A 288358-nucleotide genomic window follows, 5' to 3' on the forward strand; every position below is an offset into this window, starting at 1 on the left:
GGGACCTTCCTGTGCATTCCAAGACATACACTCAGATTTCTAGCATGTCGGCGCTAACAAGATACCTCTAGTACAGTGGATTGTCGATTTTGTTGCACATTAATCCCCTGGGGAGCTTTAAAAATCTCAGTGCCCAGGCCTCACCCAAGCTCATAATTCAAAGCAAACTTCTTTTGCTTTCCAGTTTCCAGGCAGGTTCTGAGTCATCTCTTTGACCTGACCATCTATAGCAGTGCCTTTTTAAAAAAGGAAATATTTAAGATATACCAAAAGGTGTGAAGAATAATACCTAATAAATCCAGCTTAAAAAAAGAACATTACCAATACAGTTGAAGCCCCCTTGCTCCAGAGGTTTACAGATTCTTCCTCAGCACCTCAGGGATGCTGGGTAGGTGCCTCAGAAGCCACCTCAGGCAGTGGGGGATGCATCAGAGTAGAGTGAGTGGTGCTCTGGCTTTTCCCCTGGCTTCACCCAGGACAACTCCAATTTTATTCTGTTTTGTATATTGAGGTTTTGGAAATAACTTTGTTGGGAAAAGGAGTTAAAAGTTACTTATTTACAACCTCAGTAGTTACGTCTCTCTCCTTTCCCTAAATAATAGTTGTTGTCCTGTAGTAGTCAAACCAGCATTGTAGCAGGACTGAGCAGGCAGGGCCTGCTCTCCCAGTTCTTCCCTTTCAGGTCCCGAGTGCCCTTGGCAAAGTCATACCTTTCCTGAACTCCATTTGTAAAACAGTAATAAATATCCTTGTCTAGCTTACCCCACAGGACATCTATGAGGAATCCAGTGAGACTAGTGGGTGTGAGAGGGCTCTATAAAGTTCTGTCCAGTGGAAGGGGTTCCTATTTCCAGACAGTTTGGTTACTATGCTTGTTCTCAGAGCACAGAGGTTAGCTGGGGTTTTGACTGCACTCATGTCCACTCTGCCTTAATGTGCCCTGTGTGGTTGCGGTCTGTGGTGTGTATGTGAGCGGGTGTTTGTGTGTAGGACAGGTGATACCTCAGTTTATTTCATGGACTCTGAAACACATTTTTTCACATTTTAACATCACTAAAATTGGAATGCATCTTAAAATCAGTGGCATGACAGTTTAATCAGCAACTTTTTTCTTTTTCAGCAGTATATAAAATAACAGACATCTTATAATCTAAGGCATATTAGACTCAATGAAATACTGTAATTGTTAACTTAGATTCCTCTTCCTCTTCTCCCGTGAAAGTCACCTTCTTGCTAGAGAAAACCCTTTTGGAAAAATATACAGACTTTTAGCATACAGCCTCATTCTAACACTCCTCTTTTTCTTCCCTGCCAGCATCCACCCAGGCCAGGCAAGCTTTCTGCTTCTTGACCAGAAGGGGACCCCCTTTGTTGAGCTCTCTCTTGGGACAGATGGTTTGTGGGACATGAGAGGGAAGAGGCAGAGTATACCTGCATAAGGGAGCCCACCGTGCCAAATGACAGGGAAGAAGTCAGACAAGCCAGGCCAGCCAGCCGCAATAGCTCTGGTTTCTTTCTTTCCCTAACAGCAGCCTGGCCAGACAACTCAGCCTGCTTGCCTGGGGAACTCCTAGGGCTAGTCATTGCCAGAGGTGAGGTGAGCTGGCAGAAGTAGGGGTGGGGGTGTGAAGCCCAACGTGTCCTGAACTCCCTGGGTTGACGTGAGTGGCTGTCTGGCCCATGCAGAAGAACACAATGATTTCCCTACCTCCTCCAACAAGGTGGAAGAAGAGTCAGGTAGTAAGCCTTTCAAGGAAGACAGCACTTTGTCCTAGGGCACCCTGAGCCATGGGCATTTCACTGCAGTTAAGAATTGCCACCAACATCCCCTCAGTCCTGGCAGTCACTCAAATTAAGCTCTGCCCTTGTAACCTTTAGGCCAACCTCTTCCAGAAGGGAAGAGGAGTGTCTGCATAGTGAGATCTAGGGATACTTGGTCACAGGAAGCCGCTTTTGGACATTTCTCCCCCAGAGAGCTTAGCAAGACATGATCAGCCTGGATTACAGCTGCCCTCACGTAACTGGGTTAAAGTGTTGGCCTACTTAGGCCCCTCCTGCAGTGGCCTCCTTCAAAGCTGATGAGGCCGATTAGGGGGCTATTTCTGAGATCTAGTCGTGTACCCAGAAGCCTGAGGGCGGTCCTCCCCTGACTAGAAAGACAATGACTAAGGCTGGACAGCCAAGGGCAGAGTCAGATTTGCCCATAGGAGAGCATTGCCGTCAGAACTCATGTATCCTTGTGAAAGAGCCAAATAATATCAAGGCTAAGTCCCTGGATTTTGAACTTCAAAAACCAAACCAACCAATCAGTTTTTAGGGATAGGCCTAGTCCTACACCTTTGCCATCTTCGGAGCTAAGGAGAGATAGCAGGTCGTCAAAATAAAATCTTCAATTATAGTTGTAGTCACTAGCCGCCACTCAGTAGGTTCTGTGCATTTGAGATTGTTAACTAACCTCTGAGCCTCAGTTTGCTTACCTACAAAATGGCAATAATGATAGCATCTACTTCATAGGCTATTGTGAGGATTGAATAGAAAAGGCACATAAGGCACTTGGCACAGTACCTGGCAGCACATTTGTTAGATACCACCATTACCATCACCACAACCATTACCACCACCATTGTCACCATCATCATCCTCATCAAGACAACAGTGAATGGGAAAAAGCTCAGTCTCTGGAGCCTGACAAACTTGCTTTGAATCCTGGCTTTGCCACTTCACAGCTATGTGGCCTCAGATAAGTGACAACTTCTTTGAACTTGATTCTTATTCTGTAAAATGGGAAACTCATAAGGCTATTGAAAAGTGTATAACATGGTTCTTCACAGTAAGCACTCAATAAATGTTAGCTATTATAGTTATTAAAAAGGAGTGATCAAGGTCAGTGGTTGCCAGGTGTTAGGAGGATACAGAGATGAATGGGCTAAGCACAGAGGATTTCTAGGGCAATGAGACTACTATTCTGTGTAATACTATAATGGTGGATACATTTCATTATATATTTGTCAAAACTCATAGAATATACAATACCAAAAGTGAACCCTAATGTAAACTTTGGACTTTGGATGATAATGATGTATCAGTGTAGGTTCATCAGTTGTAACAAATGTGCCACTCTGATACAGGATATTGATAGTGGGGTAGGCTGTGTGTGTGATGGGTATATAGGAAATATGGGGGAACTGTCTATACATTTTGCTCAATTTTGCTGTGAACCTAAAACTTCTCTGAAAAATAAAGTATTTAAAATGAAAAGGAAAAAAATGGGAGTGATCATACTAGATTGTTATAAACTTAGTATGTTAGCTATACTCCCCATGATAACCACTAAGAAAATAACTAAAATAGAGAGAAGAGGAAATGAAGTGGGAATCAAAGTGGATATTACCAAAAAAAATACATCAAACACGAAAGAAGGCAGTATAGGAGGAACTGAGGAACAAAAAAAGATATACAGCACAATGGCACAAGTCCTTTATTATCAGTAATCACTTTGAATGTAAACGGATTAAGCTCACCAATTAAAAGACAGACATTGGCAGAATGGATTAAAAAACAACATGATCCAATTATATGCTACTGACAAGACACTCAGTTTAGACCCAAAGATACAGGTTGAAAGTGAAAGGATTAAAATAGATATTCTATCCAAATAGTAACCACAAGAGAGCTGAGACGGTTACGCTAATATTAGACAAAATAGAGTTTAAGTAAAAAATTGTCATAAAAATGAAGAAGGAAATTTTTACTGATAAAGGGTTAATTTGTAAAGAAGATATAACAATGATAAACAAGTATGCACCAAACAACAGAGCTCCAAAATATATGCAGTGAACACTGATGGAATTAAAAACAAATAGTGGACAGTTCTACAATAATATTTGGAGACCTCTGTACGCCACATTAAATAATGGATAGAACAACTAGACAGAAGATCAGTAAGGAAATAGTGTTCAACAACACTATAAACCAACTAGATCCAATAAACATACAGAACACTATACCCCACAACAGCACAATACACATTCTTCTCAAGTGTACATGGGATATTCTCCAGGTTAGAGCATATATTAGGCCATAAAACAATTATTTTAAAACATTTTAAAATGCTGGAATTTTACAAAGTATGTTTGATCAAATGGAACAAAGCTAGAAATCAATAATGAGAAAAACTGGAGATTTTGCAAATGTGTGGAAATTAAGAACATACTCTTAAAGAACCAATGAGTGTCAAAGAAGAAATCACTAGGGGAATTAGAAAATGCTTTTAGATGAATGAGAATGAAAATACAACATACAACAACTTATGGGATACAGTGAATGCAGTGCCCAGAGGGAAATTTATAGCTATAAACACCTACATTAAAAAAGAAGAAAGATCTGAAACCAGTACTCTAACTTTACACCTTAAGGGACTAGAAAAAGAAAAGCAAACGAAACCTAAAGCCAGCAGAGGAAATGAAATAATAAAGATTAGAGCAGAGATAAATGAAACAGATAATAGAAGAAAAAGAGTCAATGAAACCAATAGTTGGTTGTTTGAAAGGATAACAAACCATGACCAAGTGGGATTTATTCCAGGAACTTAAGGGTGGTTTGATGTAAGAAAATCAACCAATGTAGTACACCGCAGTAATAGAACAAACTAGGGGGTGGGGTGGGGACATGACCATCTCAATATATGCAGAAAAACCATTTGACAAAAGTTAATACCGTTTCATCATAAAACACTCAGCAAACTAGGAGTAGAAGGCAAATGCCTTAACATGATAAAGGGGCGTTTATGAAAAACCCACAACTAACATTATACCTAATAGACAAAGACTGAAAGCTTTTCTCCTAAGATCAGGAACAAGACCAGAATGTTTATGTTTATCTCTGCTATTCAACATAGTATTGAAAGTCCTAGCCAGAGCAGTTAAGCAAGAGAAAGAAATAAAAGGCATCAAAATTGGAAAGGAAGAAGTAAAACTATCTCTATTTGCAGATAATATGACTATATTCCCATAGAATAAACACACCAACAACTACTAGAGCCAGTAAATGAGTTCAGCAAAATTGTAGTGTATAAGATCAACACACAAAATCAGTTATGTTTCTAAATGCTGGTAATAAACAGTCTGAAAATAAAATTTAAAAGAAGCAATCTCCTTTATAATAGCATCCAGAATAACAAAATTCCTAGTAATAAATTTAACCAAGGAGGTAAATGACTTGTACATTGAAAACTAGAGAATATTGCTGGAAGAAATTTTAAAGTGTCTAAATAAATGGAAAGGCATCCTGTGTTCATGTATTAGAAAGAATATCCAAATGGCAATAGTCTCCAAAGCCATCTATGGATTCAGTGCAATCCCTATCAAAATTCCAATGGCCTTTTTTTTTTTTTTTTTGCAACAATGGAAAAGCCAATCTTCAAAATCATAAGGAAACTCAAGGGGCCTTGGAGAGCCAAAACAGTATTGAAAAAGAAAAACAAAGTAGGATTACACTTCCTGATCTCAAAACTCACTGCAAAGCTACAGTAATCAAAACAGTGTGGTACTGGCATAAAGGTGGACATACAGAGCAATGGAATAAGATTGAGAAATAAGAGAAATAAACGCAGACCTCCATGGTCAACTGATTTTCAACAAGGATTCCAAGAACATTCAATGGGGGAAAGAATAGTATTAACAAATAGTGTCGAGACAATTGGATAACCACTGCAAAAGAATGAAGTTGGACTGCTACCTCACTACACATACAAAATAGCTCAAAGTAAGTCAAAGACCCAAATATAAGGAATAAAACTATACAACTAATAGAAGAAAACATAGAAGTAAATCTTCATGATCTCAGATTTGGCAGTGGATTCTTAGATTTGACACCAAAAACATTAGCAACAATAGAAAAAAATAGATAAATTGGACTTCATAAACATGAAAAACTTTTGTCCGTCAAAGGATCAAAGAGATCAAGACCATCCTGGCCAACATAGTGAGAAACCCTGTCTCTACTAAAAATACAAAAATTAGTTGGGCATGGTGGCATGCGCCTGTAGTCCCAGCTACTTGGGAGGCTGAGGCCGGAGAATTGCTCGAACCCGGGAGATGGTGGTTGCAGTGAGACGAGATCATGCCACTGCACTCCAGCCTGGAGACAGAGTGAGACTCCGTTTCAAAAAATAATAATAAAAGTCAAACAGTCTGATTAAAAACTGGGCAAAGTACTAGAATAGACATTTTTCCAAAGAAAATATACAAATAGCCAATAAGCACATGAAAAAGTGTTCAATATCAATGATCTTTAAGGAAATACAAGTCAAAACCATAATGAGATGCCACTTCACGTCCACTAAGATGGCTTTAATCAAAAAAAGAAAAGTAATGATGGTGAGGATGAGAAATAGGAACCCATATACCTTGCTACTGGGAACATAAAATGGTACAGCCACCTTGGAAAATGGTTTGGTGGTTCCTCAAAAAGTTAAAGGTAGGCTGGGCGCGGTGGCTCATGCCTGTAATCTCAGCACTTTGGGAGGCTAAGGCAGGTAGATCACTTGAGGTCAGGAGTTCAAGACCAGCCTGACCAACATAGTAAAACCTCATTTCTACTAAAAATACAAAATTAGCTGGGCGTGGTGGCGGGTGCCTGTAATCCCAGCTACTCAGGAGGCTGAGGCAGGAGAATCACTTGAACCCAGGAAGCGGAGGTTGCAGTGAGCCGAGATCGCAACATTGCATTCCAGCCTGGGCAACAAGAGTGAAACTCCGTCTCAAATAAGTAAATAAATAAATAAAAAGTTAAGGATAGAATAACCACATGACTCAGTAATTCTCCACTCCTAAGCATATATCCAAGTGAATTGAAAACATATGTTCACACAGAAATTTGTACACAAATGTTTATATAGCATTGGTCCTAAGAGCCAAAAAGTGGAAGCAATCCAAATATCCATTATGATGGATAAACAAACTGTGTTACATGATACAATGAAATATTATTCAGCCATAAATAGGAACAAAGTACTAAAACTTGGTACAACTTGGATAAACCTTGAAAACATACTCAATGAAAGAAGCCACAAAAGATCACGTATTGTATGAGTCCATTAATATGATACATCCAGAATGGGTAAATTCAGAGAGATGGAGGGAAGATTAGAGGTTACTTAGGGGTTGGGGGTGGGAGTTGGCGAGTGACTTCTCTTAATGGGTGTGGGGTGTTTTTATGGAGTGATGAAAAAGTTTTAAAGCTAGAGAGAGCCAGGGGTTGCACAACATTGTGAATTCACTAACTACCAAAGTGTGCATTTTAAAATGGTTAATTGTATGTTATGTGAATTTTCCTTTAAAAATGTCCAAAAATGGAGGGAGGTTGAAAATAAAGGTGTTGCTTTTTCACTTTCAAGTGCTTTGCGCACCCTGCTTGCAGGACCCACTGTGTAACATTCCCTAGAGCAAAGGATGTTACCTGCACTTTCCCAGCCTACTGCTGACTATTAGCAATGTCTATTTGACCTTCTCCAAGGCTGCAGGGCCAGTTAGACCCATCTACCCAACAGGAACAATCCCATCCTATTTGGATCCAACAACTGGATTAACCCCATGTTTCCCTTTTAAGCCCCATCATTCATGAATACCACAGACCACAAGATATGCTAGGCCAGATAAACAAGAACCAATTAACCAAGGAGCATGACTTCATGTCCACAGGTCACTATGGCTACCCACATCTGCCCCGACCACAATTCTGGGAAGGAGGCCATTGCTGAGGCATATGCCAGCAGGGTGGCAATGTCTTCATGCAGAGTTCCTGAAATTCATTTGAATGTCTGAAGTAGAGAAAGCTTAGGGAAATGTTTGCATTACTCACACCAGCACTGTCCCTCAGAAAGATGGGGGTTTCCCACTCTGTCCAGTCCAAGACACCCTTTCCATTCTTCTAGGATATGTGGGAGTGGGGAATATGATTGTTCCATCCAGCTGTTTGGCCAGCCCCCATCTCCTATGCTGATACACAGAAACCCACTTATACATGTTGACCCATATGGTAACCTTGGGTCATTCCAAAATACCATTTAGATGGAAAGTGACTATAGCAGCTCTTAGTTTCAATATCTGCCTGATGTTCAGAAACTCTCAGCAGCTTCCTGTCAGTTAAAATGTGATTTAAACATTCTATTGTATACAAGTTGCGCTTCCTGCTTTACAAGAGCCCACATTTAATACTGCCTTCCTGTCCTTTATGCATAGCTAGTGATTCTGAAGGTTACTCCGATTTTCCTTTCCATGTGGTTTACTCTTACTACTCTTTCCTTCTGCCTCATGAATGGATTTTTTCTCTCTGTGGGGTAATTTTCAACCAGTAAACATACTATAAACTGTCTTCTCTTCTTCAGGCCTCAAGATAGCCTCTTAGAGTCCTAGCCTCTCTCTGTCTCGTCTTATCTCCTCATCATAGGAAGGGCCTAATGCCTCTAAGAGGGCAGCTTCACAGTAAAGAACACAACTCTCAGCCACCTAATGCCATTCTGTGTGTCCAAACCTATTTCTTATACAAGCGCATCACTTCTCTTCCAGCCACCTTGCATATTCCTGCTAAGGAGCAAGAGAGCCACATTATGGGAACAGAAACAGTCTCCTCCATTCAAGAAATTATGATCATGTCCAGTATGGGGTGGCTTCTGGTGCTGACATATTGGAGTGCAAAGAAATATAATTTCTCAACAGGGGCAGTTACAACTATGTTCTAATGCCACTGAGGTGGAAGCTATTTAGTGAAACCCTATAAAACCCTAATGTTACCTGGGCCCCAGTCTGAAGGACTTTACCCAACTAGACCAAACTCATATGCTCCTTACAACTCTTAGCCCAGAGTGGATTGTTAATTTATCTTACAAAATTATACTATATTCATTCTGTAACCAAGCAAGGTGCCATGCCTCTGGAGGGACAGGCACTCAATAAATATTGATGGATCATGTCAAGCCTGACATTTGGGAGGAAAAGGCCAAAAAAAAAAGCTGTCAGTTCATCAAATGATGGCTTCCCAAAAGCTCTCAAAATAACTGGGCATGTTGAGGCTCCAGCAGTGGTTTTGATTGTCCTGTGGGATCCTGGGGTTCTGTCGGAAGAGCCCCAAGTTTCCATAAACTTTTTTTTTTTTTTTTTTTGAGATGAAGTCTTGCTCTGTCGCCCAGGCTGGAGTGTAGCAGCGCAATCTCGGCTCACTGCAACCTCTGCCTCCTGGGTTCAAGCGATTCTCCTGCCTCAGCCTCCTGAGTAGCTGGGATTACAGGCGTGCGCCACCATGCCTGACTAATTTTTGTATTTTTAGTAGAGACGGGGTTTCACCATGTTGGCCACCTTGGTCTCAAACTCCTGACCTCAGGTGATTTGCCTCCTGGGCCTCCCAAAGTGCTGGGATTATAGGCGTGAGCCACTGTGCCCGGCCCTCTATAAACATTTAATTCAAAAAACACGTGTGTTGAAATACGTAATATTTTGAAACTGTAATAATAAAAACAGAAACAAAAAACACTGAACAAACACCTGGTAAGTTATATACAGAATGGCAATTGAAGACCACCAGTGCGTTAGCAGAAGCCATCAGGTTACTTGTCTTCAAACCTCAGGAGTTATGCTTCTCCTGCCCGAACTTCTTGTAAGCTTCAGATAGCTGTGGACTGTGCTGGGTTTTTACACTTTAGACCTATATGTACACACTTTCATAAAAGTAAACAATCTGATCTCCGTGCAAATCAGGACCTTCTTCTTGTTGTAGAGCTAAAACAGAAATAGACCGCTGAGACTATTCACTGTCATTCAACCCAATTGCAACATTTTATAGGTATCAAAACAACCTCGTTCTCCTTAATAAGTAGCTTGTATACATTTGTGCTTAATAGCGATGAAATAGTTCTTTCAATCTGATTTTCAACATAACGAGGTGCCAACTAAGATTCTGAGTAAAAAACAAAGAGCTTCTCCCACCATGGAGGGAGACTAAAGGGGGAACAAATTACCCGCCCCTTGTGACTTGGATGTGTCCTTTTAGAATGGGAGCATGAGCTCAAAGATGCCATGGCAGTTGGTGAGCACAGAGGCATGTAATTCAGCCACTGCCCAGCTCTGTGCTGCAGACAGAGAGCATACTCTACATCTCACCTCTGTCAAAGTAAGTAATCATCTGTCATGATGGAAAGCTGTAAGTGCAGGTCAGTGTTGGTTTACATACAGCTGAACCCTCCACCAGCTCTCTGGGTGGGTCCATTTAAACAATTTGAGATATATAGTCAGTACTTTCCAAACATAATACATTAAGAGGTAATTTTTAATTTTTTAATTGATACAAAATTGTACATATTTATGAGCTACACAGTGATGTTTCAATACATACAATGTATAATGGTCAAATTAGGGTAATTAGCATATCTGTCACTGCAGACATTTATCATTTCTTTATGTTGGGAATATTCAAAATCCCGTCTTCTAGTTATACAAAGATATGATATATATATCTTCAATTCTTAAATACAGACATCCTACAGTGCTATAGAACACCAGAGCTTATTCCTCCAGTCTAGTTGTATTTTTCTATCCTTTAACCCAGTGGTCCCCAAGCTTTTTGGCACCAGGGACCGGTTTCATGGAAGACAGTTTTTCCACGGATGGGACGGGTGGCATTAGATTCTCATAAGCAGCACACAACCTAGATCCCTCACATGTGCAGTTCACAATAGGGTTCATGCTCCTGTGAGAATCTAGTGCCACCACTGATCTGACACGAGGTGGAGCTCAGGCGGTAATGCTTGCTTGCCCACTGCTCACTTCCTGCTGTGCAACCCGGTTCCTAACAGGCCACAGACCAGTTCTGGTCCACGGCCCGGGGGTTGGGGATCCCTACTTTAACCAACCTCTCCCTTTTCACTCTCCCAATCCTTCCCAGCTTCTAGTAACCACTATTCTACTCTCCACTTCTATGAGATCAACTTCTTTAGCTCCCACATGAGTGAGAACATGTGGTATTTACCTTTCTGTGTCTGGCTTATTTAACATAATGTCCTCCAAGCTGATCCACGTTGCTGCAAATGACAGGATTTCAATCTTATTTATGGCTGAATAATATCTCATTGTATACATAGAGCAATTTTTATTAAGGGGTCACTTCAAGGTTGTAACCAAGCGCTTGGGGTGAGGATGTAGAGATTGGCTTCAGAACAGTGCTTGAGATCTAATGTGATTCCCTCCAATTCTTGAAAGATTTCTTCCAACAAGTTTGAGGTTTGGAACACGAGATTGTCCCATGGGGCTACAGGTGTCAAGGCGGGCCTTTTAATGCAGTAGCCAAAAATAGTATATCCAGGGCTTTCCTCACTTGCATCCTCCCATTCATTTCTTCCTCCTGTAGGTGAAAATCTTGAGCATACAGATGGGAAGCTATGAGAGCTTACCCAACCCAAACCCATACTTATCTTGGCTCATGTGGTTGAAGCTGCAGGAAGTGGGAGAAGCCATTCTCTGAATGGGCAGTCATTCACTGGCTCTCCTGGCTGGCAGCTCTGAATCCCGGTGTGACTTCTCCACCGCAGACTTCTCCTTACCTCACACTGATAGGACCCCTTAGATATGGTAGTATTTCCCAGCAGCAGAGAGACACTGCTTTGTCCTACACGCCCATGCTTGCCCTCGGAAGCAGTAAAGCTATTTACACAGTGTCCAGTGGGGCATGAAATCTAAAGTGGAAATGCTGAAACTCTGGGAAGAATTTAGGTAGGTGGAGTGTGATTACTGAAGTTGAAATTTGTCCAGACCAGAGTTAACCACTAATGCTATAAAAAAGAATGCTGTGGGCTCATTAAACTACTTCATTCTACCTGAACCTATTAATATGGTTGAAATCATTGAAAAATCTTATGATGTCCCATTAAACATGAATGATGAAAACAGGTAAACCCTGAGCAGATGGCTGCCTTTATGGAGCACTGTTTAAAACCACAATAGTCCTCTAGGATCTAAGAACACTGTTTTTAGCCACTGTGATTGACATAAGCACGTGTCATAAAATTTACATGGTTACCAGGGCTTTGGGGCAATGTAACAGAAAATCGTCCTGGATATATTCAACTAGCAACTAATCCTGAAATGTGCGTGAGACAGCAAATGTTTTAGAAAGAGCCAGAGGTATTTCAACAATGTCCTTGGTAGCCTTTCCATAGAGAAAGGGATAAGGCAACAGTAGGCAGAGGCAGCACCCCAAGAGATTCCTTTCTTGACATAGGCTCTTATCTGGCCCTTGAAAGTCAGTAGCACCAGTTGCCCTACCCTACACTCCAGGTGTTTTCCCCAAGCCCAAGTTGGGGGTACCAATCTGGAACTGGAAAAAAAAGCTGGTAATAAGTGTAAGCGTGCGGTATGCCTAGTGTGTGTATGAGTACGTACAAGCTCTGGGTGACCACATCTTGAGCATTTTCAGACTCTGTCCTGTACTCAGAAAATGGGCAAGCCTTGATGGTAGGAGAAGGGGTCCCCATATCAGATGATTTAACTGAATAGCACTGCTACTGCCCCTCACCAGCTCACAAAGAGGAAATGCCCAATAACCACTGACTGATTTGGAGCGGACCTAAGCACAGCTAAGCTCCCGCCAGAATTCAAGTCTGATGTTTGCCTGAGTTCTGTGGCAAAGGATCTGAAGGATCCTTAAAGGATCAATGTGGCCAGGTTAGGGTGTCCAAATAAAGGCTAATCTATATCAGCAAGCCAGGATTCAGAGATAGACAAAAGGATGACATTGGCAAATCATATGGCAGGGAGGGGCTACAAGCAGGTAAGGTTTCCCAAGTGCTAGTTTGGCAATAAATCAGTATCTGTTCCTAACTATATTCCTTCAGAGCCTTCAACTGTTAACCTTTTAGTAAGAAGTACCGACGAGACCAAGATCCTATGATGAGAGAGGTTAAACTTAAAAAAGAAACACAAAATGATAACTCGGTTTTAACATTTTATTGGGTAAATGATTTTAAAGGTAATAACAATAGTGTCAAAACTACTACAATATCTTTCCAAAGCCATACCTTACAGACCCACATAAACCTTCTCATATTTTTTCTTTTTGCTCATATTTAATATTTTAAAGCCATACATGTCATATAAAATGCCCATTTCCAATAGTTTCTTCAAACTATTAAGCAATTAAATGTGGAAGGAAGGAGGGCCTAGTTATACTGGAAGGGGTTTCAGGTAATCTGTGATGTCTTACGGTAATCAAAAAACAGGTTACTAAGAAAGAAGGAAAAGAGGAGCTACTCCAGGTAGCTTTTTGCTCATTACAAGTCTCACCATTGTATCACCAAGAACTCATTATGCTGGTGACAGATTCAAAGTAATTTTGGGGAACATATAAAACACTAAAATAACTTAGAAACTAGATCCAAATATTTCAAAAGTAATCAACTTTGATATACAAAAGTAGTCAGAGGTGGTTACAAAAGTTTGTTTGCTCAGTGCGTCTATGTACCAGCGCAGTTACTGGGTAGAGCAAAATAAAAGGTTCATTTTCTTCTGAAATAGCAATAAAAAACAAGGAAAACATATCTTTGTATATAAAGGATCAATGCTGGTCTTAAGAATAATGTCATCAGAAACCCTTAAATCGAGAGGCACACAACGGGTTTCCACTTTTAAAAAATAAAAGGAAAGTCACCAGTTTATTTAAATGGAGGAGGTGCTCACACCCCTCAAATAAACTTAATTCATTTTAACATCACTAGCAAAAATCACTTAGAAACTGTACAAAAATAAAAAAGTTAACACATTTAATCCTGCAAGGTTTTTGTAAGGACTGGAAGGCAGGCTTTTGAAGCAGCATTTGGGCATGGCTGGGGGCTTCTTTGGTTTGATCTAACACACATAAGAGATGGAACCTATTCCAGATGACAGTTTCAAATTTCCTGCACATTTGAAGACAAGATAAGAGGCCAGTATACAAACTTCCGGTGTGCTGGGCACTGGGACTGTATGTGCTGGACTGAAAATCTTACAACTGCTTTAAGCTTTAAGGGTGAGGGGAAGCAAGCCTTGCACTTCCTCCATCAATTTCACTGACCTCTCGTGTTAGGGGAGACTACAGAGGGTAGTAGCACATTCTCGTGCAGTCAGAAGGCCACTTGAGGGGTGGGGGACAATTTGTTCTTTTAGAATCTGGTACCTGGCTGACCTTGTTTAAGAACAAGAAAACCCTTCCAGAAATGGAAGCCTTTTGCTACATACCAAAGCAAAGTACGTACTATTTCCAAGAGGAAAAATACCCAGTTGCATCTGAAAACGGAAAACTTAAATGGAACGAATTAACATTTAAAAGGGGCTATGTAAACTTTGTGCTACTCAAATGAAGTTCAAGTATTACTTCTGAGCTGTTTAAAGATCACTGAACTCATACAATATTCTGATGATGAGAGTGCAATTCACATTTGTGTTTCTGAACAAATAAATCACAACTGGCTAGAACACAACCTGTGCAATTAGAATCTTCATCTGAGTTAAAGACATGCTACATATTTCAACATGTTCAAAGTTAATTCATACCACGTAATTAACAGCTTTGTATATATGACAAAGGTGAAAGGGTCTAGCATTTGTTTGAAGCACACCATTACAGTTTGTATAACACCCTTTACACTACAAAGTCTTTTAGTCAAAAGCTACTTAGAGACAAAAATGCACTTTGCATTACTTGAATACAAAAGGAGACAAAACTATCCTTTTCCCCCAAGCCATGTTGGGAAATATTGCTGACCTCGTCCTTTGAAGCCTGCAGGATGGTTATTTCTTCAGTTTAACATTATTACACTGCTAAGAAAATCTGTATAACATCTGCATATATCAAGGATTTTAAAAAATCTGATATGATTTTAGAGTCCGCATGACCAGTCACGTGACCTGCTCAAGATTGATTAGCACCGTTAAATACATAAACACACATATATGTATGTATGTATGTGTAAGTATATGTACACACACACATCTATGTATGTAATAAATCTTTGCTAAAAAAACTTCTAACCATAAGCTCACCCAGGACGAGGAGCCTGTTGAACTGATGAGATGATGGATAAGATGGATTTCACGATAATATTGGTCTATTTTGTCTCTCTTCAGTTTGCTTGTTTTATTTACCTTTTTTTCCTTTTTTTTGTTGTTTTTTTTGGTTGTTTCGTTTTTTTGTTTTTTTTTGCAGCAGACAATATCATTCAGCTTGTGCTCAGTTTCCCTATAAGGGTAAGAAAAGTTTCCATCAGGTAGCCACTTGTTTTTATACTGAAAGACTAATCTGCTCCAAAATGCTCCCAAGTAGAAATGACAGGACTCAAAATCCCTTTCTAAAGCCCAACAGCTAACTTTTTCTGACTAATCTCTAGCTTCATTGAAACTGGCTACCAAGATTGCATTTCAGGCTAACAATTGGCTTCTTAGTTAAGGCATCACAACTGAAAATGGTTATTTCAACAATGGATGCTGTGGATGAAGGAATACCAACAAACTTCTAAGAACTCTCATCAAAAACTAAAGCAGTTTTCTTTGCACCAGTGGCAAGCTGAAGGAATTTAGCCCATTATCTCACAAACTAGGAAAGGATTTTTGAATTCTGAACTAGCAGTCTGTCACCTGTCACAGTAACTATATGTATAAGCTGTATCATTTTGATATTCAGTGACTTTTTTGTAGTTTTAGAATATATATTCTGCAGCATACTTTAATTCATCACTTGATATGTTGGCTTCCTATTTGAAAAAATTATATATATTTTTCCAAAGACACACAGACACACACACACATAACCATAAAATGAAGGTCATCTTCCTCCAGAATAATCTCATTTTTCCTGGGGATATAGGTATGGACCTCCTCTCGACATCAGTACGTTATCTTTGTATGCATCATGGGAAGACTATCTTTGCAGATGAGCTGGGCTCTAACTATAGCATATCTGAATGCCAACTCCATTTTCACAGGTGTGACATAACATCTTATCAATGTAGTAAATGTGTTTCTATCAAAAGTATGTAGTGCAGAAAGAGATTCAAGCTATTTTATAGTATCTCTAAAACTCTAGTATTGTCCCCATGACAAACATATCTGAAATCATGGCAAATATGAACTTTTGTTTCACTAAATTATCTTTACCATATCTTTAGATGGTAGCTAAAATGGACTCTAGCCAATCATGACTTATTGAAACCTAGAGCTAACAAATTTTAAATTAATATAAAATAGACAAATGTCTCTTTTTGGTTATTTGCTCAAAATAATTTTTTTCAGCTTAAAAAAATACTTAAGAGTAAGGAATTTGTCTAATCTTCTGTTTCACATATAGAAACAATAAAATTTTACAAGAATATTTTTCTAAATTGCCTTTTTTCTAACCCCTCTTAATTCCACTTAATTATATTCTTCTCAAAGGCACTAAATTCTGTATCTGCTCTCTTCCTAATATTTGCTGCTCATAAAAATGTTTCCTGTAGCCTTTTTGAAAGGTAGTTTGTACCTTCTCAAAACAGTGTTTTAGTTTGCAAATTGGTTCTATAAAGTGGTGAGGCAGTCTCTTCTATGATAACCAGCACAATAGGGATAAATGATTTCTCTCTCTCTGTGACAAGCCCTATCACGGACCTTTGAATGCTCACTACTAGAACTAAAGTTCATATATTTTCACCATGGGAAAAACATATACTTAAGGAGTAAAGACCCAACTATTAGGCTGTCATAGCAAAGTGAATTTCAGACAAAAATCAAGAGTAATATACAAATACCTGAATTTGATATGAATTAATCCCAAACTCAGGTATCAAAAAACAACTATCTTACTGAGGAAAACTAAAGAGAAACCTAAGTAAAATCCCTAAAAACTGCACACTTTCTTCCATCCACAGTCAAAGGAAGGGAGGCGGGGAAGGAAGAAGGAAAACAGGAAGCAAAACAGGAAGAAAGGCAAGGAGGACAGAAAAACAGAAACCTGACTGAGACAGCAAAGCAAAATTCTACATAATATTATAAGGAAAAAGAACCCCAAAATTATATGTGCTGCAAAAAAAAAAATCAATGATCTAAAATAATAAAACAGGATCTTAACAAATGCCATTTTTCTACCCGTTACCATGATGATCTTAGTTGACGATGTCGAAGCTTCACCATGGCAACGGAAACTATCATCATAAAATGGTACAGTAAAAGAGATAGCTAGACCAAGAAGGTGTAGGGTCTCCTGGGAAGAGGTCTGCAGAGAGGCCCAGTGACTGGTTGTGCGGCTCAGTGTCAGGAATAATGGTTGTATGGCGGAAGGGGATGCCCAATGCCATTTTGGAAATGATGATGCTGGCGATGAGCAAGGTATTCAGCATAGCTCAGGGTCATCTTTTCACTACGATACCTGAAAGAAAGTCAGGGAAGAGAAAAGTTAACATTGAGAAATAGGTGACATGCCATTGTCAGTGCTAGGAAGGACCTTAAAGATAATTTTATAGATCAGGAAACGGGGTCCCAGAGAGAAGCAGTGACTGCCCAAGGTCACAGAGACGGTAAGTAGCAAAGCTGAGATCAGAACTTGGAAATCAAAAGTCTGAGTCCAGTGCTCTTTGCACTCTACTACTCCTTGTTTAAATTGTTCTTCTAAAAATTTTATTCTCCCTTCAGCCCCAGTTTTCTAACAGGAGTATGCATCTCATTCAATTCAGTTGATTATTTTTCTTCAGAAATCTTCCACCTCTCTCTCTTTTACTGTTCCTTTCTCTGTCCACACATCTACTTAGGTCTTACCATTAAGTAACAACAACAAAAACAACTTTTCTTAATTCTGGTATCCTGAACTCTTACTTTTCCCCATGTCTGGCTTTCTTTTCATTGCCACATTTCTCAAATAGTTGTGTGTATTTTCTGCCTTCAATCCCCATCCCACACTACTACTCAGCTCAGTGCTCCTTGGCTTCTGCTACCACCCTTCCATGGAAATAGCCGTCAGAAGGCTTCCCCTGACTCAGCTTGATCTTTCCATTTGCTCATCACGCCCTTAAGCTCTCTGGTGCTAAGGATTCTATACCTCCACATGCCCCTGGTTCTCCCCTGCCTCTCAGATTGCTCCTTGTCTCTGAATGCTCCTATCCCTGCCTTGTAGAATTTTGTTATGTTTCTGTATTCAGTTATTTTGACTCTATACTGTCCCCCCACAGTGAACCCTATCCTTAAATTTTCAATCATATCTAGCCATGAGCTCATACATTTTCATTGACCTACTAGATATTTCTATATAGATATCCTAAGAAGCACCTCAAATCCAAAATCGATGCATAAACTTAACACGCTCCTCTTGTGGTCCCTACTTTGATTAAAGGGATTACCTTGGTCCCTTTTATCTAGATTAACGCCTTGACTTTCTTCTTTATTTCTAAATGATGACCCAGTCCTTTCATTTCTTCCACATTATTTTCGTATCGATCCCAACCTTTCTTCCCATCTCACTGCCACAGCTCTAGTTAAGGCCCCTGTTGCACCTCTTTTGGACTGCTGCCACAGATTCTTAGATAATACCAACGCTTCCTGGCTCATTTTCCTGTTTCCAATTCCATTCTTATACCTCCCCAAGCCCATCTGATTAAAATCCTTCAATAGCTACCAATTGCCTATAGAACCAGGTCCAAACTAATTACTCTGGAACTCAGGACCCTCAATGGTCTACCCAACCTACCTTCTGGGCCATATATTCCTCTAATGATCAGCTTCTCTATTACACTAAAAGACCAGCCCAATCAGACTATTTCATATTCTCAGAACTTGCTTTGTACTTCACCACCCTTGACTCACAAGGTCTTCCGTAAGGGAATCCCTTTTCTCCTGTCAAAAAAAAATCCCTTTTTACCTGTCAAATATTCTACCCATTCTTCAAACCCAGCCCCCAACTGACCTCTTTGAAACTATCTGTTATAACCCTCCCACCCTCTTAGAATTCCTCTTTCCCTACTTTATGGGAATGGATCTCATATTATCCATCATATTCTGCCTTAGATTAATAATTTTGTCCATGCCCCTTCTATTCTCCTCCACTGTGAACTCAGGGAGAGCAGAGATGGAGGTATTTCCGAATTTGTAACTCCTCAGAGCTGAGAATAGGCCATTTTTAGACTATAAGCATTCAATGTAGTTTTATGGAATTGAAATAAATGGAACCAGCAGCCCATTTTCCTAAAATGTACGGTATTTTCCTTTTTAAATAAGCATCCCTGTTTTTTCATGCTGAAATTTATTTAGCATTTGAGTTTAGCTCAATTGTGTTTTTCAGCAAGCTAACAAGTTTTCTTGGTAGACTTCTATCACTGCCAAAATTCTGAGATTAAATTCGAATTTGAGGACTGTTTATCAGAATCCTGGGGTTCTGCTAAGTAATGTCAAAAGCTAGCCAATTGCTAATTCAAGTACTTTCTCCAATAAAGTAGTCTAAAGTCCCCAAGGGCTTGCTTGTACAAAAGCCAGAGTAATCACACAGAGCTAAAGATGGGAAAGATAGGCTCATACATCACACAGGCTTTACTACCAAGCAGAGTTCCATTGTATCCACCCTCAGTATGACCCTGCCATTCATTTCCATTCTGTTTCAGAAAAGAGAAGTGTAGTTAGAGAGACCAAAGAAAATCAAAGGGTTATAGGCATACACATCAAAATGTACAGGTTAGCCTTGTGCTAGAAAATGTCTTCTGTACCTGGTCAGTTTTATGGTTTTCCTGAATTCATTAGTAATCGGAGCTTTGTATCCTCCTTTCCTCAATAAGGAGTCTATGGTCTGTATATGGTCCCATCCTGTAGAGAGTTGACCAGATAAAATATCAGTCAAGCACATGTAACAAACACCTTTCATTAAATACAAAATGACTTTGTAGAGGTCAGCTATCACTGTCACCAAATGCCATCAAACCTTTTGGTCCTAAAAACAATCACACAGAAAAGCTAAGATTTCATCCTTTACAAAAGCAGGGTCATCACCACACTCCTTAAATTCTAGCTATCCACAATGCCAAACAACATTGGCTCCTTTATCTTCACATTCGAAGTCAAGGGGTCTAAGGGACTGGCAGAAATTGCTCAGTCATGACTGTAACAAACCATATCTGTTGTACTTTCCTCTAACAGTGACATCTTTAAAAGGGAGTGAAAAGCCTATATGCCATTTTGCCAACTCAATATTTAGGACTCCCACACCACCTCACAGTAATTGTTGTTCCTTATGGTATCTTCTGTAATTCTGTAATCATTCAAGTTTGTGTGCAGTATTCAAGGGTATTTTTATTAGTTCTGGCATGGATGGTATACTAGTATCTGAGGCCCTCTATCTTTTATGTATGCTTTACAAAGTTAATGATACTAAGAGATTAAGACATTTTCTAAAGCAACCCAAATAAATCTTCAAGTAACTGCCTTGAAGACTTTCTGATCTGGGGATTTAATGGCATTAATTTTGCTATTATGTATCTCACATTTATAAGACAAACATGGGAAAACCAAATTACAAATGCTTTCTGAGAAGAAAAGCTCCCCAAGATAAAAGATTCATTTCAACCAACACGAAACCAGAATTTAGTAGTTGCTAAGAAAGGATAAAATACTACAGAGTGAAAAGTTACTTTGTGTTACAATGTTGGTTCATACAGGTCTATGCTCTATGTGTGAAATAGGAAAATTCTGATTAGGAAGTGTAGACCAAGCATATAAAACACTAACACTTCATGTTTTTGCAATGCTCTGATCTTAATGGGAAACCTACAATCTTAGTATCAGCAGGATGAGTAATGGCAACCACCTAAGAATGAAACATTTGATACTTAAAATGACAAAGAACTATGTGGCTGATTGTCAAACAAAAGGCTTGTTTATGCCACAATGGAATATGGGAAAAATGCATTTCAAATCGGTAGCAAATTGTTGCCTAAAATGAAAACCAACTAATATAAATTCTGCTTTTTAAAAAATATACATTTATGGGTTTATGCCATCAAACTTCAGTGCAGGAATTCAACTTCTGTGAGTACTTCACCAACTTGATACAGACATTGCAGTGGCAGTGATGGAAGAGTCACTTCTTATGATTTGACACTGTTCAATTATTAGACATAACTGCAAGGTCAGACATCGCATTTCAGTTTGTGTATTTGTTTAAATTCTTCACCAGATCATATGAAATAAAGTACAACAATGACCTTGCTCCTTTGCAACCTCCGGTAGGTAGGTGGCGGTGCGTTTTGATCCTTTTTCATTGATGAATTCTATTCTAATGCCATGTACACCCACCTGAAAGAAATTGGCAGTTTTATTAGTACAGTCCTCCTCATAGAATCAGAAAGAAAAGGTTATAATTTAACTTCCAAGAGAATGCAGTTCTTCCTTTCCCTTTGTTTTTAGAAGTACGTATCAGTTTTCTCTTTCCAAAGCTTTGACTTTGGATTTGAAGGCCATTATGATGGCCATGGAGAGGGAAAATATTGATTTGCATGTGCCCAACATGCACTAGGCTATGATACTGTGTTTTGAAAACTGGAACAACTATTCTGAAGCTGTGTGTAGAATAAGACGGTTGATGGCAAAAACACTGCCCCCACTCCCAAATTGTAGCTCATGCCAATAAAGAACTAGAGACAAAGGTGACTGACTTCAAAGAGATAGCAAACAACCATCCTGTTTTGCAGGTACACTCACCACTTCTGATTAAGTTCCAAAATTTTTGGTGCTGATCCCCTCCCAAACTGTCTACTCCCTTTAAAACATTAAATTATACGTAGGCAAGCAAACACAGTCAGGTAAGATTGAAAAATAATAATGAAAACAACCAGATCCTACATCATCACCCAGTGTAGATAGCATTTCTTTAAAAATGCATTATGACTTAGAGTGGGGTAGTAGCAGACCTTCACTGTCCATCTACACCATTGTCTTCACACAGCTCTACTAAATTTAAGAATAAAGATTTCAAATAACTTCACTGTAGTGCATTATTGCAGTCTCTTTATATACTAGCCCAGAGACCACTGTAACTTTTTAATGTAAAACAAGCTTGTGGTGATGCCCTTAAAAAGGTAGTCTTCTAAGTAACTGTGAGCAATTGCTTGCTAATGTTTTTTAAAACAATGTGCTTTTCCTTTGATTAGCATATGATTGAAAGAAATCTGTCCTTTCCCCTCATATCTCACATAGAATAGTACACAGAGCTAAAGATCAAAATTAAAAGTTCTTAACTTCTTTGTGAACATTGATAATAAAAACGAAATTTCAAAAGCATAACGACCCCATTCTGTTCTCTTGGATCTGTGGTTGCCTCAGATCAATGGTTCCCAAGTGGAGGGTCAGGTTGTGCAAGGTACTGGAATGGAGATGTAAGACCAGGTAAACATTATTACCCAAGATGGAGGCTTCCTTTCAGAGCAGGTGGGTAAAGTCATAAACCTTTATACTTTTCATGTGTATGGATGTGAAGGTCCAGAAGAGGAAAGGGGGTCAATGAAAACTTCTTTTGCTTCTTCTGTCCCCAGTCTCAAATTTTCCAATTTTTTGAGGAATAAAAAGTCCTCTGGGAAAATCCATTTCATTCTTTCCCCAGGTCTTCACACATCTATCCATTAGAGCCTGTCAGATCTTCTGAGGAATTTATGGTTTTTTATTTTTATTAAAGCATATCTCTGGCTATTTCTTCTATCTATTTAATATCAGTACTCTTATGAATCTCTTTCTACTAAAAATGCGACCAGGGTAGCTGTTGAAAAACTAACACAATACTTGCCTCCCATACTGTGTGGGAAATAACTATGTATATAGCTGAGAAGAAATATGAGCGCTTAGCTATCAGGCATTTCCAAGATAAAGGACATCTACTAATCTCTCCAGTGCCTGATGAGACAATGAAAAATTTGCAACATTTTCTGTATACTGACTTCCTGATCAGTAGCTTTGAATTTTTTTTTCCTTTGACAATATCAGATTCCTCATAATTTGTTTTTAAAAAAATATACAGCATAAGTAATTTATACTCCATCATCCACTGAAGTGAATTTTGAATCTTCAACTCTATTTATCAAAAATCTGTTATGTTAAAATTGAAAAGAATTTTGGTGTTTATTAAGGTGTCCAGTCAAAATTGTGATGGGAAGAATGTCTCCCTATCTGTGAGATGAGAGTGTCAGACAAAATTAATGATATTTAACTGGCAAGGGGTGGGAAGCGGGGCTGCAAAGTTTATCAGAATTTCAGGAGGTTTCATGCTTCAACAAATATATTCTGGAAAAAGAACAGCTCCCCAGGTAATTTTTATTCTAATTGAACTAGATAACCTCTAATAAGCATTCTAGTTCTGACAAACTGTGGCTACATACTAAGATTTTTAAAAGTGATTTAGGCAAGTGAGGGTAATTTAGACACTTAAGTCCTTTCTTTATAGGAGTATATCCTGTGTTCTTGAACAAAAATGTCAGATTTTTAATGTCTAGTAATTTAATAATTAAAAGAAGTTAAGACTAATTGTATGGTATGTGAATGGTATCGCAATAAAGCTGTGTGTGTATGGATACAAAGGACATATTGGCCAAAACAAAAATTACTCACGAATAAGACTGCTTTATTTACTCTGCATTTTGAGAAAGTCCTACCATCAAATTTGATAAGAAAAATCCCCAAATTCTCCAATTTTGATTTAGTACCACATTTGCAACTTTTAATTGTTTTCTGGGTTCCTATGACTCTGAACAATTGAAAGCCCCTGTAAATTGAACTGTAAGTATAGTGGTTTTAAAGTGAATTCTTTTTATGAACTTTTTTTCATAGGTCAAAAATACTCTCCACAAAGCTACAAAGCCCAAACCAGAGTGACTCATTTTTTTCAGCTAGTAGAATTAGGAGAATGGTAATAATGTTCTTAACAAAATCAAAGCATAGTAGCTTTCTTTCTGTTACCTCTTGAGCAATAGCATTTTCTTTACTCCTAGAACCACAAGCCACTAAATAGTCATACTGAACAATCAAAACAGGAGAAGGAGAACATGGCCTGCTGTGGAGAATGACCAATTCTGGCCAACCTGTGGAAATCACTGGCTTTGCAATGAAATGAGCACCAAAACTAATTCCATATTGTTTCAGGGAGGCAACTGTCACAGCTACAACTCCAAAATGCAACCCTCATGCACAATAATTGAATCTTCCCTTATACATATTGGAGAATCCTTTGGTCCAGCAACATCCCAAGAGACAAAGGCTATAGTTGCAATTATAAACTAGATAAAAGATCAGCGAACCAGGGAACGGGGATTCCCCGAAGCAGATCTTTAAAACACTACCACAGTAACTTTCTAAGTATGGATAAGGGGGCAGCATGTGGGAATACTATGTCACTAAACATACCCCTAACTAATCCTGCCACTGTTTGAAGTACAGCCAGGTGGGTACAAACTGGAAACTTGCAAATCTAGCCTTATGGGTCTGCAGGTCATTTTCAAAATTACTAGATGGTCTATGAAAAAAATGCTTTCAAGGTCCATCAATTGCGATAATATTCTTTTAATCAAGACTACTTTTGCTAAGCAAAGCTAAAAATCAACCCCACTGGTAGTAAATTAAATGTAGGACTTATAGATAAGAGGATATGGAATTAAGCAGAGCTGTATCTGTGTGTGCTGACAGAACATTAAGACCAGTTCAACGGATTCATATTTCATGCTAAAAAGAAAGCCATATTTATTCTGAACCATTCCATAGCAAGTGATTTTTATTAATGCTATTATACAATCTTTTGTTTTTAACATTGTTCAGAATGATTAAATATCAAGATTAATGTTAAGACTCTAAAATATATCTTGAATATTCTGGGGTTGATTATCCAGTTTAGGGATTATGCATCCCCAGCTCCACCTGGCCTCAGCCCCATCCTCTTTCGTCTCTTGTCCATTTCTCTATTTTTTCACTCCTCTATCAGACAGCACGTGGTCACAGAAAGAAGAGGTACACACAAATTAATCAATTTTGCTACACAGTAAAAGGTTTGGTAGGAGAAGACATTATAAATAATGGCTAAAATTAAGCTTTGAGACTGTCTGCAGATTTCATTTATCCTTATTATCTAGTCCCGTGTTAGAAATGTGGCTTCATTTAAAACTATTATCCTCTAATGCAGTGACCCTCAACACAAGAGCATTTTTTAAAAGTATCTTCTCCCATATTATATTCCTTGTAATTGCACAGTCAAAGCTTAATATACCCTAGTCTGTCTAATAAGGCAAGTGTTAGCCTTGTGATCCACAAGCAGCGCTACAAAAGGGTCTCACTTTTACTTGTGAGCCTTGTCAGCAAGCCAACAATCTGAATATGCTAAAACATGAAAAAGAGTCATCTGGCTAAAAGCATAAATGAGTACAAAATGTGCTCTGGCTAAGTTGAGTAGCCTCCATGTAAACTTCTGACAGTTTGGGTCCACAATGATCTCCACAGTCCTGACCCTCGAAGCTAAATCTTCCCAATTATATCCTGGCCAACAGAACCACTCTACTACCTTGGGTGGCATCCTGTTTTAGCAAATACCATGGTCAGTCCCATTCTTCCCCATTTTCAGAACCAAATGCTGGGTTTCCCTGTAATAATATGGCCATGGCTTACTCTACTCATTTTCAGTGAGTTCATCTGAATAGCATAAGAAATATCAGGAGGTCAAAGAATCGAAAGTTGTTTGACATGTCTTTTTGGACGAAATCATTTGGCAAAATATGCTTTGCAATTAACAAAGCATCCAGTTACTGGACATTCACATAAGACTGACCTGCCACGCTCAATATGCCAGTCCAATTGAAGTGAATGAAAGGACACTGTTCCTAATGAGAGGAGTTCAGGATGTTTGGCACACCCTCTAACCTTTAGAGGCTGGTATCACAGAAGAAATGCATGCTCTCTCACAAAACAACCCTAGGTACCACAGCCAGAAACAAACACTGTATTGGACAGTCCATGGGTCTGACCCAGAGTCTGGTGTTTCTTACATTCTTAGGAGGAAAAAAATATGTGCTATATCTCCTAACAGCACAAAACCCACAGGGCAGCATGGTCCACTCTTGAACTTATTGCCCCACAGTTCCTTCTGCCCTACTCCAGGTTAGCCTTTTGAAAACAGAAGCTCTTCCTTTTCCTAGTGAAAGCAAATTCAACATAAAAGAGAAAAATACTTCAAACTTAGGCCTACTCCAAGTTTATTCTCTTGGATAATTCTTTGAGCTAGAAAAGTTAAGAATTTAATCATAGAAGATGATAAGGATTTGTACAGATCCTAATGAACCACTTTCCCCAAATCTGATACTACCAAAAAAAAATTTAGATGACATATTATCTCGATCTGCCCATCAAATCCTCACAGTTGTGACTCTGCATCACTTCATCCTGCCCACCAATTTGAAAAGCAATTCTGGAGTTCTGAAGGTACATATCTATCTAACATGATCCCTTCATAATCTGGCCAAATTGTAAATTTTTATAACAGTGTTGCTGCAATTCAGCTTTTGTTTTTGCTCAGTATTACTTACTCTTGTAAACCTTAGAAACTGTAAACATGCATCTTTTTTTCTGGTTTATAAAAGGAGTACGTATGTCTTACAAAAAAATTCCCTTTAGAGCCAGGCAGAGTGGCTCGAGCCTGTAGTCCCAGCTACTTGGGAGGCTGAGGCAGGAGGATCACTTGAAGCCAGGAGTCTGAGACCAGCCTGGACAACAGAGCAAGACTCTGTCTCTAAAAAACAAACAAATGAACAAACAAACAAACAAATAAAGCATCCTTTTAGGAAAGCATAAAGGAGAAAATAAAGATGGCCTGTAATCCTAGTACCATCCGACTAGAGATAACTCTTATCTTAGTGACGTAAAAAATATTTTTCTCCTGAACCGAGATACCACCACAGACTATATTTTAGGCTGTTTTTATACATTATCTGACCAGTTCCTATACCTGTCTATATTTTCGAATATCCTTTGAGATGTATTTAGACGCAGAATACCAGAAACATGAATCAAAAAGGATAATTGATTGCAAAGTCATCACCTGAGCATGACTAACCTTTTAACATACTCTACTATAAAACCTCTGCTTCATCATCTGTCTCAGCTGAAGTTTTTCTTTTTTTCTCAGTTGTTACTTTGTGAAAAAGGTCCCCTTGACCAAAATACATATGTGTTGCTCTTCTTTAAAATCCCTGCAGATTAGTCACCTTTGGCTTAGATATTAGTTCAGTCTCCATGAACCAATTCTTGGCTTTTACAGAGCTTACCAAAGGACTAATTAGGGCCAATTTTGATTTATGTAGGAGACTTAGACTACTTGTCTATCAGGAACACAAGCCTGCCAATTTATTTCACAAAAGCCACTGAACAACAATCTGATAACATTTATTTTAATAGCTGACACACAGCTCTAAAATACCTGAACTCTCTAACAGTCACCATGAAATTTTAGTAAAATTTTAAATAAAGTATGGCTAATGAAGAGGTGCTTTGAAAAACTCTGAAGTCAAACATGTTTATATATCTTTTGCAATGAAGGAAATTGATCTTACTGTAAGATTTTGCAGAGAACAAGTGACAGCTCAGAGTGCAATTAAGGGGGAAAAAACCCCAATTCTCTGTAATGATTAATTATAATGAGCATCCCATAAAAACTTAACATCCTAAAGCTTCCCAAGAAATGTTCAGGCAGCACAGGTGACCTTTAAATAAAAAGCGTGCTTTCTATCAAAGTTAGAAAAATGCATTGCTTCCATTTCTTAAAAAAGGGAATAAGGGAGTGAATTTACAGACAAGAAAACTAAAATTATAAAATTTTCTCAAAACCTAGAGATGTGACTTAGTTTACTTTCCAAAGGCTAGTGGGGACAGGGCGGGCAGCGGGGAAGAAATCACCTCTTAGCAAACATGCCTAATATGAAATAATGCTGTTTGCCTAATAAGAAATTAAGAAAAATAAAATTGTATTCATTAGAACTGTACATTGAGTATCTGACTCAATACAGTTTAACTTAGTCCACAAAAGAAATTTGTTCCTAAAAAGTTACATGTGGGTTGAGTTTACATAAATGAATTAATCTTAAAGTCAAGAGGAAAACAATAAAATTCTATAGTGAGTTCTTCTACAAAGCAAAATACGTATTCATAAAGTGAATAATCGCTCCCTAATGTATTTGCCTAATTTAGACTTAAATATATAATGTTGACTTAAAACAGGATGATACAGTAATTAAATGGAGACATTAATGGCTTAGAGCATTTTTCTTCCTAAAGGGAATTCTTTTTGTGAACAGGAAATCTAGAAGGTACAACTTAAAAACTGGACTGTTTTTCACATTTGTTGCCTACATTTAACTTGGCAATGGCCACTTTGAAAGTTAGGGACCTCTTCTTAAGACTTCTAAATGGCTAGTGGTGATTCATTCTCTGGACGATGAAACAGAAGCCATCTTTTAAAAAGGAGTATGTCACAGAATCACATTCTGTCAGAGTCCAAAGAGATCTTAGGTATCACTTAGTCCAACTTCTTCAGGTTCCTGAAGAAACTGAGGCCCAGAAAGGTCACAGAGCTGGGCAGTGGCAGTCAGGAACAGAACCCAGGTCTCCTTATTCCCAAAATTCAGCATTCTTTTAATTAAATGCTGGGGACACACACACAGGCAAACCATACATGAAATAATAGGCTATAACAAAAGTACTAGGGAAGGGGCAGGGAGTTTACGGAATTCCGGGGAAGCAGCAGGCTAACTCCCTCCAACCAATAAACATGCTGCGAGTAAAGCTGGAGACAACTTGAGGCAGCCTGAGAAGGGACTAATCAGCAGCCCATTTTGCTAAGGGAACAAACAGCTAATGGAAATTTGTATGCATTAAATCACCTTCTAAGAAGTTACTTTACTTTGTACAGCTTGCTTCCCCACTAGGCTTCTTATACATTGACTTGTTGATGCACAGCAAACTCTTTCTAGATGGCCAGGAAGCCTGAAGCCTTCCTTTCCCAGTGCGCCACAGCACTTTAAAAAAAAAAAACATTTAAAGTAGAGCATCAAGAAAGGACTAATCTTAATGATAGTGACATCTTATTAAAAAACTCAACGTCCCTGGGAAAATATGTGATGTGAAAAGCATTTTCCTGGATATATGAAGCTCATATTTTTTAAGTTAGAAGAGAGAAAAAACATGGTGTATATCATAGTTGGGAAAAACTAACCAAGAGGGGAAACAGAACATATACAACTAGAAGTCATTTCGCTGGGTGACTTCATGAGTCATGCTTACCATCTGTGTATGAATGGGAACTCTGTTTTCAGTGGCACATTAAGAGGAGCTAAAAAATGTAAACCTTTAAGGGGGGAGTGAGGGTGAAAGAACATTAACTTCTAAAATATGTGGGAGATAATGATGGTAGCCAATTTATTCATCTCATCTGTTTACTCTCACGAAGATTGTTACAAAAGCACCCTATTATTAACTGCAACTGAACACGTCAGAATTGAGCTGTGATCACTCAAGAGGTGTGCTTTGGAGGCTGCTTTTAAAGTGAAACACAGCTTTCTGAGTACCAGGAGTCCAACGAGGCTCAAGTACAATGACAGATGCTTTGGTACTTTAGGGACAGAGTGAGATCAGGGGCCTGAGGTATAGCTTTATAGTCCAGGGACAGATTTTTGGCATCATACAAGAACTGTGCTGGCCAGCCCCACCCAGCATGGGTTGATTCCATGTATGTATTGTGTGCTCCAATGGAACAGTCTGTCTTGGGACCACAGTGTATTGCCCAGGTGACAGCTGTATAGACCAAGTGAGATACCAGTGATCCAGGTAGGCAGATATAGGAGAAAGTGACTACTGGTTGGTGAAAATGTCATTAATCTTTTGAAATCTGATCTAAGGAGTTACTTTAGAATACAGAGAATATTTTTACTTCATGCCTTCAAGTGATCTTGTCTCTAAAGCACAGAAGTAAAAGACGCTTGATTACAATTTAGAAAATATTTTGACTTCTGTCAGCAAATTGCTACATTAGCTTCCACAAAATCACTGGTAACATACTTGTTATATGAATTCTTCTACAAACAAAAAGTTTATTCATTTATATCATCCTGAAAATGAGCAGCTATGAGGTGACACACACAGAATCACCCCTCAAGTCAAGCTCTAGTCCATTGTAATGTCTGGTTTTATATCCTTTGAGATTTTTAAAAAGGAAACATGGCTCTCAAACAGTTTATCTCTACCAGTTCCAGGCTATGTCATTTTGGCAGGCTCTAACATGCTGCATGAGTTTTTCTTTCTTTACAAAGCACCATGTCTGTCAATCACCCTGTCATTCAGAATTAAGAGAATGATGTCAACTGAAGAACACAGAACAATGGTGATGAGTTTCTGTGTTCAAACACAAGGCATATCATGTCAGATTTATCTAGGGGAGCAATTTTCCTCATTTAACAACCATTTTAGCCTTGCAGGTAGACATTCCAATTTATCACCTAATGAAATTTTTCCCCAAATTATTCACTCTTCATCCTTCTCATACCTACTAGGGCAATAAGTACATCATGATGTGGGCAATGATCAGTTATTCTTGGAAGGGTGGGGCCACTGCTCTAATTTGTCCTTACTGCCTTTTGTGGATGGCTGTTATTTTTAATGACTGCCCAGATTCCTTCAGAGGCTACCCATAAACATTTATTTTAAATGTTATAATTACTATTCTGAGGAAACAGAACATATGGAAGCATTATTGATTAGTCTATCAATTCAATATTGACTTGAAATTAATTACATCCATTTGTAAAACCATTTGTCAAACATCCCTCACATTATCAAAGAGAAGCACTCTAGCTCCTAAAACAAGGTCTAAAGTAAGTCCTACTTTCCTACTAACTCCCATTATAAAATTAGAGACATGTTATCAAAAGAAAGTTCCCAAATAGACCGAGTTAAAAACCTTGCGTGAAAAAGACAGTAAGATGGTAGCCAGACGCGTGGCAATTCATTTGTTTCCTGATCATCTGAAAACTAGGTGGCTATTACCACTGGTTGTGGTCACGTTCCTCATCCTCATGACCACAGGGATGTCTGTCTTGGTAGCGAAGATATCTACCTCTATGCTTTGGGACTTCTAGACTTTGCCCTCTTCCTGCTTTGATCTGGGCATTTTCATCCCTTTAATTAGGAATTCCACTGCAGTAACACCCTTAACCAGTGGGGGTCAATTCTCAAACTGTACTTCCACCAGAAAAGTGCTATGTTAGAAGCTTCTGTTTGTATAAAACATGCTCATTATCTATCTTCAACTTTAACATTCTGTATTAAAATTCTGTAATAATCTTGTTTTCCCCTGTGGCATAAATATATACAGGACTTCACATTTCAGGTTAAAATTGCATACTTATGGTGAATAGGATATTTTTTCTTGGAAGAAAAGTTGTACCTATTAGTGTGAAAATTCTCGTGAAGCATATACTTTCATAATATAGACTGACTTCTCAAAAAGGAAATTCAAAATATAATTTACTTACATACAAAGATAAACCATAAAGACTTCCCCACAATCTTTTAAATAGTGATTGTATATTCAATATGATCTGTTATGTAACCAAATATGCAGATTTATTGATACAAAGACAGATAAAGAATGGAAAAAAAATTTTAAAAAGTCTTAGTATAATATATAAAAGATAATGGAAAGAAATATTCCAAAATGTTAACAGTAGTTATTCTCAGAATGGTGTATAAATGACTCACATTTCTCTCATTATACGTTTTTAATTTAAAAAATTTTCTTCTTTGATAAATTAAAATTGCTATTATGAACAGAATATATGTATAAAGTTTATTTTCCATTTTTATTGTAAAATACACATAAAATTTGCCATTTTAACAATTTTAAAGTGTACAATTCAGTGGTATTAAATACATTCACAATGTTGTACAACCACCACCACTATCTGGTTCCAGAACTTTCTCACCACTCCAAATGGCAACCCTGTACCATTAAGTAGTCACTTCCCATTTACCCCTCCCCCTAGCCCCTAGCAACTATTAATCTGCCTTCTATCTCTATGGATTTGCTCATTCTGGATATCTCACATAAATGGAATCATACGGAATGTGGCATATTCTATTTATCCATTCATCTGCTGATAAATATTTGGGATGTTTCCACCTTCTGGCTATTGTGAACAGCGCTGTTATGAACATTCATGTACAAGTTTTTGTTTCAACACTTCAATTCTTTTGGGTATATACCTAGAAGTGAAATTGTGTCAATGTATAATTTTTTAATGCCTTTAATTCTATTTTGGCATTCTGTGTTTAGTAATGCTTTTTCAGAATCATTAAGGATAACCCTTAGAATATCATGCCCACAATACTATTACTCCATTTTCAATCACTCAGTAAGGTACATATTTTTTTAAGACCAAATCACATTCTTGTACTTAAAAATATAATTTCCACCCTTACTCTGTACACAAATTTCTCTTCTGCCAAATACCTGAAACAATGATGAACTAACTGAAAAGGATGGGCTTTTCCTCTTAGCATAGCCATTCTAACAGTAACTAATTCATTTTCAAATACTTGTATATTAAAAGTTAAAAAAAAAAAAAAAAATGTGGGCCAGGCACGGTGGCTCACGCCTGTAATCCCAGCACTTTGGGAGGCCGAGGTGGGTGGATCACGAGGTCAGGAGATTGAGACCATCCTGGATAACACGGTGAAACCCCATCTCTACTGAAAATACAAAAAATTAGCCAGTCATGGTGGCGGGCGCCTGTAGTCCCAGCTACTCAGGAGGCTGAGGCAGGAGAATGGCGTGAACCCAGGAGGCGGAGCTTGCAGTGTACCGAGATCACGCCACTGCACTCCAGCCTGGGCGACTGAGCAAGACTCTGTCTCAAAAAAAAAAAAAAAAAAAAAAAAAAAAAAGTGTATTTTTTGCTTCAATTGGGAACTAATACTTAATAGAAATTAATATTTAAGCCCCCTAAAATATATTAAATACACAATACCAAGTAGGAACAATATAGAATCTTCTGGAAATTCAGGCTGGCAGATGGTGACCAAAGAGGATAAATATGCCTTGAAAGAGTATATAATAGAGTACACAGTACTACTTCTTAAGGGCTCTACATCCCACTCTCCTAACAAACAGAAAGCTGATGTATCTTTTGGACATAATAGTCCAATAATATCAAGGTTAATTTTAGCGGTAGACAGTGCTTTAACTGGGCTAAAGATGATGATGATGTACTCGGTGCTTAACCATGCCTATGTAACAGCTGTTGGATTCTTCCCTTTTTCCTTCCCCCAAAACACATGCACACACATTTATGTAATACTAGTATGTTCATGTTTGTGACACACACACATGCACACACACAGAAACACACATGCCAGAACTGTACTTCCAACTCAGTAGCTGCAAGAGTAGAAGTGTTCTTGTAGCTTGGTCATCCCCCTTGGATCTCAGGCTTTTCCCATATAATCACTCTCACCCCCACTACTACATACACAACACCCTGCAATCCAGAAAGCAAAAGTAAATCTGGCTGCGGAAGAGGAAACAGCAGCCTTAAAACAGTAAAAGAACCACCCAGACTATAATATATGTTAATAAATAGGGAACATGATTTGGGGCTGTTTAAAAATAAAGTACTAAGGAATATTTCCATAATACTTGTAGACTTCTCTTTAAGAAAAATCAAGTAAGAACAACAAACTTATAGAAAATAATAAATTAGAAATTTCAAGTTTACAAAAGGTTTTCTACATTCCAACTTTGGTAGGAACAACAGTATACATTTATTTTATTTCTTCCTTTGCAAAAGTCCTAAGATGTGTTCATATTCTGATAATGCTCCAGAAAATCTTATCACAAAACCCAGAGGGGACTCTTGCATTGTACTCTCTGTAGAAAAGTTTTTTTTTCATCCCACCCCCGAAAACTTTTTAAATAGCTCTGGTATAACAACAATAATTTATATGATAGAGATTTTTTTTCAAATGAAGAACCTTATAAATGTCTTATTCTGTATATTGGAAAACCGAATTGCAGTGGAGTAAGTAAATTGTTCGAAGTCTCACAAGGAATCAGGGCAAAGCCAAAATTAAATTCAAGTCTAATAAACTGTGAAGACAGTGATCTGTCCCCAAGGCAGAATAGTCCAGTTACTATGGGGGATGGTCCTTCTAAAACAGCAGAAGAATTAAAATCTGTCATAAGGATACAATAATGCCATTTATGAGTTATGTGTGAGAGAGAATGTTATGTTTATCACTGAGTTCCCATTGTTTCATTCTCATAGCACTTATTTCTTCATACTTTCTATACACATTTACTCGCCACTAAATTATGAGATGCTTCATGGTGGGAACCAAATCTTACCAGTTTTATACATGGAGCACATTGCCTGGAATACAACAGGCATTCAGTAATATGGGCATGCTTGTGTGTAAAATTTCATAGACCCAATAGACCTACACTCAACATCTCCTCCCAGCCACCAAAGCAAATCATGGTGAGAACCTCTGAACTTCACTAACAATGTTAGCCAACCCCACGTACTAAAAAAGAATAAAAATATGATCAATATAAGCTACTCTAACAATAGCAATGCACAGAGATACCCTAGAAATAACCTTAGTATTATTTGTTAGAGTGTTTAAGTGTATAAACTAAGGTAGCCAAGAATGAATTCACATTATTTAACTCTAGTTAATCAATACCTTGTTATTATCACAAGCTGATTCCCCCAAATGGTGTATTATCCTAACTATTTCTTCCTGTTTCTGAGATGTATCCTCTGACCAACTAATTACTTAGTGGCGGTTATACCAGAGTGCACCAGAATGAAAATAAGAGGAGAAATAAATTCCAGTCAGTCCTTCTTATTACTTATTAACAGCTTTTATGAGGTGCTTTGGTGAGGTAGTAGGAGAAAAATGAAAACCAAATTCAGTTTGGGGATTATAACAACACGTGGCACTTTGTCCTTTAAAAAACTCATTTACTTATATCTCGTTCAGTTGTGAGGTTTATTCATCCATGTTACTCTCGACCTCCATTACAATAGAGAATGGGCTGAAAGAGTTATTTTCTGGGCCTAATTTTTAACATCTCCTCAAGAGTTACCTTCATTTTTCTTTAAAAATTTTTCTATAATCTTACCTCCCAGTCCAAATAATCACAGACATCTTCAAAGTTAGTGAGCAGAGACACTGAGCAGAAAAGCCGTGGCAGCTCATCCCTTGTCATTGGGGGAAAACGGCTATCTTTAAGGGCACTGTTAAAAAAACAAAGCAAATATTAAAGCAATCACTGGATATGAAAGTTCCCAATTTCAAATGCAAACAATTGTTTGAAAAAGGTAAGAGTTTCAAAAAGAATCAGTAAGCTGTCAAAGGTACCAACAAGCTTCAAATGTATTCAAATTCCCCAAAGATTTTAGAAGTCACCTTTTTTTCATTTAATAGATTGTGTTTGCTAGCCAATCTTGTGACCACTTCAATTGTAAAGAGTGAATTATCAATTACATTTCCTGTACAGCCATTTCCTGATGTCTTTCCCTGCTACTTGTAGAATCTAAGAATGTTTTATTTTGCTTTTGAGAAGAATAAAAACTAGACTAGTGGAAACTTGTAGGAAGATTTCTGGATCTAGTGCTGGTGGCAGTGAAAATAAATTATATATTTATGTGTGTGTGTATATGTGTATGTGTATGTATACATATATATGTATACAAACACACACACATATACACAATATTGTTTTAAAAAAGATTATACTAGGAAGGCCAGTCACCATAGAACAGCACTCAAAGAATTCAAAGGAAGATCGAAATTTCATTTTCTTCAATTAAAAAAAAACAAAGAAAATGGAAATAATCATGCAAATTATAGACTAAAAATACTCATAAGAATTTCAGGCCCCCTATAAAGGATAATTTAACATATGACTCAAAAATTATGAAACTACAGGAAACAGGGCTAATCTAGGAAATAAAAGTATGATTAGGAGACCATTAATCACGTCAATGAATTTCTGAGTACATCAACTCTGATTGGATCCTGTAATCAAGTGTAGTGTATCATAGTGCCAAACTCTAGAAAACCCCACTGTAAAATGTGGAAAAACCATAATTCTTCCTGCAACGGAATAGAAAATACACACACACACACACACACACACACACACAGAGTGTGTGTTCCTTGTACTTTTAAAAGAAACCACTTCCTGATCAAGAAAAACAAACATACCTCTGATTGCCTACTATATTAATGGCACTACTGGTATTCATAACATCCATCTTCAAATGTCCTAGATAGTAGCCAGGCTTAGAAATATTTCCATGGATTAATCCTCAGAGGTTACAAACTCAGACTCTACAAACTGCTTGGGTCATAACATAGTTCCATAGACTTGGAAAGAATTTAATTCCTTTTTCAGTGACTTTCTCACTGATGAATTTTCTTTTTTTCATTTTCCCATCCCTTTGTTTGCATTTTGAAGCTCATCCACTGCGTTTTTATATTTCCACCACATTTTGGTGCTCATTTTATCCTGCTATACAAAGGAAAATGCTTACAGGAAGATATATAGATGTTATATATGTATAAAAGTATATATGTTTTTCCCATTCAAGAAGCCAAGATTAACCAAGAAAATCAGGAAATCTGTGATAATTCATACTCTGAGAACAGCATTTCACTATTTTATAATTTAATGACGTAAATTTCCTATGGTTTGGCTTCTTTTATTTTCCTACTGACAAATAAAAGTTTTAAAAAATACTTCCAAGTTCTCATTCAAAGCCAAGATAAAGACGTGTGTGTGTAACCACCCGCACCCCCCAACGCCACACAGGAAAGAAGTTCTAAAACACAGACCAGAAGAATTATATGCATAAAAAACAAAAGGCCAATCACATTTTCAGTTTTACTGTTAAAAGAAGAAAAAGAGAGTAAAAGACACATTATTCATTAGAATAATATAAAATATAATTTTAGGGGGTTATGGATTTTTTTACTGTGGTAAAATATACATAACATAAAATTACTATTTTAGCCATTGTTAAGTATATAGTTCTGTAAAATTAAATATATTTGTAGGGTATCTATCACTATCTTCCATCTCCAGAACTTTTTCATCTTTCCAAACTGAAACTCTGTACCCATTAAACACTAACTCCCCATTCCCCCCGCCCCTAGTCCTGGCATAAAATGTAATTTAAATATACTTTTATAATTTCAAATAGTTATAGTAATACAGTCACTAATGTTTTTAATCCATAACACTTTTATTGAGATATAATTCACATACCACAAAATTCACCCTTTTAAAGTACATAATTCAATGGCTTTTAGTATATTCACAGTTGTGCAACCATCACCATTACGCAATATTAGAACATTTTCATCATCCTTAAAAGAAACCACGTACCCAATAGCAGTCACTGCATATTGGCACCACTCCCAGCTCCTGGAAACCATTAATCTACTTTGTTTCTATGGATTTGCCTATTCTGGACACTCTGTATAAATGAAATCATACAATATATTGCCTTTAGCGTCTGGCTTCTTTCACTTAGCATATTTTTGAGATTTCATCCATGTTGTAGCATGTATCAGTACTTCATTCTTTTCATTGCCTAATGATATTTCATTGTATGGATACACCAAATTTTGTTACCTATTCATGGGTTGATGGACATTTGGGCTGTTCCCACTTTTTGGCTATTTTAAATAATGCTGCTAGGGAATTGATGTATGAGTTTTAATGTGGATGTATGTTTTCATTTCTCTTGGGTAGATAGCTAGGAGTGGAACTGCTGGATCATAAAGGTAATTCTACCTTTAACTTTTTGAGGAATCAACGAACTATTTCTCACAATGGCTGCATGATTCTACTTTCCCAGCAGCAATGTATGAGTTCCAGTTTCTCCACATCCACACCAATATTTGTTGTTTGACCTTTTGAATATAGTGCTAGACCTCCTTTAATGAAGCACATTTTGTACCTAGCTCTAGCTTTTTCATTTTAAAAATACACATGCTGAAGTCACTATACAGTTAATTTCTCAATACTTTTGAGGCAAATTATCATTTTGTTCATTTCCTAGCAGACCAATAAAAGATAAGTTTTAGCTCAATGCAATTCAAACTATTTGAAATCAATGTAATTTTCAAATACCTAAAACATAAGTGAGGATCAGGCTACAATGCTTTTCTCATGACATGGAGCCTTGTTGTTCACTCATTCTAGGCTTAAAAAAAAAGAAAAATGTTTAGAACAAGGAGTTAGTAGGAAAATGCTAGAACAATGAATAGGATAAAATGACAATGGTGCCTCACCATGTCAAGATTCAAACATACTGATTTCAAAGCTCTGAAATGGTAAAGGTTGTTAGTCATGATGGGAATAGTCTGATTTTAGAGACATTTAAACAAGACTTTTGATTCTTGCATTTTTTAGCCAGCTCTAAGTAATTTTTCATTAAATTCATGAACACAGAAAAATTACAAAGGTAGGAAGTCCTCAATGTCTCTAAATGTAAATTTCTAGGGAAATGAACTAGCAATGAAAGCCTAGCAAGGATTTAAGGGATTACAAAAAGATGAAAATACAGCTGGAGACTGACCTCAGAGCTGCCAGGCTGGTGTGGATAGCTGATAAACAACAAGAGTCAGCTTTCCTCAACCAAGCTTTCCTTAACCAAGCTCTCTTTAGAATACGCAATGTTGAAATTGTGCTTTTAGAGAGAATACTGTAATCTGGAGTTGGGCAGTTACTTACTCAAGGTGACTCAGCTAAGTTAATGACAAGGGTAGGGATACAACCGAGATTTTCTGACTCAAGTCCAAAGTTCTTTCTAGTATTTATACTTTAGTTGTCACCTTTGCATGGATTTGTTTTCAAATTTTAAAATTAAATGCTTGCCTTACTTGGCAATTCTGATCTCATACCTGTGGTACCTCTACCTAAAGATGATAAATAATCATTCAGTAGCACTCATTAGTAGCCAAAGGGTAAACAGAGCTAGACTTCCTGTCTACTGGAAATCTGCAGGAGTAAAACAAATTTTAAAATATTAATACTGTCCATAGAAAGCATTTTATACCAAAGTAGTATCTGCCAATTTAAATTCTAGGCAGTCTAAGGAACTGACAAGGGGGTCCTGTAAGTAAATTCATATGAATTTCTCTTTGTTAGAATAGGAAATCATTTTCTAATGTTTAAATATTGCTAGAAAAACAAAACAAAATACTTACATATAAAACCAGTCAGCTGCTCCATCACCCATACGATGGATGGGTAAGCTTTAAACAATTACAGTTTAGTTCACATATCAAATTCAAATATATTCAATTCAAATTGGCACCTTCTCAAGAATACACCTCACCTAATTGAGAAGGAACATTAACATTTGTCAAAGTTAATATATAATGTTATATAGTACTTTAATAAAAATGAACATTTTAAGAAAAGATATTAAGAGTTTAGCTATGAAAGAACCAAAGAGTTTGTGACAGTGCCTGGAAACTATGCTAAAAAGAAAAAAAAGTCGCTGAAAAGAGGCAAAACCTTAGATATTACAAGGCTCATCGTAAACGATAGAGCATGTAACAGAAATAATTTAAGGGACTCTGTCTAGTCATTCGCTCACTTGTTCATTCACTTTCTAAAATATTGCTGACCTTAATTGGTTAACTGCTGGAAAGTTATCAAACTGAAAGGGGCTTCATATTACATATAACTATTATTCAGGACAAGTAAGTAATTAAAACCCAAATTAAAAATCCCTGTTTGGACAGGCAAAGAGAAGCAATTCAACCATGTATTAGTCTAAAACTAAAAGCAGTTTTTTCATGAGGGGTTTGAACCACCAGTAAATTCCATATTCTGTCATTCCCTGCTAGAGCTTCTGGAATAGAATGCATAGTGGCATGTTTGAACCCCAGAAACTCAGAATACTAGAATCCTAAACCCACATCTGAAAAATTATCTACCTCTCTTTCTCACTAAGTAGCAATTTTAGCTTTCTAAAATTCAAGAAGTAATGGACACAAAACAAAATGTAAAAATGTGCCTATTCATCAAACCTAAGGGTAGAGAGGAAGAACAAAAGACACAATTATGGTTAAGGAAGGAGGAAAGGTGCCTTATTCTGGTCAGGGCTGTTACTCAAAAGAAAAGTTTCAATTGTAAGCTATATGTACAGTGTTACTTAATTGGGAGATAGTTTTCCTTTTACAGTAATAAATAAAACCTTCTTGCTGCTCAATGACCATTAACATTTATTAATTTTAATATATATGCTTAATATGATATGATGGGTAATTCATGGGGAATAGAGGAAAGAACTAAGGGATGGAACAAAAGGAAGAGAAGATAGGAGAGAAAGAAAAAGGAAAAAGGAATATGTAAAAAGAAAGGAAGAGAAAAGCAAGAAGCTGAAAAAAGAAGTAGGAGGCAAAGAAAGCACAAAAAAGGGGGACACTTAGAAGGGCTCAAATAGAGACACATGCAAAGAAACAAGGACAAAGCAAGAAAGGGAGAATGGAAAAGTAAGAGAGAGGAGAGGGAGGACAACAGGTTCAGTAGGTTTTGATATATATTATCGGGCTTCTATCCTATGAGATTCACTTAGGCTTTAGAGTGTTATCACTTACTGCCCTCTGATTAAAGTTCCTGAAATGCTCTGATCTTGCATTCTTAAAAGCCTCTACTCTCTATGAGATAGCCATAGCTGCCCACCAGGAAGGGAAAAATCCCTGTGAGCTGCCAGCTGTGAGGACCAGCAAGTATCATCAGAATCTGCCTCCTAGGCCACAAATTCCTCCCCTCTAAATTAAGAGAATTGGGTCTGAATTTGATTTAGTGGAGCAGAGCTAAAACTGGAAAATAAAAGATACATAAAGAAACAGATGGCTAAATGTTTGTATATACAGAAAGTATTTCTTATTTCCCTCTACAAAATGTCTACATAATGCTTTCTCTGCAGAGTTTCTAGATTTACTCTATCTTGTTTTTAGAAATGAACTACTAGAAACTATTTTTGTTTAAATTATGTTTTTCTGATGAAAATCTGCCAAAGTAAAATGAATATAATTTAATTTTCTCTTTATGACTCTGGTTCATCTTTAAAACTCAATATAACTGGGTCATTTGTTACTGTACACCATAACAACAGTGCTCTCAAGGCCTTGGCAAGAAAAAAATGTGTGGGTTTGGAAAAGATTACGATATGACCACTGACAATTATAAGCTTGGAAATATGAAGATATGAGATTGTCTCTACCTTCAAGAGACTGTGTAACACACAGACTGGCAAAATTTCCAGGGATCTCATCCCGTTTGTTCTCTTAAGTTAAGATATACTACAAAACTGAATGAACCACCTCTTGAACTGAATTGGAATTTAGAAACCTGGTCTACAATCCCAAATTAGTATTACTTCCCCAGACCCATCAAAAGTGTGTCTCCAAGGTATAACAACAGTTCTCTGTGACTTATGCCAATAAATATAGCTCCTAAAATGTAAAATTGAAGTAATCGTTAATTAATGAGCACTATTTCACAGTTCTCTAGAACATAACATATTACAATGGCCAACAGCTTGGGTTCTGGAGTCAGATATACTTGCATTTGGATCCTGGCTCCACTATACGTTAGTTGTGTGACATTTGGGCAAGTCTCTTAATCTATGCCAGCCTTCATTTCCTCATTTATGAAATGGAGATCATAACAGTACCCACCTAACGGAGCAACTGTAACAAATAAAATAATAATAACTGCACAAGTGCCTTTACTAACCTACTCAATAAGTAGTGGCTGTCAAAGAACTCTGATTGATCATCCGTCTGTCCACAGGGCTGCCCCATATTATGGCTCTGGTGAAAGAAAGGGAGCCACAGGACTAAGCTGTGCTATGGGAAGAACTAAACAAGTTATCTTCTCTAGGAATTAAATGTGGCCATCTCGGGGGATAATGACTACCTTTCCAGGTTCTAGTGTTTTCATTTCATTTTCTTTCATTTTCAAAATAAGTATTAAACACCCGCTATATGCTTTTTATTATGCAAAGAGCCATGGAGAATATAAGAATAGATTACTAAATAATATATGGATATGTATAAAATACGTGTTAAAATCATGCTATAGGACTGCTGAGAGGAATCAGAGCAGGTTAGCGCTCAGTTTGAAAAGATCTGTTTTACAATTTGCTACTGGTTTACTGGTTACCAACTGACTCAGAGTTACAGGGAGTTTTACAGAAATAAAAAAAATATGTATTTTTTTCAGAAACAAATCTACATCAAATAAGGTACATCTTCATCATGAGTTTCCATTATCCTGCAGGCAGGGATTCATATGCTGCTTTGAAACAGTTTCTTAGTTTTCTTGAACTACAGTTTTTAAATCTTTTGGGCAGGAATTGTTCTTTTACTTCTGTAGAAGAAATGTTTATAAAGAAATAAAGTTCCCTAAATCATGTTTGATGGATTTAGATATATTACTCTCTATCCTACTATTCATACTATAGCAAAATCCTTAGGTAAAAAACAAAACAAAACAAAACAAAAACAAGAAAAATAATTTCTAAGCAGCAGATACAGAATGAGAGATGAGAGATTCCATAGGCAGCAACTGCTTTCCTCATTTAAAATAGCAGTCTCTAGGCTGTTTTTTTTTAAATTAGTTTTTCGTTTTTTAAATTAAAAAAAACCATAGAATCCCTTCAGAACTGCAGGACATGTCCTCACTACCACATGGGGATTGGCTGACAACGTCGTCTGTCATCACCAGGATCCAAACAGTTTTGATTGAGTATTCTTATCACTAAAAAAAGTTTGAGCACACATCCTCAATATGTATATTTATAAAGTATATACTTGTACTACTATCATAGGCTAATATATCAAAGCATGATACTTAGAGTAGGCTTTGTATATTAAGACAGTGAGTATAAATTAAATAATGTTCTTGATCCTTTGTTGTTTTGGGGCTGATATCTTGTCAGATCTGATTCGATTATTTTTGTTTTCACTTCATGACTTGGCTAAATTAAGAGGAAACTCATAGAAGAGTCAGCTAGTTCACCATTTTCTTGCCCTTGCATTATTACTATTATCATCAACCCATTTTTTTCCTTGCAGGAATCTTCCTAAGCCACTTGTCCATTCTGCGTGGGTTAGTTTATCTAGCTTTAACTGACCTACACACAATAGGCAAACAGCTTAAGAAGATTCCTGCAAAGAAACCACAGGATGAAGATTATATAGGTTGGAAAATCCCTTATTCAAAATGCTGGAGTCTAGAAGTGTTTCAAACTTGGGATTTTTTTGTGATTTGGGAATATCTGCATTATACTGGTTGAACATCCCAAATCCAAAATTCTGAGATCTGAAGTATTTCCTTTAAGCGTTACATTGGTATTCAAAAGTTTTCGATTTTGGAGCAATTCAGATTTCTGGATTTGGGATGCTCAACCTGTACTAAGAACTAGAAATCTACTTAACTAGGTACATGTAAACTGAAATATGTTACAATATGCCTAAAGTGAGCAAAAGAATGTGCATGCCACTATGAACTCTCACCAAACCAAGAAATCTCACACTTTTCTCGGGATCCCTTATTTAGAGTATATGACAGTGACTCTCCAACATGGACCAAAGGAGAGCATCAGGGTCAATCCACATGTTAAACATTAGTGGAGTTTAAATACTTTCTTATATTTTATCTAAAATGATATAAATAGAATTTCTAATATTTTTATCTCACCCCACAATGGATCTTTCAGGTGCATCCCTCTTTGGATGGCCTAAAGCGCCTAATCAAGCTCTAGAAGACTGGTCCAAAGATATTTAGACATGGCACTATGAGCAAAAGCAACTTAAAATCTCAAAAAGCCAATACCTGCTAAGTACCTACTGTGAGTAAGGTGAGTAAGGTACTATACATCATTATGTTGTTTAGTCCTCAAAACAACTCCATTTTGTAGAGGAAGAAGCTGAGGTTCAGTGATGATCAGTGAGATTAAGTAACTTGCCAATGGTTCTAAAAACAGGTAAGAGAGCTGGCCAGGCGTGGTGGCTCACGCCTGTAATCCCAGCACTTTGGGAGGCCGAGACAGGCGGATCACGAGGTCAGGAGTTCAAGACCAGCCTGACCAACATGGTGAAACCCTGTCTCTACTAAAAATACAAAAAAAATTAGCCGAGCATGGTGGTGGACACCTGTAATCCCAGCTACTCAGGAGGCTGAGGTAGGAGAATCACTTGAACCCAGGAGGTGGAGGTTGCAGTGAGTTGAGATTGCACCACTGCACTCCAGCCCAGGCAACAAAGTGAGACTCCATCTCAAAACAAAAACAAAAACAAACAAACAAGAACAGGTAAGAGAGCTGACATATGAAATTAGGACTGCTTGCCTCTAAATCCCATTCTCTTTTCATAGTACCACTTTCAGAATGTCAGCAAATCAACATAAATGTATACACATTTAATCAGTATTAAGGAATTTTTCCCCAATTAATGCTTGCATTCACAGGATTTAACTGAAAGTATTAAGTATAAATGTGAGCAGGTTCTGAAAATGCCTAAGAAAAATAGTACCTTTTTAATGAAAGTGTTAGCTTGTTTTTGTTCTCTTCTTTCTCCATTTTGATCTTGGTGACTCAGAGCTGCTACCATTGAAAAACATCTGTTTTATCTAAACTTAATAAGCCTTATTAGTGGGATGCTAAGCCTTCCCTTATTCCGAAGCCCTTTCCACAGTTTGAAACTTAATCTGCTGGAAGTCATAATAGGTTACCAAAGTACTAGTTTTGGACATATCTAGGCTGGTGGGCCTGTTTCTGATTTTTTAATTTTGCTTTTCCAACCTGTATGAATAAGCTCTCTCATACTCAGTACACGAGTCATGCAATTCTTTTCCTTCCCTCTTTCCATGGCAATCAAATCTATTAATTGAACTCTATAAACTGCAAAACATGTGTTGTCACTCTAACTTATGTGTCATGTTAGGCTGGTTCAGTTGTCCTTTCTAAAACTATTGCCAGTCCTAGATGATACAAGTCTGCTGAGAGGCAGGATACTGGTTCCTATCATGCGGCCTGTTTATAATTTTCTGCATATGTCACTGATCGGGGACTAAAGGTAACTAAAGAAAAGAATGAAGTCAAACTTAAAGATGAGGTACAAAGTAAAATTATCAAGTCTGTCATACTGAGAAGGAGAAAGAGAGAGAGAGGAGCCCAACCTTCCCCACTACCTCATTGTAAAGTTTTTAATCTTTATTTTCCTTTCTCTTCTTCCTTTTCCCCACCTTTTGTATGTGCTCCTCTTTTCTACTCTAGTAAGGTAAGGAAGAAAGAATAGTAAAGGGTCACAAGAAGGACATGAAAGAACAGAATGGGGGTGGAGGAAGAGAAGAGGACCACAAAGACAAAGGCATACAGCAGCTGCCTTCACTGCTACCTAGTGCTGGCGAGGCCAAGTCTGACAAGCCAGTATGCAAGGCGGCCTCATGTTCTCATACCCTGCTATTGGGTCAAGATGACCCATTCCCTTCTGTACAGGTTTTAATGTTCTATTCCAACTTTCGGGGAGTGGATGGGTGATAGTGACAGAGAAAAGAACATGATCCACTGCCTGTTTCTTTCAAACTTGACAAGCACAAGGGGGATCAGGAAGAAAAGTAGAGTACCTCATCCCCGCAGCCTAGCTGCCTAACCAATCAATGTTTATTGAATCATTCCTTGATCTGTGTGCTTTTAAATGGCATATTTCTCTATGGTAAGTATAACTGCATGTCTGTTCTTATGGCCTCTGTAATTGGCCTCACATTCATTTAAATGGAATTACTTTAATTTTTATCACTATATGGTATCTTTGGAGGAAAGAATCTTTTACACTACTCATATCATTTTTGTTTTATATGATTCTTAATAGTTTCCAAAGCATCTTCACATCTTTCATCCTAGCTGAAACTCAAAACAGCCCCATGAAATAGACAAAGCCAATACTACATTATATTAGAAATCATAATAGGTGTCCTCCAAGAACAAGGCCCCCTAAAGTCATGGGGTCAACCAAATGTCAGCTAGAAGTGCTTAGAGATCATCTAGTCTACATCCTTCATTTGATTTTGGGGATAACTAAGAGCAAAAAGCTGCATGCCCAAAGTCACAAAACTACTTAGAAATCAGTGACATCTCCTGACTTCCCCAATTCACTGATCTTTCCATCATTCTTTCACATAATCCAATAACACTCCAGAGCAGATGTTCAAGATGCAAAGAGGAAAATGATGCCTAGGGCACGAGGGAATAACTAAAACAGTGAAACAGTGAGCTGCCCAACATAACTCAGCACTGACAGGCACCTGGCACGTGTCAGCATGCTGAAGCCAAGCAGAACTTAGAAATTAAGCAGATAAGGGTGGGGGAGCAGCGGAGCACCAACACTATGTGAGTGTGGAGAATGCAGTCTTAACTACTGTCTTCCTCTACGTTTCTTGTCCACACCACTCCCTCCTCATCTTGCTTATACACTCCTAGTAGGGGCTGGTCTCACCTTGCAGTTCATCCATTCTGTCCCATCATTTCTACTTAGCTGCTGAGCTACATAAAGGATTATTCAAGGGAAAGGCTATACATTTTTAAAATAGAGTATTTGGTTCTCTTTTATCAAACTCTAAATAGAGAATCTGTCCCTATTGTAAAAGCAACTGTATGTTCTGGTTGTGCATGTATAACTACAAAATTGTTCAGGGCAAGATAATCTCAACATTCGTTTTCAAGTAAATAGCACAATGACATGGGTAGATTCAGTTCAGGTCAAATATGTGATTCTTGATGTACTGCTAAAGTCTCATAGTTTAAGCAAACCTACTTTCCAATCTCAACTTGGAACAGGTTTTACTTTACTCCTTTCAACAAACATGTTTAAAATTAGCCTGATAAAACAGAAAAGGACATTTTAACTCTTCATCTCTTGTCTGGTCATATCTTAAGAACCTAGTTTTGGGTGCAGCACACCAGCATGGCACATGTATACATATATAACTAACCTGCACATTGTGCACATGTACTCTAAAACTTAAAGTATAATAATAATAATAAAAAAGAAAAAAAAAGAATTATATCATCAAAAAAATGTTTTAGTAGTCAGTATAGGCAAGGTAATAAAAACCAGTTTTCTCTTTCTAAAAAAAAAAAAAAAAAAAAGAACCTAGTTTTCAAAGAAAAATTTTACTTATATAGTTTTCCATTCTATTACCCTTAAAAGTTATTTAATTCTCCCATTGAAAAGGTCCTACTTTACTTTTGTTTCCATGAGATGAGCACATGGGGTAATAAAATATGTTGGAAAAGCTTCAAAATATGCTGCTGAAATAGTGGCAATTGCTGATTCTGTACTATGCTACATATTAGGAACACCACAATAGATACAGAAAGGAAATAGCCTCATTTGAGGATGAAAAAAGGGCAATGGGAGTTGCCAAGATGGCCGAACAGGAAGAGCTCCAGTCTGCAGCTCCCAGCATGACCAATGCAGAAGATGGGTGATTTCTGCATTTCCAACTGAGGTACCTGGTTCATCTCATTGGGACTGGTTGGACAGTGGGTACAGCCCACGGAGGGCAAGCTGAAGCAGGGCAGGGTGTTGACTCCCCTGGGAAGTGCAAGGTGTTGGGGGATTTCCCTTTCCTAGCCAAGGGAAGCCGTGACAGACTACCTGGAAAAGCGGGACACTCCCCGCCCAAATACTATGCTTTTCCCAAGGTCTTAGCAACCGGCAGACAAGGTGATTCTCTCCCGTGCCTGGCTCGGCAGCTCCCACACCCACACAGCCTTGCTCACTGCTAACGCAGCAGTCTGAGACGCATCTGCGAGGCAGCAGCCTGGCTGGGGGAGGGGTATCCGCCATTGCTGAGGCTTGAGTAGGTAAAGGAAGCAGCAAGGAAGCTCGAACTGGGCGGAGCCCACCTGAGCTCAACAAGGCCTACTGCCTCTAGACTCCACCTCTGTGGGCAGGGCATAGCTGAAGAAAAGGCAGCAGACAACTTCTGCAGACTTAAACGTCCCTGTCTGACAGCTCTGAAGAGAGCAGTCATTCTCCCAACATGGCATTTGAGATCTGAGAACGGACAGACTGCCTCCTCAAGTGGGTCCCCGACCCCCGTGTAGCCTAACTGGGAAACACCTCCCAGTAGGGTCCAACAGACACCTCATATATGCAGCTGCCCCTCTGGGACGAAGCTTCCAGAGGAAGTATTAGGCAGCAATATTTGCTGTTCTGCAATATTTGCTGTTCTGCAGCCTCCGCTGGTGATACCCAAGCAAACAGGGTCTGGAGTGGAACTCCAGCAAACTCCAACAGACCTGAAGCTGAGGGACCTGACTATTAGAAGGAAAACTAACAAACACAGAGGAATAGCATCAACATTAGCCAAAAGGTCATCTACACCAAAACCACATCTATAGGTCACCAACATCAAAGACCAAAGATAGATAAAACCACAAAGATGGGGAGAAACCAGAGCAGAAAAGCTGAAAATTCTAAAAATCAGAGCACCTCTTCTCCTCCAAAGGGTCACAGCTCCTCACCAGCAACGGAACAAAGTGGGATGGAGAATGACTTTGACGAGTTGACAGAAGTAGGCTTCAGAAGGTCGGTAATAACAAACTTCTCCGAGCTAAAGAAGGATGTTCAAACTCATCGCAAGGAAGCTAAAAACCTTGAAAAAAGATTAGACAAATGGCTAACTAGAATAAACAGTGTAGAGAAGACCTTAAGTGACCTGATGGAGCTGAAAACCATGGCACGAGAACTTCGTGACACATGCTCAAGCTTCAAGAGCCGATTCAATCAAGTGGAAGAAAGGGTATCAGTGATTGAAGATCAAATTAATGAAGTAAAGCGAGAAGACAAGGTTAGAGATAAAAGAATAAAAAGAAACGAATAAAGCCTCCAAGAAATATGGGACTATGTGAAAAGACCAAATCTACGTGTGATTGGTGTACCTGAAAGTGATGGGGAGAATGGAACCAAGTTGGAAAACACTCTTCAGGATATTATCCAGGAGAACTTCCCCAACCTAGCAAGGCAGGCCAACATTCAAATTCAGGAAATACAGAGAACACCACAAAGACACTCCTCGAGAAGAGCAACCCCAAGACACATAATTGTCAGATTCACCAAGGTTGAAATGAAGGAAAAAGTGTTAAGGGCAGCCAGAGAGAAAGGTCCAGTTACCCACAAAGGGAACAGCAGATCTCTCAGCTTAAAGGCTACAAGACAGAAGAGAGTAGGGGCCAATATTCAACATTCTTAAAGAAAAGAATTTTCAACCCAGAATTTCATATCCAGCCAAACTAAACTTCATAAGTGCAGGAGAAATAAAATCCTTTACAGACAAGCAAATGCTGAGAGATTTTGTCACCAGCAGGCCTCTCTTACAAGAGCTCCTGAAGGAAGCACTAAATAGGGAAAGAAACAACCAGTACCAGCCACTGCAAAAACATGCCAAATTGTAAAGACCATCGATGCTAAGAAGAAACTGCATCAATTAACAGGCAAAATAACCAGCAAACATCATAATGACAGGATCAAATTCACACATAACAATATTAACCTTAAATGTAAATGGACTAAATACCCCAATTAAAAGACACAGACCGGCAAGTTGGATAGAGTCAAGACCCATCAGTGTGCTGTATTCAGGAGACCCATCTCATGTGCAAAGACGCATACAGGCTCAAAATAAAGGGATGGAGGAAGATCTACCAAGCAAACAGAAAGCAAAAAAAAAAGCAGGGGTTGCAATCCTAGTCTCTGATAAATCAGATTTTAAACCAACAAATATCAAAAGAGACAAAGAAGGCCATTACATAATGGTAAAGGGATCAATTCAACAAGAAGAGCTAACTGTCCTAAATATATATGCACCCAATACAGGAGCACCCAGATTCATAAACGAAGTCCTAAGAGACCCACAGAGAAACTTAGACTCCCACACAATAATAATGGGAGACTTTAACACCCCATTGTCCATATTAGACAGATCAACGAGACAGAAGGTTAACAAGGATACCCAGGACCTGAACTTGACTCTGCAACAAGCAGACCTAAGAGACATCTACAGAACTCTCCATCCCAAATCAACAGCATATACATTCTTCTCAGCACTACATCGCACTTATTCTAAAATTGACCACACACTTGGAAGTAAAGCACTCCTCAGCAAATGTAAAAGAACAGAAATCACAACAAACTGTCTCTCAGACCACAGTGCAATCAAACTAGAACTCAGGATTAAGAAACTCACTCAAAACCACATAAGTACATGGAAACTGAACAACTTGCTCCTGAATGACTACTGGGTAAATAACTAAATGAAAGCAGAAATAAAGATGTTCTTTGAAACCAATGAGAACAAAGACACAACGTACCAGAATCTCTGGGACACATTTAAAGCAGTGTGTAGATGGAAATTTATAGCACTAAATGCCCACAAGAGAAAGCAGGAAAGATCTAAAATCAACACCCTAACATCACAATTAAAAGCACTAGCCGGGCACAGTGGCTCACGCCTGTATTCCCAGTGCTTTGGGAGGCCAAGGTGGGCGGATCACAAGGTCAGGAGATTGAGACCATCCTGGCTAACACGGTGAAACCCCATCTCTACTAAAAATACAAAAAATTAGCCACGCATGGTGGTGGGCGCCTGTAGTCCCCACTATTTGGGAGGCTGAGGCAGGAGAATGGCGTGAACCCGGGAGGCGGAGCTTGCAGTAAGCTGAGATGGCGCCATTGCACTCCAGCCTGGGCGACAGAGCCAGACTCAGTCTCCAAAAAAAACAAGAACTAGAGAAGCAAGAGCAAACCAATTCAAAAGCTAGCAAAAGGCAAGAAATAACTAAGATCAGAGCAGAACTGAAAGAGATAGAGACACACAAAAAAAACCCTTCAAAAAAATCAATGAATCCAGGAGCTGGTTTTGTGAAAAGATCAACAAAATTGATAGACCACTAGCAAGACTAATAAGAAGAGAGAGAAGAATCAAATAGATGCAATAAAAAATGATCAAGGGGATATCACCACCGATCCTACAGAAATACAAACTACTATCAGAGAATACTATAAAAACTTCTATGCAAATTAACTAGAAAATCTAGAAGAAATGAATAAATTCCTGGACACATACACTCTCCCAAGACTAAACCAGGAAGAAGTTGAATGTCTGAATAGACCAATAACAGGCCCTGAAATTGAGGCAATAATTAATAGCTTACCAACCAAAAAAAGTCCAGGACCAGATGGATTCACAGCTGAATTCTACCAGAGGTACAAAGAGGAGCTGGTACCAATCCTTCTGAAACTATGCCAATCAACAGAAAAAGAGGGAATCCTCCCTAACTCATCTTATGAGGTCAACATCATCCTGATACCAAAGCCTGGCAGAGACGCAACAAAAAAGAGAATTTTAGACCAATATCCTTGATGAACATTGATGCAAAAATCCTCAATAAAATACTGGCAAACCGAATCCACCAGCACATCAAAAAGCTTATCCACCACGACCAAGTTGGCTTCATCCCTGGGATGCAAGGCTGGTTCAACATATGCAAATCAATAAACATAATCCATTACATAAACAGAACCAATGACAAAAACCACACGATTATCTCAATAGATGCAGAAAAGGCCTTCGACAAAACTCAACAGCCCTTCATGCTAAAAACTCTCAATAAATTAGGTATTAATGGAACATAACTCAAAATAATAACAGCTATTTATGACAAACCCACAGCCAATATCATACTGAATGGGCAAAAACTGGAAGCATTCCTTTGAAAACTGGCAGAAGACAAGGATACCCTCTCTCACCACTCCTATTCAACACAGTGTTGGAAGTTCTGGGTAGGGCAATCAGGCAAGAGAAAGAAATAAAGGTATTCAATTAGGAAAAGAGGAAGTCAAATTGTCCCTGTTTGCAGATGACATGATTGTATATTTAGAAAACCCCATTGTCTCAGCCCAAAATCTCCTTAAGCTGATAAGCAACTTCAGCAAAGTCTCAGGATACAAAATCAATGTGAAAAAATCACAAGCATTCCTATACACCAATAACAGACAAACAGACAGCCAAATCATGAGTGAACTCCCCATTCACAATTGCTACAAAGAGAATAAAATACCTAGGAATCCAACTTACAAGGGATGTGAAGGACCTCTTCAAGGAGAATTACAAACCACTGCTCAAGGAAATAAAAGAGGACACAAACAAATGGAAGAATATTCCATGCTCATGGATAGGAAGAATCAATATCGTGAAAATGGCCATACTGCCCAAAGTAATTTATAGATTCAATGCCATCCCCATCAAGCTACCAATGACTTTCTTCACAGAACTGGAAAAAACTACTTTAAAGTTCATATGGAACCAAAAAAGAGCCTGCATTGCCAAGACAATCCTAAGCCAAAAGAACAAAGCTGGAGGCATCACACTTCCTGACTTCAAACTATACTACAAGACTATAGTAACCAAAACAGCATGGTACTGGTACCAAAACAGAGATATAGATCAATGGAACAGAACAGAGCCCTCAGAAATAATGCCACATATCTACAACCATCTGATCTTTAACAAACCTGACAAAAACAAGAAATAGGGAAAGGATTCCCTATTTAATAAATGGTGCTGGGAAAACTGGCTAGCCATATGTAAAAAGCTGAAACTGGATCCCTTCCTTAAACCTTATACAAAAATTAATTCAAGATAGATTAAAGACTTAAATGTTAGACCTAAAACCATAAAAACCCTAGAAGAAAACCCAGGCAATATCATTCAGGACATAGGCATGGGCAAGGACTTCATGACTAGAACATCAAATGCAATGGCAACGAAAGCCAAAATAGACAAATGGGATCTAATTAAACTAAAGAGCTTCTGCATGGCAAAAGAAACTGGCATCAGAGTGAACAGGCAACCTACAGAATGGGAGAAAATGTTTGCAATCTACCCATCTGACAAAGGGCTAATATCCAGAATCTACAAAGAACTTAAACAAATTTACAAGAAAAAAACAATCCTGTTGAAGGGTGGGCAAAGGATATGAACAGACACTTCTCAAAAGAAGACATCTGTGGCAGCCAACAGACACATGAAAAAACGCTCATCATCACTGGTCATCAGAGAAATGCAAATCGAAACGACAATGAGATACCATCTTACACCAGTTAGAATGGCAATCATTAAAAAATCAGCAAACAGCAGATGCTGGAGATGATGTGGAGAAATAGGAACGCTTTTACACTGTTGGTGGGAGTGTAAATTGGTTCAACCATTGTGGAAGACAGTGTGGAGATTCCTCAAGGATCTAGAACTAGAATTACCATTTGACCCAGCCATCCCATTACTGGGTATATACCCCAAGGATTATAAATCATGCACAAGTATATTTATTGCAGCACTATTCACAATAGCAAAGACTTGGAACCAACCTAAATGTCCATCACTGATAGACTGGATTAAGAAAATGTGGCACATATACACCATGGAGTACTATGCAGCCATAAAAAGGGATGAGTTCATGTCCTTTGCAGGGACATGGATGAAGTTGGAAACCATCATTCTCAGCAAACTATCACAAGGACAGGAAACCAAACACCACATGTTTTCACTCATAGATGGGAATTGAACAATGAGATCACTTGGACACAGGGTGGGGAACATCACACACCAGGGCCTGTTGCGGGGTTGGGGGCTGGCGGAGGGATAGCATTACGAGAAATACCTAATGTAAATGATGAGTTGATGGTGCAGCAAACCAACATGGCACATGTATACCTATGTATCAAACCTGCACGTTGTGCAGACGTACCCTAGAACTTAAAGTATAATAAAAAAAAAAAGAAAAAAAATACCTTCAGGGGAAATATTTCTAGCAGTTAGGACGAGAAAAAAAAAAAGAAAAGAGAAAAGGGCAATGGATAAAATCCATGCAATTTAAATTACAGTCATGTGATAAAAGCTCTGTTCCCCATAGTGACAAAACTTTTCACGAATAAGTAGCAGTCCTAATGATTACTGATATGAGGGCATAACTATGAACATGAACTATTTCAACAAATATGTATTGAGTACCTGCTATGTGCCAAGCACGAGTATACATCCAGGAGCATGCTACGTTCAATTTCAATCCTGTGGAACACCTTGTTTCATTGATGTTTTACTATACTACAATACCATATTGTATGAGTTACTCAAAGCACCTAATGAGAAGTGCAAGTCTTATAAACTAACTCACATTCCAGAAATAAAAAACAAAAAAAGAAAAAAAAAGAGGAAGACACCTAAACTCACAAGGTCTTACTACTTCTTAAAGTTTATGGATACTAGCCTATCTCTAGAAATCTACCAGACTAAGCAAAACCCTATAGAAATCCAAATTAAAAACTAACTTTTGGACTCTTTATCCCCATGTATATGTTATAGGTATAACTTTAGCTCTATGAGTATGGTGACTGTGCTCATTTTTACTCACCATTATATACCCAGTGCCTAGCACACAGTAGCTGGTAAATAAATATTTAGTGAATGAATGAAGGAATATAGGAAGGTAGTTTCAAATTTAATAAACAGTTATTGGCAGTATAACAAATATTAAATGGCATTACTGGTTATACTTTATTAAACGGTCATTGTTCCCCTACATTCAAAATATCTTTTTAAACTGTTCCACTAAAGTGTGTCTTCCCCTGTTTTTATTTATTTAATGCTGTTCATTTAGAAGGTGTTAACTGTTCTTTTTAGTCTTTAGATTACTGCACATTCAAAGTACAGCAAAGTTTGGCAACATTTTTCTATCTAAAACTCATAGACTGCTATAAATAGATAAAAACATAACTCCATGATAAAGTTACAGAATTGCTTTGATCTCCCAGCCTCTATCACCCCCCTGGAAAACACACATAAACTTTGCATCCTGAAGGAGCTCCATTGCTTCTGATATGGGGCAATTAATAATATTTTATTGTAGTTTGAAACACATAGGGACCCATATTACTAGTCTATTTTTATGCTTTTCTCACCTTCTTATAAAGGAACATCTTATGAACTGGATGAATCATAGGACATCAAGGGCAGGCACAGAAAAAAGAAACATAAGATAACAGACTCTTTAGATGAACATGGGCCTAAAGAAAATCAGACATTAGTATACAAATTTTTTAAAATCCTCCAAAAAAATCCAGTGGCCACTCTTCCTGTTCTCTGTGGGATTTCAGGTTAGTAAGCAGTCAAGGGGGACGGAGGACTTGTTGAAAATCAACCCTCTGAAGCAATGAGAATTATCTAGTGGGAGAAGGGCTGACTCTAGGGAAAATGGGTGGAAATGGTGCGTGCCTCGTGGGGCTGTCAGGGTATTTGTCACCTAAGAGGTTCTTACAACTTACCTGACTGATGGGGGTTAAAGTATTACTATGCACCAGCACACATTCTCTCAATCACATTAGACTTTAAAATTCCAAGGTCTGGTTTGCCTTTTACAAGGAATAATATTGGTTTAGAATGCTGCTCAAAGCCTGCTCCACAAATCTGAGAGACCAGGTTATAGCACCTCATTTTCCTTTGCCACTGCCATGTCCTCACTCTCCCCTCATGTAACTAAAAACCACTTCTTAAACTTTGGTAAACAACATTAAGGAAACTGAGAGAATGCTTTCTGCAGACTTAACTTTCCTGGAAATAATTATCAATGATGGACAACAAGCTCTTCATAACAGAATAAAACCTCATTAATTTGAACTCTACTATTTCAAAATTTGTGCTAATTCAAACAGACCTAGACTGAAAGTTTTCCTTAGCAACTTTGGAAAAGAAGGGTCTGCTAAGCAAATCAACTTTATAATTAAGGTTGTAAGGGAAATACAGGACTTGCTTAAAGAGAATAAATTATTTCCAGGACTCTGGAAATAACCATCTATAGGCACTGTAACATCATAATTACAAATCTTTTGTGTAGTATGTTAAAAAGCAGGTCTCTGGGGGGCTTCTACTTGGTAACACTCCATTAGCCCATTTTGAGTTATTGTTGTCACTAACACAAGCAAATCAGTGTCACTAAAACAAGCAAAACTACTTTTTAAATAAATATTTCATTCATTCTTTATTGAGTATACTGGGCTTCCTGCAATTATTGTGAATTTGAGAGCTTTTACTTCCATGTTGGTGTTGCTAGATCCTCACCTACAGTCTTTGTCATGCTCAAAGATCTCTAAGTATAAATCTTACAGTCACTAATAACTGAATCAGAAATATAGCTCAAGCCGAGTAGGCGGTTTTCCCCTCACAGTGTAAACAAAGCCGCCAGGAAGTTCGAACTGGGTGGAGCCCACCGCAGCTCAGCAAAGCCTCTGTAGCCAGACTGCCTCTCTAGATTCCTCCTCTCTGTGCAGGGCATCTCTGAAAGAAAGGCAGCAGCCCCAGTCAGGGATTTTCAGATAAAAATCCTATCTCCCTGGGACAGAGCACGTGGGGAAAGGGGTGGCTGTGGGCGCAGCTTCAGCAGACTTGAATGTTCCTGCTGCCAGCTCTGAAGAGAGCAGTGGATCTCCCAGCACAGTGCTCAAGCTCTGCTAAGGGACAGACTGCCTCCTCAAGTGGGTCCCTGACCCCCGTGCCTCCTGACTGGGAGACACCTCCCAGCAGGGGTCGACAGACACCTCATACAGGAGAGCTCCAGTTGGCATCTGGCAGTGCCCCTCTGGGACGAAGCTTCCAGGGGAAGGAAAAGGCAGCAATCTTTGCTGTTCTGCAGCCTCTGCTGGTGATACCCAGGCAGATAGGGTCTGGAGTGGACCTCCAGCAAACTCCACCAGACCTGCAGCAGAGGGGCCTGACTGTTAGAAGGAAAACTAACAAACAGAAAGGAAAAGCATCAACATCAACAAAAAAGATGTCCACACCAAAATCCCATCTGAAGGTCACCAATATCAAAGACCAAGCTAGATAAATCCACAAAGAAGAAGAAAAAACGGCGCAAAAAGGCTGAAAATTCCAAAAACCAGAACGCCTCTTCTCCTCCAAAGGATCACAACTCCTCGCCAGCAAGGGAACAAAACAACAGAGAATGAGTTTGACGAACTGACAGAAGTAGGCTTCAGAAGGTGGGTAATAACAAACTCCTCCAAGCTAAAGGAGCATGTTCTAACCCAATGCAAGGAAGCTAAGAACCTTGAAAAAAAGTTAGAGGAATTGCTAACTAGAATAACCAGTTTAGAGAAGAACATAAATGACCTGATGGAGCTGAAAAACACAGCATGAGAACTTTGTGAAGCATACACAAGTATCAATAGCTGAATCATCAAGTAGAAGAAAGGATATCAGAGATTGAAGATCAACTTAATGAAGTAAAGCATGAAGACAAGATTAGAGAAAAAAGAATGAAAAGGAATGAGCAAAGCCTCCAAGAAATATGGGACTATGTGAAAAGACCAAATATTTTTTGATTTGATTGGTGTACCTGAAAGTGACAGAGAGAATGGAACCAAGTTGGAGAGCACTCTTCAGGATATTATCCAGGAGAACTTCCCTAACCTAGCAAGACAGGCCAACATTCAAATTCAGGAAATACAGAGAACACCACAAAGATACTCCTCGAGAAGAGGAACCCCAAGACACATAATCATCAGATCCACCAAGGTTGAAATGAAGGAAAAAATGTTAAGGGCACCAGAGAGAAAGGTTGGGTTACCCACAAAGGGAAGCCCATCAGACTAACAGTGGATCTCTCGGCAGAAACCCCACAAGCCAGAAGAGAGTGGGGGCCAATATTCAACACTCTAAAAGAAAAGATTTTTCAACCCAGAATTTCATATCCAGCCAAACTAAGTAAGCTTCATAAGCAAAGGAGAAATAAAATCCTTTACAGACAAGCAAATGCTGAGAGATTTTGTCACCACCAGGCCTGCCTTACAAGAGCTCCTGAAGGAAGCACTAAATATGGAAAGGAAAAACTGGTACCAGCCACCACAAAAACATACCAAATTGTAAAGATCATTGACACTATGAAGAAACTGCATCAACTAACGGGCAAAATAACCAGCTAGCACCATAATGACAGGATCAAATTCACACCTAACAATAGTAACCTTAAATGTAAATGGGCTAAATGCCCCAGTTAAAAGACACAGACTGGCAAATTGGATAAAGAGTCAAGAATCATTGGTGTGCTGTATTCACAAGACACATCTCACATGCTAAGACACACATGGGCTCAAATGAAGGTATGGAGGAATATTTACCAAGCAAATGGAAAGCAAAAAAAAAAAAAAGGGGGGGGGGTGGGGAGGGCTTGCAATCCTAGTCTCTGATAAAACAGACTTTAAACCAACAAAGATTAAAAAAAAGACAAATAAGGGCATTACATAATGGTAAAGGGATCAATGCAACAAGAAGAGCTAACTATCCTAAATATATATGCACCCAATACAGGACCACCGATATTCATAAAGCAAGTTCTTAGAGACCTACAAAGAGACTTAGACTCCCACACAATAATAGTGGGAGACTTTAACACCCCACTGTCAATATTAGATCAACGAGACAGAAAATTAACAGAGATATTCAGGACTTGAGCTCAGCTCTGGATCAACGGAACCTAATAGACATCTACAGAACTCTCCACCCCAAATCAACAGAATATACATTCTTCTCAGCACCACATAGCACTTATTCTAAAATTGACCACATAATTGGAAGTAAAACACCCCTCAGCAAATGCAAAAGAGCAGAAATCATAACAAACAGTCTCTCCGACCACACTGCAATCAAATTAGAACTCAGGATTAAGAAACTCACTCAAAACCACACAACTACATGGAAACTGAACAACCTGCTCCTGAATGACTACTGGATAAATAACGAAATTAAGGTGGAAATAAATACGTTCTTGGAAACCAATGAGAACAAAGACACAATGTACCAGAATCTTTGGGACACAGCTAAAGCAGTGTTTAGAGGGAAATTTATAGCACTAAATGCCCACAGGAGAAAGCATGAAAGATCTAAAATTGACACCCCAACATCACAATTAAAAGAACTAGAGAAGCAAGAGCAAACAAATTCAAAAGCTAGCAGAAGATAAGAAATAACTAAGATCAGAGCAGAACTGAAGGAGATAGAGACATGAAAAACCCTTAAAAAAAAATCAGTGAATTCAGGAGCTGTTTTTTTTGAAAAGATTAACAAAGTAGATAGACAACTAGCCAGACTAATAAAGAAGAAAAGAGAGAAGGATCAAACAGTCACAATAAAAAATTATAAAAGGGAGATCACCACTTATCTCACAGAAATACAATCTAACATCAGAAAATACTATAAACACCTCTACGCACATAAACTAGAAAATCTAGAAGAAATAGATAAATTCCTGGACACATACACCCGCCCAAGACTGGAAACCATCATTGTCAGCAAACTAACACAGGAACAGAAAACCAAACACCGCATGTTCTCACTCACAAGTAGGAGCTGAACAATGAGAACACGTGGACACAGAGAGGGGAACATCACACGCCAGGGCCTGTTGGGGGGTGGGGGCCTAGGGGAGGGATAGCATTAGGAGAAATACCTAATGTAGATACCTTGGGGGTACATCTAGCTGTAAAATAGGGGGAAGGGAAAAAAGGCTTATGCCCCTGAGGTTATAGACCGACACACACACAAAAAAACAAACATAATAAAAAGCCAAAACAACAGCTAAAATTCTTTGGAAACCTGTAAGTTAAGTACTAAACATATAATCATTATGAAATAAATATCCAATGCAAACCCAACAAAGTAGCATCATTGTCCAAAGGAAGCATTCCTGGAGGTTGTTACTCCTCACACATCTATGCTGGCTCTCACTTCACTAGCACAGGGCAGTCTTCCAGCTCTCCACAACCACTCCCTCTGCAAGCATGGCTCACTGCCTAGGAGTCTTAGTTACCTTGTCACAAAGAGAGCCTAGCTACTCTAATTATATTGTAAGCTCCTGGATTTGTACAGGTTTCCCTTACCGTAAGACACAAAACTTGCACATCATCGGTGCTCTACAAATTTTGCTTGGTTTGAGGTGATAAGACTCCTCCTTTACATATACAGAATTGTAAATCAGAGCAATAATATAAAAAAAAAGGCTGTAAGATTTCTTGTTTCTATAGAAACCTTCAAAATATCAGAACTACCAAATGTGTTTTCTTAAAAAAATTTGGTACAATAAAATTGATAGGTATCCTTTCAAAGGCCTATGCAAGAATACTGAATAAAATAATCACAGGTCAATGTTCCAACAAAAGTGAAATGCTAGCCAGTAAGTTTCATATGGAAAAAAAATCTCCAAAATAGTATTGGCCAAGAAAGTCACCAAAAATCTCTCCTCTCTTTTAAGATGTTATGTCTCTTTATATGCTGGGTTAATCATATTTGTCATCTCTGTATCATCAGTGTTAATCAGGAGGAACAAGAGGGCCCACAAGTCCAAACTCATCTACAACTTGACACCCTAAGCTTGTGACTCTTTAAATGAGAATTTTGCTTTTTAAACTATGGCTTGACTTGGGCAAATATTTAAGGTAATCAGCAAACATAGGGCACAAACCAACTGCTGGGGCAGAGGGAGGCAGCTCTGAGTTATTCCAGTTAGGTAACATTTTTCTATAGAATATTATACAAGTTATAATCCATACTGGGATAAAACTAAGCATTGACTACTAATTTTCTAAATAAATACTAAGAAATAAATGTAGTCATAAAACAATTTGGACACTTGTCTGAAATTGTTTCACTACTCAATGCTGGGCTATTACAGTATATTAGCATTAAAATACATGTTTACAATTGTTATTTGAAATGGTTCTTTCTAATAATGTGTACAATAGCAACCGCCCTGTCATTTTCACTGAATTTCAGAGCTTCTCTTCCTTTCAGAAAATACAAGTCAACGTCTGTACCAAAGGAACCATCTAAATTGTTTTGTGGTACTAGCTATTCATTTTCACTGCATTATATGAATGTTGCTCAAAACTGAGTGATCCCAGAAGATAGCTGGAAATGTTAATTCCTTTGTTAATGTAAATTACTACAATGAGAACTGGACTCTTTGCCTCCAGGAAACCTTCCCGCCACCTAGCTTTGAGAGTCTGGGCAAGTCAAAGAAGCCAAGGTGTCACAGGGCATTCCTACACACATTGCAGAGGACCCTTTGGATACAGTTACACCAACCTAAGAGTTTCATAGTTAGGACATCACTCAGCTACAATATAAAAACAACTCTTGTAAATTGGAATCATATTCCCAAACATCTGGAAAATTCCCCAAAGGAGAAAAGATTACCCAAAAGTATTGCTAAATAGATGGAAGATGCTGACTTTTATCATAATCAAAATTCAGTCAGTTTCCATTGTACTAGACAAATCAACAGATGTGTTGTTTACCTTTAAAGATGCCTGGAATCTATTTTAATTCAGCCTTGAAACTCAGACATTCTTAGGTAATAAGAACAGATATTTAAATTCCATAACAACCGCCCAATGTTTACAAACATTTATTTCTTTATAGATTTCTTATCCACAAAATGTATTTTTGGTTAGAAAGAAGTTTGAGGATTCAGCTGTATTTTCTAAGCTTTGCTTTGTGGCATGGCCTAAGAGAAAATAATGAGATCAAGGATCTTTTCCCACTATTTTATTATAATTTTAAATAAAATATTAAATAAGATACAATATATAATAATGTATTACTCTATTTCACTCTCACTACCATATCCTGAAAGCAAACAATTTTCAATAAATTCTTAATTTAAAAAAATCTTCAACATTCAAATTCAGAAAAAAGATAATCTAGGATTAATTCAAAATTACTTTCACATTAAAAACGACTCTTTAACAAACAATGTGTCAAATGTGCTTCTTGTCTTGTGTTGCCTATCACCTTTCACCTTATCATCCTCCCCCTGCCCCCATCATCTAAGAAGGAACCTTTGAAGCCATCTTCAACTCTTCCCTTTAGCTTACTTTCCACAAGTCTCATCTTGTTCAACTACTACCTTGTCTCTGTTATATGTTTCTTTACATTCCTCCTGTTACTAACCTAAGTCAGGCCTCTACCATCTTTCATTTGGAATATTTAAGATTAGCTTCACAACTGTTTCTCTAATCTCTATCCTTTCCATTCCATCCTATGTATTAATACAAGCAGCCCGAGTCAGGGTAATAGTAATAGTCAGGGATGTGACTTGGGTTGCTTGTATATATTTCTCTTCTCATATATATTTCTCTGTCTCCTTACATTTGGCTCAGGAAGTTTTCTGGATGCATAATGAGTATCTTTTCCATATCCCCACTTTTGAATGTTGAAATTGAGTCGTATATGTCCATAGAGGTTCAGCTTACATGTCAGCTAGTCAGTAAAACCTTCCCCAATCTATCCAACTAGAGCTAATTTCTCCCACTTCCAGTAGCACTGTTTCTACATCTAATGCAGTTATTTTGTGTACATGCCAATTTCCCTCAAAAGACATCACTCAGCTCTTCAGCACAGACATCATGTACTGTTGATCTTTGTAGCTGCATAGTACCTAGTACAGTACCATGGTCAGAGTTAAGTGCTCAATAAATGTGGAATTGAACTGACTAAACCTTATGTCAGCCTGATATAAATGAGAAGGAAGACTGTCAGGATTTATAATAAGTTATGTATTTAACTACAGCTGTGTTGTTATAACTGCTACGTATTTAGAGAAAATACTGAATGTATCTTTCAATCAAGCTTTGAAACTATAGTGACTATTCTAAGTTTGAATTATCTTATATAGAACAGCAAGAACACTCAAATCTGTAGGACATAATGCCAGTGAAAAAAGACCTTTTACAGTAGATTCAGCTGTACAAGTTCAACCAATAAACCACAAAGGCCATATTTTTTTAAAAAGCCAGAATATAAAGAGGGCAATAGTAAGCATATTAATGAAAACCAGCTAGGAGACACTGGATAGAGCTCATTAGTTCTGAATCAGTCACTGCTCCTTGCTGCAGCTGGATTTGGATCTTCTCCCACTGAAGGGCTGAGTAGATGTGATCCCACTTAATTTCCAAGTCTGACAAAATCACAACTTGGAAGTGGCCTGACTGCTGGCAATTGTTAAGCACAGTAAATCCCTTCTCCTTCTGTAACCCCCTCAAATGTCCTGCATTCACAACTCTTTTATACCAGATGTTTTGTTGAAATTAACACATTCCTATCAAATGCATATCAAAAGGACTTTTCTCCCTACTGCAATGGAGCTTTATTATATTGAGCATTCCATTTAACCTCCAAACTGTTTATTTGTTACATAGATACTTACTGTATAGTATTTATTGCAGGGGGAATGACAAGGGAAGCTGGGCTCAGCATAAGGTGGGATCCATTCAGGAGCAAATATTCCCACAGTTAATGATAGCAAACAAAAGCCCTTAGAAGACACATCTCAAAAGGACTTTTTAAAATTTGCTAAATACAAAATCTCCCAATCCCTAGCCCAAATCTTCTTCTTTGTGAAAAAGAGGTGAGGTACTGTTTTGTTTGTTGAATGCAAATTTTATTTTTGTATCAACACAGCATCTCTAGGTGGTTTCATGCATTAGCAGAATCAAGCAAAATTAACTAGATAATAAATGGCAGGATGTGAAGCTATGACCTAGGATTGCTCACCTGAAACTTTGGTCCTCCCAAAGTTTTCAGCCATCACAGAAAGATCATTTCTGACAAGCCATCACTTACTCACTAAACCTTTATAGGACCAGGAACTACAACCAAAACTTCACAAAAATGACCATCTCTCTCGTAGGGATTTAAAAATAATATATGGACAGTAGTGCTACTGTGAATAAAATGTCCTTCATAAAACAATTTTAATAAGCAGCCCTCATGGCACCTCTTCTTATAAAGTGATTGTAAGTTGCAATTGTCTGCTAAAGGTAATATATAGGATGTTAAATAGCATCCCCATTTCTTTTCCCCAGGCTATTTCTGTTTCTCATCTCATTTGTACAATTAGTATATATAGATTCTTCCATGGGAGCACATCTTAAACTTGTATTTCAACTGTTTCATTTTTATAATAGCACAACTTAATAGGTGTGATTAGAATATCTAAATATCCCATAAGAATTGAGTGTTCCTATCCTTTATTAAATGAAAACTGATCCAGTTATAAAACAAGTGAGTAAAAATTTCCTTGATTTAAAACTATAAATAGAAAACAAAATACAGATACCTCTCACCATTCCTAAAAATAAAAGTAAATCACCTTTGCAAATTAATTTTATTTTCCTATGACTTATACTTTCAGAGATGCTTTGATCTTCATTTCTCACTTCCTTTGCATAGGCTGTGGCTCCTAACACTTTCTTTAATTATCTTACCCAGCTAGTAAACAAATAATACAGTATACTAGGGGAAATGACTCTCTTATTCAAACATTTATTTTGCTCTATGCCTAATCCCTCATAGCTACTTAGGGGATGCAAAGATGTGAAAAATATAGTTCAGGTCCTCAAGGGACTACCAATCTAAGTAGGAAAGACAATCATGTAAGAAACTACATTGGAAGGCAAGATAAAGCCAGTGCTGTAACAGAGATACCAGTAATGTGTTATGAACATACAAGGGAAGAAACAGTAACTCTGGGGAGTTAGGAAACATCATTGGGTGAGTCCTTTGGAAAATAGAAGAAATCTGCAGTGTAAAAGTGTAGAGCCATGAGCATTTACTAGTTTATTTGCTTTGAATTTTTTTAACTTTTTGGAGGGTTTTCTTAGTCTTGAACTTAAAATGGGCTACACTTTAGGCAAGAAACAGAATAGCAGCAATCAACTCTAACATTCAGCTACTTAGCAGAATTTCTGCTTTACCATGTCCCATTACTCTTTCCTCCTACTTCTCTGGCTTATGACAAAAATGACACTTAAATACACTGTGCACCATCACTGACATCCCAAAGACTAAAAATGTTACTAATTTCTGAGCTAGCATCTACAGCTCTTTGCTGGTTTCTCTTCAACTACATCATTAATTTGCCATTTTGCCATGATCAGGTATGTGGAACTTGAATATGTGAAATAAAAACTTCTTACTGTGGCAAAATTCTTTGAAAACTTATTAGGAAACACGTGACATGGGCTGGGCATGATAGCTCACTCCTGTAATCCCAGCACTTTAGGAGGCCAAGCCAGGTGGATAGCTTCAGCCTAGGTGATCGAGACCACCTTGGGCAACATGGTGAAACCCCGTCTCTACAAAAAATACAAAAATTGGCCATGTGTGGTGGCTTGCACCTGTAATCCCAACACGTTGGGAGGCCGAGGTGGGCGGATCACTTGAACCCAGGAGTTGAAGACCAGCCTGGACAACATGGTGAAACCCTGTCTCCACAAAAAATACAAAAATTAGCCAGGCATGGTGGCTTGCACCTGTAATCCCAGCTACTTGGGTGGCTGAGGTAGGAGAATCACTTGAGCCCTGGAGGCAGAGGTTGCAGTGCACCCAGAGGGCACCACTACACTCCAGCCTAGGCAACAGGAGTGAAACCCTGTCTCAAAAAAAAAAAAAAAAAAAAAGGAAAGAAAGAAACACGTGTGACATGGACAATGTCCCAACCAACCTGGCTATTAATTTATTAATTTCATTATTATTAACAGGCAGTATATGAAAACAAGTTTGAAAGATATTTTCACTGTCAAATTTAAAAATACCTATCCTGATAACAGGTTTCCAATAATACTTGTTTCAGACAAAGAAAAGTTTTTAAATGGTTCAGCAGCAAAATAGAAGATAATGAATGATGCCTATGATTCTAAAGTTTTCACTATTGTTTGCCACAAAATTTTAAAAGAATGCACCATAAAATACTTGTATACTACAGAAAGCACATTCTAAAAATCTTCTTTGCCTTTTAAATACTGAGATCCTCAAATCCCAGCTGTGGTAAGAAAAAGACACAATCTGAGGTTGGCCTGGGTGGCTCACACCTGAAATCCCAGCACTTTTTGAGGCTGAGGTGGGCAGATCACTTGAGCCTAGAGTTTGAGACCAGCCTGGGCAACATGGTGAAACCCTATCTCTACAAAAATTATAAAAATTTTGCTGGGTATAGTGGTATGCACCTGTAGTACCAGCCACTTGGGTGGCTGAGGTGAGAGAATTGTTTGACCCTGGGAGGTTGAGGCTGCAATGAGCTGTGATTGTACTACTGCATTCCATCTTGGGTGACAGAGCGAGATCCTGTCTCAAAAAAAAAAAAAAAAAGAAAAGAAAAGAAAAGAAAAAAATACAATCTGGAGAATTTTATTGTTTTTTTAAACCTTACTATTGTAAGAAATCTAAGTTCAATAAGATGGACACAGTCCACGACTACATACTTTCAATTCCTTCCTGATACCAGTCATGGATATATTTGTCCGCCATTTATATAACTGTTTTATGATAATTTGTTCTATCAAAAACTGCTCCTAAGGAACTTCAAATTGCAAAAATTAAAACTAAGACAATATATTTGGTCTTAATTACTTAAAAACTTGTAATGTGTTCCTTAATTATAATTTCTAAGGAACTGACTCACTTCTTATCTCCTAAATGTCTACCTTTTGGCCAGTTGAAGAGAAAAGCAGAGTCAGGACTTTTATTCATAGTTCCTTTATGGTGAATCCTTCCCCCGAGGCGCTCTAGTCGGCAGTGGATTTGAGAGAGTTGTGTCTGGCTAGAATCTAAGGGCTAAACTAGTATTCCATGTAAATGTACTGATATTAAGTGCAAACGTTGTACAGAAAGAGATTAATCACTTCTTGGCCTTTTGGCTAAGATCAAATGTAGAAAGAAATCAGTTTGGGGAGTATGTATCCCTGAGAAGGTGGTAAATTCTGATGGGACTATGGAAGTTCAGAATACCAAACTGAACTGGGAGGATAGCTGTGAAGAAAAAAGGCATATTAAGGGAGACAGTGCCTCAAGATTCTAAAAGGAAAGAGAACCCAAGAGAAGTTGAGACTGGAATTAATGGACTAGGGGTATAAGGGAGATTTTGGAAAACTGAGTTAAGAAACTGAGTTCCCAAATGAAGAGAAAGGTTATTCAGTGATTTTTTTTTTTTTCTGTAAGTGGACACCAGGGAATACCTGTTGAGTCAGTGAAACAAATGTCCATAAGAAGCTTTCACAAGGGAAGGGGGAGTGATATTACCGGAAGGAAGCAGTATCGCACAGTGATTGGGAGCACAGGCTTTGGAATTAGATAGAATCAGGTTATTATTAGCTGTCATTCAGCAAATTACTTAACCATCTAAGACCTTGTTTTCCCTAACTGCAATATAAGTGAAATACTTTCACCTTCACAAGGTTGTTGCAAATATTAAATGAGGTAACTTATATAAAATACCTAAGAGAGTTCCAGCACACACACACAAACAGAAGTTACAAGTATGATTGGGACACATAACAAGCAAAGATATGTTTAAAGAAAAGGGAAATCTGGCTGGGCGCGGTGGCTCACACCTGTAATCCCAGCACTTTGGGAGGCCAAGGTGGGCAGATCACGAGGTCAAGAGATCGAGACCATCCTGGCCAACATTGTGAAATCCCATCTCCGCTGAAAATACAAAAATTAGCTGGGCATGGTGGCGCATGCCTGTAGTCCCAGCTACTTGGGAGGCTGAGGCAGGAGAGTCGCTTGAACCTGGGAGGCAGAGGTTGCAGTGAGCCGAGATCATGCCACTGCACTCCAGCCTGGTGACAGAGCGAGACTCCGAAGGAAAGGAAAGGAAAGGAAAGGGGAAAGGGGAAAGGGGAGAGGGAAATGGAAAGGGAAAGGGAAAGGGAAAGGGAAAGGGAAAGGGAAAGGAAAGGAAAGTAAAGGGGAAATCTAAGGTTTTGCTTTGAGTTTCTCTAACTCTGATATTGTTACTCCTGCAGTTGAATAGTTCTAAGGGTATTGTTCATTTTAGGGAAGTATGCCTAAACTTGACACAAGGCAGATAACTCAAGAATAAATCTTTACATTACAAAATGATCATTTCATTACAGGGTTCCTTGAAATTGTATGCTTGTTAACTAAAATTAACAAATTCATATACTTTTATGGGTACTTTTTCATTTTTTAAGCATCAAGTCACATATAATATGGGTACTTTCTATTCTGGAATTTGTAATGATAGTCCAAGGCAATGTCAGGAGACCTGTGTTCTAACTCTAGTTCCAACTCTGTGTCATTGTTGGGATCACTAAAAGATCTAGCACCAGGTCTATCTTGGAATCTCTGGGCTCTAGGGTTCAGCCAACTCCAGAAGTCTAAGGTAGACTGTGAGAGAAGTTGTGGCAGCAGTAGCTTCAAAGCTTTCAATAATAAGGGAAGAGTTAAAATTTGTACGGGTGGGTGGATGAGACTCAATTGTAAAGCTGTGTTATCTTACTACTCCTAAACTCCTAAAGACTCAGATAATTCTGATATTACTCAGAGGGTTAAGTTTAACCACTGCTGGTTAATGCAGCTTTCTATAAAGAATAAAGTGCTAATTGCAGGCAATCTTTGACTTCCAGCACTTCGACTAAAACTATGTGGTAACTGAAGTTATGGGAGTAGAGTTCAGAGGTGTTTGAAAATGAAATGGGCTACTTAACTGGAAGTGACTTCCAAGTCTACAGAGATGTTCAGATAGAAGCTAGATGCCCATTACTCATGAGATTTTTAAGAGAGATTAAAGTATCTGATAGGGGTTGGACTAGATGACTTAAAAGAATCTCTTCTAGCTCTATGGTTCCATGGCAGGAATCAATTCACATAGTGCATCTTCAATCACTTATAATGAGATCAACCTCATGTCAATTTGTTTTCTAAAGTGTTCTGTATAAAGATCCCTGTCCTCTGGCTCAGTCTAATTCCAAGTGGCCTTAAGCCACCCTTTGCACTATCAATCAACACTGGTAACTCTTACTGGCTCAAGTATGCTGGCAGCAAGAAAAGGTGACAAATGTAAGCTAACATATGCAAACAGAAAAGAAAGAGAGTAGAATGGTTATCAGGATCAAGCAAAGTTGCTACAAAGCAATGAGACTGGTTTTTGTTAGTTTGCTTTGATGTTGCTTGGTAAACTACTGTGGAGTGCAATTTCAAAAGGGAGAGACAAACATAAAATTAATAATTATAATCCAGTGTGTTAAGTGTTGTAATAGAGGCCTGAAAGAGACTGACCAATTTTCCTGGGGACTGTCAAGGAAATCTCACAGAGGAAGCAATGAGCAAGCTGAGTCTTGAAGGATAAGTAGGAGTTGACTGGGTGGAAATGGGGAGAGGCAAAGAAAAAAATGTGAAGCCAGAGAGACATGACAGAATATATTTGGGAAGTGGTGAATAATTGTGCATGGCTGGAGTGTGAGGTTAGGTCCTCAAGTGCTACGCTTCTTAATAAAAATGGGTTTTCCTCTCTGGTGATAAGGAATAACAGGCACTGTTTTAAAGAGAGTGAGATAGATTTTTGTCAACAAAGATAATTCTGGTGATTGGTGTACAATGGCTTCAAAGGGAAGCAGGGAAACCAGTGAGCCAGAATAAGAACCCAGACAAAGGCAGTGGCAGTGAGGCTGAAGAGGAGGGGTGGATTCAAGAGATATCTGTGGGGCAGAACCAACAGGAAATATAGACTGATAGCGTTTTGCTCAATGATCAGTTACATGTATGTGTGTATTTTTTAAAGAATTACATAAACAGAAATGTGATGGTGACTGATTATGGGGTCACTGGTTTATTTACTGATAATGCTTGTTTCCTCTCATATTATGAAAATTCCTGCCTACCTACATGTGTCCAAGAGAAAATGAAAAACTGAAATTGCTATAAATATATTTAAAATTTCATTTCTTGGCCATTCTCACTACTTAATTTGAAGTAGAAATATAAATATTTACTATGCATGTACTACAATATAAATATTTACTACATACCTAGTATGTATAAGATACTTCATATACATATATATCCTAATCCTCACAATAAACTTACCAGTTTAGAATTATACCCATTTTACAGATGAGAAAACCAAGACATGGCAGAAATTCAGTAGCTTCCCACGGGTCACAAAGCTAAGAATTGAGGGATTCACAACTAGAACCCAGATATGGCTACCTCTTTCTACAACCTCATACTGCCTCTGTACTTAAAAAGCAAGTGTCAAAACAAAAATAAGTAAAATGAAAAAGCAGCCAGGTATGGTGGCTCACACCTGTAATCCCAACACTTAGGGAAGCAGAGGCTGGAGGAGCGTTTGAGCCCAGGAGTTCATGACTAGCCTGGGTAACATAGTGAGACTCTGTTCCCCACAAAAAGAAAAGAGAAAAAAAATCACTATTATAAAAATGACTGCATCATTATAATTGTCTATTTTTGCGAGTATTTAAAAGTGTTCATGATAAAATGAGTTTTAAAAGGGAATTTTAATGTCAAACCACTCACACACAAAAAAAAATACATTCAATATGCACTCAATGAAAACTATAAGAAACCAGCCACAATAAGACCAAGTAATTTCACATCTAGGTAAAGTAGTAAGACAAAGAATTATACTTTATAATCCACTATTTCTAAATGCTGATAAAAACAAGACTTTTATTTATTCAACTAATATTTTCTGAATGCCTACTATGTACCACGCACCATTGTAGGCTTTGGGGAATATTACAGCAGTCCTTGCCCTCATGGAATTTACATTCACATTAAGAGAGACTCACAAATACACAAGTAAATTTACAGTATGCCAGGTGGTGATAAGTGCTACGGAGAAAAATGAAGCAGGGTAAATGGGCAGGGAGAGCCAGATATCAAATGTAGGCCTTGCTATTTTACATACGTGTCACTGATAATGGCATCATTTGAATAGAGACCTGAAGGGAGTGAGGAAGCCAAGCTAGAATAGTAGAAGACTGTTGCTAGAACAGTAGAACAGTAGAAGCTAGAACAGTAGAACAGTAGAAGCTAGAACAGTAGAAGACTGTTGCAAGTAAAGAAAATTCAAGTGCAAAGCCCCTAGGGGGGGACCATGCTTGGTGTGTTCAAAGGGAAACAAGGAAACCAGCCTAGCTAAGGCCAAGAGAATGAATGGAGGTGGGAAGAGGGGAGTAGGAGATGAGGTGAGAGGGGCAAGCTGAGCATGGTGACATTCATTGCAGAACATTAACTTTACTCTGAGTGAAATATATGTTTTTTAAATACTTTGGTTTTTACTCTAGGTGAGAAAGGTAGACACAGGAAGGCGTCTTATCTCAGATATAAGGATTGACACCAACTGAGGAGAGTTCAGTCATGCCAATGGGTGTTGTTTGTGCCATTTTGGCTAATGGGGTAAATGTGCTGCTCTAGGCAATAATAAAGCCTATGAAGAGGAAGCTGCAACAGTATGAGAGGGTACATATTTTTAGACAATAGCTACCACACCTTAGTGAGCTGATCTGTGAGGCACAGGAACATCTCAATACACAATAGATGACAACTTAAAATGTAGGCTTTTAAAAAAATATGTGCTTTTAAAAAGAACAATTACATTTTATAACATGTATTTACAAACCCATGAATTTAACATAGTCATCCTTTTACCCCTGAAATATTTAAGAGTTGCTTCAGCTGAAATCCAGTATCATCTGAGATGACTCCTATTCCTAGCCACACTACTTTTTATTAGAGGCAGAAAGAAATCTCCCCTTTTGACCATACCATTTTCAGGCCTGCTGAAGTCCAACCTGTGTTGTCAGTTCTACTGCCACTCCAAAGACCTTTTATCTAATGTCACATTGACACTCTTCAAAGAGTTCGTGAAGAAAAATTAACATCTAAAAATTATTTTTTCTTTTAGATTCAAAGCAATTATTATTATAATTATTATCAACTATTCATGAGATAGCTAAGTTTTGGGTAGTCTCTTTTTTTTTCCCTAAAACTTTATTTCAAAGTTATTCACCTCACCGTTAATAAGGTGTATGATTAATGCTCTGTGCCAGTATTACCAGGCCTGCCCATTGCCAGCAATGGTCTTTGAGATAACCCATTTCCTGGCACCCAAAAGTTAAATTACTCTTTTCAAAACATACCGATCTCCCCAACACTTGCAAAAGTATTATATGCACCATTTTGTCACCATTCTTTAAATCAGAACTTAACATTATTAATCTACATCGGTACATGTTAAAATGAAGTCATTTTAACAAATTATGACTGTACAAATCCAAATACTACTAGTTAGTATTAGACAAGAGTATCTTACAAACACATTACATATTACCTTGCAATCTGAAACATTACATTTCATATTTTTGCATGTTTATTTTAAATAACTGAAATTTCACAGACTTTAACAGCAAATAAAATTTAAAAATTTTCATTATGTACATTAGTTTCAACTATATTTTACAATCTATAAGGCTCATGTCATAGTTCATCACCAAAAAGATCTACAAAACTTCTTATCCATCCTGTGTGATAGTTTTTGTTTGGTGATGTTGTTTTTTAAGATGAAAGTTTGAGAAAATGCTACTCTCAGATCTTGAAGTGGAATACTTCTAGTCAGACTATGTAAAAACCTGGGTTGTACCTTATTTTCATTGAACAGATACAAAAAAAAGAAAGAAAAAAGAAAAGAACTGTGTTATACCATGAATTTAGGTTGTCAGTCTATATGTTGAACTTACAACACTGAAGCATCAGAAGTAAACTTCCCTTCCATTTAAAATTTTTTAAAAAGCAATTAGAAAAATGTTTCATTTATTCTTTAAAATAAGGTGCAAAGAAGGACTGCAACAACAAACTTCCTCATCCACACCTCCAATAACATCTCAATGTTGTTAAGCATAATCTACCGTGAACTGATTCAGGAGCACACCTGGAGCTATATTCGCAGCTCCCAAATGTACCATGTTTTCTATACCAGAGGCCTGCTCAATGGCAGTGTCTGTCTGTTCAGAGGTCATTACAATAACTTTTGTCACTGCTGGCCTGGACTTAAAGCAACATTCCAGATTCCAGAACCAGTGTTTTATTGTCCCAACTCTTTTCTTCCTCTTCAGGATTTGTCAATTCTAGAAAAAGGGCATGTCTGTCTTGCTACTTTCAAAGGGTTTGTGTATATCACATTTTATAAGACCACATTGTTTTGGGTACTTTTAATGTAGCACGTTTCATATGCTGAAATGATGCTAAAACTTGGGTTTGGTACTGATTCGCCCACATGCTCTGTCTGAGCCCCACTGTAATCAACGCCTGGGATCTAGGGTACAGTCTTTGATGTGGAACAAAACAAAGAGAACTGGTCCAAATAGGGATTGAACCCATGATCTCATTAGCAGTACAAGTCTAACCAGCAGTATACAGTTGTTTACTGTTCTTCATATGCAACACAGCTCCACTCATTTCAAAGGCTTAAAATACGTCTCCAGGCTTAGGTAGGAGGCAACTAATGGTCATCTTAGAAGAATGGTTTAGGTTAAAAGCAGCCTGCAGAACTTAAGAGATTCTCTTTCCTGCCATCCTCAGTGAAGCGACTGCAGTTGGAACCTTTTAAATCAGCTTTGTAGAACATACAAAGTAGTCCTGAAGGTAGTTGGGTATAGCAACAAGAAGTTGAGTTCTGGGCAATCCCTTTAATTAAAGCTTCTGAAGAATTTATTTTATGGCCTTTTCTAACTTTCTCTTTCACTACTAGGAAAGATACAAAAGTTAGCATTTCCATGTAGAAATTAAAAAACAGAGTGTTAAAAACGGAGACAATAACATGCTAATCTAATTTGAATAAGTCTATAGTTTCAGTATGTATATTTACAGGATAATTTTTTGAGCTGAAGTAAAATTAATAAAAATGAGTTTTCTGAACATGAGACCAAGTGTAAATCTGTACCTTATGAATCCAAATGTATTTTCTTCACTTTTAGATTTTAAATATACTGAAAAGTACACTGCATATTTGATATTAACAATAATTAGAGCTTCATTCTCAAAAGAATGTATTAAATACAGTCATGTATTGCTTAATGGTGGGGATTCATTCTGAGAAATGCATCATTAAACAATTTCATTGTTGTGTGAACATCATAGAGTGTACTTACACAAACATAGATGGTATAGTCTACAACGCACCTAGGCTATATGATATAGCCTATTGCTCCTAGGCTACAAAGCTGTACAGCATGTTACTATACTGCATAATGTAGGCAACTGTAACACAATCGTAAGTATTTGTGCATCTAAACACAGAAATGATAGAGTAAAATTACAGTATTATAATCTTATGGGACCACTGTTGTATATGCAGTCCACTGTTGACCAAAACGTCATTATGTGGTACATGACTATATTGTTTTCCATCTTTAGAATTTCCTAGCATCTATGAAATTCTATTCCAATAGAAAATTTTTTAAATGTTACAATTTGTTCATATCTATTTTGTTATATAAATATAGATATATTTTATTTCTTTTGTTAACAAGAAGTAGATCAGATAATGTAGTTCTTTAGGACAGGACTTTTATGTTGAAAGTTTGCTCTTTATTTAAAAATTGAGAGAGAATGTAAGAAAAACTAGAGTTGTTTCTCAGAAAAATATATTTATGATGCAAGATAAAGGACTTACGATGCAATAAGTGTTTAGCATTTAAAGATCAACAAATTGTTATCAATGATGAAAAGTAAGTTTTTTCCAAGGACTACTACTTTGGATAACCACATTTAAGGCAGTTTAAAGTTTGAGAGAAGGGGAAAGATCACAGAGAAGGGCTTCATTTCTTTTGCCTTCTACTTTTAAAAAGTATTTCTCATGCTCATAAGATGATAACTAAAATTTTAATATTCAATTGCTACACCAAAACCTCAACTTTCAATTATTTTAAAGTACTCAAATTCCTAACATTGTCCCCTTAAAAATGGTAAAAGCATAGGATTTGCATGATAATCACCTTTAGTTACATCAAAGCATAACCATCTTATTCTTCCAGAACACTAAGATACAAATCTGTCCTCCTGTTCATTCAGGTCCTAATGACTCAAATACTTTAGACACTTATAAGTAAGCCCAATATTTATTATGTAAATATTCAGACAAAAGAAATATATTTTTAATGTCTATAGCATAATTTTAGGCCACATCTAATGTAATAATTTCATACAATATTTGTGTTCTAACTTAGCTTTACCATTTCAGTCATTCATCTGAAAAAATGAAGACTATCGCAGACAATGACTCTCAGGAAAGGAGACAGATATCAGCTTACTGTACTAAAACAAAATATGAATTCACTTTAACAAGACAAGAGGAAAGTGAAATCTAAACTATAACTTTTAATTTTCTTCATTTGCCAAGCATCAGAGCTATAATCCAACTTGGTTCTAGCTAATGTTCGGTAAACTCCGTGTGTATGTGTGCATGTGCATGCACACTCTTAAGAGTCCTCTATTTCAAAGGCTTTTTCTTCTATGACAAGATCATTTTCCCCTTTAAAATATGTATTACAAATTTCTTAAAATATAAATACCCAACACCTTGTATATGGTTGCTTTGATAATAATGATTTATACGCATCCCTATAATTTTGACCTTTTTGGACCATGTAGGATAAAAACAAGCCAGGAAGTGGTACATACTGTTTTGCTTTTATAAAAGGTGAACTAGGGATGAACCAAATAAAATAATTTCATAGATACCTTTAAATACATTTTAGCTTTTATAACAGATATAGAGTAGTAATCATCCAGTATCACCTCCTCTGTTTCTTGAGAAAAACTGCTTTCTACCTAGGACTACAATTATTTCGGTAACTTCTTATCTCTCCTACTATATCATAAACTCCTAAGGCAAAATTAAGACAAGATTGGCAGGATGAACTGTTTAAACATGATTAAAAGGGGAAACAGCCTCGAAGGACCAGAGAGGTATTAAACTTTACAGATAGATATAAGAATAGGGTAAATTTCTTATAGTTCATTCTCTCCCTATCAAACTTAAGAACCAAGAGCCCTGGCGCTGAAAAAGCCCATTTTCAGCTTTTCTCAACACCACAGATGGCCTTTTCTGCCCCAGGCATTTTGCCTGTGGCTCTTAATCAAAGCAGCAGGGAGATTCCAACTGGAAACTCTAAAGATCTGAAAGATGTGGCTCTCTTCTTCCGTCTCCCTCTCCCTCTCCCTTCTTCGGTCTCCCTCTCCCTTCTTCAGTCTCCCTCTCCTTCTTTTTTCGGTCTCCCTCTGTTGCCGAAGCTGGACTGTACTGCCGTGATCTCGGCTCACTGCAACCTCCCTGCCTCGGGCTCCTGTGATTCTCCTGCCTTGGCCTGCCGAGTGCCTGGGATTGCAGGCGCCCGCCACCACGCCTGACTGGTTTTTGTGTTTTTGGTGGAGATGGGGTTTCGCCGTGTTGACCAGGCTGGTCTCCAGCTCCTGGCCTCCAGTGATCTGCCCACCTCGGCCTCCCGAGGTGCTGAGATTGCAGACGGAGTCTCGCTCACTCAGTGCTCAATGTTGCTCAGGCTGGAGTGCAGTGGCGTGATCTCGGCTCGCTACAACCTCCATCTCCCAGCCGCCTGCCTTGGCCTCCTAAAGTGCTAAGATTACAGCCTCTGCCCTGCTGCCACCCCGTCTAGGAAGTGAGGAGCGTCTCTGCCTAGCTGCCCATCGTCTGGGATGTGAGGAGCGCCTCTGCCCGGCCGCCCCGTCTGGGAAGTGAGGAGTGCCTCTGCCCAGTCGCCCCGTCTGGGAAGTGAGGAGCGCCTCTACCCGGCCGCCACCCTGTCTGGGAGGAAGTGAGGAGCGCCTCTGCCCGGCCGTCCCGTCTGGGAAGTGAGGAGCGCCTCTACCCGGCGGCCCCATCTGGAAAGTGAGGAGCGCTTCTGCCCGGCCGCCCCGTCTGGGAAGTGAGGAGCACCTCTGCCCGGCCGCCCCGTCGGGGAGAAGAGGAGCGCCTCTGCCTGGCCGCCCAACGTCTGGGAAGTGAGGAGCACCTCTGCCCGGCCGCCCGGTCTGGGAGGTAAGAAGTGCCTCTGCCCGGCTGCCACCCCGTCTGGGAGGAAGTGAGGAGCACCGCTGCCCGGCTGCCCCGTCTGGGAGATGAGGAGCACCTCTGTCCGACCGCCCCGCCTGGGAGGTGAGGAGCGCCTCTGCCTGGCCGCCACCTCATCTGGGAGGAAGTGAGGAGCGCCTCTACCCGGCCGCCCCGTCTGGAAGGTGAGGAGCATCTCTGCCTGGCCGCCCATCGTCTGGGAAGCGAGGAGCGCCTCTGCCCGGCCGCCCATCATCTGGGAGGTGAGGAGCGCCTCTGCCTGGCCGCCCCGTCTGGGAGGTGAGGAGCGCCTCTGCCCGGCCGCCCATCGTCTGGGAAGTGAGGAGCGCCTCTGCCCGGCCGCCCATCGTCTGGGAAGTGAGGAGCGCCTCTGCCCGGCCGCCCCGTCTGGGAAGTGAGGAGCGCCTCTGCCCGGCCGCCCCGTCTGGGAAGTGAGGAGCGCCTCTGCCCGGCCGCCCCGTCTGGGAGGTGAGGAGCGCCTCTGCCAGGCCGCCACCCCATCTGGGAGGAAGTGAGGAGCGCCTCTGCCCGGCCGCCCCATCTGGGAGGTGAGGAGCACCTCTGCCCGGCCGCCCCGTCTGGGAGGTGAGGAGCGCCTCTGCCCGGCCGCCCCGTCTTGGAGGTGAGGAGCGCCTCTGCCGGCCGCCCCGTCTGGGAAGTGAGGAGCGCCTCTGCCCGGCTGCCCATCGTCTGGGAGGTGAGGAGCGCTTCTGCCCGGCCGCCCCGTCTGGGAGGTGAGGAGCGCCTCTGCCCGGCTGCCCCGTCTGGGAAGTGAGGAGCGCCTCTGCCTGGCTGCCACCCCGTCTGGGAGGAAGTGAGGAGTGCCTCTGCCTGGCTGCCACCCTGTCTGGGAGGAAGTGAGGAGCGCCTCTGCCCGGCTGCCCCATCTGGGAAGTGAGGAGCACCTCTGCCTGGCTGCCACCCCGTCTGGGAGGAAGTGAGGAGCGCCTCTGCCCGGCCGCCCCATCTGGGAAGTGAGGAGCGCCTCTGCCCGGCCGCCCCGTCTGTGAAGTGAGGAGCGCCTCTGCCCGGCCACCCCATCTGGGAAGTGAGGAGCGCCTCTGCCCGGCTGCCCTGTCTGGGAGGTGAGGAGCGCCTCTGCCAGGCCGCCCTGTCTGGGAGGTGTACCCAACAGCTCCAAAGAGACAGCGACCATCGGGAGCAGGCCATGAGGACGATGGCGGTTTTGTTGAAGAGAAGGGGAGGAAGTGTGGGGAAAGGAAGGAGAGATCAGATTGTTGCTGTGTCTGTGTAGAAAGAGGTGGGCATAGGAGACTCCATTTTGTTCTGACTAGGAGAAATTCTTCTGCCTTGGGATGCTGTTGATCTATGGCCTTTCCCCCAGCCCCCTGCTCTCTGAAACATGTGCTGTGTCAACTCAGGGTTAAATGGATTAAGGGCAGTGCAAGATGTGCTTTGTTAAACAGATGCTTGAAGGCAGCATGCTCTTTAAGAGTCATCACCACTCCCTAATCTCAAGTACCCAGGGACACAAACACGACAGAAGGCCGCAGGGACCTCTGCCTAGGAAGACCAGAGACCTTTGTTCATGTGTTTATCTCCTGACCTTCTCTCCACTATTGTCCTATGACCCTGCCATATCCCCCTCTCCGAGAAACATCCAAGAATGATCAATAAATACTTAATAAAAAAAAAAAAAAGATCTGAAAGATGTGATAAGGAATTAGAATCTGATATACTCACTACACTTAATTTCTGTGGCAGTAGGTGCTATATGAATTCAGACAATTCTCTACAATTCAGGAGCCATTACCCATTCTGCAAATGGTTCCTGCTGTTTAGTTTCCACATTCTGCTGGGAATTTTGTGGCTACATCTCTGCACATTAGCACAACCTTGGGATAATGAAGGAGTGCATTAACCTCATGGCTAAAATGAGGATTCCAGATTTGAGCAGATAGTTCACCATGTTTTCATGTGGATAATTTTGAGTAAAGAGCGTACAACAACCTAGGTTCCAAACTGTACCTTAAATTAAGTGCCTATAAAATCTGACAAATGTTTCTCATTTTGTAGTTAATAAACTGAAACTATGAAAATTAGGTATAAGTTTTAGGACTCAGGCCATCATCTCTTTTATAAAAAGGCAAAAAATGTAGGTTGTAAATTAAACTAATTAATTTTGCATTGTTTGTGATACATCTAATTTATTTCCTCAAAATGCATACTTTAGCCAGAAGTCTTGCCACAACCACTTGCCAAAAATTGTTCGGCCTTCACATCTCCAGAATGAGCTTCCATAACAATAATGTACAGTCAGAGGTGATTCCTACAGCTTTTCTTTTCATAAGAAAAATCAATCTGGGTGATGCCACCATAAAGACTAATATTAAATGAGAGGGAGGAGGAACTTGTTCAATCTAATTATTCACAATGAGCCTAGAGTGGATACCCAAATAATCAAGAATAAAAATGATCACAAGATGGTCTACTATGACAGGGAAAATATTATGTTGCTTATAATGGCTTTAAACTCATACTGCTTTAGAAAAATGCCAGATTACAACACCAAAATATAAAAGCAAATTCAGTTTACAATGAATCCCATAAGTACCCAATCTAGCTAGGACCTTTGAAAGTAATAAAGTAGGTTTGTTAGCTATTTTCAATATCTCAAAAAAATTAATGGAAAGTGAACATTTGTAACATGCAAGCAATCAATCCGCCCTCAAACTCCCCTGACACACAACCCCACTAACCCACACAGAACAAAATAAAACTCCAAAACAAAACACAGCACATCACCTTTTATGTGGTCATACTGTTCCCTAGAAAGGGCTAAACTTTCATTGCTAATTTCTTAGAATTAAGTAGTTCAACAAAAGTGGCATAGTTCACAATCAAGTTCTAGAACTGCCAGCACCTGCATAATTATTTCACTGCTGAGAGGTCTAAGTACAACAAAGGAGAAAAAAAGATAGTCTTTTAAGTGTGGTGACAGACCACAATCCTGTTTTGCTGAATAAGAATACATCTATTAATTACTTAATGTGTTCTAGAAAAATTACTGCCAACTTGAATTTACATAAAGAAATAGATCTGCATTTTGCTGGGAAATTAGCCAAAATTTTAAGGAATGTTTTTTTTTATTCTTTTTTTTTTTTTAAGAGACGGAGTCTCGCTCTGTCACCCAGGCTGGAGTGCAGTGGCACAATCTTGGCTCACTGCAAGCTCCGCCTCCCGGGTTCATGCCATTCTCCTGCCTCAGCCTCCTGAATAGCTGGGACTACAGGCACCCGCCACCACGTCCGGCTAATTTTTTGTATTTTTAGTAGAGATGGGGTTTCACCGTGTTAGCCAGGATGGTCTCGATCTCCTGACCTCGTGATCCGCCGGCCTCGGCCTCCCAAAGTACTGGGATTACAGGCGTGAGCCACCGCTCCCGGCCAGGAATCTTTTTTGACTGAGATGTTTATATTCATCTATATTAGAGGTAATTCGCCTCTCTATAAAAGTATGTTTTCTAAGTACTAAAATTGGGGAAATGAATCTGCCTCTGCTTTCTAATATATAAAAGCCATAAACACAATACTGGAAATTATCTCCTTCAGCTCGGACAAAGAATATTTCTACTTTGAAGTCTTGAGCAATGATAAATAGGGTAATTTGTGAACTTTATCACCAAATTCTATGGATAGACTTTTATCAGTAATTCTGAGCTCTCCATCCTGCTTCGTATTTTCTATAATCTTTCCTGCTTTTACCCAGATCCTTCAAGGTCAGGGAAAGAATAGTCTATTTATAATAGTTCCATGTACTTCTCATAAACTTTTCATTACCTACACAGATACTATGTATTTTCACAATTGAGAAGAAATCCTCAGCCTCTTTAAGATTTTATTTCAGTCTAAAATCAAAATTTCAATTAGGAGAACATATGACTTGACTTTGACAAGTACTTTACATTTAAAAGATTATGTTTATATACATATTTAAAAAACTTAATTCAGGATAGGCATTTCATTTAAAAAATACCTGGTCATATTTGAACATACAACTTGACTATGACAAGTACTTTAATTTTAAAAGTTTTAATAATTTTATTAAAATTAAAAGTTTATAATTTTATTTATAAATAAAAACTTAATTCAGGATAGGTATTTCATTTTAAAAAATACCTGGTCATATTTTTAAGAAAGGTTTTAGAGTTAAGGGACTACACACAAGCTAGATAATTGTCTTCTATAAGCTGGTTAACTTCTAAGAGGAAAAAGGGTACTCAAACTGATATTTTGTACACCTATGTTCATCGCAGCATTATTCACAACAGCCAAAAGGTAGAAGCCACCCACCCAAACATCCACCAATGGATGAAAGGATAAACAAAATGCGGTATATACATACAATGGAATATATTCTGCCTTACAAAGAAGGTAAATTGACACACGCTACCACATGGATGAACCTTGAAGACATTATGCTAAGTGAAATAAGCTAGTCACAAAATGACAAATATCATATGATTCCACTGATATGAGGTACCTAGAGTAGTCAAATTCATAGCAACACAAAGTAGAATGGTGGTTGCCAGGGCCTGGAGGAGGAAGAATGTGGAGTTCATGTTTAATGGGTAGAGTTTCAGTTGGGGAAGATGAAAAACGTTCTGGAGATGGATGGTGGTGATGACTGTACAACAACATGATTGTGCTTAAGGCCACAGGACTATACATTTAAAAATGGTTAAAATGGTAAATTTTATGTTACATATATTTCCCCACAATAAAAAAAAAGAAGAGATATAACTGAGTAACATTCTGAAAATCAAACAATTATCTAATCACAGATGAACCGGATATTCGAATTTTTAAAAAGATGCCTATACCTAGAATGCCTTTAATTTCACTGCTTATTTTTTGTTTTGTTTTGTTTTTTGTTTTGCTTTCTCCCTCCTTTATGCCCCTATCCCCTAAGCTCATTTAATTCTATTTATTCATTTTGTGAGTTATGGGTTTTTAAGGTGGGACGACCAGAAGCCAAGAATCACCAATTTTTATGTTTAAAAAAAATTGTATTCTTAAAGTCTAGTCCATGTAGCCAAAGAATACAATTTCCTATCCTACAGTAGTATTGTTTTGTAATAAGCTTTATCCTTAATATAATATTAGTTCAAGTCAATTTTCTTCTGTCTGGTCTATACAACTCTGAGTTGTATACTTTCCATAATAATATCTATGGATTTTCTTGTTGCAAAATTTCAGTCTTAACTCTTAACTAGAATTTTTGAAGGATTACTGATCTATGATTTATAAAATTTATAGTAACTTGCTTTCAAGTTCATTATTTTCATGACAAAGCTGCAAAACATAAATAATCAGAAAATTTTGTCTCGGTTAGGGGATGGATTTTGTAGACACATGCTCTGGGTTTGAATCCTGGTTCTATCACTTAATAGATGTGTGAGTGGGTAAATTATTTAAATTACCTAATTCTCAGTTTCCTCATTTTGCAAATGTAGATATTAGTACCTAAGAGTTATTACAAGGACTATGCATGTAAAGCTCCTCAACAATGTCTGATGTAGTAAATTCTTAATAAATGGCAGCCATTAACAAAAATAATCATAATAACATAATATGTAAAAATGAAAAGCACACTACTGAACAGAAAAATATTATATTCCAACTTTTAAAAATGACTCCTTACAACTTTTGATGCTAAAATGAATCCAGGAAAAAAGATTAATTGTATTTTGTAAGACTTGTTTTCTTTTGTTCATCTTTTCCAAATAGTATGATTGTTAATATCTTGTTAAAAGAAATTAAGCCAAACAAAAATGAGAAGTAAAACCAGGTATGTGCATGTGTGTATACACACACAAATATATGTATACACACACACACACACACGCCTCTTTAATGTGATATATACAATTTGAGGAAGCTGTATAGAAACATGAGAAAAAAGTTGAAAAGTAAACAGGAAGAGCTATAGATTGCAATGAGGGTAACAAGGTATACAAATGTAGGCAAATTTACAATTTCAAGTATTTGAACAATTCATTCAGAATCACATTATTGTCAGAAAATTATACTGTAATTCTTCTGGTCATTACCCTAGGATATAAATGGACAAGTCCAGAAAAGTTGGATGTTTTCACCCCTTGCCAACATAGGCAAAAGAATTTATTTTTTTCTTTAAACAAAACCCAATTGCTACCACAGTTACTACTACGAAAGATTTCTAAGGTATATAATGTTTGATAATGGGATTTCTGCTACAATTTCACTAGAAAGCACAAAGGGTTTCTGTAATACCAACTCTTACTACCCAAATATAAAGTAATATTCTGTTTTGAAAACAGACTTGTGTTTCCAAAAATGTTTTCCTTGGAACACTCAGACTTTGGGGGGGGGAAGGATAAAAGGGTCCTGTAGTCAAATAAGCGTGGAAAATGCTACATTCTATTTCTCTCTCTTAGATATACATAACACTATTAACATAAAAGGTTCTGAGAAGTCCTACAGTGAGCAGAGTTGTTTACATTTTTTAACCAGTGTTTCTCAAACTTATTTGGTCACAGAATTCTTTTCTTCAGGTAGCGCAAAGGAACCAGTGTTCCTCCTAACAACTTATTTTGGGAAATGTACAATAAATTGCCATTGATTAGTATTAAATGTGTAATTTAATATGTACCTGTCCCAAAAAGGTAGCCATTGGCAGAATTTGCTGAAGTCCCAAAAATGAGCCCATTGTATTTTATGTCAGAAAAAAAAAATCTAACATGCCTAGACTAGTACTTATATTATCTTTAACAAGTTGAATTTATTTCCAGAATATGTGTTGCAACCCTTTACAGCCTGTATGTTATTTAATCAAATCCAAACACCCAGTTTCTTATACCTGTGAAAAGCTAAAAAATGAATATGATCCTCCAAGCCATTGGTTTTTTTTCTGGGCTTCACTGTAAGCTGAGAAAACCCTGCAGCTGTGAGCTACTGCATACCTTCAAATATGAGAATACCAAACTCAGTTACAGCATTTTATTAACTGGTGCTATGAGCCTGCATTTATGCAGTTCTACAGTAAAATAATTAATGTTCCACATTAATCCTGAAGTAAAATAGTGATTATTACTTCATTCTCCTAACACCTCTATTAAGTATATAGAACAAAATACTGTAATTACTATTTTACCTATGGAGGTTGAGCAACATGCCCCAAGTACCAATAGTCAGCAGGGAGCAATTTCTTATTGGACAGACACTGTGCATATTACAACTATAGAAACTGTATCAGATAATCACCCTAAAATGTGAACAAAAACAGGAAATTCCTTTACTAATAGCTTATTATTTAAGGAATTTTCTTCTTTTGAAATAATTTTGGGTCACAATTTGCTTGAAATCTAAACTTGAACCAAAAATCTCACATTGTATGCTAGATAGCTTTTTGTGAATTCAGAAATTAAGAACAAAGTTTTAAACAACTGTAATGAGGAATTACTTTGTCCTTGTATTAGATAAAAGAAAATAAGCAAGCTACAATTAATTCTGGGTGAAGCGTGAATGTGAATGATTATACTGCTAGGCTGTGGCATCACTTTCTTCCTAGGCTCTCCTTTCAATTTCAAAAGTCCTTAAAAGTGTAACAAAATGTGTAAGATGAAAGAGACAACAACTATTTTTAAAAAACACAAGAGGGAAGAAATAATGACTGTTACTATAGAAATCACATATTTTGGTAACCCATGGACATTTGGTCATTGGTTTTCAAGTTATACAAAATAAGCTGGCCACTGGAAGAAAAAAAACACTTCAAAACATCGATGGCAGAATACATTAATCACAGTATTTTATATTATGGTAATATATATTAATAACATTTTACCAGAGAGAAGGTAAATGGTCAAAGACAAAGGAAAAACCTGACATGAAGGAAGACAAGAATGTTGACAATTCAGTAAAAGGAGTTAAAGTATCAGATTCAAGTTTCATAAGTATTTTTTTAATGTAAAAGCAGAGGTAAAAAAATTGGTCTTCACCTGGTAAGTGTGTACTCCCTGAGTCCTGAATGCAAATTCATGGCAGAAAAAGTACCTATGCATCCACGTAATCTTTTGTCTCGACCAATCTTCCATGTTACAAACAGTGGGCTGTAATGGAAGATAAAAATAGGGTAAATAAATCAATTCAATTCAAGCAAGTATTTATTGAGTATTGACTGTCTGCTAGGTTAGGTGCCTGAGATATAAAGACCAAAAGACAGGCCTTCAAGGGGCTCAGAGGCCAGCCCAATAGGACTACATTTAGCAAAAGTTATATTATACTACTACTACATTATATTGAGTGTATCCTATAGGTTTGGCATCTCAATAAATGTTTTAAACAAACTAATTATGTTAATCTTCATCAACAATTCTAGGAGGCTGATACCAACATTCCTATTTACAGATGAGGGAGTCTCACAGTTGATACATAATGAAGCAGGCACTCAAACCTGGGCAATCTTAACTATAGAGCCTTAACCATTATGGCTAACTGTATAATTACTCATTTAAACCTCAAATTACTGACTTATTTGTAAGTCTAATTTGGAAAATCCGGGATAAAAACCAATGATTTTCATAAATACTTCCTGAAAATATAGGGGATATGTACTGTGAAATGTGCTACAAGGATGCCTAAAACACAGTCATTGCTCTCTAGGAGCCAGTATAAGAGGCAGGCATAACTATTACACAGTTAACTAATACAAGGAAAAAGGAAATAGATACTATAAACCATGTCCAAATGCCATAATTTAAGCTAGTGAGATAGAAGAAAACTTCATCAAGCTTGACATTCTTTAGCTTGACCTAGAAAAATCAGTAGGGTTCAGAAAGGTGAAGGGCAACAGCAGACATTAACAAAATAATACTCTGAAACCAGAAAATTCATCTTAATTTTTAGATAAAAGTATTACCTGCAAATACAATCTCTCAAGCATCAAAGAACAAAGTATCAATTATAACAAAATATCATGAAGAATAATGTGGTTTTAGATGAAGTTTAATACAGTAGATGTTTGGATTCTGCTGCAAACTACTGACAGCCTCAATTAATGGTTAAGTCTAAAAACAATTACGTTCTAATTACAGCAACTTTGTATGCCAGTTTTTATGAAATAATTTACCCACTTTAGGACATTTTATAAAAAGATAAGTACCTTACAATGGGGATGGTCTATGGTAATATAAGTATTCACAGTAATACTGGAATAATGCATTTCTGCTTTCTAAAAACTTAAATTTTAAGGGGATATACCATATGTTTTTTTCCTCTAATACGCTGGTGAGTTGGAGAACATCCTTTCTTTAAAATACTCTTTAGTGAGTCATCAGCAGATGGATGAAAAGATATCTCATTCAAGTACTTCAATCACCCACCTTAAACATTTAAATTATGCTGAGCTCTGACAGCCACAATGGCAGATAGGTTCCCAAATAAGTAATATATACAAACCAGGGAGAAGTACTAAGAGTTACCATCTTCCAAGAGCCAAATGTCCAGTGGCATTCAAAAAGATGACTAAAGTATAAGGTCATGTTACTGTCAACATTAGCATTCAAGTGAAGGACGACCTACACTAAAGGTATTAAAATAACAAACAAAAGGTAAAAGCCAGTTTTTTTTGCTTTCTATATCATATGCAATAAACCTGTTATAACTTGAGACAAGATTCTAATGCTCCATTTGGAAATTTTTCTCCAATTGTTCTTGACTAACCACTGATCAGGAAGACAAGAATTAGATGGGATTACTTTCTCACCAATTCTTTCATTACTCATATAAATACCAGTATCTTAAAATTTAAACCTTATCTTTAAGGATGAAATTCACCTCTTCATTTTTCAGTTTCTAACCTGGCATAGTCAGTATCAGCAACCATTTTTTTGTTTTGTTTTGTTTGTTTTGAGATGGAGTCTTGCTCTGTTGCCAGGCTGAGTGCAGTGGTGCGATCTCGGCTCACTGCAACCTCCGTCACCTGGGTTCAAGCAATTCTCCTGCCTCAGCCTCCTAAGTAGCTGGGATTACAGGTGTGCACCACCACGCCTGGCTAATTTTTGTATTTTTAGTAGAGACAGGGTTTCACCATGTTGGTCAGGCTGGTCTCAAACTCCTGACCTCATGATCTGCCCGCCTGAGCCTCCCAAAGTGCTGGGATTACAGGCGTGAGCCACGGTGCCCAGCCTCTTTTTTTTAAATTATACTTTAAGTTCTGGGGTACATGTGCAGAATGTGCAGTTTTGTTACATAGGTATACAGGTGCCATGGTGGTTTGCTGCACCCATCAATCTATCACCTACATTAGGTATTTCTCCTAATGCTATCCCTACCCTAGCCCCCAACTCCCCGACAGGCCCCGGTGTGTGATGTTCCCCTCCCTGTTTCCACGTGTTCTCATTGTTTAACTCCCACTTATGAGTGAGAACATGCGGTGTTTGATTTTCTGTTCTTGTGTTACTTTGCTGAGAATGATGGTTTCCAGCTTCATCCATGTCCCTGCAAAGGACATGAACTCATCCTTTTTATGGCTGCATAGTATTCCATGGTGTATATGTGCCATATTTTCTTTATCCAGTCTATCATTGATGGACATTTGGGTTGGTCTGAAGTCTTTGCTATTGTGAATAGTGCTGCAATAAACATATGTGTGCATGTCTCTTTATAGTAGAATGATTTATAATCTTTTCGGCATATACCCAGTAATGGGATTGCTGGGTCAAATGGTATTTCTAGTTCTAGATCCTTAAGGAATCACCACACTGTCTTCCACAATGGTTGAACTAATTTACACTCCCAACAGTGTAAAAGTGTTCCTATTTCTCCACATCCTCTCAAGGATCTGTTGTTTCCTGACTTTTTAATGATCTCTTCTTTTTTTAAAAAAAAAAAAAAGTCCTGTCTTTTAAAAAAAAAAAAACTTTATTTTTTGATCACAGAAGTAGCATATGATCATAAATTAAGAAATCAGAAATAAAGAAATGTATCAATCCTCTCCCATAATAATGGCTATACAAAGTTTCTCTATGTAAGACAGGTCTTTTGGCAGCTTCAGAATGAAGCGAATCACAATGTAATATAGATAATAGCATGTTTTTAAAATACCATGATGATTTCTGAATAAGGCAGAACTACGGTGTATATTCTCTTCCTCAATGACTTCCATGAGAAACCTAAAAGTGTGAGTGAATTCATTTCCTATCAAAAATGCTAGAAATGAAAGTCATTTAAGTGCTTTACCTTCTACTTTCTTATTTATCCCAGGAAATATATACATACACCATTCTTACTATAATATAACCCTATCTTCTCAAGTAAACATTTAAAACTTAAAGTAGAAAAATAACACAAACTAAACACTATACTATGAAATACGTTGCAGGGCACTCAAACATATGATGGGAGAAATTATATATTAATAGTTTCTTATAATGTCATGCTATCACTGATGACAGAATGATTAATTCAGAGCTTAGGTTGCGGGAGGACAAGCTGCATTTTACAAGGCAGCCTCAGGAGCAAAGATGCTCCAAAACAAGCAAGGGCATGGACATGTAAAAGTGCACAGCACATTCAGGAAACAGGAAGTAGTCTGATAGTCTTGATAACTTGCTATGGGCTCTTTCAGATTTAACATTTCTTTGAATTTGAAGCACTGTGGACTATGTGTTCTCAAGAGCCTTCATAAGACGTAGAGCAGATACAGAATCATCTATACTCTTCCTGATCCTTACCTGCCCCAGGCAACATCCACTTTGGGAGTTGGGATTGCGGGGAAGTATCTGTGTCAAAGATGGGAGGGAGTGCTACTCCACAACCTCACTGTGTTTAGGACAGATGCCTGAAGATGGAAGAAGTCAGACTTTTAGTAGACAGAATAAAACTACTCATTAAAAATCTGGGACTCTAATTTCTCATTACAAATGCTCATCCAACATATTTTATAAAGTACACATGTATGGAATTAAAAACAACTAAAATACCTAAAAGCAACATTTAACGGGGATAAGAACCCGGGAAGTTAAGCATTTTAAAGTAGACAGAAATATAATAAATATCCCTGAGCACAAGAGATTGTATCTTGTGTGTGATAACCACGTTGTACAGGGCAATGACTATGAGAACGTTCAATACATATTATCTAAAAATAGGAACAAATTTTTTTCTTCACGCAACACAGAGGGAAGGAATAGGCAATTTCATTTTTAAATGTGCTATTAAAACATGTATGAGTTCCAAAAAGGACCTAATACATCAGCATAATCAGAGGCAGATCAAAGTAGAAAAAGGGTTTTGAGCCTGTTGAGAGGAGCTGCTCAATGAGAAAAAAAATACAGAAAACCAGTTCATAGTAAGATAAAGATTGGATGTTTTGGGAAAATGCTTTTGCCATATGGTTTGAGGCCACCTACATACATTGAAAAAATACTACAAACTAGAAGAGGGCTCAAAATGAGATGAAATATTAATGAAAATGTTTATCTGAAGGTAACCAGACAAAGCTTTTAAAGTAATTTTCCTACTTCTGAGAAACCTTTGGAGAAAAGTAAACACTCCATTTTTTCATGTCTGTAGACAGGAACAGGAAGTAACCATCTAATCTAGATGAATCCTCCCTGCCAACTAGCAGCCAATACTGTCAGGTCAACAGTAGCTCTAGGGAAATGTAGTTGCATACAATCAGCAAAAGTACGAAAAGCAATGTAAATCTGAACAGGACACTCCCCATCTATTGATGTGAGCCAGAACAAATCAGAAATATGTTTGCAGGAGCAGAATACAATTAAGTGATACAACGAAAAAGGTGTATTTACTTAATAATATTTTACCTTAAACCCTATCTCTCCTGCCATATCAAGGCAAAACAGAGGTTATAAAAAAGTCTTAGACTCTGGCAATTTGCTCTTCTTTAGAATAAGATTCTTTAGAATGAGATTTGTAGGAGGCAACATTAACAAAATAACATCAATCTCTACCAATGCAATAATTATAATAATTAATAGAATGGGGTACTCAACAAGGTTATTTATATTGGGGGGGTGGGATACAGGAAAAGAGAGAAGCCCTGTAACTTGTTCTGTTCTTCTGCCATGAAATAATGATTGTTTCTCAACTGTATTCAGGTTTCTCATCAATTTAGCTCAAAAATACAACTATATTCCTCATAACATCCAGCTAAAAATACCATAATTCCCCAGGATCTAGCAGCTTGCAGAAGTACAGAAATGATGATGTCTTCTTTCCACCACCAGGTAAAAACCTTTCACTTCCTATTTCAACAAAAAGAAGCTTTACATTTCATTTCTAAATCATATAAACTACAGATTCAATTCATAAAAACATACCTAATATGGTTAAATCATGTAATAGGGATGCCATAATAAAATACTATACACTAGGTGGCATAAACAACAGAAATTTATTTCCTCACTGTTATGGAGGCTAGAAAGCCCAAGATTAAGGTACTGGCAGAGTTCAGTTCCTGGTAAAGGCTCTCTTCCTTTACTAGGCTTTAAGGCTGCTATACAGCCACTTTGTACTCACATAGCCTTTCCTCTGAGTGTGTGCAGGGAGAGGGAGAGCACGAGCTCTCCAAGAGTCTTTTATAAGGACAATAATCCTATTGGATCAGGCCCCCATCTTCATGACTTCATTAAACCTTAATTAATTTCTTGTAGGCCTTATCAAACACAGTCACATTAGGGGTTAGGGCTTGGACATAGGAATGTAGAGGTTGGGGGGTTACAATTCAGTCCATTACAAATCCCTAATCCAAACTTTAGTACATAGTTTAAAGTGTATATAACAATGTATCTAAGCTAATTCACTGAAAGAGTCTTTAAGAGATAATCCATTTGCTTTTCATTTTACAGGTGAAATACAAAAAGAGATCCAGGCAGACAGTGCAGAATCACCAAACTGGTTAGTGTTAGAACCTGGCAAGTCCTCCAGATTTTCTTACTACTGGTATAATATGGGTTTTTTTCCCCCACTACAGGAAAAAAAAATGTGAGTGGCAAACCTAGGTGTCTTCTAAAAGACCAAAGAATAGGAAAATCCTATGAATACTACATAGCACCACACAGGTGAGCATAAGCACAATCTCCTCTTCCTCCTGTTTCTCCCAGTAGGGGAGAGAGAAAGATTAGCTGAGAAGACACCAGGACAAACTAGAAATGCTGCATCAGCCTAGAAACACTAGCCCAGATTTATAAGTTTCTACATTATCACCATTAGAAGCCCACAGCAAGGCCTACCATTTTATGCTTGATGGCTTCCCAATGCTTTCTGATCTCCCTCATCCTTCTTACTTCATTTTTTCCTGTTGTCTAGCTGGACTTCATCAAACCCAGGTCCTCTGTTAAATACAAATTTCCTCCAAATCAAAATTTCCATTTATTATACCATTGGTTAACAACTCCTTAGCTAGGTATTGATCTGATTATTTGATTAAGTAGTTCATATTATAGAATGAATGAGACTCCTCCAGATAATTTGAAATTCAAATTGAGAGGAATGGAGAGAAATGGGAGGGGGCTAATCTGAGGCAGGGTCGAGAAGTTAAGATTCAGAGGCACTTCTCATCCAACCATTTGCTGTAGATAAAGAAAATGCACTAAATCACCACTGTATCCTTATACCACACTCCTCCCTCCAACCTTTGTGTAATAAATAGCCTGTATCCCACAGGGCTCAGGAAAATAAGATCATACTGCTTAGATAGACAGCATAAAGTAGTATAGGAGACCACAAATATCTGAAAGCGGGGATCAGGACCAATCTTTCAATACTTTTCTTTGCCTGGTGTTCCAAGAAATTCTATCATAGCAGCATTATATTCTCTTTCTCCCATTTATATAATTCCAATTTAACTGGCAAATGCCAGAGGAAGGGAGGCAGACTAAAGTCTAACAGATGATTGGGAAGGTAGAATTTTTTGCTGTTGTTAATCAAGGGTAATCACCACAGACATACAATCAGCCAAAGCACAAGCATACTTTAAGGGATTAGCTTGATTCTGCCAATTTTTGAACTGAAAGAACCATTTCTTCCTTTAACAAGAGCAAATCAACAATTTTCAGCAAACAAAAAAAAAATTAGTCCCAGACTTGATATGCTGAGACAATCTTACAGTTTTTTAGAGCCCTAAATTAGATGAGAAAGACTACCTTAATTGGAAAAAAATAGTATTTTTGCACATATTTTCTTAGTTTACACTGAGAACATTTAAAGGGAAAAATAGCTGTGGGGTTTTTTCCTGATAATAGGAACACACCACAAATCTCTATTACCTGAAAATACAACTTAATTCTAAATGACATTTTGCTATAGATTTCAAAAATGAAGTAATTTCTATTTGGAAGTCCTATTCTGAACCCATTTGTTCAAAGGGCTTTAAGGTTTGGGACTTAGTCTTTACTATTAAAAAAATTAATTATTTTAGGCTGGGCACGGTGGCTCACGCTTGTACTTTGGGAGGCCAAAGCAGGCGGATCACGAGGTCAGGAGATCGAGACCATCCTGGCTAACATGGTGAAACCCCGTCTCTACTAAAAATACAAAAAATTAGCAGGGCGTAGTCGTGGGCGCCTGTAGTCCCAGCTACTCGGGAGGCTGAGGCAGGAGAATGGCGTGAACCCAGAAGGCGGAGCTTGCAGTAAGCCAAGATCAGGCCACTGCACTCCAGCCTGGGCGGCAGAGCAAGACTCCACCTCAAAAAAAAAAAAAAGAAATTAATTATTTTAATATAAAACAAATCAGGCAAAAAAAGAGCTTCTATTGAAGTCTTCCGATTCCTAAGCTAAATGTTAAGCAAAACTAAGAATAACAGAAGAACTAGGTCCAGAAATTTTAGAATGAATATTAATTGATACAGTCAACTCCTACTTTTTATGCCATTAAAAACTTGTATGGAACTTTGTTTTGGTATATCCATTTGACTGTGTATGTAGGATGGTCAGGGAATTCATAACACTTCAAACAAAACAATGAAAACAGTTAAGGGTTTTTTACTTGTCTATTTTCTTTTAGGTTTAGGGTTTACCTGTGCTTGTTGTTACATGGGTATACCGTGTACTGGTGGGGACTTGGTTTCTAGTGTACCCATTACCCAAATAGTGAACATTGAACTGGATAGGTAATTTTTCAACTCTCACTCCCCTCTCACCCTTCCCACTTTTGGAGTCTCCAGTGTCTATTATTCTTTCCATCTTTACGTCCATGTGTACTCACTGTTTAGCTCCCATTTACAAGTGAGAATACATGGTATTTGGCTGTTTCTTAGTTTACTTAGGATAATGACCTCCAGCTCTATCCATGTTGTTGCAAAGGACACAATTCCATTCTTTTTTTAATGGCTGCATTGTATTTCATGGTGCATGACACACCACATATTCTTTATCTAGTCAATTGTTGATGGACACTTACATTGGTTCCATGACTTTGCTATTGTGAATAGTGCTGCAATGAACACACGAGTACACGTGTCTTTTTAATGTAATGATTTCTTTTCCATTTGGTAGATACCCAGTAGTGGGATTGGTGGGTCAAACAGTAGTTCTATTTTAAGTTCTTAGAGAAATGGCCATCCTGTTTTCCATACAAGTTGAACTAATTTACATACCCTCCCACAATGTATAAGCGTTCCCTTTTCTCCACATCCACACCAACATCTGTTGTTTTTTGACTTTTTAATAGTAGCCATTCTGACCTGGTGTGAGATGATACCTCAGTATGGTTTTAATTTGCATGAAGATTCGCGATGTTGAATGTTTTTTCATGTGCTTGCTGGCTGCTTGTATGTCTTCTTTTGAGAAATTTCTGTTCATGTCCTTTGCCCAGCTTTTAATGGGTTTTTTTCCCCTCTTGTTGTTTGACTTCCTTGTAGATACTGGATGTTAGTCCTTTGTCAGAAGCATAATTTGCAAATATTTTCTCCTGTTCTGTAGGTTCTCTGTTTACTCTGTTGATTATTTCTTTTGCTGTGTAGAAGCTTTTTAGTTTAAGTTTCATTTGTCTGTTTTTGTTGCATTTGCTTTTAGAGTTTTCATCATAAATTCTTCACCTAGAAAAATGTCCAGAAGAGTTTTTCCTAAGTTTTCCTCTAGGATTATTATAGTTTCAGGTCTTATATGTAAGTCTTTAATCCATCTCAATTTCTGTATATGGTGGGAGATAGGGGTCCAGTTTCATTCTTCTGCACATATCTAGCCAATTTTCCTAGCATCATTTATTGAATAGGGACTCCTTTCCCCATTGTTTACTCTTCTCTACTTTGTTGAAGATCAGTTGGTTGTAGGTATGTGGTTTTATATCCAGTTCACTATTGTGTTCCACTGATCTGTTTGTCTATTTTTGTACCAGTATCATGCTGTTTTAGTTTCAGTTACTATAGCCTTATAGTGTAATTTGAAGTCAGGCGGTGTGATGACTCTCAACTTGGTCTTTTTGCTTTAGGATTGCTTTGGCTATTCATGGTCTTTTTTTGTTCCATGTGAAATTTAGGATTGTTTTTTCTAATTCCATGAAAAATGACATTGGTAGTTTGATAGTGATTGTGTGGAATCTGTAGATTGCTTTGGGCATTATGGTCATTTTAACAATATTGATTCTTCTAGTCCATTAGCACGGGATGTTTTTCCATTTGTTAATGTCATCTATGATTTTTCATCAGTGTTTTGGAGTTCTCCTTATAGAGATCTTTTGTGAATTTGAAAAGAAAATGTATTCTGGTAATGTTAGGTCCAATGTTTTGTAAGTGTCAGTTAGGTCCAGTTGGTTGGTAGTATTGATCATGTTTTCTATCTCCTCACTGATTTTTGTCTACTTGTTCTATCAATTACTGAATTAATAATGTTGAAATATCCAACCCTAATTGTAGTTTTGTCTACTTATCCTTTTATGTGTATTTTTTTTCTTTCATGTATTTTGAGGATCTGTTAGGTACATACACATTTAGTATTTTGTCTTCTTGAGTTAACCACTTTATCATTATGACATGGCCCTCATTCCTCGTAATACTGCCTGTCCTGAAGTTCAATTCATCTCTTATTGGCATAGTAACTCTAGCATTCTTATGAATGTTTGTATATCTTTTTCTGTCTTTTTGCTTTTAACATACCTGTGTCTTTATCCTTAAAGTGGGTTTCTTATACACAGTATATGGTTAGGTCTTGCATTTTTTATGCAGCCTTTTAACTGGAGTGGTTAGACTACTTACATTTAATATAACTGCTGACAGAGTTGGGTTTAAGTCTACCATCTTTATATCCAATATTTGTTTTCTATATTTCCCATTTGTTCTCCACTTCTCTTTTACTGTAAGATTAAATGAGTATACTTTAGTATTTAATTTTATCACCATTATTAGCTTATTAGTTATGCCCTTTTTAGTAATTTTTCCAGGTTGTATCGATGCATCTTTATCTTATTGCAACCTACTTTCAGCTAATATTATATCACTACAAAAGCAATGTAAAGACCTTAACAGTATATGTCCATTTCACCCCTCCCATCCTTTGAGGCTACTGTTATACCTTTAACTTCTATATACCATATAATCCTATAATAGATTATTAATTTTCCTTTAAACAATAACTTAACTTTTAAAGAAATTTTTTAATGAGGGGGAAAATGTCTTTTACATTTACCCTACACTTGCCACACTTATCTGGCACTCTTCATTACTTTGTAGAGATCCAAGTTTCCATCTGTTATCATTTTCCTTCAGCCTGCACAGCTGCCTTTAAATTTCTTGTAGTTAAGGTTTGCCAGTGATAATTCTATTCATTTTTGTCTGAAAAAATACATATATTTCACCTTCATTTCTTTTGGTCTTTATTTTTAAAGGGTGTTTTCATTGATATCAAATTTGAGATTGGCAGTATTTTTTTTTCAGCACTTTAAAGATGTCATTCCATTGTCTTCTGGAAGCTTCCATTGTTTCTGATGAGAAGTATATGGTTCTTCTCTTTGTTCCTCTGTAATGTGTCCTTTTTTTTCCTAGTGGCTTTCAAAATGCTCTACCACTAGTTTTCAACAATTTAATTATAATTGCTTTAGGCCAGGCATGGTGGCTCACACCTGTAATCCTAGCACTTTGGGAGGCCGAGGTGGATGAATCACCTGAGGTCGGGAGTTCGAGACCAGCCTGACCAACATGGAGAAACCCCATCTCTACTAAAAATATAAAATTAGCTGGGTGTGGTGATGCATGCCTGTAATCTCAGCTACTCAGGAGGCTGAGGCAGGAGAATCGCTTGTACCCAGGGTGCGGAGGTTGTGGTGAGCTGACATGGTGCCATTGCACTCCAGCCTGGGCAACAAGAGTGAAACTCCGTCTCAAAAATAAACAAATAAATAAAAAATAAAAACATTATAATTGCTTTAGTGTGGTTTTGCTGTTTTGGATACATTGAGCTTCTTGGATTTATGGATTTACATTTTCATATTCGGAAAATTTCTAGCCATTATTTCTTCAATTTTTTTCTGCCTATTTCTCTCTCTCCTTTCCTTATGGGACTCCAGTTGCAAGTATGTTAATCTGCTTGATATTGTCTCACCGTTCACTGAGGCTTTTTTCCTTCCATTTTTTCTATTCTGTTTCAGATTGGATAATTTCTATTGTTATGTATACAAATTCATTGATATTTTCCTCTGCAGCAGCATCTAATTTGCTATTTATTTCTTCAATGAATTTTTCATTTTTTGTAGTATACTTTTCAGCTCCAGAAGTTCCATTTGGTTCTTTTTTTTTTTTTTTCATTTTTTTTCCCCCATTTTTATTTATTATTATTATTATTATACTTTAAGTTTTAGAGTACATGTGCACAATGTGCAGGTTAGTTACATATGTATATATGTGCCATGCTGCTGTGCTGCACCCATTAACTCATCATTTAGCATTAGGTATATCTCCTAATGCTATCCCTCCCCCCTACCCCCACCCCACAACAGTCCCCAGAGTGTGATGTTCCCCTTCCTGTGTCCATGTGTTCTCATTGTTCAATTCCCACCTATGAGTAAGAACATGCGGTGTTTGGTTTTTTGTCCTTGCGATAGTTTACTAAGAATGATGATTTCCACTTTCATCCATGTCCCTACAAAGGACACGAACTCATCATTTTTTATGGCTGCATAGTATTCCATGGTGTATATATGCCACATTTTCTTAAACCAGTCTATCATTGTTGGACATTTGGGTTGGTTCCAAGTCTTTACTATTGTGAATAGTGCCGCAATAAACATACGTGTGCATGTGTCTTTATAGCAGCATGATTTATAGTCCTTTGGGTATATACCCAGTAATGGGATGGCTGGGTCAAATGGTATTTCTAGTTCTAGATCCCTGAGGAATCACCACACTGACTTCCACAATGGTTGAACTAGTTTACAGTCCCAACAACAGTGGAAAAGTGTTCCTATTTCTCCACATCCTCTCCAGCACCTGTTGTTTCCTGACTTTTTAATGATTGCCATTCTAACTGGTGTGAGATGGTATCTCATTGTGGTTTTGATTTGCATTTCTCTGATGGCCAGTGATGATGGGCATTTTTTCATGTGTCTTTTGGCTGCATAAATGTCTTCTTTTGAGAAGTGTCTGTTCATATCCTTTGCCCACTTTTTGATGGGGTTGTTTGTTTTTTTCTTGTAAATTTGTTTGAGTTCATTGTAGATTCTGGATATTAGCCCTTTGTCAGATGAGTAGGTTGCGAAAATGTTCTCCCATTTTGTAGGTTGCCTGTTCACTCTGATGGTAGTTTGTTTTGCTGTGCAGGAGCTCTTTAGTTTAATTAGATCCCATTTGTCAATTTTGGCTTCTGTTGCCATTGCTTTTGGTGTTTTAGACATGAAGTCCTTGCCCATGCCTATGTCCTGAATGGTAATGCCTAGGTTTTCTTCTAGGGTTTTTATGGTTTTCGGTCTAACGTTTAAGTCTTTAATCCATATTGAATTAATTTTTGTATAAGGTGTAAGGAAGGGATCCAGTTTCAGCTTTCTCCATATGGCTAGCAAGTTTTCCCAGCACCATTTATTAAATAGGGAATCCTTTCCCCATTTCTTGTTTTTCTCAGGTTTGTCAAAGATCAGATAGTTGTAGATATGCGGCGTTATTTCTGAGGGCTCTGTTCTGTTCCATTGGTTGTATCTCTGTTTTGGTACCAATACCATGCTGTTTTGGTTACTGTAGCCTTGTAGTATAGTTTGAAGTCAGGTAGCGTGATGCCTCCAGCTTTGTTCTTTTGGCTTAGGATTGACTTGGCTATGCAGGCTCTTTTTTGGTTCCATATGAACTTTAGTTTTTTCCAGTTCTGTGAAGAAAGTCATTAGTAGCTTGATGGGGATGGCACTGAATCTATAAATTACCTTGGGCAGTATGGCCATTTTCACGATATTGATTCTTCCTACCCATGAGCATGGAATGTTCTTCCATTTGTTTTCATCCTCTTTTATTTCATTGAGCAGTGGTTTGTAGTTCTCCTTGAAGAGGTCCTTCACATCCCTTGTAAGTTGGATTCCTAAGTATTTCTCTTTGAAGTAATTGTGAATGGGAGTTCACTCATGATTTGGCTCTCTGTTTGTCGGTTATTGGTGTTAAGAATGCTTGTGATTTTTGTACATTGATTTTGTATCCTGAGACTTTGCTGAAGTTGCCTATCAGCTTAAGGAGATTTTGGGCTGAGACAATGGGGTTTTCTAGATATACAATCATGTCATCTGCAAACAGGGACAATTTCACTTCCTCTTTTCCTAATTGAATACCCTTTATTTCCTTCTCCTGCCTAATTGCCCTGGCCAGAACTTCCAACACTATGTTGAATAGGAGTGGTGAGAGAGGGCATCCGTGTCTTGTGCCCGTTTTCAAAGGGAATGCTTCCAGTTTTTGCCCATTCAGTATGATATTGGCTGTGGGTTTGTCATAGATAGCTCTTATTATTTTGAGATACATCCCATCAATACCTAATTTATTGAGAGTTTTTAGCATGAAGCGTTGTTGAATTTTGTCAAAGGCCTTTTCTGCATCTATTGAGATAATCATGTGGTTTTTGTCTTTGGTTCTGTTTATATGCTGGATTACATTTATTGATTTGCGTATATTGAACCAGCCTTGCATCCCAGGGATGAAGCCCACTTGATCATGGTGGATAAGCTTTTTGATGTGCTGCTGGATTCGGTTTGCCAGTATTTTATTGAGGATTTTTGCATCAATGTTCATCAAAGATAGTGGTCTAAAATTCTCTTTTTTGGTTGTGTCTCTGTCTGGCTTTGGTATCAGGATGATGCTGGCCTCATAAAATGAGTTAGGGAGGATTCCCTCTTTTTCTATTGATTGGAATAGTTTCAGAAAGAATGGTACCAGTTCCTCCTTGTACCTTTGGTAGAATTCGGCTGTGAATCCATCTGGTCCTGGACTCTTTTTGGTTGGTAAGCTATTGATTATTGCCATAATTTCAGATCCTGTTATTGGTCTATTCAGAGATTCAACTTCTTCCTGGTTTAGTCTTGGGAGAGTGTATGTGTCAAGGAATTTATCCATTTCTTCTAGATTTTCTAGTTTATTTGCGTAGAGGTGTTTGTAGTATTCTCTGATGGTAGTTTGTATTTCTGTGGGATCGGTGGTGATATCCCCTTTATCATTTTTTATCATGTCTATTTGATTCTTCTCTCTTTTTTTCTTTATTAGTCTTGCTAGTAGTCTATCAATTTTGTTGATCCTTTCAAAAAACCAGCTCCTGGATTCCTTAATTTTTTGAAGGCTTTTTTTTGTCTCTATTTCCTTCAGTTCTGCTCTGATTTTAGTTATTTCTTGCCTTCTGCTAGCTTTTGAATATGTTTGCTCTTGCTTTTCTAGTTTTTTGTTTTTTTTTTTTTTTTTTTTGTATTTTTTTTTTTCTTTTATTGTAATTATTATTATTATTATTATTATTATACTTTAGGTTTTATGGTACATGTGCCCAATGTGCAGTAAGTTACATATGTATACATGTGCCATGCTGGTGCACTGCACCCACCAACTCGTCATCTAGCATTAGGTATATCTCCCAATGTTATCCCTCCCCCCTCCCCCCAACCCACAACAGTCCCTGAAGTGTGATGTTCCCCTTCCTGTGTCCATGTGTTCTCATTGTTCAATTCCCACCTATGAGTGAGAATATGCGGTGTTTGGTTTTTTGTTCTTGCGATAGTTTACTGAGAATGATGATTTCCAATTTCATCCATGTCCCTACAAAGGACATGAACTCATCATTTCTTATGGCTGCATAGTATTCCATGGTGTAGATGTGCCACATTTTCTTAATCCAGTCTATCATTGTTGGACATTTGGGTTGGTTCCAAGTCTTTGCTATTGTGAATAATGCGGCAATAAACATACGTGTGCATGTGTCTTTATAGCAGCATGATTTATAGTCCTTTGGGTATATACCCAGTAATGGGATGGCTGGGTCGAATGGAATTTCTAGTTCTAGATCCCTGAGGAATCGCCACACTGACTTCCACAAGGGTTGAACTAGTTTACAGTCCCACCAACAGTGTAAAAGTGTTCCTATTTCTCCACATCCTCTCCAGCACCTGTTGTTTCCTGACTTTTTAACAATATCATACTGAATGGGCAAAAACTGAAAGCATTCCCTTTGAAAACTGGCACAAGACAGGGATGCCCTCTCTCGCCACTTCTATTCAACATAGTGTTGGAAGTTCTGGCCAGGGCAATTAGGCAGGAGAAGGAAATCAAGGGTATTCAATTAGGAAAAGAGGAAGTCAAATTGTCCCTGTTTGCAGATGACATGATAGTATATCTAGAAAACCCCATTGTCTCAGCCCAAAATCTCCTTAAGCTGATAAGCAACTTCAGCAAAGTCTCAGGATACAAAATCAATGTGCAAAAATCACAAGCATTCTTATACATCAATAACAGACAAACAGAGAGCCAAATCATGAGTGAACTCCCATTCAGAATTGCTTCAAAGAGAATAAAATACCTAGGAATCCAACTTACAAGGGATGTGAAAGACCTCTTCAAGGAGAACTACAAACCACTGCTCAAGGAAATAAAAGAGGATACAAACAAATGGAAGAACATTCCATGCTCATGGGTAGGAAGAATCAATATCATGAAAATGGCCATCCTTCCCAAGGTAATTTACAGATTCAATGCCATCCCCATCAAGCTACCAATGACTTTCTTCACATTGCGCACATGTACCATAAAACCTAAAGTAGAATAATAATAATAATAATAATAAAAAAAAAAAAAAAAAAAAAAAAAATGGAAAAAACTACTTTAAAGTTCATATGGAACCAAAAAAGAGCCCGCATCGCCAAGTCAATCCTAAGCCAAAAGAACAAAGCTGGAGGCATCACGCTACCTGACTTCAAACTATACTACAAGGCTACAGTAACCAAAACAGCATGGTACTGGTACCAAAACAGAGATATAGATCAATGGAACAGAACAGAGCCGTCAGAAATAATGCCACATATCTACAACCATCTGATCTTTGACAAACCTGACAAAAACAAGAAATGGGGAAAGGATTCCCTATTTAACAAATGGTGCTGGGAAAACTGGCTAGCCATATGTAGAAAGCTGAAACTGGATCCCTTCCTTACACCTTATACAAAAATCAATTCAAGATGGATTAAAGACTTAAATGTTAGACCTAAAACCATAAAAACCCTAGAAGAAAACCTAGGCAATACCATTCAGGACATAGGCATGGGCAAGGACTTCATGTCTAAAACACCAAAAGCAATGGCAACAAAAGCCAAAATTGACAAATGGGATCTAATTAAACTAAAGAGCTTCTGCACAGCAAAGGAAACTACCATCAGAGTGAACAGGCAACCTACAAAATGGGAGAAAATTTTCGCAACCTACTCATCTGACAAAGGGCTAATATCCAGAATCTACAATGAACTCCAACAAATTTAGAAGAAAAAAACAAACAACCCCATCAAAAAGTGGGCGAAGGACATGAACAGACACTTCTCAAAAGAAGACATTTATGCAGCCAAAAGACACATGAAAAAATGCTCACCATCACTGGCCATCAGAGAAATGCAAATCAAAACCACAATGAGATACCATCTCACACCAGTTAGAATGGCTTTTCTAGTTTTTTTAATTGTGATGTTGGGGTGTCAATTTTGGATCTTTATATGTATTCCACTTCCTTACTCACTATATTCATGTTTTCCTTTCAATCCTTCAACACATTTTCATAGCTGTTTAAAGTCCTTGTCTGCTAATTCTATAATCATCATTTCTGGTTCTGTTTCTACTGATTGGCTTCCTCCTGGTTATGGGTCACATTGTATTCCCTCTTGAAATGTCTAGTAATTTTTTGTATGCCAGATATTATAATCATTATATTGTTGAGTGTTTGGAATTTGCCGTCCTCCCTTCAAAGAGTGTTGAAGTTTGTTTTGTCATGCAGTTAAATTATTTGTGGATAATTATTTAAAGTCCTTTACTTTAAAGTAGCCTTTACCACTAAAGTATGACCCTTCTGGAGTCTCTATGGAATGCCCTGGGTGTTCAACAAGGGCTCACAACTCTTGCTGTAGGAACTCATATATCTCTCAGGTCTGTATGAGCTCTGGTAAGTTTTCAGCTTATAGCTCCTGAGCAGTTGTTTTCTGCCCAGCCTCACAGTGTTACCCTTGATACATGCACAGATTCATATTCAGCCAGAGATAAGGGGAACATCTATGCAGATTTCTGGAGCTATGTCTCTGAGTAGCTTTCCCTCTCCAGTACTCTGCTCCATAAATTTCTGCCACCTAGGCCTCCCTGAGTTCCTATCTCTATCTCACCAATTCAGCAAGATTGCAGTTCTGCTTGGGTTCCCCCTCACAATGCTGTGGTCTAGAAACTGCCTGCTGACAAAAAGTCAGGGTGATGGTAGAGCTCACTTCGTTTGTTCCCTTTCTCTCAGTGACCACAGTCCTGTGCTGTCTATTGCCTGATGTCTAAAAACAGTTGTTTCATGTATTTTGTCTGGTTTCTAGTTGTTTATGGGAGATTTAAGGTGGAAAGGAGCAAGTCTTACACCAGTTACTCCTTCGTGGACAAAAGTAGAAGTCTCAAAGCCCTTTAACCCTAAGTCACATTAAGGTTCAAACTCTGTGGTAGGTTTTACATATTAAATGTGGGAAAACCTATCACAAATAAGAGAAGACTAGTGCCAGCAGAAAAATGGTTCAGGAACATCATTCTGAGCAAACTATCGCAAGGACAGAAAACCAAACACCGCATGTTCTCACTCATAGGTGGGAACTGAACAATGAGAATACTTGGACACAGGGTGGGGAACATCACACATGTCATGGGGCCTGTCATGGGGTAGGGGGAGGAGGGAAGGATAGCATTAGGAGATATACCTAATGTAAATGACAAGTTAATGGGTGCAGCACACCAACATGGTACATGTATACATATGTAACAAACCTGGACGTTGTGCACATGTACCCTAGAACTTAAAGTATAATAATAATAAAAAAAGAAAAATGGTTCAGGAAGTAAAAGGCAAAAGGGACAGATCTCTTCAGCTTTGACAGGTGGTGAACTCTTAGAAGAATATAAAATGACTCAACCAATTTCAGGGGCAACACACTACTCAGAACCCAAAGGTTAGACAAGTCACTCTTAAAAAATTTCATACTGAGAACTCTAATGTCCAAAGTAATGAAATTTAAAAGAAATTAAAGCACTCAGGTAGAAACTGAACTTGACAAACATGTCAGTTACCAGTCACACTGATATTTCCTTCTTTAAGCCCATGCCAAAAATAGCTCACTCCTCTTATACTCTCTCCATGAGTTTAAAAAAAGTGCAATCTGAATGACCTTATTCATAACTCCTAAAAGATCTTGAGGAAGTCATTAATAATCATGCATTATGCCAATGTATGTGTATTCTGTTATTGCTATTTTTAAAGGCCTATTTTTTCAGCTATGATGATTTAAACAATCTTACAGCACAGCTATTTACCTCACTACTGTCCTAGAAAACACTAAATTTATCATAGTCTTACCAGTACAAATCTTGTAATAACAGTGCCATATCTATAGAAGGACAGTCACCTGAGGACAGGAACCCTACATTAAGGAAACCAGATATGAAAATTTCTTTTATGATGGAACAAATAGAAAAAATAATGTGATGTGTACCATTAAATTATCAAAAATTATTTTTTAAAAATTCCTCACTAACACATCAGGCAAAGCTTTGATAGTTAAATGTTCAGAAAGTAAACTGAGCTAGTATCTAATTTGGGAGACACAAAACTAAGTAAGTTTCCACAAAAAAATTAGGATAGCAGTAAGTAAGCCAATGTCAAGCCTATGAGAAAAGCCAAATTCATGAAAGACACTGGCTGAGAAACTGAGGTAATAAGGCAGTGAAATAAGGATAATTGCTTATTTATAAAGCAGACTTCTCACTTTCCACGTCTCTTTAGGCAATCCTATATAACTGCCTACTTCAAAGCCTATAACTTTGTAAACAAATGAAACAGAAGCTAAACAAAGGGACCACACTCCCTAGGAAGATAAGAAAGAACACAGTAGCCACCAAGAAGCACCAGTACAACAACTTCCTATGTATATTTAAATACTTTGGTTTAAAAAGCCTCCAGCTGAACTGCTAGGTACATGACAGAAGACAAATCAGCCAAAGGTGGTGTATATGGTCTGGAAATGGCGGTGACCCACTCAGCTTATCACATCAATACAGGAAAGCAAAATTTGCCACCTGAGCTATTGAACATGCTTATCCCTAAAAGCGAATTTTTCTCTAGAGTTCCACCCAGTCCACTTCTTTCACCAGCAAGAACAATACCCCAAACCACTGCTTCTTAGATAAATCCCACAGATAAATGTACATGTACATGTATATATAAACTTCATACTCAATCCAGAATTTCTACATAGCTGTAGAACCAAAGACCAAAGAAAACATAATTTCCCACAGGGACTACTTCTCACACTCCTTCTTGGCATTAAATACTAACCAAATATCCAGCTAAAGATGAAGATATCTGGATTATCTATATGTGTCTCTGTTGAATATTATTAGATTGATAAAAAAAAAAACGCTTCATTCTTGAAAAGAAACTTTCAGTGACCAGTTTCATGCTTTCGAACTTGCCCAGATTCTTTCTTTATTCTTCCAATGCAAACATACCACAGAAACACCTCTGTTTCAAAAAAATGAAACAGAATAATGGAAAAACTATTGCAATTAGTTATTTAATAAACAGTTAATCAGTTAAATCCAAATTGTTTTCTATAGGAACACATTTGTGATTCTGTAATCCAGGACAGTAAAACTGCCAAATGATTGCTTTACTTAAAATAGTTTTCATATTGGACTACAGAATTATATAATACATGTAAGGGTCTAGCCCAACACGTGATTCAATAAAAGGTAGCTCTCTTTCCCTCCAAATCTTTCTGGGAGTATCAGTTTGATTAGAGAAGGCTGGATTATAAAGTTTAGAAAGAAACAAATGTAGTTTTATTATTTTTTAAGTACACTGACACCTACCCATCCCCCTCCTTCTCTATTAAAGCGGTACTTTAATAAATGAGGTAAATAATAGATGAGGGTAACTGGTTATGAATATATCAACTTTGTGTATGTAAATAAAAGTTATTTTATACCTAGAATGAAGCTGATCTTCAGTCCATCCAGCCCACGTGAATGATCAATTACAAATATGGAAAAAATATGATTGAAAACAAACCAGGTTTCTATTGCTGAAAACTTTTTGAAATAATTTCAAAGCATATAAGGAAAACTAATTTTATCTGAAAATAAGATAAAACCCTTCATTTTAAAATTAAAATTGTATAAAAGAAAAGGCAGATATAAAAGGGCATTTTTCAAATTATCATGAAAATACGTATGTGTATATGTGTGCATATATGCACACACACTACCAAAAATAGCCAATTTTTATTGAATATTTACTATATACCAGACCTTTTAAAAATAAGTACTTATATGTAATAACTCTTTGAAATCCTTATAACAACCCTATGAGGTAGATACTATTATTATCCCCTATTTTAAAGACAGGGAAACTGAGAATTAGAGAGAGCCATTAACTTGTCAGTGGTCACATAGCTGCTAAGTGGTAGGGCCAAGATTTGCACCCAGGCATTATGGCTCCAGAGTCAACTCTCTTTACCACATACTACGAATGTGTGTGCTGTTTGATGTAAACCACCTGAAAAATAATATTCCAACAAGGAACTGAATTATTGGCTTTAAAGAAGAATACCTAGAAATTAGAGCAAGCAGAGGTAAAATTGTTGACATTATGTGCCATAAAAATAAACATTAAAACGTTAAAAACAAAAATTCACTAGAAAAAAATGCTCTAAAGCTGAAAATGTGGAAAAAAATATGTCATAATAATATAAATGGACTGGATATTCATAAAAGGCATCCTTATTGAAAGGATTAAAATGCTTATATAACATTTTTATTCACTATAAATTCAATACATGTTCACTATAAAAAATTCTAGAAAATACAGAAAAGTAGAAAGGAGAAAATAAATATCATACACAATCTCAAAACCCAAAGAAAATGAAAATGTATAATGTTTCCTGACACTCTTTCTATGGAAATATTTTCACATTTTTAGGATCATACTGTATGGTTTTGTATAGTTTTGTTTTTCAACTGAATTGCATAAACATTTTCCTACATGGTTAATACTCTTCAAAAATATTTTAATGGCCCCATGGTACATCATATAGGTAGACCATAATTTAGGCAACTATTTCCTTGATAAACTGTGAGGGACATCTTTATTTATTAAAGTTTATCGAGATCTCGGTTTTATTTTCTAAGGATATTTAAGAAACTGAATTACTAGATCAAAGTGTATGAACATTTTTATAGCTCTTGATGCATTTTACCAAATTGCTTTCCAGAAAGAAAGTGCCACTAAAAAGACTGACTTCACTGAGTTAAAATTTCAAGAATATTTATTTACAACCAGCACTTATGAATCATTTTAATTGGTGGCAGCTGCTTTAAATGTTCTCATTGTTAAACCAGTAAAACACCACAATGAAAACAGACTGTCTTAATTTAAGGTCAAACAGCAGTTATAGTTTAAAAATTAAACTCAAGTATATTTGCCTCATGGTAAGAATGGCTTCTTTCCAACTTGCAGACTCCCTGGTTCTTCAAAACTTTTAAAATACTTCAGTCAAAAAGAACTCATTCTACAGTAGTACACCATAAAACTAGAAGCATTTGAGGAGGTTGCTTTTTATGCTGTTTTGTTAAACATTGTATAGCTAAATACATATTTTGAAATACATCTCTTTTCAGTGTTCTTGATGTGACACTCTATAAGGCAACACATTACATTTAAAGGATAAATGACAAATACAACTCTAATAGTATTTGTTGTGAGACTGTTTCTCCAAAGGTGCTTTATTCCTAACAGCCTTCTTCTCCAATCTGTCTTTGTTTGGCCATGCCCTTACACTCCACTCGATCAGGGTTGCTCATAACCATACAAGAAAGCAAGATCTTAGTCCAAATAATGGAAAAGAAGGTAGAAACTGCACAGGGATGTCAGAGACAATGTTCCTTTCCTGGGCCATCTTCTCAATAACTAACTTTTTAGAAGGTCAACAAGGTCTACAAGCGGTCACTGATAGATACCACAATGTAGTAATCTCATGGCTTAGGCGAAAATTTAAAAGTGCTTTATTTTTCTTCACAGTACACATCACTACCCATTTGCTTAGAAGGTCTACAAGGGGTCACTGATAGATACCACAATTTAGTAATTAGAAGGTCTACAAGGGGGTCACTGATACCACAGTTTAGTAATCTCATGGCTTGGGCGAAAATTTAAAAGTGTTTTATTTTTCTTCACAGTACACATCACTACCCATTTGCTTATTTCCTATCCACTACAGCATAAGCTCCAAGAAAACAGAGGTTGTCTTTTTGCACGGTCCTATTCCTATCCCCTGACAACATAGTAAGGGCTAAATATGTTTGCTGAAAGAATAAAATAGGTTAATATAAAAGAGTGAATGAGAATACATCACACTAGAGAGTTTTGTTACAAGTCTAGGCCCAAGAAATACTGTTTTGGAATGTGTAGTATAGTCTAAGTATGGTGCACAAAATTTACATCAAAGGCATAAACAGCTTTCTCTGACCTCTAGGTAGAGTTTAAAACTCCCACATGTAAGAACCATCTCTTAGGAAGATAAACATCTCAGAGATAAAATTAGGTAAAACCTAAGAAACATTTTGTCTTAGAATTCTAGTAATTTGATAAATCATGTACCAGAACCTCAGATTAAAAAAAAAAATGTGGCATAGTTGGATAAAAGTGCTGGAATAGGGCAGGGAAAGGAGGGGTGTCAGAAGACTTAGGCCCAAAGCTCAACTCCACCATCCATCAGTCAAAAGACCATGAAGGAATCATCCTATTCCCTTCATCCTTGGACACAGATATGCAAGATGGGGACTGTCTACTTGATGAACTGCTACAGGAATCCAAGGATGCTATCCATTAAAAAGTTCCTGGAAACTGCTAAGTATTATAATGCTGTCAATAAAGGTATAATTATTAATGCTATCATCATTTTGGGTCAGTGAGACCTCTACTAGGTAGACCCCCCCAAAATTGTTAATTTCCTTTCTTGGATACCTTGAAGAAGTAGGGATACTCTGAGATTATCATTTTTATAATAAATATAATTTAGCAGGTAGTTCTTAAACGGATTCCATATCTGGGAAGCGTAAGATTCTGGTGCTGATGGGGTACACCATGAGAGATTATGCCTTGCTCAATCAAGTGTTTCAGGGCTTTAAGAACATCAAGGAGGAAAGCAAGTGTTAACATTCAGTGAGAGCATATTATGATATTATGAATCAGGTACTATTAGGTGCTTTCATATGCATTTTCTTCTTCTCGGCAAGATTGGTTTACTTGCCCAAGACACTGTTAATACGGAGCAGACATGACACTACCAACCAAGGATATCTGGCTCTAAAACAACAGAAAAGGTTTATCATCTCCAGCTATGAGTGAGCTGGCACACCATTTCCTTTTTTATTTCAGTCATTCTTATGGTTGATATATGGGTTAACAAAAAAAAAAAATGTTGATCCACTGTATACCATCAGGAACCAGACTAGCAGGAAGAAACTTCTGAGTCCACAAGGAAAAGGAAATTTTCAATCTGGGTAAGGTAGTTAAATCTGGCCTGTATGTGCAGATGTGTTACAAGAGACAGCCCATTTAAGCATGCACTGGATAATTGTTCAAAACATTTTTCATGTAAACCAAAGACATCTTTGGCAACCAGAAAAGTCAATTACTCATATTCCCCTTCTCTGGTTCACGAATTTATTGAGAGAAGACTAAGGAAGTCTGTTATCCAAAAATATATATATATACCTAGGCCAAGTGAAATGCTCTGCCTAAAAATACCTAGAGAAATATCTGTTGTCTTAGTCTGTTTGGACTACTTACAATACCATAAAACGGGTAGCTCACAAATAACAAATTTATTTCTCATAGTTCTGGAGGCCAGGAAGTCCAAGATTAAGGAGCTGGCAGACTCTGTCTGGTGCGGGCCTATTCCTCATAAACAACAACATCTTGCTGTGTCTCACATAGTGGGAAGGATGAATGAGCTCCCTTGGGCCTCTTTTATAAAAGGGCACCAATCCCATTCATGAGGGCCCCACCTTTGTGATCTAATCACCTCCCAAAGAACCCTACCTCTTAATAGCATCATCTTGGGGATTAGAATTCAACATATGAATTTGGTGGGAGGTCACAAATATTCATACCGTAGCACCTGGTAAGGGTCTCTTTTCCTCAATAGGAACAGAATACCAGAGAAAATATTTAATTAAAATAAAATGAGGCTGGGTGCGGTGGCTCACACCTGTAATCCCAACACTTTGGGAGGCCAAGGAGGGTGGATCACTTGAAGTCAGGAGTTTGAGACCAGCCTGACCAACATGGTGAAACCCCATCTCTACTAAAAATACAAAAATTAGCTGGGCGTGGTGGCACAGGCCTGTAATCCCAGCTACTCGGGAGGCTGAGGCAGGAGAATCAATGCATGAATCCAGGAGGCGGCGGTTGCGGTGAGCTGAGATCTTGCCACTGCACTCCAGCCTGGGTGACAGAGTGAGACTCTGTCTCAAAAATAAAAATAAAAATAAAAATAAAAAACAAAATGAAACTAGACAGCAAGGAAATGGCTCTAGAGGCAGGAGGGATTCGAAGGAAAAGCTAGTTAAGTCATGGTCGGACAGAACCAGAGGGGGGAAAAAAGAGTAAGGCATCAAACTTCAGAACTAAAACTCTGAAGGCAAGAAATCATGATAGTTCCGTAGAAAGTCTCCTTCGAATATCTAGAATTTTTCCAGCTTTAGTCACCACAACTGGAAGGAAAGTTTGGTTTTGTGTTGCTCTGACAGCACCTTCTTAGACTGCAAAAATCTAGAAATCTTCCCTAGAGAAACCTAACATCAGGGTAGCTAAGGAGTTGTGTGGATTCCCACATTGTCTCCCCTTTTGAGGCAAATTTGCAAACTGACAAGACAGAATCTTAAGGTATCATTGATAGTTATAAGGTAAGGGCAGTGGCCATGAATGGCAGGTTCACAGGCACAATTCCTTAGCATATATTCTTCTCAAGCCATCATATACCAAAGAATGTGATCTAGGTGAAGCCAGAAGACAAAATTAGCCCACTCTTAAAATTCCTCTGACTTCTGTATCTATACTGGATGGTGGAGGAAGGTTGGGCTGGAGAGGGGGTAAACAATCTTAAAGGAACTATTCAATCAAGCTTGGCCAAGGCCACACAAAGTACCAAAGAATGAATTACACAGGGGTCAGTCTGAAATTCATGGAGTTCTCCCAAGGTAGTCATCACCAGTGATGACAACAGAAGTTGGAGCTAAGAAAATTCAAGCGTGAAAGCCATATAAGCTCTTCATATCCTTTAGGTCTTAGACTATCACCTCCTCAAGGAGACCCAACTACCATCCTTTAGACAGGGTTCTCAACCCATCTAAAGTAGAGGATAGCAACTCTGTTGTTCTCTATGGCAATCCCTGTTCACTTATCCCAATAAAATTAGTCATCTGTCCCACTAGACCATAAGCTTTATGAAAACAAAGACTCTGCCTAACCTTTTCATTATTATATCCACAGTGCTTAGAACAGTGCATAGAATACCATAAGTACTGAATAATGATTTGCTGAATAAAAAACAATTAGTATGTAACAATGACTCAAAGTGTGGTCCCTGGACCAGCAACATTGGCATCACTGGGAACTTACTAGAAATTAAGTCTCAAGTTTAAATTTACACACTTAATTCTCACACTTACTGAATCAGAAACTGGGAGTAACAAGCCCTTCAGGTGGTTTTCATGCATTCTCAAGTTTGAGGACCACTGATATACAAGAAGAATGTATAAAAATTCATCTACTAAGAGTATAGAAATACTTATTTCCTGGTGGTACCAAGTAAAAAGGTGAAATTTCTCTTCTATAATGGGGTTGGAATCATTGGTAGTTCATCCACAATTCTAAGTCTGGTATGTGCACAACTAGTATCTTATTGGAATGTAGCAAGGATTTCCAAATGTAGGATCTTGAAAAACTCACTTAAACTCTCTAAGTATATTTCCTTATCTGTGAAAAGGGAACACTACCATTCTCACAGGTGGTTAGGATTAAATGAGATTTTTAAAATATTTTACCCAACTTCTCATACACAGTAAACACTCAATAAATGGTAGTAGTAGTAGTAGTACTGCTTCTTACTGAATGTGTTTTCAGAGGCCTCTGAAGATGAGTATCTCACAGAACAGTTTTCAACCCCCAAGAGCACCCTGGGAAAAAAGAAAGTGTCCCATTTTTCAAAAGAGTACATCCTATTACCAAAATGCTAGGATACAAGTAGCTTTGTGAGAGTATAAGGATACACAATTTGCTGGACTCCAGAGGCAACGAGACACCAAAGAAAAGAGATAAATTAACTCACAAAGGGTTAAAGTAAGTGTGGGGGATACAAGATGGGAGCAAAATCAGAGACTGCTGGCAGTTAGGATGGCAGAGTTGAAAGAGCAAGGCTATGCTGTGATGAACTGTTTTCAGTTGGCAAGAAGGAAGTCCTTATATGCCTGATGTCCATATTTTCCAAGACAAAAACTGGCATGACGTCTAACAAACATAAGTATACTTATGGACACAATGGGACAAAATGAAATCAGGGCTATCCTGGGAAATCCAGAATATATGGTTACTATCTGGAAATGGTCTATTTTTAAAAGAACCCAACCCCAACATGACTAAAGAACTGCATAGAGTTTCACAATACCCTTATACAGTCTCTAGTTATGACTCACCTGAATGATGAATGCTGAATGGGCACATGACCATTAAAAAATTAGAGCATGGGTCGGGTGTAGTGGCTCACTCCTGTAATCCTAACACTTTGGGAGGCCCAGGCAGCCAGATCACTTGAGCCCAGGAGTTTGAGACCACCCTGAGCAACATAGCAAAAACCCGTCTCTACAAAAAATTTACAAAAATTAGCCAGGCATGGTGTTGCACGCCTGTAGTCCTAGGTACTTGGGAGGCTCAGGTGGGAGGATCGTCTGAGCCTGGGAGGTTGAGGCTGCAGTGAGCTGTGATTGTGCCACTGCCCTCCAGCCTGGGTGGCAGAGTGAGACCCTGTCTCAAAAAAAAAAAAAAATTAGAGCATGTATGCAAAGTTACTTAGCGTCATCTTCTCTGTCCTCCCATTCCACTAGCTCCTTCTGGTTTAATAAATTCATTGGCCATCTGGAGACCTTAGTTAAAAAAAAATCATGAGGCTAATCCCTAGTATCCTACATTAGTTACTACTGAATTTTGATACCAGTTCAAGGGTCCTTTTGGGCTATCTGATTATCTTTGATAGCCAGGAGGCCCACAAGGTGCTTCAATACTAAATTATGTTCATAAGTTAATAGTTTCTTGAGATCCAATAGACAACTAAGTAGAATTTTCAACCATTGGTTAAAAGAGATAATGGTCTTACTGCCAATGATTCTGTCAATTATGAGACCAGCTACTATCATGTGAGAGATAGGTGAGTTTAAACAATTTGCCTTCTTGTGAAGGTAGTGGGTTTAAGAAAAAGAACTCCAGCTATCAGAATTCAAGAGTAGGGTGTCAAAAGAGGGGATGAAGGATAAACTATTTCTTACTATCGTGTTACTTTTCCATACAGAAACATTTTTCTCAAATAGAACCAAAATGCAGAGACACACTAACTGGTGTAGTCACCTAATGTGACTGAGACTGAGGAGAAGTCGTTGAATCAGATGATCTTTTTACTTCAGGGAAGTGCCTCCAGACCTAGTTGACAAAAACTTTCAAATTGTTTTGGTTTCTTCTCCAATCCTGGAAAACACAGACCACCTTGCTGTAGTTGTAGGGAGGACATCTATTAGACCTCAGGGTTACAGTAATGAGGATGTCTTGTTCCAATTTCTATCTGGAGCAGTTCACACTTCCTTATGTAACCAGGGGCTCCCTGGTTTCCTGAGTATCACCATTCTGGGGAAGAAATCAGTGTGTATACTGATGCTCAGAATACCCGACCTCAACCATTTCTTATACCTCAATCTTCCAAGTTACTAGTCTACATGACACTGTCTAGTACAGGGTAGAGTTGTGACTACCATACCCCTGAAAGACTTAATCTCTTACCAGGAAGCAAGTCAAAACTAGGTATTCAAAGCATAGAGTGGTCTGGAATAAAAGAGACTAAAAAAAAAGCTAAGAAGTTTCCTTGCCCCACTCTTTCGCAATAGAGAGAATGGTTTAGACAGTGTACAAGGCCATCCCACAAGGATAAACAAGATGAGAAGCCAAACTGCAGTTGATGGGGTCAATTTAGTACAAGAAACCATTATTAAGCACCTTCTCTACTATTTTTGCCATGCACTTGGGATAAGAAAGGAAAAAGACCATCCTCACTCTTCAGGAGCTTATACTCCTGAAGGAGTATAATACATGAATATAAGTGAAGGAGAGAAATACATGAATAGAATTTAATATAAAGCAGTAAATGATAAGAAAATAGCTGCGAATGAGGAATTATGGGACACAGAGGAGAGACACTTACCCAGTTTGGGAGTTCAGGGAAGCAAGAAAGAGGACCATGACTGCAGAAAGGACTTTAGCTCAGTATCTGTGACTTGGAGCCATCAGATAGCATAAATCAAAAAGAGTAAAGGAAGAAGGCAGGCTAGAAATCTCACAAAGAGCTGAAGTAGCACCATGGCTTTTGGTATTTTTTAGGTGGCAAAAACCTTGGAGAGTGGAGAGTTCTCCCTCAGCACGATGCCCATTCACCTACCCACCCTCATATACCTTTACAGAAGATTTGATTTGGTGTAAAAACAGGGAAGCAAAGCAGGTATGTAAAACATCCAGAAGGATGCACAACACATAATAGGTTCTCAGCAATTTCTCTTGATTTCTCCTCACAAGCTCTACCAGAATTTCAAGAGTCAGATTGTGCACTCTCAGAAACTGACAGAATACTGGAGATCTTCAAAGTATACCTGCAAGCAAAATCATAGACATTACTGCAGGGCTTCATCAATGTATGGCTGACAGAGCTCTCCAAATTCATTAGAAATGGTACAGCCCTTCTCTTTGGATGAACAATACTAGCCTAACATGAGCCTCTAGATCACCACCCACATTATTCAGTTAAATGCCAAACTATACCATTTCTTTCCTGTACTATTATTTGTACTTACTCTTTCCTCACAAATCTAATTTCACAGCTAATTCTTATGTAGACTAGAGTCCACTCTGGACTAAACTATTCTGATATTTTCTTTAATAATGAATCTGATTTAAATGTGACTAATCCCTCACTTATTCAACCATATAACTTCTACAGCATTCCCATATAGGTTAGAAAATCAAGTCAAAATGAATGAACAGATGCTTTAATTTTAAGCCACTCCACTCTTCTCTCTCTTGATTCAAGAATTCTCAAATAGACTTATTTCCCAACAGCTCTCTAAACAAAACTACTTACTCAGCTCGGTTTATGATCCTCACTGACTAGAATGTCTAGTCCTCTCCCCCTAAATAAAATTCTAAATCCATATTTGAAACATAATTCAAAACTGTCCATGAATCCTTCCCCCAACAAATAAGTCCATTAACTTCAAAATTATTAATATGTCTCCCTCATTCCCATGTATTATCATAAATACCCAACTCCCCATTATCCACATGTGGCTATTTCTACCTCTTTTAGTCACCCACTTCTGACCACTTAAGGCACTGGAACAAGGTAGAGAAGGCACATAAAGCCAGTTCACAGAATTAGGGAAAAAGTCAAGAAAAGGAGACAAGGATATTACTATTTTACACTATTTACATTAGGATCCCCCTACAGAAACAGAGATAATGAGAGATGATTATAATGAGAGATGATTATACGCATAGACACACACAAAATTTAATTACATCAATGTATATTAAAATTTGAAACATACCAGTCATAGAAATAGCCACCTGCTTAGTTAGCTAGAAAAGATAATTTACTTGCATATGTCCCAGTGGAAGAGCAAGTTGGTAAATTATTCTATTTACACTGGAAGTTTACAGGCCAACGTTAATATGAAACATGTATGTACATAAACACACATACCTACAAGGCAAATGTGCCCAGCCTATTCATCTCTGTAAGAAATCCTGCCAAACCAAAAATGCACTATTTTATTCGTTAAATTACTATTAGTCCACAGTATATTGTCAAATACACAGATGGCACTCAAATGGTAGTTGACAGTGCTCTTCAATACAAATCTATCAAGCCAAATGCAGGAAGAAATTAATCTTTAATCATGAAAACGCTCAAGAAAACATCCTGCATGTTACAGCATTCTTATAATTGTACTGGAAGATATACTGTAATTTACTTAGTATAGCCAAGAATTTATAGAACCATGATTCAGAGTTGCACACAATCTGATTTTAGCACTAAAGCTGAAAAATAAAACATACTGGAATCAACCCAACTTGCTTTATTTCCTGGAATACAGGTAGAAACCCATTATAGTTAACATAAGGAAAACAGGAACTTCTATATAACAATGTAATATCCTACAGTGAACTCACAGTACTTTGTTGATTGGGTTACAAAAAATTATTTACAGCAAATAATCAAGGAAAACAAATATTTACTCCAATGCTTTCCCAGTAACAGTCATCCCCTATAATGAAAAAATATTTATGTGTTGCTAGCAAAGCAATTCTCACTTGATGATCCACTGTGAACATTAGCTCTAAAGAGCATTTCTCACCCTTGCCTCTCCCATTTTATTCAGCCCAGCTTCCCCAATGCTTACCTCCTTAAATAGTATATACAAGCAAACATAACCACCCGATATTGATCTCAAGCTACTTTTGCAACTACTATTATCTATTTTAACTTGCCACTTGTATAAGATTTATGTGCTGATTAGGCTGTATGATTACTCTGCTAATTTTAGTTACATTGCTAAAATAAAGTCTACGTAATAGAAAACACATTTTTTTAAAAAGTACATTTCCATTCTTGTGTGTTTGTAGCAGTCCTGATATGTACCACATATGATTCCAATGATGTAAGTTTTAATGAAATATTTAATATTATTAAAATTTTATAAAATATTTCTGGTGCTTAACAGTAATGAAAAGGCCAGTGTTAAAAATGGACAATTTCCCTCCTAAATCAATGGCATATAGAAGTTAAGATCTGATGAAATTAGGAATTTTTAGGGCACAAGACTTATGCAACTTCTCAGAATTCTATTTATTGAACTTGAGTGTACAATACATATAAAATACTTCCCTGCTTGCAATGTCACAAGTTCCACTACCCTATTTTCTTCAATACTACAATGCTTATTAATGTTTTTGAAACTGCAGCACCCCATTATGAGTTGGTTGACTTCATAACACACTCTTTTTCTCTCCTATGAGTGTGGAGTGTGTGGGTACTTTAATTGAAAATAATTTTGGTTTAAAAATTTCATGACACCTCTTGAAGTACTGAGAGGCAGATTTAAAAATTCACTGCTCTTAACTTCCTCACCTTCAGAAAAATTTTAAACAAAAATTCACTCAGCACGTTTATAAAAAAAGATGTTCTATGTAGATTGATAATAGTGGAGTGGGGAAGAGAAGGGAAAGAAAATATAAAGATGAAGACAGAAAATATAAAGATGAAGACAGAAGCTTACTATCCAGTGTAAGGTAGACATGTACATAAACAATAGAAAACACAAGCTGGGCGTGGTGGCTCATGCCGGTAATCCCAACACATGGGGAGGCTGAGGTGGGCAGATCACTTGGGGTCGGGAGTTCAAGACCAGCCTGGCCAACATGGTGAAACCCCATCTCTAGTAAAAACATTTTAAAAAATTAGCCGGCATGGTGGTGCGCACCTGTAGTCTTAGCTACTCAGGAGGCTGAGGCAGGAGAATCACTTGAACCTGGAAGGCGGAGGTTGAAGTGAGCAGAGATCGTGCCACTGCACTCCAGCCTGGGTGACAGAGTGAGACTCTGTCTTAATAATAATAATAATAGTAATAATAATAATACAAAATATACAAGACCTAAGGTACTTGGGAGAGGTGATGACGGTTACAGGTAGGAGGATGGGAGCACATGCTAAATCTGAAAGGGACAGCTTTGAAGTTTCACATTGGAACACTGATGTTATATTGCAGAATTTAAATGATACTCCATTATCCTGCATATGTATTCCCACTTAAGTTCAAAGAGATATATATGCAGAGGTGCTAAAAACATTTATCTAGGTTATATTCTAGTTTCCCAAGCCATGTGTCTATGGGACTACATCCACCCAGAGAGGGCACTCTTTTCTAATTCACATAAAAGCAATGTAAATGCCAGCAGTGGCTCTGAATACACAGACTTTATTTTCTCCTATCTTTCCCTATGCCAGCAATACTAGAATTTTAATGCCCATCAATAAAGGACTGGTTAAATAAAACACCCATAGAATGGAATGTCTTGTAGGCATTAAGAAGAAACAGGTACTGCAGTCTAGTTGATTATATTGTGACAATCAATTTTTTAGTATCGATAATACACTATAATTATATATCACCAATGGGAAGCTGAGTGATGGGTACACAGGATTTTGCTGCACTATTTTTGCAATTTCTTGTGAGCTTGTAATTATTTCAAAATAAATAGTTTTTAAAAAGAAAAGAACCAGGAAGTTGCAGGTGTGCTGATACAAAAGCATCTCCAAGGATGTGCAGCAATAGCAGCTCTTGTTTATTGCTAGTGGGAATGCAAAATGGTACAACCACTTTGGAAGACAGTTTGACAGTTTCTTACAAAACTAAACATACTTTTACCATACACTCCAGCAATCATGCTCCTTCGTATTTACCCAAAGGAGTTGAAACCTTATGTCCACACAAAACCTCAGAAAAATGGTGTTTATAACAACTTTACTTGTGATTGCTAAAACCTGGAAACAACCAACATATCCTTCAGTAGGTGAATGAATAAACTATAGTACATCTAGACAATGGAATATTATTCAGCACTAAAAAGAAATGAAATATCAAGCCATGAAAAGATGGAGAAGAAACTTAAATGCATATTGCTAAGTAAAAGGAGTCAATCTAAAAAGTCTACACTGTATGATTCCAACGATGTGACCTCTGAAAAAGGCAAAATTGTGGAGACAGTAAAAAGGTAAGTGTTAGGGAGGGAGAAATGAATAGGTAGAGCACAGAGGATTTTTAGGACAGTGAAAATTCTATGATACTATACTGGTAGGTACATATAATTATACATTTGTCCAAACCCTTAGAATGTACAATACCAAAAGTAAACCCTAAAGTAAACTATGAAGTTTGGGTGATAATGATGTGTTAATGTAGGGACATCAGTTATAACAAATGTACCACTCAGGTGTGGGATGTTGTTAATGAGGGAGGCTATATATATGTGCGAGCAAGGAGTATACAGTATATCTCTGTACCTTTCTCTCACTTTCACTGTGAGCCAAAACTGCTAACAGTCTTTTAAAAAGTATCTACAAAATTGACTGTTAACTGCAAAAAAAGATGTAGAAAATTATGTATAGTATGCTACTCTTTGTGCAAAACAAAAAGGCATGCATATGTACATAAATTCTAGTAGTATATGCATAGACTGTCTCTGTAAAGATACACAAGAAATTGGTGGCAGCAGTTTTTGCCTTTGTGAAGAGCACCTAGGTAGCTGGGCGAGAGGAGCAGGAGGAAAATCTATATCTCATTGTCCTCGTGTGTTTGGATTTCACACCATGTGAGTATACTACCTTTTTAAAAAGTTCATTCCAGGAGCACAGTTTTCCTGTCAGAAGATTTTAAAGTATCCCCACCATCTGGTATATTTTCCTTCATCTAGTTTAGAAGGTCCAGGGATCATGGGATAAGATTTAGAGATAAGTTCTTCCAATGATCTAACATTCTGAGTTCTCCTGCTAGGCTATGAGCTACTGAAGAGCAAAGGACCATAGTATTACCTGTACCTGTCACAATGTCTGACACATTTAGGGAGCCTGATTTTCTTGAATTTATCTGACCTGTTATCCTGGCCATTCCTTTTGACCTACTCTTATAAACCCAGACACAGAAGGATACTTTACCATTGATTCTGCCCCTGTAATGATGTTTTAAAAATTAACTCATTAGCCTAAGTCATCCTCAGGTCAACAGCTGTCTATCCCTAAATATCAATGCTGAAAAAGATGTAGGCTTATTCTAGTGAAGGCAGGATTTTTCATGGAAATATGATTTATAAATTTCCTTTTAATCTTAATATCTGTATGTCTGTGAACCCAGTGACTCATCAGACATCTTAGCTAAAATCTCCCATCTACAGTCATCATCCTCTAACTTCTAGAGGCTTTGTTTATACCTATATAAGGCACTTACTTATTTGTATTACAGTTATCTGAATTGTATAACTTAGCTCTCTTACTAGAGTATAAACTTCTTAAGGGCAGGGAAGCCTTATCTATCACAGTATTCCCATAGTTACTTGTATCTAGGTCAATTGTCTCTGAAGACAGTTCATTTAATTAAAATTTCATAATTTAAAAATTAAATAACTTTTAAAATATGATTTAAAACCAAACTAATTTGCTTAAAATAGTACAGTGGATTTGTTTTGAGGGTAAATATTTTTCCAAGCATATTATGGAAAGAAAGTATGCTGTCATAACTAGACCAAGCCTCATCCCTTGAGGATGTTGCTCTGACTTCATGGAGATGAGATCAGCACTTTTACTATCTATATACTAGCACTGTGTCCTTTCTCCCTTCCTCAATCATGTACAGCTTACATCTAAACTGAAACATTTCTAAAAAAACTGCTAAGCTACTCTTTTGAAATGTGGTAAACAAATGCTAAATAAGGAGACTAAGATCCCTAGTGGGGAGAGAGAAGATGGTAGTCACTTCTGAGAGACCAGTTCAATAGCTTCCTACACTAGGAATCTTGTTTTGTCTGCAGGACATCCCTGATCCTGACAGCCAGCTCCAGAAACATTGCAGTACTGGCTTGGTGCTAATAGCAGATGGTTCAAGATGCATTAAAAACTGTTGAGAGCTTTTATTCATTTGGTTTGCCGTATTAGTTCTTTCTCAAATAAACAGAACTCAAACCAAGTCAAAAGAAAAGCTGATTTTCTCCCCAGAGGAACAAATCAATACTATAATGTAAATTATAATGATATTTATGATACTGAACTTTGTTATTTTGTAAGTCATTAGGTGAGATACGTTATACTTAATTATAAAAGGTAATCCATTTTCATATTACAACACTTTACACTTGTCCTTAATGGCAAAACATGCAATTACTTTTGCACCAACCTAATAGGAAGTCTTGATGAGGGCAGGAACCACATCTCTTCTATCTTTGAATCTCCCACACTGCCTTAGGTATAAACTTTAAAAAAATACTTGAATTAATTTTTTCAAGGTTGCATTTAATCTGCTCATTAACAGATAACTAAATTCTAAAATCCATAAACCTCTATTTAAAAAAAAAGACTCAACAGTTTTATTGATGTGCCATAATTATTTCAGAAAACAATTGTCCACGGTCTATTTAGAGACTCCACCTGAGCTAAAAACAACTTTCTGGGCAATAGATGCACACATTTAGTGATAGATACTTCACATTAGACTGAAGGTCTCTTGAAATTGTTCTGAAAGAAAGGCAGAGAAGCTCAAAGAGACTTTTAAACTGTCTTCAGTTTCTTGAGAAGTGTGATGAAATTATTAAAGATATTAATTTTAATATCAAAAATATCATTAAGCACTTTGAGGAGAGTGGAGGGATATGTTACTAAACCATGCTTGAGTACTGCAACTCCCACCATATTAGAAATCATACTTGGAAGAGGCAGGCAAAATTTAAATTCTCTTTGGTATAGTTTTCTCATATTAAAAACTGGAGCAATAATCAATTCTTAACTCATGAAAGTGTTCTGAGAATTAATGATTATAAATTTTCTCTGTATTTTATTGCAGTTTATCTAAAAAGGTACCAAATATTCTACTTAGGCAATATACTTGTACATGTTTACAACATATGAAATTGTCAATTAAAGCTTAACTTTGGAAATAATCCATAACCTCACTTTCAGAATCTAACCCGTGTGCCAAAGCACTGAAATTTCTAAAGCTGACTACCAATTCTTTACTCTAGTTTGAGTCACTTTCTTAATGGCTGCCTTAAGAATTACAATTAACATCTTAACCTAAAACAATCTAGTTCAGATTAATACCAACCAGTGTCAATAATATACAAAAACTCTGTTCCCCTATAGCTCTATTCCCTCCCTCCCCCATGTGCTATTACTGTCATTCAAATTACATCTTTATATGAAATACGCCCAACAACAGTTTTATAATTAGTTTTTTATGCAGCTGCTGTCTTTTAAATCAGATAGAAGAGTTATAAACAAACATACCTTTATACTGTCTTTTATGTTTACCTATGTAGTTACCTTTACCAGTACTCTTTATTTCTGTACATTCAACTTAATAGTTTCCTTTCATTTCACCCTGAAGGATTACCTTTCATATTTCTTCCAAAACAGGTCTTCAGCAACAAATTATCTGTTTCTGTTTATCTGGGAATGTCCTAATTATCTTGCCTTTATAAAATATAGTTTGGCTAGATATAGAAATCTTGGTTGACAGTCTTACTTTCTAACATTTTGAATATGTCATCCCACTGCCCTTCCGGCCCAGTTTCTGATGAGAAATTAGCTATTAAGCTTATTGAGGATCCCTTGTGAGTCTCTTCTCTCTTGCTGCTTTTAAGATTCTTTTTGTCTCTCAACAATTTGACTATCATTGTGTCTGGGTGTGAATCCTTTTGAGTTTATCCTACTTTGAGTACATGGAGCTTCTTGGATGTTATACTTAGTATTTTCATCAAATTTGGGAAGTTTTCAGCTGTTATTCCTTCAAATGTTCTTTTATCCCCTTCAGGGACTCCATTATGTGTGAATTGGTATACTACATGGTGTCCCACAGGTCTCTTAGGCTTTGCTACCTTTTTCCTTTTTTTCCACATATGATAATCTCAATTAACCTATCTTCAAGTTTCCTGATTCTTCTGTCAGCTCAAATCCGTTGATGAACCCTTTTAATAATTTTTTTTTATTTCATCTATTGTAATTTCCAACTCCAGATTTTCTATTTGGTTCTTTATAATGTCTCTCTTTCTCTGTTGATATTTGCTATTTGGTGAGACATCATTCTCTTACTTTCCTTTAATTCTTTAGCCACAGTTTCGTTCCATTCTTTGAACAGGTTTACAATAACAGATTTAAAGTTTCATCTAGTAAGCACATCTAGGCTTCCTGACAGTTTTTATTGACTGCTTACCTCCCTGAATTAAGTGCCATAGTTTACTGTTGGTTTTAATTTTTTTGGTTGAAAACTAGACATTTTAAACAATATAAAATAGAAACTTTGGAAATCAGATCACTTCTCCCCTAAGGTTTGTTGTTATTGTTTGTTTAGTGACTTTCCTGGACTAGTTCTGTAAAGCCTATATTCCCTGTCATATGTGTCCATTGAAGTATCTGTTCAGCTACCTAGTGGTCAGCTAATGACCGACATATTTTCTAAAATGTTTTGAACCAAGAGATCTTTCATCCTTTGCCAAAAAGCCCTGTGTTGGGTATGGCTTCAATGCTCTGAGAGTTTACAATTCTGCCTTAGCCTTCACTTCCTGCTTGCATAGGGTCTAAAAGTCAGCCACCTCAGGCAGATACAGTATTAAACAATTGCTGCTACTTGTTTTCAACAAATGTCCTGAGGATAGAATAGGGCTTTTCCACTGAGTCAGATCAAATAAAGACAAGCCTCGTGAATGGGGCCTTCCCAAGGAGCTACCAGACAGGTCAAATAGTGACAATTATCTGGGGATAAGATATTTGAGGAGCTTGCAACTCTCCAGTAGCTGCAGGTTTTCACAGCTACCATGGATGCAAGGTTACTAGTTTCCAGAGATATTTTGGGTCTGGGGAAAGGTTGATTGGATTAGGGCAAGTTAAAATACAACAAATCTAACTTTTTTTTTTAAACAAAAATCAGCTATTTTATTGAATAAACACACCTCAGGTTGCTGGAAGCTTTTGGTTAATTTTTAGAATTCTGAAAAACTTGTTTTTAACAATTGTTGCCAGACATTGCTTTTATAGAGGAGTAGATTTTCTGAAGTCCTTACTCCAATATTCCAGAAATACCCTCTTTACTGGAGTTTGAAAATCATTCTGTTATTGTCTTCCTAAAAGGCATCAGCTCTTAAAATTGCCCAACAAAATATGTGGGATCCCTGGTGATACATACACATAAGCTGCTAGGTAAAGTTCATAAACATCTATAAAATTAGAAGAGAGAAAATATGATCAGCTTTGATTTATATTCTATTTTACCTTTGGTGACTACAGGGAAATAAATGTATTTTTAATAACAGATGCAATAAAAAAGCATTTATTGTTATAAACGTTTGGCTGTATTTCAAGTATTTTTAAAATACTGCTTTTTTTTTAAAGATTCACATACTTTAATTTTAAATAAAAGAACATGAGAGACTATAAATGATCCTAGTCATGGTAGGACTGACTGCACAGCATCTAGTTCAATACCTGAAGTCATAACTAAACAGAAGGAAGCTTACTAAGGTCTCAATGTACTTCTTTGATCAAATGAGAAAATGGTCATTATAAGGTCTAAGTCTTATAAGAAATCAAACATTTTTAAAATGCATTTTATTAGAACACTTACTATTTTATATCATACAATTGATTATTCATTATAATGATGCCAAAGCAAATTACAAGTTATGAGAAACTTTTACAACAATGGTAGCATTACCCTAATACTAGATTAGGAGATGTTAAACCTATTACAAGCGGTTTCCCATTTAGAGAGGTCTGGGGATCCTGAATGAGTTTAGTTGCAGGTATGATATGAAAACAACCTTATACCTTTGTGTGTGGCTGGTGGGGGAGAGAGAGAGAAGAGTAAGGGAAAAGAAAGAATACATAATACTTTCCATATAACTGCCCTGTCTGTCTTAATGTAGCACCTACAATTGTATATGAGACTCTGGGTTTAGGAGTCAGGCTGCAAGAGGAAAAATACTGATAGTCAATCACAATGAATAAAACACTGTAAGAGTGATTATAAAGTCATTAAGACCTCTTCTTGGAAAATCAACTTAAACAGAGCAGATAATATAGAGGAAATCACTCATGAAAATCAACAACAGTAGTCTCAATGATATTTATGATGCTATCAATTATGTGGAGTTCAATGTTCTATACATATTTTAAAAAACAGCATGAGCATACTATAAATGGATATAACACAATACGTTTTATTTACTATAGATCTTCAGACTCCATGGACATACAATCTGCAATTTCAGGAATTTATAAGCAACCATTAAGGTCCTTAATTAATTTTCATTTAATTATTTTATTTATATTTTATTGTATTTCATTTAATTGAGAAATTTAATTTGAAGAATTTGAATCTTGTGTACTTTAAAGTTAATATGTGTGAATGAATTGCTAAGTTAATAATTATCCTATCATTTCACTAAGCTTGGATGTTTTCTTTGCATTATAAACTATGCAGTAACTCAAAAAGTGATACAAAATTTTGTTTTTGAAAAAAAATAAAGCAAATTTCTAGTGTTGGTGATTAACATAAGGAAATATTTTAGTGTTGGTTCTTAGACAAAAGATACTAATTTTGGATAAGTTAAAGTTTAACGTGTTAAATTCAGCTTTGACTCAGATCTATGAGATAAACAGGTCTGCCGTAAAACATTTCATGAGGGAAACTGCATGATAAATAGTATTTGTGCTTTCAATGATAACTTATAATCCCTTGGCTCAGGCTTCTTCAAATCTGTTTTTCTTCCTCTAAATTACATTAATGTGAGAAAAGACACATCAAGCATTTTCAAAATAAGAAAGGTATTCCCTTTTAAAAATATTTAATTGAAAAGTAAAGATTTTATAGATCAAGGTGTACAACATAATTTGTTATATGTATACACACTGTGTATTATCACAATCAAATTATCACACCCATCACCACCCATGCTCTATATAAGATCCTAAGAACTTGTTCATCTTATAATTGAAAGTTTGTACCCTTGCTCAGTATCTCCCAATTTCCCTCGCCCCTCAGACCTTGGCAACCACCATACAACTGTTTCTATGAGTTTAACTTTTTTAGACTTCACATAAAAAGTGAGATCACACAGTATTTGTCTTTCTGTGTTTGGCTTATTTCACTTAGCATAATGTTTTCCAGGTTCACTCATGTTTTGCAAATGGCAGGATTCCCTTCTTTTATGGCTGATTAATATTCCATTGTGTATATTTCTTTATCCACTTTCTGTCAATGGACACTTAGGTTGTTATCTTGGCTACTGTGAATAATGCTGCAATGAACATGGGGGCACAGATATCTCTTCAGTATACTATTTTCTTCCTTTGGATATATACCCAGAAGTGGGATTGCTGGATTGATCATATAGTAGTTCTACTTTCAATTTTTTGAGGAACCTCTATACTGTTTTCCATAATGACTATACCAATTTACATTCCAACCAACAGTGTACAAAGGTTCCCTTTTGTCCATATCCTTGCCAACACCTGTGATCTCTTGTCTTTTTGATAACAGCCATCCTTAACAGGTGTGAGGTGATAGCTTACTGTGGTTTTGACTTGCATTTCCCTGATGATTAGTGATGTCGAGCACCTTTTCCTGTACCTATTAGCTATCTGCATGTCTTTTTTGGAGAAATGTCAATTCAGGTGTAAAGGTATTCCTTTTGTTCATCAAAGGTAGGATATTCCAAGTGTGAAAATAACACAATGGTCAATTAGTGAGTATACTGTGGAAATCGGTTTTCTATTACAGTTATCTCTTATCTGTGACATGCCCATTTGTTTCTAACATAGGATTGTCATTGGTCCACAATCACTGAATCAACAGATCATTAGACTTCTCAAACTTTTCAACTGACGTACACCATAGGCAAAATAAATTAAAGGTGTGAAATGAGTAGGAATTGAGAGTTGCCATAAGTGGCCCATCACAAATGGCAAATTTCGTAATGCTTTATTTTTGTGAATTTTACATTCTACACTGTAACATACCTATATTTGTTTCAATATCAAATTTATGCTCTCAGTTTTAATTCTGGAAAACTGACATTCGAAGAAGAGACATGTTTACCCTGTGGCTTCATTTATCCTCTAGCACACCACCACATAGCTACAGTTTCCAATATGTTTAGATAAATGCTTCTTTCTTTCCTAATATGTCTAATATTCTCATACTTTCTTTTAATTATTTAGCCATGATTTCCTTCAGTTCTTTGAAGAGGTTTACAACAACTGATTTAAAGTTTCATCTAGTAAGCACATCTAGGCTTCCTCAGTGACAGTTCTTATTGACTGCTTATGTCCCTGAATTAAGTGCCATAGTTTACTGTTGGTTGTATTTTAATTTTTTTGGTTGAAAACTAGACATTTTAAACAATATAAAATAGAAACTTTGGAAATCAGATCACTTCTCCCCTAAGGTTTGTTGTTATTGTTTGTTTAGTGACTTCCTGGACTAGTTCTGTAAAGCCTATATTCCCTGTCATATGTGTCCATTGAAGTATCTGTTCAGCTACCTAGTGGTCAGCTAATGACCGACATATTTTCTAAAATGTTTTGAACCAAGAGATCTTTCATCCTTTGCCAAAGGGCCCTGTGTTGGGTATGCCTTCAATGCTCTGAGAGTTTACAATTCTGCCACAGCCTTCACTTCCTGCTTGCACAGGGTCTAAAAGTCAGCCACCTCAGGCAGATACAGTATTAAACAATTGCTGCTGCTTGTTTTCAACAAATGTCCTGAGGATAGGGCTTTTCCACTGAGTCAGATCAAATAAAGACAAGCCTCGTGAATGGGGCCTTCCCAAGGAGCTACCAGACAGGTCAAATAGGGACAATTATCTGGGGATAAGATATTTGAGGAGTTTGCAGGGGGTCTTAATCTAGAGTCCATTAGGAGGACCTTGTCTAGAGTCCAAGAATAGATTTCAGGGGTGTTGTGAAGCCGACTTGTACTTTCCCAGCCAATGTTAGTTGAAACTCCTTGAATATTCTTAAGAAGCTGGCACTATAGGAAGCTTCTATGGAAACCTGATGAAAGATATGAAACTTCTAATCAGAAAAATGCACTTATACAAATTTTTGCATGAAATTTCATTATGTCTGCCAACCCCCTAAAATCCATTCTTAGACACTAAATCAAAAATCCATGACTTTAAACATATTAGAAAAAAAAATTTATTTAAACATTTTGAAACCTACAATTTAAAACAAAACAGTAGAAAAAGAAGAAAGAAATAGTGCCAAATAATTTTTAAAGCATTCCAATCTTCCATGGGAATGGAATCATAAAGTAAAAGATAAGCCTGTGCCATACTTCACTGAGAACCATAAACACGTAGTCCTACCATCTTGAATACAGCTACATATAACCAGGTCAGTCTCTAACTAACAAATAATATCAAATAAATCCACAATGATCTTATGGTTTCAGTTATATGCATAAGAGAAAAAGATACCTACTTTGAGGTAAAGCACAGGAGGAAGGGGTACAATGGGACATCTCATTTATTCTCTGCTTTAAAATCACCCTAGAAAAAATTCTAGAAACTTTTTAGATTTGTACTGCCCTGATTCCAAAATTCACCCAGTTAGACAGTGTTTATACACTGCTGTAGATACTCAAATCCAATGACTGAAAAAAAACTTGAAAGTCATAAATTTACACCTCCCCATTCCCATCATTCTACCACCTCCCCAAAATGGAAAACCAGCAGGACCAGTAAAGAACTTTGCTAGTGATAAACATTGCTAGAATTTACATAGTAAAAATTCTATAATGAAGGTGCTACCAAGCTTTCAAATATTCAAGATTACTGCTCTTGAAAATGGCAAAGCTCCAGAGAGAAACTATGTTGAAGAAGGGGTAAGAGGAGAATTTTCCTAGGCCAGGCGTGGTGACTCACGACTGTAATCCCAGCACTTTGGGAGGCCGAAGTGGGTGGATCACCTGAGGTCAAGAGTTCAAGACCAGCCTGTCCAACATGGTGAAATCCCATCTCTACTAAAAATACAAAAATTAGCCAGGCGTGGTAGCAGTCACCTGTAATCCCCAGCTACTTGGGAGGCTAAGGCAGGAGAATTGCTTGAACCCAGGAGGCAGAGGTTGCAGTGAGCCGAGATCATGCCATTGCACTCCAGTCTAGGCGACAGAGCAAGACTTGGTCTCCAAAAAAAATAAATAAATAAATAAACAAATCAAAAAACAAAAAAAGAGAGAGAGATTGATTGATTTTCCTAAATTTATACTTCAAATTTGGGGTGGGAGAGATTGAAGTAAAAAGTGTTTAAATAAATATAACAATTCTGAGAAAATGAATGGACCTGAGGCCGTGCTGGACTGGTACAAACTATTTAAATTAGTTAAGAGTTAATGAAGGGTTATTATGAGATGGTGAATATAACTTAATGAAAGTGAAAGAAACCTTAAAGACTAAAGCACTCCTCTTCTATAAGAACTTATCTGAATTTCTCTAGACTGAGCAGAAATAAACAGAAGCAAAGGTTCTATGTGTAGCCCAATGGAGACAGGAATCAGGGCCCGTTGGACCTACATCCATTTTTTTCACTTTAAAATGGGTTTGCTTGTTCTCTTGCCACAATCAAAACAGAAAAGCCCTGACTTTTTCTCCCAATTGTGCTCTACACTATGGAGGTGCCTGCCTATTTGAGATGCACGTTGTTTGAAGTCGGTGAAAAATTAAGTTGAAATCTAAATAGTTCAACCCTGTATAAACAAAATTGCCTCCCACTCCCCTGATGAGGGCATCCACCTTTGTTAATAAAGATTTATGGATATGAAAAGTGATCAGGAACCTCTGTGTGGTCTGTACTGAAAACCACTGGATTCCATTTGGCCTCCTATCCCACTATGTGGCAGGAGTCTATGATTATTACATAGGGTCAACATCCATCTCTTCTTCAACAACTTTTATTCAAAAATATTGTACTACCACTATTTTAACATCTGGTATTTTTTTCTCCTCACTGTAATAGTATATAATTCAAATTGCAGATTCGACTATGATAGGAGGGAGAGTTCATTTACTTATAGACATAAACTGACTACATAGAGAACACTGTTAGTGAGCATTACACTAGTGTTGTTTTCTGTTTCCTGAGTATACTGATACAATGCTCATGCTTTACAATCTGCCAGAGATATTAGTCCCATATTTGGAAAATAATTTTCTTATATTCTAAAACATATTCTTGGAATAACAGAGGGGAGTTACTAAAATAGAATTTTACAGTGATCACTGAAAAAGAAGTTTAAGTTCTAAACTTATGTCTTAAAGACACATCATCAGCTAAAATACTGAGAATTTTGCTTGTTTTTTTCTTCAAAGCATAATCATTCCTCAACATAAACTAAAAATATGCTGCTCATTGTAATTCAGGAAACTATTTTAGAATTTTGTTTCTAAATAACAGTATAAAACCTTTACAAGTTTGCTTATATAGACTGTTTCTTAAGAGTTGTAGCATTCTTAAAGCTCACGTGAAGAACCATAAGGAACATTCCCATTAGCCTAATCTATGTTTAAACTAATTTCATAAAGAAGACTGTCATCATTCATAATCTACCTAAAATTATTACAATCCCTAGTACCTAAATTATCTCAGTTAAATTTGCAATATCCAAGTAAAATTTCTTCATTAACTTTAGGAGGAAAGAAAGTGATCAAACCATTTAATTGTATCATAATTATAGTATTTTTAAACTACATAACTTTGTAGCTAGACAATTTTTCTAACTTCATCTTTGAGACACTGAAGTTCAGAAGAAAAAAGATCACTGAACATAGAAGGCACTCAGGCAGTGAGACATAACCAATGTTAATCTAACTGACTTAAGCTGAATGCGTACTGAAGAATGAAAGCACTTTGTCTACAGAGCAGACTCCTGCTTGTGTTATTTCCTAGTCTCTTGTCAAGCTTCATGACATTCACAACATTAAAGGTGCTGGTGAGACATAATTAAATGGACAAAGAGAAATTTTACCAAGAAAGAGGCCACTCACAGGCCATTAAAATTTTAAAATTGTCAACTGTTAGACTTTCATTTCCCAATGCTTGTTATAGCTAGTCTCCTTACAGGTCCCCTTTCTTGCTAGGTTCTCCCCCACTTCAGCCTACTTTTGATTGGTACCCACTGACCACTGTATAATGCTCATCCTGACCTGTGTCTAAGATGTTTCTCTGCCTAGACTGCTTTTTCCATCTATGAAAGTTCTACCTAGCCTAAATCCTATTTTGTCTGTAAAGCCCTCCTGTACAATCTTAGCCCACATTAGTCTACCCAAACAATGAGTCCTACAGACATCATTGTCTCCATCACTCATTTAGCTGTTGAATCATATGTGACTTCATTATTTGTTTCATGAATCTTGTCTTTTCAGTATGACTGCAAGCTTTTTAAGGACATGAAGCATGGTTTATGTCTATTTTATAGACTTCTCACCCATACTCATAAAGGGGTCTAGCATAGTGTTCTACCCAGAAGAGCTGTATTACTTGTTGAAATGAAATGTTAGAACCAGTCATAATATTAAGAGCAGTACCTGCATAGAATAAGAGATAGGTATTGATGTCAAACACAGTCTTAAGATAATACTGGCAAAAAAGACTTGAGACTTCAACAAATATTCATTTTAAAAGTCTGTAAGCAAAGGGATAATCATAGTAAAAATTCTACTTTCTTGTTTAGAACTGCAAAGCCACCTCTAAATGGAACAAATTAGATACTGCTCCAAAACCCAAACTGATGCATTACAATTCAGTGATATTATTTTTAAAACGTCTACACCCCAGCTAATGATAGAGAGCCTCATACTGGTTGTACAGAAAACAGAGCAAACAAACAACTTTCAAGACCTGCAACTTGATCATATCTATTATTTCACAGATGCCACTGCCACATTTAGATGTAAGTTTTTCATTAGAAACAAGTGTGTATACTGTAAGAAGCAATTTCAAGAAGTGCTTAACTGAAATGGTTATATAGTCTATATATACACATACAGACCTAAAGGCCCTACTTATCACATCCCATTATGCAATTTATCTTCCAATTTTCCATCTCTCTAGAAAACACATTTCCTCAGAAACCCCGTCTCTACTGAAAATTAAAAAAAAAAAAAAAATCAGCCGGACATGGCGGCGCACACTTGTAATCACAGCAACTCGAGAGGCTGAGACAGGAGAATCACTTGAACCCGTAAGGTGGAGGTTACAGTGAGCCAAGATCACACCACTGCACTCCAGCCTGGGTGACAGAGCAAGACTCCATCTCAAAAAAATAAAAAATAGGGCCGGGCGTGGTGGCTCACGCCTGTAATCCCAGCACTTTGGGAGGCCGAGGCGGGCGGATCACGAGGCCAGGAGATCGAGACCATCCTGGCTAACACGGTGAAACCCCGTCTCTACTAAAAATTAAAAAAAAAAAAGAAATTAGCCGGGCTTGGTGGCGGGGGCCTGTGGTCCCAGCTACTCGGGAGGCTGAAGCAGGAGAATGGCGTGAACCCGGGAGGCGGAGCTTGCAGTGAGCCAAGATCGCGCCACTGCGCTCCAGCCTGGCTGACAGAGCAAGACTCCGTCTCAAAAAATAAAATAAAATAAAAAATAAAAAAATAAAAAAGTTACTTTTGATTTTAATGCCTTTAGTTTATTCATAATTTTCAATAGGTTTGGAAAAATAAATACCTCGAAGCCTAAATTAGGCTCTCTTGTAAAAAGGATCTATGCACCTCTAGTACTTTTATTTATTTTTATTTTTTATTTTTGAGACGGAGTTTCAGTCTTGTTGCCTAGGCTGGAGTGCAATGGCGTGATCTCAGCTCACAGCAACCTTCGACTCCTGGGTTCAAGCGATTCTCCTACCTCAGCCTCCAGAGTAGCTGGGATTACAGGCATGCACCACCACATCCGGCTAATTTTGTATTTTTAGTAGAGACGGGGTTTCTCCATATTGGTCAGGCCAGTCTGGAACTCCCTACCTCAGGTGATCCGCCCACTTCGGCCTCCCAAAGTGCTGGGATTACAGGCATGAGCCACCGCGCCTGGCCCCTCTAGTAAGTTTATAAGATTAATTTGTGAAGGATTCCCAAAATTCCTAGAAGAAATGAGTTGCTTTAGGTAAAGCCACTATTATGTGCCTTTAAAAATTAAGCTAAGCATAGTGCTTATAGTTAACATTACTATACACTTAAACATTTACTAACAGGGTAAAATCTCATCTTTTTTACCACCATAAAAAATAAGTGGCTGGGCACGGTGGCTCACACTTGTAATCCCAGCACTTCAGGAGGCAGAGGCGGGCAGATCACCTGAGGTCAGGAGTTCAAGACCAGCCTGGCAAACATGGTGAAACCCCGTCTCTACAAAAATACAAAAATTAGCTGGGCATGATGGCAGGTGCCTGTAATTCCAGCTACTTGGGAGGCTGAGGCGGGAGAATCACTTGAACCCGGGAGGCGGAGGTTGCAGTGAGCCGAAATCATGCCATTGCACTCTAGCCTGGGTGATGGAGCAAGATTCTGTCTCAAAAAAAAAAAAAAAGTAAACTACGATCAGCCTACATGTATATGATAAAAGATAAACTGATAAACAAAAAATGGCTGACACTCTAGTTATCTGTGAGAATGTAATTTACAAATTAAATTGACCATAGTAGGTCCTTCTAAGATAAAGTACGAAAGAGATAAGTATGTACCTTTGTATGACTGTATTCTGCAGCCAGTCAGAAATTATACCTGGGTCTATCATTTAATAGTGTCTGTTCCATAATCTTTGTTATAGATAATAACTGTGAGCAAACTATATGAAACAAACTTCACACATCTAAGTAGAGGCTATTAATATAAATATACAGGCCTAAAAAGAAGATATGTCTGAATACCTGAGGATTTATAGCTTTGTGCATAGACAAGTCAAGAAAAATAAGTAAGGATAATTACAGGAGAGTGGCTACATTTATGCTGTTTTGGGTAAAGCTACTTGTCCCACAGCTTCCAGAGTTATGTAGAGGCCTCATTCTGAAGACACTGTACAAATGGTTTTCAATATGGTCTCTTAGAAGTATTAAAAGGACCCATAGCAGGTCCTCATATTATGAAACTTCATGATATGCATCTGCTTCTGCTAGAAACTTTTTTTTTCTTTTTTTTTGAGACACGGTCTGACTCTGTCACCCAGGCTGGAGTGCAGTGGTGTGATCACGGCTCACTGCACCCTTGACATCCTGGGTTCAAGCAATCCTCCCGCCTCAGCCTCCTGAGTAGCTGGGACTACAGGCACATGCCATCATGCTCAGCTAAGTTTTTCAAATATATAATTTGTAGAGATGGGGGTCTCACTATGTTGTCTAGGCTGGTCTGGAACTCCTGGGCTCAAGCAATCCTCCTGCCTCAGCCTCTCAAAGTGTTGGGATTACAGGCGTAAGCCATGGCACCTAGCCAGAATAATTATTTTTTAACAAGAATGCTGTGGCCATTGATTCTAAAGGAGGGACATCTAAGTTTTTACATGTAAAACATAAAAAGCACTCCTGCTCCAGATCAGGTGCTCAATCTCCCTTTTCTGCCCTGAATCCATGCTTCACTTAACTTGAATACAATTCATTTTACTCCCTCCCTGATTCCCATATGCCCTCTGTCCCTGCCTTGAGCCACATGTGACACTCTTTTTCCACATAGCCAATGCCTACAATGTGGGAGAGTCAATTCCCACAAAAATTGCCACACAGGACAATAGTTGGAGGAGTTTGTGGAGTAAAGTATACCACAAACCACATATCACCCACCTCATTAGTGTCGGAAAAATAGAATATTATTCCTTTTTGTTCTTGTGAGGGTTTTTTGAATGGACAAGTAGAAGAGTGTGGGGGTAGATGGGTCTGTGAACTCAACAAAAAATTTTAACTACTGACTTTCTCTGTACCTACTCCTAACATCAAAGAGCTATTCCACAAAATCAAGTACCCAGCCAAGCTAGTGCCAAGTTTTTTATCGGCTTGTTTTGTTTTAATGCAAAAGAAGCTGTGGCAAGTTTTTTTTTTAATTTGTTTTTGTCATTATCATAGGGAAACTCATGAATTGTGTTGAGAACACATGAATTGTGTTGAGAACACCTACTCTAACATGGAAAAAACGCAAAGACTTCATGAGATTCTTCTTTATTGAATAAATCACCAATGCCATCTTCTACTTACCATATAAAAAAGGATGTAAAAAAGCATCCGTCAATCTAAACACTTCACTGTTGTTCAAAATTAGCATAAAGTGTTTGCCTTGCTACAATGAATTATGTACTGAGGCCCAAGTTTTACCAGCTATATAATTTATTAGTACCCCAAACCACCTAAACCTAACCGTGTGGTTGCTAGGCTACTATAAGCAATAATGATGTCACAGAAAAGAAACACACTAATGTAACTAGCACATAAGCATTTATTTGAGGCAGATACAGTGCGCTGGGACCCCTAGGCTAACAGCATCAAAACCAATTTTTCAGAGACTCCATTCCATAAGAATGACTCAAAGATCCACTAACACCTGAAGCAAAGCAGAGAATCTGTTACCACCTTGCAGCAATCCAAGATCTCACTAGAAAATATGTTACTAAAGTTGTATGTAATATGCTTACAGATCACAGTGAAAGTATATGGAATGGCAAGGTGAACTATATAGGCTCTTAATTCAATCTCACTACTTTCTATTACTAGAGAACTGGTCAGCATCTTCTGGCAGGATATTGCATAAAACAGTCAACTGTGCTCTCCCAGCATTGCATGTGGCTTTGGGTAACAATGTGGATTATCTGTAAAATGAAACAGGGAAAAGGCAAGAATCATCAAGACTACCACAAACTTTATTGACAAAAACTAATATTAGTAGGCCTTTACTCAAGCAGAACTTTTCACTTTTGCCCATCCACCGAAGATCGCAAAGATCCTAAAGCAATATGGCTGATCCCATCAGTTCATAACATCCATCCTTCATCATTGAGCAAAGCCGCAAAACAGATCCAGCTTGATTCAATCTATTTTACTTTCTAAGCTTTAGGACACACAACCTAGAATCCTGTACCAAAGGCACTTCTAGTCCTTCAAAAATTTCCTTTTAGTTCTGAAATTATGAATTCCTGAGATGGCCTGCCACGAGGCTTTATCTTGCTCAAGGCTGTGCTATGATATACACATAAGGAAATAAAAGGATCACTGCCTGCTTTACAAATTGATAAGCCTGAAGACTAAGAAAATGTAAAAACCTACATTAAAGAAACCCAAAATTCTTCCAGGTATTTTTACTAGCAGTAGAAAGCTGAAAACTATCACTGATATCTACTTATCTGAGCCATTCAAAGTCACAAAGTGGGGGAGTGATCCCAAGGGACCAACTAAAACATCACAATAGCTCTGTTGCTGCTCTGTGGTTCTGGTATTTCAAGAAGAAATAACATTTGATAACTGCCAACACTTGGAACTACACATAGTAAGAAATCTGATTTCACCTGCCCAACCATTTGTTTCTTCCCATATTCCCCCCATGTTTTTTAATGGCACCACCATCCTCATGGTTCCCCAGGCTTATGAACTCTGAATCATGTTCAAAGCCTCTCTTACTTCTGCCAAGCAACCAGAATTTGTGTGTTTTTTTTTTTCCTACAGTGCCTCTCTATGCACGTGTAGTCACCTAATCACAGGACCTCATCCAAAAGCTATTCCACCTATCTTTATATTTGATACAAATTCTATAAACCGATGTGTCTTCTCATCCTTTCTCCCAAATTAGATACAGTTGGGAATCGGTGAAGAGGGAAAGGGGAGGAGAGTTCTTATACCTGTGATCAAATTTCATAGCCATTTCAACAGAGCTGTTTAACAAACTTTTTCTGAGCACAAGAATAGCTAGACACAGAGCCAAGAAAAGAAGAGGCAATGATGGAAGCCAAAAACAGGTGAGCTACAATCTTTCCACTCCTACACAAAACCTGGCCCTAGAGTATGAACCCTTGCATATGCTGATAACTTCTTCCAATTCTTAATTTTGCAACATTCCTATATTCACAAACTCTGCCCCTGGGGTGGCTTTCCCACTTTCCAATGCCAGTTTTCCTACTGCCCTCATAACCTTAAGCCTAGTTAGTCTCCTCTATCTTGAGACTCTTCTCCCAATTCATCTGATACTCTAGAGGACTCTTCTGCAAATCCTGTTCTCTTCCTAATACAAGAAACTATAAGCAGATGCAAGATCTCTTATCCAGCCTCCCCAGAGGATTCTCAACACAAAGGCTACTTTTAATTTCCTTGAAGTTTTATGATCTTAGAGACCAGAGCAAGGGGAGTGATATGAAGAATGCTGAGAGTGCAAGTTGCTGACTGAAGACAGCTGCTGGGAATCCCCAAGTACTGTGGCAAGGGGTGTGGTGGTGACAGCAACGGGTTTCAGAACAACCAAGTAAGACTTCAAGATCTACTGGTCAAACAGACTCTACCAATAATTTCTGTACCTCCTCCATTTCAAAACTTGGTTCCAGTTATTCCCTCCCTATAGCCTTCTCCCTGACCACTCCTTTATTCCATGTCATTTCCATGTGTATGCATTTTATGTGTATTTTATTAATCTACAATCATGTATATATTGCCTTGTAAGTATTTCAAGCAACTTTGATAATGGTATCATATCTTGAACAGGACTGTAAGCTCTGTGAGGATAGGACTATTCCTTCTATTTTTCTGGTTTCCAACCATGAAACTCATGATAATGTATATTTTTTACAAAAACAGGGTTTTTTTTCCAATGACATATAATTTCCACTCAGCTATTCAACACTAACATTTTTAACTTTGAGCAAGTTTCAATGTCTGAAACATTAAGAGCTGTAGAAAATACACCCACACTTGATACAAAAGATGCCACTTATAGTTGGACTGAACATAAAATATGCTCCACCCAACCAACTATACTATTACACTGTACTTCTTCCTTTGGGTTATTTTCTTTATACTACATAAGCTGTGGGTCATTTTTGCTCTTAGCAACACTAACTACAGAAGCTAAACTCTAAATAAGCTTACTGTTGGGAATCTACTCTTTCCACCTACACAACCACTGGTTTCCCACACTGTCTCCAGTGTCCTGTGAGCAACTGCCCAATTACTGATTGTGGAAAGACAGCTTACACATTGAGGGTCCATTCTTGGCAGATGCTGGGTTTTACTGCTGGTCCTCACTTACTTAGCTTAATTGATTCAGAACAGTATCAAAAAGAGACATTATTACACAAGTTTGAAAAAGAGACTATTTAACAAAATTTAAATGTAAAAGCCCTGGTCATTGTGCTGCTTTATAAGAGCCAAGCATGTGTGACATCGAGAGTACAGAATAATGCCTATTGAAATCAGGAAAACTTGGGAACTGACTAATCTCATTACACAAGTTTTAGTGTTTCACACATAAATTCTCAAAAAGTAAAATTGTCTATAAATAGGAAATGCAATTTAATTCAAAAATATAATCCACTACAGCTAGAGGTTTTAGTATTTATAACACAAATTTGGTTTCAAAAAGCATACAGTTTTTAAAAAGACAACAACACAAATGTTAGCATGTGCCTGAGAAATACATACTTAGAAAAACAACTCATGCATGGGTTAACAGACCATTTTTTACTTTTTCAGTAGTGGTCTTTCTTCCCATTGTACTGACAGATTTCAGCAGAGATTCCTACTTGGCTGCCACCCGCTAACTGAAACCTGAATGTAGCACAAACATAATTCATAAGCAAGAAAAATTATGGGCTAAATTATCCCTCCCTTTGGCCATATGGGGGAGAAAGCAAAATAAGCATTTTCTTTTTAACTAAATATACCTTGTCCCACATACACCTTTATGCATGGATATAAAAACAATTTTGTGATTTATATTTCTCCATCCTTCTAGCTCAGTCACTGATGGCTTTTACAGAACAACTGACAACTGGGGACATGCCTGCCTTCTTTTCTATCCGTAAGATACGACATCAGATTGTCTTCCAATGGGAATCAACATTGTTAAAAAAAACAACTATATTATACGTTCAAAATGACTCAATTGTTCAGACAGTGTTTTGCTTTTATAAGAAAAACTATACATTATGACCAGAGAATGCGAGTTAGTACCATTATGTTAGTGTGGATAAGGAAATCTGTCTTGGCCTCATGGCATCATCTGCGATAGACAGACACATCTTCTGGCTATTCTGGTCAATCTTCATCAGAAAACATATAACAGAAATATAATGGCTTATGTTTACAATGCAAATTTAATATCATTTTAACCTGAGCAGCACTATCAAATCATCTTTTTGATAGTGCAATAGGATTGCTACGGTTCTGTTGAAACAAAATGCCTACTCCCCAACACAACCCAATTCCTCCCAAGCACACTGAAAAACAGTAACTTGACTACGGTGGCAAGACGAGAAAGAGTTAACTGTTCAAACACCTCTTCAGAGTCTCAAAATCTGCATATGTGGGAGTGGATTTTTTTAAAATACATTTTATTAATTGCAATTTAAAACCACACTTACTGATGTACTTTAATAATAAAGAATCTTCTACGTGCTATGGTCTATACAAAATGTAGTATTACGTTAACTTCAAAGGTGGTAAGATGATTAAAATAAAAAGTTCAAGTAACGTGACACGCAGCAGCATTAAAGATATAAGACTGAACAATCCCAGTGCCTTAGCAGAATCCTTTCATATTTTTGTTACAGAGGGAAAGTCTTAAAATGAAATCCAGCAACCATAGGCATAAATAAAAACTTTTAAAATCTTTTCACAATACTTTAGTGAAAGAATCGTAAGAGCATTTTATGGGAACAAAAGGGGCTTTACTTATTAAAATCAATATAATTCACCTTAAGGTATCATATTGGTAATGTTTTTAACTCCTAAAATGTATCCCTTACATTTAACAATTTCTGAAAAAGGACCTAAAATCATACCACAGGTTTCCAAGAGTCACCCTCACCCCTCAACTAAAACCATCCCAAGAACCTCAGACTCTTACACTCTCGGCAGCACTCAATCTCCTGGGTGCTAAGTTAGAATGAACATGCTAAAGCATAGTGACACGGAAGCAGGAAGTTTTATACTGAAAACTGGCCTTGAAAATTGCCATTCCATTACAGTCGCTCAAGTACTTATACAGGTCCTCACTTCTCTCTCCAGAGGTTCTCAACGTGTGGCCCTGGGAACTGTAGCATCAGCATCACCAGGGAACTTGTTAGAAATGCAGATTCACAGCCCCACCCCACACCAACTGAATCAGAAACTCTGGGAATGGGGCCCAACAATTTGTGTTTTAACAAGCACTATAGATTATGATGTGCTCCAAAGTTTGAGAACCAGTCCTTCTCAAACTTTAATGTGCATAAGAATCACCTGAGGAGCTTGTTAAACTGCAGACTCTAATTCAGCAGGTCTGAGGCGGGGCCTGAGAGCCTACATTTGTAATGATTTCCCAGGTGATGTCTTCTGCAGACCACAATGCAAGAGTTTCTCAAATTGGTTGTTTACTGAAATTTAGGGTGCTCATAAAATTCAGATTCCAAGGCACTGCCCTAGCCTAAATTATCCAAATCTCAAGAGAAAGATTCAGTAGAATATAACCAGTGGTTCGCCACCTTGGCTGCACATTAAACTCACCTGGTGAGCTTTTACTAATCCTGATTCCCAGGCCCCATCCACGACCTCATCCAAGTCCAATTAAATCAGAATCTCCGGAGTTGGGGATCAGGCATCCATATTTTTAATAACTTCCCAGTGATTCCAATGTGCAGCCAAAGTTAATAATGACTGCTCTGGAGTCTAACTAGCTCAACACCTGGTACAGTGGATCCCTTTATAGTAGCAAACAGGTTCCTATAAAATAGCTATCTGGGCTCCCTACATAAATCCAAGAGTGCTGATTTTGAATATCAAAATGCAGTAAAGTTAACTTTTCCTCATGTCTTTAAACAGATTTCTGTGCACAAACTTGCCTGTACAATGCTTTCTGCAATTGGGTAGGTAATCAAAAAATGGGGGCAACAGTGAAGAATTTGTATCCATACAGCCTGTTCATATATTGACATCCCCTCAATACTGAGTGGAAGAATAACTAACTGATGGATCTAGAGCTTCTAAACCCATAAAACGAGGATTTCACCAGTTATAGACATTCTGAGAGAAAAGTCCTGGGAAGGGATGAAAAGAGTGTGTGTTTACGTATGAGAAGTTAAAACTGTCAAAAGCACAACATCTGGTGGGCAGAGACAGGACCTGAAACACACTGCTCATGACATGATAATAACTATGAGAAAAAAAAATCCTAATATGTTTGTTTATGTCTTATGGCACTTAGGATAAAGCAACACTAATAAGTACACAATGCTGTTAAATATGTAAAACAGAAAGACAAATGTGTGGTAGTTACTAAGGCACTGTTGAAATGCTTAGTTATGTCCCTCCCATAATCAGGAAGTTTTCCTGAATTTTCCACAGTACACCTCAAAAATGAGTTGAAGATAAATGGAAATAAGACAGTCCATTTTCCACTTCAGTGAACTTTCATTCTCCACTTGGTCATGTTCAGTGTCTACTCTACATTGGTTGTTTTATAGAATACATGACACATTCAAGGTCTGCTAGATGATAATAGTTATTATTCTTCCACCACAGTTTCAACATATCCACAGTGGTCAAAAGTGTGTCCTATCATCTGCTTAATTCCATGAAAAAGAAATCCAGGGGCTGGGGTGTTTGAATAGAATAATATCTAAATACGTGTGCAAAGTGGCTACTGTTAAAATGATATTTTCAAAAGCATTTTCTGTATGAACTGGTCAAGCTCACTCTCCTTTTAAAATTCTTGTTATAGTCATTGAGTTAACCCAAACTCACTTTAAAATGTGTGAAAATAGCACCTCCTGAAAGTGTGTTCTCATATGCTTTGGAGCAATGGAGCGTGAATACTAAAGCAGCCTTTGCCAAACTCATGTAACAGCTCAAGAACTAAACAGGAGTGAATTTTTGCAGTCCCATGACTTTGCAGAGCCAACCTAAGTATCATCCCAGGACTAGCTTTAATACATCACAGACATCCAAGAGAAGGCATAAAAGTCACAAATAAGTGACTCAAGCTAATAAATATTTCATAGATTTTTTTTACATGGCAGTCTTTTCAAAATGAATTTTACTTCTTAACCAAAAAAAATGAATTGGCTAAATAAAGGTGTGGACTTAGGATTTCAGCTTCTAGAATTAACACTATGAAATTTATAAAGATATTTATTTGACAAAGTGTTCTCCTGGATGCTCTTTCATGCACTTCTCATAAACCAATGCCCAAAGATTAACCAAGTCCAAAAGAAAATGCACAGACCACAGAAGAGTCATACAAAATTAAAGACATTTAAAGAATGAAAGCCAAAGAAAACAAACAGTACAAATGCACAATTTCCAGGACACTTTATTGTAATTTCCACTTTACATATTAATATTTTAGTCTAGGCAGAAATGTTTATACTTATACAATAGTAGTCCAATCCTCTAATCTCACAAAATGAAAAGGAGCAGTTTTAAAAGAACATCAATTCAGGTATTTATGATATGGGGGACAAGGGGCACTTGTCTTAGCTGGAAAAGGGGCTGATGCCTTTCAGTACGAGTTTCACTGAAATTTTTTCTGTATTATTTTTCTTATTGATGCTAAGTACTCAAATAAAAGCAATTGCACTTTTTCTCATTCTGCCCTCTCTTGGTCTTTACATTCTGTCTAGCATTTAACGCAAAAAGTCAGTTTACATTCAGTTTACACATTAAAAAAAAAAAAAAAAAAACCATATGCCCCATCTCCCACACATCCAAATGGACAGGGATTAGAATTAACCTGGCTTTTAGCTGTAACAGTGCTATTTTAAAATTTTTCAACCACACACTTGAAGGGTAAAATAATTTAAGATACAAAACCAAAGGAAACCATAACAATTCCCACACATTTACTATTTAACTGTTCTCAAATCATCAAGTATAACATGGATTTCTTAAAAAGTGAAATCGACACAAAAGCGAATGCACGCTTAATGTACAAACTGACAGTGGCTCTGTGGGGACAGTTCTCTTTGAATGAGCTATTATCCAGACGGTGGAATAAAAAAAAAAAGGTCTCACTCTTCAAATGTGAGGAAGCCGGCAGTGCGCTCGCTACACGAGAAACACATTTTAATGGGTGTATTTGGATAAAAATAAGTAGTAAGGGAAAATGTGTTTTAAGAAACCTCCCCCCTTCCCAGGGCACAAGGAAACCCAGAGGAAAAGATGGGTAACCTCACAAGCTCCAGAGCTAAGTTCCATCACTAACAGAAGTTGGATAGTTTCTATTTTTCACCCTGCAATGGGATAGTAGTTCTCCATGTGCAAGGTACGCGGGGCGGGAATACTGGCGGGGCTTTCACTTGGGGTAATGGAAACCAAAGTGAGGAGAGGTCAACACCTTGAGTAACCCAGATCTCCAAAACCGGGGCAGGGTGAGGGGTGGTGGGGGTGGTGAAGGAGACAAGTAAAGGAGTCAAAACTCCTCGAAGTCATCGCAAAGAGAAAGCTAACACCTCTAGGAGCCACGGGGCCATCCCTTGCAGCAGCACCCTGCTCCAAGTGTAGGGTGCCTGCCTCGGAGGGCAAAAAGCGCAGGGTGCCCTTAGTTCAGTTGAGTGGCTCCGGGGACCCGGGCAGAGAGAGGGCAGGGGCATCCGCCGGCCGGGAGGCGGACTCGCACTTTGCCTCAACTCTGAGCCCCATCCCGAGCGCAAGGGAGAGGGCGGCGGAGGGCACGGTACTCACTAGGGCTCGTTGGTGAATCGGGGGGTCCGGGGCTGCTGGTATCCATACAGGTGACAGTAGAGCACATCGAAGCAAAAGCAGCACATCTCTGCTGACACCACCATCTTCCGGGAGCCCGGCGATGAGGACGAGGCGGCGGACGATGAGGAGGGTGAGGAAGAGGTGGCGGCGGCCGGGGTAGAAAGTAGGGTCCCCACTCCGCAGCTCGGAGGTGGCGACAGGGCGATCCCCCCGCCGCCGCCGCCGCAGCCCTGGGGGGGAGAGAGGGTACAGCCGCTGCCGCTACCTCCTCCAGTTAGACCTCCCAGCCCGTTGAGCCGCGTACCGGCGCCTCCTAGTCCCAGCTCCCCAGCTCGGCACTGGCTCTCTCCGCTGCAGTGGGAGGAGGAGGAGGCGCCACCACCGCCACCCGAGCCAGAGGGGGGCGAACTGGACAGTTTCTGCTTCTTCACCCCGCAGCAACCCGCCGCCATCTTGGAACAGTCTCCCCCACGCAGCGTTTCCGACCCATAAGTGAGGCGAGCTGGCGGCGGGGGCGAGCACGCTGCGGCCCAGGCCGCCGGGGGCGCGCCAGAGGCTGGCGGGGGCGCGCGCGCCGCTCCCGGCCCCGTCTGCCTAGCCACGCGGCTGCCCCGCGCGCGCCCCGCCTTGGTGCGCGCTCCTCGCTTTCGCGGCTGGGCGCCTCGCGCCTGTCCCGCCCGACTCGTGCCTCTTCTGAGCCGCAGCCCCAGCCCCAGCCCCAGCCCCAATCTCAATCTCGCGGCCGGCAGAGGATAGAAGACAGGAAGCCGATTAGAAAGGAAGGTGAAGGAAACAAGAGTCAGACAGCGGAAAGTGGGAGCAAAGGGAGGAGGTGGGCACGCCCGGGAAGGAAGGAGGGAAAGGGAAACTAGTGGGGGTAGAGGGGAAGAAGGGAGAAAGTCCGAAGTAAGCATCCAGGTACCAAAGCACAGCTCAGTAACCCCCCGCTGCAAGTAGTATTAATGATACTTAAGCCCAGTTACGTGGAACCTGAGCCACCCGGCCTCAAATACACCGGTTTCTGAACTGTTGGAGTGTGAGCGAGCAGGTGCCCAGAGCTCCATACCTGAGACCGCCCCTGTGAAGTCTGTACAAAGCAATCGAGGAAATGGCCACACTGCTGTCTTTTTAATTCCAGCCTAAGCACACACCAAGGGTACTCTTTCCTTTCCTTATGGAGAAATATTCAAGTCCGACTGAATCTGTGTATCTTGTACTTGTTCCCCCAACTTACCCTCCTTGCCCCGTGTAAACATTTAAAACCAAAAATAAAGTCCTAATACTTCACTGATTCAAAGATATTAATTGTGCTTTGGGACTTGCAGTGGTGGACTTTTCTGGTTTTGGTTTTTATTTCTTGGCTTGGATACAAAGCAATTAGGAATATTATCTGTAGTGCTCAGATCTTAGAGATAAATAGGGAAGGTAATGTACTTAGTCACAAATTGAAAGATTTTGTTCAAGTATATAATTAGCTCTTAATATTCATTTTTAAAATTTCTCAATTAAATGCTTGGATGGATGAGGAGGCATATGAGTCAGTCCCTTTATGGGTGCCTAAGTGCAGCTTAATAATAAAAATAATGACAATAATCAAATGTTAAAATTCGTAGAAATGAACGTGATAGAAATAGAAAGCGTAAGTTATTTGCATTGTATCTACACCATGCTAAAACATCTAGATAAAGTCAGGTATCTGCATATTTAAAAACTGCAGATTGATTTTTGTCACCTTTTTTCTACATGCGTGGGATCTTGCAGATAACTGGGGGCTGTTCATTCCACTCAGGGAATAAAAACAAAACAATTTATTCATTCAGTAATATTGAGCCTCTGCACCATACTATGTGCACAACACTATACTTCTGTTGAAATCCAGGGCGTGCTCAGGAAGTATGCCTCCCACTCTAAAAGAGTTTATGAATTAAGTCAGATACATGCACATAATCAGATAAATAGCTATTATAGTATGTACTGAACACTTTTTAGGTGTCCAATACCATACCTCGTCCTACCCCATAATCCTTCAGAATAAGATACTATCTCGTTTTATCTTCACAACAATGCTCTGAGGTTACTCATTAACAGATGAGGCTATTAAACCTCAGAAGTAATTTGCCCAACATCACACACCTAGAAAGTAACAGAGCTAGGATTGGAATGCTGGCATGTCTGATTCCAAAAACCGTGCCATTATACTACATTGCCTCTCACTAACAATATATGATAACAAGGCTAATGATGGACAAAAGATAGTGACATTACACTCCAGCAGGTGGAACCGAGGTTAAACAGAAATAAGAACTTAGTTTTTATGGGAAGATTGAGAGACACTGAAATATGTTACCAAGGAAAGATGAAAAATCTCCTTCCAAAAAGATTTTATGAGATAGACAGATGAAAGTCTGGAATGGTTAGATGCAGCCTAAAGACAAAAGAGATAGTTTAATTGGTTGGTGATATGTAATTTCATCCTCTCAAACTTCATCACTGTTGGAATTAACCTTAAGTATGAAACAAATAATTCTTTGTCAATTACTAGTGGAGTAAAAAAAATGCATTAATATTTTGTCTATGTTACAGAAGAGAAAGCAGATTGGTTTTTTTAAAAAGCACCACAACAACTGGTATGTTAGGGTGTTTTGTACGTTAGGGTGTTTTGTTTTGTACTTTCTCCTTAACTACCACAGCCTACCTTTTAATTTTTTTGAAACTAGATTGAACATAATATCAGACAATAGGTATCGATTTACTCCCCACCCCACTAAAGTGATCATTTCTAGAGTAAAATACCAGAGCCATTTAATGACATCACAAAACAGTTTAGCACAGGAAGCAAAGTAGGATACCATGGATGGCTGCTTCTGCTAGGGGAATTTAGGAAAGCAGAATGTAATCTCCCAATTTAGAATTTGGCCAGTAGACAAGAGTCTAACGCCCCTACTCTTGTGAAAAATAGCAAGGAATCTTTAATAAGCACCAGTAGTCATGTCCTTAGTTCTGCATTTCATCTAAAAGACAAAGCACTATCATGGCTATCCTGCCAGGCTAAGGGACTGATGCAATGGGAAAACCCAAAGACAAGGACACCCCAGCTGAATTACAAAAATAGCTTTTCCCTAGAGGATTTTCAATTCCAATTCCAAACCTCACTAGCATAAAGAAAATAGACAAACACAAATGTGATAATTGCAGAAAATACATCATTACCTGACCGCTAGGGGTTATTATCTAAGTACTTTGTTGTATTGGCTGACTAAAAGGGGGAAAAACACTAACTTTTATCTTTGTGTTAACTTCTCCTGAGCCTGGCTCATCTCCCATACTAACCTTGAGCCTCAAGATGCTTTATAAATCCCTTGGCAAGTAGTGGTGGTGGTGGTAATGTCTCCTTTAGGCCTTTGAGGAAATGCCTCTCCTGGCCTTGTTTTCTTGCAAAGTCACCAGCATAAAAAGAAACATTCCATTCAAACATAAACGAAATCCACAGAACAAATTCTGTGAAAAAAAATTTTTTACATCTATGCAAAGTGCACACTGGGTGGATAGAAAAACTGACCTTGCTCAGGATTCTCTTGACTTGAAGTATAAAGGTCAAAATATGATAGAGCACATGGTTTCTACCCACTGCTGATACTGGAGTGCAGTGATAATACCCTCCAGAGGAAACTTTAAGTTGCCTTCCTCTCTTTGTAACTGACTGTCAATCTGGGAGCTGAAGATTCCACTTAAAAATAAAATAGGCCATAGTCTCTTTGTCAACAAAGCACATCAAATTGTGAGCATTTTTATTTCTGCAATTTAGAAGCAGCTCTAAATTGCTGTTAACTAACTCCTGTCAAAGGCTTTGTTTTACAACTGTGGAAAAAAATACTTGAACAGAGGTTATGCATATTATTTATTGTGCAGCAAAGCTAGTAATTGAATTAAACCCAATAGTTACTTAATATATTATCATTGCCTCAATTTGTTCTCGTGTTTACAACATAGTTATTTTTTCATTTCAGAAAATAAGAATAATTATAATTCGATGAGGTGGTGAACTTAATGTTGCAAAATTATTTTCTTAGGTTTCTGGGGTTGTGGGTAAAAGGAGGAACATTCACATATTTCATTGAAAAAAAAAACCTGCCATTTATGCCCAAACAAGTGTTATTTTTATCCTCTGTCATCAAACTTTCTCAACTGTCATCCTTGAACAACTGCAGAATGTAATATTCTTAGCTACCACTTTGATCTAACCTTGTACACATATAACACATGGTTGTTGTGGTGGAGGTGGTAATCAGTTCCCTTTTATATTTGAATGAATACGTGAGTAAATACTGAAATTCTTTACCTACTTTTCAATTCAAATTGGTAAATCAGTTTTTGTTTTTCTGATTACAAAACAGATCCTTCCTTCCAAAATTCTTTCTTTATCTAATGAACACATTTATGAGCAAAAGCACCATGATCTACCTTGGATTGTTTTCTAGTTGTTTCATTTGCATCTTCTATTGTCAACTTGAGTACAAACTAATTGAATGTTGTTTTGCTACCTATTTCCTTTAGAGAAAGTTCTATAAACTCCTTAATGAGATTTAGATATGCTAATATCTACTCTGAATGTGGAAGAATTAATAAAGCTAGCTAGTTGTAGATTGGAGAAAAAGGCTTTCTAGGAAGAAGATGATCAAACAGTGTTATTTGGGGCAGTTAGAGGAGTTGTGAACAATCAAAACATGAAGGTGTCTACTACAGTTTGGGAAAGTCTTTACTTGACTGTTTTTCTCTTTTCTCTCTTTTTAAAAGAAGAATTCATCTACTAGCTTCTGTACATATATTGGGGTTTGAAAATGTGCATAATGAAACCCAATTGGCCTCACCTCCAAAGTTAATTATAAAAATATAGCTGTTTAACTAATCTCATTTTGTTCTGGGGCACCTATTCCAGTTGGTTGGAGGCACAGTTTTGGCAGGGTGAGGATTAACATTGTCAATTAAAATATAAAAGTCTGTTCTGAATTAAGTCTCTTTTGTACAAATAATCAATTTAAAGTACAAACTCACTCATGGCACCGAGGAGCGGAAATCTGATCCCCATAACCTCTGCTGGATCCCAGTTGAAGTGTAGCTCATTTTGCCTCACTCTATTCACTGCTTAAATGTTCACAATTTATGGCTTATTCTCTCAGCATGAGTAATACACAATGATTGTGTCAGGAAGCTCAGTCGTCTCTCATTACTTACTATTCAGGATTCCTACCCTAGCTCCTAATAGTGCAGCTAACCCTCCAAACTTCAGCCAGATCCTCCATCTGGCCCCTGACGTTGGCTATCCACCCTACAGCCTTTTCTTTGGGGCTGTTCACCTTATGCCACAGCCACTGCCTGGTAAGTAGGCTGCTGCTTAATCCTCAGCTGCCTTCTGAATCCTCCACAAGATTCCACAAGGGATTCTAGATTTCTTTCATGCCACTTGACGGTCTTCTAAAACCTCAAGCTGCTATTTCTATTGCAGATACTTCATGATAGCATATGGCTTTTCTAAGGGGCTTGAAATTTCCCATGCTACACTCTGCTCTGTGTTTTCTCCAGAATTCTCTGGTTTGTTCTTTCTTTCTTCTTTTTATTGAGATATAATTCACAAAGGATACCGTCCACCCATTTAAATTTTACAATTTGATGATTTTTAGAATATTCATGTAGTTATGCAACCTTCAACATAATCAATTTTGGACACTTTCATCACCCCAAAAAAGATACCCCATATCCATTAGCAGTTACTCTCCATTCCTTCCTATTCCTCTTCAGCCCTAGACAATCTCTAATCTCCTTTCTGTCTCTATGGATTTACCTATTCTGAGCATTTTGTATACATGGAATCATATAATATTTGCCTTTTTGTGTCTGCTTTATTTCAGTTCACATAATGTTTTCAAGGTTCCTCCATGTTGTAGCATCTACCAGTACTTCATTCCTTTTTATGGCCAAATAACATACTGTTATATGGATATATCACATTTTGTTTATCCATTCATCAATTGATTGACATTTGGGTGTTTGCACTTTTTGGTTGTTATGAATAATGCTGCAAAGAAAATTGGTTTACAAGTTTGTGTGTAGATGTGTGTTTTCATTTCTCTCATTTCATTTCATTTCTCTCATTTACCTGGTGGTGGAGTTATTGTGTTATATTATAACTCTGTACTTAACCTTTTCAGAAACTACAGACTGTTTTCCAAATTGACTGTACCATTTTAGAATCCCATCTTCAGAGTCAAAGTTGGGATTACAATTTTAAACTTTTTTGATAAATTTATTCCTATTTTATTCTTTTTGATGCTATTGAAGATGGAATAATTTTATTAATTTCAGTTTTGGATTGTTCATTGTATTTTTTTTTTTTTTTTGAGATAGAGTCTCACTCTAGGCTGGAGTGCAGTGGCATGATCTTGGCTCACTGCAACCTCCACCTCCCAGGTTCAAGCAATTCTCCTGCCTCAACTTCCCAAGTAGCTGGGACTACAGGTGCACGCCACAATGCCCAGCTAATTTATGTATTTTTAGTAGAGTCGAGGTTTCACCATATTGGCCAGGCTGGTCTCGAACTCCTGACCTCAAGTGATCTGCCCACCTTGGCCTCCCAAAATGCTGGGATTACAGGCTTGAGCCACCACACCTGGCCTCATTGCCTAATTTAGAGCTTGTATCTTGCAACCCAGCTGAATTCATTTCTTACTACTAATAGTTTTTTGTTGGATTTCTTAAGATTTTGTGTACACAAGATTGTGTCATCTGATAGTTTTACTTCTTTCTTTCCAATCTGGATGTATTTTTTTTTCTCTTGTCTAATTGCTTTGCCTAAAACCTCTAGTACAATGTTGAATAGAATTGATGAGAGCAGACATCCCTATCTTATTCCAGATATAATGGGGAAAGCTTTCTGTCTTCTAGCATTAAGTATGATGTTAGCTGTGAGTTTTTAATAGCTTCCCTTAGGTTGAGGAAGGTCCCTTCTACTGGTAGTTTGTTGAGTGTTGTTTTTTTTTTTTTTTTAATTTATCATGACAGGTTGGATTTTTTGTCAAATTCTTTTACTGTGTCTATTGACAGGTTGGATTTTTTGTCAAATGCTTTTACAGTGTCTATTGACAGGATCATGTGGTTTTTGTTCTTTATGTTGTTGATGTGGCATATTACTTTAATATACCATAAAATTAATACTTTATATTAATTTTGGGATAGTAAGCCAACCTTCCAGTCCTGAGATGAATCCCACTTCATCATGGTATATAATTATTTTTTATATGCTGCTAGATCCATTTACTAGTATTTTTGAGGATTTTTACATCTGTATTCATTGTACATCTACATTCAGTGGTCTGAGTTTTCTTTTCTTTTGATGTTTTTGTCTAGTTTTGGCATCAGGAAAATACTGGTCTTGTAAATGATTTGAGAAGTTTCCTTCTTCTTCTATTTTTTGGAAGAGCTTGAGAAGGATTTAGTGTTTATTCTTCTTTAAATGTGTGGTAGAATTTAACAGTGAGGGTATCTGGTCCTGGGCTTTTCTTTGTTGGGAGTTTTAAAATTTATTTATTTTTTTAGTTTGAATTTTTTATGTGTTCATAGTGTATACATTTATGGAGTACATGAGATATTTTGATACTAGCTTACGAGGTACAATAATCTCATCAGGAAAACGGGATATGCATCACCTGAAGCATTTGTCATTTTTTTGCATTACAAACATTCCAATTATACTCTTAGTTATTTTTAAATGTACGATAAATTATTGTTGACTGTTGTGCTATCAAATACCAGATCTTATTCATTCCATCTATATTTTTATAGCCATTAACTATCCCCACTCCCTTCTCCCTCACAGGGAGTTTTTATTATTACTGACTCAATCTAGTTATTTCTTACAGGTGTGTTAAATTTTTCTGTTTCTTTTTGAGTCACTTTTGATAGTTTGTATGTTTCTAGGAATTGGTTCATTTCATCTGGTTTATCTAATTTGTTGTCATACAAATGCTCATAGTATTCTCTTATAATTCCCTGTATTTCTGTAAGGTCTGTAGTAATATCCTCTCATTTCTGATTTTAGTAATTTCAGGCTTTTCTCTTTTTTTGTCTAACTAAAGACTTGTCAATTTTACTGTTCTTTTTAAAGAACCAACTTCTGGTTTGGTTACTTTTCTCTATTGTTTTTCTATTCTGTGTTTCATTTATCTCTGTTTTAATCTTCATTTATTTCCTTCTGTTTGCTTCTGTTTGCCCATCTGGCTTCTGAGATGGCAGGTTAGGTTATTGAATTGAATTATTTCTTCTTTTTAAATATAGGTATTATGGCTATCATTTTCCCTCTAAGCACTTCTTTAGCTGCATCCCGTAAGTTTCTTTTACTTTTCTTTTCTTCTTTTTTTTTGGTTTTGTTTTTTGTTTGTTTGTTTGAGATGGAGTCTTGCTCTGTCTCCCAGGCTGGAGTGCAGTGGTGCGATCTCAGCTCACTGCAACTTCTGCCTCCTGGATTCAAGAGATTCTCCTGCCTCAGCCTCCTGAGTAGCTGGGATTCCAGGTGTGCGTCACCACGCCTGGCTAATTTTTTTGTACTTTTAGTAGAAACGGGGTTTTACCATGTTGGCCAGGCTGACCTCAAACTCCTGACCACCAGTGATCCACCCACCTTGGTCTCCTAAAGTGCTGGGATTACAGGTGTGAGCCACCTTGCGTGGCCTATAAGTTTTGATATTTTGTGGTTTTGTTTACATTTGTCCCAAAGTATTTTCTAATTTCCCTTGTGACTTTTTGGCCTATTGGTAATTTAGGAGTGTGTTGTTCAATTTCCACATATTTGTGAATTTCCCAAATTTCCTTCTGTTTTTTATTTCTAATTTCATTCCACGGTGGTAGATAGTATATTTGGTGTGATTTCAATCCTTTTAAGTTTTTTGAGGCTTCTTTTATGACCTAGCTTATGATCTATCCTGAAGAATGTTTCATGTGCACTTGAGAAGATTATGTATTCTGCCGTTATTGGGAGGAATGCTGTATAGGTATATGTTAATTCTAGTTGGTGTATAGTGTTGTTCAAGTCTTCTGTTTCCTTATTGAGGTACAGGAGTGGATCATTCATAGCCATGATAAATAATTTGGCTTTTATTCAAAGAGCAATGGAAAGACACTGGACAGTTTAGTGAGATCAATTTTGCTGGTATTTGGAGAATGTAATGCAGGAGAACAGAGCAGAGATAAGGAGATCAGTCAGGAGACTTCGGTAATTCAGGATAGGCCTGGACCTAGGTGGTGGTGGTTAAGATAAAAAGAAGGGAGAATTTCCATGTAAATTTTGGAGGTAGAGTCAACAAGACTTACTGATACATATTTTGTTGAGGTCAGGAAAAGGAAAGAATTTATGATTATGACTAGATTTCTGGTTTGGGTAAACAAATAAGTGGTGATGACATATTGACATGGAAAAGATAAGGACAGGAGCAGGTCCACGGGATATGAAGACTTCTTGACAATATAAGTTTAAGGTGTCCACTAAATATGCAAATAGAGATATGAAATAGGTAGGCAGATATGCATGTCATGAGCTCAAATGAAAGGTCTTGACTTGATAAATAAATGTGGGAGTTAGCATACAGATAGTATTAGAAGCCATGATCTGGACAACATAACATAGAGAAGGAATATAGAGAAAAAAGAGAAAACCAGGATTGAGTCCTGAGGTTGCACAATATTGGGATGAACTGGCCAATGAGACTAAACAAGAGTAGCAACTGACACAGTGGGAAAGCCAGCAGAGTGTTGTGTCACAATATCCAAAGAAGAAAATCTTTTAAGAAGGAAGAATGGTTAATGATGTTAAATACTGAAGGGACTTCAGATAAAATAAGAATAGAGAAGTGTCTATTATATTTAGCAACATGCATGTTGCATGTTGCAATAACATGAGTAGTTTCATTGGAGTGGCAGGGCCAGAAGTCAGACGGGAGTGCATTGAAAAGTGAATGGGGTGGTGGGGAGCTGTAGATAGTGTATATAGACAAGTCTGTTGAAATACTTGACTCTGAAGAAGAACAAAGAAATGAGATGGTAGCTGTAGAGGAGCACTAGGTCAAAGGAGGGTTTTTATTTAATTAGCGATAGTTCCTAGAAATATTATTTTAAGTAGTTGTTATTATTATCATTATTAGTATTATTTCTTTGATAGTCATCACTACAGTGTTCAGTGAAATATACTTACAAGCAATTCTTGAACAGAAACACTTCTATCCTGAAAAGAGCAAATATTGAGACCTCAAAGCATCGATTATTATTCTCTTCTAGTCTCATAAATAAGGAGATCAATATAATAGGGCCTGCCAGAAAAGAATGAGAACTGATCTGGATGGAAATGGTGAACACAGAGAGAAGACAGGCAACAAAATGCTGTTTATGGAGTTATGGAGTGAGAGAAATAGTTAAAAGGTAAAGAGGAAGGGTGTTAATTTTATAAACTAGCCTTGGGTTTCCAGTGAAAATTTTGATGTCATGATATTTTTACTGCTTCTGCAAACTTTTGCTCCCCAGATCAACCACAAGGCCTAGTGATTACTTTGAGCATAGCTTGGCTGGGGCTGTAGCAAACATCTTCTTAGGCCTTTAGCATATCACCCATTCATTTACTGCACAACTTCAAGCAAGTAATTTAACTTCATTTTCCTTATCTCTGAAATTGCACATCAGTACATATTTCATAAAATGGTTGTAAAGATTAAATAAAAGAATGCTTCTAACTAAATTGCCTGTATCAGCTAAATAAAATATTCTAACAAGTAGACCCAAAGATATAATGGCTTAGTAAAACAAATGTCTATTTCCTTTTTTCTTTTTCTCTCTTTTTTTTTTTTTTTAGATGTTTGACTCTTTTTTTTTTCTATACTTTAAGTTCTGGGATACATGTGCAGAACATGCAGATTTGTAACATAGGTATAGACGTGCCATGGTGGTTTGCTGCACCCATAAACCCGTCATCTACATTAGGTATTTCTCCTAATGCTATCCCTCCCCCAGGCCCCCACCCCCTGACAGGCCCCAGTGTGTGATGTTCCCCTCCCTGTGTCCATGAGTTCTCATTGTTCAACTCCCACTTATGAGTGAGAACATGTGGTGTTTGGTTTTCTGTTCCTGTGTTAGTTTGCTGAGAAAGATGGTTTCCAGCTTCATCCATGTCCCTGCAAAGGACATGAACTCATCCTTTTTTATGGCTGCATAGTATTCCATGGTGTGTATGTGCCACATTTTCTTTATCCAGTCTATCGTTGATGGGCATTTGGGTTGGTTCCAAGTCTTTGCTATTGTGAATAGTGCTGCAATAAACATACAGGTGCATGTGTCTTTATGATAGAATGATTTATAATCCCTTGGGTACATACCCAGTAATGGGATTGCTCAGTCAAATGGTATTCCTTGTTCTAGATCCTTCAGGAATCGCCACACTGTCTTCCACAGTGGTTGAACTAATTTGCACTCCCACCAACAATGTAAAAGCATTCCTATTTCTCCACATCCTCTCCAGCATCTGTTGTTTCCTGACTTTTTACTGATCTCCATTCTAAGTGGCATGAAATTGTATCTCATTGCCGTTTTGATTTGCATTTCTCTAATGGTCAGTGATGATGAGCTTTTTTTCATGTTTCTTGACCGCATAAATGTCTTCTTTTGAGAAGTGTCTGTTCATATCCTTCGCCCACTTTTTGATGGGATTGTTTTAGAAAAAATCCATTGTTAATCAGGCAGATGACTTTGGAGGAAATATTTTTTTAAAGCCATCCAGCAGAACACCTTCTCATCTTTATAGGACCCACTTCCTGGTCCTTCAACTGTTTCTGTGTCTTCTCACCTTAAAAAAAATGAAATACAATGTACAGTAACCTTTTAATCAAAGCACAGCATTGTAGGTGGAGACGGAAAGCTTGCCATTGTTTGTTGTTTAACAGCTGATCCTGGTATTCTGGTGATGCCACTGTGCTACTTCATTACACTGAACACATAATTTTTCACTATATTAATGGTATGTCATTTTTTAAAACTGTTAATACTTATGTGAGAATAAGTGTAAGAAAATGATTGCTTATCAGTAGCATATAAATTCAGAGTCAGGAATGAATGGTGATGCCAAACAACCACAGATTGTCTACCTGGGTTGCTGAAATAATGACACCTTTGCTTTGTTCAATGTATACAAACTTTGTTTCATGCACAAAATTATTTAAAATATTGTATAAAATTACCTTCAGGCTATGTGTTTAAGGTGTATATGAAACATAAATGAATTTCATGTTTTTAAGTGCTTTTAAGCATTTTTAAGTGTTTTTCCTGGGACAGTTTGTATATCTAGTCCACCATAGTACCAGTATTGTACCATATGTTTTCTCTACTCCTGCTCTGAGGATGTAAAACTGTTAGAAAAAATAAATCACAAAATTGAGCTGATTGGCTCCATAAAAAAAATTATGATTTTCAGCCTCAGCTGGGCCTTCTCTATTGTTCTACAAATCTTTAATTCATCTTTATTCAGTTCCCTTTCTGATTTCCCACAGCAGCTGTTTCAACCCGTTACTACACTTCAATCCTCCCACTCCAACCTCTTCATCTTTTAATCATTTCAGAAAATGAAGCTTCCTACTTCACGACAAAAAAGACGACTTTCAGGTGAGAATCCATTCAACCCTTCTTCATTTCATTCCAAAGTTTTCTCTGTTTTTCATCCTTTTCCTGCTTCCCTCCTCTCTTGGAAGAAGGGATGTTCTTTCTTACCTCCTTTCCTGCTCTTTCTACCTATGGTCTAGAATAGTGTTACTCAAGGTGTGGTCATGGACCCCTTCCAATCCTCAAACTGATACTGATCTACAACAGCATAAGCACTGAAATTGAGAGTAAGAATTTAGAAACTTCCATAGCAATTTGATAAATTAATTTTATGTTCATTGGCTCTAATAATGAAAAATTGGGGTTTATATTTTGAATGTCTTTGTTTCTGTACTGCATTTTTTCTAGTAACTCATTTTTATTATATTTCACAGAAGTACCAATCTGCAACAGCTTGAAAATTTGAAAACCTGATCCTTCACCACAGGTAGTTTGAGAAGTATTGGACTAAAACCCATCTTCCACTAACTTGTCTGAGATTTGACTCCATGCATTAACATTTTTCTCTCTCATTTCTTCACTCTCACTCTCCATAGACATTCTTCCATATTACCTTTGCCTACTGTGTTGCCAACTTATTTCTCACTTTCTGTTTACTGCCAGCCTACTTGAAAGAATAACTCTCATATACTGTTTCCACTCTCCTCATCTCTTTAGCCCTCAAACCACAGCAATTTGACTTATGCCCCTACTACTGCTCCAACAAAAGTCACCAGTGATGTCTAAATTGCCCACAAGAATGGCCCTATCTTGTCCTTGTCCTATCAGACCTCTACTCTGTGTTTACTAAAGACCACCCCTTCGTTTGAGGACCTCTCTTCTCCTATGTTTCTCTAATAGCCCTCATCTGATTGTTGCTTTCTTTCTCATGGTCTATAAGGAGAACCCCAAACTCTTTTAGGGTCTTCTCTTACTCCAGCTACCTGTCCTTCAGGCCTCTATCCTCAGACTTTTCCTTTTGCTCTGCATTTATTGCCATCAATTTACTCAACATCTGTATGCTGATGAATCCCAAATATCTTAACTCCAACCCTGACTTCTCTAACCAAGCTGCAGGCTGAGTTTTCAATTGGCTTACTAGATAGTGTCACATGGATATCCCAAAGACACCTGAAATTCAACTTATCTGAGACAAAAACTTATTATACACAACCCTGGCCTTCTTAGGTATTCCCTATTTTGGTTAATGGCCTCTCTATCTACCTGATTACCCAGGCCTGGGAGTCATCTTTAACTCTTACTTATCTCTCATTCTCATACTAAGTCCATCAATATTACCTTAAATCCATTGCACTTCTATTGCCTTATTTCATCAGCTCCTACTGAGAGCCATGTGACTACTCTCTCTATATTCAGTCTATTTTTGGCACCTCCGTCAGAAGGAATATTCAGAAAAGATTGTTCTGATCTTATCACTTTCCTGCTTAAAACCTTTGGTTAATTTCTCATGGTCTATAAGGAGAACCCCAGACTCTCTAGCATTGCATATAGGAACATTTACAATCACGCTCCAGACTAGTTATCTAGCCTTGTCTTTCACCATTATCCTTCCCCCAAGACTTTGTACTCTGGTCAGATTATTGGCAGTTCCTTGAGTATGCTATGTATTTTCACTTCTCTATTTTTATTTTAGGAAATTTATTTTATTCCCTTCTTTACCCATGATGTTTCCTCTTTTTGGAATGTTCCTCTCCACTTCTTTATTAATAAACTTCAATTCATCCTTTAAGTGCTAAATTAAATATTGTCTCCTTTATCAGGCTACTGTGATATTATAGATCTATTCCCTTCTGCCACCTAGTCTCCCTTCCTTGAGGACAAGGACAATGTTGTGAATCTTTATGTCCCTGGCCCCATGACTACCATATAATGTTTCTTGAGTAACTACAAGAAGTAGAAAATAAAAAAGGAAAATACTCTCCATAAAGGGCATTCTCTAAATAAAATAATTATATCTATGAAATAACTTTTTTCATATTCTAAAGAAAAGAAAATTTTAGCCCCTTAGGTAGTGGGATCTGAAAGTTACCAGCAACATACTGTCAAAGAGCATATTGTGGATTCATTTCTTTACATCTCAAAGACAAAAGAATATATTTTTTTCTTCTTAAATATGCCATACAATACATAGTACAGTAGTAGTAGTAGCATTGTGTGTGTTCAATAAATACATGCAATATTGAAATTAACTACAAAAATGTAGATCCATGATTACTGCTGCTTACTGGTACCATGCCTCAAATTAAAAACTCCCGTTAAGAAATGTAGCAGGGCTTGGGGAAGGATTATGTCTTCAAATATTATTTTTAAATAATTTGTCCTTGTTGTTGTAGATCTTTTTCCCTCCTACAAATCAAAACATAGACAAGCCTTTCTGTTCCCCTTTCTTAGGTGCTTTTGCTTGCAAGGTCAAAATCAGAAGTTCAGGAAGATCACCTGAATCCAGAGCTTTTGATTTCAGAAGCCTAGGTTCGTTGAGGAAAAGTATGCTGATTTGTCCCAGAGGGTTAACAGGTGAATGCTTTTGAGTAGAGGTGGGAGAAGCTGTCTGACATAGAAGTTGAGCTTCTCCGGGACAAGAGAGGAAATGGGAGTAATGGTAGATTCCATGAGCATCAAGGACTACTTTTGCTGCCTTTTAGTGTACTAAAGAAGATACAAGATCTCAAGAGAGAATGGAGACATGGTACACTTAAGAAAGTCTGAATGCTAGTCCGTGAGGATGCCAACCTCAGCCAAAACACTGCGCTATCACCACCAATGTGCAAGAGTGGCACAGAAGCAACTACCCCGTCTAACTTTAAGGGGATTTGCCGGACAAACATATCAACAATGTTGGGTATGCACAAAAGGGCATAGGACCTACACTGAAAGTTGTGTTCTGGGTATCATTTGCTAGGGTCTTCATACAACCTTGACAGAAGGAGCTAAAAACCATGAGGGAGATTGAATTTTTAGCCAGCTGGAAAGGTGAAAGCCTCAGAGCAGATTGAATTTTGTTGTAGGGATATAAAGAAATGTGACATTTTTTGCCAGTTAGAATGGCGATCATTAAAAAGTCAGGAAACAACAGATGCTGGAGAGGATGTGGAGAAATAGGAACGCTTTTACGCTGTTGGTGGAAGTGTAAATCAGTTCAACCATTGTGGAAGACAGTGTGGCAATTCCTCAAGGATCTAGAACTAGAAATACCATTTGACCCAGCAATCCCATTACTAGGTATATACCCAAAGGATTATAAATCATTCTACTATAAAGACACATGTACACGTATGTTTATTGCAGCACTGTTCACAATAGCAAAGACTTGGAACCAACCCAAATGCCCGTCAATGATAGACTGGATAAAGAAAATGTGGCACATATACACCATGGAATACTATGCAGCCATAAAAAAGGATGAGTTCATGTCCTTTGCAGGGATGTGGATGAAGCTGGAAATCATCATTCTCAGCAAACTAACACAAGAACAGAAAAGGAAGCACTGCATGTTCTCACTCATAAGTGGGAGTTGAACAATGAGAACACATGGACATGGGGGTGCAGGGCTCATCACACACCAGGGCCTGTCAGGGGGTGGGGGTCTGGGGGAGGGATAGCATTAGGAGAAATACCTAATGTAGGTGATGGGTTTATGGGTGCAGCAAACCACCATGACACATGTCTACCTATGTAACAAACCTGTACGTTCTGCACATGTACCCCAGAACTTAAAATAAAATAAAATAAAATAAAATAAAATAAAATAAAATAAAATAAAATCAGGTTGTTTGCTTTTGTTGTTGTGTGGTAGGAGTTCCTTATATATTATGGATATCAATTCCTTATCAGATATAATATTTAAAAATGTTTCTTTTTATTTCATGGATTGCCTTATCACTCTGTTGGTATTCTTTGATATACAAGAGTTTTGAATTTTCATAATGTCCAGCTTACCTCTTTTTTCTTTTGTTGTTTGTGCTTTTGGTGCCATATTCAATAAATCATTGCCAAAAAAAGAGAAAGAAATGTGACATTTTTGCACCCTGGTTGTGTGGACCAAATTTCATGGCTGCAATTCTAATTTGGTGTTGTTGGTTACTTACTTGCTCGCTTTGTACCTTAAATTTATACTTTTTAAAAACAAAGATAACACCTTCCCTCTACCTTCAATATTTTTATGACACAAAAATTAAATAAGGTAAGAAAAATTGCTTTGAAAAGGCACAAATGAGTATATTTTAGTAAATTGCAGAAATCAGTGTGAAAAAGAAACCATATTTGATAGCTTTAGTTCCATATTGAACCTAAAGGATATATTATGATAAAACTGATAGCACAAATATATTTATTATCTTAATCTAGGTTGCCTGTATTGAGATATGTTTTTAATATTTTCTCTACAAATGCACTAGTTGTTTTCCTTAGCTTTTCTTTAATTTTCTTGTGTTTAATCGCTTTCAAATGAAAGAAGTCCAGATATATAGTTTCCATTGTGAACTACATCTTCAATAATTCGATCTTTACTGAGGACAGTGTTATTCCTAGGGTGTAATGAACTGTAACAACTGCTTCATAACATATAGTTGCTGATGCCTCATGTTCTGGACCACACAGAGTCAGACCTTGGCACATTTCTGCCTGCTTCATTGCCAGCTCCTTGGGCAAACCTTATAACCTGAGAGTGTCTGGGTTGCCAGACTCTGCAGAATCAGATTGCCTAAGTGAAGGGAGGGCATATGTAATATATAAGAGGCACCATTGCACACTGATGGTTAAGGGCACTGACTCTGGATGGTGACTGCATTGCACAACTCTAGGGAATACTTGGCCCAGCTTTGAATCCATTCTACCACATAACAACTACAGGATATTAGACAAATCATTTAATTTCAGCCTTGTAAAATGAGGGTACTAATAGTATCTTCTTCATGGGGTTATTGGGAAGATTCAATCATATAATGAATGTAAAGCCCTTGGTACAGTGCCTAACACTGGGCATACCCAATACATGGTAGCTGGTATCAATATAAAAGTATCAGTGGGCAGGGGGAGGGTGGTGGAGAAATGATTCCAAGACCACCCTGGGAGCAAAGATCTGGATTTGTTGGAAAGTCAAACGATCACTAGGAAATGCCATCTGGGAAAAAATACCATGTAGTTATGTGTCTGATTATGATTTGACACATACATTCCTCACTACAGGGCAGGAACTTTGTCCTGATTACTGTGTTATCCAGCATAGAATGGTGCTTCACACGTAGTAGTCACTCAATAAACATGAGATAAATGAATCAAACGAGGGGTTGCCGATGGCATAGGTCCCAGAGCTCTATAGCAGCCCACCACTGACAGCTTAGCACAATGCCCTGAATATAGTATGTGCTCAAGAAATAATGAGTGATGTAAGAACCTCAGACAGTGTTGTACTTTACCATATCAGTTTCCACTTTACCGTAGTTGGATAAATTACATCACCCAAGTTCAGCTTTCCTTGTGTTGCCTCTATTTCATCAGCTCCAAAGCCCTATCCCAATTTTAGAATCCCTAATTCATCATGTACATTCATTTGGCAAATACTCTTTGCGTGCTTAGTACATGCCAGGCATTATGCTAGATGCCATGAACCTCCTGGAGCTTGTTTAGTGGGGAGACTAGCAGCATGCAAGTCAACAAACAGATAAGATGATTTCAAACAGTGATAACTGAGTGCTATAAGAAAAGTAAAACAGGGTAACTTCATGGGGGATTACCTTAGATTAGGTGGTCAGAAAAAGGTCAGAGAGAGCCTCATTTCTAAGGATGTAACACCTAAGTTGTCTGATGAAGATCAGTAGCTGCAGAAATAAAAGGAGGTTGCTCTCTTGGAAGTGCCCAGTTTCTTCTGAAAAGCTATGAAAAATCTCTCAAAAATGGAGGACAGTTAAGCAAAGACTGGAGACTGCAGGAGGAGAAAGTGAGCAAGGATTGGCAAATTACCATCCTGCCTAAACCAGTCTCAACCTTTTTGAGCTATTTTTAGAGGTTAGGTGTTTCATTGCATGTCAAGGTTAGAAAGTCACTTAGAGATCATCCAGATCCGTGCTATTCCGTAGGCTGTATATATACCCCTGGTGGTACATGAGATGATTTTAGGTACTCGTAGATGAACATTATTTATTTTGATGTGTATTTTTTAAAAAAAACATCTAGGCTGGGCGTGGTGGCTCACGCCTGTAATCCCAGCAGTTTGGGAGGCCGAGGTGAGTGGATCATCTGAGATCAGGAGTTCAAGGCCAGCCTCGCCAACATGGTGAAACCCTGTCTCTACTAAAAAAACAAAACAAAACAAAAAAAACCAAAAATAATTAGCCAGGTGTGGTCGCATGTTTCTGTAGTCCCAGCTACTCAGGAGGCTGAGGCAGGAGAATTGCTTGATCCCAGGAGGCGGAGGTTGCAGTGAACTCAGATCACCTGGGCAACAGAGCAAGACTCCGTCTCAAAAAAAAAAAAAAATCTAATATCCAGCCCATGATTTCATGATTATTATTGCTTTGATGAAATTAATGTAGGAAGAGCCATGCCAAGTCACTTTCCAGAGATCAACTTGGTTGGCCAAGAATGGACTCTGGATAGGCTTATGGGATGAACCTGAGGTAGGAAAGGCTGCCACCCCCAGGAATGAGAGACAGAATGCCCAAATGCCCTTCCTGTAATTTATGTTATTCTTGGATATGTCAAAAATCATGTAGGTTATACACAGATGGAAATATTGATTTGACTCTCTTGCCTTGTGAATTCCTTCCACAAAGAAATTATTTTAGAGCCTGTAAACATCTAAGGAAATGGCAGGTCATCTTGGTGGTTAAGTGAAAAGCCTCTAGAGTTAGTCATACTTAGAATAGTCAAAATCATAGAGACAGAAAATAGAACAGTGATTGCCAGCGACTGAGGGAAGGCAAGAATGGGGAGTCATTGTTTAATGGCTACAGAGTTTCAGTTGTACAAGATGAAAAGGGTTATGGAGATGGATGGTGGTGATGGTTGTTCAACATTATGATGTGTTTAATACCACTGAACTATACATTTAAAAAGTTAAGATGGTACATTTTATGTTTCATGTATTCTAACACAATAAGAAATTTGAGAAAAAAGAAGACCTAAAGCAGACTTGTACCCACAAAGAATGGAGAAGGGAAGAAGAGTGATCTTTGAACACAGAAGTACCAGGCAGTGAAATTTTGAGTTTTCCTCAGAAGTACAAACAATGAGTGGACAGACAAGAAGCCAGGGTGGGAGAGACCTTTCATTGGGTGTGACCCTTCATTTCCAGTTCTACTTGAAGATTTTGCTTTAATTAACACAAAGGTGAAGCTCAGATTGTAGATGGCCTGACATTGCTTATGATCAGCCGTTTTTCTAAATTATCTAAACCTCATTATAATTATACATATGAAATGCCTGGTAATAAAATTGCGTAGTAATTACACAGCCCTTAACATCAGTATTCAACCTGCAGGCTCCAGCTGCCCTCTGATATTCATTATAATCAGGTTTCGCCTGTTTACAAATGGCAGGGGAGGTAAATCCACTCAATGCGTTTTGTTCTGGAATCTGTATGCCCTCCAGGGTCAGCTGAAACTCATAGAAAATTGTCCTTTAATATTTGAATCAAAATACATGTATCCAAACCATATCCTTCTTCTTCATCAACTCTCTAGTTCTGGATACCTAATTAGATTCATCAATTCCTCCATAGCCTTTCTGAGAGAGAGGAGAATTAAGCAATGGGTCAGCCAGGGAACTGCCTGGGGTGCCAATTTAAAAGGGATGTTTAAAAAATCCCTGGAATAAAACATAAATATGGTGCTGCATAACTTGGGTTTCTGCCAGTACTTCCTAAAGTAATTGGTGAAATGAAAATTGGCCACTTCTTTCACCTAAGGAGGCTGGGACCTTTGAGTAAAAAATTAAAAGCAAAAGCAAGCCCGTCCTCACTGGTGCCAACCACTCTATTTTCGTGACAAGCGCGTGCGAGTTAAAGGGTGTGCCACCAACGGTGAGATCAGGAAGCCGGGAGTTGCTGAAAGTAGGCAACTCTCCACGATCACCTGATATTGAGAAACAAAATACTGCATGTTGCAATGCTCTTTATCAAGAATGAAGGGTTCATTTCCTTATCTAAATTTTAAATCCTCCACTATACCTTCCCCAAAGTTACTTGGTTTGGAGAATTGCAAAAGGATACTGAGGACAAAATAAAAACTACAGAAAAGTGGGAAATGGTTTGTTGTCAAAAAAAAAAAAAAGAAACAAAAAAAAGGAGAAATTCTAAGGTCTTTTGAATGCGATTTTATTTATTTATTAATTATTATTATTATTATTATTATTATTATTTTGGAGAAGGAGTTTTGCTCTTGTTGCCTAGGCTGGAGTGCAACAGCACGATCTTGGCTCACTACAACCTCCGCCTCCTGGGTTCAAGCGATTCTCCTGACTCAGCCTCCCGAGTAGCTGGGATTGCAGGCATGTGCCACCATGCCCGGATAATTTTGTATTTTTAGTAGATACGGGGTTTCTCCATGTTGGTCAGGCTGGTCTCGAACTCCCCACCTCAGGTGATCTGCCCACCTCAGCTTCCCAAAGTGCTGGGATTATAGGCGTGAGCCACCACACCTGGCCTGAATGTGATTTTATAACTATATACCTGTAAGTTATCTGATTTTATAATTATATCCCTGTAAGTTACTGCCATTATATTTAGTTTTGAGTGACAAAACAAACAAAAGAAATGAAAGTAATAAATCAGTAATTTAAAATGCCAATTTAGGATTTTTTGCTGTAGTTGAAGGCAACACACACACACACACACACACACACACACACACACACACACACACACACACACACTCACACATGCAACATATTAGTTAAGCTCATAGGCTCAGATGTGAGCCTACCAGAGATTCAATCCTGGCTCCACTATTTACTAGCTGTGTGATCTTGGCTAAGTGACTTAAACTTTGGGCCTCACCTATTAAATGGGGATGATGATGGTGGTGGTGATGATGACGATGATGACGATAACAGTGCTCACCTCCTAGGATTAAATGAGATAATGCATGTAAAGTGGTTAGCATAGTTCCTGACATATGGTAAACACTCAATAAATGATAGCTATTATTGTTATAAGTGTAGGTAGTGAATTTTTTATTTCAAAAGGAAAAAAGGCATACACTATTTAAAATAGAAACTCAGTCTCTCCCTACTCTCATTAAGTAAATGTTGACCAAATATTTTAAATATATTCAGGTGAAGAGGCACCAGAACATAAGCCTGCCTGGGGCATCCACATCGTCTCATCCAGTCTTGCTGAGGAGGGCAACTGTGGTACAATCAAAAGAATGCTAGATTTTTGGAACTGGAAAATCTGGCTTCAGGTCCCATCTCTGCCACTTAATAGTTACTAGTATGACCATGAACAAATCATATAACCTCTCTGAGTTACAATTTCCTCATATGGAAATGAAGATACCTATGTTATAGATGAGTGGTGAGGGTTGGAAAAGGTTGTATGGAAAAGCATCTGGCACATATTAGGCATTCAGCAATTGTTTATTGACTCTGAATCACAGAAAGAAAATAATTCAATGGAGATTTTAATACTTATCTGTCATCAAGGATGATGGCTCAAGTTTCTGAGCAGCACTGATTTTGCCTCAAATTAGCTTCTGCCATTTCTTGTGAAAAGGTCAATATTGCTGTCATATCCATAAAGCTCCAAGATGTAATTGTGTATGCCTGCTAAGACTTTTTAAAACAGGGTGATAGAGTTTGGCTTAAATGCCAGCACAGACCTTTCTACATAAATGTAGTACTGAAAAACTGCTGAAATATTCCAAAGATGCTACTATTAATACCAACTTCAAGAATGATGAGGAAGTTGATGGTGGCAACTATAGTAACATGTTTTAGTTTTTTATGTTTTGTTTCACTTTGTTTTAAGTCACTGGCAAGATTATAGTCCAATTTGTCCTCTATTGACTACTGAACAATATTGTTTGTGGAACATTCCTGGAATCTGTTTGACTGTAACATAATCTGGTTTTGTGTACATAAAATTAGATTTAATACAGAAATAGGAGAAGTGAACAGCATCAAAATAATTCCAGAATACTCATAGGCCTTATAAAAATATTTGACAGCATTAGCTGACTTCCACTCTGATAGTTACGGAGCAAATTTAGCAGTCTCTAGAAGCTCTTACTCAAATATATAGTAATCCCCCTTTATACATTGTTCCATTTTCAGTGGTTTCAATTACCCACAGCCAACTGTGGTCCGAAAATATTAAATGGAAAATTTCAGAAATAAACAATTCGTAAGTTTTAAATTATGGACGATTTTAAGTAGGGTGATGAAATCTTGCACCATCCTGCTCTGTCCCCTGAGACATGAATCTTCCCTTTGTCAGGGTAACCACGCAGTCTAAACTACTCACCCATTAGTCACTTAGTAGCCATCTCAGTTATCAGGTCGACTGTTGTGGTATCACGGTGCTTGTGTTAAGTAACTCTTATTTTACTCAATAAGTGCCCCAAACTGCAAGAGTAGTGAGGCTGGAAATTCGGATATGCCAAAGAAAAGCTGTAAAGTGCTTCCTTTCAATGAAAACGTAGGCCAGGCTCAGTGGCTCACGCCTGTAATCACAACACTGGGAGGACGAGACAGGTGGATAGCTTGAGTTCATGAGTTTCAGACCAGCCTAGGCCACATGGTGAAACCTCGCCTCTACAAAAAATACAAAAATTAGTCAGGCATAGTGGCACAGGCCCATAGTCCAAGAGGCTTGGGGGGCTGAGGTGGGAGGATTGCTTGAGCCTGGGAGGTCGAGGCTGCAGTGAGCTGAGATCGTGCCACCGCATTCCAGCCTGGGTGACAGAGCGAGACCCTGTCTCATTTTTAAAAAATAGAAAAAAAAATATGAAAGCTAAATATTCTCAATTTAGTAAAGAAAAAAATAACTTTTATTAAAACATATTGCTATAATTGTTCTATTGTTATTAATCTCTATATAGCCTAATTTATAAATTAAACTTTATCATAGATATGTATGTATGGGTAATAACATAGTGTATACAAGGTACAGTACTATTTGCCATTTCAGGCATCCACTGGGGGGGTAATAATGTCAGACAGATGACAAAGTAATGTATAAAGAGCCTTTTAGAATCAATAACTAAAAGACCATTAAAAAAGTGGGCATACATTAAAATAAATTTTCTTTTTTTTTGAGACAGAGTCTCACTCTGTCACCCAGGCTGGAGTGCCGTGGCACAATCTCAGCTCACTGCACCCTCCGCCTCCCGGGTTCAAGTGATTCTCCTGCCTCAGCCTCCTGAGTAGCTGGGATTACAGGCATACGCCACCACGCCTGGCTAATTTTTGTATTTTTAGTAGAGACGGGGTTTCACCTTGTTGGTCAGGATGGTCTCGAACTCCTGACTTCATGATCTGCCTGCCTCAGCCTCCCAAAGTGCTGGGATTACAGGCATGAGCCACTGCACTTGGCTTAAAATGCATTTTCTAGATGATTGAATAACAATAGTCCTTTGATATGAGATAATGACTTGGTTTATGGCTTTAATGTACTACTTAATTGCTTAAGACATTTATTAATAGAATGATAAATGTATAGAGTAACTTGTAAGCATGACATACTTTTGCTTTCAGTAGTTTCATGTAAAGAAAAAAACTTGAACCAACCAAAAAAAGTCCAGGACCAGAGGATTTACAGCTGAATTCTACCAGAGGTAAAAGGAGGAGCTGGTACCATTCCTTCTGAAACTATTCCAATCAATAGAAAAAGAGGGAATCCTCCCTAATTCATTTTATGAGGCCAGCATCATCCTGATACCAAAGCCTGGCAGAGACACAACAAAAAAAGAGAATTTTAGACCAATATCCCTGATGAACATTGAAGCAAAAATCCTCAATAAAACAATGGCAAACCAAATCCAGCAGCACATCAAAAAGCTTATCCACCATGATCAGGTGGGCTTCATCCCTGGGATGCAAGGATGGTTCAACATATGCAAATCAATAAACGTAATCCAGCATATAAACAGAACCAATGACAAAAACCACACGATTATCTCAATAGATGCAGAAAAGTCCTTCAACAAAATTCAACAGCCCTTCATGCTAAAAACTCTCAATAAATTAGGTATGGATGAGACGTATCTCAAAATAATAAGAGCTATTTATGACAAACCCACAGCCAATATCATACTGAATGGGCAAAAACTGGAAGCATTCCCTTTGAAAACTGGCACAAGACAGGGATGCCCTCTCTCACCACTTCTATTCAACATAGTGTTGGAAGTTCTGGCCAGGGCAATCAGGCAGGAGAAGGAAATCAAGGGTATTCAATTAGGAAAAGAGGAAGTCAAATTGTCCCTGTCTGCAGATGACATGATTGTATATCTAGAAAACCCCATTGTCTCAGCCCAAAATCTCCTTAAGCTGATGAGCAAATTCAGGAAAGTCTTAGGATACAAAATCAATGTACAAAAATCACAAGCATTCTTACACACCAATAGCAGACAAGCAGAAAGCCAAATCATGAGTGAACTCCCATTCACAATTGCTTCAAAGAGAATAAAATAGCTAAGAATCCAACTTACAAGGGATGTGAAGGACCTCTTCAAGGAGAACTACAAACCACTGCTCAAGAAAATAAAAGAGGATACAAACAAATGGAAGAACATTCCCTGCTCTTGGGTAGGAAGAATCAATATCGTGAAAATGGCCATACTGCCCAAGGTAATTTATAGATTCAATGCCATCCCCATCAAGCTACCAATGACTTTCTTCACAGAATTGGAAAAAACTACTTTAAAGTTCATATGGAACCAAAAAAGAGCCTGCATTGCCAAGACAATCTTAAGCCAAAAGAACAAAGCTGGAGGCATCATGCTACCTGACTTCAAACTATACTACAAGCCTACAGTAACCAAAACAGCATGGTACTGGTACCAAAACAGAGATATAGACCAATGGAACAGAACAGAGCCCTCAGAAATAATACCACACATCCACAACCATCTGGTCTTTGACAAACTTGACAAAAACAAGATATGGGGAAAGGATTCCCTATTTAATAAATGGTGCTGGGAAAACTGGCTAGCCATATGTAGAAAGTTGAAATTGGATCCATTCCTTACACCTTATACAAAAATTAATTCAAGATGGGTTAAAGACTTAAATGTTAGACCTAAAACCATAACAACCCTAGAAGAAAACCTAGGCAATACCATTCAGGACATAGGCATGGGCAAGGACTTCATGTCTAAAACACCAAAAGCAACGGCAACAAAAGCCAAAATTGACAAATGGGATCTAATTAAACTAAAGAGCTTCTGCACAGCAAAAGAAACTACCATCAGAGTGAACAGGCAACCTACAGAATGGGAGAAAAGTTTTGCAATCTACTCATCTGACAAAGGGCTAATATCCAGAATCTACAAAGAACTCATACAAATTTACAAGAAAAAAAAAAAACAACCCCATCAAAAAGTGGGTGAAGGATATGAACAGACAGTTCTCAAAAGAAGACATTTATGCAGCCAACAGACACATGAAAAAATGCTCATCATCACTGGCCATCAGAGAAATGCAAATCAAAACCACAATGAGATACCATCTCACACCAGTTAGAATGGTCATCATTAAAAAGTCAGGAAACAACAGGTGCTAGAGAGGATGTGGAGAAATAGGAACACTTTTACACTGTTGGTGGGACTGTAAACTAGTTCAGCCATTGTGGAAGACAGTGTGGCAATTCCTCAGGGATCTAGAACTAGAAATACCATTTGACCCAGCCATCCCATTACTGGGTATATACCCAAAGGATTATAAATCATGCTGCTATAAAGACACATGCACATGTATGTTTATTGTGGCACTATTCACAATAGCAAAGACTTGGAACCAAGCCAAATGTCCAACAATGATAGACTGGTTTAAGAAAATGTGGCACATACACACCATGGAATACTATGCAGCCATAAAAAATGGTGAGTTTATGTCCTTTGTAGGCACATGGATGAAGCTGGAAACCATCATTCTTAGCAAACTATCCCAAGGACAAAAAACCAAACACCGCATGTTCTCACTCATAGGTGGGAATTGAACAATGAGAACACTTGGACACAGGAAGGGGAGCATCACACACCGGGGCCTGTTGTGGGGTGGGGGGAGGGGAGAGGGATAGCATTAGGAGATATATCTAATGTAAATGATGAGTTAATGGGTGCAACACACCAACATGGCACATGTATACATACGTAACAAACCTGCGCGTTGTGCGCATGTACCCTAGAACTTAAAGTATAATAAAAAATATATATATATAAAAAAAGAAAAAAACTTGAAAATAGTAATACCTGAGGACACATGGGAACAACAGACACTGGAGAGGGAGGGTGTGGACCAAGAGCTGTAAAACTACCTACTGGATACTCTGCTCACTACCTGGGTGACGAGATCATCCATACCCCAAACCTCAGCATCACACAGTATACCCAGCTAACAAGTCTGCCCATGTGTTCCCTGAATCAAAAACAAAAATTGAAATAATTTTTTTAAAAAAGAAAAAGACAATAGTATTACCCATAGGACAAAATTTGTACTATTAGCAATAATTATTTTGTGTCTCATTTAGAAACAATTTGACTTTTATTCCAGAGTTTAAATTTTGACAAAAATGGTTCTGAATAGATCTTTATAACCTGATGCCATAAATACAAGGTTCTCTGATACCTTCATTTATTATATCAATATTGGGCCTAAAACAGTATTCCGTAAAGCTTAAATTGGTATTAACTATGATCATCTTGATGTCTATGATAGATAATAAACAAGGTCATACGTACCTTACTAAGCAATTTTTGTTTTTCATCAACATTTTATTCTTTAAAAGATTTACAGTAACACAATTATTTAGCATTTCAAGTTGTGTGCTTTATTTAGCAAGTGAGAAAAAAATTGGAATATTGAAGTATTTGCATAAAAAATCAAATGGTAGTGTTTTATAATCTCTATTTTATTTCCTATTAAATGTTTATATGTTACTTTCCCATTGTTCTTGAATTTGTTATCCTATATATAAACAGGAACATGGATGAGTTAAAAAAAAAAGTGGACATAGGCTATGAGTAGATTATTCAAAAAGGAACTACAAATGGTCGTATAATCAATAAACATATGAAAAAGTGTCAAATCTCACTAGTATTGAAAGAAATAATAAACCACAATAAGTTACTATTTTTCACTAATATGATATTGCTAAATATCATTTTTTAAAACTTGCACACTAAGTTTTATTGTATGCTGCTGCCAATATATATAAAACAATTACCCTTGCGAAATAGAAATTCATGAAAATTCAGAGGTAGATGTTAAGGACTGACAAAAGTAGAATTTTGTATACGGCACATGTGTTATAGGGATAAGCTTTTGTACAGGCTTCAAATGTATCTCTCTTGAATATTCACTGGATCATAAGAAGTGGTTTGGGAAACCTTTGAAATATTCATTTTACTACAAAAAGGAACAGACTTTCTGGGGTCTGAAGGGATTTGTACTTGAAGATACTCCAGTCAGCAGAGGGTCATGTTGAGCATTCTGCAGACAGAATTGTTTCAAGTCTGCAGCTGCCTCGGAAACTTTTACGCTGTTGAGCCCGGCCTCCAGCTGGAGCTGTTGAACCACTTTCTTCGTAGCGGCGACGCTGGAGGAGCCAGACATGGTGAACGCCGGGGCCGGGCCGATTCGTGGGTCGGTGGGTCGTGGGCCATGGGTCGGCGGGGCCGCTAAATATCATTTTTAAGATGCTACTAGAAGGGCTCAGGAAAACCAGCATTCCTATACATTGATGATACAAACTTTATAGCAGGCAATGTGTGTATTGGTACCTGACATATAGTATTCCCTCAGTAAATATTTCTTCAATGAATGAATAATTTTGTTGCTGACATTAAAATAAATTTTCAGACATTTTGACAATGTGCCTTGGCACAATGCTCTGAATTCATAAAAACTGCCACTGAATCTTACTATTATTGGCTCCCAACCTTGTGGAAGTTTATAATGCCCTGCTATTGTCAGCTTGCTTTCATGCCATCTTTCCCCTTTCTTCGAAATGCTGTATGGCATATATATTTTTAATTAAAGTGCCTCATATATAATTTTGTTTTGAGATATTTTCAAAAAAACTCATGGTGAACCTCGGGATAATTGTAGCCACCTTAGAGGGTTGCAGATTTTGGGCTGGGAAGCACTGCTTGGCAGCCATCTGTGTGATGCTTTTTAATTGTTAGTTCTTCGCTAATTCTGTAATGTATTCTTCTCACAATGTGAACAGATCTTTTCTGTCAATAAGGAAAGCATAATTTTGTTAATGATAGGTAAGCACCTTATTATCTGTATTTGGCAGGCTTAGACATATTGCTGTCTTTTGGAGAAAAACAGCTGTTTCCAGATGTTATTAAAGCAGGCATTACCACTGACAAAGCTTTCTCACAAAGTATCTTACAACAGTTCTGTGTGCTGTCAGAGCTGCTTGTACCAAAAATTCTGTGGGAGTTAGGGCCCTGTACTTTCTAATTGCTAACTGCTTTGATTACAACCTCCTGCTCAGATATTACAGTGAGTGACATTTCCATCTATACACATGATTCCATCTATACAGATTTTCTTTTCTTATAATCACATGGCTTCAGTGTTATGACACTTCTGATCTTTGTGAATACTTGCCCAGAATTCTGACACTTCCATTAGTAGCACACAGACAGTTTGGACCTGTTGGAAATTGACACAGTGTATTTTGCTTACTCTGGAAGCATTAATTTTAATTTCTCTTTTGTGAATTTATGTATGTAAATGTAATCATCTGACTACATGGTTACCTTTTTTTTTTTTTTTTTTGGCATTTCTCAATTATTTTGGTCTGTTTCTCATCCAAAAGAATTATTATTATAGCAACTTCTCAGTACAAAAGATTAATTATTGTAGTAACTTCAGTGCTCTTTTTCCACCAGATCAACAGTTACTTTGTATTTAATAAGCTTTTCAAGGCTTTGGTTGAACTTACTGATTTCCACTTCAGTCTTCTTTTTCATTTATTCTTTCAAGACTAGAACCCACCAGGAAAAATTATTCAAAAGCTGGTAATAATTTAGGTGACTTGTTTTTCCTTCTGACCTATCTAAAGAAGTCCCTTTTCGCCTAAGTACTTAGCTTTCCATTCTGTCCCTATAACCTAGAATTCAACAAAACACGCAGGATCCATGCAAACTATGAATTTGCTTTAAACTACACATTTACATACTACATTGTTAAACACAGGCTTTGAGAGAAAAAGCACACTGCAACTAGAGACTTATGATGTTATCTTGAGAGCAATTATTAAAGATTTTTAAAAAGTAAACCAGTGATACTTCCATCTCTTGGGTTATTGTATTGCTATTAAGAAGAATGAGGTAGGTTTTTATTCAAATGGAAAGACATCAAAAATATACTGTCGAGTAAAATTAGAAAATCACAAAACAATATATAATACGGTATAATTTATGTAGAAATATATATGTATGTGTATGTGTTCTTATGTATAATTCACATTTATGTATATGCATAGAAAAAGGTCTGGATGGATATAAGTCAAATTCTTTTCCTTGTTGCTAACCCTAAGAAAGGGGAAGTAAAATGGGCGAGAAAATGCACGTGAAAACATATTTTTACTTTTCACTTTTTGTAAAATTTGAATTTTTCACAAGTATATATTACTTTTAAAAAACTAAAAGCCCCTTATGCCATTTGCTGTTATCATCCCCAGGCCTGAACTGTTAAATGAGCAAAAGAAGTTCAGTGATAGGATCTCACTGGCCTTAAAAGAAGAAAAAAATAAAGTAACAACAATAATAGTTGCCATTTGTTCAACAATTATCTTGAGTTAGATATTTCACAGGAATTATCTAATGTATGCCTTATAATAACCTTGAAAAGTAGGTTCTGTACCCAATTAGGTATGAAAAAACTAAATCTCAGAGAGATTAATTCGTCAGAGGCCACGTAGCTGGTCTCTTAGCCTGTTGAGGCTGCTATATCAAGAATACCCCAGATTGAGTGGCTTAAACAACAAACATTTATTTCTCAGAGTTTTGGAGGCTGAGAAGTCCAAGATTGAGATTAGGGTGCCAATGTGCTCAGTGTGGTGCAGGCCTTCTTCAGGGTTTCCTCACATGGCAAACCCCATTACCTCCTAAACCCAGTTGCTCTCTCAAAGGTCTGACCTCCAAATACTACCACATTGGAGATTAGGGCCTCAACACATGAATTTTGAAGCAAACAAAGTTCTGTTCATTTGTATTTTTGTACCAAATTCAGCTGGTAAAAGCAGTTGGGCAGGAATTTCAACCTGGATTTATCTGGCTCTTAAACCTGTGTTGTTATTACTGAACAACATAGCCTAATTGGAAGTACATAAATGGAGTTTATGATGGTGTCAGGGACTGTTTTTAGTATTTTTATACTGTTCTAAGTACTTTTTGTATATAATAATTCATTTATTCCTCACAACAATTCTGAGTTAGGTATTATTATCATTATAGTTTTATCATCTTAATTTTTCAAAAAACTGAGATACATATACATTACTTGTCAAATGTGTAAGAGGCAGAGCAAGGATTTGAATGAACCCAGGCAGTCTTATCATACATGCCACTGCATCTCTAGGGATCATGTGTAAGAAAGTCCTGTATGTGTCTCCCATTTCCCATTCTTCCATCAAGGAGATTAAGGAAAAGATGACGTATACTGGTAGAACACAGACTTAATCAAGCTAAATAAAGTCATGGCTCAAAGAAAGCCTGCCATCTTATGTTTTACAAATGAATTCTTAAGTATCTATACAATTTTCAGTAGGCTATCTTTCAAAAACACTTCCACCTGAAGTGAAATGTTCCCAGTTTGAAATCCAGAATAAGGTATAGGTCTGTCCCTTAAGGCATTCTCGCCCTGTTTTGAGAATATGAAACAGAAGAATTGTGCCATACCAGAAGAGAGAAAATAAAAGTGGGCCTGAGGTTTCCATCTTTGGTGAGGGGCTTCTAGTTTCAAATAAAGTTCACCTTACTCCTCAACCTGATAAAAGGCACCTATAGAGACCCGACAGATAACATCATACTTAATGGTGAAAGACTAAAACTCTTCTGCTAAGATCAGAAACAGGAGGAGGATGTTCACTCACCCCACTTCTACCTAACACTGTACTGGAAGTTCTCAACAGGGCAATTAGGGAAGAAAAAGAAATAATAGGCCTCCAGTTTGGAAAGGAAGAATTCAAATGATCTCTATTTGAAGATAGCTTGATCTTATACATAGAAAACCCTAAAGAACCCACAAAATAACTATTAAAGTAAAGCGTTCAGCAATTTGCAGGAGAAATATACAAAAATCAGTTGTGCTTCTACACACTAGCAATGAACAATCTGAAAATGAAATTAAGAAAATGATTCCAGGCTGGCCATGGTGGCTCATGCCTGTAATCTCAGCACTTTGGGAGGCTGAGGTGGGAGGGTTGCTTTAGCCCAGGAGTTTCAGAACAGCCTGAGCAGCATAGTGAGACCCCTGTCTCTACAAATAATAATAAAAAAAATTAGCTGGGCATGGTGGCACACACCCTGTGATCCCAGCTACTCAGGAGGTTGAGGCGGGAGGATCACTTGAGCCTGGCCAGTTGAGACTGCAGTGAGTCATGATTGCACCACTACATTCCAGCCTGGGCAACAGAGTGAGACCCTGTCTCAAAAAAGAAAAGAAAAGAAAAGGATTTTATTGCATCAAAAGAATAAAATAGCAATAAATGTATCCAAGAAAGTATAAGAATGTACACTGAAAACTATGAAACATTTTTGAAAGAAGTGGAAGAAAACATAAGTAAATGGAAAGAAATTCCATGTTCGTGGTGTGCAGGAGACAATATTGTTAAGAGAGCAATACTACTCTAACTGATCTATAGATTCAACACAATCCCTATCAAAATCTCAGTGGCTTCTTTGCAAAAAATGACATGATGATCTTAAAATTCATATGGAAATGAAAGGGCTCCAGAATAGCCAAAACAATCTTAAAAAAGACATTAGTTGGAGGATGCACACTTCCCAATTTCAAAACTTACTACAAAGCTACAACAATCAGTATGGTACTGACGTAAGGATAGACATATAGATCAGTGGAATAGAATGAAGTGTCCAGAGATAAACTCTTACATTTATTTTTGATAGATTTTCATCAAGGGCACCCAAACATTTCTACGAGGAAAACAGAGTATTTTTAACAAATAGTGCTGAGACAACTGCATCTTCACATGCAAAAGAATGAGGTTGGACCCCTTCCTCACACTATATACAAAAATTAACTCAAAATGGAGCAAAGATCCAAATGTAAGGGCTAAAATTATAGCACTATTAAAAGGAAACATAAATGTAAATCTTCATAGCTTTGAATTAGGCCATACTTTCTTAAATAGGACACCAAAAAACACAAGCAATAAGAGAAAAAAATGATAAACTGACTAAATCATAATTAAAAACTTTAATGAATCAAAGGAAATGAAAAGACAACCCAGAGAATAAGATGTGAAAGTGTTTGCAAACCATGTTTGATAAGTACTTGTATCCAGAATATATAATTCTTACATAACTCAATAAAAAAAGACAATCCAATTTAAAAACAGGCAAGGCAAAAGATCTGAATGTATGTTTCTACAAAGAAGGTATACAAATGGCCAATCAGCACAAGAAAAAGATGTTCAGCATAATTGTTAGAGAAATGCAAACCCAAACCACCATGAGATACCCCTTCATACCCTCTAGGGTGGCTATAATTTTTTTTTAAAAAAGAGATAATAACAAATATTGGCAAAGATGAGGAGAAAATGGAACCTAAAGGGAATATTAAATGGTACAGCCTCTGTGGAAGATTGTCTGGCATTTTCTCAAAAAGTTAAACATAGAGTTATTATATGACCCATAAATTCTATTCCTAGGCATATACCCAAGAGAAATGAAAATACGTGTTCACACAAAAACTTGGATATGAATGTTCATGGCTGCATTATAGCCAAAATGTGGAAACAACTCCAATATCCATCAACCGATGAATGGATAAACAAATGGTGATATACCCATATAATGGAAATGAATGGAATACCGATACATTCTATAACATGTAATGAACCTTGAAAACACTATTCTAAATGAAAGAAACTAGTCACAAAACCCATCTATTGTATGAGTCTATGCGTAAGAAATGTTTACAATAAGCATATCTATATTGGCAGGAAGTTGTTTGGTGGTGCCCTAGGGGTGGGGTGGAGAGAGAGTTTGCCAGGTAATGGGAGTGACTACTGATGGGCATGGAGTTTCTTTGTGGGGTGCTGATAATGTTCTAAAATTAATTATGGTGATGTTTGCACAACTCTTTGAATATACTAAAAACCATTTAATTGAACACTTGGAATGGAGAGAGTATATGGTATGTGAATTATTTCTCAATAAAGCCTCTTTAAAAATTTCACCTTGAGTTACTCATGCAGCTGCCAAGTGTGATTAGAAGCAGTGGCATAATTAATAAGCAGTTCCCCTAAGACTTTCAGATAGATAGCTGCCACATAAATTAATTTGCCCAACAAATATTTATTGAACATGCACTATGTTAGCCACTGGACCAAACAGAGAAGGTGGAAAAAAACTGCCACCATGAAGCTTACATTCTGGTAGAAATAATAACAAAAGCTTATAGCATTCATTATTCACTTACCACAATGCCAGACATTGTTGTAAAACATTTATATGTCTTCTGATTTAGTCTTGGTAGGTTGCATTTTTCTAGGAATTCATCCACTTGTTCTAGGTTATCCAATTTGTTTGTGTATAGTTGTTCATAGTAGTATCTTATGATATTTTGTATTTCTGTGGTATTAGTTGTAATGTCTTCTCTTTCATTTCTGATCTTGTTTATTTGAGTCTTCTCTCTGTTTTTCTTTGTTAGTCTGGCTAACAGTTTGTCGATTTTATCTTTTTAAAAAACCAACTTTCAGTTTTGTTTATGTTTTCTAAATTTCTTTAGTCTCTATTTTGTTTATTTCTGCTTTAATCTTTGTTATTTCCTTCCTTCTGCTAAGTTTGGGCTTACTTTGATCTTCTTTTTCTAGTTCCTTGAGGTGTAATGTTTGTTTATTTAAGAGCTTTCTTCTATTATGATGCAGGCATTTATTGCTATAAACTTCCCTCCTACGACTACTTTTGCTGCATCCCATAAGTTTTGGAACGTTATGTTTCCATTCTTGTTTATCTCAAGATATTTCAAAATTTCCTTTTGAAATTTCCTTCTTTGACTCATTGATTGTACAGGAACATATTGTTTTGTTTAATTTCCACATATTTATGAATTTTTCAAGGTTCCTCCTGTCGTTGATTTCTACTTCCATGCCATTGTGGTCAGAAAAAATAATATAATTTCAATCTTAAATTTGTAAAGGCATGTTTTGTGACCTAACATGATCTATCATGGAGAGTGTTCCATGTGTACTTGAGAATGATAGAAAACCTTAAAGACTCTACCAAAATCTGTTAGAACTGATGAACAAATTCAGTAAAGTTTCAGGTTACAAAATATGCAAAAATCAGTAGTGTTTCTATATACTAACAATGAACTATCTAAAAAAGAAATTAAGAAAATCCTATTTATAACTGCATCAAAAAATAAAATGTTTAGAAGTAACTTTAACCAAGTATGTGAAAGATCTGAATAATAAAAACTATAAAATATTGATGAAATAAATTGAAGAAAATACAAATATATGGAAAGATATCCCAGCTCATGGATTGGAATAATTAGTACTATTAAAATTTCCATACCACCCAAAGTGATCTACAGATTCAATGAAATTCCTGTCAAAATTCCAGTGTCATTTTTCACAGAAATAACAACCTAAAATTCATATGGAACCAGAAAAAACTCTTAATAGCCAAAGCAACTTTGAGTAAAAAGAACAAGGGTGGAGGCATCATGCTCCCTGATTACAACATACGGCGAGCCCTCTGCATCCATGGGTTTTGCACCTGTGGATTTGACCAACTGTGGATCAAAAATATTCCCAAAAAAGTGTCTGTACTGTACATGTACAGACTTTTTTCTTGTTATTATTCCCTTTAAACAATATAGTATAAGAACTCTTTACATAGCATTTACATTGTATTAGGTATTATAAATAATCTAGAGATGATTTAAAGTAGGCACGAGGATGTGCGTAGGTTATATACAAATACTATTCCACTTTATATCAGGAACTTGAGCATTTGTGGATTTTATTATCTGTGGGACGTCTTGGAACCAATCACTTATGGATACCAAGAGATAACTGTATATTAAATAAAGCTATTATAATCAAAACAGCATGATACTGGCATAAAGACAGACATATTGACCAATGGAACATGACAGAAAGCCTAGCAATAAACCCAAGTATTTATGATAAATTGACTTTCAACAAAGGTGCCAAGACTATACAATGGGGAAAGGACAGTCTTTTCAATAAATGGTGTTGGGAAAACCGGATATCCACATGCAGAAGAATGAAACTAGACCCCTATCTCTCACCAATTCAAAATAAATAAACTTGAACATACGACCTGAAACTGTAAAACTACTAGAAGAAAATAGGGAAAAAGATCCACAGCATTGGTCTGGACAATGATTTCTTGGCAACAAGAAAAAGCAGAGGCAACAAAAGCACAGACATAGGCGACAAAAGCAACATTAGACAAATGAGATTGCATCAAACTAAAAAGCTTTTGCACAGCAAATGAAACAATTAATAGAGTGAAGGGACAGCTCACAGATTGGTAGAAAATACTGGGAAACATATCTGACAAGGGGCTAATATCCAAAATACATAAGGAAATCAAACAATTCAATCACAAGAAAACAACCTGATTAAAAAATGGGCAACGCAGGAATTCAAGACCAGCTTGGGCAATGAAGCAAGACCCCTGTCTCTATGCAATTTTTTTTTAATTAGCAGGATGTGGTGGTGCACACCTGTAGTCCTAGCTACTCAGGTTGGTGAGGTGGGAGGATCACCTGAGCCCAGAGGCTGGAGGTTGCAGTGAGCTGTAATTGTGCCACCACACTTCAGCCTGGGCAACAGAGCAAAACCCTGTCTCTAAAGTTTTTAAAAATTTAAAAACATGGGCAAAGGATTTGGATAGACGTTTCTTAAGAGTTGTGAATTGCCAACAGATATGTAAAAAAAATGCTCAACATCTATACTCATCAGGGAAATGCAAAGTAAAACCACAATGAGGTATCATCTGTTAAAATGGCCATTATCAAAAAGATGAGTGATAAGTGTTGGTGAGAATATGGTGAAAAGAGAATCCTTGCACACTGTTGATTGGAAGGTGAATTCATATAACCATTTGGAAAATAGTACAAAGGTTCCTCAAAAAACAAAAAATAGAATTACTGTATGATACAGCAATGTCACTTCTGGGTATAAATCCAAAGGAATTGAGATGAGTATGCCAAAGAGATATCTGCACTCCCATGTTCATTTTAGTATTATTCACAATAGTCAAGATGTGGAAGCAACCCAAATGTCCATCAACAGATGAATGGATAAAGAAAATGTAGTACCTATACACAATGGAATACTATATAGCCTTAAAAAATAAGAAAATTCTATCATTCAAAACAACATGGATGGAACTGGAAGATATTATGCTATGTGAAATAATCCAAGCACAGAAAGACAAATATTGTGTGATCTCCTATGTGAAATCTTAAAAAGTGGATATCATAGAAACAAAGAACAGAAAGGTGGTTACCAGAGGTTAGTGGGGAGGAGGAGGGTTGGGGAAAGGGAAGATGTTGATCAAGTTATATAAAATTTCAGTGAGACTGGAGGCATAATCTTTTTTTTTTTTTTTTTGAGACAGAGTCCTACTCTGTTGCCCAGGCTGGAGTGCAGTGGCACCATCTCGGCTCATTGCAACCTTCACCTCCTGGGTTCAAGTGAGTCTCCTGCCACAGCCTCCAGAGTAGGTGGGATTACAGGCATGTACCACCACACCCAGCTGATTTTTGTGTTTTTTTAGTGGAGACGGGGTTTCACCATGTTGGCCAGGCTGGTCTGAAACTCCTGACCTTAGGTGATCCACCTGCCTCGGCCTCCCAAAGTGTTGGGATTACAAGCGTGAGCCACCACACTGGCCAACTAGAGGAATAACTTTTAGTGATGTATTGCACTACATGGTAACCACAGTTAAAATAATATATTGTATATTTCAAAATTGGTAAAAGAATAGCTTTTCAATGTTCTTACCACAAAATAATGATAAATTAGCGAGGTGATAGATATGTTCATTAGTTTGATTGAATCTTTCTATAATATATACATAGATCAAAACATCACATTGTACTATATATATATATACACCTTATCATTTGTCAATTAAAAATAATTTTGAAAGGAAAAAATAATAATATTTTGTATTATCATATTTAATGTCCACATCCCTTATGACATATAATATTATTATCCTCATTTTACAGATGAGATAACTAAAGCTCAGAGAAGTGCAGTTACTTGCCTGAGGTTGCATAGTTAGCAAGAGAGCAGAAGGAAAATGGAATCACTTCTCCCTGATTTTCGAGTCTGTGTACCTAACTACTACATTATAAATTTTGCTTTCTTACATTAAAATATTGAAATGAGTAGCTCAATGAATTTAGCATCTATTTTTAAGCATTTTGAGAATTACTTTTTAAAATTCTTCATTTCTTTCTTCTTTCTTCAAACTAATTCATTAGTTTGAATTTTGCAAATAGAAAAATGAGAACTGAGTATGTATACATTAGCTTAGATCTATTAGTATAGATCACACATATACATGAAATTTAACACTCTATTTTTGGAAGATTTAAATGAAAATTTAATAACATTTTTAGATAAATACATGGGAAAATCAAGTATTTGGTGGTCCTCCAAAGTAATGTAGGTGTATCTAATATGTTTCACAGCAAGTGTTGAGTGATAGATATACATAAAATCAGAAAAGAAAAAGTAACCACTTCATAAATCTTATAAATTGTGCCTTTTAACACTTTTTACACTTTTTAAAAAGTATTTCAGCTTTTAATTTATTTTATTAGAACCATTTGAGAGACTGTTTCCTTGATATGAAATGCAAGCACACTCATTAGTGATCATGGTCAAGACCAAATGGCCAGTTTCTGCCAGCAAACGATTAACTTTGATGACAGATGTGTAAACTAAAAATAATTAAATTATTTGGTAATCATTCTTCCTTGCTGTAGGCTTTAAATAGTACTAGATCTTTAGGCATGAAATATATTTAATCCAGTTGTTAGATATAGTTACATTTTCAAAGCTGGATGAATCTTGTATTCTCACTGAGTACAGTTCTCCAACCGATGTGTCAAGGATGATGCTTGTATAACTATATGAGGGAAATCCTCTGTGATTAATGCATGGAGGAGGAAATACTATGCTCTTCCCTGTGGGTGCAGGGCATGTTTCTACATACCCACATTGTGTGGGAGGCAGAGTGGTTATACTTGCCCTTCTTGGATTTTTTCTCAAGGCAAGACCCTGGCCTCATCCTCCAAATGCATGTTTCAGTCCCTCTCTCACATCAGGGGTGTTTACGAGACTGACTTGGATAACTTTTGCAAAATATACTTGCCTGGCCCTCTGTCTCCCCATTGGACATTTGTTTCATGAGGAGTATCATTTCTAGGGTAAAAGCAAGGATTTTGAAAAAAAAAATTTTCTTTGCCATTTTATCAGAAGAATTATATTTAATGAAATTAAAAATAAACATAGGTGATTTTGATGTTCACCCTAGGCTAAGAGGACCACTGCTGTCTTTGAGGCATTTACAGACATATGGAAATCTGAAGCATACTTAGAGTTGCGGGTTCTTTCTCTGTAATTCTTTTAAACTGGGCATAAACCTCAAAGGGAGTGTAAAATGCAGAGTGTTGTCAACTTATCACTCCAAGAATATTTTTTTGCACCTTTTTAGTTTGGAAGGGTCAAATTGAGATGACAGAGGAATAGCGGATAAGAACTATAGTGCTATTAAATTACATTCTAGAGTTGGGAAAATCGAGACCCATAATACTAGGAATTATTAATGATAAGAGCTAACACTTTCTGAGTGCTTACCACATGGCAGGCCCTATACTGAATGCATCATGTCCATTTTCTCATTTGATCCTGACAACCACCTGTGAGGCCTCATTTTAAAGACAAGCAAGCTGAGACTCAGACCTTGGATTTGTCCAAGGTCACTCAGTTGGTCATTTACAGAGCCCTGATTCAAACTCTCTTTTGCTTGATTACAAAGCCATTGCTCTAAAAGATTAGATTATACTGTCTGTATTTGCTTCTGGGAGCTTATGGAATTCACTCCTATCTGTTCTCACAAGGAACTCTACTGGGTTTTGAAAAAGGCTAAAGAATTGAAAAGAAACTTTGTAGGCTGGGAAACATAGTGTCCTTTGAGCAGTGAGATAGGCTAAGCTCAGAGGACTGGGCTCTGGAATGTGGAAAGGAGACGTGCCCACTGGAGAGCAAGTCAGAACTTTTGCGAGCCCTGCTCCAGGTCCCAGGAGAAAGTGCCAGCCATGAGGATTGGAGTATTGCCTGGTAAGGAGAAGATTATTATTTTATCTAACAAGTTCTTCTATAATGCTCTGTATGCTAGGCACTGGTCTGCACTGCTCTAAGTACTTTATAAGTATTAACTCCTTTACATCTTATAACACTTCCCTGGAAATAGGCATTATTATTACCCCCATAATACATATGAGTAAACTGAAGTTCAGAGATGTTAAATAACTTGTTCAAGGTCACATAGCTGGTTAAGTGCCAGAGCCAGGCTTTGAACCTAGGCAGTCTGGATCTAGTGGCTGTGTTATACGGCTTCGCAACAGAAACTTGATTTTTCTTTCTTCTGTGTTTATTATCCCTTCTCAATCACTCCTGGGCAAGTCTACTTTGCTAGCAAATTTCCCTTACCCCTTTGGCTTTTTTTTCACCCATGAACCCTCTAATGTTTTCTGCAGCTTCTTTGAGCTCATGCTTTATCCTCCACACTGCCTCTTTTGGCATTACTCATGAATGACATGCTCTTTTCATCTGCCAAATATTTTTTCCATAAATTGTCCCATCTCAACTTGGGAAGTCACAATGGGAAGTATTGTTCCTATTTTGTGAATGAGGCAACTAAGGCAAGCAACTTTCCTGAAGTCTCACACAACCATCTAGTGGCAAAGTGGACTAGAATCCAGATTCTCTGATTCTGAATCTAATGTTCTTGTCCATTGCACCATCTGATGGAATTTAACTATCTACTCATTAATTAATTTATTAATATTGTAAAAATATACTGAGTGTCTTACTGTATGGTAAGGCACTGGGTGCAAAAGTCGGTATAAAAATTGTTGCTCTTAAGCAACAGACAACACAAAGAGATAAGGTCTCACCATAAAAAGTTAAACAGCAGCACATATACTAAGTGCCAAATGAGTGGTCTGGTCACATCATACAAGAATTTTGAGGTTGGATATGTAGCATCAAAGACTGCTTTATCAGAAAGGTGAGACTTGAACTTGGCATAGAAGGGTACTAAGAACTTAGAGAAGAGAATGGAGCAGCACTTTCCAAACTCTGGGAATGGTGTGCATTAAAGCAGTCCTTCACAACCTTTATTGTGTCATGGCATGCAGAGAAAAGCATAGTATTTTTAAAGCACACTAGGGTGAATGGAGGAAGCAGTTTGACATCTAGAGACAAGCATTCTAGGAGTTTCAACAGCACTGTCTCTGGGCTCAGCTGAGGACAGAGGAGAAATCTCATAGCCTCAGACACTTGTAATATGTTTGGGAAGGTCTGCACTAGGTATTGGGGGCACACTGTGGTCATGGTGGGCCTAAAGACCACTGACAAGCCCACAGGGATGAAATGAAGAGAATTTCCAGAGAAGCCATAGTAGATACCATTGGAAAGGAAAGTTATGGGCAAATGATGAAGGACTTTTGAATTTTATTCTGTGGACCTACAGAATAGGTAGGCAAAATATGCATAGCACTGTTTTAGAAAGATTCCACTGGTTTCCATATGGGAGATTAACTAGAGGGAAGAAGAGTAGTCAAGAGGCTATTACCATTGTCCAGGTGGGAGGTGATGTTATCTTGAACTAGATTGATAGTAATAGAGATAGAGAATGGTGGGCAAAATTGAGTTATATTTTGGAGGTAAAAATGTCAGGGTTTGGTAATAGAATTGCACAATGGAGAGTAGAAGAAAGGGAGGTGACAAGGAGGATTTCAAATTTTCACGTTTAAGCAAATGCTTATGAATAGTGATGCCATTCTTTAAGATAGAGAGCCCAGGAGAAGTAGAAAGATTTTTTTGGAGGGGAAGGACAAATGAGATGATGAGTTTCAAGTTGACATTTGGAGGCAAGGAAACCAGTTAGGAGGCTATTGTAAAAGCCAAGTAAGACAAGGTGAGATCTTGGACTACAATGGTAGCAGTGGGAATGGAAGGAAAATGGTGAATTGAGAGACATTATACAGGAAGAATTGATAGGATTTTGTCATGGACTAACTTCTGGAGTTGAAAGGTAGAGGAAGGCTTAAAGCCTAAGATTTCTTCTGTCCTTTATCTTCTTAGTGATGCTCCGATCTTCGTGGCTTAATATACTATCTATTTGCTGATGAGTCACAAATTTGTATCTCCGTACTTTTATGCCCAATTGCCTGCTGGACATATCAACTTGCATGCCTAATAAGTATCTCCAACTTACCATGTTCAAAACTGCCCCTGCCCACAACCCCCAACAAAACCTGCTGCCCTCACAAAACCTGCTCCTCTCAGTCTTCCCCGTCTCCCTAAATATCAATTTCATTCTTCCAGTTGCTCAGGCAGAAGACCTAGGAACCAATCTTGATTTTTCCCTCTTTCATATCGTACATTTATTTGATCAGCAAATCTTATTGGTTCTACCTTCAGAATATATCTAGAATCTGACCACTTTTTCATTGCTACTATCCTGGTTTATGTCACAATGATCTGCTTCCTGGATTATATTGCACTAGCCTCTCAGCTGTTCTCCTTGCCTCTATTCTTGCCACCATCACTCAAGTCTATTATTCTCTGTCTGTTTTTTGGAACCAGGATAATTTTATTATGTGAATGTCAGATCATGTCACTCCTCTGCTCAAAACTCCTCCAATGGCTTCCCATCTGACACTTAGTAACAACAAAACCCCTTATAATGGCCCATAATGCTGTATACAACCCAGATATTGACATATTCATGTCCTTCAGGTGATGGATCAAATATCCAACTTGGTAAAATCTTCTCTGACTACCATATTTAGTATTGCAAGTGCCTTCTCACCATTCTCTATCTGCCTTCCATGTTTTATTTCTTTATACTTTGAATACTACTAGATGTTATATGTTTATCTATTTATTTGTTTATCATCTATCTCCTTCTGCTAGAACAGGAGCTGGAAAACTTTTTCTGTAAAGGTCCAGATAATAAATATTTTAGGCTTTGTGAGCCATGCAATCTTTAACACAACTACCTACCTCTATCATTGTTATACAAAAGCTGCCATAGATGAGCATGGCTGTGTTCCAATAAAACTGTATTTACCAAAACAGGGGGCAGGCTAGATTTAGCTAATGGGCCATAGTGTACTGACCCCTGCTAGAATGTAAGTTCCAGGAGGGCAAGGACTTTTGTTTACTGCTATATCTCCAACATCTAGAATAGTACCTGGAATATAGTAGGCACATGATATATTTTACTGAATGAATGCATCAATGGGGGATTGGAAAGCTGTGGAATAAAAAAATATATATAACAGAGCCATTGATGGTGCAGAATCCTGAACAAAATCTAGCTTTGGATGGGTTTGCAGCATATCAGCTCTCCTTCCTTCTTTTTCCCCTCTTCCCTACACTAAAACTTAAGCTTGTCATATAAAGTAAAAGTTGCTTTCATTGCCTGTGCAATTCTCCCAATGTGTGAAATTTCATCTGACTTCCTTTAATGTTGTCATTTGTCTATTTAACCCTCCTGACTCAGACTCCCTCTAATAACAATAATAAGTCAAATACTCTGTACTAAAACCAGAACGCTGAAATCAGTATTTTTAATTAATTTGAAACAACTGCTAGCAATAGCTTCTATTGACAACTCTGTGCTTTTCAACACTTAATCATATTCTGAAGTACTCCCAGAAGCTGGGCGACTGTTACTCTTATGATATGAGATGATATTTTCCTTCCATGCATTCAATGTGAATGGTTTGTTCTGAAAAACTTCAGCTTTCATGTACTCGTAATGGTAAGAATCACATGGTAGGAAATATGATAAATGAGGTACTTACCAGTTCTTACTGACTATTCTTTCATACTTCCCTGGATCTCTTACAGGCACTAAAGATATCCTGTAGTTATATGACTTCCTATTGAAAATGCACATTCACTCATTCATTATTTTATATAGTCTTCCATACATTGCTAACATTTACCAAACATTCACTATGTATGTGGTATTGTGCTGGGGGATTTATATTTATTAATTCATTTAATTCTTATAAAACACCTAAGTGATATATACTATCATAATTTTATAGATGAAGGAACTGAGGTACCAAAAGCTGAAGTAATTTGCTCAAGGCTCCACAACCAGCAGAAAAGGAAGCTAGCATTTCAACTCAGATCTGCCCAACTCCAGAGCCAAGATTTATCTATTGTTTTTCGTCACCTCAACAAATATTTACCATATGCCATGCAGCACACTAGGCAGTACCTACAAAGATGAATAGGGCATGATCTCCTTGGCTTTCCAGAGGTAACACTAGTTGGGGCTATATGGGTGGGAATGGAGGGTCAGATACAGAAGCTAAGGAATTTTCTCTTTACAAACAGGTGGGTGAGAAAGTAGACACAGCACTGTGAATTTGTGGAGTTTTGGAAAACGGACAGAGGGCTACAGACTGAGAGGGAATAGGGCCACCAACTCTAGAATTAAGGTCAACTCATAGGGTAGAAACATACCATTCTCAGAGGCTTAAGCTGACAAAAGAAATTGTCCACTGTAGAAATGAGATTGGCTGCCCACAGAAAAGTATTTACTGATAAATAAGGGACCTCCCTATATGTCATTAAGGAGTAATGCTCTAAAATGTAATCAGTGGAAAACACAACTGTAGCCTTGGAAGTGCTATGGCTGGGAAAGTCCATATAACTAAGACGGGGTTCATGATATTGTGACATGTACAAACAAGTTATTTGACCATTATAGAAAGAAAAATAAAAATAATTAGAAAGAGAAGTTGCTTTTATTACTCTGTGCCCTGGCTTACTGACACATTTATTGACTTTCTGATAGGGTGACGGATGGATGCATCAGACTGAATAAACTACATGACTCCATCTTTTCAGATCATCCCACACTATATACTATCTCTTCACTCACCAGTAATAACAGTCACCATATAACAAGTGCCTACAGAGTCAAACACTTTACATAAATTATCTTATTTAACCCTCAAGGCAACTCTATGATATCATAGGATTCTATTATTAGTTCCATTTTCAAATGATGGAACTGAGGCTCAGAGAGGTTATGTGACTTAAGCCCATAAAACGGAATGAGTGGTATATTAGTTTCCTGTGACTGCCATAACAAATTGCCACAAACTTGGTGGCTTGAAACAGCAGATATTTATACTTTCACAGTTCTGGAGGCCAGAAGTTCAAAACCAAGGTGTTGGCAGGGCCATGCTCCCTACAAAGGCTCTAGGGGAGATTCTGTTCCTTGCCTCTTCCTAGCGGTTCCAGGTGTTGCTTGGCTTGTGGTAGCATCATTCCAACCCCTGCCTCTGTCTTCAGATGGGCTTCTCCCTTGTCTCTGTGCCCTGTCTCTTATAAGGACACTTATCATTGGATTTACAGCCCACCCTAATCCAGGATGATCTCATGTAGAAATCCTTATCTTACATACGTCAGCAAAGAGTCATATTCTAAATAAGTTCACATTTTGCGGTTCCAGTTGGATGTAACTTTTGGGGGCGGTGACACAATTCAACCCATTACATATAGCCTAGCTGGGACTCTAGCCTATCTGACTCCAAAACTCTGGCTCTTTCCACTAACTAAAGCAGGCTGCTCCCACCAAACAAACAGCCTTTTGTCTTTATTTGGTTTCCTAAGTAGATTTCCTACTGGGATTTATCAAGATGAATTAATAAATTGACATTTTGGCTTCCAAATTATTGCCTTATAAGTTTAGGTTGTGTGAAATTTGTTCCCTAGAGCCTGATCAATCCCTGGCTAAAATGGACAAAATTGAGTTTTGGAACCTGTGAAGCTGATGAATGGATCCTGAATAGGACCAAGGTCCATTTAGAATATAAGCATCCACAGCCTACCAGCCGTACTAATTTCTCTACTATGTATGTGACCATAATATAATGGGATAGCACAATGTTCTGAGTCTACAGAAGAATGTCTAATCATCTAAGAGCTACAGGGGGAATTTTTGTGTACCTTAATATTATATCCAGAAATATTCCCTGTAGTGCCTACTATATTTGTTCCTGAGCCTCAGCTCCCTGCATCAAGTCACAAGGAAGATGTCTCTAGGAGTTCATTATCACATTAAGACAAGGATTCTGTAGAAAAATGGGAATCTAGAAACAGTAGGGACTTCCTGTACCTCTACATCAGTGTCTTTGCAGGGCAATTGCCCTAGCTGACCAGTTGACACTGGCCTGCTCACACCTTAATTATGAATAGAATATTCCTAGGGGTGTCTTTCTCAGATTGTGGTCAGTTTGTGGGCCGCCTATTGTGGTGGTCCACTGAGTGACACCTGGGGAGCTAGTTAAAAATGTCAGTTTCCTGGTCCTTATAGCAGGCTTACTGAGTTAGTATATCTGAAGATAGGGTCAGGAGCCTGTATTTTAAAACGAGATTCTGGAATAATTCTGATACACATTCAAGTTTGAGAACCATTGCCTTCTGGTGAAGTCAGGCTTCCATGACATTGAAATACAGAATAAACTCCAAATGTTCATTTACAATTCCAGCCAATAATCACTTACCATATTGCATTCTTGTAGCATGATCTATATGCTTTAGTTCATGTGACAATATCGTTTCATATGGCTTAATTTAAATGAAAGCAAAGGCAGTTATGGCAAGATTTCTTAATCCTGCTCTCCTGAGACAATTTACATAATAACTTTTGGGGAGAATGCAATAAGCTCTCTCTAATATCTTAAACTGATCTCTAAGGTTCCTTTTGGCTCCAACATTCTGATTCTATCAGTGTTCCTAGGGCTTCAAATCTGTTTGTGCAAAACACATTGCTTGTTACAGACTAAACCTATTTTCCTTCTTCCAGGCAACAAGTTTCTGAAGAAAACTGGTTGCTCATGATGTTTCTGGGTGTTTTCTAGTAATGTATACCTTCTCACAATATTATTGCAAAGAGATCTATGCAAAGTGCCAAGCATAGTGCCTGACACAAGGAAGTGGTTAGTAAATATGCATGCTGCTTCCAGTGCATTGTGACAATACTATCTCTTGAATTATTGAAAATATAACATCAGGAAACTTCAGCTGAATGAAAACTAGGGAATTAGCTGTATCGACAATATTAGGTTTATTTGGCTTTAGGAGAACTAAATAGAACCGAAATCTCTGCAGAATGGCTCAGCTGCAGAATAGAGAGATGGCCTGGGGAGGACACGTGTTGGTTCCTGCCATGCATATTGTCTTGGAGAAAAGCTGCTATGACTCTGGCCCAACAAAGGTTTTGTCCTAAAAGTCAGCTTCCAATCCCCAACATGATTCCTAAGCTAGCATGTCTCAAAATGTATTCCATGGAATACTAGTTTCTGAGGATTGATGTTAATAGTATTACATAAAGAGCTCCATGAACAAGCAATGTTACAAACCACTGGATTAGTCAAATGTGGTTTCCTGGCTGCGAGAATATTCAGAGTCCTTAATAGGTCAACAGGTAATGTGAATCTCCAAAAACTAATGGGGTATACCGGATTTAAAAATTTTTGTGACCTCACTCACAGAGATAGTGGTGAGGGACTAGTGGTTCTGAAAAATGCAATTATGAGAACACCACTCCAAAGTGACTAGTGAGTTGCTAACAAAGTGACTTGCTAACAAGAATGGACACTTTTCAGCCCTTACATGATAAAAGTTAAGAGAACAATTATGTGCTAAACTATAGAGTACTGTCCCTCTGCCCCCTAGTGTCTCCATTTTCTTCTTTGCTCAGCTTAGATTCTATAACCATCCTTAAAGTCACTGTTTAGCATACACCCTAGATTCCCTAAGCTCTCTCTGCTTTCGTGTGATTTGAATAACAGACATCCAATCGTTGTTAAATCCTACTCTCTTTATTCCCAACCTGCTCCAGCAGCCGAATGAGATTGGATAAAAGCTTATAACCGTGCTAACCAGTCTCGCTTTAGATTCATGACCACTAACTTCAAATGGGCCCTTAGTACTATCTGCTAACTTCACTACATTCATTTCATCCATTCATTCTTGAATGCTCCTGGGTGGCTTTTTTACATCTTTCCTTTCCTCAAACTTCCGACACTTGTTTCTACATTTTCCCTTTCAGCTGCTACCTTGCTTCCTATTTCACTGAGAAAATAGAAGTTGTCAGAAAAGAACTCCCACCAACCTATTTGTATTTGTATCCACACACTCTGCCTTCCCTCTTGTCACTGTGAGCGAACTGTCTGGGATTCCACTGAATGCTGACTCCTCTACTTATGCACTAAATTTTATTTCTTTTTGCCTAATCGAGGTCATTACTCAAGTCATTCACTCCTCCCTCATGGCATCAATTTTTCTTTCATTGAACAACATCTTCAATGTTTAAAAAATCTGTTCTCTTCACCCAAGCCATAGCCCCATTTCTCTCCTCCTCAGAGCAAAAATTCTGGAATGAGTTGTCTCTGCTCATTAGTTCCGATTTCTCGCCTCTCATTTTCTCTTGAATCCTCTCCAGTAGGGCTTTTGCCATCATCACTCCACCAAAATGATTCATATCAAGGTCAACAATATCTCGTCAGTATTAAATTCGATGGTCATTTTACTGTTCTCCTTTTTTTTTTGCCCAACAGCGGCATTTGACACAGTTTATCACTCTCTCCTTGAAACACTTTTTTCTTCCACTTGGCTTCCAGGACACCATGTAATTCTTGGCTCTCTTTCTACTTCACTAGCTACTATTTCTTAATATCCTTTACAGGTATGTCTTCATTTTCCTGATAACTAGGTTGTCTGATTGGCATCTCAACTTGAAATTATCCAAGGTCAAAGTGACTATTTTCCTTATACCTGCTTCTCCCACAGCCTTCTTTATCCATTCTTCTGGTTATTTAGGCCAAAGCCTTGGAGTCTGACTTGACTCCCTTTTTCTCTCACACTCCAGATCCTATCTATCAGCAATACTTTCAGCTGAATAGTTAAAAATTTATTTATTTAGAAACAGCCTCTCACACTGTCACCCAGGCTGGAATGGAGTGGCACAATCATAGCTCACTATAACTTCAGACTCCTGGGCTCAAGGGATCCTCCCGCCTCAGACTTCCCAGTAGTTGGAACTACAGGTACTCACCACAGTGCCTGGCTAATTATTATTATTATTATTTTGTAGAAACAGATGTCTTGCTTTGTTGCCCAGGCTGGTCTTGAACTTCTGGCTTAAAGTTGTTTTCCCACCACGGCCTCTCAAATTGTTGGGATTATAGGTGTGAGCCACTGCACCTGGCCTAAAAGTATATTTAGAATCTGAACACTTCTCTACTTCTATAACCTTAATCCAAGCCAGCATCATTTCTTACTTGGATCATTACAAAATCCATTAAACATGTAAATCAGATCATGTCATGCTCCTGCTCAAAACCCTCCGTGGCCTTTTATATTGTTCACAATAAAAGCCAAAGTCTTTAGAATGACCTACAAGATTCTACATGATCTACCTTCATTCCCATTACCTCTCTGACCTCATGCCCTGCCACTCTCCTCTTTGATTACTGAGATCAGCCATATGGCTTACTTGCTGTTTCTCAGACATACCAAGAAAACTCCCAGAGGTCCATTGCTTTTCTCTCTAACTAGGATGTTTCTTCCTCATAGAGCGTCATGCTTATTCACTTGCTTCTGTCAAATCTCTGTGCAAATGACACTTTATCAGTGATACTTTCTTTACCATCTTATTTAAAAATTGCCACTCTCTGCATGCTTCCTACAACTTTACTCTGCTTTTTTTTTCCATAGCACTTGTCATTTTCTGATATATTAATATTGATTTGTTTGTTTACTGTCTATCTTCACCACTAGAATGTAAGCTTCAGGAAGGCAGGGATTTTATTTTGTTGCTGCTGTATCCCCAGTGTGTAATGTGGTGGCTGGCACATAATAGGTGCTCAGTAAATTTCAAATTATTATAATAAAGAATGATTCTAAGTGCAATAGGAATTCCAAGATTCCTGCCATCTTCAGATGGACACAGATATCCTTCATCATCTGTAGCAATTCCCCTCCCAGTGCCAAACTCTGTGACACTGCATGTCTAGTAGTGAGTTTAGTCTTTACATGAGGACTTCCAGGAAGTTCCATAGATTCTTAAGCAAAGTGCTCCATTATTGAAGCTATTTAACTCCTAGAAAGATCTTTGCGGCTGTGTGCGGTGGTTCACGCCTGTAATCCCAGCATTTTGGGAGGCTGAGGTGGGCAGATCAGGAAGTCAGGGAATTGAGACCATCCTGGCTAATACAGTGAAACCCCGTCTCTACTAAAAATAGAAAAAATTAACCGGGTGTGGTGGCGCGCGCCTGTGGTCCCAGCTACTCGGTAGGCTGAGGCAGGAGAATTGCTTGAACCCGGGGGGTGGAGGTTGCAGTGAGCAGAGATGGTGCCACTGCGCTACAGCCTGGGCGACAGAGCAAGATTCTGTCTCAGAAAAAGAAAAAAAGAAAAAGAAAGATTTTTGCCAAGGGTCCTTTTCTGATACATAATATTTTTTGAATAGGTATTAGGTGTACACGATACAAAGTGCCAAATGTTCAAAGAGCAAGTAGTGAAAAGTATATTCTACCACTCCCACTGCTACCAACTTATTCCAAGTCACCCACATTTTTAAACTGGAATTATAGCACAATTTTTTTACAAACAGAAGTTAGATGATGTCACTCCTCTGCTAACATCAGCCTGGGGCATGTCATCACACTCAAGGTAAAAGCTAGAGTCTCCCTCTGCCCCCAGCCACCAAGATCCCTTCCTGGAGGCAAACACTCTTACTAGTTTATTGTGAATTTTTTAGAGATAGCATGTATATTATACACACATATGTCCATGTGTATAATTCATTTTTAAACTGTACACACTATTTTTTATATTTCTTTTTTTCTCACTTTATTCTACCTCATTCTTTTTAATAGCTACAGTCGTATCAGTATGGCTACTGTATTCTCCAGAGATTCTTAGTCTGGAGTCCATGTATGGGTTTCACTGGGTCTATGAATCTCCTGAAATTGCATGTTGACACTTGTGTGCGTGTGTACATGTACATCTTTTAGCAGAACAGGCCCATATCTTTGATCAGATTGAAAGGAATCTGAGACCCAAAATGAGTAAGATACCACTATATTGAGTCTGAATCTGCCTTCCTGAAACACCTACCCTTTAGCCCTAATTCCATTGTTTGGAGCAGTTCTGTCAGGACCTGGTACATAGAGGACATACAACAGGTAACTTGTGAAATGGATGAAGGGACAACATAAAATGAATCTATCTATTCTCTCTCTCTTTTTAAACTTTTTTAATTTTCATTTGTTATTATTTTTTAAAGACAGAGTATCACTCTTGTCACCCAGGCTGGAGTGCAATGGCACAATATTGGTTCACTGCAAACTCCGACTCCCAGGTTCAAGCGATTCTCCTGCCTCAGCCTCCCCAGTAGCTAGGATTACAGGCACCTGCCACCATGTCCAGCTAATTTTTGTATTTTTAGTAGAGACAGAGTTTCACCATGTTGGCCAGGCTGGTCACGAACTCCTGACCTCATGTGATCCACCCGCCTAGGCCTCCCAAAGTGCTGGGATTACAAGCGTGAGCCACTGCGCCCGGCCTATTCTCTCTTCTTTATGTTAGCTTTTGGTTAGCCTGAGGAAACTATCATATTCTAAGTCATCCCTTTTCTAAAGTTAATTACTTAATTTTCTTAACTTTTCCTAATTTGACATGGTTTCCAAACCTGTAGGCTTTCCCTACATGCTGTAATGTGGGTTTCTTCCTCAAATGCCATTGGGGCAAGCTGGTAATTTAAAAAAGTGAAGTGGATCAGATGTGAGACAACGGCAAGTGGTGGGACCTGTGGAGTCCACATGGCTAAGATGTTCACATTCAAACTCACGTATAACACATCCATAATCAAACAAAAAATATTTTCAGGCCAGTTTTGGACTATGGGCAGGCAGCTTGCAAATGTAAAAATTTGGACCTCGTACAGTTTGTTGATACTCTTTTCACATCTTCTGCACTCTATCAATTCACTTTTGTCCTCCCCATAGGCCTGACAATTTAATCAAACTAAGGTAGTGCCTGCATCTCAAATACCCCTTAAGATTCCTTGCTATTATTCTTTTGCCAATATGGCTCTCTCTGTATAAAATGCCTTTGTGGAATATTCTCTACTTGCCCCTCAAGATGCACTTCTAAAAATAGACTATTTTTTAGAGCAGTTTTAGGTTAACGGCAAAACTGAGAGGAACATACAGAGTTCCCATTAGCCCCTAAAGATCCAGTTTTCACCCTTCTTCATCCTCTTTGTGTACCCCCTGAGACTGACCTTTATAGACTGCATTTGAAAAAATATTTTTAGTTATTGTGGGTACATAGTAGGTGTATATATTTTTGGGGTACATGAGATGTTCTGATACAGGCATGCAATGTGAGATAAACACATCATGAAGAATGGGGTATCCATACCCTCAAGCATTTACTCACTGAGTTGCAAACAATCCAATTACAGTCCTTAAATTATTTTTAAATGTACAGTTATCACTGGCTATAGTCACCCTGTTGTGGTATCAAATAGCAGATCTTATTCATTCTATTTTTTGTACCCATTGACAATCCCCAACTCCCCCAAGCCCCCCACTACCTTCCCAGCCTCTGGTAACCATATGAATTGGCTTCCTTGTCCTCTGAATTCTTCTTGGATATGGCCAATGTAAGGCACTAACAGGGGATTGGAGATCAGAGACAGGTTAAAGTCTGGGTATTTATTCTCCTGGCTCCCTCTTTATGGAGTGGGTGCAGCTTGGCTGAATCCTGTCAGAAGGATCTGCTGTGAGCCACAGACTTTTTTTTGGCAGTCGTCTTCTATAGCTATGGCTACTCTGTCTAGGTTCTGGTTAACTGCTCTCTCCCCTTGGCTTTTCAGGTCTCAGGGTGGTAAGTGCTCCCTGGGATGCTTCACCATCCTTTTTGCTTTCCCTTAATAATACTTACACTGTTATAAACAGTCCGTTCATTAAACTCCACTCACTTCCCTGTTGAATATGCTCTCAATATCCTACTAGATCCTTTACTGTTACCAATGCCTTCAACTCCCTTGTGTACTTGGTGTACTCCCCATTGTTAAGGTCCCAGCTCCTGGGACAATGTGGTGCACTCCTAGATATCACTCCCTCTGAGAAAGTTAGCTATTCCCCCACCTCTTTGAGAACATTTCTTACAACACTCTGTGTTTAGATCTTGGGCTTCTTATGATTGGGAATGAAGCCTATTCATTATTGTTTTCTCAACTCCTGGCCAAGTAGATGTTTGGTGAGTATTGGTTATCTTTTTTGCTTTGTGAGGAGGATATAAAATCAAGGAAGGAGGATATTTGCTTTTTATTTCTTTCAATTATTTGATTTTAAAAGAAATGCCTACACATTATTTTTTAAAAATTAAAATGAAAAGAAAAAAGTAGTAAAAGTGGCACTGTCCTTCACATCCGTGCTGGAAGTAACAGTGGTAATGGTTTTTGTTGTGCATCCTTCCAGTATCTTTTTATGCACATAAAGGCTTAAGTTTGTGTACATAAAATGTAGACTCACTTATTTCTCTGCTCTTGCTTTTTTTTTTTAACTTAACAACACACCTGTCTCTCTATATCAGCCAATGTAAGTATACAGACCTACTTCATTATGTTTTATGGCTGCATTGTATTTCATTTGATGAATTTACCATAATTTATTTAACAAGCCTCTATTATTAGTTAGCTTATCTAATATTTTCACTGTTAAAAGCAACACAACTTAAAACATAGAGACATACTGGATCAAATTTAAGCCCAAAAATATATGGCTGAGCTCCAGAAGCAAGAAAGGAAAACTGTCAGATTCCAGAGACAAGAGAAAACTCAGTCACAGCAATGAGCATAAATTGAAATTTCACCACTCACAGGAAAAATGGGACCAGGTATATTCCTTAAAGGTTGAGGTTATAAATCCTCTGTAGGGCTTAGAATTGAGTTAGAATTGTGCTTCCCGCATAAAACAAAGAGTAGAAGGATGCTGCCCCATTTATTATTTAAAAGCAGATTTCCCAAATAGTCAGGGGTACATAATAACAAATCTTATTTAGTACTTACTATGTGCCAAGCATTGTTCTACATGTTTTACATGTATTTATTTATTTAACCATCACAGAAACCCTATGATATTAGGTACTATTATAAGCCCCATTTTATAAGTAGGGAGTAAAACATTTAAGTAACTTGTGCAGCTAGGAGGTGGCAGCTCTAAAATTCAGATTCAGGCATCCTGATTCCAGGACCATGCCTGTAAGTAAATGTGCTATACTGCTTCTCTACAAACAGGATGTAGGTCATCTTCCTTAGGATGAGGTGGAAATAAACTCACCCATAAGAAGTTTAAAACTTTAAACCTGAGCTGCACACTAGTATGAAACCAAAATTCATAGTACCCACATAATGCAGAAACCCTGGGGTGAGAACTTAACATAAAACCTGGCTCAGAGCAGGAACACAATGAAACTCTAGCAGAGGCAAATGAAAAACAGCCTGTAGACCCATCTCCATAATTCAGAGTCCAATTCTTACGGAAGGGTTCTAACAGAAAACAGTTTCTGCAGAAGATAAGCTCACATGCAAAAAAATGATAAAGCTCATGAGGAAATTGACTGCAATGAGTTAGTTGGTATATATACAAGAAATGGGAGAATTATGTCCCAAGAAACTACAGATAATACAGTAATCTGAAAGGACTTTATTTTTTGGGTTTTTCTCGTCTTTTCGTAGCCCTCATGTATGAAAGAACTTTAAAATGTTGTATGTTTGAAGGTTTCAAGATGTAAAAAAGGAACATAACACATAAAGCAAGAGCACAACTTTCCTCGGTGTGTGTACACCAAATAAATAGGCCAGAAATAAAGAATATAGAAAATATGGGATGAGCATTGTAAGATTTTAGTTCTAGCCCCAATGAAATATTTAAAAAGCCAAATGACAGTTTAAACTACAAATAAGTTATGAGTGAAGAGAGAACAAATGGAATAACAAATAGAGCTGAGATAATCATAGAATATAGCATGGCACTATAAAAATGCTAAATATGAAAGGGAAAATAGAAGACACACATGATATAACAAGAAACTTCACATTCATCTAATAAAGCTCCAGAAAAAAATAGGAAGAGATAATATTCAAAGAGAAATAGCTGATAATTTTCTAAAACTGAACAGGACATGAGTCCTGAGATTAAAACCATGTACCTAGTTCTAAGCAGAATAAAGACAAATTGATACCCTGTAGATGCAGCAGGGTGAAACTAGAACATCAAAGATAAAATGAAAATCTTGAAACCTACTATAGACAAACAATGCTGCAAAATATTTCTGTAGAATAGATTCCTAAACATGGAATTTCTGGGCCAGGGTATATGCACATTAAAAAAATGAATATGTTTTAAATGCATGAGTGAGTGAATTAATGAGTCTAGTAGTATTTCTCTCAATCCGGACATGTATTTATTTTAGTACAGCCTGAGATTGGGTCCTCCAGCTATCTATTTATTTATATATTTGTAACTGCAGCACCACTATTGATTTCTATTGAGCATAAGACCAATTAAAATCCCCAGGACTTTTTCAAATGAAACGCTGTCAAATGAGGTCCTCTTTAACATGTACTTAGGCAATTAATCTTTAAAACTTAGAAGCAGGGCTATTAAGACATTGGTGAGATCACTGAGAGCTAGAGCTGTTAGAGAAGGTTTCATAAAGGAAGTAGGACTTAGGCTGCGTAGAATTTATTTTCGGTGGAGGGTGCAAAGGACAGCTTCTATGTTTGTGGGATGGAGGTAAGAAGAGTGATAAGGTGCATGAATAGACCATAGGATAGGAAATGAGCTTGGGGTGGATTTGTGGAGGGTGGGTGAGTAAAGAGATAAGGCTCAAGGGAAGGGGTGGGGCAAGATTATGGAGGGCCTAAGAAGCCAGGGAGAGTGTCTGCATATGATATTATACATGGGCAATTGGAAGTCCCTTCAGCCTTTTTAAAGGAATTTATATGTTATCTGACTGGCCAATGAAAGGCTAACTAACCCAGGAAGGAGCAAGAAGGCTGGGTGAAGTAATGCAGGCCCCTAGTTCTCCTGTTTCTGGGTTACTGGATAGGTTATATAGCAAGTAGTCAAGCTTAGCAAACAGCTCAGGGACACTAGGGTGACTTGATGTTAAACTGCCTGACTAGTGAGAATTAAGTGTAATAAAACTGGAATTGCAAGACTAAAAATGGTATTTAGGCAGAATACTCTACTAGTAAATTCAGGATTCTTTAGAGCTGAGTGGGAAATATAAGAAAGAAAGATGCTGGATGCAGGAGAACAAGAGATGGAATGAGAAAGTGGAATATACACTGGAATGAGCGACAGGAAACCTTAGTTCTAGTCTCAGCTCTATCCCTACTAACCGCACAACTTTGTGCAGATTACTTAAACATTGAGGCTAGTTTCCTCCTCTGCAAACAACCTAGAATACAAACTCTAGAGGGTGGTAACCAGATCTGCCATGTTCATCATTGTATCTCTAGCCACTGGTACAGGGCCTAGCACGTAGTAGGGGCTCAGTAAATATTGGATGAATAGATGAATGAATGAATGAATCAATCAATCAATTAATTAGAGCCTGCCCTGCCTGCCTCACAGAGTTATTATAAACTTCAAATGAAATCAGGGATGGGGAAATATTACATGAACTTAAAACACTGAGCAATCCGATGGTAAAATACTACAGCTACTACTCACAATTATTATTTTAAAAATTAAATTAGAATGCTATTTGTAGTACTTTAAGGGTGAAATCATAAGTGGGCTAATTATTTCAAGTTTTCTTAGCATGGAAAGTAAGAAGAAAAGGAAAAGTATAAGACATTTTGAGTGAGGTAAATAAAACATCAGAATCTGTGTTCTGAACCATGTTCTGTCATTTGCATTCAATGTGCTTATGGTAGGGCTAATATTGATGTCAGTTATAGTTAGCATTCATTGACTACATACAATAATGCTATGTCCTGTCTGTCCTTAAAAAAACAGAACACCCTTCAAAGAAGTTAGTCGCATTCTCATTTTATTTTTTTATTTTTTATTTTTATTTCATTTATTTATTTTTTAAAGTTTCTTTTTTATTTTTATTTTTTATTATACTTTAAGTTTTAGGGTACATGTGCACAATGTGCAGGTTAGTTACATATGTATACATGTGCCATGCTGGTGTGCTGCACCCATTAACTCGTCATTTAGCATTAGGTATATCTCCTAACTCTATCCCTCCCCCCTCCCCCCACCCCACAACAATCCCCAGAGTGTGATGTTCCCCTTCCTGTGTCCATGTATTCTCATTGTTCAATTCCCATCTATGAGTGAGAACATGCAGTGTTTGGTTTTTTGTCCTTGCGATAGTTTACTGAGAATGATGATTTCCAATTTCACCCATGTCCCTACAAAGGACATGAACTCATCCTTTTTTATGGCTGCATAGTATTCCATGGTGTATATATGCCACATTTTCTTAATCCAGTCTATCATTGTTGGACATTTGAGTTGGTTCCAAGTCTTTGCTATGGTGAAAAGTGCCACAATAAACATACGTGTGCATGTGTCTTTATAGCGGCATGATTTATAGTCCTTTGGGTATATACCCAGTAATGGGATGGCTGGGTCAAATGGTATTTCTAGTTCTAGATCCCTGAGGAATCACCACACTGACTTCCACAATGGTTGAACTAGTTTACAGTCCCAGCAACGGTGTAAAAGTGTTCCTATTTCTCCACATCCTCTCCAGCACCTGTTGTTTCCTGACTTTTTAATGATTGCCATTCTAACTGGTGTGAGATGGTATCTCATTGTGGTTTTGATTTGCATTTCTCTGATGGCCAGTGATGATGAGCATTTTTTCATGTGTCTTTTGGCAGCATAAATATCTTCTTTTGAGAAGTGTCTGTTCATATCCTTTGCCCACTTTTTGATGGGGTTGTTTGTTTTTTTCTTGTAAATTTGTTTGAGTTCATTGTAGATTCTGGATATTAGCCCTTTGTCAGATGAGTAGGTTGCGAAAATTTTCTCCCATTTTGTAGGTTGCCTGTTCACTCTGATGGTAGTTTCTTTTGCTGTGCAGAAGCTCTTTAGCTTAATTAGATCCCATTTGTCAATTTTGGCTTCTGTTGCCATTGCTTTTGGTGTTTTAGTCATGAAGTTCTTGCCCATGCCTATGTCCTGAATGGTAATGCCTAGGTTTTCTTCCAGGTTTTTTATGGTTTTAGGTCTAACGTTTAAGTCTTTAATCCATCTTGAATTGATTTTTGTATAAGGTGTAAGGAAGGGATCCAGTTTCAGCTTTCTCCATATGGCTAGCCAGTTTTCCCAGCACCATTTATTAAATAGGGAATCCTTTCCCCATTGCTTGTTTTTGTCAGGTTTGTCAAAGATCAGATAGTTGTAGATATGTGGCATTATTTCTGACGGCTCTGTTCTGTTCCATTGATCTATGTCTCTGTTTTGGTACCAGTACCATGCTGTTTTGGTTACTGTAGGCTTGTAGTATAGTTTGAAGTCAGGTAGTGTGATGCCTCTAGCTTTGTTCTTTCGGCTTAGGATTGACTTGGCAATGCAGGCTCTTTTTTGGTGCCATATGAACTTTAAAGTAGTTTTTTCCAATTCTGTGAAGAAAGTCATTAGTAGCTTGATGGGGATGGCATTTAATCTATAAATTACCTTGGGTAGTATGGCCATTTTCATGATATTGATTCTTCCTACCCATGAGCATGGAATGTTCTTCCATTTGTTTTCATCCTCTTTTATTTCATTGAGCAATGGTTTGTAGTTCTCCTTGAAGAGGTCCTTCACGTCCCTTGTAAGGTGGATTCCTAGGTATTTTATTCTCTTTGAAGCAATTGTGAATGGGAGTTCACTCATGATTTGGCTCTCTGTTTGTCTGTTATTGGTGTATAAGAATGCTTGTGATTTTTGTACATTGATTTTGTATCCTGAGACTTTGCTGAAGTTGCTTATCAGCTTAAGGAGATTTTGGGCTGAGACCATGGGGCTTTCTAGATATACAATCATGTCATCTGCAAACAGGGACAATTTGACTTCCTCATTTCCTAATTGAATGCCCTTTATTTCCTTCTCCTGCCTAATTGCCCTGGCCAGAACTTCCAACACTATGTTGAATAGGAGTGGTGAGAGAGGGCATCCCTGTCTTGTGCCAGTTTTCAAAGGGAATGCTTCCAGTTTTTGCCCATTCAGTATGATACTGGCTGTGGGTTTGTCATAGATAGCTCTTATTATTTTGAGATATGTCCCATCAATACCTAATTTATTGAGAGTTTTTAGCATGAAGGGCTGTTGAATTTTGTCAAAGGCCTTTTCTGCATCTATTGAGATAATCATGTGGTTTTTGTCTTTGGTTCTGTTTATATGCTGGATTACATTTATTGATTTGCATATATTGAACCAGCCTTGCATCCCAGGGATGAAGCCCACTTGATCATGGTGGATAAACTTTTTGATGTGCTGCTGGATTCTGTTTGCCAGTATTTTATTGAGGATTTTTGCATCCATGTTCATCAAGGATATTGGTCTAAAATTCTCTTTTTTGGTTGTGTCTCTGCCCGGCTTTGGTATCAGGATGATGCTGGCCTCAAAAAATGAGTTAGGGACGATTCCCTCTTTCTATTGATTGGAATAGTTTCAGAAGGAATGGTACCAGTTCCTCCTTGTACCTCTGGTAGAATTCGGCTGTGAATCCATCTGGTCCTGGACTCTTTTTGGTTGGTAAGCTATTGATTATTGCCACAATTTCAGATCCTGTTATTGGTCTATTCAGAGATTCAACTTCTTCCTGGTTTAGTCTTGGGAGAGTGTATGTGTCGAGGAATTTATCCATTTCTCCTAGATTTTCTAGTTTATTTGCATAGAGGTGTTTGTAGTATTCTCTGATGGTAGTTTGTATTTCTGTGGGATTGGTGGGCATTCTCATTTTAGTGATGTGGAAACTGAGATTCAGAAAGGTTAAATGACTTGCTTTTAAAACCATGGTAAGGTGGTTGCAGAATCAGACATTTTCTCCCAGATCTTTTTGTCTCTGAAGCCAGTGGGAAAAAAACTGCAGATAAATAGATTTCTTTACACCATAAGGATGCCTTTGCTAAGAGACAGCAATTCAAAGATGGAACGGGCTGCCTCCTGAGCTAATGAGTTTCTCGTCACTAGAAGCAGGATCGCTATGTAATTTGCAGGGCCCAGTGTAAAATGAAATGGCCTTATGTCCAGGAAGCTGGTCTTGGCTGGTAGTTTGCAAGCAGAAGTTAGCCTGCCTCCAGACAGGGATGTCAGAGTGAGGTGTCAACATGAGCTGATGCACAGGACCAGATGGCCTTAATCTGAGACTCCATGGCTCTATTCTGTTATCCCAAGTGGGTTAAGGGAGCATCCCAAGGTAGCTGACATGACACCTTAGAGGCTTCAGATGAGAGAGAATTCTGCAAGAGGACTTGGAGAGAGCCATGGTGCCATGATCATCTGGGGCACTGAAAACATGCTCTGCCCTATGAGGCAGCACCAACACTCAGAAGAAAACAAAAAAGAAACTCTTTTAGTGGAGGTGAAGTGTAATGAAAAGAATTAGGCAGATGTGGGTTCAAATCCTGGCTCTGGCAATTAGTAGCTAGCTATTTGCCTTTGAACAAATCACTTAAACCTCCCTGCGACTGTTCTGTCATCTAGAATATGATCATAGTACCTGCCTTGCAGGGGTGTGGGGAAGGAGGCAAGTCAAGTGTATCTGGCACTGGGTAAGCCCTCCACAAATGTTAACTGTTGGATGTGTTTATAAACCATTGGGAGTGGGGACGGTATGACGTTGGGTCATTTGCCTTTCCTTGAGCACTTCATGGACCAATAGCCAAATCTGCCGGACCCACCTAGGGGCGTGGAAACCACTTCCCACTCTAGTGCTGCTAACTACAGCACTGCAGTAGTGGTAGGCAGTGGGTGAAAGTGGAGTGGGGCCACTAGTAGACAGTAATAACAATAACCTCTCCAGGAGAACAGGGCCCTCAAGCTTTTCCCCTAGCCTTGAAGATACTCACAGGAGATAATTGCCCAAGTCCAATCTTGGAATCCTGCTAGTTGAGTGTTTTACCCACAAGGACATTTCATGAGATCAGGACTAAGAATAAAATTCACTTCTGCCCAAGAGAACTATATGCATTAGTCACTTGGAATAGCAACAATCTTAATATCTTTCTATTTGTCTGCAAACCCCACCATCCCACCTCTTTAAAATTCCATGAAATGGCCAGAATAGCGAAACACCGATACCTATAGTTTTCCAGGAACTTCATTGTCCCTTATGCAACATAGAAGGAATGGTATGAGAACTAAGGGAACATTGCAGTAAATCACTGAATTTCTTGGCTTTCTTTTTTTCTTTTAATAATAAAAAGCACTCCAATCAAACTATTAATTAACTTGGAAAAGGCTGGAACTATTATGTACTAATCCCCGCCCATGTCCATGTGCTGCACAGTATTTTCTTACTCAGGACTGGTGGAACATTTCTTTTGCTTTTGTTTGAAAAATTACTTTTTATTTGGCCTTGGGCTGCTATCATAACTTCTGTTTTCACTAGATTGCATAAGCCATACATCTGCACACATTTTTGATTTGTACAGGGAGTTTGAATTTTAATATCTACCTCCATCTCAAAAACCTCTCATCTTTTGTCCTTTTCTTCAAGATTCTGATTTCCTTGTGGACATTCATTTTGAAATCTTACATAAATCTTGCGTTATTCTGCCCATTTTTTTGGCTATAAGGCTCAGCTTTGGGGCTGTAAATGTGAAATACTTCCATCATAACCTATCTTTGGGTGTGGGAAGTTCCTTAATGCTGGAAGTTCATTGAATAATTGCTTATTTTAATAGATGTTTATTTTCATTCACATTTCTCCCTCCACTCCATCCCTTGGGGCAGTACCCTAGTTCAGCTCTTCATCTACTCTCTCCTTGACTGTTGCAATAGCCTCCTAAGCAGCCACGCCACATCCAATCTCCCCATATCCAAAGTATCCTAAACATAGCTACCAGTCATCTCTCTAAACCACAGCTTCTGGCAAAAGATCCTTAAAGTTTCCCTTTTGCCTAATGAGTAACGTACTAGCTCCTCATCCTGACATTCGAAGCTCTCTATGTTTATATGTTTGCCTATCTTTCTTTTCCACCTTCTTTCCCATTACTTGTCTGCATATAGCTTTAGCTTCTGCCAAACTACCATTCTTTGTTTTCAGAGCACACCCTATACTTTCCAGCATCAGTGTTTCTTCCACCTGGAATTAACTGCCTGCCACAGAGATCTCTGTTCATCAGCCTACTCATTCTTTAATGCCCAAGACACATGCCACCAATTTCATTTGAATGGTCCTTAGAGACACTGAAATGGCTCCTGCTGTACACCCGTCCACCCTCGATCCCCGCTACCCACTGCTGGCTCTTCCAGTCTTGTGAAACATTAACCTCTCCTAACAGCAAGCACAGCTTCCCCATGGAGAAGACACTGAAATGGCACCTGCTGGACACCCATCCACCCCCCACCCCTGCTGCCCACTGCTGCGTCTGCCAGTCTCGTGAAACATTAACCTCTCCTAACAGCAAGCACAGCTTCTCCATGGGGCCTGCTCACTCTGGCCCTCTGGACCCACCATTTTTCTCACTACTCAAATAAAGTTTGGAGACCTTTCCCTGATTTTTTAAGAACATGCTAGCTCTTTCATGATACTCGTTATCATACCACCCCCGTCTGCTTTTCAGTGTACCTTTCAATTGCTCTCTAGTGTTCCATTCTTGATTGTTTTCCATTTCTATTATAGCTTTCAAGGAGAGTCTTTACTTGGCCTACTTTCTTAGTAAATGGTTTGGTGAGATTCTGATTTTCATCTGATATTAATTCTTTCTCCAAGAGGGACAGAGAAAAATGAAAAAATATCTTGCCTTTAGTTATTCTTTTCATATTCTTTGAAATTCTAAGTCACAGAAGTCTTCTGTTAGGCTGCTACCTTCATTTTAAGAGACTCTTCCCTCAATGACAAGTTGTGACTTCAGAACTAGAGAACATGGCAGCCTCTCATGGCTTTCTGCTCAGTCCCATTTTTCTTTTCTGGATCCACTCTGGGCCTTCTTTAAAGTGACTCCACCTCCCAAGCATGTGATTTTACGTATTTTAAAAACAAGTCTTGTTTTTTCAACTCATTCTGAAATGTGGCTGCCAAAGTAAATACCCAACCCTCTCTAACACATACATACCCTCTTTCACACACACATGCACATGCACATGTAAACATACTCCTGAGGGATGAGGAAAGCAATGGTAAATGGGGAAGCAAAAAAATACCATTTTTCATTTAGACAGACTTCCCAATACTGATGAACTAAAATTCAGGGATTTGTGATTTGAAATGCATGGATGGCCTTTGAGTGGTCTTTTCAAATCCCCTAAATATATCAATTTAATAACTTATTGAGCGTCTACCATTTGATGAGTACTGTGTAGATGTATCTATATATATCATATAATTTATTTCTTGCTACAACTTTTGGAAGAGATTATTATAATCCTCATTACAGATGAGGAAACTGAGTCTCTGAGAGAGGAAATGATTTGCCCAAGATCCCTCAGGCAATAAGTAGTAAATCTGACTTTGAAACACAGGTCTGATTCCTTATCCCCATCAGATTTCCCAGGCATTCTGGTACAGGTGGTGTTTCAACAGATGGGAATGGGGCAGGGTGAGAAAGATAGTACGAATAAAGGTACAGACATGGGAAAATGTAGCTACACATAGGACAGTAGTAGGAATTAAGGTTGCAAAATTGTGTTAGGGACAGAACACACAAGGATTAGAAACTTGAACTTCCTTCCATTGTCCTGAAGGGACAATAAAAGATTTTGTAGTAGGACAACAATATAATCAGAGAGCCAAATCAGGAATGCAATCCAATTTACAATAGCCATACAAAAAAATTAAATACCTAAGAATACATCTAACCAAAGAGGTGAAAGATCTCTACAGGGAGAATAAACATACACTACTGAGAGAAATCAGAGGCAACACAGACAAATGGAAAAATATTCCACACTCATTTATTAGAAGAATCAATATTGTTAAAATGGCCATACTGCTCAAAGCAATCTACAGATTCAACGCTATTCCTGTCAAATAACCAATGTCACTTTTCACAGATTTAAAAAAAGATTTTAAAATTCATATGGAATTTAAAACGAGCCCAAATAGTCAAAGTAAACCTAAGCCAAAAGAACAAAGCTGGAGGCATCACATTACCCAACTTCAAACTATACTACAAGGCTACAGGAACCAAAACAGCATGTTGCTGGTACAGAAAAAGACATATAGACCAATGGAACAGGATAGAGAATGCAGAAATAAAGCCACACACCTACAACCAACTAATTTTTGACAAAGTTGATAAAAAATGAGCAATGGGGACAGGACCCTCTATTCAATAAATGGTGCTGGGATAACTGGCTAGCCATATGCAGAAGATTGAAACTGGACCTCCAGCTATCACCATATACAAAAATTAACTCAAGATTGATTAAAGACTTAAATGTAAGACTTCAAACTATAAAAACTCTAGAAGGAAACCTGGGAAATATCCTTTGGACATCAGCCTAGGAAAATAATTTATGACTGAGTCATCAAAAGCAATTGCAACAAAACCAAAAATTGACAGGTGGGATCTAATTAAACCAAAGAGCTTCTGCACAGCAAAAGAAAATATCGACAGGCACCCTAAAGAACTGGATAAAATATTCATAAACTATGCATCCAACAAAGGACTAATATCCAGCATCTATAAGGAACTTAAATCAACGAGCAAAAAACAACCCCATTGAAAAGAGGGCAAAGGACATGAACAGATGCTTTTCAAAAGAAGACATACAAGTGGCCAAAAGACATGAAAAAGTGCTCATCATTACTAATCATCAGAGAAATGTGAATCAAAACCACAGTGAGATACCATCTCACACCAGTCAGAATGGCTGTTATTAAAACGTCAAAAACAGCAGATGCTGAAGAGGTTGCAGAGAAAAGGGAATGCGTATACATTGTTGGTGGCAATGTAAGTTAGTTCAGTCCCTGTGGAAAGCAGTTAAAGATTTCTCAAAGATCTAAAAATAGAAATATCATTTGATCCAGCAGTCCTCTTACTGGGTATATATCCAAAGGAAAATAAATCATTCTACCAAAAAGACACCTGCACTTGTATGTTCATAGCAGCACTATTCACAACAGTAAAGACATGGAATCAACATAGGTGCCCACTGATAGTGGATCGGATAAAGAAAATGTACACGTACACCATGGAATACTACCCAGCCATAAAAATGAACAAAATCATGTCCTTTATGGGAACATGGATGCAGCTGAAGGCCATTATCCTAAGCAAATTAATGCAAAAAAAATCACATATTCTCACTTATAAGTGGGAGCTATACCTTGGGTACACATGGACATAAAGATGAGAACAATAGACATTAAGGACTCCAAAAACTAACTGGGTGGTGGAATCAATAGAAGCCCAAACCTCAGCATCATGCAGTATACCCTTGTAATAAACCTGTACATGTAACCCCTGAATCTAAAATAAAAATTAAAAAAAATTTAAACAGCTGCATTTTAGACAGATTAATCTGATTCAAGTCTGAATCTATGCTGTTGATAGTATTTTAAAAAATTCTTTCCTAAGAACTCTTTATTCACTCCAGGCCTATGCTTTGGTCAGAATTCTCTCTTTGTTTTTCAATACTTTAGTGAAAATTCAGAAGGCCATGTGGAAAAAAACAGAGGAAACAAACCACACACAAACACAAGATAATTATATACAAGTCTGGGAAGAAAGAGCACAATGGGTCATGATGAACTTTATTGAACAGAGGGTGAATAAGCAACGTTCCAATTGTACGGGAAAAAAAACCCCAGCAACCCAAACACCATCACCAACAATAAGAAACAAAGGCAGCCAGGATCTGGGAGACATGGATGAAGCTTGTGAAAATGGCACTTTAATACTTTCTGATTCCCTTTCTTAAAAGAGCAGAAGAGAAACTAAAAAGGATGAAGGGGAGAACCATGGATTTGAGGGTTAAACTAAAAGGAAAAATAGAAAGGAAATAGGAAGGAAGGGTGTAACTCATAGCTGGTTTTTATATATCATCCCAGTCTGACAACCAAGGCAGTCTCCCTGCATTAGAAGGCCACACTAAAAGTAGATGAGTTGTAAACAAACCTCCCACTGGTCATTAGTTTGGCAAATTAGTGGGTTATCTCTTAGAGTCCTCTCTTTTTCTCCTTTCCTTTTCCTCTGCATTCAATTTGTCACTCATTTCTACAAGTCTACCCCAGAAGTGTTGCCTGAATCAAAGCCCTTCTCCCCATTTCCACTCACGGGGCCACTGTGTTAATTAAATTCCATGTCGTTTCTCAGCTGGACCAGGCTTCCTGCCTCTAATTCGTTTCTTCCTCCCTCTAATTGAGGCTTCAATCTGCCCCAGTATTGAGCTTCCTATACCCTCTTGCTTATAAACCTTCTTTGGTGGCCTATGGCCTATAAGGTACAGTAGAACTCACTCAGTTTTACATGATGCAGTGGGAGTGGAATCGAAGGGTTCCCCTAGACCCATGGATGAAGAGACGACTAAGGAGCTAAGTTTGGGATGAGAAACTCTTGCAAAAAGCCAACTAATAGCTTTTTCCTCCTCATCTCAGAACCACCCCTCTTCCCAGAGTGTGTGTGTATGAGATGAGTTACTTAAGATTGCACCCAACCTGATGGTAGATTGGAGAAGGCTATCTGTCCCTTTCTCAGTTGAATATATGAGGGTCTTCTTCCCAGGAGGCTTGCCCACAACAGTCTTCTTTTCCACCATGGCCCATCTCCTTTCCAAAGAGTATACACTTCATACCCTCCTCCCTTCAAGAACTCCTATCTTTGCTTAGCAAAATTAGTTTCCCAAGCTTGGAGAGAGTAAAGGGGCCTTTTTCCAAATCAGGGGTAAATAAAAAGGGGCAGAATCTTAGAGTAGACGTCATATTAGAGCTCATTTTTATGAATTCTTCTACTGTATATAAGGTCCTCACTTTCTTATTACTCAGCCTACCACTCCAGTTTCATCTTCCACTTTTACTGCTTCTCCCCACCCCTTCACAATCCTGACATACCCTAAACTCCAGTCATACTGAACTTTCCAACATTCCTCAGATAAATCAAGCCTTTGCAGAAATTCATGCACAAGCTGTTCCTTCTGCTTAGAACATCCTTACTCTTCTTATCTCGCCAGTAAATTCCTACTCTCCTTTAAGACCCTGCTCAACTATTGCCTCTTCTGGGAACTCTTTCCAGACTGTTCCAGATAGAATTAATTAATCCTCCTTTGAGCTCTCATAGCATTTTTCCATATCCCTGTGATAGCACCATCCTTATCATGGCAAAACAATATAACAACTAAAGGGATGGGCTCTGGAGGCAGACTGCCTGGGTTTGAGTTCTTACTCTGCCACTTATAAGCTATGTGATGTTGAGCCAATTACTTTGCCTTTCTTTGCTTCAGCTTCGTCATGTATAAAACAGAGTAAATAAGATGATACTTGTAAAACCTTTAGAACAGAACCTGACACATTGCAAATGTTAGTAAATATTATACATCATCATTTCTTCTATTGTTTTATTGTTATCATATATATAACCTACTTGTATATGTCATATACATGTGTTATTATATAGCACTATTATAGCATTACTTAACTTTTGCTGTGTCTGTGTCTTGTCTTCCAAGCTGGTTTATAGTGTTTTGAGGGTAGAACCCTTGTATTATCTCTCCCCCATAGTGCCTGGTGTTAAGTATGGGCTCATTAAATATTTGTTGGGGTCAGTATATTATAGTGAAAAAAGCACTGGAATCTGAGAGATTTGGGTTTGGATCTTGATTCTGCTCATAATTGTTGTATGATCTCAATCTTCCTGAGCCTCAGTTTCCTCATCTATAAAATGAGGATGATAATAAGAGTACCTACCTCACAGGGATATTTTAAGAATTAAATAACTTAGTACATATAAAACCTAGCACATAACATAATAAGCACTCACTAAATGGTTTTTATTATCAGCTTTGTATCCCTTTGCATTTAACTTAATAAATACTTTTACTTGAATGAATGAACCCAGCCATCTTCTGGAACTTGAGGATCAAGGGAATCCAGGCAGATACTCTATTTGTTACTAAGAATCCAGAGGAAAATGTGAGTCATCTCCATTCTGTATCATGGCTCACTCTGAACTGGGTCACCATCCTCCAGAAGGTGACAAATGTGGCTGGCTGAGTCACTATAAGAGCTTTTCTGCAAGGATTTGCCCGAACCCCTCACCATAGCTCATTGGACATAGTATCTTTCATATTAGGTGCAAGGTGCATACCCTTCCTGAAATGGGCAGAATAAAGAGGTGCAAAACTCCTGGGGAATCAGAGTGGCTATGAATTCACTCCTCTTTCTTATTCTGTTGCATCTTCTCTTTGTTTGGTTTATTTGCTAATCAACTTTCCCCACACTTACATCTAGTGTAGCCCAAGTCTGTGCAGAGAAGACACTTTGAAAGCCTAAGACTATCATAGTTCCAGCAGAATAATAGAAAAATAACAAGTGTTGACTATTCAGTTCTGATGTAGCACTGTATTGAAGAACATAACATTCTAGATCCAGATGGCCTGAATTTGAATCCCAGCTCCACCACCAACTAGCTGTGAGACCTCAGGCCAATCACTTAACGTTTGCATCCCTTCATTTCTCCATCTGTCAAATAGAAACAATAAAAGTACTTACCTACCTCTTAGGGTTTTGTGAGGGTTAAATGAGTTAATACATACAGAACACTTAAAAGAATGTCTGGCACATAGTAGGTGCTATATAAATATTAGCTTTTAAAAACAGCTTTATTGAGATATAATTCACATATGTGAATTATATCTCAATAAATTCACCTATTTAAAGTGTACAGTTCAGTCATTTTTAGTATTTCACAGAGTTGTGCAACCATCACCACAAACTAATTTTTAGAAAATATTCATTACCCCAAAAAGGAATCTCATACCCACTGGTAGCCGTTTCCATCCGTGAAGCTCCCTCTCCCCCTTCCCAGCTCCAGGTAATCACTAACCTACTTTCTGTCTGTATAGATTTGCCTCTTCTGGACATTTTATATAAATGAACTCATACAATAGGTGGTCTTCTATGACTAGCTTCTCTCCCTTAGCATAACTGTCTTTTAAAAAATTGTAACTTTCATTTTAGATTCAGGGTATACATGTCCAGGTTTGCTACATGGGTATATTGCATGATGCTGAGGATTGGGGTACAGCTGATCCCATCACCCAGACAGCAAGCATCCAATAGGTAGTTTTTCAGGCCTTGTCCACCTCCCTTCCTTCTCCGTCTAGTAGTCTCCAGTGTCTATCATTCCCATATTTATGTCCATGTGTACCCAATGTTTAGCTCCCACTTACAAGTGAGAACATAGCATAATGTTTTTAAGGTTCATCCATGTTGTATATATATCAGAGCTTACTTCCTTTTTAAGGCTGAATAATAGTTCATTATATGAATATATCATATTTTGTTTTTCCATTTATCAGTTGATTGACATTTTGGATTGTTTCTATCTTTTGGCTAGTATGAATAACACTGCTATGAATATTCATTTACAAGTTTTTGTGTAAAGATATGTTTTTAAATCTCTTGGGTATATATTTGGGAGTGGAATTGCTGGATCATATGGTAACACTATGTTTAATGGTTTGAGGAACCACCAAACTATTTTCCAAAGAGCCTGCACTATTTAAAATTCTCTCCAGTAGTGGGAATGACGGTTTCAATTTTTCCACATCTTCACCAACACTTGTTATTTTGTTTTATTTTTATTTTATTAAATTATTATTTTTATTACATTTATTTTATTTATTTTATTTTTATTATAGCCATCCTACTGTGTTTAAAGTAGTATCTCATTGTGGTTTTGATTTGCATTTCTGTGATGGCTAATGAGGTTGAGTATCTTTTCATGTATTTATTGACCATTCTTATGTCTACTTTGGAGAAATGTCCCCACAAATTCTTTGCCCATTTTTAAATTAAATTGTCTTTTTATTATTGAGTTGTAACAGTTCTTATATATTCTGCATGCAAATCTCTTGTCAGATATATGTTTGTGAATATTCTGTCATTCTGTGTATTGTTTTTTTCATTTTCTTGAAGCTATTATTATTAGAAATTTGTAAGTTCACATATAATAAAGATGACAGATTGTATTGGAAAGAATGAGATCTAAAATCACCTGATGCACCCTATGGTACACTACCCTGCTCCTGCACTCCTTTGAAATTAAATTCAAAACAGATCAAGCTTCTCCTCTGTGCCAGGCACTGTGGGGGAATAAGACCTAACCTCTATTCTCAAAGAGCTTTGTAACTCAGAAGAGAAGATGCAAACATGTGGAAACTTAAATAATTATAACATGTTTAAATAGCAGTTCAGGACCACAACAGAAAAGATGCCACAGGGCACTGTATGATTAATTTCCAAATGAATTGCACGGAAAAGAATTGCTATGGGAACTCAAGGGAGGGAGAAAGCACTTGGGGCTGAGGTGGTCAGGGAAAGCTTTAAGGAGAAGGGATCTAAGCAGTCTGTAATTAACTACCGCCGTGCCTGTGTAATACTAAACAAAGACTTGGAGAGAAAAAAATATTGACTGTTTTTGAGGTGAGGCATCTTAATGATTAAATTGATACCACCACTTCTTTTCAACCTCTGCAGAAATCCCCACAGTCCCACCTTTCCAATGAAGACTTATGTGGCCTCTGTCTAGTCCAGAGGTTACCAATTAACAAAGTTAACAAGCCACATCTGGCTTACAGACACATTTGGTTTGGCCCAATTAAAATATTAGAACTAGCTGCTAAAACATTTAAGTGGACAAATTTCACATAAAATATTAATTTCCAGTTTCTCTAGAAAAATCAGAAGACCTGGCCACCCTGCATTGGAACATGCATTCTCTGGGACCATGGCCAATGGTACCCCTGCTTGCACGTGCAGAATTCAGTTTGAGACTTCCTGGAATCATAGTTCTTAGACTAAAAGGTATCTTAAGAGTGCATCTGTTTCTATTCCCTGCCTTTGGGGATGTATGGTATTATAATATTACCCTCAATTTACAACTTGATTTAGAATATCAACTAAAACCCACAGAGAATTTGACTTGCTGCAGGCCACAGGGCTATTAACTGGAAGAGGGAGGGCTAAAACCCATGTTCTCTACTTCTCAACGGAATGTTCTTTCAACAATCTGTCTTTACAGTCTGGATGCATATTGTTTAGTAGCATTCTTCTGGCACTTCCTAATCACTGCTTTGTGTTGTTGGACGATTTTTGATATGATCGTTATCTCTCTCTCTTTTTTTTTTTTTTTTTGAGACAGTGTCTCACTCTGTCGCCCAGGCTGGAGTGCGGTGGCACGATCTCGGCTCACTGCAAGCTCCGCCTGCCGGGTTCACGCCATTCTCCTGCCTCAGCCTCCCAAGTAGCTGGGACAACAGGTGCCCGCCATCACGCCCAGTTAATTTTCTTTTTTTTGTATTTTTAGTAGAGACGGGGTTTCATCGTGTTAGCCAGGATGGTCTCGATCTCCTGACCTCATAATCCGCCCGCCTCAGCCTCCCAAAGTACTGGGATTACAGGCGTGAGCCACCGCCCGGCCTGATCATTATCTCTCTTAAATGACATTGTAACATACCAAACTGTAAAGGGGCCCACACCAAGTTTTTCTATGAAAGCCCACGACATGGAGCACAATGCTTTGTACTAAATAGGCACTAGGGTGATATTTGTTATTGATTGATAGGATTCTGAAGAACTCAGTATGTAACCATCCTTCCAAACCTGGGTGTGTTAAAATGTGTTTATTGTTCAGAGCCAAAGGTCTGGTACCTTTAAGAAGTCTCGGCTTTGCAATGAGTTTGTGGGGCAGCTGCTTGGCATAGATACTAGGGAGGGACAGGGAGGAGATCATTATGTAGACACATGGCGCTAGGATGTGCCTTACTTTGTCTTGGCTGTTTTCTGAATGGTAAGAGGAAGGATGAAATAATAGCAGGTATAGGAAAAGTGGTTTAAAGCCTTGCCTTAGATCAGTTGTTCTCAGGCGTGAGGATGCATCAAAAGCCCCTGGAGGGCTTCTTAAAACACAGATTGCTATATCCCACCCCTGAGTTTCTGGTTCAGTAGGTCTGAAGTGAGTGGGGTCCACAAATACGCATTTCTAACAAGTTCTCAGGTGATGCTGATGCTCGTGGTCCAGGGACCACACTTTAAGAACCATTGCTCTGCCAAGTAGTTGGCTCAAGAGTAGCTAATTAGAGAAATCTGAGCACAGTTAGCAACTGGAAGCAAAAAGTCCGTGAGGAAACTGTGTGATGTATGTAATGGGGAGAGTGTGAACTGGCTAGGAAACCAGAATGGTCGGATTCCAGTACCAGGGGTAGCATATCTTTTTAAGCAGTGTCCAAAGAATAAGTATATTTGAATTCACATATTCCTGATTCATTTTACTAGTGTTTCCCAAAATGTGCACTGTGGAACCCTAGAAGATATTAATAGGTATGCAATGAGATTAAAAACGATCCATAGCCAAAGATGTTGGAACATTTCGAGTTAAAGAAAATTGAACAGGATTCTTTACGGCTTCTAAGAGCCTTTAAAATGTGAATGAATGCACTGCAAATCTCCAAGGAAATATAGAATATGCAGTATTTATTTTATTAATTTATGCAGAATATTCAGAATTAGTTGACCAAAGATCCTTTGTTAACACTTGGCTGTTTTTCTGTAAAATGTTGTTTAGGATACCTTCTTTGGTTTACACCTGAAATGCCACAATATTTTATCAATAGATGAGGTTGCTTGCAACAGTGGAAACAGCACTGGACTGGGAGTCAAAACATCTGGGATTTTGTTCTGTCTCTGCCACTTAGGTCTGCCACAAGTTGGCTTGCTCCCATGAAAAAGATGGGTATGATTGAAATTTATCACCCCTTTGCAAATGATAGCAGCCAGTAGCTCCACCAAAAATAAGTAAATAAAATCTGACACAATCAATTTTTTTAAATCTAGTTTACCATATCCTTAAGGTTGTTCAATCTTTTTGGTTTTTTTTTCTCATGTTACCTTGTGTAACAGGTATTCAACCTTCAAAGCCAGAAATATGAGAAGCCTTATGCTGAGAGTTTGATAGAAAGGAAGGGAGGAAGGGAGAATGTAGAAAGGGAGAAAAGGAAGAAGAGAGGAAGGGATGAAAGGAGGAAGGGGGGGAGGGAGGAAAGGAGGAACAGCAGAAAGAAGGAAGGAAGGAAAAATAAGTCAGACAGTCAGGTCATTGCAGACCATGATTCCATCTGAAAAGAAAAGGCTGAGAAGCATAGACACATCCTGTGTTTATTTGATTCCTGGCTCTAGGAGAAAGTTTTATTTCACCAAGGACACTGAGTCAGCTTGCTTGTTTACCACAGAGTATTGGAAGTGTGTGAAGTGTGTTTGTCCCCCAGTTAACCATTAGTTGTTTTTTTTTCACTTGAACAAGATACAAACTTGACCCAATGGAGAAACATTGCAAGTTGTATGTGGCAGGATGCCATAAAATATCTACATTGATATTTAAATAAAATACATGCCTACATTAAACAATGTTTGAAAAGAAACTGATGGGATTCAAGGCTGAATTATATTTACTGAATTCCTACAAGGTACATAAATATATGCAACATGGAGTCCCTTGTAGATCCATGATGAAAACATATTTTTTTTAAACACAAGGGTCAATTCAAGTTGAAAAATAAAATAAATGTTTACAAGCTTTCTGCCTTTTTAAATTTCAAAGTGAAAATAATATTTAATTGCATTTAAATATATACATATATTTTAATAACTCTGATTACCTATTTGATTGCATGAAAGAATGACGAGAACATCAACACTGCTTTTAGCCACAATATTTGAGAAGTAGCAGCCAGAAGTGTTTTTTTAAATATTTTATCTTAAAATCAGATCTCATGTACCTAGGTGAACTGATATGCCCGGAGGATCTCAGGGGACTCTCCACTACTGTAGATCCAAAAAGCAGAGGGCTAAATAGAAATCCCACTTGCTGTCATCCAGCAAAATAGAGATGGCTCTGCTGAGTTCTTAGATCATGTTTAGTTTCAGGAGGGGTTGAGCTGTAATGACTAAATTATCTGGTCACTCTAACCAAGCAGCAAATTAATCCAGTCAAACAAACTTATCAGTCATGAAGGTGAAATTGTTTTTTCATCTAGAATTTGATCATAAGGGCTTTCAAGAAGGAAGCTCCTTGAATCTCCCTTGTAAACCCTTTCTGCAGTATGCCTTTCTTTCCCACTACTGTTGAAAATTATTTATTCTTGAACCAGCTTCAGTGGTGAACAGCAGCTGGTTGCTACTCTCTCATACCCATTTTTTGTCATCTGGAACATGGTTATTCAGCGTAGCCTCAACTTCAAAAGGTGCCTGATTTACTCTGGGATTGGGAATGGAGAGAATAATTTTGAAGCTCTTTCTCTTTGCCTGTTTCCTTCCTTCCATAACTTTGGGTTATTTTCTAGTGATCTTCAGTATTAAAAGGTATACTGAAAGCTCTTTTCTCCCAGGCTGATTTTCAGCTTGTCTACTGAGCTTTTTTGGGTTTGGTTTTATGGAATGAAATCCCCTTGTTTGGTTTTCCCCACATTCACACTGAGGCTGTGAATGTCCACCAACTCAATTCTGAGCTACAATTGAATAGTGTATTAAGAATACATGTGACTGCCACATGGGCCCTGGACTGCTGAATTCATGGTCAAATCATTGTTTTCCCACCCATCATGCTTGGGGGCACCACATCAGCCTACAGTGAACGTGGATTAATAAGTGCTGATTTAGACTAAATAGTTTTCTGATAAGTGGTACATTAAAGATTTCTCTTCCCCCTTTCTATGATTTGTATAGTAGCCACAATTTTCTATATCATTATTGCAACCTCCCAGTACTACTTTAAGTAGAAATCTTGCACATTCCTACCTCTGGTTTTGCTCAGGCTACGACCCTATGGCAGTGGCAGAACGGTTTTAGGAATGTCTTATGCCATAATTTTCTCTTTGTCCCACCACTTCCACTTTAAACTTCTGGTATATTCCCTAATCAAAGAGGCATCTAAGTTGTCTTTAGTGAGGAACCATCTATATATACAAAGCCATAACATGTAGATGAAAAGGACATACTGTCAACTCTCTTGTGCCAGACACCCAGATGTTGGCAAGTAGTACTTGGACCGAACAGCGTAGTCATTGAACAGCATCATCTTCCCCTTTTTTAATTCATCCAGATGTTTTGGCATCACAAACACATAGCCAGATTTCATCCCTGATTTTGTCAAAGGCTTAAAAAATGTGAAAAATAATATGCTTCTCCTCTGATGAACAATTACCAATGAACTCTGTTCGAAAGGGAAAACATAATGTTTCATTTTAAAAGACCAATAATATTGAATTAAGATAAAGTTCCCATGAGAGTATATTTTACATTCTCATGAATCATGGATGAGTTTATTATGATCCATGTTTGTAGGAAAGACTGACAAATAAATTCATATTGATTTGACATTTAAAGTAGCATGTCTAAAAATGTACAGCATCACATTAAGTATCAAGTAATTATTCAACTATCAGCTTCAAATGTACATGGGAGAAAATGGGTCCAGAACTCAAAATGTAGTGAAAGATTTAAATGCTCAAATTTCTACCACAGGTTTTTTTTTTTTTTTTTTTTTTTTGAGACAAGGTCTCACTCTATCACCCAGTCTGTGTGCAATGGTGTAATCATGGCTCACTGCAGCCTCAAACTCCTGGGCTCAGGTGATCCTCCCACCTCAGCCTCCCAAGTAGTTAGGACTTACAGTCATGTGCCATCAAGCCTGGCTAATTTATTTCATTTTTATTTTTGTAGAGACAAGGCCTTGCTTTGTTGTCCATGTTGGTCTTGAACTCCTGGCCTCAAGCAGTCCTCTCACTTCGGCCTCCCAAAGGACTAGAATTATAGGCATGAGCCACTGTGCCCAGCCTTCTACCACAATTTTTAAAGAAGCCAATACCATACATTAATCCATTTACAAGGGCTCACGCAAGAGTGCCTTTTGAGCCTGTGTTTGACAGGAAATTTATATTCAGATCATTGTGCCTGGATTATATAGAGGGGTTACAGCAAAGTGCTGTACTTTGGGTTACAGTAAAGTGACTCAATTGATGTACCAAGATATTGATCATTTACACCCTTTAGGCCTGAAAAATATACTTTTCTTTGTGTTCCATGAAATTAAAAAGGCAGGGAAGCATTAAAGAGACAGCAATAAAAAGATTTGATGGTATGTATATGTGAGTTTGAGTGTTTGAGCTGGGGTTGTGAGTCTGTGGGTGGATTAGAAAGCATATGGCTAAAGACATGTGCAACAGATGCAAAGGCCTGGGCTTTGGTCTTCCCTTTGAAACTTCTTTATGGGGATATGTGCTGCCTTGCTTCCTGGATTAAGACCACATTTGCACAATTTGTACATTGTCCCTCTTGGGCCTGCTTCCCACCGGAGACTGTATCTCCCACAAAAACAAGGCAAGAAGTAAAGAACTTAAGAGAGCTGATTGTGAAGTCCAACTACATGGGTTCAAATCCTGATACCATCATTAATTAGCTGGGTCATTTTGGACCAGTTAACTTCCAGGACCCTCATTTTCCTCATCTACACAAAGGGCTAATAACAGTATTTACCTCATAGTTGTTATGTAACGTGCTTATCCCAGAGCCTGGCAGAGAGCAGACACTAGTTGATCATTATGATTATTGAGCAATTACTATGTACCAGGTGCTTTATTTTCATCTCTGATCCTCACAACAGCCCTACAAGGCAGATACTATTATCTTCAGTTTAAAAGTGAAGAGGCTGAAGCTCAGTGAGATAAAATACACTGCTCAAGGTCACACAACTAGGAAGAGCAGAAACCAGGGTCCAGGCCCCTCTGTCCCTCACTCGTAAGGCCTGTGCTATTTGCCATATCATCATCCCGCTGGTGCCTCTAAAAGTTTCTTCTTCTAGGGTTCATGCCTCTTCTCTCTTCATCCTCCTCTTGGCCTACCCTGGCCTGAGAACTGCTTGGCACAATCCTATACAGCAGGTCCTTGAATAACATTGTTTTGTTCAAAGCCATTTAATTATCATGCTAATGGGGAAAATTTGGTTTTCCCCTGGGCCACTGTCCATGGACAGGATGGCGTCCTGTCCGGGGTGGTTCCCACCTTTCGTGCTCCTTGTGCTGCCAGGATGGGCTCCAGCCACCTGTGACCCTGAACTGGAATCAGTGGGTTAGAAAATAACTGAATGAGTGAATACAAATTATTGGAAAATGAAAACTCGTAAAATACACAATGACCTTACAAATCCATGATAATAAATGACACGATAGGAAAGTGCTCAATGAGCTGCTACTTTTGTGATTCTTCTGGAACTGCTGGGTGGCAGGAGGTGCTCCTTATGATTTTACTTTGCAAATGTTTATTCCTTGACCTGATCCACCGTTGCTACAACTGCTGTCACTCATTGATTCACCAAAAATTAGGCAAATAATTCTCTTACTTGTTTTTATTAATCTTTCCTAAAGGTATGTGTAGCTCACACTTATTGTTAATGTTTAATTAACTTATTAATGTTTAATATTAGAAGTGTTTGGGTGGTTTTTGTTTGTTTGTTTTTGAGACAGGGTCTCACTCCTCTCGCCCAGGCTGGAGTGCAGTGGCGCAATCACGGCTCACTGCAGCCTCAACCTCCCAGGATTCAGGTGATCCTCCCACCTCAGCCTCCTGAGGAGCTGGGACTACAGACGTGTGCCACCATGCCTGGCTAAATTTTTGTATTTTTAGTAGAGACAGGGTTTCACCATGTTGCCCAGGCTGGTGTTTGGATCTTTATTTAGAAGTTTGGTGATATTTCTGTGACCAGAAATATGCTGTGGGTACTTAATCTTGTTTATATCAATTAGCCTACAGTAAAATTAGTTTTGTTATTCATTGTTTCACTTAAAGTCCAGTTCCCAAGAACCTGTCAAGGACGTTCAGTGAGGACTTACTGTATTCAGAGACAGCAGAGAGCAAAGGGCAAGAAGGCTGGTTGGAGGATGAGGAGGCCTAGAGCCCCTTGCCTGCTTTTGCACATGCATCTGCTCCTGGTGGATGACTCACTTAACCTCTCCGTGCTTCTGCCTCTTCAACTGGAAAATGGAATCTGTAAGTTGCGGCACTAGGGTTGCTTCTGTGACATTCTACTAGGCCTCCAGGAAGAGGAGGCCATCCTTCTATATGTCCAGTCAGCATATGGGGAACAGTGGGGCTGTGTGTGACTCACCCTGTGGTGTGCCAGCCTCAGGCTTATACTAGCCTAGGCTTATACTCCCAGATCCTGAGCTAGCAGCTGGAGCTTTGGGATCTGGAACTGTTACAGGGCCAAAGAACCTGCTTAGCTTCAGGGCTGCTTCTAGATAACTGCCAGGATGTGGGCAAAGCATTTGTCATGGAAGGTGGGGAGTGTATGTAGGTTGTTTCAGGGGCTGCTTTGTGGGAAGCCAAACCTTTTGGCAATGGGCTCAGAACTGGCTTTCCTTTTTGGGTGTCCTCTAAATTCCGAGGGTGCCCCCACACCAGAGGGTCTCCACTTCTGCTATCCCTAGCCTAGTGGGGAGATGAATCTGATCTTTTGTCTCAAAGCCCACATTAAAGAGGACCATTGCATGCTTCATCACCAGGCTATGACTCCCAGACCTCAACTCATGTCTTTTTCCCTCTTCACCAGGGCAGAGGCTAGACTGTTTCCTCTCCTCTCCCTGAACAATAGCAGTGCCCAGATTTTGGAGGGCATACCGCCTACCTGGCACTATGCTAAGTACTTTGCCTGCATTTCCTTGGTAATCCTCATGTAATCCTACAAGGGAAGTACCATTTTGTCACGATTTAATAGAAGAGGATACAAAAGCTCAGAGCCTGGAGGTGACTTGCTCAAAGTCACACTGATAGTAAGTGGTAAAGCCGGGACTGAAATACAGATCTAACTTTTGAGACAACCTTTTTTCTTTTTCTTTTTTTTTTCTATTTCAATTACATAATCTTAATCCTGTGCATGTTTGAGGGGGAGAGACAGGTGAGGGAGTGAGACGGCAATTTGCTTGTGACCTAAGGAGGCCCTGAAATCTCCTGGGAATGAGGATGGGGGGCCTACATGAGTTGCTCAGGGCACTGGTAATGCAGCCCACACCAGAAGTCAGTGATCTCCAACATGGAGGGCTCCAGGCCTGCCTAGCTGCTGGCTACTACTGGAGGCCAGAACAAGACAGCTCCAGTGTCCTTCTAGGCTGGGGTGGTTCTTGCCTCCAGGGCTTATGGAAGAACTTATCAGACAAAACTCTGCCCTTTCAAGCAGAAAAGTACTTTACAAAGAACATAGAGAGGTGAAGTGGGTACTTTTCAATTTTTGTCTGATTATCTAATATCTAAATGCTTTTTCTTCACTTTGGAATCCTGATCTGACCTGTTTTGTGCCCTGTCCACCCACCACCACTGAATCAAAGCTCAGGGCCTGGCATCCAGTATTAGTCATACCTATTTGTTGCCCGAATGAATGGGGCTGAACCCTGGTCTGACTCTAAAATACATGCTTGAAAAAAATTATTATGGAAATTTTCAAACACATACACAAAAGTAAAAAATATAGTATAATGAATCCCCAGGTATCCATCACCCAGATTCAACATCTATCATGATTTTCCATGTTAGCTTTACCTATCTCTCTTTCTTTTTCCCTTTTATGCTTTACCCCTACATGTTTCATTATGCAACTCAAAAATAGGGATATTTTTATATACAATGACGAAATTATTATCCCCTCGTCACCAAACTAACAATAATTCCCTTCAAACCATGCTCTTGAACACTACACTGGGGTTCCTCCATTCTACTTTCTTTCCCAGTCCCCAACAGGAAGCATTTCTCAGGCATCTGCTCTTGCACCTCCTCAGAGCTGGAATTACAGTTTGATGTGTATTGGGTACTCACAATGTGCCCTTTTAGGTAAGCAGGGGGCCAGATTCCCCTCTCCCTGTTTTACAAAGAAGAATGGAGACACAGAGCTATTAAGTGCCTTGTACAAGGTCACACAGTCAATTAGTGGCTGATAAATGGGATTCAAGCACTGTGGCTGGGTCTATACAGCCCCAAACACAGTTTGCAAGGAAATTAAGTGAAGGGACTCGTGTCCTGGGGACAGTACCGTGTGTTTTCTGTTGCTGTTGAAGTCATTGCACTTAGCCCATCAGGACAGCCTGATTGATGGGATCAGCTGGACTCCTATGTTTGTTTTCCTCCATCTGACTGGATTACAACAATCACCTACAGGCAGGCTGGCCACACCTGTGAGTTTTTCTCTTCTTTTTTCCATGTTCCTGGAGATGACTCCAGAGCCCACATTTCTCCTCTCTTTCTAGGCTTGGACTTGCTCTCTGCCAAAGCAGATGACTCCCAGAGCAGCCACAGTCTGGCACAGGGCAAATGTGAGAAGCAGAAGGACTAGCTTAACTGCTTTTCTGTTCCTGCCTCCTTCTTGTTCCAAAGACTTACTCTTAGGTGCTTGGCTCTCCTGAGCTTGACCTCCATGTCTAATTCTCTAGACCTCTTCCACTCCCCTGATATCCCACCCAAATTTTCCAAGTAAGTCTCTCAGAGCCTTGTATTCCAAAATACAAACTGGCTAGTGGAAAGAAGGAATCATTGCTCTTGGCTAGTGGATGACTGATCAGTCTGAGTCCAACCAGGAAAATAGAAATCACTGAGTATTTATTTAAGGGAAAAGGAATTCAATGCAGGGAATTGATCACACAGGTGATGGAAAAGCTGTGATGCCAAGCAGAGGACAATGAAGCAACCTAGAGATTAGTCACAGCAGGGAGCTGCTACTGTTCCTTGGCTAGAACCTCAGAGCTGGGACACTTAGTAGAAACTTAAGCCACAGTAACCTGGTCAGCAGTGCCAGAGCCACAAAAACAGACACAGTCACTGCTGGGGCACCATATGAAGCAGAGGGGGAGGGAGAGAAATACCCTGGTTTCTCTCTCCCTTTTGCTTTCTAATATCCTAACAGTGCCTTCCATTGGTCAAACCCATCAGAGCCTGGGGAACAGCCTGAAAAGGCCAACCTGCCCCATCAGCTTCCCTGCTACAAGAGCAGAGCTGTGAAAAGGAAGGAATGGACTTGGCGGGGCAAACAGGCCTGGGGACAGCACAGATCTCCTCCTCCCCGCCACCCCCCAACTAACTTATTTGGATATGTCAGGATCTATTTGGAAACAGTGCATTTACTCAACAGAATGATTCTAAAGCTGACAAGAGTCTTAAGGAAAAGGGTGTGGGTGGAGCACGAACCCGCTTCCTTGACTGCCTGCAAGTCTTAGCATCCAGATTCTACCCCAGTCCTCTTATTTCACTTCCTCCTGCATGCTCCATCCCTCCTCCTCCCACGCATAGGCTGACTCCAACAAAGGCAGGCCGGCCATTTTGCTTTCTGGCAATGTGTGATGCATTCATTGGCTCCCAGGACTGTGTAAACCCAACCTTCTTGCCTGCAGGGTTTCAGCTTGGCAGCCAGGCTCTGAAATGCAATGCTGTCAGGCAGGTGAACCCGCTGGCACCACAGTCCAGAAAACATATCTCCTGATTCCTCAGGTGTTCTACACGTTTGAATGTGTAGGTGAAGGGAGATGGCTGGGAGGGGAAAAAGAAAGACATCAAACTATTTATGTGCTTTCCCACACCTTATTTCATTTACAGTCCACAACTCCTCAAGGCAGATGCCCTTCTGCCCATTAAAAAATAAATTTTTAAATCTTTGAATACTTTCAGATTTACAGGACAGTTGAAAAGAGAGTACAGAGAATCCCTATGTATCCTTCACTCAGTTTCTCTTGATGTTAACATCTTACAAAATCATCTTATGTCCGTTTTTACAAATGATGAAACTGAGGCTCAAAGAGGTTAGTGACTTGCCCAAGGTCATAGAACTAGGACACAGCAGAAGAAACAGGCATAAATCCAGTTAGATCTTAACTGTATCACACCACCAAGTTGAATTATTTGTTTCCGACTCATTATATTGGAAGTCACTCTCTGAACCTTGAACCCTTCACTTCACCTCACAGTTGGGTTGTAAACATTATCAGAGAGGATTTCTTCCATAGATCCATAGTATGTTAACACTAAAAGGTACATCTAAGACCATTTAATCTAGGGAAAGCAAATAAGTTTCATTTTATTTGCCAACTTTAATTAAGCAGTAGAGGCTGTTTGGAATTCAGTGCTGAGAATGATTCTAAATCTATGTCTTTGCTCATTAGGAAAAAAATTCTATGACTGATTATTGATGCCTGCCATATATGTTGACTAGGAGAGTGGTGGAACTCATGTTACCTATTAGCCATTTCTCAGTGAATGTCTCTGCCTCATTAGTGGTACAGCTAAGAACAGAACTCAGGCTCCTGACTCATGGTCCCTTGTTCTTTCTGTTTTACAATGGACTCACAATAACAATAATAACATAATACAGTGTATCACCTAATGAGTGTCTACTCACTGCCAGGCACTCTCCTAAGCCTATTCCACTTTCTGTACCTTACTTTTAATTCTCAGAACAACCCTTCAAGGTAGGCACATTCAACCCCAAACTTAGAAATGCAGAAGCCCAGGTCCACAGTGAGCAAGTGGTAAAACTGGAATTTAAACTTACGCTGGTCTGGCTCCAAAGCCTAAACCTTGTGGTCTCACTTCCTGCAAACACAATGTTGAATTTGCCCTTACGGCAGGTGGAGATGACCCTGGTCCCACTGCTTTGATTAAGACTAAACTGGAGTGAAAAAATCATTTTTGTTCTTACTGATTTTCTTAAAAAGATATGTTCACAGGTCCTTACTTAGATGGAACTGATTTCTTTGGGCTGTTTCATATTAGATGTGATACAAATTGACATGTTAGGAGAGCTGATGTGAAAGGCGACCTGATTCACTTACAAATAAATGATTAATATAATCTCATTGTGCAGCTAGCCTGCATTACTGATTCTCTCACTTGGATTCTCTCAGAAAAACAACAGGTCAGACAATAAAATCCATGCTAGCGTAAGACTATAGTGTGGGATGACCATGGATGAGTCAGGGAGAATAAGAAGATAATTAACTAAGAGGGAGTTCTATGGAGTTCGAAGATAATTAAAAAATGTTCCTTCTCTATCCTAAGAATATCTGACATTATTAGCAAAGGCAATGAATAAGATAAGGGGAAGAGGTGAGTTAATTAGAATTATGAGATACAACATTTTAAAGAAATTGACAGGGATCACATTTCAAAGGAAAGACATTCAGTTCAACCGACTTCATTATAGCAATTCAACATTGATTAGGGACATGTTATGTGTGTGGCTGTGCTCTGTGTGCTTAGAGGAGCTATTGAGATGCTGTAATCTTCCTCCCTGACATTCTACTGAATAGATACCCAAGTTTTGGAAGCACAGTAAATAATCTCTTACACACAGATTTGGGTGCAATTTCTAAAATTGTTTCTGCAAAATAGTATTATGTGCCACTGAGTAGATATCTTGTATGCCAGATATTACTGTTCCTGTCAGGCTAAATGTTCAAACAACATGGAAGCCTCAGTGATAGCCAATCTATTATTTATCTACCTATATTCACTTCAGTTGCCAAAACTATTCTAAATATAAGGAATCCCTTCCTTGGAGGCCCCAATATGGCTTTCCTTATTGTTCCGAGTCCTTTCTAACTGGTTAATGCCCATGCCATATTGGTTATCATAAATTTTGAATAGCATCTTTTCTCTGCTCAGAGGTGTCGCTCAGTAATACCCTACCTCTTCTGACTCCTCCTACAGTATAATCTCTCACCAGTCCTCACTACATTCTGAACTGATGTTCCAGCTCCACTTAAATCTGTCATGTTTTGTTCCTTAACATATGCTATTCCCTTTACTTGGAATACACTCTCTTTCCTTGTCTGCCTAACAATTGCTGCTTGTCTTGCAAATATTTTCTCTGTGAAGCTTTCTCAGTGCCCTTAGGTACCCTCATGGCCCTCCTAAATTTATCTCTATTATAATGTTTTATATTGTATGGCAAGAGTTTGTTGGATCTTTGCCCACTTGAATGTGAGCTCCTTGAGAACAGGGACTATTTTATTTATGTCTGAGTCTCTAGGGAACAAAAGAGGGATTCAGGGCTTATGTGGTAAATGAATCAATGAATTCTCCCAGTTCTTCGTCATCTTTAGAGGCTGCTTCCAGGGCTTTTAAATTTGGACTCCATTTTCTTCCAAGAGGTGGTGAGAGCAGGGTAGATGGACATGATATTTAATGAATTTCATTTAAGTACCAGACATTGTGTTGAACCATTTACACAAACAATCTCACGTCTCAAGTCGATGTTTTTATTTTCATCCTCGTTTTACAGATGAAAGTGGAAAATTCAGACCAGTGACTTGCCACATTCAGAGGAGTAACAAAGATACATAACAAGTAGGCTGCAAAGCTAGGATTTTAACCTAGGCTCCAATACCTGCATCAGCTCCCTTGCACTGTGCACTCTTCCCTCGCTTGTGTGTATGGCGAGCAGTCAGCTCTGGGCAAAATGGTGAAATAAGCCAAGTTTGTCTTTAGTGTCTTCAGACTCCCAGTGTGTCTCGGGAACCCAGTACTACAGTGCCACCTACATGCTGCAACACCTACTATGGCTCCTACAGGCAGCCCATCCTGCTGAGAGCTTCTCCTTCCTAACTCCTCTAAGATCTTGACCTCTGGTTTGTGTTTTCTGAAGGTAAACTGCCTTAACCTAACCTTTTCCAGAGCACATATTATATTTATTGGTGCCCTCCCAGAAAGCAATCTTTAGCTTAGGAGCAGGCAGCTCCCACGGGAGGCATGTAGGTGTTTCTGCGTTGTGGTAAGGGGAAGGGGTTGTCTGGGGGCCTCTATCAAGATACACCATGGAGGCTCCTCCTACAACCAAAGGGGGTTTGGTCCCTTTCTCAGATGGCTGAGGGCCCTGGAGTCAGATCAATAAGCATTTGAATCTTGGCTCTGCCATTCACTGATTGCATGATTTCCCACAATTAATCTCAGTGAGCCTTCGTTTCCTCCCCTGTAAAATGGATCTAATAATAGTTCTCATTTCCTAGACGTGTTGTGAGGATGACATGAGATAACACAGTTACGGTGTCCAGTACAAAATAAGCATGTAAAAATGTTAACTGTTCCCTTAAATCCATTTTTACTAGTCTTCTGCCTCACCCCCATAACCACCCAGGTCTCTCTTTGCTTCTTTGTTTCTCTTTTCCTCTTCTCACCAACAAGTCTCTTTCTTCAAAGTCTCCCTTTCCTTTCCCAACTCCCTCCCACCAGTACGCTCAACCTTTGGCAACCCTGTGTCCCACACTTTCCAGGTCAATCCCAATTTCAGATAATCTCTCTTGATATCAAACTGCATGACCTGATTTGAATCGGAAAACAGAGTGAAACAGTCCCTTCCTCTGAGGAATGTTGCTATGGTCTATCTTAGATCAAGAAGACAAGAACTGCCTTGGCAGCCCTACATCATAATCTGATGAGCATGAAGAAGGCTCACCTTGCCTATAAATATTTGTTTTTTGCCTATGAGTGATGCCAGAAACCGTCATGGTCGGCATACAATTCCTTTGAGTCAAACTGCAAGGTTTGTCTGTCAGGGTTGCCTTGGTAAGGCAGGGTTATTATTTATATCTGAGTGCAAATTCCTTGATCAGAGCCTTTCCTGGCAGGGAGAGGAGACAGAAGGGTTCCAGGGAGCCTAATCCCCAAGGAAGAGGAAGGCTGTGCTAGCATGGATGGGGCATGTGAGTGTGGGAGCTCAGCTGACTGAGAGCTGTGTCCCCGGCTCCATTTTGCCTAGGGGCGGGCCCTGTGTGTTGCAACAGATATGTGCTTTGGAATCACCAAGGTTGGGAAGCCAGGCCTCAGAGGGAGTGGCTGGAGGCTGATCTCATCCTGAAATGATGTGGGCTTGGATTCCCAGAGGGTGGAGAGGAGGACCAGTCCAGAGAGAAGGACATGCTTTTAGAGGGAGGTCTAAAGACAAAAAGAGGGCTTTAGTTATTTTTTGAGCTTAGGTGTAGGTGATGGTTGGGGGTAAGTGACAAAAGAAAATAGTTTCTGAGAGGGGGGTGTCTCCTTTCATAATTAGTAACAGAAGAATGAACTCAAGGACTGCCCCCTTTTCTTCAGGAAGCAAATAACTTCTGAGGGTGTGACAGGGTTCACTGGGTGTTCCCCTTTAAGGGAGGTTAGCCCCTACATGAAGCTGCTTGGCTGGTAGAGGATAATTGGGTGTTCCCCAATCCAGAAAAGCAGAAGCTCAGGTGCCCCTCCTGTAGGCTTTTCAGCTTTCTTTATCACTTGCTAGGCAGGCCCTGCCATTCTTGGGAGTAGGTATGATAGAGGGAGTTGAGAGGCCAGGCTTTCCCTGCCCCTGCTCTTTACAGAACACAGCGGAAAAAGGAAGGCCAGAGATGTGACACCCCCCAGCCCCACGGATTCTACCACACATTGCAAACCTCACAGAGGATGCTTATTCTACAAAATTTGTGGGCATATTCATAGGTACTATGGAGCTAAATAATTTGAAAACAATAACAAAACCCATTTACTGATTATTTGGTTAATAAAGACCTCATTCCTTCAAAGCATGTTGCTAGGAGTCACTGAAAATGGACTTGACTTGAGGAGCAGCAAGGAGCTTCCTCCTGCTGTATACACAGACACACACAGACAGACAGACACACACACACACACGCATGCGCGCACACACATGCATACGCCCGGATCCTTCTCCAAACATGTCCATGATACCAGGGCAGCAGAATTGGGGCACATTAGAGACACAGGCTCTGCCCGCATTCTGAAGCTCCCTGTCATTCCCAGGTCTTGGTGCTGGGCCAGACTCCCCTTACCCAGACTCATAGCCTCATAGCTATCATTCCAAAACCCCAAAAGCTCTGGAAACTGAGAGCCTTTGTAAGTTTATGACAAACTCATTTGGCAGCGCAACTTGAACTGACATGAGGTTATTTATAGTCTTTATTTTTCACACCCTGTGTGAATATTCATGTGTTTTTGCTCCAGAAATATCAATGTACTTGATTACTGGGTACTGCCTCAGACCCCACTGGAGGTGATATATATGTGCTGTATACACCCAGTCGCCTTTTAAAAGTCCAAAGCATTCTGAATTCCTTCAATTATACTAAGCCTCCCACTGTCTTATAATGATCTGTTTGGCATGTCTCCCTCATTAGCCTGTGAACTTCTTCTCCAGTGCTCAGCACACAGTCCAGCATGGGGTGGAAGCTCGACTAATGTTTTAGGAATGAAGAACGAACAGTCTTTAGTGATTCCGGAGACTTGTTGTCATGTTCTTTCTTACATCTAAACTAAAGTACGTCATGCTACCATTCGTTTATTCTGTGCCATCAATAGCGAGGAAGAACAGTTGGTCAGGCTTCTTCATTTTTTCCCTCTTGAGGCTAAATCGTCCTTATAATCCTAATACCTTTAACCTTTTCCCCTAGATCCTCTTTTCCAATCCCTTAATCGTCTTCATTGCTGTCTTCTGAAGTATTTACAGGTTCTTTCCTTCCGAAATTGTGGCCTAGTGCTTAGCATAGGGCTGCAAAGAGCCCAGCTATTACACATAATAGGCCTCTGGTTTCTATGGTGCTTTTCCGATCAGTTTCATTTGGCTGGGCTAAGAAGCTTTGCCTTTAAAAATACACTTGCAGGACAAACTCCAGGGGCATGAACGACTTTCACCTGAGCATGCTGGTTGGTAATAGGAAGGGAAAATAGCACTGTCTGATCATAAGAAACTGTAATTACGAAAGCTGAAAGCAACAGGTAACACATGCAATAGGCACCTATATACAAAAACCACTGTTGATAATTACGGTACCTCAGCCTATTATTTTTACCTTGGGAGAACCGGCCTTGTTTGTGCGCATCATGTGCCTTTTCTCTAATAAGGTTGCTAAAGGCCATTTCTGACCACTTCCCATTAAATTCAGGGAGTGAACCTGACTCTGTCAGGGTTGCTGCAAAATCACCGGATTAAGTTAAACTCACTAATTAAGCCTGTTAGACTTCCTGTAACTCACGATTTTTCTTGGCATAAGTAAAAACATTTGACTCAGAGGCAAAATGTGTTATATTAATAACCAGGAAACAAGAAAATACACATAGTAGCATTTTCGGAAGCAAATTCTGTCATCCGCATTCTGTTGAAACGGCCATTGTCATTTCTCCTAATAGCCTAAAGTGTTTACTTTTGGGGTGGAAACTATACATACTGTGATGGAGATTCGGAGATACATTTTTGTCAGTTAAATTCGAAAAATATATTCAGGTGTGCTTGTTGCTTCCCCCAAGCATGAGTCAGAGCCTTTTGTGGGGTTTTGTGTAAATGTATTTTCTAAGAGGTGCTGTTGGGATTTTGCATATGGGTCATTCTTTTTAAAAAGGTCACATTGCAATTTTTCTATCCTTACTTATGTTGTTATCCCTCAGGGAAGAAGATGTAGAATGCCAAATTGCAAAGGGAGCTTGTAAAGAGATGAACATTAAAATTGGATAACCAAGAGCTCCCAGAGAGGGCCTCAATGGCTGAAAAGAGCCCCTTCTGGGCAAGTGGGTAGCAGCATAAAAGCCAAATTAACCTGGGAGGAGAAGGTATGGAACTTTTGGAGAAACACTTTGTTTACCTCACCATCTTACCATGTCCAGCTGGCTGTTTCTCCAAGAATGTTAGTGCTCCAGAAGGGAGGGAAACCTGTCCCCACTGCTAATAGAAGAGGTTGGAATTTTCTTTCAGAGTTTCCAGATGTCCTTGGCAAATGCTAGCGATAGTCATTCTCTCTCTTTTAATGATTATAATAAGCTGCTTTTTAAGGGAACATTAACTGTGTGGTAGGCTCTATGCTAAGTGTTTTATATAAGGTATCTCTATTAATCTTCACTACGATCCTTCCAAAAAGGTATTGCTATTACCCTCAATTTCCATAGGAGGAAACGGGCCCAGAGAAGATAGACAACCTGGGCAAGGTCACCCAGCTAGTAAGTGGAGGAGCCAGAACTTAAACGCAGATCCACCTGACACCAACATGGTGTCTGAACCATGTGTTCTGAACCATGGTGTGCAAGTCCTTGTAAAGTCAAACAATCTCTTTAATAAGCTTGACTATATTTTCTCTTTTACCAAATCACAGAACATCTGGTCTGCTTAATTTTATGAGACTGTAATTACAGCAATGAAAAGGATGTTAGCCTACTCTGAAAACCCTAGCTGAAGGGCTTTCTATTGCTTTGTTTAGAGATTTGTTCTTTTCACTCCACCTCCACTCCCCACTCCCCAAATTGGATAGTAAGTTCTTCAAGGAAGGTTCTGGAAAGTGTTTTTTTTTTTTTTCCTTCAAGATCTGTGTTACATGTGCAGAACTTGCAGTTTGGTTACTTAGGTATACAAGTGCCATGGTGGTTTGCTGCACCCATCAACCCGTCACTTACATTAGGTATTTCTCCTAATGCTATCCCTCCCCTAGCCCCCCACGCCCCACAGGCCCCGGTGTGTGATGTTCCCCTCTCTGTTTCCATGTGTTCTCATTGTTCATCTCCCACTTATGAGTGAGAACATGCAGTGTTTGGTTTTCTGATCTTGTGATAGTTTGCTGAGAATGAAGGTTTCCAGCTTCATCCATGTCCCTGCAAAGGACATGAACTCATTCTTTTTTATGGCTGCATAATATTCCATGGTGTATGTGTGCCACATTTTCTTTATCCAGTCTATCATTGATGGACATTTGGGTTGGTTCCAAGTCTTTGCTATTGTGAATAGTGCTGCAATAAACATATGTGTGCATGTGTCTTTATCATAGAATGATTTGTACTCCTTTGTGTATATGCGCAGTAATGGGATCGCTGGGTCAAATGGTATTTCTAGTTCTAGATCCTTGAGGAATCTCCAGTGTCTTCCACAATGGTTGAACTAATTTACACTCCCACCAACAGTGTAAAAGCATTCCTCTTTTTGGTTCTGGAAAGTCTTATGCTCCTCTGCTTTCTATAGTTCTCATAGTGCCTGGCATGTAGTGTGTGCTCCATAAATATTGACTGATTGATGAATGTGTGCATGTTCCATGCAATAGTTTTTGGGTTGTTCAACACCATTTCTTAATGCTAAGCAAACATGTTAGAACCTTCAAGATGTCTGTTGTCTTAATCTAGCTGCTTGCACTGAGGTAACTTTTTAATATCATCTCTGCACAGGAGCTGAATGCCTTCTTTGGCACCTGGATGATTGATTGTGTTTTCTCCTTTTCCTCAGAAAGCTCTGGTATTGTGCAAATGCTGCTTTAGGTGATTAACAATGCCGCCAACTTCACCAGTCACCTTTGCAGACAATTCTTGAATTTTATAGGAAAGTGGGAACCTGTTTAAGTATAGTTTCTAGTTAATTCTGCTTCCCCATCCTGGTTTGCTCAATGCTACATGAAAGATTTTCTTTGTGGAATGAGACAGAATAGAAAAAATAAAAATACATTCTCAATGGCTGGGTGAAGAGAGTCCTTAAGATTTTACCAGCTTGGTATTTCTCACTGTTGGAACTTCAACCCAGGATGCAGATTCATCCTAGTGAGCCTCACAGGAACCTCTGCCTTGGTCTAGAAGATACAGTGGAAATATATAGGATAGGACAGGTAAGGTCAGCAGAAGCCACTTTTCAGCACATACCATGTGATTGCTAGAATAATAAAAATAACAACCATTTACTAGCAGATTACTATGTGGCAGGTACTGTGCTAAGCATTTTCCAGACATTCATTATTGTTGCCATTTTTCCAGGTGAGCAAACTGCAGCTCAGAGAGTCTAAGTGAATTTCTTTGTCTTTAAGCAGTATGAGATAGACCCTGGACTTGAACTCAGGTCCGTCTGATTCCAGAGTACATAGTCCTTTTGCTACAGTGCTTTGCAGGGAGCTGTGCTGGCTTCTCAAATGGTTTGGGGCTATCTGTGTGAGGCTGGTAGAAGAGGGCCCTAACAGAAGGTCTGACTCTCATTTTCTTTCTATTTGCAGAAGATAATTCTTTCCTGTTTCAATATCAGAAGGGGATCTAGCTGAAGGCAAAAGGCCACAGGGTTCTGGTGAGGCACAAGTTCAAACCTTGCTGTAGTTGGACCTGTTCTACTGACTATCAACAGCCTGGGTCTGTGGGTGACGATAGTGTCGGGGGGCTGGAGATTGGAAGTTCAGAGTGGAAGAGCTGGCATATGCTGCAAAATGCACCCTGTTGGGATGGAGCAGGAAACTCAACTGCAGCTGAGTTTAGTGGGGCACCCAAAGAGAGTGGCAACAACAGGTATCAATTTAGAGAAGCACTTGGCTTTGGTGAAAGCAGAAGTCCTGCCCAGCCTAGCTGAACTGAGCAGGAGCAGGTGAGGCTTAGGAGTCCTGCCAGGTGCTAGTAGCAAGGATGGGACTCTAGTCCTTGGAGGCAAGGGTGAAGGAGTTGGGAGCCTGGGAAGAACCAGACAAAACCCCAGTCCCACAGAAACTGAATGACTAGACGGGTGGCTCTCAACTGAGACAATACTGCCCCCTAGGGGACTTTTGGAAAATGCAAGAGGGTATTCAGAGGACTGGAAATGGGGATGCTAGATGTTCTCCAACGCCCACGACAGACTTGCAAAATGAAAAATAGTCTAGCATCCCGAATGATTTTTGAATGTTCTGCTGGACTTCCATGGAGCTGAAAACTGCTTTTCTAATTATCTAAACTTTTACTATAAATGTTTTATACCTAAGCACAAAGGGTTTTGCTCCCCCTGCCCCGACCCGACAGTTTTAATTAACTATTCTGTAAAGATATGGAAGATTACACGGTTACAGAGGATCATACGGACTCATTCACCATTTCAGGAAATTATGTCAACAATTGTGATGTTGCTTTTGGAATTAATCAATATAGCATATCAGTTTGTGTCCATAACTGTTGCATTCATAGGGATTCTATATAAAGGCACAAGCTTCTGACTACTTCATTTAATCATTCAATGTAGTCCTGTGTGAGCATTTACAGAGTTAAATACATAGTGTTTTATTATGTATTGCTTTATTTTCCCTTTATGTGGCAGGACATATAGCTATCTTTTTGAACTTGTGCGTGTAGGTAGGTTATAGTACCTAGAAATCTAATTTCAGGATAGTAAAGGGGTGAAGCAAAAGCAGATTTATTATAAAAGAGAGGATGTTAAGTCTGATAAGGTTGAACACCACTGTGCTGGCCCGATGGCTTCGTGAGGGCCAGGACCATGTGTTTTGCTTCTGTTTGGCCTAATTAACCGAGGTGCTTATAAATAATGAATAATGAATGTGGATGCAAGCACACAGCTGGAGTCAGGCATGTAGGTCAGCATAGTCGGGGTATATAAAACTGGCAGGAGAGGGGGTTTTTTTTTTTTTTGAGATGGGGACTTTTGATCACCAAAAGAGGGCAGGATCCCAGTTATCAGAAGAGAAACCGTAGTTCAGAGTTTGCCTCAAAGCTAGAGCGTCCTAATGTCAAGGCCCAGGGCTTCTTACAGTCCTCTTATCTTGAGACATGCTGGAGCCAAGGGACTGACGTCAGATGGTCCCAGTGGTGAAGAGAGTTGTGTTTACATTCTCACTTGCTGGTATCAATCGTAGGGGCCCAAAGACCTCGCTACCTAAAAAGAGGGCTGTTTTCCAGCTTGGCTGTACCTCTTTGCATTGTTTTGTCTGGCCAAGACAGAGAGGATACCAGGGAAAATGAGGCTTGAGTATTGTATGTATAATCTGTCAATGCCTTCCATGCCCCCATTAGGATCTCAGGCTGTCTTGGCCTTCAGGCAGATCCAGCTCCCCCATTTTTCTGTTGTTGCTGCTGCTGTTTTTGTTTTGTTTTGTTTTGTTTTTTCACTCCCCTGATCCCATCAATAATACGTGTACTTCTTCCTTCTGGGTCCTGTTCTCAAAGGTAACTGCTAAATATCTGACAAATGAATGGCTAAAGCCTTCAGGGCTCCTGATAAGAGAATGGGCTCCCACTTAGCATGAATGGCAGGGGGCAGCACCTCACTTAGAGATATGATACATAAGTACAGAGGGAGGTATTGAACCGCCTGTTGTCAGGAGCAGAAGGGACCCTGAGGTCATCTGGTTCACTAGATCCCAAACCTGGCTGTACAATGGAATTACCAGGAATGCTGTTGAAATACAGATACAGTGTGGCTCCTAATCCTCAGAGTCTGATTCAGTAAGTCCGAGATGAGGACTTGAATTATCTGCATATTATTAACAGTATCACTGGTGATTTCGATGAGGAACCTAGTTAGGGAAACTACTCAGACTGACTTTCTCGTTTTATGGGTAGCTAGCTGAGTCACCGACAGGGATGATGACTCGCCCCGGGTCACAGAGCAAGTCATGGCAGAGTTGGAAATGGAACTCAGGGTTTTTTCTCCGCTGTATTGGTGGTGGGACGATCTGACATTATTAGTGTGGGAAGAAGGACCTTAAATTTCACTGTACAAGCGGCTGCTCACTCTGCCTAGAGGTAGAGGACAGAGGGCATCTTAAAGGTTGTTTTTCCTTATAATAAGCAGTACATTTACTTCAGAGTTTGCAAGTGAATCAACAAAATACCCATCAAGATTAGTAGGACAAGAAGAACTTGCCAATATCTTTGACGATGTCTATCCATGGAAAGCCAAGTGAAATAATGGAGGTAATTATCCACCTATTTTGTTCGAACACTTTGACCGAAAATCTCCTGGTAACTGAGGGAAAATAGGAGCTTTTAAAAATTGTTGTCTCAAGTAGCCTGAATGACTTCAACTCCCACTTCACTTTTCTTTTTCTGTGGAGATGCTCTCCCAGATGCCTGTCTCCTGGGGGTAGCAGCTTTCCACAGACAAAATGTCCACAGCTTTGGGAAGTATGGAGGGAGAAGAGAAACATTAAATGAAATGGGATGTCAGGTCAAGCTGCATTGGTGGTGATGTAGTCACCTGTCCTTTCAAGATAACCTTTTGGATCCTAGATATGTCGTAGCTGGGGCCTTGGGACAAGTCCCAGCAGCCTCCAAGCCACAAGCTTAACATTTTGGCATAATTCAAGGCAGCCTCCTTGAAAAGCTCCACGATGGCAGCTGCTCCATCAGCAACTGGATGAAAACAATGCCAAATCTCTTTATTTAAAATTAGACACTTCCTATTTTGGTTCCTAAATGGCAAATCTATCTGCTCTCTGCCTCCAGTCTTCTGTGTCCAAAGCTGCCTTAATGTGAGGTATTTCAGCAGCGATCAGCAAGTGTCTTCCTATTTATAAGCAGCAGAGCTGCCATGGGTCACTGCACTTGTATCTCTGAGCAAGAGAAGTCAGGGGGCCTATTGGAAAGGAAAAATACTGTGGCCTCCGACAGTGAACCTTGGCGTGGGTCAGGGAAGACTGTTCAAGTGCACCAGAGAATGGAGCTGTGATGAGTTCAGTTTTGTATCACTGGCATGGAAGTCAGTAGCCTCAAGATCTACGAAGTTTGGTCACCACTAATTTGCTACATGACCCTGGGCAAGAGTCGTCCCTTCTCTGGGCTTCAGCCTCACCATTTCTGGGGAAAAGGATGCACCATTTAATACATGGTGCCATTTACTGTGACAACCGGCCTGCCACCAAAATATAAAGCTGAATCTTTATCTCACTTCTTATTCCAAAATATAATCCAATTAGGTCAGATTTAGATGTTAAAAAGAGAAACCATTAAAAGATTAGAAGAAGGCAAAAGAGAATATTGAGGTAGGGAGTCTTTGCAAAGCAACAAGAAACTGTAGAATCTATGAAGACAAAGAATGATAGATTTGACGATGCAAAAATTTAACAACCTGAGTATGGTGAAAGATATCTCATGCAAAGTGGAAAGACAACATATAAACCAGGATAAAGTCGCAACATAGAAGGAAGACAATGGTTTATTATTCAGAATACTCCAACAGCTCCATTGTAAGAAGTGCATTATTTTCTTTACAGCACTTACCACGATTTACAATGACATGATTTAGCTACTTGCTTTTCTATTATTTCCTCTGCTTACATGTTAGCTTCATGAAAGCTCAGGCTTTGCTTACTCACTATTATATTTCTAGTGCTAGACTGGTACCTGGCATACAGCAGGTACTCAATAAATACTTGTTGAAGGAAGGAATAAATGAGCTTCTGTAGACCAGTGAGAAGATGATGAACAATTCACTAGAAAAATGCTCAAAGAATAATGAACAGGCAATTCACAGAGGAAACGCAAAGGCCCTATGCCCTATTAAAAGGAACACCAATCAGTAATAATTAAGAAATGCAAATTAAAACAATATTGAGCTGATTCAGATGTCAGCTTTTACCTCTCAAATTGGCAAAAATTTAAAAGGTCACTAAAACCCAGGGTTTGTGAGAATGTGGTGAAACAGCACACTCATTCACTCTTGATGCACATCTGGAGGGCAACTGGAAATGTTATTTGAGTCAGCAAGTCCTCTCTTAGGAGTTTACCTTTGCAAAATGCTCCATGTATAAGGATGTTCATTTAAACATTATTTGTAAATAGGAGCAAATTGAAAAAAACTAAATGACCTCAGTGAAGGACTGGTTAAATCATTTATAATACATCCCAAAAATGACATACTAAGCATTACTATGCTAATGATTAAGAGTTTGAGCCTTGGTTAGACTGCCTAGGTTTGACTTCCTCCTCTAGCTTTTATGAGCTGTGTGACCTCGACCAAGTTTCTAACCTCTCTGTGCCGTTTCTCATCTGTAAAATGGGAAAAATAACAATTCATGAAGTTGTGAAGAGTAAATGAGATAATTCATATGAAATATTCAGATAGGACCTGGCACAGAGCATTTAATAATTGCTACCCATTACTATTCCAACTACTAGTATAATGATGACATTGACGATGTAGCCACAAATAAAGACAAGCTAGGTCTTTAAATACTGATGTGCAATGATATCTCCAATATAGTATTGTGATAAAAGCAAGTTGCAGAAGAGTAAGTATAGTAGGATCTGATTTTTGTTAAGGGTATTATATGTTACACATACAGGAAAAGACTGGAAGGATAGACAGACTGTCAACACTGGGGAGTAGAATAGGAGAGGTAGATTTTCCCTTGAGCAATAATTAGAGTTGTTTGAAACAAGCATGTGTTACTTTTATAATAAACAAAAGATGTAAAGGGGGAAAAAAAGCTCCGTTCGGAATTCCGAGGACAGTTAATCCCACCAGGCTTCACATCCCCCAGTTCTTGGCCACAGCCCAAACGTTAAGCCTCCCTGCTCGTCATCTGTCCTCTCCCATACCATCCTCATACTGCTCAGTGCTCCCATCCCCGCCACCCCGACTCATCCACCTCCCCACTACTGCCCTCTCTCACTCTTCTCAGTACCCTCTGGAAGCCCCTACCTTGCAGTAAACAATTCCCCCTACACCCTGGATAAATTTTACAGAACACTATTGTCTACCTCCGGGCCTGGAAGTGCTGAAACCTGAGTCTCCACGGCGGATCTCACGGCTTTGCCACCAGCGCCCTCTAGTGGATACTGTCCACACTCCCACACTACAGGCACCCTAGGGCTGGGAGGTGGGGTCTGTGCTCTAGCTTCCCCTGTTTGCTTCCAGGCTGTTAGTCCTCCGTCCTCAGCCAAGAACTCCTCCTTCTCATGCCATCTGGCTACTTCTCTCCTCGTTGACGCTTCTTTATAACCATCCCCTCCTGGTCAACCCCCCCTACCCCCACATTCAACGAAGAGTTCGACATCTGGCTCATTGTCTTCTTCTCCACCCCAAGTCCTGACATCATTCTGGGTGAGTTGGACATCCGTGATCCATGTACAGGACACACTCTCATCCTAGCCTTACCATGCTTCATCATCAGTCAGAACCCCCTACCATCTACACCTTGCTGGCTGGCCTCAACGCTCTTCTTTTTACCTCAGGAGGCTCTCCAGGTTTTTGAGCCCCCTCCATCCATTTCTTCCATCCCATCAGCCCCTTTCACCTTACTACCTTCCCTCTCCATCCTCGAACATGATGATGATGATGATAAGAATAACAACTAATATGTATGTGCCAGGCATATACTACCCATCTTATGACATCATTTCAGTAATCTCATGTTATCCTCACAATAACTTTATGAGGAAGATACTATTGTGGTTTTCCTTTTAATGAGGTGACTGAGGCTCAGAGAGGTTGAGTGACTTACCCAAAGTCCCACAGCAGAGATGAGATTTGAAGTCAGGTCTGTTTGCTTTCAGAATCTTGCGTATATCCCCAGTTCCCTTGCCCTGTGTCTTTCTGCTGCATCCATGAGGCAAAATCCCAAGTCTGGATAAATTTAACTGACAGTTTCCTCCTCTGTACTTATGCCCAGATGGAGGAACATTGCTGGAGAAAATCCCATCACTTTGTTGGTTAGTCCCACCAGAAAGTCATAGTTTCCAACCTCAGCGGGGCCCTCGACTCAGCTAAACAATCCTTCTAAGTAACTGTCCTGACAATAGCACTTGCAAACTTTCTCCACTGCCCTCTGGAGTCAGACTGTCTGGGTTAGAGTCTGCTTTGGCCACTTCCATGCTCCATACCATGCCAGCCTTTAAGAAAGGATGAAGTGGAGGAAAAAGGATGAGGGGAAAGGGAAGTGATATGTATTGAGTGTCTTCTAGGTACCAGCCACTGTGCCAGGTGCTTTGCATGCAGTATTTCATTTAATTCTGCCAGCAGCCCTGCAAGGGCAATACTCTTGTTATTTTTGCTTTACAGAGGAGGAAGCTGAGGCACAGACAGGTTAAGTCACTCACTAACGTGACACAATTTGTATGTGGAGAAGCCATCTCATTCGTTTAGACCTTCCTTATCTTGATGAATTATTGTGACAAGCTGCTAAATGGCTCCCCTGTTACCTATCTCATGCCCTACAATCTACCTTCCATTCTGTTGCTGGGACAATCTTTCTAAAATGCACATCTGACTGTGCTACTACTCTGCTTAAAGTCCTTCCAGAGCTTCCCCTCAGTCTTCAGAATGAAACAGAAACCTTTGATCTTAATGATTTGGCCCCGTCCTTCCTTTCTCACTGCATCCACTACCACTTGCCCATGCAGTCACACAGAACCATTTTTGGCCACCTGATGACACCTTGCTTTCTTCTGAAGAAAGAAGAAAGCATATATATATATATTCTCTGCCTCCCCATCCTCCACACCCTTTCCTGCCCACTTTAAATGTTCCTCTTCTGTGCGTTCACAGCATTCATATTTATCCCAGTGTGTTATAATTTCCTGCTGTCTTGTCTGTTTCCCCCATTAAACTGGAAGCAGCTTGAGAACTGGGATTGTGCCTTAGTCATCTCTGTACTCCCCAAGGCCGTAGCACCAGAGCCATGGTTAAATCTATGTTTGCTGAATGACTGAATTAATGAATGAATGGAGTGAATGAAAGAAGAAAAAGCTCTCACTTGGAAAGTTTAGTGACATGAGCTGTATGGTATCTGATTCTTGGCTGAAGCTGCTGCAGTTTTTCCCTATGACTACAGTGCTATAAAAATATGTCTGCACGTGGATAAAGACTGGAAGAGAACTTTCCACACAAAACTAAGAGTTGTGTTAGAGTGGTGAGTGATGGGTGCTTTTTTCCCCATTTTCAAAATGTTCTTTAGTGCTGCTTTTGGATTGTTTTGGCAATGTAGCAGACATTGTAGAAATGGAATTTGGGGCTCCCATGGAGGAATCGACAACCAATATGTATTGATGCCCAATGTACTCTGCTGGGTTCTGGGTGCTGTGGGGAGACAGGTGGGTAAAGGCGACTCATTCTGACTCAGGTTTGCATGGTCAGGAATGTTGCCAATTAGGTTGGATTTGCTGGAATAAAATGAGAACTTTCAAGAATTTTCCAAGCTCCTGGGTTGAGGTATTTCTTTTCTCCCAAAGCCGGGCCGCAAACAAAGATGGCTTTTGTTTGCAGTAAAGTACTCATTCCTTCAATTTTGTCCTGCAAAGTGACTTCTATAGCTTTGGGAGTCAGGTTCGCTGAGTGGGGAAACTGATTGTCCATGCTTCATTCATTTAGAAATGACCAAAAACGTTTGCCTTTTCTGGCTCTTGAATAAAATGTTTAGGAATTTCATTGGCAAAATGATGAAATTGTTCCTTTACTGCTGCAAGATTTCCAAAACTATATATCGTGGGTTAACTTAACCCAGAAGAAGCAAAAAAAAAAAAAAAAAAAAAAAAAAAATGGGAAGCAGACTCAGATGATGAATACTCTGCCTTAATTAGGTGCTTACTCACTCTGCCGTGGCAAGGCAGTGTGTTCTGGACTTTGGAGATATCTCATTTAAAACTCTCAACAGCCTGTGGGGAAGGGACTGTTATTGTTCTCATGGTAGAGATGGTCAAACTGAGTTTCATAAAGGCTCAGTTCTGAAATCATGAGACCAGGATTTGAAGCCGAGTTCAGCTGGTTCCATGGGCACACACTAACCATCTGGCAATGGTGCCTCTAGACTAGTCTGGCTACAAAGGGACAGAGGTATGTATTTATTTTGATTTAACGAACCGTTGTTTAATGTTTACCATGTCCCGGGCACATGGTAACTGCTTTACAAATGTTAGACTATTTACTCCTCAGAGACAACCCTGTGAGGAGGTACTATTATTAATATCATATGACAGATGGGAAAATGGAGGCACAGGGGTGTTAAATCACTTGCCCGGGGTCACTCAGGCTAGCATGTGACAGAGCTAGAGTTACAATCCAAGTGGCCATGTTCAGGTGTGTGGCCCATTACCTTGACTCTGTGCTGGTTAGCATGCTACCCCCTGTGCCCTGTCTGTATAGCTCTGGCTCAGAAACACTGAAGACATGGGCCTCTTTTTGTAGTTTTGTAACAGATTTGTACTTTTTAAAGTATCTTCCACCATTAAAGCCCTACGTTCTGCTTCTAAGGGTCCTGTGGGGTTGGTGGGAAGGGTGAATACATACTCCTGTCCTTCTATAGCAAGATTAGCTTAGAGGCAAGGTTGCCCAGTGGTTAGAGCATGCCCATGGTGCCAGCTGAACTCAGCTTCAAATCTTGGCCTCATGATTTCAGAGCTGAACCTCTCTGAACGTCTGTATCACTATCTTTGCTAAAGGAAGAGGAAGCTTTCTCCCGATATCTTCATTTACTTCCAGTTTTCGGTTTTTGGGGGAAAGCTGGGTTTCCTCCACAGCTAGGCGCTGGGTGGCGAAGGGCTTTTGGACTGTCACCGCTTTTCATTCAACAGAGACTTCAGGACAGCCCCCTTCGAAGGCAGTCAGTTTGGGGTCACCAGGAACAGACAGAGTGCTCTTCCCTACCGCACTCATCCCACCTAGTGCCATCTATCCTTACCCACTCTGAATCCCTCCTCTCGGCACTGCCTCATTCCCCAGAGCCAGGCCTAGACAATGGCGGCTGCTCAGCTTGGAGGGAGGGGGAGTGAAGAGGCAGCAGGCCCAACCTGCCAGCTTGAAAGCTTCATTTGACAGGGGAGGAGGCACATCTGGTTTGGGTTTTCAATTCAATTCAACAATGATTTATTGTGGGTCTGCTAGCTGCAGAGGTTATGGGCTAGGCTAGGCAGCAAGAGATGCAAAGATAAGTAAAATATTGTCTGTGCCTTTAAAGGAGTTTTCTAGGTTGTAGGGGTGTGTAGACCCAAATGAGCATTTTTTTTTAATGTGATAAGTCCTGTGCTTAGCAGTTTACCTTGCCTACATTATTATGTCTTTGCATCTTCCCAGCAGGTTTTGTGATGGAGGTGGGTAAACTATTATCACTTCATTTTATACACATGAGGAAACAGAGCCTCAGAGAGGAAGAGACTGGCCCAAGGTCACATGGTTAAGAACGTACCAAACCAGTTCTGGAACTATTACATTCTTCTGCTCCCCAGAGATGATGAAGATGATGATGATGACAAAAAACACTTACTGAGCTCTGGAGGCCAAGTCTTGTGCTATGTGGGCTGCAGATATTATTTTATTGGCAACTTCCAACATCCCATTGAGGCTGATGTTGTTATCCCTTTTTCTAGAAGAGAAAATGGAGGTAGCCTTGGGAAGTGATGGAGTTCGAATTTGAAACCAGGTCATTCCAGTCCACCAGCCTGTACCATAAAAGAGGTAGACACAGGGTGCCACATTCAGGGGCAAGAGCAATGAATTGTGCCTGGAAAAGCTTCATGCCAGAGATGGCATTTACATTTGGCCTTGAAGGGTGAGATGGGGTTATGATTGGTAGAGTTGGGAGAGAGGGCATCCCAGTCAGAAGGGATATTCTGAGCAAAGAACCCAAAGAGATGACTTGTGGAGCATTTTGATTGAGAGGCTGTAGGTTCATCTGGGAGGCAGGCCGGGGACTCTGGGTGTAGAGGAAAAATGTGAAAGAAACCAGAGACACGCCTGATGGTCTAACACATTTTTGTCAAGTTGAGGTTCTTATTTTTTAAATTAAGAGCAGGTACTCTGCCCCAAAGGCTTTTCAAATGATACTATCTTGCAACCCATGAGCAAACACACTCGAGTCTCTCACTGTGTAAATACTACTGTGCTGAGAGCTGCGATGAATACAGAAGAAAACAACTCAATTCCTCAAGTGTGTGCCGAAGGCCCCCGTGTGGTTGAGGAGGCAAGATACACACAATCAGGAAAAGCAGCAGCTAGCACAGGCGGTTAGTAATCAGGGCCAAATGAGTTTTTCCAGCCGTCAGATTTCAAGGAACATGAACGAGAGGAAGGCAGGCAAGCTTAAGACCGGGTGGGGCAATCAGTGTAGCTAGCATCAAGAGCTCTGGCGAGGCCTCCCTTCCCCAAACTGCCACGGTCTCCAACCATGTCTTGACCTCCCAGAGTTTGTTAGGGAAGATGGGACCTTATGGGATCAGAGACAGCGCATGGGAGCTGGGAAACGGAGCCGAATACCTGATATTCCTGATTCTCCAATTTTCTACACTTATTCTCATTTCCCGGCAGCTCCTCCAGCTGCTGAATTGTATGTGTATGTGTGAGCCGTATTTTAAATTAAGCAGTGAGTTCTTTCAGCTCATCATAAACATGCTAAAAAGCTTCAGCCACGGCCTGAGCCCACCCCCGCCCTTTACACACACAGGCAGCAGCTGGGGCCACTCGACCCCACACTCTAATGTGCATTGCCTATGACTCACCAACAAAAACGACTGTATGTTTCAGTCTCCCTGGGTAGCTGATTCCTAGTTGTGGTGGGAAATCTCAGTCCGATTTGGAAGGCAAAGGGCCTCAGCCCCGCCCTACTGACTGTGAATTCTACAACATATGGAGCGCCTACCTTGTGCAAGGCATTGTGGGTAAGTCCATTCATCTCTCTGGGCTTTCCATTTCCTCAGCTTCAAAATGCATGTACTAATCCTGCCGGCTTTACCTCCCTCCTAGGGCTCTGTGTCTCAGCCACACTGGTCTTTCAATTTCTTCAACATTCTCGGTCTCTTCCCGCCCCAGGGCCTTTGCACGTTCTCCTGCCCGGACTGCCCTTCCTCTTGCTTTTGGCATGGGAGGCTCCTTCCTAACCTTTCAGTCTCAGCTTAACGTTACCTCCTGAGAAGAGCCTTCTCTGACCACCCACAGTTAGATGCCTCCTGTTCCTCCCTTACATTTCTTTTATTAGCAATGCTTCCTTAACCCCACTTACTGCTCTGGGTAATTATGTCTATTTATATTTGTCTATTTATGGATGTCTCTCCCACTGGAATGTAAGCTCCAAGAGGACAGGGACCTTGTCTGTGTCACTCAGCAATGTGTCCCTCTCCTCTAGAGTGGTGCTTGGCACATAGTAGGCTGACATAAGCAAAACCATCTGGAAAATATTTTCTTCCTGAGGTTCTTGCCAGACATATGGTTGCTGAGGGAAAAATTATGGCAGAACTGTGTCATTCCATAGGAAAAAAAATCAGGCTAAAAGGGAAGAGTTTGTTGAAAACAGTTCTGTTTTAGAAACCAGTCCTTGGAGTCTCATCGCCAGACACAGTCTTATGAAATTAAACAAAAGAAATAAAAAGCATGAAAAGCTAAGTTTTTATTGGGTATTTACTATGTGCCAGGAACTGTTCTAAGTGTTCTACACAGATTATCTCATTTAATCCTCATCATAACCCAATGACGTCAACTCTATTATTAGCTCCATTTAACAGATGAAGGAATTGAGGCTCTGGGATGTTAAGAAAAGTGCCCAAGGTCACACAGCTAGCAAGAGGCAGAACCAAAAGTTGAACTCAAGGCAGTCTGAGTCCAAGTCCACAAACTAAATCATCTATGCCACCTGCAGCCCCTACCTCATGTTACCCTACACCTCCCACGCCACCCCCAGGCACGATTCTACTACAGCACTGGCCACATTGCAGAACAGGGGTTTGTTTACTTGTCTGTCCTTCCTACTAGACGAGGAGCTTCTCAAGTGCAGAGACTGGATCTTACTCATGTTTGCTTCCCCTGTGCCTGGAAGAGAGCTTGTTCTGGAATAGCTACCAAGGAATATTCGTTGAATGAGCAAATGAGTGAGGGAGTAAGTGAATCCATATTCCTTAATATTTTCAGGCTTCAGGCTTATGGGCTCATGTGTATTTCCCTGGTCAAGCATAGCACTGGGTACAAGGGTATTCTGGTGCAAGAGGTCCCTCTCACCACAGGGTACAAGGAGGACTAGCTCCGACTGGGAAAATCAAAGCAGTGTTCCACAGAGCAAGGGGCTTGATCCAAAAGGTTTCATTTTGTCATCGGTCTAAAAAGTAGCTGGACCTGTTTAGGACTTAAACAAACTTTCAGTGTTCCAATCCCATCTCAAATCCTTTGCAGAATGAGGCAGGGTGTGGGGAGGTGGTGGTGGGGCAGTTATAAATAAACAAATACCCACAAACCGGCTGGTTTTTTAAACAGAATTTGCTTCAGTCAGTGCTGCACCACATTTTCCCAACTGGCCTCCGTCGTGAGAACAAGTGGGAACTTTCATACTGAATGGCTTTATTTTTATTCCGACCAGATGAATGGCAGGAGTTTTGGCTCGGGAGGCAGGTTTCCGATCCTCAGCACACAGTTTGCTGCCCTACTGTGCCCCGTCTATCACACACAGCGCCCTGCACAACATACCCAGTCATTGCATCTGCTGCCTCAGCCCTTGAAAATAATTGGGTCATTGTTTTATTACACCAGCGAGAGAGCTGCAAGCCTGTTAGGATTATGTCATTGATATTTGCGTGAAAAGGCAATCATGATATGCTGGTCATTTAACACAGCTGGGAATGCAACTGTGTTGTCATTGTTTAAAGTTCTCATCCAGCCCCTCTGACTTTGTTGCACAGCCCAGCCAGTGTAAATGGATCACTCTGATGTATGTCACCTTTAAAATGCTTTCTAGCCCTTCAAGGGACCAAGCAGGATTTAACTCTTTTCATGCACTTGGACTTTGCTGCTTGTAGGCACAGCAGTCTGAAGGTGAGAGATGCTTGCTTTTCATGCATGTGGGAGTTGTACACCCTAGTGGCAGGTTGCTGCAATACAGTGTCATTTGTTCACTAACTGCTGATCAGAGCCAAGGACAATTTTGGCTCAAGAACAAATGAGACCTAATGTCTGCGAGGGAAGACTGTAGATAAGTCACGGGTCAGAGTTGTGTTGCGACTTGTATTGTGTGCTGGTTTCAGTAGGACTTGTGCTTTCATTGCAATTGTCAGTATGCTTAAGCAGGAGTCTCTGCTAATGTAATTCGAGCATATTTGCATTTATCGACAGGTATTACTGATGGCAGAACATCTTATTTCCACACAAGGCAATGAGTAACATTGATTATAGAAGTGTAAACAAAGCTCAGATTCATGTGCCAATTTGTCTATTTCAACTCATTGATCCTCTTCTTCCACTGGCATGCTAGCCTGAGTTTTATGGCATATGGCCATTAAAGTATTCTTCAGAGGAATCTGTTGCAGACACCTGTTCATCCCTCTTCTGGTCCCAGTCCTTGCCAAACCAGCTCTGTGCCTTTGCCAACCACCTTGAGGTGTGACAGGAAAAGCTGACCCAATAAGGGAGTCAACTGAAGGGATGGAGTGGCTTAGATGCAAATCGCCAAATCCCAATGGCCATGGCTATAAGGAACACAGGTTCCTGAAGTTTTCTTGGCAACTGGCTCCAACTGCTTTGCCTTCTGGGTGCTTTGGTATTTGTGTTGTTCTAAGTTCCCAGTTTTGATCTATTTTTGCCTTATGGCTGCAGCTTCCCTTTCTGGAAAATGGGGCTCTGGCTGGGATCAAATGAGAGAACACACCCAGACTTGGCATAGTGCCTGGCACAGAGTAAGTGCTCAACAAATGGTAGCTGTTGTCTCTTTTTCCCTGTCCGGGTTTCTTCTGGTTCTGTTCTCTGTACTTCCAGTATTGGCCCAGAACCAGGACCTGTTCCCTCCCCTGACTGGCAAGTCAGATTACCTGGCCCTCAGACAAGCTGGGCTCCCTTTTCTGGCAGCCTTTTGTTGTCCTTACCTGTTGCCATGTGCCACTCAGTGTAACCACAGGCAGACCTCTGCCAATTGCTGACATTAACCTATTGAATCCTGGCAGAGAAGAATAAGTTTGCAGACTGGAATTTGCATGTCTGGGCCAGATACGAGACCAGGAGGCAAAGCCATATATTTACCTGTCCTCCCCAGTTGTGAGCAAATCACCCACATTCTGGTTAAAACCAGATGTTTCACACCCATGACTGCAATGCCACACATCAAACAGTTGCTTACAAAGAACACAAAGTGGTTTTCACATCAGAAATGTAACCTGCAGGTCACTTCTCAAATTTCCTAGCAGCAACTACCATGCCTGGGTATTTTTCCCTTAAAAATGACAACCTTGTTGGGTCTCTTGTAGGGACTTTAATTTGGAAGCCCTGGGAGAACTTATATGCTCTTTCCAAGAGGGTCTCTGATGGCTTTAATTCACATGGAGTTAATATATTGGAAAAGATAAGAGATCTTCCCCAAACTCACCTGCTCCTTGAAAATGCTATTCAGTTGCCTTGGCGAACAGCCAATCCAAACATTAAAAAAGAGATAGAGAATGCAGGAATCCTAAATGCTATTCTCAGTGCATGTCCAAACAAGAACTGGGGGCTGAGGGGCAAAGAACAGAAAGAGGAGAAAAGACAGTTTTTGTAGCCTAGGCCGTGAGTTGATCCCGCCCTGTCATGTCCTGTACCCTTCATGCTCATAGAGCAGACAGAAGAGGCCGGGCGTGGTGTCTCACGCCTGTAATCCCAGCACTTTGGGTGGCCGAGGCAGGCAGATCACCTGAGGTCAGGTGTTGGAGACCAGCCTTGGCCAACATGGCGAAACCCTGTCCCTACTAAAAATACAAAAATTAGCCGGGCATGGTGGCACATATCTGTAATCCCAGCTACTCGGGAGTCTGAGACAGGAGAATTGCTTGAACCTGGGAGGTTGAGGTTACAGTGAGCCAGGATTGTGCCATTGCACTCCAACCTGGGCAACAGAGTGAGACTCGGTCTCAAAAAAAAAAAAAAAGAAAAAGAAAAAGAAAAAGAAAGAGGAAGGAGAAGGAGAAGGAGAAGAAGGAGAAGGAGAAGGAGAAGATGTGGTGGCATCATGACTTTTCTGCCAGGGTTAATTGCTCAGCCTGAGAGTCTCTCCAGGCTGGCAGGTCACACTAGAGCCAAGAGTGAAGGGTCCATTCAGTAAGGTCACTGCCATGATCAGTTCTCAACCACTTTAACTCAGTTTTTCTGTTGCTGCTTTGTTGGTTAGTGGTGTGTTTGTTTCCACCCATTTGGGAGAAGGGTAGGAAAGGAACTAAGACGATCAACTATTCCATATGTGTCAGGCCCTGTACTTGTCTTTTCAAACACTTATTCACACTCTGAAGGACTCTCTCAGATCCAGCAACTGTGTAGATATGATGTGAAATAGCATCACATCATCTATGCATTCACCGGGAATGGTTTGTTCTGATCACGCAATTTTTTCCAGTGCTTCCAACGTTAGGTGTTGCATGGTAAGAAACAGGTGGTTAAGTATTGAGACAGTTCTTATTTGGAATTGTCTCTTCCTCCTTCTCCTCTCAGGCAGATGCTAAAGGATGTCTGTAGTTTTTTCATGGCATTTTGCTAAAGATGCACATTCATTAATTCATCAAATAGCTTTTTTTGAGACATTATGAGTGAGGTGTTGTGCTATGATATGCTTTATATACCATATCTTATTTCATCCTCATCACAAAGCTGTGAGGTAGGTACTATCATTATCTTAATTTTACAATGAAGAGACTGAGGCTCAGGAAACATAATGCAAGGTCACACTCAGTTAATAAGTTGAGAGGTAGGATTCAAACCCAGGTTTATCTGACTCAGTTACACTACACTTCCTCCACATAGCATATTGTGGGCCCGTCACAGCTCTTGAGGACAAAATTCATCCTTAGAAAAGTTTTCTTACTCCACTTTTTGCTGATACTACTGCTGCTGTTGCTGCTGCTACTACTATTACTACTACTGCTACTGTTTCTCCTCCTCTATTTATCCAGAACTGCATTTTTCCAGCACTCCTAGGTGCTTTGAACCCAGCTACCAGTTGTAGAGTTCAAACCCAGGCCTACATGAGTCCCCTGCACCCATTCTACTTTTGTGCACTGCTTGTAATGTAACACAGGAGGTATGGGACATCCATAACTCAGGTAGGTAATTGACTGCAAGCTTGACACTCACTCACCAATCATTTATTGAGCACATATTAGATGAGCAACCTATGGCTCCTGCCCTGGAGTTGTTCATAAGACCTTCCAGGCAGACAGCTATGGGACGAATACACTTGAATTTATTAAATCTACCTCAGGCAAAAAACCAAGCATGTAATTATAAATAGTATATCAGAGTATGTGTAAATGGGGTTCTGTAAAAGGTTTGAAAGGGGCAGGCCTGGGTTAGTGGTGAGAACAAGGAGCAAGAAGGCTCTGCCACCAAATAACAACATGAGTGTTGTCCCGTTAATCTCTCTGGGCTTCTGTTTCCAGATCAAGGACCTCAAAATAATAGTCATAGTCACCATTTATTGAGTGCTTTACTGTTAACCAGGCAGTATGCTAGGTGGTTTTCATTTAGTCTTGACAACAGTATTCTCGCTTTCCCTTTTCTACAGCTGAGACTCAGAGACATTAGGTAATGTCTAGGTCACACAGCTCTTCAGTGACCAGTTGTTTCTATGTCAGAATCCTCTTATAATCACTGAGTTGTATCGCTTCCCTTGCCTCCTGCTCCCAAGTCAAGTATTCTCTACTATGTCGCCTGAAAATTAAAATTAAAATCAAGGATAATCTTGTTCAACTGAGCCAAGAGGATAAACATTAGAAATAGCAATTAGTAGGTAGAAATGTTGCCAGGAAGAGCTATACAAAAGCACAGAAAGGCAACCAAGGGAGTTAATGATGGGGGTGTGGCAGGGGTTGCATGTTGATGGGTAATTGGATCCTGGCCAGCTCTTACCTTCTTCCTTCACCTTCCCACTCCGCAATTTCTCAGGCTTCTCTAGAGAGCACAACCCACCTAGAGACAGCCTGTGCTGCCACAGGAGGGCACCAGGCCAGGAATGGCAGGCCTAGGGCAGTGGGGCTCTGGGCTGGGAACCATAAATAACCACTTTAATGAAAACCAGCTTTGGCCAAAAGCCTTGTCATTTCTTAAGAGGTTCTGTGCTTCTTCTAATGACCTAGTTACTTGAGAAAGGCCTAGCCTAACATATACAACAACAATAACAGTTGCCCTATAGTGAGTACTTACTATGGGCCAGGGCCTGTGCTAAACAGTCACTAATTCATTTAATCTTCACGCAGTCCTACAGGAGCAAGTACTATTATTTCCCCCATATTACAGAGCAGGCATCAGGCTGAGAGAGGCTAAGTCATTTGCTCAAGATCATATAGCTGGTTGGAGCTGGAATTTGAAGCCTGAAGCATCTAGTTCCAGGGCCTGAGCTCTTTAATTCCTATATTTAATGAATGTCTGTTGAAGGAATAAACAGATGAATGAATAGACAAACGTATTTATTTCACTTCACTTTAACAAACATTAATTGAGTGCTCTGTGTCAGCTCCTGTGCTAGGCATTGAGGATTTATAAGTTTAGCGGGCGCGCGCACACACACACAAACACACACACACACACACACACACACACACACACACACACACACACACATCCTGCATGGCCCTTGCCCTCCAGGGGTTCACAAAAGCATTCTCTATTGTGGCTTGATTTCTTTTGGAGAGAAGTAATTTGAATGTCTTGAACAGCAGTTTTTAATGATGCTATTAAATTTAACCTAAAGTGGGGGTTGTGCACTGGTGAGCAAAGTGTTTCAAATGAGAATGTGTCTTTGATTAATCATCGATTCAGCCAGAGAATAGTTACTACCAGAATGGAGCTGCAACTCCTATTATATTAGCTAACTCTTCTTCCATCTATCATGTCTCTATCTTGTCGAACCTTCCCACGATACAGAAGTTATCTGTACCCTAATGGACAATTATCCCATCCATCATTCCTGCTGGTCTTGTTGATTGCTGGTAGTCTACTTGCCCACGGAGGAGACTTACAAATAGTCATGACCAATGATGCACTGGAAAACTGCTCATTTTTAGACATTTTAAATCTATGTAGAATGAATTATTTTTCAGGCTGTACTTAAGCTGCATTTGCTTTGTTGGTTATGTAAGAGGAGATATGAATTCCTTACCTATGTGTGAGACATGGCATCTGAATATTTTTAAATTCCTCTGGGCAGCAGCCCTATACATATTTGTTAAAATGATGAAAGAATAAAGTAAACATACCTAGAGTAATTCCAGAGGAGCAGACTTCATACCTGGAGCTCGGGTGGGTGGCCATCATGTCAGGGTAGTCACCGTCTTCCTTTTCCTTTGTAAGTACTTTGAGGAGAATCCCAAGTTGATTAGGGTCAAGGTGAGGACTCATGGTGCTGAAAATAGGGATTGAGTGGACAATGAGAGATGCCTGTTGAATTCCCTGGGACTATTGCTATGAGATTTGAGGGCAGAAATGCCCCCCTCTCCTATGTCCTACCCTAAGCCTGGTAACACATTTAACTTTTTGTTACAGTAACTACCATGCCCAGTAAAATTGGAGTCACTGGTTGCCCAGGGCAAAAACCCAAGAGTTGTAGTTCACTCATCTTTATTTCTCACCTCTACATTCAGCCAGTCACTAAGCTCTGCCAAGTGTATTTCCTAAGCATTCTTTGAATGTCACCTCTTTTCTCCATTCCTACTGCCAGGGCTTTAGTTCAGGACTCCTCCCACCTCCAGACATCTCTTGCCTTGATTCCTACAATACCTTCCGGTTTTCTCACCTTCTCTTGTTTCTCCTCTGTGACCATTCTCCCCAAAGTGGCCTGAGTGATCTTTCAAACATGCAAATCAAATCATTTCACACCTCCATCCCCTCCACTTAACACTTGTAAATAGCCTCACAACACCTGAGACTTGAGGCTCTCAAAATATGGGTCCTGGGGCCAGCAACACCAGCATCTCTGGCAGCTTGTTAGAGTACGTACTCATTAGAGTACCTACTGAATCAGAAACTCTGAGAGTGCTCACCCGACTCTGTGTTTAACAGCCCTCCAGGTGATTCTGATGAGCACTCAAATTTGAGAACTGGCCCCCTAGAGCCATGGTTCTCAATCCTGGCTGCACATTCAAATAAATGGAAGGAGCTTTTAAAAGTTCTAATGCCTCTCCTGCAGCGTAATTAAATCAGTTTCTAGGGGTGGGATCCAGTCATAAGTATTTTTTTTAAAGTTCCCCAGGCGCTTCTAATATACAGTCAAGGCTGAGAACTACTGCTCTAAAGGAGGAAGTCCAAACTCCTTAGCTTGGCATTTAAGGTCTATCTCTTTGGTCATAACCACCCCCAACCCCATGCTCTTGCTTGTTCATTCTAGAATTGAATCACAGGGAGTCATTTACAATTCTCTTAGAGCCACACATGGTCTCTTACCTCTGTGCATTTGCACACATCATTCCCACTGCTGTGCCCATCCCTTCCTCCCTCCCTTCACCCAGCTAACACCATCTCATCTACAACACATAGCTCAGAAGGCACCTCTAAGGAGCAGTTTTCCCCGCCCGTCCAGTCCAGGTTAGATGCCCCTCCTCTGTACTCCCACAGTGTCCACAACATATCCACAACACTGGATACATTCTCTTGTTCTTCTCTGGTTAGTTGTCTGCTTTCTCTACCAGTCTGAGAGCTAGGATCCCCACCTGGCACACAGTAGATGTTCCATGATTCTGTACGTCCTGTTCCCTCTTTTTGGAGTGACCTTCTGTGCCTTGTCTGTGGCCTTCAGGATGCAGCTCAGATATCACTTCTTGGGAATCTCAGAATTCTCTGTCTGGACCCTTTCTCTAGGCTCCCACAACAATCTAAATGTAATCTGATCCTAGCCCTTAGCACACAGGGCTATCAGGCTGCCATAGTCTGTTTACTTATCTGCCTCCCTCACTGAACTGTAAGTAACTTGAGGTTAGGGACAGAGCCTTGTACCTTCCTGTATCCCAGCTTCTAGCACAAACACTAACACATTATAGGTGCTCAATAGCCATAACCATCTGCAGAATGAATAACTGAATCAACGATGACCTTTTCCTCTTCTCTATATCATCAGCCACTATTTCTGTCCAGGCCCCCATTGCTTTATTGCAATAGCCTTCTGACTATTTCCCATCTCTCCTTTTTCTCTGATGCCATCTGAACACTCACCCCCTCTCCAAGATTTGGCTTTCTAAAACCACAGTCACCCTATCCCTCCCCTGCTCAAACACTTTCAGTCATTCCTCATTGTCTGCAGGGCAAATATCAAAGTGGAATTCCAGATCCTTCCTTCCCAAGAGTGGTCTGCCTTCCCAACCATACCTCCCCCTATTCCCCTATGGAAGACCAGACACATCATCTGAGGGTCCTGGTGCAAAATGAAAATGTGGAACTCTGTGTTAAAAAATAATCAAGGATTTCAAGATAGCAGCAAAGGAGAGCATTAAACCAAGCATAGGGCTCTTCTGAGTTCAGGGTCCAATGCGATGGCACAGGTCTGCCCCTACGTGAATCCAGCGCACTGGCCAAATGCACTTGCTACTCCTTCAACTGCTCTGTAGGTTCACTTTCTCCATGGCTTTTATCAGACTGTTCCATCTCTTCTACCCCACTAGACAATTCAAAGCTTGTCTTCCCTGTAGATCCACCCTGTTCTTCAAGAATTGCTCAATTCTCATCTCCTACTGTTCCAGACCACAGTAGTTTCTACCACACAGCCTGATATTAATAATTATTTTTATATGTGTGTAGTCTTGCCTCTCTACTGAATTTTAAGCTACTTGAGGGCAAGGACTCTATTTCGTTCATCTTTTTTTTTTTATAGACTTAGCATAGTACTTTGTAATCATCTCACTTGATGAATGACTCAGGGAAGAAATAATACAACTCCAGTCATTGAGTTTGCCAAAAAATAATAGACACTGAAATCCTGATTTAAATCCCTCATTATTAGCTATGTAACATTGAAGGAGTCACCTCACTTCTCTTTGCTATCTATAAAAGGATGATACTTAGAGAAAAAGTTTTTTTTTTGTTTGTTTGTTTTTTTTTTTTTGACAGAAGCTTGCTCTGTTGCCCAGGCAGGAGTACAGTGGCATGCAATCTCAGCTCACTGCAACCTCCGCCTACTGGGTTCAAGTGATTCTCCTGCCTCAGCCTCCCAAGTAGCTGGGATTACGGGCACATGCCACCATGCCCTGCTAATTTTGTATTTTTAGTAGAGATGGGGTTTCACCATGTTGGCCAGGCTGGTGTTGAACTCCTGACCTCAAGTGTTTCACCCGCCTCGGCCTCCCAAAGTTCTGGGATTACAGGCGTTGAGTCCACGCCTGGCCAGAAAAAGTAGTTTTTTGTTAGTATCTTGTTCTTTGGCAAGGTTTTCAAAATCTTCTTTTGTTTTTTAATACATGTAAAACTTTTTTTATATTTTATATCACCTAATTGCAATACCTGAGGTCTTTGAAGACCTGATTCTGTTTTCATTGTTTCTGGCTTCATCATGTTCTTTGTAATTTTGGATTATGAGTTCATGTTCAACCTGACTTTATCCTCGGTAATCCTATGAAAACTGGGTTGTGGGCATGTTCTTCCAGGGAGGATTTGTGTTTGGTTCTTCCAAGTGCATCAGGGCACTATTAATCCAGGACTTCTTCCAGTGAATTGTTTAGTCCCAAAGGCAAGGGCCATGTCTTCTTTGTCTATATGATCCCAGGGCTTAACTCAGGGACTTGTAGATGCTCAACATATATTTGTTGATTGAGTGGATGAATGAATATGGTACTTTACCAGCTTCTCTTGGAAGCCCAATAAGAATTGTGACCTCTGGTATTAACAAACAACAGTAGGCACATCAGGAAAATAATAATTACTAACATTTATTGAGCAACGATTATGTGTCAGGTATCATTCTAAGTGCTTTGTGTGTATTAACTCATTTAATTCTCACTATGATGCTGTGAGGTAGGTTACTATTATTATCTTCACATTACAGAGGAGGCACCAGACTCAGACAGGCTGAATAACTTGGCCAAGGTCACATAGCTAGTGAATGGCGGAACACAGATATGAACCCAGGCACCCTAGAGACACATCTACTCACCACCCTGTATTGGAGAAGAGATCAACAGTAGTGACAGAAGCAATAGAGTGGAAATTTTCAGTATTGCCAAAACTATGAGAGCCATATAGGCCACACCAGGCATGAGAAGGAAGTTGGCATGGTCTTGTGTTGTCAGTTAACCCTTGTATATAGGGTTTTCATTTCCCAACTAGAAAAGGAGGAGTTTGAAAGCAGGAACCATGAATTACAGCTCTTTGAAATGATCAACATAGATTTGCTGAGTGAATAAACGACTGTTTTGAAATTAAACACAGGAGTGCTTTGAATAAATTACTTTGCATCTTGTATGTCAAACTGAAATTGGTGAGACATCTTTCACCTTGTGTTAAAAACTAAAAATCCCTAGATGTGGTCATAACATGGCTGGTTATAATGACACCTTGCATTTGTACTTGTGTATGATACTCAAGACTCCCTGAGAAAAGCAATGAAGAAACTTGGATTTTGCCTTCATAGGCCCTGAGGCTGTCAGGAACCAAGGGCCACTGTGTTTGTAATCCATTCCTTTGGCTGCTCTCCAAATCTAGGAGGACCTGGAGGAAAGGGGGGCTTTATTTTCTATCTTTGCCAAGATCAGGAAATAATTTGTGAACTCTCAGTAAACATTCTGGGGGCCTTCCCTCTAACACTGCTTTGGTGGAATAATATCTCCAGTTTTCACCAATCTTGGTTCAATATTTACCTGGGGGTTTGCAGTGATGATGGGGACAGGGCTCCAACATGAAGTGAAGGTTCATGAGAAGGAAAATGAGGGGAAGGCTGTGTGTGTGTGTGTGTGTGTGTGTGTGTGTGTGTGTGTCTATGTGCTGGCTGAGGGATGAAGGTGGGAGGAATACCAGGATTCTGAAGCAATGAGAGCGGGATTGGGAGACAGAGCGCATGCTGAAGAAGAAATAACTCACCAATTCACATGGGCTCCTTTTCAAGGGTTTTTCTTTATATAAACAATTTGCCTGGTTCCAATTAGAAGCCCACATTAGGCAGTTAGCTCCAATTTGGCAGTTCATTCTTAATTTGGCTTTCCTTATGGGTGGGAGGGAGGGCTGACAGTTAAAAGGTTGATGGGAAAAACCTTGGTAACCTGGTGTGAAGACAGACCCTGGGATCAGAAGTTTGCCCTGATGACTTTGCCAATGTGTTCATTGCCCCTGTCCTGCTTGGGGCGCATACAGCAGGCCCTTCTTTCTCATACGCCCTTGACAAACCGGGACTCACTGCTAGAAAACCCCTGGGGAAGTCATTGCTGAAGACTCTAATGTGGGGCACATTAGGTTTGAGGAGCAGGGGGAACATTCAGGCAGCTGGCAAAGTCTGGGCTACCAGGAGAGATTTGGGAGTTAGAAGCATATTAGGTGAGAGCTGACACTGTCCAAAGGGAGTATATAGAAAGAAAAGCAGAGGAAAGGGCTCATGGAGTCATTACAGCCTGTGAGGTGGGAACAGGGTTTGGGAGTACTAAGGGTTTGGGGAGGGTTTATATATTTATTCACCCATTCATTTATTCAACATTTCTTGAGCTTTATGGCAGATGCTGAGTTGAAGAGGAAGCTGGGGATTTAAGAGGGAGAAGAGTTAAGAGGGGATCCCTGGGTGGATCCAGATGAAGGAGAAGGGAGGGGCTAAGTGCCTAGGCTCGCTCTTGCCAGGAGAGCACATCTGTTAACACAAAGCTGCATCTGTATCTCAGCCAGCTCTCTTCCATTTCATCTCCTCCTCTCTACCCACGCTCGCAAGACACATGGCGGCTTCCTACTTCCTTGTACCACTCCACCCCCCACCGGGTTCTTTCTAGGCACTTAGCTGTGGCATCAGCAGCACCCCTTCTGAGAGATCAGGCAATCCCCAAGGGTGAGTGGTGGTGGTAGTGGTGGGGAGGGTTGATAGCTTCGAGAGAAGAGCTGGAGAAGGCGCTATCTGGCTGTAATTAGCCCCAGCTGCTGTTGCGAGGCAGCGTTGGGGGCCGTCAGGAGTGTAAATGCATGTGTATGAACCTGTGAGCGTGGCACCTCATTGCTATCACTCTATTTTTCACTGTATTGTGTGCTGGCTGCAGCCTCGCTGCTCTGAAACCCCTCCTGTCCCTGAGGATCCCGAAAGACAGAGTGTTCCACAGGCAGCACCAGCTTGAATCACTAATGCTATTAAGCAGGAGGACAACAAATATAGGCCCCCATATGTCCTGGATATGCAAGTCCCTGCTCTCTCTTTCCCCACCCTTGCTTCCTGAATGTTTCCAAGTGAGAGAAGTCCCAGCACTTGAAATTAGCAACACCTCACTTCTGCACAGCCTTTTGGCAAAGAGCTTTCACAGCTGCTTTGTCATGCATCCTCAGATGCTTCTAGGAGCAGCATTTTATAGGTGAGGACCCTGTGGTTCAGGGAGGTGGAGAGATTTTCACAGGCTAACCCAGACAGTCAGTGGCAGACTTGTGTCCGGGAAGCAAGTCCTTGACCTCCTGGCCTGGTGGCCCATCCCCAGCAGAGCACTGCCAAGAGGGCTGCTCCCGGGTGGCTCCAGCTGCTGCTGTCTGTGAGCTCGTGAGAACCTGTCAGCTGTGGCTCCAAGACCTGCCTCAGTGATTGCTGAAAACGCTGAGAGTGCTGAAAACCAGGACCCTCAAGCCGAGCCTGACGTCAAATAGTTTATTGAGTACCTGCTATGTGCCCACCACTGTGCTGGTGCTTATGGGAGACAAAAGAAGGATAGTGCATAGCCCGTATCCTCAAAGAAGTGATAACTTGAATGGGGAGACAACTCTTAGATACCAAGTCCAAAGGCAATTCCAAGGACTTCTCTCTCTTCCACTAAGCAGTCTGTTGTCAGTGACAATGACACAGGAACCCCTTCTGAATTCATCTGTCTTATCACAGGCCTGGGGTAGGAGGGGATGGGAGGATGACTAGGAAGGGTAATGAGGAAGGGCAGGGAGATGGGTGAAGAAAGGGAAAAACTGGAGCTCCTAATAAACACCAGGCACATTGTGAAGTTTATATGTTATACATAGATCATTTGTATTATGCTTATCATACATGTACATGAACATATACACCCAAACACATACACAAACACATACACAATCACTTTCCAGGGATTGACTCATCTATTTGGCTCACTCTCAATCATGAAAAGAGCTTAGGACAGTGACACTTAGAAAGCCCTGAATGAGTGTTAACTAGCCTTTCTTCTTATCGTGATCATCTTCATTGTCATTATCAGCATATTATATAAATTATCCCGTTTATTTCTTCTAACTACAGGACTTAGCAACTATTATTTTTATTTCCAGTTTACAAATGAGGAAACCAGTACCTTATTTCATCCAAGCTTGTGGGTACTGAGAATATAAAGAAGAATTCAATATGGTTCTAGGCAAACTTTGGGGCCTTCCCTATCTAGTGGGAGGGACCGACGCACACATAAGCCCTCATGGTCCAATAGGTGCTGTGGTAGAGGAACGTATCTGGGGAAGTTGAGGAAGGCTTCACGAATGAAGGAGCCTTGAGCAGCATCTTGAGGGATGGCAGGTTATGTCAGGAGGAGCAGTGGAGGCAGGGGAAGATATTCCAGGCAAAGCGAGCAGTATTTGTGTGACAGGACCTAGTGCATGTTTCAAAGGGCAGGACAATTGTAGCTGGGTGCATCACTGGCAGCAGCAGGAGGGGAGTGGACGAGTGTTTGGGGTCAGCTATTCAGAGCCCTGTTGGTCAAGCTGAAGGTTTTGTTCTGTGAGCAAGAGGGAGCCACTGGAGCTTTTTATTAAGGCAGATTTGGGACAGGCTAGGAAGACAGTCCTTACCAGGGTTTTGAAGGATTGGAGGAAAGAGAGGCCAGCTGCATGCGGACCAATTGGGAGACGATCTCCAGGGTCTGAGCAAGAAGTGGAACAGGCTCTGAACCACAACTGTGGCAGTGAGAGCCGAGAGGAGGGGATGACTCAAGGCACATGTCAACAGGTAGAAACCTCAGGGCTGGCTGTCATGGGGTCAAGGAGAGGGAAAAGGTGACAAGGACCCTGAGGTTCCAGCTTGGGTTCGTGTTGATACTGTCAACTGAGGCAGGGAACACAAGACTGTTAGTAGAGAGGGAGAGTGAGGGGAGACAGGTGACAAGGTCCGTTTGGACTTGTTGGGTTTGGAGTGCTGGATAGCAGACACGTCCAGTAAGAAACTGGGAATCTTGGCTTTGAGCCCAGCTGAGACATGGAGGCTGGAAAGCCACCACAGTCGAGGGATATTAGTTGACCTCAGGGGACTGGATGGGGTTTCTCCTCTCCCATTTTACTCATCCAGGGCAAGGGCTAGGGACAGAGCCAGGTGAATACCAGTATTTAATGAGGGAGGTGGTGGGGGACACCAGCCCAGAGTGAGAAGACACTCTTCTTTGGACCTTCCCAGAAATGTCATCCCTTTCCCCTCATGATCATGGTCCTTGTTCCAGGGCTGCACTCAGGCCAGTGACAGAAGGAAGGGAGGGACGGAGGGAAGGAGGGACGGAGAAAGGGAGGAAAGAAGGGAAGGAAGGAGGGAGGGGGGAGGAGGAAGGAGGGAGGGAGGGGGGAAGAAGGAGGGAGGGAGGGAGGAAGGAAAGGGAAGAAGGAGGGAAGGAGGGAGGGAGGAGCTCTGTGCACAGAACTCATGCCTGCACAGGGGCCATCAAGCAAGGACAGGACAGTCACTTCAGCTCTGGAGTTCTTTAGTGTGGGAGTATCTTCTAACAAAACCTAATAAATTAACAGCTGTGGGTTTGGGGCAGCAAGGACAAAGACCACAACTCTACAGTGACCCCTGGAGCACTCAGTGCCACTGACTGCGTCTCCACTGCTGCAGAGCTGGGAGCACATTCATGACAGCATTTTTCAAGCTCCTGTCTGTGCAAACCACAGCCGGTCTCCTAGGAGTCCTGACACTTTAATTAGACCTAGCAGGTCCCAGAACAAAATCCCATAATCCCCAAATCTATAGCAACAAGTTAGGCATGAGAGTTTTAGTTACACTCTGGATGTAAGAGAACCCTAACTGCCACTTTCTTTCTGAGTCTCTGAATGACCTTTGACCAATCCCTTTACCAGAAATATTTATCCAGGATGGCCTTGGTCTCTGACACCTTGAGGACTTCTACTTTCTCTGTTAAATCCCTGGAACCACACCAATAATAGTTCTGAACATTTTACACTCATCGTCTCATTTATTCCTCAGAAATATTATAAACCCTGTTTATATATATGTGTAATATTTATAGTAACAAGAATAGCAGATATTTTGCTGAGAGGAGGCATGGTTCTAAACAGGTTACATGAAGTAATGCATAATTCCACATGAACAGCACTGTGAGGTATTATTACTGTCTCCATTTCACAGGCGAAGAGCAAATCACAGAAAGAATGAGTAAGTTGTTCAAGGTCACACAGCCTACAAGAGGCAAAGCCTGCCAGTGTGGCTCCACTGTGCTATTAACCAGTAACGTCTTCTATAGCCCCAACTAGCTCAAAATGGTTCTAAATGAAGAATCGCTGTGCGTTTTGCACCTCAGACTGCTACATCGCTGATTTAGGTCTGGAGTCTAGATAAGTGAAACTACTCAGGGTCTTTGTGAAGTAGCTTCAGAGCTGCTGCTTGGACAAGACTGGGTCAGAACTTCGAAGGCATTTCCACGTGCTCCTGGAGAGTCAGGATGTAGGCTGGGGTTCGTTATGCGACCCAGCTGTGTGACTTTCCTCCCTACCCCTTACCCCCATTCACCAAGATAGAATGCACTGTTTCTTAAGGTGTGGCTTAAGGAGAGCTCTTTAAACATGCAGATTCTAGGGCTGAAGCACAAACACACTCTGTATCTTTATAGAGATAACTGCTGGAATATGCATTTTAGTAAATTCTCAGGCTGAATTACTTTGAGAATCATCAGAGTCTACTTTGACAGGATATAGGCTTGTCTTCTGATTCTAGAAGTACCATAAGCCTAACTAGGGGTGCTTCCCACTCCTCTTTCTTGCTGAGCAGAGAAGCAAGGGGGACTAGAATGCAGAGAACATGCTGAGGGCATGCCTGCACAGAAAGCTGAACTCCTTGTCACCACATCCCTTGAAAGAGTGAACTCTGTATCCCCAGGAGAGGATGGGGAGGGACAGAGAGAGGAAGCTATGGAAAGCCTCTGGAAGCCTTAGTACCCTGGGGCCCAGACAAGGGAGTCCCCTGAGGGAGGTAGAGAGTGGGGCTGTTGGAGGAGGAGAGCAGCTATGGGCCAGCAGCCTCAGGAGCTGAGAGTCACAGTGGGAGTGACTGTGGCTTCAGAGTGATGCCATAGCTGCAGTGAGCTGTACAGGAACCAGAGACCCAAGGTTTTCTGTAGGGCTCCTTTTGCTTTGTTAGTGCTTCAGGAGTTGGATCCTTCTGGACCATGATCTCCCAGAAGTGATTCCATTTCTCCTCTAGGAGGTGGGTAGCAAAGCTCAGTCTGTGGCTGGGGAAAGCCAAGGAAGTGATTTCACGAATCTTTAGCAGTGAATCCATCTATTTAGTTAGCAGGGGGATGGAGCAGATCAGAACTAGCGAGAGGAAAGGCTTAGGAATGCTCTCTAGTGGGACTGGGAAGAAAAGGTGAGAGGGTGACATTAACTGAAAGAGACGGTGAGCCCCTGACCCCTGCGGTTGTGAGACTTGCACTGAGTGGGATGATCTGCTGCTATAACCTATCCTCAGGCAATGAAGCATAAGCAGAGAGCCAGGAGTGTTAATCATTGCTGATTTTTATTAAGCATTTCCTTTCTACTGGGCACTGTACTGATGCTGTACATGCATCATCACATTCAGTCTTCACAACATTATATGATAGCTCCTATTACTGTGCCCATTTTACAGATGACGTTTAGATAGGTTATACCACTTGCCCAAGGCCACACAACTAGTAAGTGGCAGAGCCAGAATTTGCACCCAAGTGGTTTTAATCCAAACCGTGCCCACTAGGCCTTAGGAAGGAGCCCACATAGAGCTTTGGGGATGCTGCATTCTTGACCTGTGGCTGTACATGGGCAACCCCTCTTCATACCTTATAGCTCTTGGTAAATGAAGTGAATCACTGTATCTACCATCAATCTCCTTGGGAATGAGTTTAATGCTGGTATCAGAGGAAGCAAAGGGTGGGAAGAGGGTCTCAAAAGTCTAAATCTTAGTGTGGTCCCCTCCTTTGACCTACCCTCTCTGGGCTGAAGAAATGCCAGGATTGAGGGGGCAGCAGATTGTTAGATCTGTTTGTTCCATGTACTGAGGCCTCATAACATTTTTGGAGCCCTTGTTCAGTGACTCAGGTAATTCAGCCTGAGGGTACCTTTGCAGGGAGTTCCCCTATCTCTTATCCTATGTTAGTACATGAGATTATTCCTCCTTCTTGTACCCCAGTTACGTTAAGTGGGTCTTATTCCCCAAATCCTGAGTCTCTGCCCCAATAAGTTGCCTGTACCCCATTTTAGCAAGAATGGAATCTTCCCTTTCTGCCAACAGAGCTTCTTGGCACTTTGGCCTTGCCTGGGTCCTGCTTTCAGACTCCTGTTCTGAGGCTCATGTTTGTACCTAGAATGATTTCATGTTCCTCCTCTCTCTTTGTCCCTCTATCAGAACCTGCTTTCAGGATGGGAGATTTAAGAGGCTGATCCTCCCAAGAGGTTGGCATTTTAACTGATGCCAAAGCCCTGAGTCAAAAGAATTATATTCTTAAAAATTTTCAAGCCCTTGGGAGCGGATGGAGAGATTGGAAAGGCCAATGGAACATTCTTAATGCTCCTGGAATGCCACAAGGTGGACATAAAATTCAGGCTTCCGCCAAGACAGGACTTGGATTATTTTTGTTATAATCAGAATCCGTAATCTGCCCCCACCCCAGCACTCAGGGCTTTGATCAAAAGTCTTCCAGACAGTGAACCTCTATGATCCAAGCATCATTTTCTCAGAGCTCCTTAGAAAGAGGAGAGCTAAGAAACTTCATGAATTACCAAGGACCAAGCAAACAGGCGGTAGTGAAGTCAGAAACAAATTCCTCCCGAGACTAGTTTTGTCCTATAGCCTGAAAACAAATCCAGTCTCCACCAGACATAAGTTGGAATCCCTGTCTTGATTTTTTTTTAGCACTGATATTAACATTTTTCTTCTCAAATCCTCTTCAGAACCAGCCCTTTTAGAACACAAATTAGAAGCTGTTTATTTTGTCAATCAGAGAAACTGAAGGCAGCCAGCCTTGGCCAAAGGAACATCTTATCTTTTGCCTTTGCTAAGGACAATGTTCCTTCTATTGTGCTCTGTGGAAATTAAAGGGCAAAATATGCTTGCCTTCTTTTATTCTTATTCATGGCTGAGGGTCATATGAAAGTTCAGAGAAGAGCACAGTTTTTAGTATGGGTCGTGGCAGGTTTTCCAGATGGCTTCCTAGCCAAGATATTCCTCCCGCTCACCTCCAAACAAGTTATGTACCCCTAAGAATGATTTGGTCTCAGTGTTAGGGGAAGAGGGTAGGTAGCAGGGCCTGGCTTTGTCATCCTGGGCTATTTTGAGGGGATTTCAGCAGTCCCCGACAGAAGGACAAGAGGGGCTGATTCTCCCTTTGTGAGCAGCCATTGGAGCTGCTTCAGGGACTGACAAGCCGGCCAGAGACAATATCCTCTCTCAGGAAAGCAGTAAAAACATCAGAAATGCTCCTTTCCTGGGGAGCCCTTAGTTACTTTGGCCTCTCTTTCCATTAAAATAGGAAAGCATTGAAAGGGACCATTCGTGGGATAGCGTGGAGCCTCCCCATTGTGGCAGCATTTCTAACTGCGTTGAGAATTAACCATATTGCTCTTCCTTTTTACCACGGAGGAGTTTCTAGATTTTTATTTATACCCTACCACTTACAACATCTTTCACTGTTTCAGCAAATTGCAGCATAAAAGATGGAGAAGCCAGCAGGGGCTGTGCCCACAATAATAGCTGTGGTTGCATTTAAGACATTCAAATGCCAAGGGTGCACTTCTCCCATTAAGTCCAACTTAAGAAATCAGGTGTGCACAACATTGATGAACAGAAGACCCCAAAGGACAGGTGGAGTTTCTGGTATGCTGTGGTGGGGGGGTGGGGTGGTGAGCTTGGGAAAGAACGAACAGGCATTTTCATTTTCCAAACTAAGAAGCAGTTTCGGGCGAAGGGGAGCGGTGGGGATGTCAGAAATTCTTCTAACACCATGGACCTGCCCACACCTGAGTCAGATAATGATGACCTTCCCTAGGCCCTGCTTTCCTCTCCCCCTCCCCAAAAGACAGCATGAGCATGAGTAAGCCGGGTACTTACAGGTGCAGAAGAATTTGGAACAGGAAAATGGAGCTTACAGGCTCCCGAATGCCTGCCGAGTCAGTTGCATCAGATTAGGAAGTGATGATCCTAAGAATAAGATGTTTGGAAAATCTTGTCCCCCGAAAGCCCCCTGCTTTGTCTTCTCAGCCCACATCCAAACTCAGACTACCCCCAGGATGTCTCTCATCCTGCCAGACTGCCTGGTGCCTCCGTGCCCCTTACCGTGAGGGTGCTGGCAGCCACACTGCTTCTTTGAGCCTGTGGCCCGGCAAGGTAGTCAGGCTCATGGGATTAGGTTGGCAGGAGCGACTGTCCTCTAAACGATTAGCCCAGAGAAAGAGAGACAGAGAGAGCAAGCAAACCCGAAAACGGGTCCAGGGTAGAGAGCTCCAGGTCCTTAGCATGTTCCTGGCGTATTCCGAAAGTGGCATCCACAGCAGAGAAAGTGTCCCAAAATAGCTCAGGCTGCCAATGCCTTGCTGAAACCTGAGAAAGAATTGCTGAATTTAAAGATCTGGGTCGCTGTGGGTGTGTGATCAAAGTGCAGATTTGTTGGTAGGAGGAACTCAAGCCATGAGCTTAGGAGTGACATGAGGTCACTTGGGTCACGGCCTGCCTTCTTGTTTCCAACTTGCTGAAGTTGGTGGCAGTGTCAGAGAGCTCCTCTGTGGTGAGGCAGGGGTTTGGAAAGAGGTCCTAAGGATGCTGTTTTCATGCCCAGGTCTCTGATGCGCTAACAATATGAAATAGCAGTGCCCTGTTTTCTGCATTTCAAACAAAAGAACTGATACTATGCAAAGGTTTCTTTAGGTTATTGCTCCATGTCTGATGAAATTCCCTTTTCAGTAGATTTTTCATTTCTTTTGGCCTTTGGCATAAGTAAATGTCAGCTTCTTAAAAATCAACAGAGAAGAGCAAACAGTAGGGTCTCTGTGATTTTCTTGGGATTTGAGAAATCTTCTCTCCCTAGCTTCTGACTGGATCATGTCTGTACATTGCTGCCTGTGGTCCTGGAAAGGACGAGGTCCACCCAGACATGCTGTCTCATTTTTATATTTGCTGAGATCTTGGGACACTCTCCTTTCATCAGGTATGTCAAAAACCTTAGGATTGTCTGCAGAGAGTGTGGTTCAGTATGTGGAAAGGTCAGCATATGTCATTCTTGGACTGGCCCTGGGGTTTAAGAAGAAAAAGCCCAGAATTTGGTTTCCAATTCCAGCTCTGCCTGTCTTTTGCTGTATGAATTTGGGCAAGTCACTTCTCTTCTCTGGACCTCAGTTTCCTCTTCTGTAAACTGAAGACAATAATGTTCATCCTAATTCTAACCCAAATGGTGTAAATAGTAACTCAAAGAGTTGAAAGAATGCTACAAAGGGCAGGGTTTGGCACTCTCAGTAAGTGGTGACATTTTTCAGTTCTTCAAAGGTCCCTGATTGGTAGCCACTACCTGCATCCACATGCCTATGGCGAGCTCAAGACATCGCACAGTCCTAGGCACTATGAGCTTCACATCTAGGAGTCTAAATAGTTTCCACTTTCAGTTGTGGGACTTTTGGCAAGTAGCTCAATGCTTAGTAGCTCAGTTTTCCCATCTGTCAAGTGGGTATACAAACTAATAATAATACAGGTCCACAATCCCTTATCTGAAACTGTTGGAGCTAGATGTGTTTTACAGTTCAAAATATTTGGATTTTAGAAAAGCAATGTGGTACATATAACATGTATATCACACCTTAAGAAGATCCAAGATAATACCCTGTGATCAAACACATTAATATTTCTAAATGGGATAAATGAATAGCCTCATGTCAATTCAGGCCCAGTTTTGCCACCAAATGAGCTTGCCATAGAATTTCAGTTTTCAGAAGCTTTGGGATATCAGAGAGACACATAGGAAATTGTGGACAATGAAAGAAGTTAATACTTATTTCGTGCATGTAATGTACCAGGCATTGTTCTAAGTATGCATTAACTCATTTAAGTGGCCCAATAAGCCTATGAGGTAAGCAGTACTATTATTATCATCCCCATTTCATAGATGAGAAAACTGAGATTCAGAAGTTAAATCACTTGCCTAGGGTCCCAAAGCCAGTTAGGAGCAATGCTGGGATTCCAACCTACACAGTTCAGCTCTTATCCACCTTCTCTGCCTAACCCGTGGGGTTAAATTGAGGCTTTAAATGCCTACAGGGGCTGAGCAGGTCGCTGAAAAAGTAAAGGTGGCCCTATGGGTACTGAGGCAAACTGGTGAGCACGTGCCTCACCTACAGGGAGCAGGTTGTTGAGATCTGGCTGATTGTTGCTATATTGGAATTTGGATCGAAGTCTTTCTGTGTGTTTGTGTGTGTGTGTGTGTGTGTGTGTGTGTGTGTGTGTGTGTGTGTTTCAGAAAAGCCAGAAATCCAGCTTTCTATCTGAAATTTCCTGACTTTTAAATGTTGGCAACTAATTTTAAAAAATGTTTAAAACGTTGTACGGGTCAAATAAACTCTGTCTGCAGTCTGGATTTAGCCTGTGGCTGCCAGTTTGCAAGCTCTGCAATGAGTAAATAGATGTGAAAGTGCTTTGGAAACTTAAAAACGTGCTGTAGAAACAGAAGAGTCTAATTTTAGGGTTATATCTTGTTTTTTCCTTGACTGTGGTCTAGTTTTTTAAAAACTTGTGTTCCCAACCTGATGAAGATGAAAAGTCAGAATTTAATAGAGACTTCAGTGAACTTGAGTACTTCATTCCTTTGGAAGGCTGGATAAATGAGAAGCCTAGGTGTACTGGATGGACTAAGCCTCAGAATTCCTGCCACACCCACAAGCCCCTTCTAAGGAGTTTCCATCCACAGACCCTAGCTGAGGGAAGTAGCAGTTTCTTATGAATAGGTGACTATGCTTGGTACCACGTGACCCTGCTTCCCCCAGCAATAGCCACTTGAGCCAGGAGAGGGCATCTGATCCATGAGCAGTCATTCTATAGGCTGGCAAACAGCCTATTAAGGAACCTGGGATGAGAACTTTGCCCAGCAAGTACAGTTACTGAATTTGGACCAATGAGAGTCTCTCTCTTGGGGAGTTTGAATACCAGACCTAGAAAGAGTGAGCAATTGGCAACAGGGGCAGAAGCTGAACACAGAGAAGGCAGGCAGCGGGGACCCCGGATAAACAGGACCAGGAGAGATTACTGAACTTCAACTATGTGCCAGATTCTTTATACGTTGTTTTGTTTAAAACACTCAAAGAGCATGCGAGGTAGGTACTGTTATTATGCCTCTTTTACAGATGAGGAAACTGAGGTGAAATAACTTGAAGTATTGGGGTTCAAGCCCAGGCCTGTTTGAAGTTAAAATCAGAGTGTAGGAACCCCAAAGCCAGTGGTTCTGAAACTCTAGTGTTTCAGAATCACTTGGGTTAAATGCAGGTTCTTTGGCGTCACCCCAGACCTATACTGAATCTGACTCTTTGTGGGTAGAGCCTCCCTCCCCCTACAAATCTGTGTTTTAGCAGTTTTCCCAGGGAGCACTTGATGCAGGGTTTCCCCATCACACTTTTATTTTGAGAAATGCAGTTTCAGAGGGTATGGCAAGTACTGTGTACTGTGCTACCTTTACCTACAGAACCAAGGTCAATGTCAACAGATGTGGTCAAATTCCGATTTAAAGTCTTTTGGAAATAGGGACAATTATGTAAAGAAGAGGACATTAGTTTGTTCTCTTCTCTCATCAAGGAAGTCTACATTGTTACCAGTTATTTGAGAGAAGAGAAGATTGAGATGAATGCTTAGTAGTTGTAAACACGATCGGATCTGCACTTCAGGGTGGGTGCAAAGCTAGCATATGTTCACTAAGCATTTTCCATGAGGTGCATAAACTGTAGAAACTCAGTGCTCTGGCAACAAAGAACATGAGAGAAAATTACCAAATGCAGATAGACATATTGTAAACCGTGGAGCTTAAAATGTAAACCTACTTGCTAGGCTGATCATAGAGGTTCTTCTCAGCCCCAGAGAATTTGTGTAAGAATCCTGTCCATGCCTTATTTACACCATTGATTAAAAATGCTAATCAGGAGAGGATCAAGGCTATGGACCTCCTTCTAGGTTGTTGCAGAACTCCCACTCTGGCAATGGTATTCAGCTGGTTTTGAATTTTTCTGCTTTAAGAACTATCCCTGGGAAGACTAGTGGTCTGAAGTTTGGTTGGAGAGTCTCAAGCCGGAAACGGATTTGTGGTCCAAATGCTTAATGGCATCAGACACTTACTCCTACAAGAGAGGCATGTGGTCCAAGGGGTGGCACAGGTTAAATGTGATGGCCAAGTCTCGCCTCAGCAGGGCTTGAATCTGCACTTGGCAACTTTTATTTCTCTCTGTCCATTCCTGTGGATACTTTATCTGTGTTAATGTCCTCATTTAGGCTGAGGTCAAACTCTGTTCTTCTCTCTTCTGGCCAGAAAGACTTCCTGTTTTACAGGTATACGATCTTATCTGTGTTGATATTTTAACTCTGAGTGATTCCCTAAAGCAGGTCCTTGGACAAGTGCCCATCCTCCAGGAAAATTGCAGCAGTCCACCGCGCAATGAGAAAGCCTGAGGACTAGGTAGTAAATGTTTCGCAGAGAAGAGAAATCTATTTCATGTATTATTCTTTATTCTGAGGTTATTTCCTTCTCTTGGTGTTGAAAGGAAGCCCTTTCTTTTTAGAAAATGATGATTCGTGGTTGTTCTGTTTCTTAATGATTTTACTTGGGAAAATAAAAATCTGGGAAGTTCAATATCAGTCCCTGAAATTTTGGGTTGCATTAGCTGCAAGTCTGGGAACCTGGTCTAATTTTGAGTGTTCTGCTAGCACCTCTAGGTACCTCCTATTGCCACTTATGTTCTAAGTGCTTATAAATTACCTGCTTCGCAATCTGCAGCAGAATCTCTCCGAGGATTGACATCAAGCTTACAGCTTTTGAGTTTACGGTATACTGGTCTGTAGTTTCTTTATTTAAGAAAATTGGGACACTGCCCATTTGCAGTCCTCTGGTATCCCTCCTGTTCTCTCTGATTCCACAGATCCTTCAGGCCGGCACCTAATGCAAGGCAGTTCCGTTTGCTCTTCTTATAATGTTCTTTTCCCTATAGAGTTGGACATGCATATACATGTTGTTTGGGGAATTTGCAGCACATCCAATGAAAGCATAATTCCCAACTAACAGTCAAATCCTTTTCTTTGGAGCTACCCAGAACACACCTACCCTCTCTTCCATATGACAGCCCTTCAGAGACTTGAAGACAGTGTGTGACTCTCCTGTGAGTTAAGAGCACTGGCTGAGTCAGACAGACCCGAGTGACAAGCCCAGCTTCGCTCCCTCTCAGCGGTGAGAGCCAAGGTAAGTTACTTCATTTTAATTTCTCTCTAGTTCAGTTCTTTAGCTGATTTAGAAAATGGGAGTAAAAAAGCCACTTTATTTGTTTATCGTTCAATAAATAAGATGAGGTATGTAAAGTGTTTAACATAGTGCCTGGCATAGTAAGCACTCAGTAAATGCTAGCTATTTCCCCCTCTTTATTTATAAAGAGCCGGTGCGCATTTTAAGTGTCAGGGCTGTGGGGGAGGAAGGAAGTGGGGAGGGCTTCTACTTCCCCGAATGATCAAGGAAGGAAGAAGATCCTAAAGTAGACCAGGTATTTCTTTAGCCTTAGGTTGTCTGTTTTCAGTTATCTGGATGCCTATTTGCTAGGGCTTGGGGAGAGAATATTGTTGAGAATCTAGGGAAAGGCTTATTTTCAACAGCTGGAAAGCTATTTGTTGACATATTGAACCGTCTCTTGTTTATTCTTATTTCCCCGAGCAGCTAGCCATGCAATCCCCTAAACTCAATTACCTTTTGTGAGGCGGCAGGAGCATGACACCTCCTAGCCGTATTGATCAGTGCAGACAGGGTGGGACGTGAGGGACCTGAGAGATGCTAAGCAGCAAATTCTGGGCTTTTCCTTCCTTAGAAGGCCTCTCTTCTCTGTGTTCCTAGAGACTCTGGCTTTAATAGAACGGAAGTCTATGCCTCACATGGGCTGAGCATGCAAGAACCCTCTCTCAGTAGCCTCCTTAGAAGCAGGCTGATGAAAATAGTCACAATGGGTCAGAACTTGGAACCCTGGAGTGACCAGTGCTAGCATGGTTTTCTAACTGCAGCTCTTTGCACACACTGGGTTTTGCAAGCAATTGAATGATATGAACTCTGAATGCCATTGCAGCTAGAGAAAGTTTGGAAGGAGACACACCCAACTGTGAACAGACAGAGGAATGGGACTTGCGGGGGATGGGGGGGTGGGGCATTTTCAGGAGTTTAGCTTTATCTGTACGGAGGATTTCAAGTCTTTATCCTAAGAATATATTCCTAGATTACTTATGGAGTTACTAAACATAGATAAAAGTTAGAGAAAGAAGAAATTATTTTTGAAAACAAACCAAAATTAAACACAAAATAAAGTGGTACAACCATTAAGCTTGTTGGGGTAGAAACGTCGCTTGGGTGGCGGGGGGATGTCGGGGATCCCTAGAGAGAGCTTGCAAGGAGAGGAGTGAAAAAGGCTTGAGAAAGAACCCTAGGGAACATATCTTTAAAAAAAATAAAATTAACTTTTATTAGTTATTTTCTTTTCGTATTATGGGTCCATTATAGACCAATGAGAAAATACAGTTAAGGAAAATGAAAATTAAAAATCCCCTCTAATCCCATCATTCAGCTGTGGTCACTGCTGGCGTTTTGGTATATATCCTTCCAGATTTTTTTTCTATGCAGAAATCTACATATTTATCTTTATGATAATCAGATCCTCGTGTACACATTAGAATATATTTTCAATGGCTACAATAGTGGCTGCTACAATTGCACCATGATTCGTTTAATCATTCAACAAGTTGTGTTCTAACATTAGATACTTAGGTTATTTCCAAAATTGTTGCATTAGAACATAAACAACAGTGTCCCGTAGCTGTGCGACATTGGGAAAGCTAGCTAACCTCTCTGTTCCTCTGGTTTCTCATCTGGAAAATGAAGGTGCTAATAGAACCTACCTCGTAGTATGTTGTGAGTGTCAAATGAGATCATATAAGTAAAGCACTTAGCACAAGGCCTGGCACAGTAAATGTTAGCTTTAATTGTTAGGTGTGTTAATAATAATAATATTAGTTGTGAGGCCATTGTTAATAGAATGGCTATTCTGTGACTTTTTTTTTTTTTCTTTGAAGGGAGAGGAGAGCGACTGGAATTTTTCTTTTGAGTAGTATACTATAGTGAGCTCTGGGGTCACACAGAGCTGTGTGCCTTTGATCATGTCAATTCATCTCACGGAGGCTCAGTTTCCTTACCTGTATACTGAGAATTTAAAGGATCTAGCTCACAGGGTAATTGTCAAGATCAAATGAGATAATGCTGGTGAAGCCCTCAGCCCCATTCTTGGCATATGGGAAGAGTTCAAGCAATATCAGTTGTTGTTGTTGTTAGTATTACTACAAGGATTCAGCCATTTGTAGTAAGAAAGTTTCCTTGGTTTGTGGTGTGGGGATGTAGGGGAGATGGCAGTGAGAAGAGTACTCCGAGTTTCTAATCACTTGTCTGATTACAAAGAGACAAAATTATTTTGGAAACAGAATGGCCAGGGCTGAAATCTGGGCTTTAAAAAAATTATTATTATTATTTTATGTGACCGTGGTCACATAGACTTCTCCAAGCCCATTTCCTCATGTATAAAATGGGAATGATCTCAGTGCCTACCTTACAGGTGTTGCTGGGAGGTCGGAATTATATAATGCATGTGTAGTGCTTAGCCCAAGTGCTCAGTTGTTGTTGGTCGTTAATTATGAGGTTTATAACGACCTGAATGCCTCCCTTGTCAAACTCTATATCCCTATACCTGGGCTACTTGAACTTCACCTGGAGGCTTTGCCCTTTCCAAGGCTCAGGGACCAATTCTCCCCTTAGACTGAGGGTTTCTCCCCTTAGACTGAGTGCACCAGTTCAGGAAAACTGGAGTACTCTAGTAAACCTTTCTGCTAGCTCTACTCTGACCTTGTGCCCCAGTTCTAGAAAGCAGGCTGTAGCCGTGTTTGTATGAACAAGCCCTCACCTGGTATGCTCAAGGCTGGTATGTTTTTCTTGCTAGCTGTCTGAAATCCATGGAGCCTTTCTGTTGAATCCTAGCCCTGTGGCAGGGATATCGGTTGCTGGATTTTTCTCCGTGTCTCTGACCCTGGGGTAAATTGTCTTTGTTATGATCACCATTACAGGGCTCTATTAAGGTGTTTTCTTGCCAGCCCCCACTGTCCATCCTCCCAAACCCTCTTTCCCTGCACGTGAACCTCTTTGAACGTTTCTGATGCTGCTCCACTCAATCTCCAGCCTCAGTTTCTTTCCCTCGAGCCCTCTGCCTGTGCTTCCATGTCATATCAGTTGCAGTGCCTGGGTCCCAGTACTCCTGTGTCTGCTCAACCGCAGAGGGCACGTATCTTGTTTCCTGAGCCAGTACCCTTTTCATCTCATCTTTTTAATTGTGTCAATCTCCTCTTTTCTTTGGGCAGAGTGGGGTGGGGCATAGGCTGGTGGGACTGTTGGGGGCAACAGGGAAGAGGGGTGGAGTTGCATAGGCCAAGTGCTAAAGCGGAGCTTCTGGAGGACTGTCAAGTGAAAGGCGGCCAGAGGCAAATGTCAGAGCCTATATAGAGGCAGGAATCTGGGACCAGAGAGACAGAGCAAGCAGTAGCAAGTCAGGAGCAGCGGGGCGGGTGGGCGGGCAGGCTGGCTGGCGGGCAGGGGGGCGTGGCAGGGGATAGCAAAGGGAGATTGCAGAGAACAGCTGTTGGTACTGGGTCTTACTTTAATGAACTGGCTGGGCATGAGGTATAAGTTAATTGGCCAGAGTGAAAGAGCTAGGGGCGCAAAGGATATTCTCTCCCTCTTTTCCGTCACTGGCAAGGTAAGATCTTTCTGGGTTTTGCCCGGTGGGAAACTGTGGCATGTTCAGATATTTTTCTGAAGATGGGAGGTGGAGGTCTATGGCTGCTCTTTTGACTCATCTTTCCCAATGCACAATTATTACAATAACCAGGGTGTCAGCAGGAGGCTAGCATTTCTTTTATGACAACCCGTCTTGGGGTTGTCCAGGCTGGAGACAGAGGCAGGGGTCTCGGTAGTATGACTGAGTAAGGGGGAGAGGTGGATCTTTATAGCACAGCGGTGAAGAGTAGGGGGCTCTGGAACTGGATGGACCCAGGAATCTATGTGACCACAGGCAAACTATTAAGCTTCTCTGGGTCTGAATTTTCTCATTTGTAAGATAAAGGAAGAGTACAACCGAAATCTCTTAGTGTTGCTATGGGAACCACATGAGATGATACATGTAAAGTGCCTAGCAGAGTGTTTGCCAGTCAGTGCATGCTAAAGAAATGTTCACTGTTAGCATTTCTGTTGCAAGTTTTCTCATTATTATGGAATCACAATTCCATGAGGTTGATGACTTTTGTGACATTGTCCCAAAGTAGCAAGTTTTCTGCTTTTGGCATGGGCAGGCTGTGGGGACATGTCAACATTGTGTAATATTTGCATTGGCTTCCAAACCCTGTGTCCAAAAGCCCCTTCTGGGGCTGCTTATTGGAGCAGGCTGGAGGGGTGAGGCTCTGGATTGCCCACCCCCATGTCATCAGAGAAACTTGAAACTTGGACATGCTAGAGACTGGGCTTTAAGTGACCCATGATCTGGGATGTCAGAGAAATAATTGAATGCAAGCTCAGGGATGCCAAACACTAGGCAACCCCCAGGAGGGGGGTCAGAGTCAATGATATACAGTTTGTTACTGTTGCAGTGACCCTATTTTAGCCTTGACCCTGGCTAATCTGAGAAAGCTGGTAAAATGGGGATAATAATATCTATTGCCCAGGAGATTGTAAGACCCAAATGGGATAATGCTTACAAAGGCCCTCACGTTATAGGAAGTTGTGACAGTTGTCTAAAGTACAGTGCCTGGCACATACTACATGAAGCAATAAATAAATAGTGGTAATGGGGTGGTGGTTGCTGTTATTAATAAGAATAATGAAAATAATAAGCAGAGTTTTCAGTTCATGGAATGTTGCTCTTATTGATCAGATAAATGTCTCCCTTTTCCTGAGAACATTCAGGGCCATCAGACTAGTAAAATGAGGATTAAACCACTGGCAGAATTCAATGAGCCCCAGGAACTAATGATTATCCTGGGGCAAAGGACTTTCCCATTCAGGCCTGCCAGTAGTACCTTGGCTGGCTTGTGAGTACTACCGTGGGATAGAATACAGGCCAGGAACCCGCATTTCTCATATCTGGCCAGAAGGTGGTGCTGCTGCTTTATTTGAGTCAGGACTGCCCAGGCTCCTGGCTGCGGAGGTTGCTGGCGTTGATAGCATTTACAAACTGAGAGGCTGGGTTGGTTTGAAAAGGATAGAGGCAGAAGGGATATTTGCTCCAGCTCCAAAGTTGTTCATTGCTTCACAGCTTCTTTAATCTGATAGCCTCACCTTCAGTGCCATATACCTGACAATGCATAAAAACAGGTCTCCACCATGAACAATTTGTCTGTTTCCCAATCTTCTTGATACTGGCTTTTGACCTCTAAACTTGTTTCTTGTTTACAGATTTTCTTGCCGCTTGGGCTCCCTCCACACTGTCCTGTGGCTGTGGCAGATATGTCAATACCCTTACATTCACTGCGATTCAACAATACAATGAGGGAGGAAAATGATGAGCCCCAAAACAAGCAGATGGCCTTCTCTAGACCAATGACAGAGACCAGAGCAGACGTACAGATTCTGCATTCTCATGTACAGTTGCCTATAGTCTCAACTTCAGCCTCAGACCCTGGAGGGACATCCACACAGTTGATGACATCTCCAGTCTTTGACACCATGTCTGCACCTCTAATGGGAGTACCAAACTCTGGAGCATTGTCCCCACCCCTAATGCCAGCCTCAGACTCTGGGGCACTTTCCCCATTGCTAATGCCAGCCTCAGACCCTGGGGCACTGTCCCCATTGCTAATGCCAGCCTTAGATTCTGGAACATTGTCCCCATTGCTGTCCACTTCAGAGTATGGGGTAATGTCCCCAGGGATGATGACAATTCCTGACTTTGGAACAATGTCCACAACGCTAATGGTAGCACCAGATTCTGCAGAAATATCACCATTGGCAATGCCAGCTGCATCCTCTGGAGCGATGTGTACACCTGTAATGAGCACTTCATCCTCTGAGGCAATGTCCACACCATTAATGCTAGCCCCAGATTCTGGAGAGATATCCCCAATTCTAATGCAAGATATGAATCCTGGAGTGATGTCTACACAGCCAGTGCCAGCTCCCAGCTCTGAGGCAATGTCCCCATTGCAAATTACAGATGAAGACACCGAAGCAATGTCCAAAGTGCTAATGACTGCTCTAGCCTCTGGAGAGATATCTTCGCTGCTAATGTCAGGCACGGACTCTGAAGCAATATCCTCACTGATAATGTCAGCTGTAGCTTCTGGAGGAACATCACCCCAGGCAACAAGCACCCAAAACTCTGGGGGAATACCTACCCCGCTCATGTCAGATCTAGACTCTGGAATAATGTCATCACTTTTAATGTCATCTCCAGGCTCTGAAGTAATGTCCACACCGCTACTGTCAGTCCCAGATGGTGGAGAAATGTCCACATTACCAAAGCCAGCTCCAGATGCTGAAGCAATGTCCCCAGCACTAATGACGGCCCTACCCTCTGGAGTGATGCCCACCCAAACGATGCCAGCCCCAGGCTCTGGGGTGATGTCCCCATGGTCAACACAAAATGTAGACTCTGAAATGATGTCTAATCCACCAATGAGAGCAACAGCCTCTGGGGTGATGTCTGCACCACCAGTAAGAGCTTTAGACTCTGGAGCAATGTCCACACCGCTAATGGGAGCCCCAGCCTCTGGAAATATGTCTACATTGCAAAAGACAGTTCCAGCCTCGGAAGCCATGACCACCTCACTGATGACAGTCCCAAGCTCTGGAGTGATGTCCACAGAGCAAATGTCAGCCACAGCCTCTAGAGTAATGTCCGCACAGTTAACAATGGGCAAAACTTCTGGAGCAATGCCCACAGGCTCTATGAAGGCCGTGGCAAAACAACACACGAGAGCCACAGCCTCTGGAAAGATGTCCACGCCACTGAGGAGAGCTCCAGCTTCTGGAGCAATGTCCACCCAACCAGTTATGGCAACAGCCTCTGAAACAATGTCCATGCCACAATTGACAGTCCCAGCCTCTGGATCAATGTCCATGCTGCAAATGAGAGCCCCTGTCTCTGAAGCAATGTCCATGCCACAAATGAGAACCATGGCCTCAGGATTGACATCTGCAGCACAGATGAAAGCCATGACTTCTGGAGCAATGTCCACCCCACTAATGACAGCCCAAACCTCTGGATCAACATCCACCCTGTTAATGAGAGACACAGCCTCAGGAGTGATGTCCTGTCCACAAATGAGATCTCTGGCCTCTGGAGCATTGTCCAAGCCACTAATGACACCCAAAGCCTCAGGAACAATGTTCACGGAAAAAATGACAACCACAGCTTCTGAAGCAATGCCCACACTGCTAATGAGAGACACAGTTTCTGGAGCTCTGTCCATGCCACAAATGACAGACACAGCCTCTGGAGGGTTGTCTGCATTGCTAATGAGAGACACAGCTTCTGGAGCAATGTCCACATCACAAATGACAGCCACAGTCTCTGGAGGGATGTCCATGCCACTAATGAGAGCTCAAGACCCAGGAGTAATGCCTGCCTCACTAATGAGAGCCAAAGCCTCTGGAAAGATGCTCAGTCAGCCAATGAGCACCCAAGATCCTGGAGGGATGTCCATGTCGCCCATGAGATCCATGACCGCTGGAGGGATGCAGATGAATTCCCCAACCTCTGATGTGATGTCCACACCAACAATGAGAGCCTGGACCTCTGCAACAGTGTCCACACCACTAATGAGAACCTCAGACTCTGGAGAGAGGCCCTCACTGCTCACAAGAGCTTCATCCTCTGGAGAGATGTCCCTACCACTGATGAGAGCTCCAGCTTCTGGAGAGATAGCCACGCCTCTGAGATCCCCCACTTATGGAGCCATATCTGCTCCACAAATGACAGCCACAGCCTCTGGAATGATGTCATCCATGCCACAAGTGAAGGCTCCCATCTCTGGAGCAATGTCCATGCCACTAACAAGATCCACAGCCTCTGGAGGGATGTCCATGCCACTGATGAGAGCCCCAGACTCTAGAGTGACATCCACATCACAAATGATGCCCACAGCTTCTGGAGACATGTGTACACTACCAGTGCGAGCCCCAGCCTCTGGAGGGGTGTCCCCACCACTAGTAAGAGCTCCAGCCTCTGGAACTATGTCCACACCACTAAGGAGACCCTCAGCCTGTGAAACTGTGTCCACAGAGTTAATGAGAGCTTCAGCCTCTGGACATATGTCCACTGCACAAACAACAGCCATAGTCTCCGGAGGTATGTCCAAGCCATTAATGAGAGCCCCGGCCTCTGGAACAATGCCCATGCCTTTAATGTCAGTCATGGCTTCTGGAGAGATGTCTATGCTGCTAATGGAAACCATGGCCTCTGGAGCAACGTCCACGTTGCAAACCAGTGTTGCGAACTCTAGATCTATGTCCTTGCCACAAACAACATATACAGTGTCTGGAGGGATGGCCACAGCACCAATTAGAGCCTCTCCTTCTGGAGCAAGGTCCACATCATTTATGAGAGACTCAGTTTCTGGATTGATGCCCATGCCACTACCAAGAGCCACAGCCTCTGGATGTGGCATGGGTATGTCCATGCCACAAATGACAGCCACAGACTCTAGAGGGATGTCCACACCACTAATGAAGGCCTCAGGCTCTAGAACAATGTCCACACCACAGACAGCCTTTGGAGTGATGTCCACTCTGGAAATCAAAGCCACAGACTCTGGAGAGGCATCCACCTCTCACATTAACATCACAGCCTCTGGATCAAAGCCCACACCGCACATGACTGCCACAACTCCTGAAACTGCGAAACCACCACCAAAGGAAGTGCCATCCTTCGGAATGTTGACCCCAGCACTCTGTTACCTCTTAGAAGAGCAGGAAGCAGCCCGGGGCTCATGCTCTGTGGAGGAAGAGATGGAGATTGATGAGGAAAAGCAAATGAAGGGGTTTTTGGACGATTCAGAGAGAATGGCATTTCTGGTGTCTCTTCATCTGGGAGCAGCAGAGAGGTGGTTCATCTTGCAAATGGAGGTAGGAGAACCTCTCTCAGATGAAAATAAATCTTTCCTGAGAAGATCCCAGGGCGTATATGACTCCCTATCTGAGATAGACATCCTCAGTGCTGTTCTTTGCCATCCCAAACAGGGCCAAAAGTCAGTCAGGCAGTATGCCACTGATTTCCTGCTGCTGGCCCGACATTTGTCTTGGTCTGATGCCATTCTACGGACCAGGTTTCTGGAAGGACTCTCAGAAGCTGTTACCACCAAAATGGGTCGGATCTTCCTGAAGGTGGCTGGCAGCCTAAAGGAGCTGATAGACAGGTCTCTGTACACCGAGTGCCAGCTGGCTGAAGAGAAGGATTCCCCAGGCAACTCAAGCCAGGTTCTGCCAACAGCCTGTAAGCGGAATAATGAGGAGGCCATGGGGAATGAACTGAGCTCTCAGCAGCAGACTGAGGAGGTAATGAGGGGGAAATCCGCTGAAGGTTTTTGAGCAGAGAAATGAGGAGGTCACGACAGGGAATATATCCTGCTTCCTTGAGTAGAATCAGGAAGAGGCAAGGGGGAGGCATGGAGCTCCTAGACCATTAAACCCCAGCAGTTTCATCAAGTGAGCATGGCTCTGCAGTTATTTTGGGTATATTAACTACTTTGAGGAGCAATGTCCTGCCCAAGTTACTGAGGACGTGGGATAGTTGAAGTACTAATTCTTCTCATTATGAGGGAACTGGATGGGTTCAGTTCCAATTCTCCCCTTGTTCCAAGTCCAATTCTAATAAATGGGTCTTTTGGGAGCTGGGGCCCATCTACAGCAACATGTGTTGTGGAGTCAGGTCACTAGGGAATTAGAATAGCCTACTCCTTGGTCACACTGTATGCAAGTGAGATAAATTAGCAAAGTGCCTTGATCTGCTAAGTCACAAAACTTATCCAGGCAGAACACCCGTTGTCATAATAAGTGTGGCTCTTACCTCTGTTGTCTTTTTCTCACTCCCAGCACCAGCATGTTTCCAAACGCTGTTACTACCTGAAAGAGCATGGAGACCCCCAAGAAGGTCTTCATGATCACCTTGGACAGAGCACAGGCCATCATCAGAAGGCCCATACCAACAAGTAAAACTCCATGGAATCTTCTCCTGTGATATCTGACTCGACCGCTAACTGGAGGACTGGTTCCTGGACCCATTCCATTCAACTACATTGTAAACCTTGTTGCCTTCGCCCTTCAGCCTCCCGCTCCAGGCACATCCCACCTTACCTCTCACTTGGCTGATTTGACCTTCTCTTTCACCCACATGCCTAAGACCTGCCCTGACAATCAGAGTATGAACTACAAGAGTGTATGGTGTATGAGGTTCTGAACTCCCGTCACCACCAAGGCCAGTACTAGTTCTTGGTCCAGGGAGAAGTCTAGGCAGGATAAATCATATCTTACCTCAAAAAACCCTTAGCGTATCTTGCCATGTGTCAGCAGGCAAACTTGAGGAAGCCCTGGTTCTATTTCACCTGGCAGAGGAGCCTATAAGGAGAGTGATGCCCACTCCTATACCACCCTTGTAACCCAGTAGACTTGCCCCATATGCCCCAACTCATAGCACCTAAAATGGGTCTCCAGGGTCCTTGCCCTGTTTATAGTATCCATTCTGAACCATTCGTTTTGACCCATAATAATAGTGATAGTATAATGGCAACAAGTTATTGATAATGTATCATGTGACAGGCATTGGGCTAAACTCTTGACAAGCACCATCTCACTACATTCTTACAGTAACACAACTTGTTCTTGTGTTGTCAGCTTCTGACCTCTTGATCTGTTGTTTATGGCCTTTGTCTTGTCCCTCAGTGGGGGTTCTCTAGCTCTGACCTCTGGGTGACCCCCTCAGTTGTTGATTGCTCTCACTCCCCTTGGCTGTTGTGCTTCATGGCCAGCACTCTTGATGAGGGTCTTGGTCTATAAACAGGCATAGATAGTTAGAACATAATGTGAGCAGTGTTTGCCTTCAGGTGGTGGGTTATGGGTAGTTTTTATTTTCTTCTTTCTACTTCTCTATACATTTCAGATTCTCTACAGTAAGCATGTGTTACATTTGTAATTATAAAAGTAAATAAACTTCATTTATGAAAAAAGAGTTCATTGTGGCTCCTAGAATTTGATTTACTGAGTCCTTTATTCATCCAATATTAGTTATGTAACTTATGTCAGCTACTCTTTGGGGGACAGACAGATAAGAATCTTGCTGATATGAACATTCCATTCCAATGGAGTGGGGAGAACAAGAACACACTGAACTTAGATTGGAATTGTGAAGGCTTTGAAGAGAAGAAATCAGGACAATGGGGAATTTGATGCAAATAGGACCAATTTATGTATTCAATAGTAGTCCATATAATTGAGTTACTCAAAGATCTTTCAACAACAGTAGGAGAGACATGATTAGAAACTTATTTTAAATAGTTAAATTGGCAACAGTTTGGAGACAGGATGGAGGAAGGGATCAGACAGCAGCTGAGCCCTCTACTGCAATAGTTCAGGTAACTGACTGGCTAGGTGACTCAATCTAGGATGGTGGCAGCAGAGATGGTAATTCAGGAACAGAGACCTAACCTTCTCTGAGGACCCAAGTCCACTGCTCCAGGACTTAAGTCCACTGCTCTATTACCCTAAACTTTGGGTCTGATTTCAGGAAGAGGAAAATGATACTCAGGAAAGACAGATTGGCAGATAAATCGGCAGCCCCATGATACTGTACATAAGAATCTGGCTGTGTGGGTTGCCTGCAGCTGCCTCAATCACCAGTGCTTTTGCCTCAGGAAAAAGAAGGTGCAATAAGTCAGGAAATATGAATTCCAGAAAGAGAGATGGCCGGCCCCTAGGGACCCAGCTTTCCCCTTTTTCTCTGGGTCTGTTGGCTCACACCTAGCCCAGTCCAAGACCGAGTGGAGTTTGGACATCCTTTTTCAGCCAGGATTGCTCTTAGCTAGGAAAAGCACTGTCGAGTTTTCTCTCTGCTGAAAAAGAAATGGAAAACATAGAATTCACAACTTATGCTTGGAAAATGTATACAGAAAGGACAGTGTCCTAAAAATGAACCTGATTTTCTTATAGCCATGATAATGGAGAAGGATGGCAATTCTTTTATTTATTTTTCTCCCTAGCCATTCTTCTTTTTGTTTTTGCTGTCCTCTCCTTCAAGCTAACATCACTAGAGATAAATGGAACAAATGAAGCCCAATCATACCCTGCCAGAGCTCAGTCCCTGTTCTTCTACCCATCCTAAAGCTTTTATTTAGAAATGTTTCAAGAGCCCTCAGCATCTACGTGGAGCGGGGCTATCATATGCCCAAGTACTTGACACCATTTCATCTGCTATAAAATGGGGTTTCAAGTTTCTCCAGGCCTCACTGGTCCATGGGTAAAAATAAAATCCCATAAGTAGGAAAATCTCAGATGTCATGGACCCCTCTCCCCACCTGTGTTACAGAATCTCAATCCCTTGAAGGTTTTCCCCAATGATTTGTGGCAGATTTCAGAAGTTTCACATGCTCTGAGATAGTCCTCTCCTGTTGTTATTTGACTCCTACCTTGCCCCATGGGGGTCAGCTGCCCACATTGCCACCTGAGGGGAGCCACTACACCCCACCCAGATACTGGCGGGTGCTTCTGGCTATGAGAACACAGAAACCCCTCCTCAGAGGAAGTGTGGGTTCTGGAGTGCTCACAGCTGCACACCTGAGTAGAACCTAAGTGGTGCTGCCTTCTCTTTGGTAGCCTTGGCTGATGGAACTGATGTCTCCCCCAGAAGGGTGGAAATGCCTCTTTGAATTCTATGCCACACATTATCACCTGGACACTAAAACAAACATTGCTTCTACCACGCGTCTCAGTGAGGCCACCGTGAGAAAAACAGCTTCAGCTTCTACCTGCAACAACATCTCCCTGCCCTTGCTCAAACGTTCAGACTTGGTTCCTGTGTCAAGAACAAAGGCCCTCAGGTCCTCTATCCAGACCCAAGCTTCAGCCCCCATTTCTGTGTTCTTCCACCCGGTCTCTACTCCCGCTGAGTAGAGACTCACCCAAGGTGCTGTAAATCCAGATCTCTTCCAAATCACTTTGTTTCAGATGATGAAATGCCAGGAACACTCTCCACACAACCAATCTTTGGGGCACAGCTGGGGAGCAAATGTCAACCTTTCCTCTTCCTTCATCCTTCTACCATCCTCTCACCCACCAACCTCATCTCTGTTTCTGCTCCTCAGGGAACAGTATAGAGAACTTTCTCTTAAAGACCACTATTCCCTTATAAGTACAGGCTCAGGTTGCTGCTGAATGATGAATTCCTCAGACAGTTTCGGGTCATTTCTGAGTTTCACTTTGGGCTCAGCCAGGCTCAGTCCACTGGACTGCTGGACTACATTGGACTACTTTGATCAGATCAAATGAGGGACCCTTCCCCTCCATTTCTTCCAATACACCATTGCTTCAGACATTGAGGCACTCTCAACCTCATTCTCCAATCAGAATATTACAGATAAAATAACTCATGCTATAGAGAGATTGGCCCCCTATGGATTGTGTGTTTTCTTCCTCCTCACATGGTCTGAAAGCAACTTGAACAACTGTGTGACAGGGGAAGTAAGCTGCTAGATCTCTTATGACCAAAGGGAAGATTTATAGGAGAACAGACTTTGTAGTAGTTTGAAATGACACTGGATGGGGAGACTTTTCTTTTTCTTTCCTTTTCTTTTTCTTTTTATTTTCTTTTTTTTTTAGACAAAGTCTTGCTCTGCCGCCCAGGCTGGAGTACAGTGGTGCAAGGTCAGCTCATTGCAACCTCTGCCTCGTGGGTTCAAGTGATTCTGGTGCCTCAGCTTCCCGAGTAGCTGGGATTACAGGTGCCTGCCACCATGCCTGGCTAATTTTTGTTATTTTTAGTAGAGATAGGGTTTTGCCATGTTGACCAGGCTGGTCTTGAACTCCTGACCTCCAGTGATGTTCCCGCCTTGGTCTCCCAAAGTGCTGGGATTACAGATGTGAGCTACCACGCCCAGCCAAGACTTGACTTTGAGTACTTCTGTCTCTCCCTCTAACAAGCTGAAGAGTTTTAAACAGGCAGGACACAGTATCTCTTGAGACTTCAGTTTCCTCTTCTCTAAAATAGGAGTAATTATCATTGTTCTGCAAACCTCACAGCATTGTGGGGTAAAGATTTGTGATAGTGCTTGGAAAAATCAAATGCAAGACATACAAATGTAAGATCTTGTTATTGTCTGTTGAGGGGGATCAGAATATGCCACCCCCAAATATGTCACTTTAAACATTGTGATTATTTTGAACTGAGGGCAATTAAGAGGTGTAATTAAGGAGTAGCAAATGCAGAAAGAGTTCTTTGCACCCCTATATGCGTTAAAGTAGGACATAAATCTCCCTTTGTGAAGATGTTTTTCCTCTCCTCTCCTGTACCATGAAAAAACAATCATCATCACTAGAGACAGAAAGTCAGCATGAACATAGGTCTGCATAAACAAACTTTTCTAAAATAACCTGTATCTTCTATTAGTTTCATATATATAATATATAGTACATATATTATGTATTATATATATATTTATATATATATAGTTTTTGAGGGTACAAGTAGTTTTTGGTTACATAGCTGAATTGTATAGTGATGAAGACTGAGATTTTAGTGCACCTGTCACCCAAGACACTCATAAATTTACCTTCCCACAATTTACTTCCCCTAGAAGCCCAAACCTCTTTTCCTTTGTCTTGTCACTTCTCCATAAATTGTCACCCTTTGTTAAAATGGCATATAAGCCTCTGGATCTTACCACTTCTTTGTGTCTTCAGTTATTTTCTCTGAAAGCCCCTGTGCATGTAACAATTGAAATATTAATATCAAACAAAATTTGTATTTCTTTCCTCCTGTTAAAATCTGTCTTTTATTAGTGTAATTTTCAGGTCCCAATTACAGAACTAAGAAGGTAGAGGAAAAGAATGTTTCCTCTCATACACTTGCTTGGCCATGAGGGTGTTGGGAAGTGGATGGGTTAGGATAGGACTAGTTGGGACATATTCAGAATCCAATCTCTTTAGGGGTTCTATTTAAACTGTGAAGGCAGGTTTAAAAGTAAATCCAACACAGAAAACTGGCAAAAGCCATAGTTTAATATTAGCACCTATGGAGCACTTAACTATTGAGCACTTAGCACAGGCTCAAGCTCTGGACTAATTACATTATCTAGATTATCTCA

At 39.4% G+C, this 288358-nt stretch overlaps 3 protein-coding genes and 2 long non-coding RNA genes across 6 annotated transcripts; 3 read left to right on the forward strand and 2 right to left on the reverse strand.

Annotated features, from left to right (window-relative positions):
• Window positions 1-12979: 12979 nt before the first annotated feature.
• Window positions 12980-144401, reverse strand: AMMECR1 (AMMECR nuclear protein 1). 2 transcript variants are annotated; one of them, NM_001135493.1, is given in 6 exon segments: window positions 15166-17415; window positions 19736-19832; window positions 21227-21317; window positions 35221-35335; window positions 85164-85274; window positions 143870-144353. In NM_001135493.1, coding segments are annotated over 6 exon segments (1002 nt in total). In that variant the 5' UTR covers window positions 144343-144353; the 3' UTR covers window positions 15166-17300.
• On the forward strand, window positions 132319-143946 carry LOC134760910 (uncharacterized). The gene is made up of 2 exons (XR_010138987.1): window positions 132319-137459; window positions 138945-143946. It is a non-coding gene; the product is annotated as an uncharacterized LOC134760910 (long non-coding RNA).
• An 11857-nt stretch (window positions 144402-156258) lies between the features above and the next one.
• On the forward strand, window positions 156259-160107 carry LOC129053019 (uncharacterized). Its single transcript, XR_008518140.1, has 3 exons — window positions 156259-156577; window positions 156949-157001; window positions 158966-160107. It is a non-coding gene; the product is annotated as an uncharacterized LOC129053019 (long non-coding RNA).
• Window positions 160108-171889: 11782 nt separating this feature from the next.
• On the reverse strand, window positions 171890-172406 carry GNG5B (G protein subunit gamma 5B). Its single transcript, XM_054544967.1, has one exon. It carries the CDS (start codon window positions 172340-172342, stop codon window positions 172136-172138), a length of 207 nt encoding a protein of 68 aa, XP_054400942.1. The 5' UTR covers window positions 172343-172406; the 3' UTR covers window positions 171890-172135.
• Window positions 172407-272437: 100031 nt separating this feature from the next.
• RTL9 (retrotransposon Gag like 9) lies at window positions 272438-284232 on the forward strand. The gene is made up of 3 exons (XM_003779701.2): window positions 272438-273188; window positions 278466-282563; window positions 283101-284232. The coding sequence occupies exons 2-3, from the start codon at window positions 278517-278519 to the stop codon at window positions 283218-283220; spliced, it is 4167 nt and encodes a 1388-aa protein (XP_003779749.2). The 5' UTR covers window positions 272438-273188; window positions 278466-278516; the 3' UTR covers window positions 283221-284232.
• The last annotated feature ends 4126 nt before the right edge of the window (window positions 284233-288358 follow it).

Source organism: Pongo abelii, chromosome X (genome assembly GCF_028885655.2).
Source record: "Pongo abelii isolate AG06213 chromosome X, NHGRI_mPonAbe1-v2.0_pri, whole genome shotgun sequence".
NCBI classification, from domain to species: Eukaryota; Metazoa; Chordata; class Mammalia; order Primates; family Hominidae; genus Pongo; species Pongo abelii.

Excerpts from the sequence above, each read along its gene's own strand:
- AMMECR1 (XM_054544134.2), bottom strand. The coding sequence starts at position 144,342 with ATGGCGGCGGGTTGCTGCGGGGTGAAGAAGCAGAAACTGTCCAGTTCG. Across the intron at positions 19,833-21,226 it reads GGAGGTTGCAAAGGAGCAAG|GATGGGACCATATACAGACC; the intron begins GTCATTGTTGTA and ends AACTCTCTACAG. Across the intron at positions 17,416-19,735 it reads AAAACCATAAAACTGACCAG|GTATCGTAGTGAAAAGATGA; the intron begins GTACAGAAGACA and ends ACTTTCTTTCAG.
- GNG5B (XM_054544967.1), bottom strand. The coding sequence starts at position 172,342 with ATGTCTGGCTCCTCCAGCGTCGCCGCTACGAAGAAAGTGGTTCAACAG.
- RTL9 (XM_003779701.2), top strand. The coding sequence starts at position 278,517 with ATGTCAATACCCTTACATTCACTGCGATTCAACAATACAATGAGGGAG. Across the intron at positions 282,564-283,100 it reads CTCAGCAGCAGACTGAGGAG|CACCAGCATGTTTCCAAACG; the intron begins GTAATGAGGGGG and ends TCTCACTCCCAG.